The 229,832-nt window shown below is 36.4% G+C and overlaps 5 protein-coding genes and 11 non-coding genes across 22 annotated transcripts; 13 read left to right on the top strand and 3 right to left on the bottom strand.

The window, feature by feature from the left end:
- Positions 1 to 1,486: 1,486 nt before the first annotated feature.
- LOC121425252 (galactosylceramide sulfotransferase-like) lies at positions 1,487 to 6,285 on the bottom strand. Its single transcript, XM_041621275.1, has 3 exons — positions 5,921 to 6,285; positions 3,942 to 4,139; positions 1,487 to 2,467 (listed from the first exon to the last, which is right to left on the bottom strand). The coding sequence occupies exons 1-3, from the start codon at positions 6,175 to 6,177 to the stop codon at positions 1,495 to 1,497; spliced, it is 1,428 nt and encodes a 475-aa protein (XP_041477209.1). The 5' UTR covers positions 6,178 to 6,285; the 3' UTR covers positions 1,487 to 1,494.
- A 6,212-nt stretch (positions 6,286 to 12,497) lies between these two features.
- LOC121425215 (myosin light chain kinase, smooth muscle-like) lies at positions 12,498 to 120,797 on the bottom strand. Of its 6 annotated transcripts, XM_041621226.1 has the most exons (29): positions 120,729 to 120,797; positions 112,702 to 112,905; positions 111,262 to 111,499; positions 110,740 to 110,843; positions 109,583 to 109,735; positions 103,873 to 104,002; positions 79,750 to 80,854; positions 66,245 to 66,275; positions 53,023 to 54,614; positions 43,726 to 44,019; positions 43,203 to 43,284; positions 42,381 to 42,721; positions 41,602 to 42,060; positions 40,947 to 41,246; positions 40,456 to 40,554; positions 39,868 to 40,065; positions 38,970 to 39,321; positions 38,373 to 38,644; positions 29,367 to 29,483; positions 27,572 to 28,252; positions 22,784 to 23,065; positions 22,142 to 22,477; positions 21,520 to 21,610; positions 20,804 to 21,007; positions 20,053 to 20,394; positions 19,325 to 19,477; positions 18,784 to 18,907; positions 17,151 to 17,207; positions 12,498 to 15,623 (listed from the first exon to the last, which is right to left on the bottom strand). In XM_041621226.1, exons 1-29 carry the CDS (start codon positions 120,794 to 120,796, stop codon positions 14,907 to 14,909), a joined length of 9,126 nt encoding a protein of 3,041 aa, XP_041477160.1. In that variant the 5' UTR covers position 120,797; the 3' UTR covers positions 12,498 to 14,906. The 6 variants fall into 6 exon arrangements, with proteins under 6 accessions (XP_041477160.1, XP_041477168.1, XP_041477176.1 ...); XM_041621234.1 differs by lacking the exon at positions 17,151 to 17,207; XM_041621242.1 differs by lacking the exons at positions 103,873 to 104,002; positions 109,583 to 109,735; positions 110,740 to 110,843; ... (1 more) ...; positions 112,702 to 112,905; positions 120,729 to 120,797 and adding an exon at positions 94,067 to 94,126.
- A 33,359-nt stretch (positions 120,798 to 154,156) lies between these two features.
- LOC121406579 lies at positions 154,157 to 163,979 on the bottom strand. Its single transcript, XM_041597590.1, has 9 exons — positions 163,478 to 163,979; positions 162,543 to 162,834; positions 161,970 to 162,113; positions 161,581 to 161,652; positions 159,901 to 160,027; positions 158,577 to 158,710; positions 156,330 to 156,562; positions 155,642 to 155,788; positions 154,157 to 154,678 (listed from the first exon to the last, which is right to left on the bottom strand). The coding sequence occupies exons 1-9, from the start codon at positions 163,670 to 163,672 to the stop codon at positions 154,508 to 154,510; spliced, it is 1,515 nt and encodes a 504-aa protein (XP_041453524.1). The 5' UTR covers positions 163,673 to 163,979; the 3' UTR covers positions 154,157 to 154,507.
- Positions 163,980 to 173,864: 9,885 nt separating this feature from the next.
- Positions 173,865 to 197,422, top strand: LOC121425199 (transmembrane protein 237-like). 2 transcript variants are annotated; one of them, XM_041621214.1, is made up of 17 exons: positions 173,865 to 173,906; positions 179,526 to 179,577; positions 179,742 to 179,789; positions 180,482 to 180,655; positions 182,289 to 182,369; positions 183,100 to 183,207; positions 183,728 to 183,818; positions 184,367 to 184,410; positions 185,083 to 185,211; positions 186,561 to 186,673; positions 187,666 to 187,889; positions 189,142 to 189,218; positions 190,666 to 190,753; positions 192,680 to 192,834; positions 194,097 to 194,179; positions 195,811 to 195,857; positions 196,301 to 197,422. In XM_041621214.1, the coding sequence occupies exons 1-15, from the start codon at positions 173,889 to 173,891 to the stop codon at positions 194,174 to 194,176; spliced, it is 1,482 nt and encodes a 493-aa protein (XP_041477148.1). In that variant the 5' UTR covers positions 173,865 to 173,888; the 3' UTR covers positions 194,177 to 194,179; positions 195,811 to 195,857; positions 196,301 to 197,422. The 2 variants fall into 2 exon arrangements, with proteins under 2 accessions (XP_041477148.1, XP_041477141.1); XM_041621207.1 differs by having other exon boundaries at positions 180,476 to 180,655.
- LOC121406641 lies at positions 181,893 to 181,992 on the top strand. The gene has a single exon (XR_005968838.1). It is a non-coding gene; the product is annotated as a small nucleolar RNA SNORD14 (small nucleolar RNA).
- On the top strand, positions 183,360 to 183,459 carry LOC121406659. The gene has a single exon (XR_005968855.1). It is a non-coding gene; the product is annotated as a small nucleolar RNA SNORD14 (small nucleolar RNA).
- Positions 184,103 to 184,202, top strand: LOC121406638. The gene has a single exon (XR_005968835.1). It is a non-coding gene; the product is annotated as a small nucleolar RNA SNORD14 (small nucleolar RNA).
- On the top strand, positions 184,575 to 184,675 carry LOC121406639. Its single transcript, XR_005968836.1, has one exon. It is a non-coding gene; the product is annotated as a small nucleolar RNA SNORD14 (small nucleolar RNA).
- LOC121406637 lies at positions 186,253 to 186,352 on the top strand. The gene has a single exon (XR_005968834.1). It is a non-coding gene; the product is annotated as a small nucleolar RNA SNORD14 (small nucleolar RNA).
- Positions 186,923 to 187,021, top strand: LOC121406642. The gene has a single exon (XR_005968839.1). It is a non-coding gene; the product is annotated as a small nucleolar RNA SNORD14 (small nucleolar RNA).
- Positions 188,283 to 188,382, top strand: LOC121406658. Its single transcript, XR_005968854.1, has one exon. It is a non-coding gene; the product is annotated as a small nucleolar RNA SNORD14 (small nucleolar RNA).
- LOC121406640 lies at positions 190,410 to 190,509 on the top strand. Its single transcript, XR_005968837.1, has one exon. It is a non-coding gene; the product is annotated as a small nucleolar RNA SNORD14 (small nucleolar RNA).
- LOC121406636 lies at positions 191,150 to 191,249 on the top strand. The gene has a single exon (XR_005968833.1). It is a non-coding gene; the product is annotated as a small nucleolar RNA SNORD14 (small nucleolar RNA).
- Positions 194,253 to 194,352, top strand: LOC121406657. The gene has a single exon (XR_005968853.1). It is a non-coding gene; the product is annotated as a small nucleolar RNA SNORD14 (small nucleolar RNA).
- On the top strand, positions 195,953 to 196,052 carry LOC121406647. The gene has a single exon (XR_005968844.1). It is a non-coding gene; the product is annotated as a small nucleolar RNA SNORD14 (small nucleolar RNA).
- A 4,923-nt stretch (positions 197,423 to 202,345) lies between the features above and the next one.
- LOC121425188 (extracellular serine proteinase-like) lies at positions 202,346 to 229,546 on the top strand. The gene is made up of 12 exons (XM_041621195.1): positions 202,346 to 202,441; positions 203,168 to 203,280; positions 205,982 to 206,098; positions 207,953 to 208,192; positions 209,816 to 209,963; positions 211,915 to 212,111; positions 218,203 to 218,374; positions 219,733 to 219,909; positions 223,558 to 223,742; positions 226,914 to 227,082; positions 227,470 to 227,651; positions 228,482 to 229,546. The coding sequence occupies exons 2-12, from the start codon at positions 203,170 to 203,172 to the stop codon at positions 228,638 to 228,640; spliced, it is 1,857 nt and encodes a 618-aa protein (XP_041477129.1). The 5' UTR covers positions 202,346 to 202,441; positions 203,168 to 203,169; the 3' UTR covers positions 228,641 to 229,546.
- The last annotated feature ends 286 nt before the right edge of the window (positions 229,547 to 229,832 follow it).

Here is a 229,832-nt window from a genome sequence, read left to right as displayed (position 1 = left end):
AGTTCGAATATCGATTCGGCGCCCCTACATGTAGGTCTAACATCAATTTGGCGCCCCTAGTTCGAATACCATTTCGCCCCCCCCCCCGTAGCTCGAGTATCAATTTGGCGCCCCTACGTCGAACATCAATTCGCCCCCCCCCCCCCCCGTTCAAACATCAATTCTGCCCCCAGTTCGAACAGCATTTTGACATTCCTTCGAACATCATTTCAGCGCCCTTTTGGTAATTCGAACATCATTTTCTTTCCTCCTCTTCCTCTTTTTTTTCTTCTCGTCCTTCCCCTCTTCCTCCCCCCTTTTCTTCTCTTCTTTCCCCCTCTCTCTCTTTCTTTTTTCTTCTCTTCTTTCTTCCCTCTTCCTCTTTCTCCTTTTTTCTCCTTTTCCCCTTTTCCTCTATCTTTTCACCCTCTTCCTCTTTTTTTCTCCCCCTCCCCTCCCCTCCCCTCCCTTTTCTTCTCTTCCTTTCCCCTCTTCCTCTTTTTTCTTTCTTTCCCCCCTTCTTTTTTCTTTTTTTCTTCTTTTCTTTCCTCTTTTCTTTTTCTTCTTTTCTTTCCCCTCTCTTTTTTTCTTTCCTCCCTCTTCCTCTCTCTCCTTTTTCTCCTTTTCTTTCCCCTCTTCCTCTTTTTCCCCCTCTCCCCCTCCCTTTTCTTCTCTTCCTTTCCCCTTTTCTTCCCCCTTCTCTCTCTTTTTTCCTCTTCTTTCTTCCCTCTTCCTCTCTTTCCTTTTTCTCATTTTCCTCTCTCTTCCCCCCTCTTCCTCTTTTTTTTCTCTCCCTCCCCTTCCCTTTTTCTTCTCTTCCTTCCCCCTCTTCCTCTTTTTTCTCTTTCTTTCCCCTCTTTTTCTCTTTTTTTCTTTCCCTTCTTCTTTCTTTCCCCTCTCTTTTTTCTTCTCTTCTTTCCTCCCTCTCCCTCCCCCTTTCTTTTCTTCTCTTCCTCCTTTCTTTCCTCTTTTTCCTCTCTCCTTTTCTTCTCTTCCTTTTCTTCTTCTTTCCCTCTTCTTCCCCTCTCTCTTTTTTTTCTCCTTTTCCTTTCCCTCTCTTTTCCTTCTCTTTCTTTCCCCTTTTCCTCACTCTTTCCTTCCCTTCCTTCCCCCTCTTCCCTTTTTCTTCTTTTCTTTCCCCCTTTCCTCTCTCTTTTTTCCCTCTTCTTTTCCCCCTCTCCTCTCTCTCTTTTCCTTTTTTCTTCCCCCCTTTTCCTCTCTTTTTTTCTTCCTTTCTTTCTTTCTTCTTTTTCCCCTCTTCCCCTCTTTTTCTCTTTCTTTCCCTCTCTCTTTTTTTTCAGCCGAAGGGGGGGGGGGGCCAAGGCCCCCTCGGCCCCCCCATGGATCCGCGCCTGGTAACTATATTCTTGCCGACCTGATCGAATATTGGTCAAATTAATGTGGTTACAAGTTGACAAGTTCTGCAATGGAAGCCTAACACAATTGAGGACACAGGTTGGCAGTCTGCAGTAGGGACCATACGAAGTGTAGGCTTATATTTATCATGTTTCCCGCCTATTGTTTGATCTTTCGCGTATTGATGATCGTCTGATTACGCTGTCTTTCAAATACTCTCCTAAATGTCGTTAAAAAGTTATCCGCCATAAATCTACAAAATAGGGTTGCATTCTTCTTTGCCTTTACATTGTATATTTGGTAATTAAAGCCATGTTTCTTGGACTTGCCTTCGGCAGAACATTCTACATTGACATCAATCAACATTTGTCTATAATGATTTAGGTCTTTCTGAAAATCTGGTCCGTAGTCTTCGATCTTCTTCCACAGGGATTTATTGAAGCGCTGATGAAGTAGAGTATCTGCTCTGTTAAAGTTTCGAATTTTTGCACGCGTTTTCTCCGGCAACATTTCTTTTACTGCTCGCTTATTCTGTGAAATGTATAAAATGTCTGTAAATTCCCAACAGAATTCCTTCTTCATGACTAGTAGAGATTCATCGAAGTATTCGTTTACAATGACAACATCCAGCTCGTCAACTAGTCGGTCAATTGTCCGATTGACAAGCTTCTCATCATGAAGCTGCGTTGATTCTAGATCCGTGCTCAAATCGTAGGTCTGATCGTTGTGCGCAAAATGATAAATGACCTTTCCCTTTTTATTTAGCACCTCCAAGTACAATTTGGGCTTTCTAAGGAATTCGTGGATTGCATCAAGTGTAGAATTATTTTCATTAAAAGGTACTTTGTGCGTCTTCGTTATATTGATCATCTGTCCATTAGCATCGGCTAACTGGGATATGGCTTTTCTGAATCCAAATTGATTAAATGCAGACTCCCATTGGTCGGCAGGATCACGCACGCTAGAAACATAGCGCGTATCTTTGGCCATGAATCTGTCGAAGACGTCGCGATAAAATCGCACGTGAATCGCACTTGTTTCGTAGTTCTTGTATCTGGCATAATCTCCTGTCTCAACTCCTAGTGGTGGGAGTAGTTGCTCCAGCATGTTAGCTTTCCGCAAATCCATTGCCCTTGAGATTTTAAACAAAGCAAAGTGATATTAAAGTATTATAAAATGGCATGGGGTTCACAGTAACGAAACATGAAGTTGTCGATATCTGGGTCCGTAACACAAAGGTTAGAGATCATTTTGTGCGCTTGATTTTCACGATCGATCGTACACAGTAGTCAATGGAACCCATGGAATCAATCGTAGAAAAATGTTCGACGATCATTGCTAAGCTTGGTGTTACAGGCCCATGAAGGACAATACTAGGTGAAAATATGGCTAGTTCCAAACACACAAACCAATACCTGGCTGGCAATTATTAATTATGTTTGTATCAAGTCAAAAAATCATGATCTCCAGTTCTTGTCTGCAGTATCCACGATGCAAATACCCCCATGCCGCTCCATCGAGTATTTTCAATTATTGTCATTTTGTTTACATAAAGAAAATTATGTGACTATACTGTAACTATATCAAGAATTGTGTTTAATGAATATAAATAATTTCGATTAACTTAATGTTATGAATAATATAGAGAAGACTAAAACAGGGTCAGTGGGATTTAAACGGAGACACTTACATTCGAGAAAAGGGGGAAACATATCTATAACAGAACACCGAGGAACGACAGTGCGTCTATATGGAAGAGGGGGGGGGGGGGGGTGGCGAATAACCGGAAGAGCATATACGGTATCCCGGCCATCTAATGAAAGCAACCGAATAACCGATAACATATTGCTAACAAGTTGGCAGCTATAGAGGCGGCATTATTCGGAGGGGGATGACCTTCTGCTTGATTGCTCCACTTATTAAAAAGTATGTTATGCCGGGTTTTTTATTACTTGACTGCTAAGAAAGCACGAATGTGGAATTTTAGTAGGAGAAAGAACTTTTAACAAAAGTAGTGAACTGTTTAAACAAAGGAAAGGAGTGTTGAAAATAAATGATTTCATCGTGCATGCTCATTTTTATTGTATATATGTGAGCCAACCCAAATCCTGCACCTTGTCACCTCCATTGGCACATGACATTATTGACATCCCAGTATAGCTTCCAAGGAGCTGCGTTTTGGGATTATTGCGACAAATAACAAACAAATATCGTTTAATCATGTCAAAGGCAAACCTAATTTTTCTTTTTGTGGAAAATGTGACAATTATTTAAACGAAAATCTCCCCTCCCCTAATTCTTAAAATCTTAGATTTTTGTTGTGCCGATCAATATCCCCATTCCGTACCTTTTTTCTTTTTTTAGAGAGAGAAAGATGAACATTTTTTTTGCCTTCCGCCTTTATCATTTTTTTAAATTTTGTTCTTTTCCATCATTAAAAAATCGCAGAGGATAATCACCCTCCCCTTTCCCATGCCATCAATAGCGACAACCAACCATGAATCAAATTTAAACTTTCAATGTAATTTTTGTTTATTGACAATTTTTTTCAATGCCAATCCCTCAGTACAAAACATGTTTAAAACGGAGCTGAGATCAAAACTTACTCGAAGTGTCCATATTTCTGTTTTCCATTGAAGATGAATGACAAATTGTGGAAATAGCCAAATCGGTTGAATAGCGTTTCCAGTGTGGTAGAGCCTGTCTTATGCGTTTTGATATACACGACGTGGGTGTGAGCTTCACAATCCGTACTCGGTTCAGGAATGTCAGGGGTTGATGGGAATGAAGTGGGTTCCAAAAACCTAGATATGGAATTTGGAAATTAAAATTGTATTCATATTGTTTTCATACAGTGTAATCTGATACAAAATAATAATAATAACAATAACAACAACAACAACAACAATGATGATGATAATAATAATAATAATGTTAGATTTATTAAGCGCTTAATAATTGATACTTAATAATTATCTACGCACTTTACAAAAAATGCATGTAAATTAAAATAAACCATCCACAGGAGCTACAACAATAACTAAAGAGCATAAATCATAAAACAGCATACATGATATTATCATGAATTAAAAATGTGGGTCTTTAAAGTGCTCTTAAACTGAGAAAGGGAATATAATGTGGTTGTGTGCTGAAACACCAAGAAACACTTTGGGTATCTCATTTTAGCAATCGATATTTTTGCTTTTATACTTAAAAGTCATGATAATCACTTCACGATCATCTTTATGAAACGGTCCCAATTAAAAGGGCCGTCACATTATTATTACATGTACTACTTCACACACACATTTGAGAAATGAATGCTTACATTTACTGGCCTTTAAGAAATATGTAGATGTTGACAACATGTGCGTCAACAGCATTATTGTATGAGGCCGTACAAGTACTGGTCCATTTCGAGACAGCGTCTTGAGGATGCATTTTTATTCAAGCAGACATTGTGGAGCACTCGAGCATGTTGTATTTTAATAGAAGTTGCGAATGTCGAAAATGGCAAATTTTCACAATTGCATTTCATCACTGTACGTTAAAATTCGAAGATGGATTCGGAGACGTCGTTAATGTTGAATTTCTTTCAAGCGATTCTCCTTCGGGCTACCACCGCGGCCGAACAAAAGAGTTATTTTGGCGGAGATTATATTTTCGTCATCAATTCTTTCTTTGACTCCCGCGTGAAACGTCAGCGGGATGAACCGTACCATAAAGATGCATCGATTGCTTTCTATTTCTAAATCCGGTTTACATTAATCGGTCGTCTAAATCTGAGTTTTTGATCAAATTTGGATTAAATGATTATCCCTATAATGATTCGGTCGCAGAACATTTTTACACTATTTTTGGAACTCTCCGGGAATGCTGACGATATAGCTCATCGAGTTCGTCGGCATAATAACTAAGACCAATAATACGCAAACCGAGGTTTGAAATTTATTTTAGCACAAAATGGACAATGGTTTAAACTTAACCAGAGTTCATAGAGAGTGGATCTCGCAGACCGGACTTTTGTTTGGTCTGCGTCTAAGATAAACAATAAATAACTCATGATATAAACAATATAGTCGTAACACATAATGACGTCCTCATAAAACAGTTCGTGAATGAGATTGATATTTACTGATCAAGTGGGTGCAGTGTATGTGTGCAGGTGCGGGTGCTGTCGCTATTTTTTTTCAATCCCAAACATTTCTGACATGAAGATGCCTCGATTAGGCACAAGGGATGTGAGATCCCACCCACTTGAGCGAGCAGTTTTATATCAAATATTCAAATCACATAAATGTATCCATCATTTGATTATACACATTAAACGGGTGTCCTCAGCTCCTACAAATCTAACAATACGATTAAACGCGTTTATATACATGTCATAGGATTTATATCATACTCGGTGATAAAAATTAACGTACAAAATACCTTGCTAAATTGCATACGTATCTTTCTGGGATTCGAGCCTATGAACCTATTATCAATTGCACACGATACCTTTTTATTAAACATCACAAAAAGGACAAACTCGATGGGAGACTAACGATAGCACAGTGATCATTGCGATGAAGAGTCTTACCTTTTCTGGACAATCGGTTTGGGGGCAATTGGATCCTGGATTATCAGTTCGCGGATCATAGGTTTGTGGTCATCCATCGGTTGCTCAGGTCGGGGATCCGGATTATATCTTCTCGAATATTTATCAAGCGATCTCCGTTCTGTTCGACATTCTAGGACGATGACGGTTACAGACAACGTCACAATGAGGAGGATACCAGCCACGTTTCTCCTTAGCTGCCTCATTACTTCTGTGCTGCTGAACAACGAAAGACCCATTTGGACAGTCGGTAGCTAAACACAAAGTTAGGAAAGAGACATTACCTTTATGGAAAACATGGAAATGTTCCGTGTAGAGGCGACGATAAAGGGGGCGAAGGGGCGACGCGTAGCAACGGTTCTTGCTTTTCCCATAGAAATTAAAATTAGAAAACCCCTCAAAGAAAGGGAAAATGAATGAAGATCATAATTAAACAGAGATTGTTGAGTCGTGGATCGATCATGTCGTATACTAACAAAGATTGTTGCCGTCGTCGTCGTTGTTGTTGTTGTTATTTTGAATAGGCAAACTAGTCAGTTTTGACTATTGTTGCCTTATAAATATGCTTTTCTTTTTTTCCAAAATATGATAATTTCTTTGTTCAAATTATGTCAGTTTGAAAAGTAAAAGAAAGAAAGGAAAGAAAAGTTCCCAGGAAATTGTGCAAGACCACCTCTCCTGCCCTGTATTAGTACGTTATCCTGACAAGCCCGCTCGAGGTGCATTTCGAGGGCGTCTCAGGAGTACAATAAATTGTATTCCCTATGTCTCTCAAACGTAAGCAGGGGGCGCTCTATCCAATACCTCGTAGAACTTGATTTAAATTCCGCAGGTGCAAATTTATGTCAAATCGATCGGAACCATATCAACATTATTATTTTTTTTAAAGCGAAAAACATTTATAGTAGAGTAAATACTGACATTCAAGGGCCATGTGATAAAGTGAAAGTGACAATAAAGGTGCACACATAGATTAATTCGGTGAAAACATCATAAAGAATTACCCCCGAAAAATATGAATAATTATAAACACTTTGCTCAGCAAGGTATTCTGGTCACGAAAGTAATAATTTGCTAAAGTTTAGTTTACTCTTGACTACACCCTGTTAAGATGGTTGCCATCCGGGCAGCCAATTTGAAATCGATGAGTCCTTTTGAAATATCTGATTAGAGCACTTTGTGTCTTAAGTGTGAGATTCTCCACTTTACGTTCCGCATCAGGGATATTGTTAACATTTAATTCAGCAAGTAATAGGGCTCGTTGAATAATAAATTTAGGGCAAACATATAAGAAATGGTATATCGTTTCTCTTTCATTACAAAATTCACACAATCCAGTCGTGTGTCTTCCCTTCTTAAAAAGGAAGTCATTTAAACCCAAACCTCCCAAACGTAATCTGTGGATCATTTTTTCACCTCTTTTATCTGTGCAGAGATAATCAAAGGTAGTTTTTTCAGAAACAGCTTTCTGGTATTTTTTAATTCTGAAGTTGACTTGTCCCATCTCTTCTGCCATTCCTTTCTTGCAAGAACTCTTACAATCTTTTTTGTTTCTTGGATATTCAAACCATTATTAATCTCTATTTCTTGTTTTAGGGCTGCCTTTGCATAGAAGTCAGCCGTTTCGTTTCCACTAACTCCACAGTGGGATGGAATCCACTCTATGCAAATTAATATACCTTTATATTTTAGACAAGTAGCGGTAATTATGATTTCTCTAACGAAATTATCCTCATTGTTTTCCTTCACCGCTTCAATAGCACTCAAAGAATCGGTAAAAATTACCACTTTATTATAAACGTTCAAATTTTCCAACCACTGCAGTGCCAAGACTATGGCGACCAATTCCAATCTATACGATGATGTAAAATTTTGCATTCTTTTACTTTCGATTACCCGCATAGCAGGCACGTAAAAACAAGTCATTATCATAAAAACACGTCATTATCTTTACCGTTTTATAAATGGAAGTCACCTACATGTACTAATGTTGGAACTGTTTCTGACGATTGGACGGACGAGCACGTCGTGGTCTGGTGGTTCCGACCCTCGTCGTGCAAATGGAGGTTTTGAGGGTTCGAATCCCAGCTATGGGATTTTTTCCTTCATGAATGAGAGTCTGGAAGGATCAATTCTTGAAAGTGCTCTGCATTCCTATAAAGGCTAAAATAATAGTAATAATAGTTGCCCCGAGATTGCGCTTTGTACACAGCAAAAACTGTGGTGTTAACCGGTGTACATAGAGGACCACACCAGTTATTTTACACTGGTGTTAAATTGATGGTGTTAGTTTTACACCTATCAGTGTTATTACAACACCTATGGTTGTCACATTTACACTCTTTGGTGTTATGTTCAATCTCTAGGGTGTTATTTTAACACCTCAGGGTGTGGTCCTATATTAACACCTATTGGTGTCAGTTTTAACACCACAGTTTTTACAGTGTAGCCTCCTGAAAAATCGCCATGTAAATCCATATATCATCATCATGATCGTCAGGTTTATCATAAGTTATAAGGTATGTCACATGCTTGAACTCAAATGTATGGAAGAGTCATCTGAATAAAAAAAAGGATAATGCTGCAATTGTAAAAGTTAGCCTTCCTTTAAATCTTGAAGCGTGGCGACCAGGCGCGTCGGAACACTTTTAGCTTTGAGGGGGCAAAGTCTTGAAGGGGCAAAATTATACAATATTATAAATATTGTAAGAATGTTTTCATCCACATTTCTCCAAATTGGCTAATTAAAGCTGATTTTTTTTGCAGTCTTGTGGGGGCCAGCAGTCCTAGCTAGAGGACATAAATAGCACATTGTTTAAGACTGTCACTCTAACAAGTTGTTTTTTGTAACTGCTTAGACGTTTTAAATAACTTGTTTAAACAGTTTAAACAATTGTTTAAAAGTTAAAACCATAGTCTTTAAAGTGACCGGCTTAAACAACATGCTTAAAATTTTAAACAGCCTTTTTACAGCGTAAATTTTTCAATTTTGCACTTATGAAATTGACAAGAAAAGTGCCCTATTGTTTAAGTATCACAAGGGGGCATGAGGGCAAATATAGTTTCCGAATTGTCAATATGAAAACCGCGTTCAATTTTGCCACATTGCTGATAATAACAAGTGATTTTAATGCAAGAACATAATTGTGCATAACTGCCCAAAGGATGAAATAGAATACAACTTTTGGCTCCAAAACACAACCTGGGATCAAGATATCCAAAGTACTACATTTTGACACAAAACCCACAGTATTCTGAAGGGAATACAAGAAATATATGTCAAATGATAAATCTACAGTGTCTGTTTTATAGTCTTACAAAACCTGATGTGGCTGCCTTACAAAACACGAGATGCCCAGTGAAGAGTTTCGGTCGAGTTCGGGGAATAAAAAAAACTCCAAAAGAATTTTATCCCGAACATAAAGATAGATGTGAACTTTCGATAGCGATTTAATTCATTTCGGAAATTGATTTAAAAAAAAAAAAAATCCGATTCTCCCATAGAATAGTACTCCGAGAAAGAGAGAACAAATTAAACGAACATTTAGCATTCCAATTTACAAGCGATATTACGAAAGTAAACGAATACTTAATTGTGATATTATACTATGACTATGTACTGATATACTAGAATGGCGTGCCAAATTACTATTCTAATAACAAGAGAAAAATGTACATAAACTAAATAACATATTATATAAAACGTTTAAAACAAACTAGTATTATAAAGGGAAGCGATATCAATTATATTTCATTTAATTCATTGAAATTTCTTACATGACTATTGTAACAGTTAATTTTGCTGGTTCTATTTAATCTGTACTCTTAAATTTGGCTTTCCATACTTTATTGTTTACACTCAACTTGTTTATTTCCATTCCAACTCATCTCATCCTTCTTTCCATCCTCTCAATCCACATACATTGTCATGATCTCATCTTTCATTCCATCTCCACAATACATCTCACATAGCAACACAGGTTCATTGCATTTCATTCTTTCATTCAGTTTCCCTCAGTCATGCTTCCTGGTTTTCCATTAGCTTTCCACTCCACATGGTCTTATTGTTTAATTTTTATTAGGATTCAGTTTAACTCATGATCACCCTTCTCTATTCTCTGATTGGTTCTTATTTTTAAATAGGGTTAGTTCATTTTATAGTTCATACCATTTTTCTTGTATTTGATTGGTTGATTTTTATGATTATCCAATGTGGGTACATTGGCAGAAGATAAGATTGGAAAGTAAAGTCAGTGCTGATCTGGACTTCATCTTGTTAACTTCTAATTTATTCTTTTTCACCCTATCTTCAGTTTGATAATTTTAGTTTAATTAATTAAAGTAAGGGGAGTTTGAATGTACAGGAGAGCATAGGAGACTGAGTTTGGAAGTGTAGAGATCAGTGAATGCGACCCCTGTGCAAGCGCCCTCAATAGGACAATAAAAAGAAGTCACGAGAGTCATGTCCTTAGTTTCGGTCTGTCATTTTGACCGGGCGTTGTGGCGTGCGCCTGTAATCCAGCTACTTGGAGGTCGGGGTTGGTGGATCGTTTGAGAGCGGGAGTCCTGTATGTCGTCGTTCTATGGCGATCGGGCGTCCGCGCTAAGCTCGGCATCGATATGGTTACTTGGTCGGAGGATCGGGCAACCAGGTTGTTTAAGGAGGGACGTACTGGCCCAGGGCGGAAACGCAGCAGGCAAAAGTCCCCGTGTGGAGCAGTAGTGGGATAGCGCCTGTGAATAGGCGGCGGCTTGCAGCCCGTTCAACACAATGAGACCCAATCCTTTTTTGTCGCCGAGATGATCCTGGTTCGAGTCCAGGTGTCTCAGACTTTATCATTCATTTTTTCATTGATAAATGTATATCAACATTCATTAAAAAAATAATTATGCCATATTTCCACTTAATGCTTCCAAAATGAAAAAGGGCAACTATTTCAGTGTTATGTATTTTACGAGTTTTCTCCTTATAATTGCCTTTTTAAAATCATGAATAACAGGCGTAAATCCGGGGGGGGGGGTGGCCTGTAAAATTATCACACACACTTTTCAAGAAAGAAATCTTTTTTCTAATCATCAAATGACATATTTTTGCATTTTGGAACCAAAAATTTCACGCTCGATCGCTCATGCTTAATAAAAACTGCCTGTAGTGTAGACATGTCTATATAGGCGTATCCCGCCTCAGACTCTCTCTTCATGACCTTTCCTGTAAACAACCATACTTTATGAAAAACTGGCTTTGTATGAATTCATGGTTACAAACGAAGATATTTATAAAATAGAGGATATATGAAAGGAAATTTATATGAAATCCGCTGCATCGCGAGAGTAGTCCAGTTATGAATTTTACGATTCCATTGACTTTTAAATAAGGTTTTATTTTTATCATAAACCAGTTTAAATGTTCTATAATAATATACCCCCTTAAATACTGAACAAAATATATATCAGGGTTTATAATCATCTCTAACTGGGACAGGGAGTATTCATACTTGATTACCCCCCCCCCCATAGAGAAAGAGAGAGGGGGGGGGGGAGGGGAGAGAGGGTTGACGAGATTGGTCCCATGATATTTTTGTAAAAAAGGTTATTGGATTTGAAATCGTCAGAGACAAATGGAACGGATGAGCAACCTTTGGGAAGGGGGGGGGGGAGGGGTGGAGCATTCTCTCCCAACGAATTAATATGAAAATGACTTGATTTAAATCCTAAATTTCCTAATTTTCTCACAATTAAAACTCCGGGAGTAATTAAGGTTCATATCATACCCCATGTGTCAATTTGATGGGCGTTTTATTTCAGAATATCTTGACAATTATTGTTATACTGGACTAAAAATGAAAACGGTTCGCTTGTGAGCGTTTTTAAAAATTGACAGTTTTAAAATTGTAATAATAAATTTAATAATTGTAACACATTATCCTATATGTAATCAAGGTTCACATCATACCCTCTCTGTCAATTTGAAGGGTGATTGATCATTATTGCAGAAAATCAGGAAAATTGCCATTTTGACCCAAAATGACAAGGCATTATAGAACTTTCAAATTTCCTCTTTTTTACGATCAATATAGTGAGGCAAATGTCATTACCTCTCTGGAACGAGAACCCCTTCCCCTTTTTTCAATTTGTCACAGAAGTAAAAAGTGCCAAAACCCTCCCCAAATTATGAAAAAATGGATTAGCGCCAGGCCCATATCTTGAGCAAGCACATCTGGGCACAGTCTTACAAAAAGTTATGATTGATCCAATCAATCGTAACTCTATGGAAATCCATCAGTGTCATATTTTTTCTCTGCTGGAAATGTGCAAAATGTCCTTGGTAAAGAAAGGAGAACCATCCGAACTGTCAAGAAATCAATGAATTTAAGGATATATCTTCATGTCTAGAGAAAATTTGAGCAAACATGCATTTATATGTTGACTTTGATGGTTTCCCATAGTCGATTGATCGGATCAATCGCAAGTCTTTGTTAGATGGGCCCTTGATTGCCAAAATTATCAATCATAAACTCTGCATGCATAAACAACTACAAACGACGATTCCCAGATTTTGTGTTTTACGTGTCTTTAATACATTTCAGAAAAGGATACAAAATCATATTTTCTATAGGATGATGATAACGATTATTCATTATGAATAAAATGACAAAAATATTGTGAATAGCCAAATGTAACAACATGCATAGTATATTTGTATATTACCAATGCCATATAATATAATGGAAGCAATAATATCTTCACAATTTCAACATTACAACATCAAACTTAATTGGTGTATTATCGCTCAATTGCAAATTTCTGCAAATTTATATACAAAATATACAATAATCATCAGGAATACATAAAGCTACACAATCATGTGATCCTTTGGAAGAGCGAAATTGACACTGATATCAATGGTTGCAACTGAATAATGTAAGGTTCGATTGTGTTTAAGTTTAGACTTGATACAATATTTCGCTTCATAATGTCATGGAAACGAAGCAAATGTTATAATTACATCATTATCACAAACGGAAATTCTAATATTATCAAACATCACCTTGAACAAAATGAAGTCTATATTCGTCAAAATGACAATAAACTATATACACACTTACACACACCGTCTTTGTAAATCTGGAATATTTTTTTGTCACAACGGAAGGGTCCTATAATTAAGGAATGAATAATGATTTGGTCATGCCGTTTTAGGAATGGAACGAAAAGAATGCTGAAGTCGACGTGTGAGTCACATTTCATTGTGCTTTAAAAAAGTTCTGAACTGAAATCTAAAAAAAAAAATCTACAAATCATAAATACATATAATAAAATACCATCTTGTGACTGGACATTAAAAACAAACATACAATGATAATAATTATGGCTTGTGATTCTTATATGGATACACGAATTATCATTAAAAATGGATAGGGAGGCTTATTTCATGCTTTCCCTTTTCACAATGAAAAAGTATGTATTTCATAGAGCCCTTTGATCAGGCATTCTCTTATCGATACATTTCAACATTTCGTTCTTAGTACATATCTTTTCTCTCCATATTCCTTTATCACAAGAAAAACATAATGTTTGATCCAAACTCTTTTATTTAGCTAAATGTGGCACCGAACCCGGTCTCATCTAGCGGCAAAATCAGAACTGAAAGGAATATATCAGATTGAATATGACAGTGTTAAAATCTCAAATCGTGACATAAACAAAACTTTGTAGATTGATAAAAAGCCTTTTAGTGTCGGATTAGGCATATTAAGTTAGCGTCATAATCCCGACATAATGCAACCGACAATCCTCCTTGATAAAAATGTAGATTGACAGGGAAGAAAGAGGGGAGGGGGGGGGGGGTGTATAAATACAAGATGAAGAGAAAGGGAAGAAGGGAGGGAAGGGTGGGAAGAAAAAGGGGAAGGAACAGAGGGGGTATTACGTCACTAGGAACGAACATGAATATAAACCGTTCATAAAATATCTTTACAAATATATAAAGCTTTATGTCACTGAAATTTCACTTACATCGATAGATTAGATAAAACATTACGAATCAAAATATCGTTTAATATATGCTATTATTAAAGTCTATATACATGTACTCTACATCATGTTTACGCATATAAAATGCGTTAACATTTCACTTGTGATCTGTACATTATTCTACATAATTATTTTTCTCTTTAAAGATCAAATCCTCCTTACAGTTTGGCAGGTCGGAACGGTGATATCATTTCCTGAATACATTACTATGAATCCATATGGAAAATATATGTATCTACATTATTCAAACTTTATCACTATATTATCAAACCTTTACATCGTTCTCATTCAATGATCTATACTCACCACACTCACAATTCAATTTTCATTTCTTCTGAAAAAAAAACCAATTTAAATTTGAGTGAAATGTTCACATAAGAACTTATTTGTTTCAATTTTATCTTGTTCTTTTTTGCAATGTTTTTTTTAGAATTACCATGATTGTGCAAATCTTGAAAATGATCCTTTTGAATTGTTAAAAAAATACAAATGTATACATAAAAGGTTTACATACGGAGGAAATACAATCTAGGTGTGCAGCAAATATGAAACATATTTCTATGTTGCATTTGTTTTCAATTTTCGGTAATTAAACTATTCATATTTTAAAATAAATCACTGATAAGAAGAAACTTTGAATAAAAACTCTATTTTCACGGTGGTTTCATAATCATTTTAATACAACAAAATCAGGTGGGATCATATATAACCAAGTTAACTCTTTTCCATAAGGTCACTTTGCCAAGACACCGTCTGAAGGCTAAATGGCAGTTTTCTTCAAATTCAAATTTCATAAGTATGTATTTGTAAAAATATCTAAAACCTAACACAATTAACAACAGAGATTATGATCTATACAACGTAAATATCTATCTAATAATCATTTCATGTAAACATGTCAGCATCGCAAGTAATAAATTCCAATAGGAAGTAATTAAAATCCTTCGACAAGTAAGTCTGCAATGCACGATGCCTCGCCTTTAGAATTGGTCGCCTTTATACAATATTCGCCCTCGTCATCTTCTTGGATCCTCCTAATAATAAGGGAGCACATGCCATCATCGTCGTAGTCAAAGATAAATCTCGAGCTCTCCTCAATCTCCTCACCGTCTTGTAACCATTTGATGTCAGGCTCCGGGTCGCCTGCTACCTGGCAATCAAAGCGGGCGCTGTCCCCTTCGAAGACCTCACAGTCCACCATTTCCTTGATAAAATGAGGTGCGCCTGGAATGTTCTGATTTAAATCTTTCTTGCCTGGACCGTCGATGTCATCTTCTACGTCCTCCTCCGATTCATCGTCGCTCTCGTCGTCGCCATTTTGTCGCTCATTCGATTTCACATCATTGTCTGTCATTTTAGAATGATGCTCCTTTTCCTGGACTTTACTAACGACAGCTTCAGCGACCATTTCTTTCGACTCGTCTTTGTGCATTGACCCAGACCGCTTCTCTATCTGGGCATTATTGTTTATCGCTTTGTCCTCATCTTCCGTGATCCTTGATGGCGTTGTCGGTGTCGATGGCGATTTGTCTTTCGATGAGGGTGATGATTGGCTTCGCAGGTTGTTGCTATTCTCACCAGATTTCTTGCTGCTACCGAACAGTGACAAAGATGCCATTCTGCCGATTGCTCGGACTGCGGTCGCGGTTTTCTGAATGTCACAAGAGTAAAAGAACGTAAATCGAAATCATAATTATAGCAGTTATACAGCTATGGGACCTAATATTAGAAGTTTTTATGAAGATTGCACAACAATGCAGAGCAGCTGTTATGTGCTCTGTAATTCAAAGAATGAATTCTGTTCTTTTTTAATTTACCTAACCTAACATAACCCTGAATTGACGAAATGCTTTCTGAGGAAAATGGAATGTAATTTTATTGTAATATTGATTGATTCAAAAGGGGGCCAATAACCTTTATTCAACAATCTCTAACTCATGACAGTGGTTGGAATGTGAAATAAAAGAATGTATATTATTTCCGAGGAGAGTAAATAAATTCATAAGAAAGATATTGAATACAGAGAGATTTAAAGACAATATTTTGATCAATGGAATCGTTTGAACAATAAATCATAATAATGTTTTGAATTTATTCTAATATACTAATTTAGTTACTAGTAACCTTTCTAATATTTATCATGTATTCATCATCTAATTACAATGTATGTATTTAACTAATATTTCATCTAATAACTATAATCACGGGCACGAATATATTTTGTGGCGTTACATGAAAAAGTTTCAAGAAGTTTTCTCTTAACATGGTTAATAGAAAATATAATCAATCATTTCAATTGAGACACGGTTTAATGATGATTTAAAAATGTGTTAAGAAAGGGATGATATTGATATATCGCACAGTTTATAAAAATTGGGAATAAGTTAATATTTCACATCCACTATTGGATCAAAAATCGGAATGTAAGAGTGAATGATAAAACCAACGTTGTTTTTCAATTCAACCCATCCCGAGTTTCATAACTATTCTTGCTTAGAGTATCTAACACTTTGAGTTATTTTCATGAAATTTCGTTTTCTCTTCTATACATATTTAAGGCATTTTTCGTCTAATAAGTATCTGGCTGTGTTTACTCACACACTTCAAACTATTTATGTTCGAAGTATCCACTATTGTTCCTTTATAACAACCCCCGGTTATAACTTAGCTACAACAAACGAAACTGGCGTCCCAATGTTTATTTATTCATATTTAATTTGGAAATACATTTGAAGGAAATATACAATACCAACTAAATTCATGTTAATTCAGATTTGTATAGGTCCCTATAATAGCCGTCAGGTATATACTGCCACAACGAAATAAATGAATAAATAATATACATAAATCATTAACCACGGTGACGTATTCTCGAAATATCTGAAGACTTTCGAGCGGAAACAAATCGTTAACAAAGATTATAGACTGTTAACAACATGAACAAAGTCAGCAGCTGACTCGTTCTCATTGCAAACAACTTTTCTTTCTCGAGATTGAACAGATCAAATATAGGTTTATCTATTTTACTAGCGTTTTCGTTATATAACTTTCTATATAAAAGGTTAGCAGCACAGCACACAAGTATAGTTGGATATTGGTTAGTCTTCACACCAGCCCCGTATATGATTCCAAGTTAATACCACTTCAAACCAATGTTATATTATAAAACCAGACATACTGTTTCGTCAGATGAGTCTTCGTTCGTAGATTCTTGATTAGATTCACTTGAATCAGACTGTTTCAACAATGAACATGGACAAGGAAAGCAAGGTAATAATCATTTCACCAATCACTAGATTTGAAGAAAGATCTACATAAAATGAAAATACGTGTATCTAACTGTCTATTGGCATTGCATGAAAGATTCAGTTTGTGAAAGCATGGAAAAGGGGTTTCTTTTTCATAAATAAAGAAAGCCGATGTGTACAAGAAGGAGATGAAAGTAAATTCTAACAATAAATTCCAACATGCGACCAACCTAATTTTGCATTTTTAGACTTTCAATTTAAATTCATCAATATTTTTTACCCAAAGTGAATCACAAAACCTTGAGACCAGGGTCCCGTCTTACAAAGAATTGCGATTGATCTCATCAACAACTTTGGAAAGTCAGCAACACCAACATTTAAAATAGATGTTTGCTCAGATTTACATATGCCATAAATTCTTACATACACTGTTTATTTTGAATTTCTCTATGCTTCTCTTTGCTAAAAAAGGACACAGTGCAAATTTCTGTAGAAAAAATGTGACATCGATGGATTTCCATACAGTTGAGATCGGATCAATCGTAACTCTTTGTAAGATGGGCCCAAGGGGCCCGTCAATACAAAGGTTAGCAATTGATCGTACGCTTGATTTAAATCGTTAATTCTGCAATGATTGCTAAGGTTTGTGTTACGGGTCCTTTGTCTCATACACAATTGCAATCGATCGCATCAATCTCAAAATTGGAAAACTACTGTCCCGTGAATGATAACAATATGCGTCTCACAACCGGGAGGTCGGGGGTTCAAACCCCGGCCGCGTCAGACCAAAAGATGCTAAAAGATGGGAGTTGCTGCTACCCTGTTTGGCGTTCAACGATTAAAGGGATATAGAGCCTCGTCCATCTGACGCTACACAGCGGCTGCCGGGCCCGCGATCATTTGGGCAAAGCAATTTTTCGGAGTATTTCATTTCATGTCTATTTCGAACAATAAAAATAAAATATCGATTTTATAGTGTAGTAGGTTTCACGGTACACCATGTATCTTTCTTGGATGTCCCACTTTTAAAGATGCTGGCTTTCCACAGATGACATGATTGACTGGTTCAATCGAATTTCTTTGTAAGACTTTCACTTAAAAAAGGTAACATTTAAACAAACATACAACAAAGTAACATTTAAATGATAACGAACAAAGGGCAAATTGACGAAGACTTTGAACAAGAGTAATATAATAGCGATGCATACATAACAAAACAACAAGAACTAAGCGACATTACCGACATAAAAGTAGTAAAAAATGAGTATCCAGTTTGGAACCCCACATATCTACAGACTAGAAGCCACAATAAAGCAAAGCATCTAATTCACAATTATCTACAGGCAGAACTGTCTGAACTTATAACTAATAATGAATATAAGAAGACAAGTATTTGCCCTTTTGTGGTTTTCCATAATTCGAATGTCAAAATTGTGTGAAATAATTATAGTTTAGACCACTACCATAACTTTCGGTTCTAAAGACAAAATCTAAGCGATCTACATGATACCACGTGACCAAATGGGGGGGGGGTGAAATAAATGTACTGTCATTTGTGCTTACCTGCCATCTTCTTCTTGCTACAAAGTTCTTGAGTTTTGTCGTACTAATCTTGTTGCATTTCAGTTCCTTAGAGTCTGTGACAAGCCATTTATGTTGTAAGCACTCGGCTGCCGTCATTCTCTCTCTGTAAGATAACCCAGATATAAAAAAAAATCGTTTATTTTAATCAAAGCAAGTCACAACGTTTACCACACTAGCTTGAATATATTGTGAGCACATGCACTTTCTCTAAAGAAAGATAGGTCATGCCGATCCTCGTTGATTTATTTTTTAAAAGATTCGACCCCGATGACAATTGGGTGCCGAATCGCCCAGATAACAAGAATGAAGTTTGAGCTAGTGGATTTACATAGCCTATATTTGAAACTGAAATGATGACGGGGGCGGGGTTAAAGACGATGACATAATGATGATGACGATGGGAAGGAAGATTACGATGACATAATGATAAGGAGGATGACGATTGAAAATGATGAAAAAGCAGGTCATGATATTCTGGGTGACGACTGAGATGACGATAAATTGCAATGTATTTACTCACTCTTTTCTCTGGATCAGGAGACCTTCAATGAATGTCTTCGCATCTTCTGATATAGTATCAAAAGCTTCATCCTCAAAGTCCCATTCAGCTAGAGTGACGTTATTCAATGTCTCGGCATCGTTATCACCCATAAACGGTGATAATCCACTTAATCTATATATATCAAAGAAATACAAGACATTGATAATAGAAGATAAATATCAAAGAAGGTTCACATTCTATCATTCATTCTATTTCAAAAAATTGCCGATCACGTCACGGACTACATTCATTTACCACCAAAACACAATAAACCCTCAGTGGGCTAATATCTTTCATATACAAATCTTCAATTTATATGTATATTTTTTCGTATTCACTTTGTTTATGGTTAAATAATGATTTCCATTTTCGACGTATATGCGCAACGGTTTCGCTTCCAATACCAAATTATACCAGAGCAGGAAAAAAAAAATAGAACATATATTTTCGAAATGACATCAAGTTTGCTGATAATTATATTCTCATTGATTAAATTATATTTCCTTTTGACGCATTGAGAAAGAAATCGGGATAGAAACTGTCTGACCAGATAATTTCAGAGAGACAAGCTATCTGCATGAATCTAGATCGGATTCTGCCAGAAGATTTTGTTTTTACTAATGTGATCAGTGAAAAAATGCATTCCAAATACAGTTCATAATTTAATCAATAACTTGAATCATAACCTGATGATCTCTGTGACTTACAAGATATAGCAGATGACACCAACGCTCCACATATCGGTAGTGAAACCTATGGCATCATAGTTGATTACTTCCGGGGCTACGAACTCCGGTGTGCCGAACATGACCTTTGTGCTTTGAGCTGGATTGAATTCCCTTGCTAGTCCAAAGTCAATGAGTTTGATACGGCTACCCGTTTTGTCTATGCACAAGATATTTTCTGGTTTGAGGTCTAGATGTAGAATATTTGTGGAGTGCATGTGTTGTACTCCTGCGCATATCTGACGCATGAATTCGATGACGTCACTCTCCGTCAACCCAAAGTCGTCATCAATTACCCTCTCGAAGAGCTCTCCGCCGTTTACACTAAAATATCGAAATTTAGAAAGAAAAAAATAAAAGAAAATAAATCATATAATCCCGGTGGATGTCTCATCATCGCTTAAGGACAGTTCAGTTATGTCTCATATAGTTCTTACATTGCTGTAGATCATAATTAACTTTTTAAAAGTTATGTAACGACAAAAAAGCCCAACCTGTAATTCATGAAAAATACCAATATGTTTTGGAAAAAACAACATTCCCACCATCCAAAAAAGGTGGCCGCCGTGGCATTGAGTGACAGCTGTTAAGAGAGGACTCTTTCATTCATAAATACATCGTGTCTTCGATATATCATGTCTATATGATATGAGTAAATTTTCTTTATACGTATATTGTTTTCAAATTTTAATTTCATTCTTTGATCGTTTTACGAAGAGCTAAAACAACTTACATCTCGAGGACCATAATCATCTGTTTAGGCGACTCGAAAGCATCTAGACATTGCAGGAGTTTAGCATGGTGGAGCTTGTTCATGATCCCAATCTCATTCTTAACCGAGTCTTTGTCAGCGCTCTTGATGGTTTTAATCATCTTGGCTGCGTATGGCTTGCCAGTCACCTTATCGATACATTTATGGACTGTTCCGAAACGCCCTCTGATGGCGAGAAACAGACATTGCAAGAGAGGTTAGTGAAGTAAAGGGTAACATTGGGCAAAGGACAGTTGCTTATTTTTGTTAATAGATTCTCTGCTTCTGATATCAAACATTATATAGTATAGTCAAACTGTTGTTTTCATTTTAGAAAGTGTACAGTACAGTTTAAGCCAGTCATCATTTCTGATAGGATGGAATGAATATGCTTATTGGGTTACCTTAATAACTACAACAACAAAACTCTGATATTCGTCCGATTGGGAAGGGCAGCAAATGACTGGAATTACTGAAGAGAAATATATAAATTACAAATAATCGGCGGCGACTTTCGTAATATTAAGAAGCAGGTCTTTTCATTTACAAAATGGCAACCCACTCAATTCGACAGCTTATAATGGTTTAGGCCTATATAGAAAAAGCAAGAAGGGGTTACTAATAGTCACTTATTATCACCATCGGGTCATTCTCAGAATAGGTATATTCTATGTAAGAGATGAAGTAGTTATACTTACTTTCCGAGGACATCTTTGATCTGGTACTTTTCTGAAAATTCTCTATCCGGTTTGATGGTCACGTGACGGAATTCAATTTCTTCCACATCATCTAAACATAGGTCAAGGGGGAAAATGTATCATTTACTATGTTGTCAAATTATATTCATAGCAATGTTCATCGCAAACAAGGGAATATTTTTAAAGGATATATTCCATCCAAACATACACAGAAAAAATAACAAAAAAATACAACCAACCTCATTATGCAGAATAAATGACCAATATTCACTTTCAAATAGTTGCGTTTGAGCAAACAAATATCAAATCTAGATGCAGAAAATCTACACAGGATCTACTCTCTTCCTATTCTCTTAAATCCCAAAGAATATTATCAAACATAATAGGAACATACGGAGATTCTTTTGCAATTTAAGATTTGAGAAAAATGAAGGAAAAAAATGAAGAGAAAGAAAAATCCCCTCTGTAGATGTCCACGTCTTATTTAGATTTAGTGGACCTAATACCTTATATCACTTAATCATTTTCTTTGAGAACATGGCGCTTGGTCATGGTAAGTAGACATATCAACAATATTGCAAGAAAAAAAAATTGTTTCTTCAAAGAATCCAATCTTTCTTACTTTCTGTTACTGTTGTTCTCATATCCTTCTTCTCCTTCTTTTCAACAACTGTCAGTATACGATCGCTTTCTTGGCCTGGTTTGCTTATTCCATATTCATTCTCCGAGCTCACCCGGAAGAGATACTCAGTTTCCGGTTTGAGGTTGTCGATGGTGTGTGATGTGTTCGATACGACTTCGGCTTTTTGCCAATTGTCGTCATCGACGGTTCGCATTTCAATCACATAGCCAGTAATCCTACTACCACCGTCGTAACTCGACCCCGTCCACGAAAGCGTCAATGACTGTCTGTTTATGTTTGATGCGATGGGCTTGCCGACTGGTGGGTCGGGTTTGTCTGTAAAGTCCAGGAAAAGGAGCATAATTCTAAAATAACAGACAATGATGTGACATCGAAAAATCTTGATCGATATGATAGCACATTGCGTAAAAGGCATATTTCGAAGATTAGTATCTCTCATTCAATTCAATTCAATTTATTGCTTAACCATCGAATACAATGATACAACCCTGACCCTTTTCCAAGATCAAATCGCATATAATTATTTCATCATCCTCTGACTTTCCCTACATATTACACAGCCCCTAAAACATTTTTGAGTGAAATGAAACATGAAACTGTATTTTCATGAAAAAGTCCTACCTAACACACTAACGTAGATGGCAGCGTTATCGGAACCGAGGTCGTTTTCGACCAGCAGATTATAACGACCACCGTCGTCATGCGTCGCCTTCGACACCGTCAACGTCGTACTCGTGTCCGTATCATCAATCCGAACACGATCGTTTTCTTGGACCGTCTTGCGGTTCTTACTCCACATCACAACATCGGGCTCGGGAATGGCTACGAAGTGACAGGTCACGGAAAGGTCACGACCTGCCATGACCTGAAGAGTCTTAGGGGCATCCTTTATACATGCTGGGGCTGAAAGGTAAAGAGAACCGATTAGATAATAATTATTGGATAACGCCCCCATATTATTCTTTTACCCGGCCCCAATGAACAATCATAATATAAGAGACAATGGCAGTGGAGGCACCACTAAACGGGGGGGGGGGGGGGGGCAAAGGAACATTTTTGAAGAGAGCAAAGGCGGACAAAAAATGGGGGAGGGGGCAATTCCCCCCCCCCGGTGCCCTCTATAACACAGCCCTCTCAATAAATAACGTAGATTGTATATGCTCTATGTTTTTTTTTATACCTGCCGAAGTTGTTCTCTTTTTTGTCAGTGTCCAAACCAACTACGACATAAAGCAAACACACGTGAATATAATCGGTCAATATCCAAATGCTGGCTGATGTAAAGTGGTCAGTGTTAACATAGCTAGGTCGGAGCACTTAAAAAGAAAACAACTCGGAGCTAAACATTCGCCTAACTTGCCTCAATCGATTCCCCTTCATAAAAAAGAATATTGCCCAGTAGACTGTTATCTTTGCAAAGAAGCTGTAGCATGGCATTTATCGATCTATTCTAGGGATTGAGATAATGTGATCTATCGAAAAAAATTGTCTTGTTTAACACTAATGACTAAAATGAACATAATTATTGGAATTATGAACAATTGTCAATGAAAAAGGAAAGATAGAGAGGACAGAAAGGGAAACTGAAAGAAAAACAAGATACAGAGAACGAAAAAGCGAAATAGAAAGAGAATAGAGGGGATTATAAAAGAAAATTAAATCTCAATAAATCATAACTTGTAAAAACAACAAACGTGGATAGCATCATATATACAGAACAAACTATTGTATATAGAAGACCGGGTTGTTATGCGATGGTACGCCTATATATTTTAAATCAGTAAGTTTCTGTAGCTGTCTTTCATAAGAAAATCGCCAAAGGAAAACAAGGATCACATTATATTATTTATCCAAATAACAAATGCAATAATTTGGTACAAATAAACACTCATCTGTCCGTATCGATTTTCGACTCATACAACTACGTGATTCAAACTTGATTTGTTACAAATCAATGTCGTGACTCTTCAGTACCTTTAAGGTAAAATAAAAAGACAATAAATCCCTCCACGCGCTGTGTACCAAAGCACTCTAAGAATTGACTAGTGTTTACATGTTTGCATCCACGATTACAACCCGATAATCGACGTTTAGTGTCATCTTCTCAACATAAAAACTCACTATCCCCTAGTAGCACCCGTGCTATCATGAAAGGTTATATAAAACTACAATTTAACAATTAGCACCAATTAAGCATTCATAGGACAAAAAATGTGAATATATGTCAGACATAAACGAAAAAAGAATAAGCAGAACAAAAAAAAAGTTTGTGAATGAGAATTCAAAAGAGGGAGAGAGAAGAAAGGATGGGGGGGTGGAGGATGGTTGATAATAGAATATACGGCACATTAAAAGCAATGTTGGGGGGGGGGGACACTTTGGTATCAACAAAATCCAAAGGTGGACAACATAAGTTTGATTAAAAATTTGGCCAAATGCGCCGCGGTTCGGAAGTGTCGCAAGGAGTTGATGATAGAAGACCCGTTTTCAAAATGATTCCAGAAGTTCCGAAAATAACGCACAAAATAAAGCACAAGGAATAAAAAAAAATCCCCATAGTTCGATTTCATTTAGTCCGCCTAATCTGTCTGTACCCGATGATACCAGACGATTTTTACGGTATCACATTGAATCCTACCCCCTCAGGAGGCAGCTGACGCCACCTAACCCCTATTTCATATTTTGCCAATTTCTAAGAAAATTCGCCATTTTGGAGTCCTATATAGACAAACATGACAAAAGACGTTTCTGCTTTGCAGAAAAGTTTTCTTTCATAGAAAGATTTAATTTAAAATCAAACACGAAAGCAATACAATTTACAGAAAAGTCACTTTTTGTTGTTTTGTAACTCCTGGGAGACGAAAAGGTAGGATATGATTTTCTCTATCAATGAAGCTGATAGAGATTCAATGTGCCAGCACTTCCTTATCATGTAGCAGATAGAGAAAGTACTATTTTTGCATCAAATTGGTTTTAAGACAATGAAAGTGGTTTGCTATTTAGGAGAAACGTCTTTTTGCCTCAATGTGGGCTCCAAATTCGCAGATTTTCTAATAAAAAAAGGTGAAACACAGAAAAGGTGCTGGTAATTTCAGGAGCCCCTGACGGGGGTAGGCTTTGCTGTACCAGCAGTTCTTTATATGTAACTAATGGAGGAAAGACAACTCTTTCGTCTCCATATGGTTTTAAGACAGTGAAAAATGGATTGCTTTTTAGCAGAAATACCCTTTAGCCTCAGTGTGGGCTCCAAATTTGCAGATTTTTCCATGAATTTGCAAAATACGGAAAAGGGGGATGGTGTCTTCGGTTGCTTTTTGGTGTTATTTTATCCCAATATACATTTGGAGGTATTTTCCGAATACCTAAGCAAGTTAAGACATCAATATTGTCATGAAGCATATCAATGTTCTCGTGACGTTAATATATCCTCTTTTGTGTAGAATGCTGATATTTTACAATAATTGTTGATATTAATGACAAAACAGAAAGATATCAATACACGTGCAAATTCTTGCCTAAAAACATGGACATTTTGGCATAAATTCTTATATTTTTCAAAAAAAATATGAACCGGAAAGTCCAGAAAATGATTGCAATCGATTTATACTATGTAAATCGTTGTGAAATGCGTGTTAATATTTTTCCATCGTTTATGCGCAAAAAAATAAGAAAATAATTGATTTTCATGAAAATTCCAAGATGGCCGACAAAAATGGGGTCCTCTTGGCCTTCCGTATAGGATATGACCCGGCAGCAACACATTTTCTTGACCACTGATAATATTCCAACATGTTGGGACCATCAAACCTTATGTACCCGATCAGCTGAATAAACTCCCTGAGCCCCCGAACTATATGGTTGTATATACGATTGAATCTATTGTCGCCGGTGTCACGTCACATCGAGCCACTAATGACTTCAGTAAACTTCTCTAACAACTGACACAGTAACCTTCCATTGTATCAACAAGATGGGCAGGATGGGCTAGACATAACTTTCAACTTTTATACAGGGTTCATTCTAGGTTTTCACAAGAACATTTACTGGATTTGAGAATACCCCTTTTTTTCAAACACATAAATTCGAGGACTGGTAATGTGAAAAAAAACAATCGTATATTATTGAATAGGAATAGATGAAATATGAAATAGCTAAGGGTCAGTCAATGGAAAATATAAAAAAAATGAGCAAATATATTTGAAGAATAGCATCAGCCATATATCCTACTTCACATAATTATACACATTTAGAGTTATACGATCAATGGCGTATTTGAAAACATAAAAAAAATATTACAAACTAGAATAGGTCAGTTCATGGATAGATCAACGGTTTAATAATGATTAAAATGAATCGTCAACAACTGTTTAATTTGAAGAAATAAAAATATATATGTACAAAATAATTCAATTTTTAGTCATGTCTCGTGAATCTTGTGAATCATCAAAGGGGGGGGGGGGTGAAGTATAACAGTATAATGAGATGTACAATGACATTGTGAATGGCAGTAGTACATCTCTTTACGATCAGAACAAGACAGGGTGTGCATATGATAACATCATTGAGTCAATATTGATGCTAAGAGTGGGGGTAATAGGAGGTACACACACTCTCTTCATGTTGGTTGTTCTTATTCATCCACATTGCTATCTGTTCACATTGATCTTAAAAACTGAGCGTTTTCGCGCTGCTATCATACAGATTTTTCATGAATCATGTCTTCTTGTTTCCTTTTTTTACGAAGTAATGGATAGGATGCGATGAATATTAATGATAAAAAAGACGTTCGACAGGCTAACTAATAAAAAGAGGCATTTTCTGTCCGAAAAATATAATGTCAGTAGACTTAAAACAGAGAATAATGGTTCATACGATGATACTCAATAAAATCAAATCGTCACAAAATCCCTCAAAACTTTCATCAAGTTCATGATATTAATCCCCAGCGTTTGACCTTTCAAGGGAAATTTTTGTCCGGCAATTTGATATTTCGATGGTCATAACTATGTATGTGTATTTGCACGAAACAATCAACTTTCCTTTTTTATTATAACTCTGCCTTTGAAATACTGTACATTCTCTCATTTTGATATATCTTTCTAAACTCATATTGGATTAAACGTTAAGAATATGAATCATCAATTATATAAAGTTGAGCTCTCCGCCTCTCGGCCACTTCCATAAACGTCAGTAGGCCTAAGTCAAAAGAAAATGAAGTGCCTAAAGCTAACGTCACTAAGAAAAGGAAGATAAAACTTTCTGAATATCTTGAGAGATTTCCTTAGACAGTCTAGAATTATGGAGTCTAATATTTTATTTTCTCTAAATGTATTTTGTAAACGCTTCCGTCACTTTAGGAAATAAGCAGTACATGAATAGTGATAATAATAAATGATATTACAAACTCACCTTCGACGATTATTTCTGCTCTGCTTTCCTTTGTTCCAGCTGAGTTGACAGCCTTGCATGTGTATTCCCCTGCATCTTCAAGTCCTGCTTCCTTCACAATCAACACTGCCACCTCATCATCAGGAAAATCCAGTTTATATTTCCTACCATCCTTCAGTTCTACCCCGTCTTTGTACCAGTATATTTCCGGTTCAGGTTCTCCGACCACTTTGCATTTGAGCATGGCAGAGCTCTCCTCCAGGACGGCAGTGTCCTTCAACGGCTCCAGGAAGCTAGGTGGATCCATTACAGGAGCGGTGGAGCCTCCTCCGTTCACGATATCAGCAGTGTCAGGGGCGGGATAGTCCGAGGAACTTTCGGTGTTATCAAGCGTGGACACTGAAGCGGATTCCTCGGTGGACACCGACGTTTTGTTGAATGATGATAGAGATATCTCTTGCACTTCAGAGGGGGGTGAGATCATCTCCTTGTTATTGTTTGTGTTCGTGTTGTGTTGTATTGGGGCTGGCGGTGAGGGCGGTGTTCCGTTGACTACCTTGGATAGCCTGACGTTGAAGGTTGACGCTACCTTGTCGTGAGTGCAGTCACTCTCGATAACGCAGCGGGGAGTGTCGTTTGGTCGAGGTAAAGTAATAACTGGTTCCTCTATAGATAATCCCTGCCCGTTCACATTCTCTTCATCTACAAATTACAAGATGACAAACCACCAAAATAAATTTATAAATATATTTGATAAACATGAATATATCTACATTCAATTATTTTCAACGTTAAATATGATTGACGAAACCCCTTTCCTTCACTGCAATTCTTTCCACAGACATCTGCTCCTAGCCTCGTACCATATGCCTACTGTCTTCGATAAATCTGGGGCTGCTCTCCAGGTAAAGACAAAATGATCATCTCCTCATTTATGTTTTCAGAGTTTAATATAAAACTTCTAGGGACATCCTGAGGCACTGGCTGTCAGACACGGTCTATTAATCCTTGTTGATGGTAAACCTCATTAACCCCACGCTAATTCACCCCAGCGTGCCACCTTCTCTACTGTATTACCTAGTCGTTCAAAGGTTATTCGACATCATGACGACATTATTTTAGGTCATCATTTTCACTTTTCAAATTCTCTAGCAGTGTTAGCCTTCCAAAGATTGACGAGAAATAGAATTCTATAATATCGCTACAAATTTATGACAATTTCGAGTGTATACATAAATGACCGTCTTCGCTGTCGAATTCATCATGTTCAACTTGATTACACATGTTATTAAATAATGGTGTAAAGCAGATTTAGAGCAGAATTTAACTTATTTGTCTGAAAAAGATCAAAATGACCAGTTAAAGAGAACTTGTTTGATGACCGTGACTCACATAAAAACATAAAGAAACATGGAAACTATTGAAATTCAGCAAACATTTTGCAACGAAAAAATGACATAGATACATATCAGGCATAGAAATTGTTATTGTCCGTTAACCCTAAAATTGCCGGGGGGGGGGGTTGAATCAAGAACAGTCCTTTCGCATCGGGTTTACACATTATGAATGTATATTCATATAGAGAGAATGACAACAAAAGTGATGACTAATTTATGCAGAAAGGAAATTCATAAATATTAAACAGCGCTCAGGACCTCAACTAAAACTTGATAATTATGTAGAGTAATTGCAGTGCTTATTAAAACAACATTTAATTCGCTCTATGCGCCATATAGACAAGTTAAACATAAAAAAGATTTTTTTTTCAAATCACACATTCAATAATAAAGTACAGATCTATAATAATAAACATTACCTTGGACAGTCAGTTCTGCGGTACAAGATACTGTTCCGACTCCATTGGTTGCAGTACATGTATAATCACCCTCATCCTCAGCGAAAGCTTCGGCTATGAGGAGCGTTGCTACCGCATCTAAACAAAAAAAATAAAAATAGATACAGCTGAGAATCACCTTGTCTAAAATCATCATGATAAAAGAGATCTTAACCGCATTTTATTTCCCCATTGAATAGGTATGATTGCTGTTCCGCACGACTGCCGTAACATAACTGAACAAATACAAAATGACGCTTTCTGAAATTTTAATTCGGGAGTATTAACCTTTAACAAGTAAAAAGAAGTGCCAACAATGAAAAGCATAAATACAATCTCGTATTGAAATATAGATCCATTAACGATTCCAAATGATGTACCAATTTAGTTTACACGAAAAGATACATCTCCAATCTCCCTTGCTGTTAAAATGAAGGTATGAAATTAATGGCTCAGACAGACTTATCCTTTTGCATTCACATACAGAAATAAGATGTCAAGAAGAATTATATCCCTCTCTCTACAAGCCGCCTGGAGAAAGAACTATGGAAATTTAGAATCCCATTAACACAGAAGACTTCACATTGTGCATAGTCTTTTCAAAGGAGTTTTGTCATTTATTTTCTATACACTCGACAGTCGACGCACATACTTTATCATTGTACACATTAATGATAATTGCATAACGATTGTCTTAAAAAGCTAACGCCTGGGAGAAATAGATTTGAATCAAATAGCCTGTGTTTTATGGTATACAATCAGTTAACATAAAAAAATGCGACCTGCAAAATAAGTTTCGATTATCTATTTCATATTGCTAGGTTCAAACCATAATGGATATCTACCTTTCACTATCATTTGATAAATGTCAGTTTCGTTTGAATCCTCTTATTAAAGGGAATCCGTATTAATGGATCATAAGACCTGAAAGCGGGGTAAAAAATTACTTTCATTGTAGCGATTTATAAATAAATCAGGTCACTTCAAATCATGTGGTTGGCAACACAGGAGTTGAACATTGCAGAAATTAACCAATGAAAGTAAAATGTCATGAACATGATAAATGGTGACATGAAAATAAGGAAGTAGAATCACGGGGACACTGCGGAGACACTATTTGCAAACGTAGATTTAAAACATGCATGAATGGTGACATAGTGAAATTTAACTACAAAATCACATGCACATAGTATTGAGATAGAGAATAACTTAAAATCATATCCTATTTGATGATTTGTTTACAGACCGGCAAGTAATGACGCGTAGCCTTGAAGCGCGACTAATCATCCCCTGTGTCTCAGACTAAGCTCTTGGATAGACGTGGTTGCGTCCGGACGTGTTGCGAATTTCGCGCTCGCTCGATATTTTTACTTTATCTTTGGAATTTTGCCTATCTTTGGATTTTTGCCTATAATGGATTTATATTATCTGGAATAGGGACCATTCTAGCTATATTTGCTATACCTCGGACACGAAACTGGTAAGCAAACATTTTGGGCTTTCTTTTACACTCGACTAATACAGCACTTGTTTGATTTTCAAATTTCCCGCCAAATTGGCACATGCCAATAATGGCGGCAAAGTATCCACATCCTCTATTTCGGGGAGAATCTGAATCGGGTACCCCCTACACAGATCCTGAAGGGGAATTTCAAACAGTAGAAACGTCTAGACGAAAGAAAAAACGTAAAACTAGAGAAGGAAGTGTTAGTGTAGAAAACGTATCTATAAGGAGTGGCTCGTCGGGTGAATCTGACAATGAGTTCCAATTCCGCACCCCATCTGCAGAAACAAGAAACCAAAACCTGAAAGTTCTCATTATACCAATAGATCGTGATAAATCATTAAAAAATGTTAGCCTATCAGTTGTCATTAGAGCTATCGAAAATTGCTCAAGCCTTTCTCCCGAATACATAAAGTCTACTAGAAATGGAATTTTCGTGAAATGCCAAAATATCAAACAGTACAGACGAATCCAGGAAATTCAATCTATTGGAAATATCCCAGTAAAAAATAAATAATCGTCCAAACCTGCAAAAGGGAGTAATTTCAGGAGTACCAACCGAAATGACAGACCAGGAAATAATAGCAGAATTAAAAAGTCAAAGAGTTGTAAACGCCAAAAGAATATTGAGAAAAAATCCCAGAAAGCAAGAGGTTGACATGGAAACACAAGGTGGACCTACTACTTCCCCGACACGTAGTGTTATTTTATTCTTTGACACACAGTCTCTCCTAAAGAAATAACAATGTGTTTTCAAAGAATGGAGGTGAGGATGTTTATCCCCCCTGTCAGTAGATGCTTCAACTGCCAAAAATTTGGACATACGGCAAATACATGCCGTGAGAAACAAAGATGTGTAAGATGTGGGGAAGCACATAATTTTGATGACTGTACAAAAAAGAACTAAACAATTGTATCAATTGCGGTGGTCAACATTCGGCGGCGTATAAAGGTTGCGCAAAAGCCAAAATAGCGAATGAAATCCAGAAAATAAAGGTTGTGAACAAAATGTCCTATGCACAGGCAACCAAAGCTTTCTCAGAAATTCAACAAACGGAGGCTCAGATCCCAACAATACCGACTTCGGTGCAATTCAATAAAATCAAAGTAAACAATAACAAACCAATTACTGTCCAGGCACAAATACACAGGAATCCCGATCCCGTTGAACCCAATCACCTTAAGCTACCACAAATACCATCACCCACACATAATCAGATCCCCACACAGTCGTTCTCTAATATTAGGAAGTTCAAGACCCCACGCCCAACACCAAAAGAAGAAAATTTTCTAACAGCAGCTAGCAATGAACAACTTGTTACTTTCTTTGCCAAATTACTCATGAACTTTGCAAAAGACCAATCAGAGGCGGAAATTATCTCTTTTATCAGAACAGCCGCGGAACAATTTCCAGCACAAGCAAGCTAATAAGTGTTATTATACCCGCGCTCGTCATTTTACAATGGAACGCGCAGGGAATGCAAGGGCACGGTGATGAACTTGTTAAATATATACATTGTAAAAGAGATGAAATTATCCATTTAATATGTTTACAAGAAACATGGTATCAAGGTTCTCAATCAATACATATTCCTAATTATACTTGTTTTTCTAAAAGCAGAAATTCCCGAAGAGGAGGGGGATGTGCATTCTATATCCATAACTCATTGGATTACGAATACATATCTCTAAATGTAGATTGCGAAATGCAATCAATTAATATACACATGGGCAAGTCCTTTATTACAATTATTAATTACTATAATCCATGCGAAAAACTAGAAGAAGACGATTTAAATTTACTCATTCAAAATGTCAAGGACACCTCTAAATTATTGATAGTAGGAGATTTTAACTCCCATAACACTCTATGGGGGAGTGAGAAAACTGATAGCAACGGTCATTTAATTGAAAACTTTATTACTCAAAATAACCTCGTCATACTCAATAATGGTTCTGGGACTCGATTAGATCCACATACAGGAAAAATATCTTGCCTTGATTTATCCATCACCTCACCCTCTTTAGCTATTAATTGTGAATGGCAGGTCCTATCTGACAAATGTGGCAGCGACCACTTTCCCGTCAGAATTGATTTGCATCTTAAGAAAGCCCCAACCATGAATGATCCAGATCACTATCCAACCAAAAAGTGGTCTTTTAAACATATGAACTGGTCAAATTTTCGAAAGAAATGCGAGGAACACTTTAAAAACACCTACCCTGATACGAGTGCATTGAACGCTTCAGAAACCTATGACCTTTTCATAAAACTAATCACAAGCGTTCTGGAGGAAACTGCCCCACCTTATAAAAAACACAAACAAAACCCAACTCCCTGGTGGACAAAAGATTGCACCACCAAAATAAGGGAACGAAATAAAGCAAAAAACAAACTGAGGAAAAATCCATCCCAACAAAATTTGGAACACTATAGAAAAAAGAAAGCAGAAGCGCAAAGACTCGTTAGACAAGCAAAACGGCAATATTGGCGGGAACTGTGCTCTAAATTTAACCGGTTTACGCCCCTAACGATGATATGGCGCTCTGTAAAGAGACTAAATGGTTCACAAACTAAACCAACCAATAAAATGCCAGTTCTTCACGCAGACGGTAAGATAATTACCGCAGACGAAGAAAAGGCAAGCGCATTCGCACAAAGTTTCATATCTGCGGGAAAAAACAAACCCCATAACAAAGAAGAAGAGGAGATTAATAAAGAATTTAATGATCTCCCATTTAAGGAAATGGACGGCAAACTTGCCATTAATGAACCTTTTGACATGACAGAACTAAATTATATCCTGAAAACGAAAAAAGAATCAACGCCAGGGGAAGATAACATTGGTTATCAGGTATATAAGAATCTTCCAACGAACGCAAAAGAAGCCATGCTTATGTTAATCAACAAAATATGGGAATCCGGTGAAATTCCACCCTCGTGTAAGCATTCCATAATGATTCCAATTTTGAAACCAAATAAAGACCCCACATTAACAAATTCATACCGCCCCATTTCCTTAACTTCTTGCCTTATGAAAATAATGGAAAGTTTGGTAAAAAAGAGACTCCAGTTTTATTTGGAAAAACATAATATACTATCCCCAATCCAGAATGGATTTAGAAGGGGGCGTTGCACCTTAGATAACATTATACATCTTGAAAATAGCATACAAAAGAATCTGGAAGTCGGTACGAAGACGATAGCTGTATTTGTAGACCTAGAGAAAGCGTTCGATTCATTGTGGACCAAAGGACTTTTAGTCAAATTAGGTAAAATTGGACTGAAAGGCAACATACTTCTCTACATCTATAATCTTCTATCGCGTCGTACTTTCCAGGTCCGAATAGGAAAGCAATTTTCTCCATGTATGGAAATTAATAATGGTCTCCCCCCAAGGGAGTACACTCAGCCCAGAGTTATTCAATATAATGCTACACGACATTCCTATTTCACCTAACGTGTACAATCTGTTATATGCAGATGATTGCGTTATCTGGAGACACGGAAGTGACTTGAAAGAATCTAGCGAATATATTCAAGAATATCTAAATGAATTGAACAATTGGTTTTCATCATGGGGATTGAATATATCTCATGACAAAACTCGTCCAATGCTATTCTCACGTTCAAATAGAGAAGAACATTTCAGGATCACTTTGAATGAATGTATTCTAATTCCACAAAAGGAGCACAGATATTTAGGAGTATTATTTGATAAGAGATTGACATGGAAGCCACATATTGATAGCATTGTTCAGAGATGCAAACAAAAAATAAATGTACTTAAATGCATTGCTTACAGCCCTTTTTGTAACAGCGCTCAGGAAACCCTCCAGGTATATAAAGCCATCATACGGTCACTGATGGATTACGCATGCGAAGCATACAACTCTGCAACAACAAATGTAAAAAATATTTTGAACTCGATCCAATATCAGTCACTGCTAATCTGTGCTGGAGCAAGAAAAGGAACTTCTCTTAGAACATTACAGGTAGAGCTTGGGGAGATGCCTTTAGACATACGTCGGGAAATGCTAAGTGTCAAATTGAAAAAACGTATTGAAAGTATCCCAAACCACCCTTTGATGGAGGACTTGAAAGACTGTTGGCAATTTAATATACAAGTGAATCAAAATACTCGGGAACCCTTTGGTCAAAGAGTGTTAGTATTACCACCGATTTTATCATACAAGATTGAGGACATGTTTATAACAACACCAATTCCAAAGTGGCATTATGAGACCACATCAGTATCAAATGAACTCAGTGACCTTATTTCCAAGGCAGACAACCCCTTGCTCCAAAAACAGAGAAGTATAGAACTTATTAATCAGAAGTGGCCAAACCACCTACAAATATTTACGGATGGCTCCAAGTCTCCAGAGACGGGCAGGGCAGCTGCTGCTTTTTTTATACCACGCTTTAATTATGTAGAGTCCAAAAGACTACACAACAATACATCCTCTTACAGAGCAGAATTAGCTGCCATTATTCTGTCATTATACTGGTTAAACCAAATACAGGTACCGGGATTACTCACAGGAGCGGTTATTTTCTGCGACTCTCTTGGAGCACTAGAAGCTTTGAAAAACAACAATGAAGAACAGTTTATTTATGAGTGTTGATGCTCCAGACACAACTTCATCAAAAAGGAATACATATTTGTTATGAGTGGATACCTGGGCATTGTAATATCACTGGTAATGAAGTGGTTGATAAGGCCGCCAAAGGTGCGTTAATACATCCCACAATTGACATCCATAATAAACTAAATAAAAGAGAATCAAATAGTTTGATCAAATTTTATTACATGCAAAAATGGCAAAATAGATGGGAAGAAACTGTATCCCCCTTAAAAAGAATCCAAAAAAACGTAGCAGGAACTTTTAAATGTTCCTTGAACCACAAGAATAGTGAATCCATTTTGCACTGTCTAAGAATGGATAATATTGGATTAAACCAAAACCTATTTCTTTTCAAAACACACCTAACTGGATTATGCGATTTTTGTGGAGTGCCCGAAACAACAAGACATTTTTTAACTGAATGCGCAAAATATATCATAGAAAGAACAATGCTGTTAGTGGATACAGACTCCCAAGAGGCAGCAGATCTCGAGGGAATCATTATCTTCATCAGAAGCTTCACACCAGAGAGCACTTGTGTCTTTCGTTAGAAGGACACATAGACTCTCTTATTTTTAAGTTCTCTCTGCAAAACATATTATAAGATAAAGCGCCTGTAAATAAATGTATATAATGTGTACATATGTATGTAATATGTTTTATTTTGTTTTGTTATTTTCTTTTCCTCTGTATAAATTTACTTGTATTTGGCTACTGCATTTTGAAGTTCCTCTTGAGTCTATGTAAACGGGTGTCACCCATCTATGAATCGATAGAATATTCCAGATAACATGTTAAACATGTAACATTTAATAATAACACATGACATTAATTGCACCGAGCACAAGCCCAGAATGTCTGCATTAATTAATTGTGTCCTTATATTTGGTTATGGTATACCATACAACATGTATTTTATATTAAACACTTTTATTGTTCTCTTTTCAAACTTCGGAAGGAGAGGTCTGTTGACAGGCATCACACTGTCTTGATTGGGTATTGGGGGGGCCTAGGCAGTGCTTGTTTTTAATAGCAACCACGCGCATGCTGAGAAGCCCGTTCAAATTACTGATCCGGGTTGGCCAGAAAATACTATTCAAACAATCAAGGATTTGTGATGAGCCGCCTTTCACGATCTCATTCAAATTTACTGAAAGCAGCGCTAATCAATTCTGCGTCAAAATTTTATAACCACAAAAACGACAAATTGATATAGGCGTAAATATTCATATCTGAATGACACGCGCCTCAAAACCCAAGCGAACAACAACAACAACAACAGCGATCCAATAAAGACATCGTGTAAGCTTCACACATGGTTACACCCCTCTACCTCCCCGAGGGGGGAGAAATCACACCCCTGCGGGGTTCCCAACCTGCCAGTCCTATATTGTGATATCACACGCCATTTGAATTAATATTCTTCTACATCAGGCTTAGATTAACCTGCCAAAGTACAACTGCAAATCAATCATCATATAAGTTCAATTCGAGTACCGATGGAAGTAGAATCATGTAGAGACCACCTTTGTGAGAATCGGTACAGTTCGGGCTCTCGCTGGAGGAAAATGGCGCCGTGTTAAAAAATAATCTAATTCATTACCAACATTTAAATAATATTATCGGTCACACAGACAGTATGAACTGAAATCTTATCAATATGATAACGAATGTTACTTGAACTAGCCTGAGAAATATCTTATCCTTTAATACTTGTTTTACAAGTTATTTTTGTAGAAAAATTGATACCACTATTCGGAACTTCTATCCTGAAGATTTTGTAGGTTAGAAAGTTTATATCAAATGCTATTGCATTTTATTTGACAATTGGGTCGCAACAGATGGTGTATTGTGGACTAAAATGTTCAAACCATGTAAATTGTTTTACGCCGTGTTTAATCAGTCCAATCGTCATCCCCAACCGTAAATTATATTAATTTTTAGACTCGACACCCATAAACAGTCAACAATCTCATCAATTCGCCCTTAGGTTTGCTATCAAATCATCGACATCTACATCTTTAAACGAACTTAAAAAACATCGATAACGATAAAGCACCTTGGTCTGCCTCAGTAAGAAAGGCAGTGAAAATATTTTTTTCCTATACTCGTCAAGCTCACCTACAATCTCCACTACTAAACTCAAAATAAACTATCGCAATAAACTTTCAGAAAACCTTAAATACCATTATCAAATATCGAGGTCCCTAAACAAAAACTCCGCAATCAACCAATAATCTCAACTTTAAAACGAGGCATATTTAGTAAAATACGTCCATGATTACACGTATGTTCACGTTCACCATCGGAAGCACAATAATAATCAAAGATAAAGTTAAGAGCAGAATTCTGATTTCTTGCACAAAGCTCGGCCTAATTTGGGTTAACGAATCTTCTTTTAAGATAAAATTCATCAAATTTAGCCTACATTGTTCAGGTACAATCATACTGAGAAAAAATAGGTGGTTGATCGTAAAAATTGATCATTTTATGTCTTCTAAATAACAGAGTCACTAACATTTTGACAACAAACCACTACCATGATACGAGGGAAGTTTTTACTTTCCAACAGAATAGTAATATTTTAGCCACTACAAACAGATATTTGTTATCATTTAATATTACCGTACCTCATAACGAGACAAGCTTTTAAAATCATGAAAAGGATTATCCTCAGAACATAAGAGAAAAGTCTCAGAACAAAGTCGATGTTGGTTAAAATATAAATATAACTTGAGTAAAACAAACTTGCATGTAATCCATGTGACAATTTTGATAGGTCTATCTTCGGAACCTACCTTGTGATAAAAATAAATCAGAAAGTGTATTGATGTCACGGAATCATCATGTCTTACCTTTATAGCTCATCTGGAAGTACTTGGATTCTTTGATCTCCTTTTTATTCGCAGTCCAGATGATGGTCGGCTCGGGGATGGCATCGACATGGCATTCGAAAGTCACAGACTCGCCTTCAACGACCTCGATATCTTGTATAGGTTTGATGAAGACGGGACGCTTTCTGGTGTTTACATGGCGTGTCAATACGTGACGGAAATCCACCTGCTCCGCTTCGCTCTTGTCGCTCGACACGTTGTTGGGTGAGTTGGAGATGTTCTGGAGGCGAGGTCTGCATGGTATGGTAGAAAAGGTGAAAAGTCACATACATATAATTCTTAAATAAAATTTCAATTCGATGAAATATACTTTGGGCAAAGGAATGGCAATAACATGAAACTATAACCATATTTGATAGTGTCAAATCAGTCTACACTTCGGTAATCAAAATCACGTATTATGGATGTTGATACAATTTTCGTTTTTTTGCCATGAATGAAACCAGATTTTAAGAGAAAAAAATAAATCGCATTATGATTTTTGAAATATTTGTTAATCCCCAATTATTAAATCGACTCGAATAGTATCAATTTTTGCGTTATTAAAAAAATAGATACCTTGATTTGAGAAGGGACCTGAAATCGGTCTGTTCCTCTTCCAGAGGTTTAACCACCACGTTCACACTGCACTGCTCTCCTCCATACTGATTATGCAAGACGCAAGTATAACTACCCGCATCGGTAGCTAGAACTGTCGGGATATTCAGCGAACGAGTCGTGCCGGAGATACCCGAAGACTCCATCTTAAATCTTCGTCCTGGTTCGATAGATCGGCCATCTTTGATCCAAGTGACAGTTGGAAGAGGTTCGCCGTCGATCTTGCAAGAAAGGGTAACACTGCTTCCTTCGTCGATGTTGATGGAACGGGGCTTTTGAACGAACTTTGGTGGGCAGCCATCGATGTCACTCTCTGTCGAATAAACAGAACATTTGGTAATCTTGATGAAATGTCGCAAGATTTAATTCTTTTTTTTTGCCGAGTAATAAGGAAGAAATATCCCTGACAATAATACAGTATTTTGTTTGATTTTGCCTTCTGATCAGATCATTCTGACGTTTTGCTGTGAAGAGCTGCAAGTTCAGAAGCTTCGTTCGATTCTAGATTCCGTGGGAATGTATATATATTTTGCTGGCCATAAAAAACCTTCTTAATATCCATGACAAAATGAATGTAAAAAAAAAACCAATCCACCTTTTCCCCAGAATAATATTGTTGATTTATTTGCAATCTGGCTTCCTGACCGGTTTTGTGGTTGAGCATGATTTCTGCCAAGTTAAGAAACAATAATTTCATTTATAGATTTCGTCGTGTAGTCTTAATGATATTTTCATGAAGATTAACTAATATTTCATTCTTTAATCATTTGTATTTATTTCACTAGTCTTCAACTATCAGTATAAACTCAAGATGGCGCTCTAAACTCTTAATGTGAAGTACACATAAACGTCAACGTACCTTGAACGAATACCTTGCAAGAGCACTCGGCCGAACCCGCCGAATTAAAGATCTTACAGGTATAGACACCAGCGTCATCTGGATAAACCTCAGCAATGACCAAAGATAACCTATCTCCATCTCGAACAAACTTGAAATCATTATCTTCTTTTATTTGCTCCTTGTTAAAGAACCATTGGACGTCAGGGTCAGGTGAACCTTAATTAGAAATGATATTTCTGAATATTTTAAATTCTGATTACATGTACATTTTAGATAACTGTGTCTGCTCGAACAGAATCAACTCAATCTAATTGAAGAAATTGGATCGAAACACTTCAACTTGTATAGTATTGTTGATCAATATCATATTATACTGACTATAGCAAATGAAGAATTTCAAATGTTATCGTAGCTCTCAAAGAATCCATTGAATCTCACATGTAGAAATAGGATTCAAATTAAATCGTTAACACTGTCAATCAAACGATACTTCACCATCTTTTGAAATACGCTACATTTTATCATTTATTGAAAAACAAATTATCCCGGTTTATTGGAAAAAAAACATGAATGAAAATTAAGTTGTTCAAAAAGGGTAACAATTACCTGCGACTCTGACAGGCAGTGACAGTGGGCTTCCATCAATGGCTTGGATGTCTTTAAGCTTCTGGACGAATTCTGGCATCGTTGATTTGGGGGATGCAGCTAAAGAAGAGAAAGTAAGAAACAGAAATGAAAACTCCAAAAACGACTAGACAATACGACAAATCACGTGCCTTGAAACATAATTATTTTTGTTTATATAATCAAATAAAACGTTGTGATTGCTGTAGCGACGATTGATTAAATGTTAAAATTTATAGATCTACGAATGCAAGATTAAGCAACTTAACATCCAAGACGTTCTAGAAACAAAGACTGATGGCCCCTTCTTAAAAATCTTTGACAAATGCAGGAAATAGGAAAGATTGAACCTTTGCCATCTCCCAGCGAATGCAAACTCAGCATCTGTTGGTCGACTACTTCAGTTCCTTCCTTCCTTTCTTTTTTTTTCTTTTTCTATTGGGGGGGGGGGGGGTGTAATAAATTGAACATACCTTGAACTTTCAGAAAGGCACTGCATGATGTCTCTCCCATATCATTCTTGATCGTACAAGAGTATTCTCCTTCGTCTTCCGGTAAGACCTCCGGTAAGCACAGAGACGCAGTCTCCCCTTGGTGGTGGAGCTCATACACCTCATCGCTACCGACGATCTCCTGGTTGCGATAATACCAGTGAACGCTAGGGGGCGGTATACCTCGAAGCTTGCAGGTGAACTTTGCGGATTCTCCGTCTCTCACGGCAGTACCGCTGATCTTCTCGATGAATTCAGGTATTGTACCCTTTGGGGCAGAACCTAATGTGAATGAATTAATCAAATTGCATTATTGAAAGCATCATTGATTAGATAATATATTTGTAAACCATTCGCTATAAAAAAATGTGTATCATCAGTTCTTATCTTGTAATTTCCATTTTATGTTCTTCATCGTCAGCTGTAATCAAGGATATGAATCATTACAACTTCCTTTATCGGACATGATCAAAAGAGACTGATGGCAACATTGGTCAATAAGTAATCATTTATCTCACAATGAGCTTATTGTAACTACTTGAATATTACAATGTGCCTCATTCTCAAACGTTCTTTTTTATGTCTACATGTTTCCTTTGACGTCTTAATTACGTTTGGGAGTCTATGAAGAACTTACTCTCTACAGTGAGTCTGGCTTCGGCAAGCTTCTGCCCAGCCAGATTGGTTGCAGTGCAGACATACACACCAGAATCCTCAGTGGTCGTATCAAAGATCTCCAGAATGAACTCATCCTTTTCCTCATAGATCTCATACCGCCCCGAATCACTCAGGACAACATTGTTACGACTCCACGTAACTGTGGGCTTGGGATCACCCACCACGCGGCAGTTGAACTTGGCAGAGTTGGGTTCAGTAATTGTCCTCTGGGTTGGTAGGGCCAGGAACTCTGGCGGTATCCTAGACGGTGGCTGAAAGGCTGTAGGATTGGTGGCGATGGGTTCTGGGATGAGTTGTTCTGACTTGAGTGACGGGACGTCTTCTGAAGATGCTGCCTCGTCATGACGGACATCCGAATAAGACAATGAGTTCGTGTAAGGAGCTGGAGGAGGAGGCTGCTCAATAGCCGTTTTTGTCCCTGAAAGAACAAAGTAAAAACGTATCAATCAATTGCATTATTTTTAAGCAACATTAAACAACCAACAAACTTTTTTTTATTTGAATTGCCAGTCCAATGCGAACAAGTTGTTGCAATACCTGTCTCTCGTATACATTATATATTATTGCCATTTACATTCTTGGATATTCTCGAAATATGATATTCATCTATGTCCAAACTTCAATATACTTTCAATGAAAGTAAACATAAACCTATACATAAACATATCTCTAGCTTTAAAATGTAGACGGTATCCACATGATTTGGCAACTGAAACCGAAGAAAGGAAACGTATTTACTGTTGACGGTAAGCTCTGCCCCAGTCGCCGCTTTGCCTGCAGAGTTCTCGGCAGTGACCGTATACAACCCCTCATCCGTTGGCTGAAGATCAAAGATCTCCATGATAAACTCTCTACCCTCATCATAGATCTCAAATCTTCCTTCATCCTCCAGGATTTTCTCATCCTTGGCCCACGTGACTACGGGAAGGGGAAATCCCGAAACTGAGCAGCTGAATCGTGCGGATTTGCCTTGGTCTGCTGTCACCGAGCTGGGTCTGTCCAAGAATTGAGGGGCGGATACTGTTGGCTTAGTTGCAGCGGGTGAGGATACAGCGATGGGTGGCGTCTCGGTCACAGAGCTGCAGAAGAGGAGGATCAAATTTAAATTGTTTATAGGATCAATGAAATATATCGTCTGATGGCAGGCACTGTAACAGTAGTTTGAAATAAAGTCCAAACAACGATTTGAATTTGGAGAATGGTCAATGCAAGAACGTGATCGTTATTTCATGGTGTATTGGCCCTAGTCATTGCACGAATGCAGACAGATCGTAGGATGAACATTACTCTTCTCTCATAAAATGAAATCAAAATAAATCTTGAACGATCGGAATACGGATTCAGTGAAGGGTATCAGAATCCATATTAATTTGGGTACATGGTAAAGGCAGAACATCTTCCTTGAAAACATTTAAAAAACGAACAGGGGGATTCAATCTGCACGAAATCTTCGATTCCATTAAACTACTATTCTCACCGTTACAATGAAGAGTCGGGCAACCAGTAAATACGATTTAGGATATTACAGTTCTTATAATTACTAGTTGTAAAACTACCTACCTTGGTTGTATATCATCCACGTCTATATGAAGAGATCCGTCTATCAAACCGTCTACTTCACTCTTTGACGGAAGGTCGATTTCTGGGAGATTTGAAGAAGAAAATGAATAAAACACATGTTACAAAATAATCATTACGCTCATTTATTATCTTTTAACTACACATCGTGTCATCTAGGGTGTAAGCTTCAAAGCTCCTTAGTGTATGAGTCTGAATGATGTGGAATCGGGGTGCCGTGTAAACATGTCCAATGAAAAATGTTGATTGAATAAAATCTACCCTAACTTTTGAATTAATCGATCGATCGATACTTTAAGAACTCATGAATCAGTTATCATTAATTACACTTTTTTAACGCATTGATTTTATTATTCACAAGGAGGTGCTTTGTATTAGCAAAACTTACTTTAAAGGACTGAATAATGGTTTTCCTTTACATTGGTAGGCCTACCTATAAACTTAAAAGCAAGGTTGGCAAAAATCTTGTTTCCTTGTTGATGACTTCCTACTATTGAAAACTCACCTACAATAAGCTCAGCAGAGCTGGACACCTGACCGTGCTTGTTCTTAGCAATGCAGGTATAGATGGCATCATCATCTTCAGTGACGTCATCAATGATGAGTGCATGGATACCGTTGGCACTCTGGGTAAAGTGCACGCGGTCACTCTCCTGAAGGGCTTTGCCTTCCTTGAGCCAGCTGGTCTCGGGGGCAGGGGCACCGTCCAGCTTGCACTGAAGCCGGCCGTTAGCACCGGCCTCGTGGACCTCGCAGTCGGACAACTTCTGAAGGAAGAAGGGAGGTCTCTTCGGCTTGGCTGTGGAGAGTGGAAGAACGAAAGGGAGAGGCGGAGACAGAAAGGACGAACGGATTTTCGGGAGGAAATGAGAAAGTGAAGAGAAGATTCGAGTTAATTCCAGACGTTTTATCGCATTGAAGGAGGAAACCACATTCATATCAAGTATCAGAAGGAAACAAAATTGAATTTGTCTCATGTTACTCCTTTTTCTTGATCGGGTTGATCGTTTGTATATCATATAAAGGAGGTGCCGTGGCCGATTGGTCTAAGGCGCCTAGCTATACATGGGTTCTATCCCCGGCCGCGGCACCTTTCTACAATGCTCTTTTATCCTATACTTTCAAATAAATGGAAATGTTATATACATTATTGGTAACTAGGTGTGCATTTGTTTCTTTAAAAAAAAATATATATATAAAAGTCATATGTCCATAGAAATATTAGTCATACACGACGTGGTCTGTTTATCCATAGTTTCACAATTATTATTAGCTAAAGCACTCTTTATAAAATATCTGTTAAATATCAAGGGAGCTCTTCTGTACAAAACTTGGCACATTAACGGAAAGTACGGAATGGATTGCATTTTTGCGAACCGAGTAATTATAGAAAATAATTAACATAATTCTCCTTCATTCGCGATGTTTTCTTTCCACGTATTATCATTCTGTCATGGGATATCTGTCCAATCTAATGAGACATGGCTTGACAGTTCAATCAAAGTCATACACCTTCCACCCTTCTCTCACTATTCTTCATTCTCAACTCAAAACATACCAGCTTGTGTGCCGCAATATTCTGATATTACTAGTTCCATCGCATAATGGTGACCTATTTTTTTGGTATATTCATAATATTTTCATGCTCGTGAGAAAAGTGCATTTGCCTTAGTACCCTTTCCGTACGATCAATGCACAGCTCATTGACTTGACATCCATTATGATATAAATACCATACCCCAAGCACAGTAAACCATCAGGTAAAGTTGAAGGATATTTTGTGCTGGAAAGGTATTCCGACTCAGATCTTAATTTCGATGGACTTCTATTCAAATTCATGAGGTTAGGGCTATGATTAACCCAACTGATGGCTATTAAAGGAATAATATATCAGAAAAAGGCACTATAAGCAGGTTAAAAATAAATATGGATTTGGTGTTGTATTTATGAATGTTTGTTCAGCATGCGAGGCTAGTATGTTTGTGACCTACTCGGGATTTCTTTAATAACGTTTCTCATTTTGTTTAATTCATAGACCATCTCCATTACAAAACATTTAATTGTTATCATGCACCATAAATAGCATTAAATTTAATAATTCAATAAGACCTTTTCCGTGATTTTTTTCATTAACATTATTAATTTTCTATAGGAGAATGTTTATCCTTCTTAAGGTTTATCACATGTCGAGTACAATTGAGTTATACGTGACACCGTTAACGACAATAATGGGAGCAACGATGTCGGATTATGTAGCGAATATCATCATTTCATCGACCAGAGCGATGTCTACAACGCTCGTTAACTATTCTTAATGAGATCTCTATGGCTAATAGCGGAATGTTGATGGTACGTCAAGTGTTTTATGACCCTACTAACAATCTCTTGTAGACATTCTTGGTCAACTGACTCATCCACCCGAAACAATACAAAACTGGATGTAATCTCAGAAAGAGGGGGTGTTTTCATGGTTTAACTATTGTCCATTCATCGGTCAGTCTGGGATTTTCCTGTCTGCTTTGAAGACGTGATTTACTAATTATTTGATGAATAAATCACGATGTGGTGTTCTGGTAATGCTGATGTGTAATCGCAGAGTTGTTCTTTCGGGTGCCTTTACAAATATTTTGTGGGGAATCCTGAGAATTATCAGTTTAAAGTGGTCAAAGAAATGAGTCATCCCTTGTGAAATCGATATCCAGCCTCCGTATTACCTCGACAATACAAAAACTCGGAAGTATATAAATGATAAGATGATAATTACGGACAGTGATTACGGATAAAAGAGTGATATTTGTTATCTCTGGCAAAATGGGACGTTGACCATTGTGGGGGTGAAAATGGCGGGAAAACAACCAGACTCGTCACTTACTTTCACTGATTTCTATTTTCGAGGGGCAAAACAAAGACATGATCATTACCAAAGAGTTTCTGATGTTATCCGGGGATGTGATAATCTAGAATCTCGGGCAAGCAAGGTGAGGATGATGGTGTTGGTAACATCAAACAGGAAAACAAAAAGAAACTTTGAAAAGTGACAAAATTAAAGTGATTAAAGAAGTGAACCTCTTGCGTGAGGGTGGGAGATGGGGGGGGGGCAGGGTGGAAATGAGATAACAGGTGAAGAGTTACATTCCGTGACCTTAACACAAGGACTACCCTCAGATCAGATCAAACAAGGATACAAATTTACCCCAATCCATCCTTCAAAATGTTCTATATATTTTATTTGAAAACAGGACTCACTGAAACCTAACACACCCTTTCCAGGACCCTCCCTTGTATATTATAACATGTCTTGTGCAATATCCTAAGGGATAATATCAAAATACATTGACCTTGGAACATGTTGTGCTTTTAAGAAAATATTATTTTGGAAACAAGAGCGTGCTTACATCTTAGAGGTAAAGTTGATTTGAAGGATTAGGCCAGCAGCTGTTCAAAATTTCCGATCATTCATCATCTCCCATTTTGTATTTTCTAATTTTTTCAATATCAAATTGGCATTCAAAGTCAAGTCCCACATTTAATAATTCAAACGCATGAATTATTCAGAAAACCTGGAATCTGACAAAAGTTCCGAAAAAGTTCATCTACTACACCCCTCAAAAACTACATAAAACTACTCTCAAATAAAGATTCAAGTCCTTCACCTTGAAATTATCCCATATGGATATGTCCTTCCTTTGGTATCAGACAAAGATCTCACCATGGAGATGATACCACAATTATTATTCGTTGCATAAGTACAACAGTGTAATGATAGTTTCCAGTTTTGATCTGTCGGGAGGAGAGGAGCTACCCACAAACCACCCGCACCGCATCTTTCCATCCCAAATATTTTCACGCCCTCTCCCTTGAACCTATTCCCTTTGTTGCCAGAAAAAGCATCCAAAATATCCAGTAAGTCGGGTTAAAAGAATCAACAGTTCTCCATTTCTGATGTTATTCCGCGATATTGTATTATTTCAAACATCAAAGAGATCAGAATGTCAGAGGCTGAGCCGAACTACAAACAGCCACAAAATCCTTACTTCTATGCATTACGCACACGGGTCATCTTTCACTAGTTTTTCTTTATTCACACTTTACAGAAATTCACTAAATTACAAAGAAGAGCAAATAAAAGCTCGCAAATCAGAGGTTTACATTTCTCAAAGTGGTGTTTAATCCTCCTCACTGGTGCTTCATTGTGTGAGGGAAAACAAACATGGCGCGGATAAACTAACCCTTTTTTATATCACTGCACAATACATATATAGAAATGACCACTTGGTAATTTTCCGAATATGGATAATACTTGTTTAGAATGACTAAGGATTTGTCAGTTTACCATGGGGTATGAATATATCACACTTTTAACATGTCAAATGACAAGTTAACAGTGACAGAACGTCAAATGGAGACAGCTATCAACAGAGAATAACGTAAGGTTACTTTAGCGGCTGCGGAACATGTTGGGATTGGGGTTGTGGCGAATTCAATGAATTAGTACTTTCGTAACGTACTACAGAAATATCGCATTATGCACACGTATAGTTTGTTACCAGAAATGAGACACGTCAAAAAACAATTTAAGTAACATCCGTCTGAATAAGAACACCCTGTCTCCTCAGTCTCTCATTTTCTAAATGAAAGGCACAATGAACGAACAAAATAGTTCAATAGCTGATCTTGGTAAAGGTTTGGGGCGTGGTGTCATCAATCATGAATAGGTTCCTGACCAAGCAGGTATACGTAGCCCTTGCATTAATCCTATAACAGCCGTCAGGTTCATCTGAGAGGTTCTGGGACCTAATAAAGGCCACTGATCCTTTGATTCTTTTGATTACTGTTGTACTTTATAAGCATTCATACCTTTCAAAACAGATTTGTCACACAAAATAACTACCATGTAGACCTAGGTGCCTGTACTAAATATGTAGAATCTATGACCAATTATTATAAACAAAAGCTCTGAGCTGTTTTACATCTACAACTGCAGCCCTGAATCCATTGATTGAAATAATATTTGAATTGGACTATGTTTGACATAAATCTATCATGACTTGTTCTTGGACGAATTCCAGCATAAAACGTCCTCCTTTTATACGCAAGATAAAAAAGCTAATTGCTGATGAGGAGGCACGGATCCTACTTCCCTGGAGCCAAGTATGATGATGTCTGTTCCATTCACACAGCACCGTCAATAATTCTGATTGTTGGATAGGCATTTTTACCTTGGGTTATGCATTGAATTGGGGTCGGTAGATGTAAACACCGTTCGGAATGTAAGGTCAAAACATTCAAAACGGTGTGAATGGGATAACTACACAAGTGGGAAGGGACAAGAATATTACGCTGGTTTTTCTTTTCAAAGGACCAGCTTCCATTACTCACAAGGGAAAAGTAGATCATTAAATACCAACAAATCCAACACAAAAAGGAATCACCAAACTTCATTACGGGGATGAAAAGATGGAAGCACTACATATTTGCTGGTGTGCAGGGACTGGGATAACATCAAACAAGGGCGGGAACAATATCTGACAATCACGGCATAAATTGGATGAAATCTGTGGATTTTAAAAAAATCACCACACTCGTTGCTTTTAAATACTCTTTGATTCGATGAAAAGACAACACAAACAAACATAGAACCGTAGAATGACAACGAAAAACTACAAAATAAAATTGATAAATGATTTAAGAAAATGTTTAAACCTCAACAAAGGGACCACCAAAACTAAAGTGGTGCCTACATTTTTCAGACAAAATCAGATTACTGCACAATATCTTTCACAAACTTATGTATCGAATGAATTACGTAAATACAATGAACTATAAATCTAAACAGGAACCATGGGCGGAAATCCCAGGGGACAGGGGGGACGTGTCCCCCCTACTCAAAATAGTAGGGGGCACTATATCAAATGTCCCCCCTAATATTTGTGGTCTTTTATGATCAAATATATCATTCAAAATCGAAATAAAACATGTATTTTAGGATGAGATGACCTTAATTTTGGGATGATAACCTCTTTTTTTTTGCTTGTCAAATTTTCCAGCCCCTTGTCCCCCCTACCTTTTGGGAGAGATTTCCGCCCCTGACAGGAACGAAAAAAAAGTTCATCTCAACATCACTGACTATAGTCCTATTAACAGGGAGTCCTAAAGCATTAGGTCTACTGTCATGATTGTCGGTAGCTGTTTTCATTTTTGTACATGCATAATGCACAATGTACGGTACACCCCATCAATGGTATTTCATGTCTTCAAGGAACAGGCATTAAGTTTATATAGTCTATCCGACTGTGTAATCAATTCAATGCTTCTCTGATTCCCTATAAAGGTTCATTAATAATCCATACAATAGTGTTCAGCCTATCTTAATCCATCGTAAAATTGACGGTGTAATTAATGAACGAATAAATCGGATGCCTGCTGAATATTAATAACAAATCTTGCCCCATAAAATGTTAAATACCAACACTGCTCCTTCATAGTTTCAAGGGGAGTCTTTTTTACAAGTATGAATTGTAACATTTCCTGTAATCTGTAAGCTATAGAGACGTAAACTGGTAAAGGGTGTAAAATTGTGACCATAAACGTAACATCACCTTTGATGGCATGAAATAAAAATGGATTACAAAATGCGCCCTACTTTGAACTGGACTATTCTGAGGTTTTTAATTATAAACTAGAACTACAATCGTATGAGAACGATGACCTCGAAATGATGCAAAGAAAAGCTACCAGTGTCTAAATGGACACGAAAACCCTCTTTATTTAGAAGTTTTTTAAATATATTTTTTTTATTTTATTATTTTATTTTTAATTATTTATTCATTTACTTATTTATTTACTTATTTATTTCATTTCATTTCATTGTTTTTGGGGGTGTGGGTAATATTAAGAGACGCCTTCGGCACCCCAAGATGGAAGGGGGGGGGGCGGTCTTTATGTGATACCATTTTCTTTCTCTCTTTCTTTCTCTAATTTTATCGCTGTAATTGTGGCACGTCTTGCTAGCAGACACGGTATTCGTCGTTTAACTCGGATTGTAAGAGGTTAACCCAACATGGCTAGAGTTACATGAAACATTAGAAATCTAATAACATCCGGAGATATATTCTCTCTTCACCCAAGACAGACGTGTGTCCTAAATATCCCAGTGACAGGATAATTGAGGGGAGCATGACATTATCCTCCAGACCTGGAGAACATTCTACTCTAATCATTCCCTAAATAAGTTCCAAATATGTATTGTGAAAATGAGATATTTAACTAGGATTTTTGTTATTTATAAGTGGTCATCAATTCTTTGAAATTTCCTGGTCTGGAGGTTTTCGTCCCTACATGAAATAATATTCACCGAGAAGTTATAATCACCATCATGCACATATAGAGAAATTGGGAGGGGGGATGAGAAGGCATGTATAGAGGCAGAATAACATTTTAAGGGGAAAATAGCTATTGTAAACATAGAAGTTTATCAGATATACCATGGATGTAAAAGAGAGGGGGGGGGGGGGTCTTTGAGGTAGAAGAGTTTCTTTACCTCCATGGATTCACCAAAACGAAATTATCGCTACGAAAGTAACCCAATTATTACTCATCATTCCTGAGAGGCCCTCTTGATATCCCTCGATTTCCAAGATCTCTAAACCACAACAAATCAACCTTAGTACCCTTCAATTTGTACATTGTACATGGGGTTTTCATATAGCAGGAGGTAGCCAGCGATAAAATACACTTGAAAAACTTGTTTCGATTTTTCTAACGAGTTTTTTTTTTCCTTGAACCGGACTGCTTTCTGTTCTTGTGTTTTCTGCTCACTTTGACAGGTAAACCACATATTTTGGTGAAATACCAGACTGGTCTATTATTACCATGTGGTGCTAATGGACACCCGCAGGCATTATGATTTCATTGTGGACGTGATAACTCGTCATTTTGAACAAACTCGACGAAAAAAAGGAAACATATACCCGAGAACACGGCTTGAACCTGAAAGACGTCCAAGTTCATAGGCTTCTTCCAAGGCATGTGGAATTTCCAGAGTCTATAACCTCATATGTCAATGATCAAGTCTTCTGATGATAAAAGTTTATTGCCGTTATTCATAAATAAGAAATATTTATAAATAAAATGGCCACCCATCGCGTGTTACCATTTTTATTAACCAAAAACGTATCAATTCAAATAGTTTTTGGAGTTGGCATGAAACGTTTCAAGATTGTAATATACTACCATTTGCCCAAATGAGTTAAACCCTGAGATTCTGTTGACCTTATTTTCTCTGTTGTGCATCCCTTGACACCTCCCTACCTCTCAGCTGTAAGCCAATTGAAAGCTCCTAAATTGACAAAATAATTTCTCGAAAAAAACCATGAAGATTAAAAATCCATAACTACTTGAAATACGTTACTCACAATGCCACACGCAAGGTCAACGAAGTCGCATATTATTCACTGTTTACGATACTCAATCAAAAAACACCAAAATGATTTATATTCCTCCCCGGCATTCAACCCACTTTCGTTATCAACAAAGACGCTTTCTTATCGAGAAAACTTCAGGGATAAAACGATTCTCTCTTCAGTCTCATTCCTCTCCCTGCACGAGTTTTCCTTAGAAATCGTCTCGGAAATCCTGCTAAATGCCATCCTATGGGAGTCATGAATGATCCGATGATGCTGAAATGGTACAACTTAGAATAATTAATCACTTGATGAAAATATCCAGCACAATTTGTTCATTCACATCGTAACCCCGCCGAACAAAATTAATAACATGAAAACCATGGGGGAAAACCATGATAAAAACACAACCATGAAACGTGTCACAATTCCCCATAGCCTTAATGTAAACATTCCGAAAATTTTATGCTCCATTTGGGAACGAAATTGAGTGTTATAATGAAGTTTCGGTTAATAGAGATGAATTGAGTGAAAACCTCCAATGTTGTCAAAAAGGAAAATGGAACCGACAAGAAAAGTGAATGATCGTCAAGATTGATCCATGGCCAAATAATGTCCATAAAAAAACCCTCGAATATAATTGGATGTAGAAGTTAAAAGTTCCTTCGCATTAACGATCTTTCGTCAATTTGGGAGACCGAATGTTCTCAAAGTATCATTTTAAAGAAAACAGAATCAAGACTATTATTGACCTTTGAAACAGCCTTTGATATTCTATATCAATCATTTGCCGACATAAGGCAGGTGTTCGGTCTATTGTACATGATCAATGAATTATTTCGATACATTACTTCTAAAGACTATTCTCGAGTCATCGGGTAGAGATATAATTTCGACTTGAATATTGAGAGGCGAAAATTTACTATATGACAACGGTGAACTATTATGGAGAGATGTGAGTGCTAAGTTTGACATTTCAGGAGAAGGGAAGATGCGACCACTACGATCAAGATGATAGTTGGTAGTATGACGCTATGGCGAAATTTTGGAGTCAATAATTATCCCAATAATTAATGTATCAAGTAATAATGGGTAAAGCATAAATCACAATTATACTAGGATACGTCGGTGGAGGATGGCATGTACACTCATATATGGATGGGGTGGTAACACATTCCGAAAAAAGGATAATTGAAGTAAAAAGTGTAATTACCGAGTAATACTAACAATAAACAAGACGAATCTTAGGAGTTAAAAGGTGACTTGTCAGTGTTTGGAACTTTGGATAGAATATTTTAAAATCTACATTAAGGTTGATCAAAGTTCTTAATCAATACACTTAGTCATATGCATAATATAAGGAAGGGAGGGGGGGGGGGTAGTAAGGGGCTTTTACTTACCATTGACGACGAGTTCAACAAGGGCTGATGATCGTCCAGCTGAGTTGACTATCCGACAGGTATAAAGTCCAGCATCACGTGTAACCAAATCAAAGATCTCAAGATAACATGTACCCTTCTCCTCGTAGATTTCAACTCGACCTTCATCCGATAGGGGCTTCCCCCTAAATGACCACGTGACCTCCGGTTTTGGTTCGCCTTCTACCATGCACGACAAGGTCGCCGATTCGCCTTCCGACGCTGACAGCTTTTGAGGTTTCTTGATGAATGACGGCGGTTTTTCGACGACGGGCGATCTCATCTCGTACCGTGACGAGATCGACGACGAAGGCGTTGATCGTGACTTCTTCTCGGAGGTCGACGAGGAAGTGGTGGAGCAGATGGAAGACTCAGAGTCTGAATTGATGACAGTTTCGTAACGGGAAACGTATGTTTTTTGATTGGTGGATGATACTGGCGATGATACTGATGAAGTCTTGGTGGGTGATGTAAACGTCGAAACAGGGCGAGCTGGTTCTTGCCGCGTTGCATTCACACTATTCCTGAAGTCGTGTTTATTGTCTGTCGATGAGGATTTCATGACTCCAATCGTTGAATGTCGGGCCGCTGTTGATCTATTAAACGATAACGAAGACGATGACGACGAGGAAGGTGATATGTCTCTATCTTTAGTGTCTATTTTATCTAGATATGAGTGCCTACCTGTTGATTGACGACCCGGTATTGAGCGGGTGAAAGAACCATCTTTATCACCATTTGACTTCGTCTCAAATTTCGATCTTAACGATGATGTCGAGGGTGGTGCTGTAATTGCTGTCCGTGGGACGATTGAGACAGGATCTTTTGTCTTACTTTTGATCGGTGAAGAATTTGTTGTTCCATTGCTAGAGCTACTAAAAAGTGCCTTTTTGGCATCCAAATTTGCATTATACTTAAGATCTTTCCTCGGTAATGTTGATGAAGTTCCTTTCGATGGTGCATCGGTTCCATTTGCCTTGCTTTTCTCAAATTTGGCGGTGAGTGCGCCGATGCTTTGCGTCGACCGAATCATCGTCGCGTAAGTTGCTAGCCGTGGTCGTGAATAAGGTGCGAGGTCGGGTTCGTCCGTTGATGAAGCACTACTCCCCCTCCTACTCGTTGAGGTGCTCCCGATGCTAAAACTACTGCTTCTATCCGCGGATGCGCTTCGAGTGTATCGTTGTAGATATGCCGATATATTTGCAGATTGTCGACGAGGAGCACGGTCGGCTAACGACTGCCTTTCCTCTTTTTTCCTTTCGTATTGTTTGGTAAATGCATCGGCTCTTTCTTTCAATTTATCGACAGCAGATTTGCTTGTCCGTGGTGGAGATACCGTAGAAGAGCGAGTGTCTCGCTGCTGGCGGGGTTCAGCCTCCGTGCGTGACGATCCTCTCCGATCAAGTGAGAGACTGAAGAATGATTGTTTGCTGGCTGTGGGCGCAGAAGACTTGGATGGCGTTGCCAATTTGTCCCCTCTCGGATCCTTATTTTTGCTCGAATTGAACTGCCAGAATTTGCGGCCTGTGCTGTTCTGTCGTGCAGGTGGTGACTCTTTGCTTTCAGACGTTGAACTGTGAAGGTATGAACAGAAACATGGAAAAAAAACTCGTGAGACTTAAACCGCAGAACAAAACAAAGTGTCAGACGTAAACTCACAATTCCTTATCAGTATGAAACACATCGTAATCCCAATCACTTAAAAACAACAAATAACAAAGAAATGAAATTCAGGAAAGAGACAAAAATAAACATGAAAATGTGATAGATAAGGCGTCTGTTGCTTCCACGGAACATGTTTCTAATATTAGATGGTTGGCTTTATCACCCCTCATCATGTTCAATAGCAGTGCTATCCAAAGCCACCTGTTAGAACAGTAACAACTGTCTACAAGTCATGGTCTCCTTCAACCAAACTGTCTTTACTCTCAGCAGTAGGCCTACAGATGAGGCGATTTACAGTAACACACATTATGCAACTAACAAAATTGTATTTGTATAAATTACAAGGTGTTCGCTGGATTGATTTTCACAACCACCTAGGCTTATATTTACAAATCTTTCAGTAGAATAGAGCATTTTACGAATTCAGCAATTGTAAGCATACCTCAGTCCATCATAGACAAGTCATGATAGAGGACCTTGGGTAAACTGCCGATATTCAGTACACCATGTCTCAGCGGTTGTTCCATACAGATATACGTTTAAGTGGACATTGACTAGAGTTGTAAGACATTAATCAGTTTGCAACAAACAAACCTATTTTCACAAGGACATGCGATACCCAAAATAGACTTCTAAACTATGCCATCTTTGAGATGCATGGAAATAACGTTAACAATGCGAACGTTGGTATAAGCAAGGCAGGTAAGAGGGCGTGGTTTGGCTCTCTGATTAATCGTGACAATAAAGCTACACAATACGGGAATACCACGCACTTTCATCAAACATCAACACGGTAATAATCATCAGATGAGTTTAAATTCGATTTGTCTCGTGTCATGCCTATGGAAACTATTGCCTCTCGACAGAAACAAAGTATTGTGTGGGGGAGAGAATATAAGAACAAAAAGTCACAATGAGGGGTACGGAAGGGAAAGAAAGGGGGGTGAGAAAGAGCTCATTGTTCTTTTTCAGGGGTAGGGGTCTACAGAACAGACAATAAGTGTTGCAGGTTTTATCTTTTGCTGCTGCTGTTGTTGTTAGTGCTAAATGTAGACCTAATTTTTCTTCACGTCCTTCTACCCCCTTTTCTTTCCCCTTTTTTTACTTTGTCCTTTCTTTTCAACCCCTTTCCAGTTCCTCCTCTTTACCTTTGCGTATTCAAGTACATTCTGTTTATTTTATATAAGTTAGCTCGATCATGTCTTGTCCAAGGTTAAAGGGAAGGTAAGTGCAATAAAGTAATGGGATGCCACTTGAGATGGGAATATTTTGCTTCATATCGACTCGAATAACTAATTAGTTTATTTTCCATCATTATGACCGAGGGGAGAAATAGAAGTTCTTCATATTGACAGATAACATCAGTCTCGGAGCAATCTATCAATCGGATCATTGGTGTTTGTAAGCTTGCGTTATACATCGGATACACATATCAGTGTCGAGCTGACAGATAGGTAAAACATTGGAGGTCCATGGTAAAACAGGGTCACATCTCAAAACCTCCTGTTCACTTTCGTTCTACTTTGAAAACTAATGACGTCACTCTTGCACCTGGAAAGTAGTAGGTCATGAAAGAATTATTTCAAAATGAAATGCATCTCACTGCTATAAGGTATTTGTCGATGCCCTAACCTCTTTCGTAGGATGTAACAACACGTTTTAGTGTAAAAGTATTAGCCCCCTAAATCTCCATTTCGCCTCTTCTGCTACTATTCGCCTGTCAGTTGTCGACCAACAGGCCGTATTATTTACACCATTGATCTGAGGGGTAATAGGAATCAGAAGAGGGTCATAACAGGGGTACTGGAACCAAGCCCCCGGGGTGTAGGGTGACCTGAGTGAGGTCATAGCTACTAGGGCATGGTCAAAAGTATACTATGACGTTTGTTTGGGTTTTAAGCATGGCTGATATATAACTTGACACTGTGCGAGGATTTTTTAGTGTCCATGCATTTGTTTCACAGAAACATATATTACTATAATTATCAGGAACTACAATGTGAATAAGTTTGAATCTGTCACGAGGGGGTCACACGACCATGTTGGAATCAGTTAATCATTGTGAAAACTAATCATCATGCAGTCTTTAAAGTGTAATAAATAAAATAGTCATAGTTTCGTAGATATACATATGCTGCTATCGATTTTGACATTCAATTGACTTTTACCATTTATTCTTCAACTGATTTTAGCCCCCCCCCCAAAAAAAAAAACTAGACACTGATACACGACGTTCTCTGTTTACAACTTGAAATACGTTTAAATTGAATTAGCGACCGTCTAACACCTTCCGACTAAAATGTTCGATAATATTTCTCTGCTTAGTAGGCGACAGATGATATCGTGAGATGGCAGTGTTTGATAGGTCCTTTATGCTGCAGTCAAACCAACAAAACTGAAGCCCAAACGATCAAACCTATTCACGTTATATCGAATGGCCTATCATCGATAGGTTTGGGTCTGTTCTGGTGATGTGACTAAAGCATTGAAGGACAAGTCCACTCATCATAAAACTTGAGTTGAGTAAAAGAAGAAAAATCCAACAAGCATATCACTGAAAATTTCATCAAAATCGGATGTAAAATAAGAAAGTTATGACATTTTAAAGTTTCGCATAATTTCACAAAACGGTTATATGTACATCATGGTTGGTGTGCAAATGAGGGGACTGATGACGTCATCCACTCACTGTTTCTTTTGTATTTTATTATATGAAATATTCTAATTTCTCCTCATTGTTCTGTGAAACAAAGTCTTATTCCTCCTGAACATGTGGTATTTCAGTCAAGTTGGTCCTTGATGTCAAATCTGTAGGAAATATTGAAATATTGTATAATTCAAACAATAAAAAACAAGAGAAGTATTGAGTGATGGAAATCATCAACTCATGGCACTGACTTGAGCATATAACTGTTTTGTGAAAAATAAGCGAAAATTAAAAATGTCATACATTTCTTATTTTACATCCGATTTTGATGAAAGCTTCAGTGTTAGGCTTGATTGATTTTTCTCTATTTATTCAAATCAACATTTTTCTGGGATGGACTTGACCTTTAAGATGTAGGATATTCAATATTACTAACGTATCATGAAGAAAACTACTAAGGCATAATATTCAATTGTCCCTTTTCCATTGATCTGTAAGTTTTTAACCCGTTATGACAACAAATTATTAAGGAATAAGTCCATAGAGGCTATATATTTTATCGTATGACGTCCGTAACAATGAGTCGCTTTTGAGTCATGTTGGTAGTACGCACCGACAACTGAGGTTCGGGACGAAGAAACATAAAAAACACCCATTCCATATAATAGAATAAACTGTTTGCTTGAGTTTATTACATTTGTAGAATCTGGAACCCCTCCTTCACACTCCTAAACTTTGAATTCAGTATTTCCGCTGTCACTTATCAATGTCATTACAATCATGTGAACAATCACACGGTTTGACATGATAAATGTGAGAGTGACATGTCATGATGCTCTGATAACATATAACATTGCAATGGTTTGAAGCAGACATCGGTCCATTTATACAAACATTCGAAATTGGAGAATGGAATCTTTTGAAAATTACTTTCGGTTCAGATATATCCATCCTGGAATATGAAGGGGTTAAAGATTCTGTAAAGGAAACAGTTTTATTCTTTTATTTGGAATGACCATTTGATGATAATTTGGAAATATTCAAAGGGCTACCAAATGTTTTCTTAATATTCATGAAAAATTTGTTACAAGAGGCCAAGATTGAAATAGAAGCATGGACGTCATCAATGAAGTGCTCTTCACCTCGGAACTCTTCTTCCATCATGTCCATGGGGACCAGGTTAAAATAATATTGTCGGATTTCTTTGTCCTCGAATGCCTTCAAGTCAGGTTAAAAGAAGAGACATTGTAGATATCAGGGATCCCCGTCCCACCTGCGATACCATTACCCTCAAGCTTAAACGGAAAGAGATAAAACATCCCCGTAACCATGACAACGACATCAAGTATAACATCAACCGATATGTAATACGATCCTAAATCACATGAATCGTTTCGAATCGGTACTGGATTGAAATAAACTAGAAGTCTAAAAAAAATCACTTTCGTTGTCGAATGGAATTTCATTTTCTTTATAGCTTCATTCCATCAGCAGGATCCCAAATAAACCTTCTCGCCATGGAACTTTTCTGATGATGGTGTCAAGATAGGTAAATGACTTGTGATAATGGCGCTGAACCGAGGGGGGGGGGGTGCTGGGGTCTCCAGTCCGTCTTTTTTCATTAATCGTGTATGAAAACGTAAAATAGCAATTTCACTGTGTTTATTGCAAGGTCAGCATCCCCCTTTCAAAACTGTTCAAGGCCCCTAGCCTAGAATGAAGTATCACAATATTCTAAGCATCTTTTAAAATTGCAGATAGGCAGGAACAATTGTAAAAACATACAAGATTTTTCCTTATCTTAGAATGATCGTGAACAAGAAACATCTTTAAATGATGAGGACTATTTTTTCTGAATTTCTAAAGCGTGGGTTTATAGGATGGATATGGTAATTACAAAGGAGAAATGTATGAAAGAAAAAGCTCTGAGTTCAACATAAGACATTGCATAAATTGAAGTTTCACAAACTGGCCGCAATGATTTCTAGATCCTGTTGTTAAAAGCTTTGTTTTATTTTTGGACAAAATGATTCACTAATTTCCTATTTTTGCAAATCTTTATGTTTAATGACTTACAAATGTCGGGTGTTTGTCAAATGACGTCACTGTAACAAAGAACTCTAGTTCTTCTTTCCACTTATAATTCAAAACAGTCGTTCTTTCCAATGCGTTACGTAACATCAAACCACTTCAATATCACCCCTTCCCTCTTTGTATTTCTTTATTGAATATAATCCTTGCGACATCAATTCTTTCCTTTCTTATCACTCTGTCAATGTTTTTAATTCTGATTGCCTTTAAAAATGCTGAATATTCTGTAGCATATTCCTCATTTCTAGTTCAAAATCCCATGAACGATGTGTCTCGATAGAATACACAATTTGCACTTTATATCACCGCAACGAATACACGACCCGTACTTTCACCTTTCGTATTGGGGGTATGGTTTATGTATTTGGGATTTTTCAAATTAAAGCTACATCTCATTGACTTGTGTAATGGGTATGGTTTATGGATTTTGGGATTTTTCAAATTAAAGCTACATCTCATTGACTTGTGTAATATATTACTGACACTGCATTCTGAGGTCGATTCATAACACGCATCGATCACATTTGACGTGTAAGTATAGGATGGACAAAAGGAACTTCTTAGAAAACAGACGAACAACGTCATCAAAATGAGAAATACAAGATGTAATGATAATTAGTTTCTATATTCCTTGGATCCTCATGCAACTCGACTGAAAAAAAAAATGTTTAACGATTTCCCAGGATCGAACGAATGGTTTCCGAGTTAATCTACGCCAAACGACATGTACTTAAACGATTTCCTTGAATGAAACCATTGGAACAAGATAGCTTGTGTGAAAACAGAAAAATCAAAGAAACAGATCAACAAAAGTTTGAGAAAAATCAGACAAATAATGAGAAAGTTATAAGCATTTGAATATTGCAATCACTAATGCTATGGAGATAGCAAATTGGCAATGCGTCAAAGATGTGTGATGTCACTTGTGAACAACTCTCCCCATTACTTTAGTATATATTTCACTTAAATAAGCCTCTTTTATCACATCTATCCATAGATCATGTGTTCTTTCTACATGAGGGCATGTAATACATATTTTTTAAGAATACATCATGGATAGAGAGTTTGCATCATCATAAGAAAAAGCAAAAAGAGACATTTTGAGGGTATTTTATAGTCCACCAAAGGGAAAGTTGTTCATCTGTGACATCACACATCCTTGTCGTATTGCCAATGGGCCATGGAGGATCTCCATAGCATTAGTGATTGCAATATTTAAATGCTCATAACTTTCTCATTATTTGTCCGATTTTTCTCACACTTTCTTTCTTCTTATTCTTTGATTTTTCTGTTTCTACACAAGCATATTTGTTCCAAAGGTTTCATTCCTCTTTAAATGATTTCCTTGATTACAAATATATGCAATTAATCAAGGCAAAGCCATATGTAAGTCGCTTCACTAGACTGATGCCTTTACTTCAAGTCTGTTCGTCCCTATCAAAGTTTTATTTCGGATCGTCAAAAAGATATCAAGATACAGTCAAGGTACACTTTCAGAATCATTTTTAACCATCCAAAGGGTTGGTTAAAATATGAACCTATAACTATTGGTTAATTACACAAGTCTTAAATTCATTTTAAATGCATTTTTTATTTAACTAACAGTGAGTAGGTACATGTTTTAAACAGCGTATAGGTTGATTAAATTGATTATGACAGTGTTAATATGCAACAGTTATTCTCAGACAGACAGATTCACGAACACTCCTATATAGTGTGTAACCAACATAAAAACTTATCGCTTTCAATCTGCGACCACCTCTGGTCACACTATCATTCCTCGATTATTCCTTATTATTTATCATTGGGGAAATAAATATTGATTTGACCTGGTCAAACAAATGGAAACCACTGGACATCGTGATCTGGAAGGAAACACTACGCCAAGAAAAATCAAAAGAAGAAGTGAAGCAGAATGGAAGTCAAATGATAATCTGTCAGAAAAGAGTATTAATACCATTCAATAAGGTAGGCTATCTGTTCAAGGTATATATCAGGTATGAACTCGAGGAAGATATTTCATGTTATCAGTCTGAACACGCGTCATCACAGTTTTGGACTCACTGAACCTGCTCAATACCACCTTTAAACATACAAAACAATTAAAACATCTAAATATTTGTTTCAATCATGACTTTAATTGTATTTATCAATTATCATCTGACTTGTAATTTTCAATGACACTTTCTTATTTTCAGGTTTGGCGGCAAATGATTTAAGGTTGATATGGCTTTTTAGTTTGCCATGTTTTTTTTTATTCAATGATAAAAACGTTTCACAACTTGAAAAAAAAAACAGGGAAAAGTTCACAACTTATTACACAAGTTTTGTGTTATTATCCAACGTATATTCTCTTAGTAATTCTGTACGTGCAGAACCGTATATCCAACTTAGATTTGTTTTCTTCATAAAGGATATGGCTAATAACAAAATTTGAACGAAATGGGCGGATACCTTAAACATGATCTTTCAAAATATTATCTTCCTTTACGGTACAGCAAACAACATTATTTAGCATTCGTTCTTAAGAAAACTCAAATACATCCATTACACACAGACAGTATACAATCATGCTGTCTGTGTTATTATTCATTTTTAATGCGGTTATTCCGCTGTCTACTGTCTTGAGATTCTGATGGGTGCAATTAAGTTTGACATGACAGCTCCTGGGAACAACAGACGAATACAAGAACTCGTGTCGTGACGAAAGACGGGGGCTCAGAGGTTCACAGATTCACCCCCTTTTGAATAATAACGAACACCCTGACAAAACGATATCCATTCGAAGGAAACTGAATTTGTGAGTTATAAATTGTATACACATCGTGTTCATAGTACCTGGAAAGATTGTGGTAAACCTGGTCACCATGGTTACAGTTAGTCACAGCAAGACGTATATTCTTTTGTTCGGCTATCGCCTGATACAGCAGATTTGGTCAAAAAGACCCCACTCTCCTATTAATCACCCCGTTGGTGTAGGAAATGATTTGCTACTTCACTGGCCCTATGTTGTGAAGGTGTGTGTGTGAGTGAGAGAGGGGGGGGGGGGGGGGGGGGTGCGGGGGAAATGAGCGAGAGAGGGAGAAGGGGGAGAGGGGGGTGGAAGGGAAGAGGAATTCGGACAATCACTTGCCCCCCCCCCCTCAAAAAAAGGAAAAGAAACAAAAATTGGGAGGCCCGCTCGCCTCCTGGATTCGTGCCTATTGGGAATAGTCGAATAGTAGCACAGATTTATAGTGCTGTCAGTATAGATTTGTGTGGCCTAAAAATGAAGAGTCAAAATTCGTAAATCAAGCAAACGCCAGACGAGTCGATGGCACTCGCCTACCTGTTTAATATCGCACTGTGATTAGAGCATTGTAGCGTGACAACTAGTTGAGTAATAAAAACAACTTTCCGCGCGATGATATGTTTTGGAAATGACAGAATTCATAAATTATGACTCAAACGCCCCTCGATATTAAAACTGACGACGTTCTGACGTTGTGCGGTCTACAATCATGAAGACCAAGAGGTTCTTGTCTTGAACGAGAAGAATATACCCAGGCTTGAATATACCTATTGGGGGTCAAGGACGATGCAAAAATATTGCACGGACTACTTTTGCATGGTAAAAAAATATGATAAAAATTTATTTGATATTTTGTGTATTTCATGTAAACATTAGGGGGAAAATAGTTCTAATTTTGTCAATCGTTACTGATGATTTTGCACAGGTTATTGGGAGGCATCATCAGACATGTCAGCCTATAAATCAAATTATAAAGTCACCTTTATATTATATGAATTTGCATCTAGGGTGCGTGGGGAGAAATGTACAGAATGTTATTTTCAATCGATGCAAAACATTTAAAGTGGCTTCTAAAAAGTACACTGCAGATTACAAATTCAAAACCGATAGAAATACTGAGTTGGAAATAGTTCCGTACTATACATCAGGTCATCAATAAATGTGACGACCTCTGGATTATATTGTTCATCATCAACATTGTACACTGACCGTGTTGATGAATTATTTATTATTTAATTAATAGCTGCTGGATTCTATACTGCTTTTGGTCAAATCCCTCGAAGGGAGTCGAAGCGTCGGTCAAATAATAGTTTACAATGAAGTCTTTATAACTTTTGCTTTTTATTGGTTATCAAGGGCTTATCGTAAAACTTCTAGAGATTCGAAACAAAATAATAGGCCTATACCTTTATCAAATAATAAACATAATATAGGCCCTATAACCTCGATGAAGCCCTACATTTCCAACAACCCTTTCTCAATAACACAACCTTCCAAGCTATGATTGGATTTCTTATTCCATGGACCTACTACAGATCCATGCTTATTCCAATGAGAAACAATAATCTATTTGCATGTTTGGCAGCAAAAGCGCTACCCCTTCTCATAGTTGCGCGAAGCGCTTGTAAAATAAGTGTCTCTGCGGACATGATAGAGCCTGGCTGAAAACGATATCTCTTCTAGGGAATGAATAGAGGATAATAAAGATTTATTGATTGGTATGATAATTGACTTGTAATGATTGTTAAGCATTGACCTTGTCCGTGGTTTGAGGCAGTCTACTGCTTTTCTTTGTTGCCGACAGGTACACTGATGCATGCCCTCACGAATACCGTCCCTAGAAAATCGATATTAAAAGGGAGCCCCAGCAATGCATGATGGAAACTTCGGATAAAAATTACCATATTTCAGTTAAAGGATGTATGAATGATGTTCTACGTATTCCAAATATGAAATATCAGATATTGGCTTAATGGATTTCTCATCTGATACTTCAAAGATAAATCAACCAATGATTTTATGAGTAAAACGTAGAAGTGTGCTTCTTAACCATGTTAATTGAAGTTGAAATTTCTCCTTTTTTATATCAATTTTCCGCAAATGGATGGCACTGTAGATAGGCCTAACTGTTTTTCTGTAATGTTCGGATATTGGACTGATATATTTTGCGCCCCCATTCCCCCCCAAAAAAAAAAAAAATATGACAAGCATTTTACAGAACGAATGAGAGAACAAATGTTCTCAGAACTTAGATTATGGTACTCAGGACTAACTTGTCATCTGCTTCCGGTAGTTATTCATGATGATATTCACCATGCAGTGTTCACCTCTTTCCGGAGGTGATGCAGTTTCTCGTAAAATACGATAAAGATATATTTAAGGACATGGTTTGGTGTCCTAACTGAGTTCTAATGCGACAGAAAGGTTATGGGTTGGGTCAAAGTCAGGATTGAAATCAGAGATTTTATCACTTCAAAAGTAATCGTATACGATAGTAACTGGCTCGTGTAGGTTCGAATGCCTTGAGCTGTTCAGGCAACAGAACACGTTTGGGTCGTTTAACTTGAAAATTATTTATTGTTTATAAAATTAAAGAAAGTGCGCAACCTGGTGATGTTTGAAAAAACTTCGAAGAAAATATAATTGACCGATTCCGAAAGTGAAACTAAATTCATCTTGTGTTGCCATACAAACGTATTTCCAAGTATTTGACCATGGCCATAGGGATCACTTATACCATTTTCTTTGGAAGGGTTACTGCTCAGAATCGTATCCAAACAGAAGATTGTTGTATTTACGTATTTTTCACAATGAAAGATATTTGATTCTAGGAGTTTGGCGCTTTGTTGTCCATGTGGAATATAAGAGTGCTATGATCATGATAATCAAGCATATATTTTCCCCAAAGTATAGTCTGATAGTTTAAACATAGAACTCTATGGTTTAAACTTCAAACTTGAGAAAACCTGTAGTTAAATATTTTTCAGATCGTGTAAGTTCTTCGTATTTATAGGATTTAGGAGCAGATTATTCTGAAGGGATCATAGCCATAATTAAGATTCATCATAATTCATCTCATTTCGTTCGAACAAATGAGCTTGGTTATTACATCCATATCATTATGATTAAAACAATAGAAAATGAACTTGGCAATTAACCCATTTATTGTAAGATTCTTGAACCTCTTTAGGAATATGTTGCTATCACCAGTCACCAACAAAGATGTTGAAGTTTGACCAAATCCAACCGCGAGTCATTGCTCATTAATAGCTTTATCTGACACATGACACACATATTGATATGATTACACATATTTTGAGAATTTCGCAGATTACCTAAATATTTGCACGATGTGTAATAGTGTTAATCCCTAATACCCTCCACATGTATCGTGTTTTTATGTGTATTTGATTATTCAACTCACACTCACCACCGTTTCAAGGGGGTAAGAAATAGAACTAAAAAGGAAATCTTTGATAACGGATTCAGCCTCGAGTTGACGAATCCCCGAATCCATTCATCATTGTCGGCGGCTATGGAGAATAAAGGTGTTTCTCACATTCATGTAGCTATGACTCATTTGTTTGGATGTGTACAAAATCCTAGTCAAATCACCGAATATAAGTATGAGTTGAATGTTAAAAAAAAGTTCAATTATTTTGTTAAAGACTACTATCATCATCATCATCATCAGCAACAATAACTACGGTTGGAAGTAATTTTTGAAACAATTCAATTCCAATAAACACGTGAAATGCATACTATTAGAGAACACGAGTTAAATGAAAACAAAAACGAACTATTTTCATGAGAGAACATTGCACTGGGAAAAATGGAAAGACTATATTTGAATCAACGACCTGCCGATATATCTTTTTTTAAAAGTACGATGTAGCGTTTTCACGGGTTAAATACACGAATGTTTAGTTACAGAGATGTAGGCCTATCTAATCTTATATCAACCAAAGACATCAAAAGAAAAGATGAATAATTAAAAAAAACTAACTTACCTTTTATCTTCGTGGTTATTAGACACTGGATCTGTGAAAGATAAAAGGGAATAGAAAGAAAGTCCTGAATATGTAGATTCCCTTTTTGATATATACGTCTACTTCGAGTGAATATATATGCTATAGGTATACTCCTATGTTCTTCTGCATGCGTGCTTTCGACAAAGCGATTGTAAGAAAAGGTGCACATTCAGGAAAACAATTTATGATAATATGAAGTTTGTAGGGTTGTCTCGTTCCAGGCTTTCTTGTAAAATTATCTTAAACATGACAAATCAGAAATACGCATTTGAGTAAGAATTTTGTTTTGTTTCTACATCTAATGAAATTGAGTCTGAACATGAATGATTTTCTTCAAGCGCAATAAATTGACAAAATTAATTTATAGCAAGTTTACCTAAAATATGAAACAAAAATATAAGAAAACTTTGACAAATATTAGATTACGACTTGAAAGGGTTATAGGGTATGGAAAGGAAAGCCCGTTCGCTGCAGGTGGGGGCTTATGAAGTCATTACACAATTATAAACCGAATACCAGGCTTTTTAAAATGTCGACCGTTAATGGGTGATTGAGTACCTCCTAGACGTGAACTACAGGCTCACATGCTCTCGTCACTCACGTTAGAATACACAATAAATCATAATGATATTACCACTTGCGATGTATGTTTGGAAGATCATTCATATCATAAAATGGTGATTAGTTATGATAGCGGGGTGTCGTTGCATCCCCCGTTGCGTTCAAGGTCAGTGCGTGCAATTGACCTTGAGGCTTACGAAAATGTAATAGATATGTTATAGAATATGTATTCATTTGTACAGAATACGGTCAGGGTAAGGGATAGAATAACAATTTATCACACTCCCCCGACAGCTCCAAGAACGTGAGACATAAAAATGCCTCTATAGTGTTTCACTGGCAGGAAACATTGCCATGAGCTTGATGAATGTCATATTTTTTCATCAATTGAAAATTTCAGCAACCATTGTGCACGGAGAGTGATGGAAGCATTGTTTAGAGCATGTCACGGTGGCAGCAAGCATACCCTCAGTGACGTAAAAGAAAAACTCTCCGGAGAGGGAGGGGGCATGGCTCACAAGTAACAATAATTAACAACAGCAAATCAAAGTCACTACCATTATATTAAAAAGAAAGTCACTACCATTATCAGAAACATTTCCCTGTCAAAAATTTTCTGACAAGCAATGACCACAAAAAAAAAATCAAAATTCTGTCAGGGTGCCCCCCCTTCCCCTCCTCGGGTGTGCTTGCAGAGAGCACAGTATCATACATGCATACACTTCTAATCTACTTCCATTTATATTGGGTCCCAAATTCTCTCTCACACTCTGATCACCATGAATATCTATTGTCAGTTTATTACCGTACAATAGATTTCATTGGACTCTGACTGTGAGAAAAGGAGAGTTCATTTGTTCTCGCTCGTATGAGACAAAGCCATAATGAAATATATTTCCCATTATTCAATCAATGACAAAAGTCATGAAGAATGGGGAAACGATAAAGAGAGGTTACGTGGGAAAATATGAAATGAACATTTTCTGGTTGAATGTCTTCATTTACAATTCAGATTTCATTGAGAACTTCAGCAATTCGGTGCGATATTGAAAATACGAATTGAGATTTTTTTTCTGTAGTTTGATAGTACTTCTAAAGGCATATATAGATCTCGATGTGGTCAGCCATTCAAAACGTAAGAAGGATCTGTTACGTGAGCATTTATCTTCTTTCTCCCTGACTATAGTCAACATAGTAAGCCCCAACTCCCCCCCCCCCCGGAAAAAAGATGGAAATCATGAAATAATTTATTCAGGAGACACTGAACAGAGAGGGGCTTTTTTAAGGGGGGGGGGGGTGTGAGTAGTTTTTTTCCCCCGTGGGAATGACTTTGATCTGGGAATCTTCGCATATCCATCGTTTGTCAAATTGTCCTCTTGAATAAATTCCTTTTCATTTCGTATATAGGGCACGCATAGAGATAATTGGACACAAAATACCAATTAATTTTCAATGTTAGCTCGGACCATGAAAGAAAAATTTATTCAAATATCCCGTCAAGATTTGTTGGGTTACAAGCATGCAATTGAAGGAAGTGTAGTATTTTCTTTAGTATGATTGAGGTGAGCATTTACGCTAAATACGACTCACTTTTATTCATCACATCTTGTCTTGGTATTTTTTCATTAAATAGATATAATAAAATGTGCAAGGACTAGATTCAAGAAGAAGCTGCAACTTCAATTCGTTAACAACTTTGTTTAGATGCTCATTCCAAGCTCCTTCCACTTCAATAAAAAAAGAGAAAAAAGAAAATTGGGGTCAAATATGCGATGAGGGTGGGGTATAGGAAAGTATAAATCGTTACCACTTGGCATGAAAATTGAAATTGAAAATGAAAAGTGATTCTATTTAATGATAAACGTACCGTGTTTGCAATTCTACTGACTTTATAGCAAACATATTCCGTTTTCCAGACAAACACGAAATCCCGAAGGAATCAAACGTCTGGCCCCAGCGTCTATCCCTTTACAGGGATGTAATGAAATGGAATGTACAGCTTCGAATTCTCAGATTAAAGGCATGGAAAATATATTGTTCTTCATTATTACAAATCAAGGGGATAAATAAATATATCCAAGACGAAGATTCTTTATGAAAATTTGAATTGTTCATTTCTAGGTTATTTATCTCACTCTTTCGGTTATGTATATACCTGTATAATGTTTAAAGGCCTCAAGTTCGAACATTTATTTCACAAATATAATTAATACATTTTCATGAAGTTGCATTGCAAGATTAGGCCTATATCCTGAACTTTACATGTATGCCTGAAAACAGGTGTGGTTTTCTCTATTTCTTCTTCTTTTTTTTTTTAAAAAAAGATGGGATTGTTTTTCATTTGATGTCAGTATCCAGACATTTCATAACATATACATTCAATTAGTAATTTTTATCACAATAATCGTCTTGTCATTATGGCAAACTGTTTTATTTCAATCAACAATGAATTCAAACGTTGTACAGCAATAATCTTCATCTTCAGATTTACCAAAGCATAAATGACAACATGAATTTATAAGAATAGGTTGAATGGGGGTAGGCAGAGGCGAGTATCGATGGGTTATGAATGAAGCTGATAAGAAAAACAAAACTGTCGTAGTCTCCTAGATTAACACATAGTGGCAAAAGGAAACGAAACATTTCAGATAAAGCAAGTCTTTGACTTTTTCCTCCTTAGACAAGCTGGGGTCACTAGTAATGAGTCTACAACAAACATTTGGAATGTGTCAATTCCATCGCTAATTAAGCCAGCTGACTGTTAATTAATAAGTCACACGTCAATATTATCTTTTTTTAAAGAAAGAAAAAAAATCAACGTGTGTTTTGTTAACCATGTTAGGTATGATTGCACTATATTATGACGCCAATCTATCCTCTCCCTGACCGTGAGTTTAGATACAAGATAATAATGACGCTTCGGAGTAACATCTCTAGATTTGCGACATAACTTCTGTAATGAATTTATGAAAATATTGAAGGGCGGGGGGGGGGGGAGGGGGAGGCTGGTTCTGCACCATCATATTCATGATACCACGCTTCAAAAGTTGGAAAATAAACTTGGATTTTCATGATGTCATGAAATGTACTCTTTAGTAACTTTGCCATCTAATGGTAAAACTGCCATGGTAACAATACTAATCAGCCAAGCTGATTCAATTATTTCCGGGAAGTTACCATTGGATGACAAAGTTACTATAATAATAACTTTTATCCAATGGGGCCCAGGAGGACAGGCCATAATATTTAATCTGTAAACTACTGAATTATGTGATTCTCATAGGCTTTGTACAGGGATCATCAGGTTCCAGTAAGAGAGTGGTTAATAAAGATTGAAAATCACATCTATAGGGCATGTCTATTCAATATCGATTCATCTCTTGCTATATTTTTAGGTGAATTTGTAATTTCCTTTTTTCCCTTACAGGCCTCAACCTGGACGACTGCAGGCAAGTAAACTTGTGATGGCCAGCATGGCGCCATCTGCCGATCAAAATCAAATATTTTTTTTTAATAAGCTCCCGTTTTGCACTTTTGATGGTTCGTAGATTGTATTCTCTAAAAAATACAATATAACATGAAACAATACAATATGCATTGACTGAAAGAATAATTACAATATTTAAATTAACAACTAACATTTAAGAAAAAAGGAAGAATTTGTAGGGATGACCTGCTTCAGGCTAATTTACAGTCAACCTCCCCCCCCCCCTCTCTGGGATCCCTGTTCTGTTCTCCAAATTATAAGAAGAGATCGAAAAGATGTGTCATCTCGGGGTAAATTGCAGAACATTTCTTTTCTTTAATGAGTTGATTTTTTTGGGGGGGGGGGATTGAAAAAAAAATTATTCACAGTGATCTTCGTCTTCAAATAATTAGGGGCCAAGCATGCACGCCCTTCTTTGAGACTCTGTTCAATTCTCTACCAAGAAGACATCAGTCTGTCAGTCATAAGGCTAATCAGACTTCAGGGTTGAATCTACTTTCCTGAACGACTTCCCATCTAATCCGTATCATACTAATCCCACTGATTAATGCGACCCAATTCCTTCGAACCCCTCCCGTAAAACGTCCTTGTCACTGTGCCTATTCGCGTCACAAGATGGCGCTCAACCACAAAGATGGGCAGACCTCGAAACGGGTGTATCTGAGAAAACGTCGCAGAAAATGTCACCAAATGTACGCAAAATGAATATCGAAAATGATCTGAGAACCAGAATACCAGATTAAATTAAAACTGAAATGTTCTTTGTATAAGGATGAACCTGTAAAATGCATGTTGATGTTTTTATTCCAGGTGGGTGTTTCATAAAGCTGTTCGTAAGATACGAATGACTTTACGCACGACTGGTGATCCTTTCTTGTGCTATCTGATATAAAGCTACCCAAGAACAGGTTCCAGTCGTGTGTAAAGTCGTTCGTAACTTTACGAACAGCTTTATGAAACACCTACCAGGTCACATCGATATCACAGGGGACATTGGCTCTATTCGGTAGCATGGGATGAGTTAATGTGACTTAAGATCTTAACACCACATAACGGATCCATCTTAATTCTGTTAAATAAACAAGATCACTTTACAGGAGCAACAGATAACGGGGGATAAGAGTACAGGTAAAACCACAGAATGACCCATGATACCCTCCATTAAAGGATTGCCCACCAGGTATTGATCATAAAATGGGGGGGGGGAATATTCTTCCACAATTATTATCAGGTTAGCTGGTATTGATTATTGGTTGTGCCCTCAACCCCCCCCCCTTTCTGCCTTATTCTTATCGGGATTATTAGATTGCTATCATTTAAAAAAAAATTATTATTCTGATTATCATCATTATTATTATTACTTTTATTATTGTTATTATTATTATTATCATTATATTATTCTCATCATATTATGATAATTATAGGCATTTTCGAAATGACATCTTTAGTTCTCTTCATATTGGCATTATCCCGGAATTATACACGTAAATTCTATATTTAAACTCAACTGGAGTTAGGGACTTAATTCATCCTAAAGATTCTTAAAGTGAAATCTTTTGAGATCTGAAATACTTCTTTATGATTAAAATAAAATACGGAACTCGATCGATTGGTCCATATTAAATTCGATGTTGAGTTTATTTTATCTATCTCGTATTATATATCCATGTAAGTTAATGTGTTGAATCCAGCACATCAGAGACTTTACAGCCCCCCCCCCCGGGGGGCCGCTTTTCACCAAAATTGCAGCTTATGTAGTAGATCAATGCGACCGGAACGGCATAACGAAAAATATGCGAAGCTTTGGAGCGGATTTCTTTCTTCTTTTTTTTCTCGATAAGAAGAAAATGCTATGCTTTGGAGCGGCTTTCTTTGTTCTTTTTCTCAATATGACAAAAATGCTATGCCTTGGAACGGAAATTTGAGTGTAAAAATGGGGGTCCCCTCCGCGGCACATACCCACTATGCATTATATACTGAGTGGCACCCGCCCCCCCCCCCCTCGAAACTGTTGGCAAAGAACAGTTGAATGGATATACGCGCTCTATTACATGCGTTCATAACCTTATCCTTTGGTCATGGCTAATAAGATTGGTGGGTACAATGGTCCTGCATTCCACTGCAAAGCTCAATTATTGATCTAACGATTTTTTGTTGTTGATCAAAGATACAGAGCTGGAAAGGTTATAAGAGAGAGAGAGAGAGAGGGGGGGGGGTAGTGTGCAACAAGAGAAACGATAACAACAGTAATTACTTACTTCAATACCCACGATTCTCATTATCTCTCTTATGGTATTTTAATGATATCAACAAGTTTATGTTAGCATATACCATTGGAGAAATGTCCCAAGTTTTTTAATACACCACAAAAAGTTGGGCGGTTAAACTACTTTCATGGTTAAACTGTAACAGAATACTGCCTCGCAATGATTAGCAAACTCTGTTCAAATATCTTTAAGCACGAATAGCATTGTAAAGTTTGGAGAAATTTTAATATTTCTTGCCCTTATGTGAAAATTCAAAGAGAATACACATTAAATAAAATGTGCACGTAATGATTGGATTGCATTTGCGACTTTCCAAAAGTGATCTTTTTCAACAAACCGATGATTCAACGCAAAGAACAATTCTATATCCTGATGCAATTCTGTTAACTTCAAAATTAATAGGTCTACTTAAAGGACAAGTCCACCCCCAACAAAAAGTTGATTTGAATAGGAAGAGAAATGTCCAACAAGAAATACACTGACAATTTCATTAAAATCGGATGTAAAATCAGAAAGTTATGACATATTCTGTATTAAAGTTTCCCTTAATTTCACAAGACAGTTATATACAAATTCTGCATGTTCTGTTTCGTATACAATGAGGGGACTGATGACATCACTAAATCACTCACTGATTTGTTTTGCTTTTCATTATGGAAATATTGAATATTTCAATTTTCTCCTTATTGTCATGAGAAACAGTTTTATTCCTCCCTAAACATGTTGAATTACCATTGTTTAACATTTTGTGGTTTAATCAAGAGGGTCCTTATTGTCAAATCAAAACAAAATTAAATAATTCAAACGATAAAAACCAAAAGAAATAGTGAATGAGGGGCATCATTAACTTCTTCATTTGTATATCACTGAGTTGTGCATATAACTGCTTTGTGAAAAATAAGTGATACTTTAAATTGTCATAACATTCTTATTCTACATCCGATTTTGATCAAATTTTCAGCGTTATTCCTGCTTGATTTTTCTCCATTATTCAAATCAAGATTTTTCTGGAGTGGACTCGACCTTTAATAATTTCATGAACTTAACATGCAAGTTAAATTCAATCAAGCCGTCTAAACATGAAACATAGCATCGAAGCTATTCTCCTGGTCAAAATGTTACCAAATTACAAAGCATCTGTTTCTTCTTTTTGAGTCCTCTTCTATTCCGCTTCACATTCCGTCAGTTTCGTGCTGAGATTCGAAACCAAAAACCTTCGTATTGAGAACCGAGCAAAGCAACATAACTTTCAAACAAAATTAACCTCGGCAAGGCGGCTTACTGCATGTGCAATCATTCTGAATATTGCTTCAGGAAAAGAATAATTATTCTTTATAGTAAGAAAAACCTATGTCAGTGTACTCATCCATTATTGTACAAAGCCCAATATCAGGTCCTCATTTATCACACTTTAGATCAAATTCACATTCCATTTATAATATGATTACATACAGGTGTATTGATGATATGAATGAATGGATGTCGCCAGCCTTCGGCCAGACGATATCTCATACCTATTGTGCTGCGCGAAAGCTGGAAATAGAAAGTTACTGCGTTGTCGCGCACCAATTTTACAATTTAAAGGCATTGTTGAAAAAAGGTATCAAACGAAGTAGTCCTTCAGACAACAACTACGATTGTGGATGTGATGTAGGAAATAAGATTAAAATATGACAGATTGCCGTTTTAATGACGATGAAGAATAAAAGTTCCTCTGCTCTTTGAGTTTGAATGCCTAGCAATTGAATCAAACTGAATGGTTTTATAACCCAAAGGGGACGTTTAAAATCACCTTGTAATCTTCATCTAGAGAGATCAGTGTTCAACAATATTTTATTTTAACAAAGATGTATTTTATACCAGTGAATGACTGTAAACGTGTAATAAAGGGATTATGGACCTGATGGGGGTAAAGCCTGTGTTATAAAAACCAAGGACTTATTTCGAATAAGAAGAGATTCGTTTGTCAAATAAAGGGGAAAATGTCTCTGAACTGGACAGAAAAAACACAATTTTCACTTTTTTTGTTCAAAAGTCACTAACAACTCTAATCAGACCCACGTTATTGGAACAATTTTTCAATTATAAAGTAGTAACCAGCAGGCCTGACATGTAATTTTCATGCATATAATATCTAAAATCTGTCATAGCAATAATAAAAAATGTGGCAATTATGACCATTACGTCCAATGTTGTCCAGTATACTGAACTTTTATATTTCACATGATTTATGAAGAAATACTTTTTTATTTCAGTCTTAAATTTTCTAATGGTCACAATTATCAAAAGCTATAACTATTTAAATTATACACATGGGGGCAGTATCTAAATTTGTTGATGACCAAATCCAGTATTGTTCATTCAAACATACAAAACTTACAAAACGAGACCTACTCTCTCATGATATCCTTGAGCGCTTACAAAAGGGATTATAAAAGGGGAATAATAAAAAGTTGTTACACGGGCTGGTGGTATGAACCCTTATAACGGCTCAAATGTTACAATGGGAACCAGTGATAAAATGGGAGCATTTAACTTGTTTACATGGCTAATTAACATCCACATTGTCGTGGAGAGCCCATTTGTTGATTCAAAATAAAGGTCAAACTAATGAGCTAAAATGGCAAAATGTTACTTTTTTATTGATAAAACCTTCCGAGGAACATAACTAATGTAAACAGATAACTACCAACAATGTGAAATGTAGTAAAACGGATTACACCTTGGGATTACGACACCAAACTACTGGAACACGACAGATGATTTAGCACTGTCGCACACCTGATAGGTATAAAGTGATATAACTGTAAACTGACCACGAAAACCATACCGACGAAACACAAAATATATTTGCAAGCAAAGTAGCCAACCTTCAACATTCAACAGCAAACTTCCCCAAAATAAACATTGAACTAGATCTTCTTGAAGGAAGTTGTAAAACTTTAGAATGTATGTGAATTGTGGAATAAGATCACTTTGGTAAAAAAAATCTTTAAAATGCTTCCAGATATTTGTTCTTCTTTATCTATGCTTGCCCAAACGATTAATCACGTTTATTTCGTAGAGTGATCCAAGTAAAACGAAATATAACACTCTGTGACATAATATCTTTTCATGGATGTTTTATACGTCAATCAAAGGAGTTTTTATTTCAGGAATAGGCAATGAGAAAAACAAAATTATGTATCTTTTTTTCAATGGGTACTTCAAAATCAAATAAGAATTTTACAAATGTAAAAGGAGTACAATAATGATAATAACAAACATTAATAAGCAATACCTAATACTGCCTATACTACTAAATCGATATATGAATAGCAGTTTGAACGGCATATACAATAATTACGAACGAAAATCGTAACTAAGTACAACTAAAACGATTAATGAAGGATCATCAAAACGAAAATCATATCAATTACATTAGAGAAAAAAATACTTCTGGAGCATGAAAATAGGCCTGCAATTTACCTCTACACTTTAAAATAATTGAACAATATCAAACAAAGTTTGATAATGGTGAGTCTTTATTGATTTTTCACAACTATAAGACATTAATCGTGGAAGACTCAAGGTCTGTCAAAGCGACGTTGAACGTTATCTAAAATAGTACAGGTCATGTTGACCCAAAGCTTGAAGTTTCTCAACACTACAGCCCCGCCCACTTTGTGAAGAATACTTGGTATCAGAATAGAAGGTCGGCTGTATATAATGTGTTATCAATCGACTGTAACTTAAAACTTAAATGGAAGAAATTAAGTTGATGAAAAATTCATCTGGAAGTTGTGGAACCTCACCATGGTTCCACAGTGTAAACGGGCCCAGGTGATGATATCACGCTAAATAATGGTCACATAAACCTTGTTATTAACCAATCCAATGTACTATCTGTAAATAGAATTCCAGGATCTATTATAAACTTGGAAAATAATAACCTAGATTTGCAAGTAAGTAGCATTCTGCTGCCATAATGCTATGAAGATAATGTAATTTTCAAGGCACGCCCAGTGTTGTCTTGTTTGGTCCTTGTGAGTGGGAAGCTACAATTCACAGAGGAAGACTCACAAAAGTCATAAGATTTTGTCCCAACCCCACCCCCTTGGCTGCGTACTGAGATGGGATGGGTTGAATCATGGGTTGTAATAGGTCCATGGCTGAATCCTGCTACTTTTGTTGAACTGTGGTAAAGGTTGCTGCCAGTAGAAATGGTTTGCACACAGCGTGCAAACCCCACCCCCTTTCATGGGAGGGGGGGGGTACCCTATAAATTAACACATCGGGTTGTGACGGCCACATAATTTCAGCATTATTTCCCAAAGCACTTGGACCTTCAGTCACATCAAGCAGCTATATCTTACATAATCTTGTATGACAAGAACAGAAGTTTCAGCTCGTCATATCATAAAGGCATTGTATTGTATTGATGGAAGGCAATGTGAGTGAGAAAAACACACGCACACACACAACAAAACTTGTAACTGGCAACAGAACTCTGTTTGCAAAATGGCATCTTCTTTCAGAGTAAACAACCCTTTAAATTGAGATGAAAAGATATCAACAATACCTTGTTTCTCTAATTGATTGGACTAACCATTTGTAATGAAGGTTTCTCACTGCGTGAGTGGCCATTTCTTTCATTCCGACCCCCATTGGCAAGGAGGATCCACATTTATCGATCTTATTCAGAATACAGTTTCGGTTCAGCTGACTGATTGCAAGGGTGTTATTAGGTTAGGGGTAGTACATTTTACGGTTGGGAAAGTAGTTTCTTGTTTATCAAAGTTAAACCGCGAGTTCACGATAGAGTGATGAATAGAAATATAAAGATGAGAGGGGGGAGGTTCAGAGGGAGATAGAACGAGTGATGAAGAATGACCTTCATTTACAAGGTCAAGACGCCACTAAAGGTCAAACGCAAGAGTCAAAGGATGCAGTCGGGATGGAATTTACCGAGGCATCACAACCTTGAAAAGGGAAAGTTCCGAAAGAGGGGGATAGCCATGGTTACTCCTCCAGCTTTGAATCAAACTTTATCCTATCTGAATTTGAGCATCTGCGTTGCGCTAATGTACTCAATCGTCTTGGACAAATAAGAATGAAAATTGATGCTGGTAATTCATTGGTTTGGGCACAAGTTAAATTGGAAAGGTTCTAATAATCTAGTGTGCCATCTGGAAGACTATCAGAACCATCTTAGAAGTGAGAGAGGTTTAGTCCTAATGATTGGCCTATTGCAGTACAAGGATTTGATAAACATTTTCCTTTTTTATAAATAATACTTGTTTTTCACGTTTTCGCAGCGAAATGAAGTTTTGCTCATTGTGCCTTTAGTAGTGTATTATAGGCCTACCTGGGAAATGCAGTTCCCTAGCAGTTCATCATCTTTCAAACAGAAAAGAGCAAGAACTCGCGTCATTTTATAAGCATGCCACTGTGAAATATATACCTATTCTTCATCAAATTTAAAAGGCTTGAAATTTAGAGCTCTTGAGGAATGCAGTGAATGGTGGCTCAGCTCTTCATGTGACCATATCATGTATGCATGCTTCAACAATGATCTGAAATCGAATCCAAACATCTTTCAGGAGACCAACATCACCAGTTTCTCATATTGGTGTATACATTACAATCTTTCAGGCTCTGGTAAAGTTGGTATTTCTGGCAAAGAACAATTGGCAAGCTTTGAATGTCATTCAGTCGTCATGTTGGTAGATGGTAGTCGGGTTCAACATCCAATGACGGTGGAGGTCAATGACTTCATTCAAAACTTTATTATACTCGAGAATATAAAAAATATTGCATTCTGGGAGTCTTTCATAAAGCTGTTCGGAAAATTATACTAAGATGACTGGAACGTGACAAGCTAAATGTGTCTAAACAATTTCTTATTGTATTGGGTAGAGAGAAGTATACAGTTTTTCATTACGATCTTATCCAATAAGTCACATTTCAAGGTAAATATTACTTCCCTCAATTTAAACAAACCAATAATTTTGTAATGCAATCTTAATATTATTTTGTATTTGTAACGTAGTCGAAATATTTATAATACAGTCGTAGCCGTAAACAAAAAAAAAACATATATTGTGCTCGCCCTTTTAGCGGTTCATAATAGAATTTATATATTAATTGGTAACTTTGCGAAAATCTATATGAAACATCCCGTGGACTATCGAACATGAGCACCTGAAATAAAAATACTGACAAGGTCTGCTAAGTCCAAATAACATGGGAATTCTTGAGGGCATATCATGAAACTTGTCAGACGTTTTATCCGACATTTACTACAGTATCAGTGCTTATCAGCCAATAAAAATTAAGGAAAGTTGTCAGCATGTGTTGATGAAAAAATCCCTGGATGCATCAGGAAGCCATTCTAAAGCTTCTTGGTTGCATTCATGGTGTATTGTGAATCCGTAGAAAAATAGACTACCAAAAAGACAATATTCAATGACATTCCCAGAGTAGGTCTATAGTATACACTGAGTAGATTCCGATAGTTTTATGCACAGTCCTACCTATGTGATTATGTGTTTGTATGTTTGTTGTCTCATAGAAACATATTTAGGAACGTGTTTAATGCGGCCGATACGGAAGCTTGATCTCTTTAGGACTTGAGGACTTTTCCTCTTCGGTTTTGTCCCAGTTCGCTGATCAAATATTGATAGATCACTTCTCGCGCGCTACACCGCATAAACATCAGGTAGTGTTGCAGTTGTTTACTTTCCTCTCTGAGATGTGGTCAAGACAAGTTCCATGTCTGGTAGTACCCAATAGTAGCAAGCATTGCCTGTCCCCTTCTTTCTATTCCCACCAAGGAGGCATCACTTTATCTGATACATCCTTGGTCTTACAATTCATGCTCCGAGGCCTACGAATCTCTCAACATACACTACACAGGTCATCCCTGTACTTTTAGTTTGAAGTTTGAATTTTCATGTGCATGTATGGATTTCGTGTTGTTATTGATCAAACAATAAAGTGCACATTATATCATTAGGGGGGTTTCATGAAATTTTTCTCAAAAGAAGTGCGTAAAAATTGATCCCTTTTTCTAACAATAATCATAATGTTTAAACCTCCAAAGCATACAAGCTCCATGTTTGGATTGAAATTTCAATTACCACGGGGCTTATCTAAACATCATGACATAATGATAAATTAATACTTACGTTGCTGTACCACTAGTCTGGCGCTACAGCGAGCCTTTCCAGCCGGGCTTCTTGCTTCACACATGTAGGTGCCTTGGTCATCCTTGGTGACATCCTTGACCACCAGAGAATGGATATCCTCACCGCCCTTCATGATCCTGTACCTCTCGTTCTCCTGGACTCTCTTACCGTTCTTATACCAGATGATATCAGGGCTAGGGTTGCCATCCACACAGCATTCGAAGCATGCCACTGATCCTGCGATCACCTCACAGTGTCGGAACTTCTGCCTGAAGACCGGTGCTTGCTGCGGGGGTGACTGTCCACCACCACCACCACCACCACCTGTTTTGTTCTTGGTGGACTTCCTGTCTGGACTATTGGTTCGCACCTCCCACCTTGCAGCCTGATTCTTCACCCCCTTGTTGGGATCGTAGAGGTATCGGTCCATGTTTACTCCGGGATCGCTGGTATCTTCACTCGCATCAGACAACAGGCTGATATCACTCTTATCAGCCGAGGATGATGTCACGGAATTAGTGTCGATCACGGAATTACGCTGCTGACCATCCTTATCAAGGCTTACACTCTGATCACGTGTATTATCATTAACACCGTCGGTTTTAAGACTCAAGTCACCGGGCAGTTCGTCCCTTCCTTCGCTGAATGAATTCTGGGATGATCTCGCGCTGCGCTTTCCTAGAGCGTTCTGATCCAAGGACAGATCAAGACCACTGTCGTTTTCCACGTCCGAGTCTAAAGTAAAGGACAAGGCTCTACCATTCGTTTCAGGTTTCACATAACTATCCCTATTACTCTGTGTATTCACCGGAGTCTCTACTTCAATAGAAGGCACTGTACTGGTATTGGTTGCACTACTTTCCTGATCAATACTTTTATCGATCTCTGCCTTTTCTTTTCTCTTCAATTCGGCGTTAGGGGTACGCTCACTGCCCTGCCCATCCGTAGGCTGCTCCACGGGAGAGCTGATACTGCTACTTGATGGAGGTGGTGATGTTGGGGTCTTCTCGCTTGATGGACTACCGTTCGATTTGCTTGCTCTCCGTTGAGAAACCAAGCGAAGAGCATTCATACGCCCGATGGCGCGAACTGCATTTGCCGTCCTCTGTAAGAAGAAACAAACCGAGAAAAGGAGAAAAATTAAAAACCAATTTTACCAAGCTTACGGGAGTTTAAAACCTTAGAAGGCCATATATCCCACTGCGTAGATACGTGCTGTCGAGTCTGAGCTGAAGTAAATTTATAGAACATAATAATTGCATTCAAATACTATTCAATAGCAGTGAATAGCGGCTGCCTAAGGGGAGTTTGAACAACCGTGTTGAAATGAAAAGGCATCATTCTTGTTTGTTATGTACCATCACAATGGATGAAATACACGACCATAGGTGGGCTCTGACTTGTGTCCTCTGGGGACATGACATCCACACTATTGCTTGTATCAGACTTCTAGCTGTCTAGTGAAACGAGGTGAAAATTGTGATATTTATGTGATTTAGTCGGTCAACATGTCCCCTTTCAGGCAAACAAGTGTTGAACTGGTTACATTGAAAGTTGTTAGTTCAAACCGTGTCGATGATGCCGAAAGTGAAAACTTATACTACACCTTGAATAAAAGTGGCGATACTATCAGTTTCGTTTTAATCTTAAATTGTCACCTTTAAACGACAACGATGACATATTTACATAAGATATTCAAAGTTGATAGAAAAAATAATAGAATTCTGAAACTATACACTTTTTACCCAAGCAGACCTACATGTAGGCATATTTCCAAAAGTGATGCCTGGCAAAATACAGAATATGAGGACTACAATATAGACAAGATATCCTATCATTACATGAGAATTTCTATTTGGTGTTTTACCACCTCCACCGTTTTAAAGCAACACGAATTACAGGGATGTTAGGCAGTTACGCCATGTTTAATTGATTTCGATTATCTGTCCGAATTTGACCAAGAGAAAGAACAATGGTCAAGTGGTTGGAAGAACGGAATGTGTGGTAACTTTCAAGGAGAGGAGTCACGTCCTATGCCAATCACTGCTTCAACACGTTTGAACATGAGGAGGGATAGGGGGGGGGGGGTAGTTGCCCCTATAACAAATTCTAAACTATATGTACCAAAGGAACACCAGATTATTTGATCTAAAATTACTACAAACAGACAAAACGATAGCAAAAAGGATAAGCTCGGCCATTTCGCTCACTCGCTTTACTTTAGGGGGACAGTTTTCTTCCCCATTTTGTGTCTCTGCGTAAAACCAGATATTTTTGGCCGATAATCGACCGATACGAAGAAACAAACAAATAGACGAAGAATTCAATGCGTTCGTATATTTGAATCTTAAGCATAGTTCTCAATCAACATGATCAAAGTAAGTCATAGCTTCGTCACCATTGGTAATTGTAGCGTAAGAACATTGAAGCCGGAGATGTTACACATGAATACAACTGGATTTAAACCAGGAGTGCACTAATGAATGTACACCTTAAAAGACAGAATAGTAACAGTCATGTAAATCGATTTTTTTTCTCCTCTCGTCAATGTTCTCTTCAGAGCACATCACAAATGGAAGACTGTATACCTCGCTTATCAACGAAAAGGGTGCAGTGAGGGAGAAAAAAAAGAACTAATGTACCTTTCAACAATAAAACATCACGCTTTCTAAATCTTTACAATGAATTTTGAAGGTGATGATTTCTCGGAGTGGTTAAACGATTATTTCTTTCCTTTTCCTTTTGTTCTCTATTTGTTTGATATCGAGGTGGCTCTGTTTTTTTTACAATGTGAAAAGATGGAAGGATGATTTACACTTTTTCATGTGACAAAATTAAGGGTGTATGGGATAGGTGTGCGTGGTGAGTGTGGGACAAGCAGTACGTCCATGGTCATGATGGTATATACGCATGGGGATGAACAGGTGGTATGTATGTAGAGAAATTTTCAGGCACTTCAGAGAGGATGAACATTAAATTAGATTACGACTGCTTGTTACGAGATGTGTTTATTCATGTCACAGTTAATTAACATTACATCACCATTGTCATGATTGTCATCAAAGAGATGATCAAACTGCAGTGGGTATGTACACTTGTTAGCGTATCTTGTTTTTCAAAATAAAATCGCTCCTTCATTCGCCCCACACTGTAAAAAACTGCGGTGTTAAAACTGACACCAATTGGTGTTAAAAGAGGACCACACCCTGAGGTGTTAAATTACACCCTAGAGATTAAACATAACACCAAAGAGTGTAAATGTAACAGCAAAAGGTGTTGTAATAGCACCTATAGGTGTAAAACTAACACCATCAATTTAACACCGGTGTAAGATAACTGGTGTGGTCCTCTATGTATACCGGCTAACACCACAGTTTTTGCTGTGCACCACTTTCCTCTTTATGACAACCAAGGGTATTTTTGTTTGTTTTTACTTTTAACTCATTTTCCTTTGTACCATCAATTCATTAAAGTTTGCCATCTAAAAACAGGATCATATTCATTTAGAAACAAAGAAAGTCTATACTATTTTCTTATCACGTTGTTAATGTGAGATTTCCAGTTGAGAATTCAATAGGTTTTAATTTTGATAAGTGGAGTCATACTTCTGATTTATTGTTCAATTTTTTGCGTGTGCGTGTGTATGTGTGTGTGAGAGTGATTTTTTTTTGTTCGAACGAGCATTAAGTCCATCTGCATTTATAACGTTTGGGATCGCCATCGAAAATAGTGACCCGTGGATCGAACCCATATGTTCAAAGCACAGATCTCTGAATCGGTTAAATCGGTTTGTAACTTCACATGAAAGTGAAAAAAAAAGCATGCCACAACTTACATTCGACTTTGCAAATTATTTTGGCTTGGATTTATTTTATTTACCAACCTTGTAATTACTATGATTAGATAGATCAATAGGTCCATGAATAAATCTACAGGTTTTATGATGGCAGGCCACTGGCGTTCAGATGGGGGGGGGGGTTGAAGCCACAGACCCCATACAATAATCACGACCCCCCCACCCAAAAAATGAGGAAAATTGAGAAAAGAACAGGGAAAATGGTGAAATATGTTATCAAAATCTATTACAACATTGTGCTTTCATATAAACCTTTTTTTAAAGAAAATTTTTGTCCCGGAAGCCATGTCTAGCCCCTGATATTTTTGCTCATTATTACGCCACTACTGTAGAGTTTACTTTACTCGATACCTATATTATCTTGTCTTGTACAACCCGTAATAATTAATACTTATAATACCCTCATTTTAATTGACCCCCCCCTTCATCCATTTAGATTGAGTGAATAACATAAACGGGAGGTGGTATTCAAACGTACATCTTTTAATACGAGATAATCTCCTTTTCCCTCAAATAAAGTACCATTCGCACAGAGCCGTTTTTTAATGTAATGGACCATTTTGCTATTTTCACACATAAAAGATCAATCACATTCTATGAAAAATTGAATTTTCCACCCGGGATATTTTCCTATTATTCCCTTAAGCGGTTTAGGGGCTAGGTTGCCGGAACGATTCTTAACTTTCAATAGTTGAGAATGAAAAGGAGACACATTAAGCCACTGGAATATTGTTCAAACACATACAGAGTGAGGTAGTAACGAAAAAGAAATCTTTTATCGTTCCGACAAACCTCTAGGGGATGTGAGATTTGTGGTTTTTATGGATTCACCTTTTCTAAATGAATTAATTGATTCAGTTATTCGTTGATATTGGCTTGTACGATGACGCCTACTTTGAACAAGGTACGATATATTCTAATACTGTGCTTATTCATGGACATTTGTATATACAGAGACGTTGGGAAAAGCCTTCAACAAAATGAAAAAAAATATATCTCCCATTATATTCTACTATATTTACCAGTAAATGAAGTGGTATGATATTCAACGATATAATTTGTGCCCCTTTCAAATCTTGCTATAAAGTTTATTAAAACCATTGCTGCTGTAGAATGCTATTGTTACCCAAAGTTGTGTACAAAAGTCGTGAAAGTAGAGCGACTATAGGAATAGCCATCATTTCGAATTAGATTACATCTTTCGCAGATCACATGAGCAATCACATGACAAATATCACCAAAAATGGCGTGATGGGCGATAGAAGCATTCGAGCAACAACAATTACCTCTCTTATTAAGATCTAATTTTTGTGAAAGCGAATTCAACATGATTTCAAGAAAAATGTTTGTTATTTTCTCTTTTTTTTGGGGGGGGGTGCCCCACAGCCACAAACACAAAGACAAATACAAATATACATCTTGAACCGATACATAAACTTTAAAAAGAACCTCAAAATTTTAAAGGTGACTTCCTTTTACGACCTACGACATGCATTGGTAAGATTCAAAATTATAGGCTCCACTCATCATGCTCATGTTATAAATGGCAATTTCTCCACAAGACTGTCATTTGCTTTTATTCCTGCAGAGTTACTTATTTTACGTATGTTTGACTTTGAAATGAACCACACGCGGCAAAAAGACAGCTCAAGGAATCAACAAAGCAGAAAACTTGGGTAATCCCATCATTCAACGAGTCGGCAAATAGCAAACTTGAATTCTGTCAAAAGCGACTAGGCACGTGAAAAATAAACAGGATTATATTTTACCTGCATTAGTACCAGTTCAACACTCCCCCTTTGGAATGGGAATATAGAGGATTCACTTTCACTCAACAAGGCTTGTTTATTTCTGTCAATCAAAGTTAATCCAACAAAATACAAACTTACAAAGTGCTTTTAGAACCTTGTCCAACTCGAAACGGAGTTCCAAATCAAACATTTTAAGGAAAGGTATTGACTATCTGCTTGCTTTATTTACCGTAACCTCAGGAAATAATTCGACAATACATCACTAACGAACGTTTGGTATCCCTCCATCAAAATGTCAGAGCACTCGAATGTTGAACCGCGTTCAAAAGAAGATCATATACAGAAGAGGACATCCAATGATACTGCTCATTTCATGTTTACTGTGTCTATCGCTTTCCATTAGATATTGAACAAGAGAACTTAATCATAGACGATTTCAATACAAAGAATCAAAAGTACATTCCGTAGGTCATTTTGTTGTATTTACTTTGGGAGGTAAGAGACTCGTATGTCCATCCGGCAAACCTGGAAGTTATGAGCATAAGTTTTGTCCTCCTTAATTCCCAGTGGTTTAGAGGGTGTCAAAGCCTTTTCAGTGACAATATCTATTCAACATATCTTCCGCTTTTCACTAAAATGGTGTCATAAGAACCTGGTTGATGAGTAAACATCTATTCTAATCAACACGTCCGGAATACCCCAAGAATGAATAACATTAATCCAGCCACAATAACATGGATAAAGATACAGAGCTACTACCTACAGTACGTTCAAAAGTTGTAATACCTTGCTCCTTACTTTTACATGATGCGATCCCTTTGTTCATCACTTATACAAACAGCGAGCATCCACAACATCACTTACTGATTGCTTCAAATTATCAAGGTGTACTTCTAACAGCAATAACAGTACATATTCAACAAGTAATAGCCATTAGCACTAAGTACAGTGATGTATATAGTGTAAAGTCCTGGAAAGCATGAAAAAAGTGGTGAGGCAAATTTGTGTCTACAGCCATACTGTCACCCTCCTCCCGCCTCGCACTAAACCTGTTTAGATTCTTGATTGAAAGTGTTGTTAGGGATCTAGCAAATCCTCTGCTGTAAAATAGCTCATTCCCTTTCCCCCAGGGTTTCCTTCTAGACTGTTTGGTAAAAGAACATTACCTTTAAGAACACTTGCAAACAGGTAACGATTGAAGTTTGTTGGGGGGATTTCTCATGCGCCCATCTGGTATCGTTTCTCGAGTGAGGTAGAGCGTACAGTTTTCCCCTCGTTCTCCAGGTCTCATCGGCAAACTTGAGTTCTTTACCGTGACCTTAAAGGTCATTTCATGTCAAAGGTAAGATCTTGAAGAATGACAACTTTAAACATTAGAGTGATGGATGTAATAGCCTTGTAATAAGTCTTTGAAAATGTCCGAAGCATCTGAAAGTAATCAATTCAGTGTTTATGGCTGAGCCTTGTTACAACTCTGTGATTTGTTGAAGAGACATGATAAAAATGAATCTTGTCTTTTTAATGCAATCTGGTATACAAATAAGATGACAATAAATCATTCGTACTCATAAATCCCGAACGAGTTATCTATCGGCTCAAGTTCACCTCTGTCATCTCACAAAAACTTCTTTGTCGTTGGCAGACTGAAGAACTTTCACCTAAACCTGAATGATCTAGAAAGTGGTTCGGGATATTTAGAGAGACATATTGCAGGTCATGACCAGAGGAACTAAACTGAATCTTGATCGTGATAACGAGTCAATCAAAGACACAAGATAGCTGTGTCAAGGGTGTAACCATGTATTTGTCTCCCAACCTGTTAAAGATTGCTTTCCAGGTATCAAGTCCATCCAGACATCTTGGCAGGTCAAGAAAAATTGCATTCATTTACAGTGGTTGTGAGGTGTTGAATTCAAATGCCCACGAGGGAAATAAATAACAAGACTTCTATACTTTTGTCACTCCAGTGAAAATTATCTGCAAGTTGTTACTTAAAATGAAAACTCAGTGGGACCTTTAGTAGAATCCCCAACATTTCAAATAATGTGACGATTTCTCTGTCACAAACACATTGGAAGTGTGTGCACACTGCACAGTGTTCATTATTTATTCCGATTCCTTTTTTATCGATACGGACATAAAACAGCGTTCGGGTTTTTTTAACGAGACATTTTTAATGTTAAGCTATATCTTTAATCTCAGAATGGAATTCAATAAAATAAATAAGTAACTTTCCAGAGCATTTAGAGTGTCATTCCATCACATGCCATGGATATAACATGTGTTGTGTTGTTATGCCAAGTAAATCAAATTCAGCGCTTGGACAGTGTTTAAATTTAAGCATGCGGTCAGCTATTGTCTTCATTACCATAAATCAACAATGCATATCTTCGTGTGCATTTTCCGGATTTAATGGACGCAATGTTTAAGAATTGTCAATAAATTGACAGTAAATTTATGAGTTAAAGATTAATAGTATTAAATAATTAAAATGAAACATATTACATCTACCGCGGAACAAATTTCCACGTCAAAATGATTTTACTTTATGAAGTGATCTTCATAACCAAACGGAACAGACAACGTTGATAGTATACATTTTTTTACGAGAAAGGGGGGGGGATTTTTTAGCAGACAACGTTGATATATAGTATCTATACATGTTCGACAAAATAGAGGGAAGTAATTTTTGATATTCTAATAATAACGAATCGTGGTTGCTGGAAAAGATACATACCTTTTTCATGATGTTTGAAGTGGAAAGAAAGTGTTTTTCAAATTTCCTGCAAATTTGAATGGTCACAGTAATGGTAACTACTTCAATAATAAATCACATCATTTAGTAGCAGACAAATTATTGCTGACTTTTAAAAGAAAGATTACGATAGTCTCATTAACAAGCAAAACATACAATAGAGCCGTCTGGGAGAAGTCTGCGAATTTTCCAAATTGGAACAGGCGATTCCCTTGACCACATTCTAGCGGTAACCAGATTCTCTAACAAGGACTGGTGTTTGTTTGAAGTGATGAATGCATATAATTGGCTTCTAAAATTCGGCATCATCTTCCTAAATAAAAGGTCTAGACATTGGTGAACAATCACAATGCAATTTTGTCCGTCGTAAAACTACTCTGAAGTTGAAAGATTTTCGCCACACACTGTCAAAACAGGATATACGCAACAGTTTCTGCAAAGCGATTTAGCTATCATCCCCATCACTGGCGCCGTGACATTAAACCACGTGACATGCGTATAGCTGTCCAATCCGGATCAAGCCAAGGATTCGGTGGCGGTCACACGGCGCGAATACATTTCATGTGTTAAACTATGTCGCCGCTATGGCAAGCCAAGGCACTTGCTTGTTTGTTGGTGTTTTTTTTCTCTCTCTCTTGTAATCACTCCTGTTTGCACCCAATCGGCTATCAGCCGGATGTAGGGGGTTATGAGGATATTAGCGGCTGGGTTTATATATGTACAACCTCCACGCAGAAACAGTATTTAAGATATCAGAAACTTATAACTCTTAAAATAGACGGGACAGAGGCCTTCGATCAATCTGCTGTCACTTTGTAAGACACTGTTTCCTGTGGTATTGCCAGGCACAGACATAGGATGCTATGACATGTTTTGAACATGTTTAATATGTTAATGACGCGATTCCGCCATAGTCTAAAAACACTTAAACAATTATAATTAATAAGCAAGCCGATTGTCAAGATCTTGTGTTTACCGACAAATATAAATATATTAAATACATTTCGAAGCTCATGCATAAGATTAAAGATAGACATTCCTCCAGTCAAAACCTGTCTTTTCCTATTGGCCTGTTGATTTTTTTAAAGAAAATTCAAGTTGAAAATGACTAACATACACTCCGGCGATGATTAATTTGTTTGCTTCCTAATTTGATTAACTTTAATACATTACTGTGTTGAATGATCCTATGTTTGCTGAAAAAAATATTTTTATATAATATCAAAAGTTCATGACATGATACAGTTTTATAAAGATTGGCTTACATTACAGGCCTATACATGTAGGCCACATCGAAAATTTGGTAGGTAGTATAAATTGCATAATTACAGCCTGTACGTTCATAAGATTTTAGTAATTTTGTGTTTTGAGGGGATGAATAAAAACTGATTATTTTTCTGGTTTTCGTTTTCTTGTATTTTAGCTTTTATTTTATTCATTCACATATTCATTCATGTATGTATTTATTTATTCAATCAAATGATTAACAATTCACTCATTAATATATTGATTTATTTATTCAATCGTTTATTTAATCATTTATTTATCTATTTCAATGTATTGATATATCTATTTATTTACCCCTCTGTTTCTCTACATCAGTTTTTCAACTCAGAGCCTGTTTTGGTTTAAAAACCCTGCATCGATAGCATTCCACCAATTGTTGTTCCATTACGAATAATGGGCTGTTTTCTCATTATCAAATTTATTTTCAAGGATACAATTAAATCCATAAAAACATCTATTACAATTCTCGAGCTTTTTCCAAAGCTATATCCATCAGCAGATTATCCTCCAAACATGACTGGTATCCCACCCCAGCTCAGATCCATGAAGGGGTGAGAAGGGTGACATCGTTGCACCTGTTAGTAGCCAATCATGGATTAGGATGAGGATACCTAAATCCACTCCTGGAAATCATGGAAAATTGAGTTTCCCTCCCATGCTGATCCGATATGATTTAAAGATTTTTCAGAGCTCTAGATCTACTTAGGGTTGGAAACACGCCTTCTCATTTAAAAAAAAATCCCCTTTCCCCTTTCTTTCACGAAAGATAATCGTATCTGCTAATATTATGCATGGGTTCAAACATGTTCGATGAAAATAATTATAATACTAAAAATTATAAAGGAAACGATAATAATGATGATGATGGAGAAAAATAAAATAATATTAAAAAAACTACTACTTCTTCTTCTATTACTACTACTACTACTTCTACTACTACTACTACTGCTGCTGCTGCTGCTGCTGGTGCTAATGCTGCTGCTTTTGCTGCTGCTGCTACTACTAATAAATACTACTTCTATAGTAGTACACTACTACTAATAAATACTAATACTACTACTACTACTACTACTACTACTACTACTACTGCTGCTGCTAATACTACTACTACTGCTGCTAATACTACTGCTGCTGCTGCTTTTGCTGCTTCTATTGTTGCTAATACTACTACTACTACAGCGGCTATTACTTCTACTGCTACTATTAATATATTGCTATCTGCAAAATAGAGGTACCACTGGTAGAGTATTTCTTGATGTAATAAAGAAAATAAATAAATAAATAATAAGCAAATAAATAAATAAATGAATCAATATATGATTAAATAGATAAATAAATTAATCAATTCCTAAATGTGATTTAATATCAAGAATCAATGATAATAAGCAATCAAAAACAAAATAACGCCGCCATAATACTCGATGTTATTTATCGATATACATAAAAATCTATTGCTGCAGAGAATAAGCGATCTCGAGAAGTTCATGTGTTCCTCGCCCATGCCGACTGGAGATTTTTTAAAAGGATGGAAATGATGATAATATTCAAAACGCAAAAAAACACTTAACAACTTAACCACTTATCAGAAAGTTACATATATATGAAAGGCGTACATTTATTAAATGAAAGATAAACAAAACAAAACATAAATATGACCTCAAATGTTTTTAAAGATTACATCTTCGAAATATCGCGGAGATCTTACCTTCATAATTGTGAATTTCTTTTGAACGAGGGATTCTTCCAGAAATTATATTCCTAACAAAACAATCACGGAACGGATCACATTGCTAAATGAGCTTGCCGAATGCCGTTTGTTGTGGAATGGTCTAGATTGTAAACAGCTCTACATGAAGAAAGAAAGTTTACTTCTTCACAAACTATTGTAGAATGCACATGAGGGAGTGTATGACGAGCCAAAGACCGAATATCAAACATCCACGGGATTAGCCATCCCTTGGTAGCGTTGTCTCTGCCCAAGCCGTAAGTATTTTTGTATCAATCGCGTATGTACTTATACAAAATGGTTTTAATTGTGATCGCCATCGAGACAATAAAAATTACGCGAAGAGAGACATGGGATAGTATAAAACAGAAATTTGAAAGTCGACCTGTATTCAAAAAAGTAGCGATATACGTTTATATGCCAGAATAATATATGACTAATGGTAAGCAGGTCGGGTGATTTCCGTAAGCTAGTAGGTCAGAACTACCTGAGGCAAACGAAACGGAATCCATAAATTAGTCCTACTTTTGCTGCATGGGTTGCCCCCACATTATTTTGATCAAGTATCATTGATCGGATTCGATTCAGTCGTGCTATCCCTTACGGTTCAAAATCATAACACATACCGTATGGATTTATTTTACCATGTGAGGCTGAAAGGACTGGGTGGGGGCATTATGACCCCCCCCCCCGACGCTTCGCTCGATATTTCCGAAACGCAAAAAGATAGCGCCGAAAAATGTTATAACTTTTTCTTAAAGTCTCGCACAACTTTTGAGACCAAATTCACGACATTGGGGTATAGCAACGTGACGCCACGTGACTTTTTACGAGACAATGTCCTGCCGAAAATGTCTCATTTTTATACTTTGTGAAAGTCTATGGAGATGAAATTCATAAAATGGTGATTACTCTTCATTCTAATTGGTCTGCTTAATTAATTTAGGGTTTAATTTAGTTCTTAAATGGTCTGTAATAATTTCGATTAAAAGACAATGAAAATCAAAAGATAAAACAAGAAATAAATACATAAGAAATTCTACAAGCAAAGAAATACATAGAAAAAATTGGCTTTCGCAATTGTTCTTTGTGGAAACCTTTAAACTAGGTTACAAAGATGACATCTGGAAAAAAAGGTAGAAAATTTGAAGTGAAATTTGGTGTTAAATTTGCCAATAATGTTTTTCACTAATAAATTTGCATATTCTATTCATAATAAATGAAAAATAATTATTTTCAGAATGTTTTTATTCTGGTTTGTAGTTAATGTCGTTAAGAATGTGCGTGCTAAATTTCGGCGCGATCGCGAGAACGGTGGCCGAGATCAGAAGAAGGCCACCATGCCCCCCCCCCCCCGTCCTCAATACACCTCAAATAGCCCAGTCCCTTTTATGTTTAAGGCTAAATCCACCCGAAATGAACTATTTATTCATTCAACTTGACCTTTAAATGTATATCAAAACTCGAAACCATATTATTTCGTTTCTTCTTAGAGCTGGAACTCTAACAGCCAAACCATTGCACCATGGAACAAAATAACCATGAGGGGATTCCTTGAACCGAGTCTACAGGGGCGCACGATACGCCTCGTTTGTCGCGTTGTCTCCGCCCCTTACCCTCCCCCTTGCTCAACGAGACCATTCAGTCGACAAACTTTGAAAGAAATCGCAAAAATTGGGCGAAATGGAACAGAGGGGGAAAAGAAATGAGAATGGGCCAGGAGGTAGAGAGAGAGGTAACTTTTTATCGCGAATATGCGCAGGATGATCTTGTCCTTTATTCATTTCTATTCTTTAATTCTGTTATTCTTTATAATTGCCAAACTGTACAGTAACCACAGCAATGGGACAGCAAGCATTATTACCTGTTCACGTATGGTTCAAAACATTCCCTAGATTTCTTTCATAGCAAATTCGAAGAAAATCAACAAAGTTGATTGTTAAAAAAGGGGTGAACGAACGCTTTTTTAGATGATCACCATAACAAGTTTCAATAATTATGCAAAGAAGACGTTTTAATTAGTTTGTTGTATTTAACAACGAATTTCTATGTTCTAACAGACTGTACTATGCATTATCCCTAGAAAATAATAATTTTGTCAAATCTAACACATGTATTTAAGCTCAAGATAAAGTTAAGTAACAAATGAGACTAATTGGCAGAGGGGTCAGTGACCACCCGGCATTTGGTTATGAAGACTTACAAATGAATGACTTGAGAGCACGGGTGTACAGACGGTGAGGGTGGGGGGGGGGGGGCTTTGTGTTATGGACCTCCAATGTAACAACCAAAAAAAGATGAATAACGAAAGAAAAGGAAAGGGAAAAGGGTGAAATATTATCATATTTTCTTAATATTATTTCAAATCTATTACAAACATTAGTTTGTTTCATTGAAAATGGCAAAATTTTGGATTGCTCTCTTCGCTCCCTCGCAGCACTTCGTTAATTTTCCCCCACAACACCATACTTGACACCTGTAAAAAAAACTCGCTCATTATGGCAAAGTAAAGTAAAGATATACACTACTTTACTACACGACTACTCATAACATTACAATCACTCGAAAGAAAATCATAATAGCTGGAATTTATATGTCATTGTTTTCATTGAAAGAAAACTTAATTATTTTCTCTCATAATTCCAATACATTATGATTATCAACGAAATATTTCGGCGCATTATCGATCACACACACACAACTCTCCAATAGTACTTTTTACTACATAAATTTCTCTTAAAAGACTCAGTCAATTAAACAGACACTTCAAAATTTTAACTATCCATCAATCTGGGTGATTCAGAGCAAAGTGAATCCCTGTACACCCCTCCCCTCTCTTTATCTCTAAAAACCCCCTCATGCATATACATGTAAAATAACATGTCTTCGATAAAGCACAGTCTGTAACTTGGAGTATGTTGAATGGACAGTAAATTACTTGCCGTTTCCAATTTTAGGTACACCTTTTGACTTCTGAACAACCTCATGAGAAAGTCTTTGCATGGACTGAAGGGTGAAAATTTAAAACGAACGTCATTATTACTGCCCTATTCCCGTCTTATTAAAGTGTTGGCTGAACAATCAACCTACCTTTACAAAACACTTGTTTGTTTTCTTGGTGAATTTTCAAGCAAGACGCCAAGATTCAGCATACCACACCCGTTTATTTGCCATCATTCCGGACACAGAAATGTTTTGTCCATTATGCACAAAAGAAAAAAAAGGTTTTTTTTTCTGAATTACGCACGCCGGGGTGCTTACAAACATTTTCTTCGTTTTATTTTAATCTCTTCCGAAAGAGGACATACCCGTCTCCAATTTAAACATTCTATACAATGAAAGGAAAGAATAGAGGCCATAAGTGGCGCGGAAAAATTCAAGAATGGTTGGCACAAAAAGCTCTTCTATCTTGCAAAGAGGCCAAGGGGTTTCACCAAAGGGATACAAGAAAGATGACACCGAAAATTCGAACCAAGTTTTTTTTTTTGGGGGGGATGGCAATTGAACAAACCTCAACTTTGACATAATTTACGATTTTTTCCGTACCAACGGAAGAATGTAATCCTGGTAATTGTTTGACCAAATCATTTAGAAAATAGATCACAATCAAGAGAAATGTTGTCATGGTGTGTGAATAACATAGTTTTGAATTCGATTCATGGAAGGATATCTTTCATTGTTTCATGAATTGTCATATCTTGAAGGTTCAACGATCAATTATTTTGTTTCATCTAACTCAAAGGCAAGGCTCAGAAATGTCGTTGAAGATCCGGTGGATTATGTTTATTTTCACTTTCTTACTATAAAAGACAATTATTTTTTTCTTTTAGAGGCTAAAAATGAAATAGTAATCTTACTGAATCTGTTAAACTAGATACACTAATACCACGGGATATACTTTATCGTATACAGTGCACTCTTCTTCATTTTGTCGCAATGCTATGCATGTTATTTTTCATAATTCATATGAATTTCAATTTGAATTTCATTCGAATTTCTACCAAATGGGATTTGAAATATATAAGAGTAGGCCTCAATCATGAACAATATAAAATAGTGTCACGCGTAAAATGGGCAAGGATTAATCGGCACGGCCGACTGACTCACGGGAAAATATTAATTCATATTTTGAAAAGTATGCAGTATATAAAACTGATACGATATTAAGGATTTTTAAAACAATCAATTATTCATTGATGTGATTGATGATCATATAATAACTGTTGCACGAAATAGGTGAGGACAAGATTGTTTATTGGCACCCGATGGGGTGTGAAGTTCAGTGTGGTCAGGACCTATGTACATAGAGATTATCGGCACAACGCTTAGCTTTGATGGGATTAGCATGGGTAAAGAGCTCGCCGACATGACTTACAAATGAACCTGACTGATCATGATGATAGAGTGAAAGGGAAGGAAACGGGCAATGGTAGGTCATGGGGGCTGGCTGAATCACGTGTTTCTTGCCCCCACCAAGGGGGCGGCCGGGGGTGGGGGTGGCGTCGACAGTCGACGTATAGGCCTAGATACATGATAGATGCCCCGTATGTTATGGAAATTCGTTTACAACATGCAGACGAATCATTCAAAAGAGAAAATATAAGAAATGTTGATTACAAACAAATACATGGTCTTGGAAATTGTGGGGAAATAAATAGAATGGAAAAGGAAGGGGAACCAGAGATAACGAGCGGCCATGTCGACGTTACGGTAGAAATAGGAGTGTAACATTTTAAGACGATTGTATTGTGAACGGAAAATTTGCGACTGCTTTTAAATCTATTTTTGAATACTTGTATACGACTCTTGAAAATTTACAAACAAAGATGGTGTTTGTTTACGAGTATAGTTAGCTTTTGTACACATTCTTCCAATAGAAACATGAAAGGGTAAGGGAACAAGAGTCGGTTGTCTTCGGAGTTGAACAGTCGTTTGGAATCACAATAGGATCCATTCCATGCATTCGGGAATGGGAATACAATGCAATACAGTTTTAACTGGTGCCTGAGTCTTTTCATCAAATGATCAGTTATTTTTATGTCACACTTATTTTAATTTAAATGGTAAGGGAGGTCATTGACGTAATAACACTGCCCATGGTTATCTACACGAGTGGGTGAAGGATTAGCGACCCCCCACAAAAAATGTCTTTTCTCGCTTGTAATATATATCTTTCTAGCTTTATTTTATCTTTTCAGAGGATTTAGCAATATAAAAATATATTTCTGGTAACAGGATAAATGAAATGAAAATCGATCTTGGAGGTCTAGTAATACACTATGATATATAGTTACTTGGAAAACTTCACGGGAGAGGGGGGCAAAAGACCCCCCTCCACCGTATGCACACCTCTCCTCTCTCTTTTTATTACACTATTCATTTGGCAGGGGCGGCAAACGGTATTCTACTGAATCCACCCCCCCCCCCTCCTTCCGTAGATACGGAAATAATATTAATGGAGTATGGGGGGGGGTTGTCGAAATAGATGTCATGACTTAACTCATCCGAAATTGCACGGAATACAAGACCTAACCAATTGTACCCCTTCGTTTCAGATGTACATGTATAGGTTGTAAATAAAGAAAAATATAAAGCCCCCTTTCTTAAAATGCCCCCATTAGTCTACAAATAACCCGTCGTGTGCGGTCCTACAAAAGAATATTCGACAGCTACTGGCCTCGTGGGATAATGTGCATTGTAATGCACAAAAAGCAACAGTTTAAGATTTCACAATTATTGTGTGGGCGAGTTTACGGGTTCTTTACAAAGTATTATATGCCTATACACATGCATTCGTTTATCTGTTTCACATTGTAATTGTTCTGTTTATGATACAGAATTATAACAAAAATAAAATTTAGAGCAAGACCTTGCAAGCTTCTTTAAATATTTCAAGGTATCTTTTTTATGAAATCGTTTTTCACATGAAAACTTATATTTTTTAAATCACTGTTTCATAAGAGGATGTATTGAATCATAGAATTATGATTTTGTATATATACATTAATTTACTTTCTATAATTCAACCCAGTTTATGCGCTCTTGCCGGTAATTTTATTCAGCCCGTGTCCAGATAGTTAAGAGATCAGGCTGTTCTCTGTTTTCAGTAAAACTCCTATAACGAAATGTCAATGAAGTTACTGAGCAACAGATGAAAATAGCAACACTGGAGAATTTATCGCACATACGCAATATCTTTGAATGATATAGGCCACAAGCTAAACTGTAATGTATTTTCAGCGACATCACACCTGCATGTTAAGATTGGTGTATTTAACCAGATAATTGTTTGACTTGGACGAAATCAAGGCCCCGCCCACCCTAATCAGTTACACCTCTACATAGCAACTAATCGCTAAATCACTTTAAGGAGTTGATGCATACTGCTAATTTTAGTCTGTATAGATAGAAAGAGAGAGAGAGAGAGGAAGAGAGATTGGGGGGGGGGGGGGTCTTAAAACTTGGAGCTCGAAAAGCATGAAAAGTGACAACATTTCGGGGTGCTGGATTTTTCAGCATGTGCTGTGGTTCACACTGACGAGAACCACTAGAAGGTGCTGTTTTTAGCATCCCATTTGCTGAAAATGTGTTTAGCACTCTACACGTGATATAGAGATGAGGGGATGAAGAGAAGGGAAGGGAAGAAGCCCGGGAAGAAGGGAAGGAAAGGGTCGAAGGAGAAAGAGAGTATTGTAAAAAGTACAAGAGAAGAGGCGGGTGCGTGTAATAATTTCAAAAAGATTCGAAACGTTTTTTCGTCTAATCCAGTTACTATAGCAACATGCACTGTAAGCCACCGTAGCCACGGTCACCAAAATAATATGTTTACACTGTAAAAATGTGAAAAAAGAAGTGCTAATTTAGCACTTACAGTGCTTGTAGGCCTATATAGTGACTGCACTTCGGTTGCTGATTTTTCTAGTTTGAATTTGAACCAGAAAATCAGCACTCGTAGTGCAGTCACTATACAAGCACTGTAAGTGCTAAATTAGCAAATTAGCACTTCATTTTTTACAGTGTAAACATATTATTTTGGTGACCGTGGCTTATGCATCTTGATGTAGCGATCCATCATCACGCTGTCAAAATGTTACAAGTTTATTTGTGGAAGAGGACCAAGCCGATATGAAGCAAATGTATTTAAATAATTCAAAACTTTTAATGATCATTTGGATGTTATAGGTATCCATTTAATTTTGATTAAATTTCGTAGCAAATGTCAAGACAAACCAGTGTCGACAACATAGCCTTTTCATAGTTTAGATTTTTAAGTGTAGGTTTGTTTTATTCCTCTTCCCCTCTCGCCTATAATTTTTTCATTGGCACTTTGATAAGATCTAAAATCGTCTATTTCCTATATTGAGGCAGCGAAGGACTTTGTGACGGTATTGGATGTACCGTCGACTAATCCTCCAAGTATATCAATCAGTCTTCATGGGTCGAATGTCAAGAGTTGACCTTACGAGCTTCATTGACCTCTATCTGGTTTTAGGTCACGGTCATTGACCTTCAGTTATCCATCATCCATACTCGACAGACTGGAGGAAGATAGCTAGGTCCCATACGACACCCTCTTATTACCAAACATGTTCATAAAAATTGTAATAATATTTAATACAAAAGCTTAACTTTGAGATAAGCGGTCCATTATGATTAACAACCCTGACAACCATTGGGACCATTTACATCTTGTTTAACACTATCCCCCCTGGTCGTCACATATACACTGTACTGTCAAAAAGGACCAGAAACATTGTACGAGTCAAAGAAAGCATATGGATAATATTCCGAACAATGGGAACGTGACTTATTCCAAAAAAGTGAATCATAAATCACTGATTTTGCTGATAAAATGTCAAGTTTAGATGTTGGCAAAATACATTTCAGAGGCCGCAAACCGGCAATATCGGACGAAACCATCTGTCGACTGTAAATCCAAAAGCAGTACCATTGGACTTGGATATCCACAGCTGCAGAATTATATCAGAAAATATTAAATTAGTTCTGAAATATATTTCTTTGTTTCTGTTTGCAATCTTAATCAATATATACTTGCCGTGTAAGAAATGTTGCACAACATGTGTGTTGGTTGATAATTTTACCATTCGCTAATCCGAAAAGAGAGCATACTAGAATAACCCCTCCAACTCATATTCGAATTTGTAATTTGTGTTTTAACTGTAAAACCCTTGGTATCTTGTGGTTGGGAATTATGTAGAGACATTCAGATTATAACTATGTCAAATGGAAGGATATAAATGGCGTTCATCGTTACTACCTGCATCAAATTTTAAATTTTATTTCCACACAAATCAAGACATTTACAAAATTGTTAAATACTCATATAAAATAATATAGGATAATAATATAGGATATTTATATTGCGCACATTTCCACCTTGTAAGGTGCTCAAGGCGCTCCTATATTACCCGGCTAAGCTAGGCGTTCATAGCGCACACAGCTTCTTAAGGAATTACTTCCTACCGGTACCCATTTACCTCACCTGGGTCGAGTGCAGCACATCGTGGATCAGTTTCTTGCTGAAGGAAATAACGCCATGGCTGGGATTCGAACCCACGACCCTCTGTTTCAAAGTCCGAAGACTAATCAACTGGGCCACAACGCTCCACAACGCTCCAAATAGAAACAAATACAATTTCAAACACTGATTAGAATGAATTATGTGATGTTTTGACTGAAAAACAAGACAAGCATAATATATTGTAAAATTGTGGTGGCATCAAATCATTAACTCCTTTAGCATAATGACCAAGAGAGGGCAGGAGTCGGTGGAATGCATTTAAAACAGAATTACTGTCTTGGTTTCGTTCAATTATATTGGTCTGCATAACACTATTAAAAAGATCACATCAAGTCATCGAGATCTGTCATTTTACTCACAGGTATGGATGAATTTATAGGAAACAGCATATATTTCATGGTGCAATAATATGATTATATTGATGCAAGCGATGACTGTTTTGTATTCTAAAATTGAAATAAAAGTATCTGGTGCACACTTATGGAGGATTATTTGAAGAATTCATATTTAAAAAAAAACTATATGTTTGAGAATTTCCAGCCTCCCCCTCAACTTGCGTGCAGAAAGGCCCATTAGTAATTTCAAATTACTGATACTCCTAAAATGAAAATCTACAATAACAAAAATTACATTTTAAGACCCTAATGGCGAAAAGAAAATATTATGTAACTGTTTCATCATTGCTATTTTAGAACTTCTCTCAATGTTTATTGCTTTGCACAGTCGTAATAAAAGAATTGGTCTTTTTAAACCTCCCTCGAGAAGTGATGAAATTGATGTAGTTGTTATTTCCTTCTGGATATGGAAACAATAACCGGTTGAGACAATTAGAGTAAATGAGGGGCGGTAATTGCGCTAACCATGTTAACAAAAACTTTCACTCAGGTGAAGTGATACATGAATTGACAACCTCGTGAGATCTTAATTTACAAATAGAAAATACCATGGGCTTGGTCTTTTCTTTGAAACACAACAAGTCAAAAGAATTAACATTATTTGCAGTGACTGCAGTGAATATCATTGGATGCTGGATATGGTGGCTCAGTGGTATAGATCACCCGCATCGTGAACGGGAAAACGGGGTTCAAACCCGACCAAGTCATATAAAATACTAATTAGCTAATGTCAAGGTTTTGCATTGCTTTTTACAACATGACTCCTGATGAGCGTTTCGTGAAAGGACTTGTCGGACGTTTTATCCGACAAGTCCTGTTTCATCCGACTGTTACCATAGTAACAGCTATTCTCAGCCAATAAAAATCAAGGGAAAATGTCATATCTGACAACTAGTCGGACGAAAATGCTCATGAAACGCACCCCTGGTATTTAGTCATTGAAGGATATTGCTATCAGAAAACAAAGAAATAATCGATCGCAAAGGTAAACTACAAAATTGCAATTGTTCGATCAATTTTATCTCATGAAAAACAAAAAAATATTGTGTTCCAAATTCGTACGACAGTCAGTCGTGTTGTCCGGTGATTATCACCAAGTCAATTCCCAGTCTCCAGTCTGCACCCCCCCCCCCCATCATCAAAGCTCTGACATGCCATTTGTACTTGACAGTCCTAGAACGTCTCAAGAGGGCGGAGATATGGAAATTTAATTTGATATTTTGTCTGTCTCGTGTTGAGTGCAAGCTGACATTCAGGGTGGAGTATCATTAGGAGCGCTAGGGGAACTGTCATTATCACTCACAACTATGGCTTTGTATCGTGGATTGTGGGTAACAACATCCTTAAACAGTCTCTCAACGGCACAATCAACGTATTGGGGTTGAACCAATCTGTTAAAATATATTTAAAGGAAGATCTTGTGTCCGACGAAATCAAACCTTTGGGCAATAGATCCTCAAATTTAACAAATTTCTGAGAAAAATGCACAAAACACCACATGCACAAATTCCAACACTCAATTTGCCACATCTTTTGTGGCAAGTGCATCCAAATAAAACCTAAAACATGGATGTAAAGTAGCTTTCATTTCTTCTTGCTGTCAAAAACATAAATTCATTTATAGTTTTGTTCGAGGGAAGGCTAACCTGGGAGATTTCCTATTGACATCACAGCATGTGAACAGTCGAATATTTTATTTATGGGACCGGTAGAGGGCGAACATGAGTAAAAACCGAATGGGCACTTGCGGATGTTTTTTTTAAGCAGCTGTCAAATAATGATTGGTACTACCAAAAAAAAAAAATTGTAAAGGGTAGAAGAAAGTCACTTTGATGCCACCAGGGAACTGGGTCATGTAAAAAAAAAAAAATTCATTAATTTTTCGTTAAAGTTATTCTCTGTTCGATATGATTTGCCAACGGCGCAAAAGCAATATTCAAAACATGAGCTAGATTCTCTATAATTTGGAAATTCGAAAATGGAAACCATCGGTAATGGTGAGTCTTTAGTTGTTTTCCTCACAATTCGATTCATCATATTTCAAACAAGCATAAATAAGAAGGGATGATGCGAAGACGATGACAAAGTATATTTCAAGAATAAAAACAGTGCCCCTTTTTCCATACCGCCAGGTTTGTTGCGTAGCATGCCTGCTGTTTCAACCATGTTGCGTGTTACCATGGCCTAGTGGTATCCACTGACCTTGCTAATTGACAGTTGCCAGTCAGGAAGAAAAACAGGGCCAATTAATCAATGGCTCATTAAGAGATCAACGGAGGGAGCTAAATTCATTAGGTCTGTAGGTCACTCAAAATATGACTAGAGGGTCAGGTTTATACAACTTTTGCAACAGAATGAACATGCTTTTTCATTTTTTATCAATTCCATTAACATGATTAAGGTATGGATCGTGAACAAAAAGAGGCGGATAGGGCGGTAATTGTTCTAAACTGAAAATATTTTTTTTTTGCAGGTCATGAATTATTCTTATACTTTTTAAGAAATCGTTCATAAGGACTGATCGAACAAGACTGATTTCCCCTTCCCCCTCCCGCAACCTTTATTTTGTGTAACATGTGTTGTGTCTATGATATCATGCAGAAAATTTGATTATGAAATTATATAATTATAATCTATCATGCTTATACTAAAACAATATATTTATGTATAATTTTTTATACATTTTGATTTAAACAAAATCACGAGTGCTTTTGGTAATTGAGTGCGGGTGGACACAATAAGAAACATATCGTGTGAAATCTAAACATCAATTCCTACTCAATTCAAACATGAATGACTGCACAGAACAGTTCTCCAATACATTATCATGACAGAAAGATATATTAAGAATCAATCAACGTATTGACAATCCTTCACAAATGTTTATAAGCAATCAATTATCTACCACGATCTGTCCCTATCATATTAATGGGGACAAACTGCACCTGTATAGCGGCTAGACAAACTCGGCGTGAGTCATTATTATGCCTGAAATAGAAGTAAAATTGTGTTTGTTCGAACGGTTGTACACGCTATTTATTGAAATAGAATTTCAAATACAATTGGAGAAATAGGCTATTTGAGGCGATTCAATAAAAACCTGACTCTTTCAACAGTAACAAATACCACCTGAAAAGAGGAAACGAGTGAAAAAGTTTAATGCGTTTTTGGTCAAATCATTTTTCAAACGATGAGTAGGTTTGAAATAAAAGTCAGATTCGCAAATATCATAGATGTTTGTTTTTTTCAGTCAGTCGGAATAACAAACAAAACAAGTACGAAAACAACTTTGCTGAATTAACTCGTTTCTTCTTGCGATCCATGTATGTTGGCTAAATAAACAACAATAAAAATAGCGTTTACTTCTACTCTCGCATTACAAGGAGCCATGAAATGATAACTAAGGCAATCATCATTTCTAAAAGAAACTTTAGAATAATATTGGCGATGTTAAGTGTGACAGACATGACAGAGGAGAGTAAGCGTCATGATTTAGCAGTTCTAAATCCTGCCTTTCAATCAGAGGGTCGCAGGTTCGAATCCTAATTTTTTTCCTAATCATGCTGCACTCAACCCAGGGGAATTGAATGGGTAACCGGTGGGACATCATCCTTGAATGCTTTCGCGCCTGTATGACACTCAGTTATGGTCATGGTAATTATAGAATCCCATGTGAATAGGAGTAGGGTAAATGCATAATAGGAGCTAAATGGGCATATCATCATTATTATCATTATGATAAGTAAAGAAAGTGTTATGATGTGTATCATGTCACAAAGTTTCGTCACGAAATGAGATGGATGAGACCTACCTGCCAGCGTCTTCTTGCTAAAAATTTCTTGAGTCTTGCAGTGGATAGTTTGGTCTCGCAGGCTTTGGTCCGTGTACTGATTTCACTTAACCAGGCGTGTCTGAAGCATTCATCAACACTCATACGATCTCTGTAAGAACAAGGAACATATCAAAGAATTTAGCATGATTACTACGTCCCTCGCATAGAGCGTAAATCCGTACGGCTGTTCATCAAACTTCCTTCTACAAGCATTCGTGTGACAGGTAAAGCAAACCAAAACTGAAGCAAACTAATCCAAAGCAAACATAACCAATTCAATAAACATGCAGGGATAAATTATGATACAGAAAGGTATAACAACTTAAAATTCCAACAACCTCTAAAATCTGTCTACAATGGTATAGATACTACATTATGACATTGAGCTTGCACACGGAATGCTGGATGCCGGGTGAGACGACGTCGTGATTTCGACACCACAATAGAAATCCAAACTAGATCGATTTCTGAAACGCATCCAAAGAAATCGATACTAAAGAGACCTTACAACAACAGTTCAACCTTAGATGAAGAACAGCATCTTCAAGTATTCGATGCGGAATCACATTTGAGAAGGAACCAATATGTAGCAAAACGAGAATATACTTCACCCAATGAAGATGCTTGAATACATACATACTCACATACTAGAGCAGGTAGAATATCCCTATTTTGTTCTAAATTCTCCAAGTTTGTATCTTTGAGTGATAATGCGAGAGCTTAGCAAAACAATAATGATAATCCAACGACTCGTCGATGATATCCAAGGCGTGGCAATGTGCTCCCAACAAGGCGATCAAGGAGCTCAAAGACATTCTATCCCAAATACCACATAGAAAGGGATTGGGATCAGGAGGAAGGGGGGTAAATCATGGGGAAAGGTGAGTTTGTGAGGGGGGTCTGGGAATCATAAGGGAGGAGGGATAAGGTCGCGAGGCGGATGAGTCAGACTCAACGTGTCTTCCTGGTGACTCCCTGTTTGCTTCTCCCGTTTCCAAACGCTGCATACACACAAACGAAACCGACCCCAATACGACCTATGGTTAGCCATTCGAAGTAACGTAATAGCTTTGATCGATTAGAAGCTGGGTTTCGATGGTGTGACTGACTCATTACCTTTACCAAAGACTCCTCTAAAACTGTATCGACCAGGCTCTTCAACAGTGCAGAGGGGTGCAGATGTCTGGGTCCCTATTCCCAAACCCTCATCTCAAAACTACTCAAGCTTCATGTATTGGCTCAGACGGTTTGCTTCTGTAATAATTCTTCATCATAATGACTAATCTGTTAAAGTTCGAGTAGACGTCTTAAGAGTAAGTCACTTCTGGATACAGGGGTGATGATGGAGGTATAAGGTTCAGATGGATGGGCATCCTCTTTCACAAATTGATGTCATTAGATTCAGAAAGTTGTTCTCAGATTTTTTTTCTTCAACTCTTCGATCATAATTTTCTGAAATCTGTTTTTTGTAGAAAATTATACTTTTTCACACAAATCATGGAAATGCTTATACTGTTGCATCGTCTTGATGATACAGGCCTGTATAGGGGAAAGATATGTGTAATCTTCAAACGAGTAACCACAACGTAGGGGGTGTGATATCCCAGCTATATTACCAACAAGCGCTTTAAACACAAATATGATTCCCAAATCGAAACCATATTATATGTATGGACACAGAAGTATCGCTCAGTCTTAAATTAATATAGAGTAGTACCTTGACAATACAACAGCAGACAGAGTAATTTCTATTACCTCGATGTAATTGCTATTAAATTTATCGTTATCAAAGCAACAAATCATATTTAATATCATTACTGCAAGAGATTGACATTGAAAAGGAAGCAGAAATAAAATCTCAATCAATACCTTTCTTCCGTCCAGGATCCCCTCTGTATATGGTCGTGTTCTCTATACGCGGAACAAAACAGTTTCGTGTTGAACGTGTCAGAACAAAGTGATCAAGAAGAACACTCCCTTACAAAAATGTTTGATGACTTTCAACATCGGTTAGTTATCATAGGTCAACATTAATAGGTAGATCATTTACAATGTATATTTATTCAATGAAGAGTCATGCACCTGTGTGGATCCCCATTATTGATATTCAATATGAACATTGTACTTTTCGATGAGATTAAACATTTTCTTTGACCCGACATTATAGCATGACACATGGTTATATATCATGTTTGTTTGACTTCATACCAAAAGTATTTTTGGATGGAATTTGCTGTCGTCTGGTTTAATCCAACAATATCCATCTTAATATACGAGGCTGTGTTTGTTCATGAAGTACTCTGCAAAATAATCCCAAATGAACAGTGACGATGTTTGCTTGAAAAATGATATTTCAACAAGTTCAAAGACATGTTAAACATGTGCAAGGAACATATAGTAGAAAAGTTGAGCAAAGAAAAGTGAAGTAAAAAGTAGTGATAAGTGGAGGTGAAAAGGGATGGATAAATAAAGTATCAAAGTGTGCAGTGCTTATCCGTCGATTTGTAAGGCATTCCTATTGACATAATCAGATCAAGAAAGGATTTATATAGCAAACCATATGGAATAGCGTTGGTATGCACAATAATAGCGCAAATAAATTATTAATAAGCTGTGGAAAAAATGGAATATACAACAAAACACCGTTGTCTTAATCAAGTACATTTTAGATCTGACCTCTAGAAAAAAAAAGGAAATGGAGATAATCACTTTAGAATTCTGAATGTTGGATTTTAATCATTACATTACTAGTATTACATTTCCACAGATCGCAACAAGTCAAATTTATAAGGGCAATAACCCCCTCAACCCCCACCCCGCACATAACACACAAGCAGGAAGATGCACAATATAAAGTAGGCACACATCAGTCTTCGTCAAGAGAGGATTTAGGATAATTAGGTGTCATATCTAGTTCGATTTTTGAATCCTCAACACGACATCGCTTACCCCGTGACACCTTTATCCCGGCACCCTATGTTCCTATTTACCTTGAGTTCTCATTACACCTTTTCCTCTCTCATCAGTGATATGATTATCCGTCCTAACTATACCCCCTCCGCCGTCCACTGGAAACCACCTTAAAGTGTTAATTCGATATAAAATTGGAAACACTTTTCCAGCAGACTACAATATCCGCCACCCCCCGGCTTGGCCCTCTTTGTCCCACTTTCCCCGGGTCCTTGCTCATCTATCAAGTGTGTATTCGGAAGAAACTTTCGTAATTTCCTGAAGCTTCCACCAAAAAATATCATCAGATTATTTTTTGGGGTGAGTTTAGTGAACGATAGTATATATGAACAGAGAAAGATATATATTATTTTGTACTCCAACAAATACAAGTTTTATTTCCATACAACGGTTGGGTCATCAAGGTGGTTCGTGTGAATAAAGGAACCTTCTTTGAAATTGGATTTAGATTTAGGCAAGGGGTTTTACTCTAATTCAAGACATACTGTACATGTATATAAAATAGATATCATTACATCAAACGTTACGTTGATAGTGATTTTCGTGATTTTCCAACCCCCAAACACGATTTGCAATATTGAATCTACTCTCTCACTGGAAGAAATTAGGCCACGCGAATTAGAGGAGGAGTTTTCATAGACAAGATGGAAAACAATGATAACAAAACGCCTTTACGACTTGTTTCTCATCAGAGATGAAGAGGAAAACAAATCAAGGGGGAACTTCCTGTGCCCTAGCTGAGAGGCTTGACTCATCACCACATCCCTACAGTAGCATCACCATGGCAACAACGGAATCTTACATCCTTTTTTTCACTTGGACACCTTACAGCAACTACAAACAAATGAATTAAAAATGGTGGATACAATATGACTGCAAGGGGGTTGTCAAGCGCGATCCTTTTTGTTTTGTTCCAAAATCTGAATTATTAAATAACCAACAACATCATCCATTTTTATCATGAATTGATTAAGAATTGAAATCAAATTCAAACACAGATAAACACAGAAGGGGAAAAATAGAAAGAGGAAAGGGGAAAGGGGGGGGTAGAGAGAGGGGGTGAGAGAGGGAAGAGAGAGGGAGAGAGAGACAGATAGGGAGAGAGGAAGAAAGATAGAAGAAATACGGAGAGAGATAGGAATAAATAAACAGAGCAAAAATGAAACAGAGTAATGAAGAGAAAGAGAAAATAGAAAGAAATAAATATAGAGATAGAGGTACATGATGAGAAATAAGAAAATCAAAGAGAAATGTGGAAAAATAAAAATGAATAAAGAGAAAATAGAGAGTGACAAAGTCATAGAAAATGCGGGTGGCAAGAGTAAGAAATGGATTAATAAAAGTTTCCAAAAGTTTAGCTGTCATCATGGGCTATCCCAGGGTCGTCTTAGCATCCCAGTGGAAGGCGAGAAGCTGTCTACATCTAATTGATACCGGTAACATTCTCTCTGTGAGTCAGCTTCCTCTAAAACTCTTTAACCATCTCCAAATGTTATAGACCCTCTCCATTTTCTGCATGTGGGTTAGACCGCAAAATATATTCCATGTGGTCGCTGACAAGAAGGGTATATTTAGCGACTGTCATCATTCTCTAAAGTCGTTCTTTTGATATATTGGGATACTAATAATATCTAACCTACAAAATAATACCCCCTATGCCTAAATAAGAGTGTAAGACAGGAAACCTGGCTTTGAGATGATTACAGGTGGATTTTTCAATAATTAAAAAAAATTAACTTCCATTTTTTCCAACATTTCGGTATCAATAACACCCTGCCTTTTATGATAATAACAATATGTAACATTTACATAGCGCTTAATACAATGTTTCGAAGCGCTTTATAATACTAATACCTGGCTTAAACATGGCTACCTAGATCAAGAGCTCGAGCATTCAAGGATTTTTTTCCTACCGGGTAACCCTTTAATACACCAGGGTGCAGAGTAGCAAATTTAGATAAACTTTTCTCTCTTTCTTCTGTAATTGATATTAATGATAAGAAATATTCGCACACCTTTTCCCCTCCTTCACGATATTTAAGTTGCATCAACTGTCTTATGAAATTTTATTCCACCCCCCCCCCCTCCCCCCAAAAAAAACTGTTTTAAACTTTACGAGATAATATAACGATATATCCTATGTTAAACGATGTTTCTCTTTTTTTTTAATTCCACCTCAGTCTGCTCTACTGGGCTACCTTTTCTGGGTCTTAAGATCAGGGAGTGTTTCACGAAGCATCTTGTCAGTTTACAACTGTTATAAGTCACTGAAATCCTTGTACCCGATTGGCCGATTGCAGATTTGTCATTGGAATAATATCACTAGTAAGATTGACATCCCGGCCGGGAAGACAACAATGCAACGCTACCTAAATGCAGAAAGGGGATCCACACACAAAAAAGGGTTATCCATTGTAACGAATCGCAGATAGGTGGCGCCCTTCTCCTGAGGTGTCTCGGCGATATGAATTATCTCAACAATATTACAATGGCGCGGCTGCTAATCTTGAAAATATATCTTGGCCTAGATTAACCACCTGCCCCTAGAATTTCTCTCAATGTTAACATCGAATTTGAATGCAGCCTCGTTTTCGAACGACAAGAATGATCCAACAGAGCCTGATGCAGTCAAAATAGGGTTGACCTAAAAGAGAAATATAGCATTTAAACCAGATTAGTAGACACAAAAGTATATACAATTAATCTTTGATTTTGTTACCTTTGATCTTTGACCAGTAAGCTGGAGATAAACTCTTTTGCCCCGTTGGAGATGCCATCAAATGCCTCGTCTTCAAAGTCCCACTCGCCCACTGTGACGTTGTTCAGTGTCTCTGTATCCGAGTCTCCAAGGAACGGTGACAGTCCGCTCAGTCTAACAAGGGAAAGGGTTCAAAAAGATTGCATGAGAAATGAGGAAAAGATAGATAGATAAATGGATTTTATTAAAAACATCATTTCTCGCAGTACAAACTGAAATAAACATGAATTACAGATAAAAACAATTACAAGACAATAAACAATATGCAGTATTAACATAGGAATTTAAATTAAAATTAAAGGGTCACTCTCGCAGTGCACTTAATTTCGGCAAGGAGAAATACATATCCAGTGCACTTTGAATACAATCATCCTAAGTGCACCACGAAAATGACCCTGTAAACACTTGACATGAAAAAAAGTTCTTACTTGTAAATTAAACTATAGATTCGATTCATAAAAATTCATGAGTAAAGTTAAAACTATCAAAATTGTACACACAGGAAACCATTAGGACATTACTTTTATTATTAATAAAATACTTTACTATTAAAAAATAGGAAAAATTAGCATTTATATAAAACAGAATATCAAATTATATGGACCCTAATTGCACTTAAAATGAGTAAAACCAGTGAGTAGGCTTATTTACGTGAGATATTGCACGAAGAGAGAGAGAGAAAAAAAGACAGGGTGGGGGAGGGGGAGAGAGAAGCAGTACATGTATATGAAGCCATCAAGCAATGAAAACATCTATGAATAAGTTAAAGTTATATAAGATATAATTACAATAATTAACGCCAATATTTATTTATAAATGCAAAAAGGAATAAAGAGAGAGGGGAGAGGAGGAGAAAGGGGAACATGGTGGAGGGATACGGAAGAGAAGACGTCGAGTGGAGAGAAAAAATTATTAGGTGAAAGAATGAAAATATTGTGAGAATTAATTTTCATCAAAAACTACAAAAGAAGAAAAAGCAATCACTTTGAAAATGCAAAAAATATAAACACACAAACACATTTCATACAAGCAAAACATTGAGACAAATCATGATAATTCTACAAATCAAAGATCATTAAAAACAAATGTTAATTGAGTTCAGTGGTTTATATACTTACAGAACATAACAGATGACCCCAACACTCCACATGTCTGTCAGTGGGGTGATAGCGTCGAAGCTGATTACTTCCGGGGCAACAAACTCCGGCGTTCCACACAAAACCTGTAGATGAGGTAAAACACACATAACACAGTTCCTGGATCTAAACTTCATAAAGTTTTTGGTCTTGCGGGGCCTGCCTCCAGAAATTCGTAACAAAAGTTCAAACTGAATCTCCTGAATACAGTTTATCAACATTTTTTTTTCTTGTTCTCTCTTTCCATCGTTCAATTAAAAAGATCACTTTATCAATCAAATATACATGGATATGGCGGGCGAATTACAACTGTATGTAGTTATCATCATTTGTAAAAAAAAATATATATGTATATATAAACAGACATTCTAAACATACTGTTGATCAAAGTAAACGTGATTTTATTAAGAGTTGAATATTCAGGATTTTTTTATAAGGTGTTGTCTAATTCAACTTGTGTTTTAGTTAAGTTCTTTACGATCTTAATATCGTGATGATAAATACCTTGAGGTCGTTGTTCGGTTCATACTTCCTAGCCAATCCAAAATCGATTATCTTTAGTTGAAAGCCCGTTCGGTTCACACACATGATATTCTCGGGTTTTAGATCAAGATGCATGATGTTATTGTGGTGCATGTGTTGTACGCCTGCGCAGATCTGTCTCATGTAGCTGATGACCTCGCTCTCTGTGAGGTCAAACTTATCGTCCACAATCCTCTCGAATAACTCTCCTCCAGTAATGCTGCTCATTGAATAAAAAAAGAAAGAAATATCATGAAATAGGAACTTGAATAGAAATGATTTCATTTCATGTTTGCTAATGATTATGGACGTCATGTAATCATACACATGAAAAAAATATGTGGTGTTAACTGGTGTACATGGAGGACCGCACCATTTTTTTTACACCGGTGTTAAATTGACAATAACACCTATAGGTGTTATTGCAACACCTTTGCTTGTTAAATTTACACTCTTTGGTGTTATGTTCAATCTCTAGGGAGTAATTTTAACACATCAGGGTGTGGTCCTCTATTAAAAACTGGTTTCAGACTTAACACCACAGATTTACAGAGTACCCAATGTACGTAAAACAGTGTACCTTTCGAGTCGACGGGTGAAGGGGGGGGGGGGGGCTATGATATCTGACACTTGCCCATCAGCTACGAACAGAAATATAACTCAAAACTAGAAAATCAAACAATGCATATTATTTATAATTTCATTCTTTGTGCATCTTTATTAACTGATGTGATAACAATAAAAAAACAACCACAAACAAAGCAAACTATAAAAACAATGGAGAGGATTGTTTTGAGTAGGTTCCCTTGTCCGCAATTCAATTACACGACCAATTGAATACTTTATGGTGTATACTAATTAGTCAGCATTATTTTTAATTCGATTGAGTGATTTCTTGGGTTCAAAGAGGTGGTGACCATTTTACACTTTTTTTATCAATAAGCTAAATGGGTTAGAGTATAGTGCACCAATTTCCCATCTCTGTTCCTTACATTCACATGTCGCCGTAGCTGGCGTGATTCCAGTTGGGTAAAATGCTCGAATCAATCAAAACTAAACGCCGGATAACCTACATTTCTAAAAGTCACACCATTTTTCCCTTTTTGACATATATATGTGTAGATATATATATATAATATATATATATATATATATATATATATATATATATATATATATATATATATATATATATGATATATATAGAGTAATTAATATAAAATATGACTTAACGAGATAGATCCTGTAATTGGTAATCATGAACTTAAAGAAAACTTACGATCGTTTGATTTTCTCTACTTCGATAAGATTATGATCGTGTTCCAATAATGATCAACATGATTGCAAGAGAATCGTATTCAGTTTTTAAAATATTATTTGGATTTATTAACATCATCTGTCAATGGACAAGGATTTTCTCACCATTCAAGAATCATGACAGTTTGTCTGGATGATTGGTAAGCATCGATGAGGGCCATCAGAGAAGGATGTTCGAGTTCGGCCATGAGGTCGATCTCCCGTTGGACGGCCTCTCTGTCTTTCGCCCTGATCGTCTTCACGTACTTGGCCGCCCATGTCTTACCGGTAGACTTCTCCTCACATCGGTAGACGATGCCAAATTTACCCCTTCGAGAAAATGAAAAATGGAAAGGGTTTAGACCGTGAGCACTGGCGTATAGATTGGGGACACGAGGAACTAGCCCCTATAATTTCCACTATTAAGAAAACAAAATAATTAGGAAGAAAATATTGAAAAAAAAGTAAAATAAAAAAAGGGGTGAAATGTGATATTGTTTTCTGATTATCGTTTCGAAACCCGTCAAAAAATATATTTGCATTTTAATAAGGTCAACATTTTCTTTAAAATTTTTACTCAACACGCCACTGACTATACCAACCATGGCTGGCGAGAATTATGGAAGGAGGACATGCCCACCCCCCCCCCTCCGAATTATAATTTTCATTTAACAGCCCATGGTAGAGGGTCGTTTCGCCAACCCCCCCCCCCCCCTTGCCCAGTGGTGATGACAAAATCTCAAGAAATTGCCACACTTTGCAACAATTGCATTGCAATTGATCAGTAAAGTTGGTCCTTATTGCTAACTCTGTAAAAATAGAATATTGTATAATTCAAACAATAAAAAAAACAAAAGAAATAGTGATTGAGGGACATCATCGATTCTCTCATTTGCGTGTTACGAAATTGTGCATATAACTATTTTGTGAAAAATAAGCAAAACTTTAAAATGTCATTGAATCAATTGATTCAAATCATTTTTTTCTGAGGTGGACTTGACCTTTAATCACACGTCAATTTATCTTTTATTCCCTTTTATCAGGATATTAATTATATTAAAGCTTCAAATCTGCCTGAAAAATAATATAGATATACCAGCTTGCTTAGATCCAAAGACATCCCTCTCCCGGGAGGATGTTAAGTCGATAGTATCCCTGTCTGAGGTAATATTTTTTCGTTGCGAACATGGAAGCATAGTAGCTTGTCATTTCACAGTCAGATAGTAATTAATCAACACTGTCTGGCAACCATGATGAAGAATAGAGGGAACTTCTATCAGGCAGCAACTCTCAAAAGTAGACCATAAATTGAAGGAAAGAAAATAGCGATTGGCACATAGTACATGTACTAGCTGTGATTTATTTCTCATCATGTGCGCAATCTTCGTATGTTTACGTCACGTGCAGACGTTATACATGTATGTGGTTTCAGAATAGGTCAGGTGGTATTTAAAGGCCCCCTACCATCCTCTTCCCCCCCCCGGGTTCTCCCTCCTATCCCACCCCCTCCCCTCATACACACATACACCTGCATATATTTTACTTTTGATACATTTATCAATAAAAAGTAGTAAGTTGTAATCACGATATATATATTGGCCATTCTTCACCTTTTCAAGAACATCTTCACATAAAACTTGGCATATCGGTCCCAAGATATATGATCTATGTTTGAATATAATATTTCAAAAAGTTAGAAACCATTCACATGGAATAAAATCAACTGGGAATGACACGTACTCGCCCCCTCCCCCCCCCCCCTTGGCGCATCTATGCATTTTTTTTTTCATTTCATTTTTGTTTTTAGGGGAAGTTCACCCTGAAAAAAGTTTGTTGTAGAAATAGCATAAAGAATAATACAAACATATTGGTGAAGGTTGAGGAAAATCCGTTAAAGATTAAGAAAGTTATTAATTATGATTTTAAGTTTTGGATTTGTGACGTCACGGCGAGCAGGTGCCCAATAAGTTATGTAATATAAAATGAATGAATTTCATTTTGTAATTGTTCTTGATGACTTATATTTGTTTTCTTTTCATGTTCGGGTGTGATATGATTTGTCTATTAATATACAAAAGGTACAGTAAAAAAAAATCATTTCATTGATATGTTTTTACCATTCGCTGTGTCGGAATGCTGCTCGCAATAAGACGTCACAAATCAAATAATTATAGTAATGAAATTCTAATAACTTTTTAACTCTTTGGTGGATTTTTATAAACCTTCGGCAATATTTTTAATAATTTGTTTTGCTATTTCTAAAACAAAAACACTTTTTATCAGAGTGAACTTCCCCTTTAATTGTATATTACAACCGGAGAAAGCATTGAACATGTTGAAGTACCGCCACCTCTTCCATGCCAACTGCGTCATTATTGTGTATGGGAGCGAAGTGATCGAAGCGATCGATCTCCAGGAAATTGTGGTATTTTGAACCAGCATTTTTTTTCTTTACGTCATTCTGTTGTATCTTCATTTCACTCCTGTTGGTAGAACTATCAGTCATCATATTCAGTTTATCTTCGTCATTTTCAACACAAATCCAACTGCTACAGGTCTGATGGAGAGAGTCATCCCTATAAACTATCATTATTTTGTTGCTTGTTTTTATAGTCTCCCTCTATTGATAAATCACTGTCAACCCTTCTATAGGGAATGTAATCACAACAATTATTGTATAATTCTCACCCCGCTTTCCCTTCCAATAAACATGCTATGGATACACGTCAAGATAATTACTTTTTAACGAGAATGTAGTCGTTGTTTAGGTTCTACATGAAAACGTTTGGGGCCGGTGACGAGTATATTTCAACTAGAGTCGTTAGCATTGTCTGTACAGATAGTGTCTTCGGGTTCGAGGGAAGCAATCAGAGTTACAACTTGACGTTCATAGTGTAACAAGTGTCTTTCCTTACCGTCTCCAAGCGATTTCTCAGCCCCCACCCTCGACGTCTTTCCTGACTCTTTTATATGTGTAACTTTTAATCTACAACTAACACATCAACACAGCAAAAACTGTGGTGTTAACCGGTGTTCATAGAGGACTACACCAGTTATTTTACACCGGTGTTAAATTGGGGGTGTTAGTTTTACACCTATAGGTGTTATTACAACACATATGGTTATTACATTTACACTTTTTGCTGTTATGTTCAATCTCTAGGGTGTTATTTTAACACCTCTGGGTGTGGTCCTCTATTAACACCAATTGGTGTCAGTTTTTACAGTGAATGACGCCATGATGGTCCCTTTGATGATCGCTCCTAGTGGAATCATCGGATGATTGTGTATCACAGTATCACAAGATTTGCAATTCCAGTCTAATCTTCAATGTTGATACCATGCTCCCCAGCAACCTCACCCCCCCCCCCGCAGCATCCCACCCCCAAAGCTTCTCCGATGACGGTCATCATGGTCATGACGGTACAGGGTGCCATGGGGGCAATAGCCTCCTTACTTTTAAAAGTATGGTGTTGCTATACCGTTCATTATCCGTCAAGGTCAAGTCTACCTCAGAAAAATGTTGATTTGAATCAATAGAGAAACATCAGACAAGCACAATGCTGAAAATCTCATCAAAATCGGATGTAAAATAAGAAACTTATGGCATTTCAAAGTCGCTTATTTTTAACAAAAACATTATTTTTTCAGAAGACCATTATGGTATCAGAAAAAAGTAAGGATGTTGAAAATAACAAACTATGTACAAACGTAATAAGGGCATGTGGTATCATAATAAGGAAATTATACCAAAAAGTTTAGGGGAAATCACTAAACCCTCTTAAACATGCCAAATGATGTAATATTGTGAGACAAGGAAGGATTGGTGAACCACAAACGTATACAAACAAGAGAAACAAGAGGGACAAATAGGATAAATTGTGTGAAATGGCAAAGAATTTGACACCCCCCCAAAAAAAAAAAATTCTCAATTAGATTATTTGAGTAGCCTATACACTTCCAAGGAATGTACAGACTTCTTTTGCAGGGAGAGCTGTAATCAAACAAATCCACAAATCAAATCGCAATGTGAAATACAAACCAATCAATAGCGTTTATTTTGTTCAACTTGCGTTTGAACACCCTCCCCCAAGCCCCAGTTCATACGAACTCGGAAATGTATATATAAGCTGTAGAAACAGTTTGGAGTACTTTCACAGTTTCACAACTTAATGAAGTAATTTCACTTCATCATCACGCAATCATAGATCGGAAATTGGATTTGAAATAGTCTTTTATTATTATTCATAGAGTGTGGATCATTACAATCAAATATAAATTCAGGTGCTCTTATCTTTCCTTCGCATGTACAGATAAATCCTATTTTCAAAGCACTGCGACTTATGACGGCCATAACCGGGGGGGGGGGTGGTTCAAGGAATAAAAACAATTGTGTTGCTATGGCAGTACATAACATAATTACATTTTTAGGCATACCTGAAAGAAAACAAAAAAGCGCCCAAACAAATTGGTATAGACCCATTTGAAAATACAATAATTCAATTTTCTGGTTGAAAATATGTTTTAAACACTGTTAAAGAAAGGAAAAAGGGTCGCTGCGTTCTCATACATAACCTTAATTCATTCATTAAAATATATACAATCTTTCTTTTTTAAGATCCGAGAAGAAACAAAAATCGTTTCACTAGGAGTAGTTGAAACCATAGAAGTATCGTCAGGTCATTGCACCATTTTCTATACGTAAGTAAATAACTGGGGGGGGGGTATGCAAAGAGATCATTTGAAGCCAAATAAACGTGGAAAAGGATTTGATTCACACATTTTGGTTTTCCTATGCAGTATTCCGGGAGGTAGGTTTACGACATAAAAGCCATGCACATAAAGTCAGTACTTGGTTAACACTTCGTTTTCTATAATCACCATTATTATCATTTGACGATTTCCTTTATCACATTTTCCCCAATACCATTTTCATAAGTCTGCACGATTTAAAGATTCGATTATTCTTCCTAAAAATGAGAGGGATCTTATAAAAGATGATCAGAGGCCTCATGGGACAGACAATGAATTCATTTGGGTATATTTTCGTTTCTTACTTTCATAAATTTTGAATATTGTTTTAGTTTCATTCATAATCATGACAATACAGGGATATGATTTTTGCAAAGTCATGAAAATTATTCTTAATACTTATTCAGAAATTCAGCCTATATAAGTTCCAATGCTGTAGGAGAAATAACTGATCAATGTGGCGAATTTTTATATTAAGATTTGCTGCACCTATTTGCGACCGAGAGGCAATGAATAAATACACAATTATTGTTTTGATGATCTATAACATTGTGGTATCTTATTGAAACTTACAAGGTTGTGGATATATTCCACTTTTATGATCGCTTATTTTTTCGGATGGGGTGGGGGTGGGGGCATGAGAATCCAGAAAGGAAAAGAACAGTCTCTCAACGTCGCATTGGCAATGGATTGCTAATGCATTTTCAGCACCTTATAATACGAACTACAATACATAATAAGGATGGGATTTGCTACAAAACTGTTTTTATCCAATATTTAAAGATGGATGTGTGTTTAGCGCTGACAGCCAGGAGCAGATTTATTCACGTGCAGCTCGCCCAACGATCAGTACTGGTTTCTCATTTATGGTAGCAAATTTGCATTTTAGATAGCTGAGAACTAATACGGGCTCCAGCTTAGTTAAGTGACAATAATTGTTCGCACAAAAAACCCCAAAACAACCTAAGATTACTTTCTCGATTCTCTATAGGAGAGTGGAAGTGAATCGATTACCCTTTCCCTTTCATCAAATTTTACGACCTTATTTTTAGCCTAATTGGAAAATCGCCATCTTATATAACTATATGCTACGATGATTAATACATCTTCAAAAATACCCAAGGTAGCTTTGCACATAAATACACAATGTGGATACATATGGTTAGATTGATATGTTTGGGCAGTCAATCCATCCAGAGGCCTCCCACACATTATACGGAATGCCGTCAATCAGTAATAATTGGTGATCATTAAAAGTGGGTAAAGTGATTATCATCTACTCCAATATAGCTGTAATATTCAAATACAATTGCAACAGTTTTAAAAGGTGAAATCATCAATATGTAGCAATTAATTGGTGGCAGCATTTAACTCTTAGGGGTATTTTCCCATTACCCCTACGGCACCATGTCAGACCTCAAACACCCTTCCATTCACCATAGACCTTCTCGTAATTGACATATTGGAGATCGATATATTCTTTAATGCCAATCTTAAAAAGAGATATTCCTAAGAGACGGGATTAAACCAGTCTTACAATGGAGAATGGTACTAATGAATGCAGGGTTGGACAACTTTTGTTGGAGTCGAAGTGGTCCGAGCGAAAACACACGCGTGATCAAGTGGAACTATATGATAATCCTTACTTATCTTATCAAGGGAACTGGGAGGGAATGACAGTGAAACCACTTTATGAAAGGAGTCATCATTCGAAATCGTGAAATTAAAAACATCGTTTGGGTTTGGGGGCGTTCATTCAGCATAAATAATATTGACGCCATCTACGTTAACATTTCGTTTGGTGATATGATTTTGTTCATGAAAACGTTAATTTTACCAGAGGACCCTACAAGTTGGGCACCGAGGAACACCCGTCCACGTTGAATTAAAGCATCATCGAGACAACCAGGCTAGATAACCCATCATAATAATTGCATTGAACAATACTTAAGAAGGCCTATATGGTTAATTCAGGATTTTTTTTAACGATATTGAATGCAATTAGTGTTTATATACAGCTCACAGAGTACAACATACTACCAATTCAATGTTCCATTACGTTATTTAGGTATATGAAACCAGAAATAAGTTTGATAATTTAATGTAAGCGAAGAACATTGCAAATGATTTATAAACGTGGCGCAATTAGTTAAATATGAAAGCAATACATAACATGAATATGAATCATGTGTAAAGTAATTCAAGATGGTGGCAATTCACTAAAAACAATTAATCAACATACATTTATATATCGTTATTTGTAACTTTAACATTGAATTTGACTTTTATTGACTTAACCGTATCACGGTTAGGTTCAATTCTAACGTTTCGGAAAACGCTTTCAGCCATTCAAAGGAAATTGATTTCCTAACACTGTATATTATTTGGCATATTATCTCAAATGATACGTGCGGTTTGTGATTGGGAAAAGAGAGCTATGAAATTGAAGGGGTGAAATAATAACAACAACTATTAATAACATAGGGAGTATAAAACAACATTGTTTAGTTGCTTGCGTGATCAAATAGCATCGTGAACAATCAATGTCACTTCGAAAATTGGCTCAAATTTCGTACACATAATTGTCCGAGAAAGTCTTTTGTGCCATCGGGACATTAAATCAATGCGAAATTGCTACCCTTAACCGATCTATTGTAATGTGTTTTTTGTGCATTGTGCAGGTTGAATGGATGAATAGAAGCATATTATCTGAGTGACTATAGATCACTCTTGGGAGACACGAAGCAGATTTATCTTGCCGGGGGGGGGGGTAGAAACAGGGACATAGATTAGATATATGGTAAGTGACCCAAAAGAAAATGATCACAGTATAGTAGGTGATAATAATTGTGAGATTGCGGTTGTTCTTTCACACAAAATCCAAACGGTTCTAGTCCCATGTCAGTGCGATCGTAAAATGGTATGCATTAATTTAAATTAGCCGCTCGCGATCTATGTGAATAAAGCAGGCAATAGGAGGAAAACTATAAAAGTTATTTTAAAAAACAAAAACAAATCTCTTGATATTATTACCGCAAGGGACCATTGGGAAGTGATTCGTTCAAACGCAAGTCCCAAATATAAACGCACGTTTCTGATAGGTTTGATTGCAAATCGTTTTGCAACAAGGGCGGCTGGTGTTACTGCAGTGCAATGTAATATATAATTCATGGAAAGAGCACGGATGATTGAGAAGGGAGTGTGAAAGTGGATAGAGTAAAGAAAGGGGGCAAGAGAATGAGAGAGAGAGAGAGAGGGGGGGGGGGGGTAAAGTTGAAAAGTGAGGGGAAAGCCAGAAAGACAGAGGACCATTGGGACAGACGTTATAAGAGAAGAGAGGAAGCAAAGTAATGAATAATTTAGACGATAAGAGTGCCAAAGATTGATAAAGGTGTACTTACTTGCCAAGTTCTTCCTTGACTATGTAGTTATCTTCTGCTTTCTCATTCTTCTTCACTTCAAAGGACATCCCTGTTACAAAATAAGAAACAAAACGATTATATGTATATAATACACAAAAGATCAAGTTGACAATATTGTTACAATAAGCGACAACCGAATCGCAGTGTATTTCATTTAAATGGTGTATAATGGTGCTACAATCAGGATATTTTCAATCAGGATAAAATAGAAATCTTTTCAAAATTTACAGTAATAAATTTGCAGTAAGATTGTAACTGAAATAATAGTTCCAAGGTCCAATCAATCGTATGAGAGGTGAATGCGAGGGACCGGAGCGGACAATAGTATACACGTCTCCCTTCCACTTCGTTCGATTCCATACGCACTGGTGTACGAATGAGATGGGAGCTCATCAGAACTGCGTTCTCCCTCCCTCAACCCCGAATCCCACCCCCACAATATTACATCGTGAAGAAAGTAAATGATTTTAAACAATATCTTTGAATATACATTATCTATATACAAGAGCTATTACATAATTTATAATTTATCACTGAATTAGATTTTCCCGCAAAAAAAATCAGAAAAGTGGCCAGTGCCCCACAGCTTACCCCCCCCCCGCCTCAAATTTCATGAGTCATTACATCACTGTCCATCTGATTATTGGCAGTATACCTCATTGATATAACCAATTATAATTATTGTCTGCACCAGGCGCGGATCCAGTGGAGGGAGTGGGGGTGCTCCCCATATCTTTTTTTTAGGCTTGTCAGTCATTAAGAAATATGTACTCGAAAATGACGCCCGTAATTAATACTATTCTTTTTGCTTGTCAATTTTTGGAAAGTGACCCAATCCCCAATTCTGGCCCATCCTGGATCCACATTTTAGTCTTAGCCCTCTAAAAAGTGTCATAAAATACCAAATAATAGGGAACCGAATATCAGAGTATATACATTAAACTGAAAGAATACTATGTGGAGAGTTATGTATTGTATTGGTTCGGTGGCGACACCAAATATATCGAACAATCGATAGAATGAAAGAAGTGTACTCAAGTGTCTCTCTAAATAGTTCTTTTCTCAACTCGTCAACGGAAAGTATGTAAAGAAGAACTGGAACCTTTATTCTTAAGTAACACATGTCATTGAGAATGCTGTCTCTTATATTTGCTATAGACTCCATGGGTACCTTCAACACATCCTCTGCATTTTTGTCTGTTTATTGACACACGGATATACCACTCGACGTGAAATTATATACACTTCATCCCTCAAAAATATATTTTTGAAATGCCCCCCCTGTAGGACTGTACATTGTTGAAAATAATGATCAACAATAGAAAAACAACTCAACAAAATTAATTCACGTCAAGTTAAGATAACTATGAAGTTAAAGTTGAAATGCACCAGCTCATTAATTCGTCTTTTAAAATGTTTTTTTTTTCTTTATAATAATGACAGAACCCTGAAGAAGACCAGCTTTTAATGATTGCATCTTGCATATGTATATTATGTATCTTGCCATTTGTATCTCGTAACATATTCTTGTATTTTTACTTTTTATTTGTTCTTTTTTCTGTATCTCATAATGTCCTGTTGCTATATTTTTCATATATTGTATGTTTTTTTATGCTGACCTGGCCACCCTGTTTAAATCGAGAATATATAAAAAATATTTAGAAATAGAAATATCAAAAAAGAAAACAAATCAAATGATTTCATTTGGGGAGAGTTTTCTCATTACAAAATCCAATTACATTGGCAATATTGGCACAGGTGAAAGTCTGCACCTTGGGTATGCAAAATAATGTTGGATCATCAGAGTACGGCCCGGTCACAATATAGGGAAGGGGAGGTGGGGATGGGGGGCAAGGGAGCATATCTCCCATATCTCCTGAAATTAAAAACCCCGCTTGCTTTATAGCATTCTATTAAATTCATGTCAAAATCAAAACAATTTAAACAAACAAAAAAGTCTTGCAACTAGCTCGATCGCTTCGGTTTCTGCGCAGTCTCTTGAGTATTTCTTCCTGGGGAAAACAGTCCTAAAGCTGAATTCAAGATCTGAATCAGTTTCAGACAATTTTAGTGGTTCCACTATGCATTTCGTATTCCCTACATGCACAAGATCAACATTTTTTAACCGATTTGGGGTGGTTTCCTTAACAACTTATTCCAATGAAAGATCACAATCCACGAGATATCATGTTTATCAAAAACACAACTGAACAATAATTCTCGGCTTAGTTGTAAAACTTTCAACATTGACATTGACTTAAGGTCTACTTATCAACATGATCAATGTGGATAACCCTTGACATCGTCAATGTAATGTGCCAAAAAATACTTCCTTATGATCATAACGATTGTCATAATATAAACATACAAGATTCAAGTGAAAATAAACATATTTCGGTCTTAGTATCTATATCCCTTCCAGATAAGGAAACATGTGGACTATGTAACGGCCCTGAGTCCGAAATCTATTATTAGATATTATATTTGATATTGAATGAAACTAATGATGAAATAGAATCTTATCCCAACACAACAAGATGAATTCTGAGCGCTGTGAGAAAATATTCCTTGTCTGTAATCCCAATACTTCTCTTGAGTTTGTCAAACCATCAAAGCAAAGTAAGTTAACCCTAGCGACACCAGTGAAACCGACCCTACAAACCGATCAAATCTATAACGTTATTTCCTATGGCATACCATCGTTTCGTTTGGAGTCGGTTTCGTCGGTGTTTATGTAACATTCCATTGCGTCTCAAATATATATGACAATTTTCAGGGACATATCCGTAAAGAACATTTTCTGGAAGCCCTGCATATTATCAATATGATTTCGATATTATTACTGATTTTTCTCCATTTTCACATTTTTTACAAGAAGCAGGGGGATTCTCTAGTAGACCGTCATTTTGGGCGGAACCTTTGATGATTGTATGAGTTGTTTTCTACAAATATTATAACAGCGTGGAATCAGCAAATATTTTCAGGATTGCACCCTTTTGTCAATTTGAATTAAAAAAATAAGATAAATGATGTGTGCTTGCATTTTTAGTTATTTTCTATCTATTGTACAAAGAAATGACAATAAAAGACCAAACGTAAAATATGTAAGGAGCGCATGCATTCAAAGTTGAAATCAATTATATTATATGACCCGAATGGGTGAATACACTACTATTGCAAGTCATGTTTCACATCACATTCTGTTCAAAATTGATGACCAGGTGCGAAACGGGATCACCCTATGGTAATACAAGAGGGCTAATTGGGTGGAGAAGGCTAAACTCTGCTTAGACCTTGCATATCTAGACGAAAGAAATTGAAGTGAGGAATAAGAAACGTATGGCTATTCCAAAAATTAGATCATTGGGACTATGTAAATGTTAAATTGGCAACTTAATGAGAAGTACGTGAAAAATGGCAAGGACATCTCTAAAAATTGTCATGCTGTTGATTATTTCTCCTCGGCATCCATTCCTTCGGGACGGCATTCAAAATATAACACGGACACCGGATAGCAAAATGCGATTGTCTTTATATCAGTGGTATTTGGTGATTATTTGTTCCCTGCTTGATCAAAAAGCATGAATACATGCATAGCATGCAAGGAAGCAACCAAGAAACTGAAGGCTCAAGGTTCTCTAATGGTTATGACTCTGACCATAAATGCAATTCCAAAGGACATCTTTTTCAGCTCACCACTTGGGAATGCAACCTGGGTCGCCGCGGAATCCGAAACCCACTCCTATACCAGGGGCGGATCCAGCCTTCGCCAATAGGGGGGGCCGGAAATTTTTTCAGCCATATTTCTCCCGATCGGCCGCTCGAATATGATTTTTGCCGGGATTTTTTGTTTCTTTGAAGGGGTAGTCCTAATGGTCACTTTTTAGCTTTATTCTTATGAAACATAAATGTATAATACCATAACCCTTATTTATATAATGCGAGCGCGAAGCGCGAGCTAAATTTTTTGGAAATCTTATGCACTTTTTCCTAAAATTTTGAACATTCTGGGAAATGTTTGTCTTCCTGAAAAAAAAGATGTGTATGCAAATTAATAATTACTACGAACGTAAAGAGTGAGCAGAAATGCCGTGATGGAAAAGGTCATGTTAAATACCTGCTTGCAATTAGCCATGAAGACGTTACACATTTTTAAAAATCAAATAATGCGAGCGCGAAGCGCGAGCCGAATTTTTTGACATTTTTACCTAAGGAATGGAAATTCTTAGCACGTTTTGTTTAACAGAATAGGTATATAATTAAACATGCGAGCACAAAGCGTGAGCAAAAAATTTCGAGATTTAGACCTACTGAATAAGACACTCTATTCAATTAGTTTTGTAAATCATGAAAAGGATGAGTAAATGGGGATCTTCCTTACATTAATAATGCGAGCGCAGAGCGCGAGCAGAAAATTTTTGTATACGTTTTGAACTGCTCGAAATTGTACCTGTTATGGACTGCTTGCATTTAGCCATAAAGACGTTACATATTTCAACATTCAAATATTGCGAGTGCGAAGCGCGAGCTTAAAAAATTTTGACCTTTTTTACCTGAATAATGGAAATGCTAAGCACTTTTTGTAATATTGGAAGGACTCTAAGTATATAAACTAAACTTTATTGATGCAAGCTCGAAGCGCGAGGGGAAAAAATTCTGGACACTCTATTCATGTTTTGTAAATCATGAAAAGGATAAGTTATTTATCCGCGAGCAGACACTTTTTGATATTGTGATCTGAAACTGGATAATGATTTAAATAGAGAACAATCTGCGAATCTGAATTAACGTGTGTTTTAGATTTTGACCTGGAATTTTGGTATTCTAAGTAATATACCTTTCTTATCATGAAAATCAATAAAGCGAGCGCAAAGCGCGAGCTAAAAACATATGATATTCCGATCTCTAACAAAGGGTCAATTTAAGCTCTGTATTGCAAACACTTTGTGGGGAAAATTGTGAATCGTGATGGATGACAGTTAAAAAAGAGCTGATGTATTTTATTATTATTACTTTGAGTTTTAACATAGGACGGGGACATTCTATAAGGGCATTATGTCATCATAAGAAAATGATGACATCTTCCTATTTCTCTTCCTTAGCATGAGAGCTCGAAAAGTCTGTTAATATTATGGCCTGAAAACTGGATATTTAAAGCTCTTTTGAAATTATGCATAAAATGCATGATATCTATCAATGCAAGCGGGAATCGCGAGCCGAAATTTTTGATAAACTGTCATCAAAGTAGTTTGATTTAGAACTAATATTGGGATATACATAACTCACTAATCAAAATGCTAGCGTGAAGCGCTAGCTGATACGTTTTGACAATCTGACCTGAATAGGGAACTTTTTGAGAATTTTTATGGAATACATGAAAATAATAGGTACCTGACAAATCAAATTTTGCGAGCGCGCAGCGCAAGCAGAAAATTATAATATTCAGACCATAACACAGACATTTTGACAGAGCACTTTTTTAAAATCAATTTGTAAATCAAACAAAATAATAAAGTTCAATTTCCCAGCTGAAATATGTTTTTTATATTGACTTCAAAGTTTGATATTTCAAGCTCCATAATTGAGCAAGATATGCAAATCCCCTAAAAGACTATAAGAGCGCGAAAAATTTTATATCCTAACAAATAGATTTTTCAAATAATTATTTTCAAAGTCTTCCCCTCATGTTATTTTATTCAATCATGTTCCTCCTCTTATGTTTGCCTTTCTTCTTTTCTTCTCTCTTTTCCCTTCCTTTTCCTTTTTTCCTTTCTTTTTCCCTTTTTTCTTTTTTTTTGCTCCGCCAATAGGGGGGCCCGGGCCCTCGGGCCCCCCCCCCCCCTGGATCCGCCTATGCTATACCGACCGAGCTATCAGAGATATATCATTCTGATTTCTGATAAAGGTTTTGAAAAGTTTGAAGTGAGATGATTGTAAAAATGTCCATGCAATAAAATTGTCAATACAAGAGTAAAATTCTGATGGAGAACACCCCCCCCCCTCTCATACCCGCACACACATTCAAGCACTCATTGGTGATGTGTGGACGACGGGATACTGTTTCAGATCCCGTAAACTGAAATAACGGTTCATCGCTTCTTATTGGCTACAAGTTCACGTTCCCGTCGCCGGAGTCAAAAGGAGAGATTTGCCTCTGCCTCGAATGAATCGAAGGGGTCACCACCCAAACCACCATCAGCATCGTCATGGACAGCTCTAGAAAGGAAGGGGGCTGCTCCTATGAACTTTTCAAGTGATGAAAAAAGTATAATAGGGGCAAAGGAGGGAGGGGTATGAAAAACAGGAGGAAATATTATGGACATGACGGAGGATGGCGGCCCTGATTGATGGTATAACTTCACAAAATACATATTTCTTTTATTTCAAGTAAATTACCTCATGTGATAGTGTCCTCTATCAAATTATTAGGACACTAGCCCATACTGCAGAATGTTCCTAATTTATCAGTCAATAGTAAAAACTATTTCTCGATTTTCAAAAGAATTGTAATATCTAGAAGAAAATGCTTATTCTTTACTATTTTATTTTTTATTTTGTTTTGTTTCTTATTTATTTATTATTTATTTATTCATTTTTTTTTGGGGGGGTCTTTTAAAATAAAACATCTCGCAGATAGATGTGTTCATACTCACACATGATATTTAAAAAATGCCATCCAAGAAGTGACAGGTGTGAACTCGTCCCCATTATACGGTATGTTAATGGTGCATTATTGTAAACAGTGGAGGTGATTAGCTGGTATACCTTACTGACCCGATCCAATTGATCATCTGTCTTCATCAAATGACCCAGAAAGATATAACGAGTGCAGCAAGTTCAAAATGGTCTCCATGCTTTGTATTTACCATGGAATACAAAATGACAAAGCCCACGTGTTTATGGTACAAAAGGGTCATTTTGTTGAATATTATAGCCAGGAGGGAGATCTTATGTTCAGGAAAGGGATGTGATGAGGGGGGGGGGGGGCAGGAGATAAATTAATGAAATAGAATAAAGCAGATAATTGGAGAAAGATAGGCATAAAAAGAGTTAAGGATTGCACACAACTTAGAGAGAAAGAAAGAGATGGGAAGGAGGGGGCAGAGGAGTGAGAAATGAGAAAAAAAAGTGAGCGGGGAGGTGGGGATAAAGAGAGAGAGAAAGGAGGGGGGGGGGGTAGAAGGAGAAATATGAAGAGAGATATATACTTTGCTTCATCAATGATGATATTCATTCAGGGTGAAATTACAAGAAATATAAATAATTAATGTGCCATATCACTTCTTTACGGTCATATTTTATGGGAGATGTCGCTCAGAAACAGATGTATCAGTAGAAAGGGCATAGCTCATCCAAGCAATTTATCTCTTTCTTGATTTATGTTGTCTAATGTAGATCAACTCCCAAAAGAGAGACTAAGGTAAACTACCCATGTATCTAATACCTTGGTCACATTTGGTCTACGGCGGCCGTACGGCGAGTCGAAAACAGCCGTTTTAACCTTTTGGTACCAACTACATACAGGTGTTTTGAATTAAAATTAATATAACGGCTGTTTTCGACTAGCTGTACGGCCGCCGTAGATCAAATGTGACCAATGTAACATCGAACGTTATTATAAACCTCTAACCTCAAAGAATTCTTTCAAATATCCTCATGAATCCAGCCGAAATGAACTATTAAAAAAAGAAGAGACGTTTAAAATACACACATTGTTTTCATTAAAGTAAATCGCTATGGCCAAGCAAACTTTGATTTAAAAAAATCAGGTTTAGTTCAAATCCCGAATTATTTCACAACTTTAAGATGTACGATTTTAAAAGGGTTTTTTCCCATGAACACTAAAACAAAAATCTGCCATCAACATGTTTTGTCACAAAGGTGGGAAAATGCTCCCGTCAAAATAAACCTTCTTTTTGTGAATAATGATCAATCAAGATATATTTGGCAATTAAGCTAATGATGCAATCAATACGCAATTTACCGGTTGGAATATCTTTTTGGACATAGCGCTAGGGCATTCATCGATTTTAATTTACAATACCTTAATTTAACACTTCACTGCCCTTCCCCGTTTTTTTTTACTCCAGATCCACATAACAACACAATATATATTTTTTTTTATTGCTTTCAGTTTCTTCCTCGTTGTTGTTATTAATGTTGTTGCGGTGGTGGTGGTGGCAGTGGTGTTGATGGTTGCAGTCGCTGTAATGATTCTGTCTTGGATTTTTCGGAATTGAATTCCCTTTTCCAAAAATATAAGCATACAACCATTACGTTACTGGTTCTAACAAGTACCTTATAACATCAGAGAAAAAAAGGAGGAGGGGGAGGGGAATGGGAGGGGATCCAAACGATGTCTTTTCTTATAATATCATAAAGTGTAAATTCAAACTCATGCTTCGCGCGAAAGAGAATTATTGAACTTTCCCGGTGTTACTCGTATCATTATTTTCTTTATACAGGGACTTTGTTGACGCAGATATTTCTCCTTAGCTGTCATAGCAAGTATAAAGTTTCAGGTATAAACTGGAGTTTGGCAAGTGCTTCAACTCGTCCTTCTCTTTTAATAAATTGATATAAATTAACTTCAATGTGTCCATACTTTATTGGGAGCAGGTGAATTTCCATTCTCTTTATCACTTTGATAATGACAAGGTTTACATTCAATCCGTTGTCTTTCTCTTATATTATGAAACGTCAAAGCTTATACGTTTTGCACGGGAGGACTAATAACTTTCACTCCCTTCACGCTGGTTCCTTGATCACAAAGTCAGCCGAATTTAATTCAATGAAGACACGACAAAGCTTTCGCGCTTCGCGCAGGAGACCCCCCAGCCCCCCACTCACTACAATGTACATCTACCGCTTACCAGTCGATTCGCGTACGCAATAGCAGCCACCCCCCAAAAAAAAATGCACATGAGTGGATATGTTGCATGCACCATTATCTTTTTTTTTATAGAAAGGGATTATGAGCTGGGGCGTTCACAGCAAAAACTGTGGTGTTTACCGGGGTACATAGAGGACCACACCATGTATTTTACACCGGTGTTAAATTGGTGGTGTTAGTTTTACCCCTATAAGTGTTATTACAACCCTATGGTTGTTACATTTACACTCTTTGGTGTTATGTTCAATCTATAGGGTGATATTTTAACCCCTCAGGGTGTGGTCCTCTATTAACACCAATTGGTGTCAGTTTTAACACGACAGTCTTTACAGTGTTGTTGAAGATTGGAGAGAAGTTTGAATTTGCCAAGTATCGGTACACCCAAGACAGTATGTACCCCCTCTCTTCCTGTCTACACCCTTTGAATCATATTTACTCTTATTTGTCACGGTCTTTTGTCTTTGTCCATTTTCTTCGTGTAAAAAATATATATATATCGTATTCTCTTTACACGTTTTTGTCATGTACATTTTCTCCCTTCTTTATTCCCGAAATCCTTTGAATATTATTCTTATTCCAAATCCCTTTTTTAAAACGTCTGTTTTACTGCTTACTTGTATGTCATATATGAACATGAATAGCATTTTCATGCAGATATTCTAAAATACACCAATCACGGTGAACCAGTTTCAATTCCCACACATTCTTATTCTGGTGAGCATGGAGAGATGACCTTCAATATTAATTCAAGTATTCACAAAGTCAGCTTTGATTACGGAATGACGTCATGAATATCTAATCAAGTCACACGCTGTGAATACATTATTATGTGCATGCGAATAATGATAAATAGAAGCAACATTGTATACTCGAATACGGATTCTTGATTTGTACGCCATGCATGCTGCTCTCTCTCAGAATGTCTCGCATTTTTAAGGTCTATTAATTTTGAACGTCAGAAGCCTGGTGTTTAAAGTGTGACGATAAATATTGATAAACGTACCTGAACCAACAAACCAAGTGTTTCTGCTATTTTTCGCACATCGAAGCAAATGAAAATGTAACAATGTTATACTTTGACGTTGCACACGCTTCTCTGGCCACATTGTATCGATTTGAACAAACATTTAAGAAGGCAGATCGAATCTTAGACAGGAAGATGTTTTCTGAGAGCAAGAGACCGTGAAATCAAGGAAAACTATACAGAACAAGGCTGAAAAATAATGGCGTGTTTAGTAAACCGGCATCATGACACTCGAATTAATAACGTGCAAATAAAGACCGCATTTTGATTCATGGTTTAACTAAACAACTTTCATTTTAGATTGGAAAATAACTTATCACCCAATATAAGAGAACTATCTCCAAAATTGTTGCAAATAATGAGTCTTGCCTCGCAAGCAGAGCGAGTCTATAGGCGAAGCTTTTCCGGCGGCGTCAACATTTGAAATCTTAACCTAAGTTTTTTTTTAAATTTTGAACAAAATTAGACTCACCTACATAATAGATTGTAGCACTATTATCGAATTAACATATAAATGTGATTTCACAATATTATTTGGAAGAAATGTACATGACGAGAAATGACAGGAAAGCACCACTTTACTACCAATGTTTACAAGAAATTTAGTACATATAAAGAGATATTAAAGAACATGGCTCGATCACCACATGATTCAAAGTTCTGGGAGCCCGTTTCATATAAAGAGTTGCAACTGTTAACTCCCATGGTAACCTTGATTTCATTGGATGCTGAGCTATGTTGCCACATTAGTTGCCATAATGGCAAAGTTACAACAGTTGTAACTCATTATGAAATTGGGCCCCTGGTCTTGGCCTTGATGTTGTATTCCCGAATTGGTAGTAAGATACCTGAAGTGAACATTCAAGGTAAAAAAAGGTAATATGGTGCAAAAAGTCACGATCGCACCAGTCTGACCTCAAAGATATGACTCCTTTGAGAAATACCTAATCGCTAACGTCAGTTATTCAATTGTAAATCATGATTTAACCATATTAAGTATTTTATTGTACAATAATGCATTAAACATGTTGACCAGGGTTATTCCCGATCAAGTGTTGAAAACGTAAGTCGATTTTTAATTCCAATCAAATAATTTCAATCGTTATATTTGTGTGGATAAAAGACTATAATGTCCACAGAAACAGGTATACATTTATCATTATTATCAATGATTATCAACAAATTGATTAGTTATAAACTGTTAAAAAGACCTGATTTTATAGAAAAAAGAAGATTTTGCAGAAGGCAATAACAAAATCATTCTGTTAATTAATAAAACAGTAATTAATTTCTGCAATTTAACAGAACAAGTCTGTTTAAAAAAGGGACAATGGTGTTTTCTTCAAGGAAATTAGTAAGGTTCCATACACCAAATAGCCTAACAATTTCCTGTAAGATTACGCAATCTGGGAAGATTACAGATGTTCTCGAGACTCGCTGCAGGAACTTTCTTTTATTTAAGGATAAATTTTCTAATTTTCTAACAGTGTACGTTTTGACTTGAATTAATTCTAATAAATGGAGGACAGTGTAATTTACATATTTACATGAGTAATAATCTACTTACTCGATACGATACTAATCAATTCCAAAATGGCGATGAATGACTTTGATAATCATGACAATGCAACTTTCAATAATGTCGAGATTTTATGTTTGCATGAACACAGAAGAGACTGATGGTTTTAAAAGAAACCAAATTCGTGTGATTACAGCTCTTCAACATGTCCAACCAGAATGACTCGATGTCATTTCAACAATAGGAGGGGGAAAGGATATCGAAAAAAAAGTTTGGGAAGATCCTTGTTATGAGATTAGTATCGAGTACCTATATAGACACTTGTTAGGATTCGGTCTATTATTGCATTGGAGAGGATTTCATGATAAGTGATCATGGTGATAAAAAAAAATACATTAAGGAGCTTTTATGATGAGATGGCCCTTTCATAGCTCCACGGTCCTGCATCGTCCCATGAACCGTAACTACTCTTGGTCCATGATGATCTTCCTGACGATGTATCTTATTGGGTTTCTATATCAGGAGGATAATACTATTTGTAATTTTAAGTGTCTTCTGGAGCATGATAAGCGCTGGCTTTTGGTCGGTTTGTCCATGGAAACCTCGGGAACGTTAACAATGGGTGATGGTCGAAGCGGGGCGGGGGGGGGGGGGGGTGTTTTATCCCCATCATTGTTTTTAACAGCAGCATATTCGAGAGGCCCCCATCCCCACCCTCCCCGCGGGGAAAAACCTCAGGAAATCAACGTGTACGGCATCCATGGAAAAACATCTTCACTTTAGTATGTAGCCCATACGTCCTGCTTCCTAAATAAACCTCAATCATGATCTCATCGGAAGAGATGAACACTTGTAACGATGTCATTAGAATGGAGATCAATAAGAACCCCTCCCCTTCTTATTCATTCGACATTTTGCAAGTCATTAATCAATAACAGGTGGATTATATATCACTCTATATAGGGTTTTTTCACACCAAGTGAATGAGATGACACGGAGGAAAGTCATAACACTATTGTCGTGTACCTTTAAAGGCGGGTGTCAACTTTGTGCGAAAGTCTTAGTATGGTATATACTTGAAAATGGTTAAGAATAAAATGAGTTGTAATTTAGAAAGGAATGGTCCCAAACTTTCAAAGCAAACAGCAAACAGTTAAAATAAAAATATGTAAACTAATTCATCCTAGCCTATTTACACGTGAATAAATCAACAATCACGCCCTATCAGTCATAATCAGTTATCATCTTGGAGTTGATATATACATACACACATGAATATAATAAAAGTAGCATGCGAAAACACGTGAATACATTTTTATACCTTTTTATAATTAACCGAAAGTTATCATGAAGAAACTGAAACCCGATTGATGTTTCATTGTCATATATAAATAATCATTAAAAATATGCGACTCTACGTGAGAATAATAATCTATAAAAAAATTAAAGTTACCTTATTTTGCATTTTCCCCCAAGGTAAGATCCTTTGTAGGTCGCAGCTGGTCAATTACTACACCGTGTTACGGGTCATTACCCATTTCAACATGCCATTATCCTGTACGATAACATTTAGTTTTGCTCGAGGCGTAAAGCGTATGACTTATTATGCTGTATCTCAGTCACATTTGCTCTACGGCGGCCGTACGGCGAGTCGAAAACAGCCGTTTTGTTCATTTTTATTCAAACCACCTATTATATAGCAGGTACAAGAATTTAAAAAAGGCTGTCGCCGTTCTAAAGTAGCATAATAGTTATCATAGTGGCAGCAGTATAGGTAATAACAATAATACATAATAACAACATATATTTCAATTTACCCAGTTTTTCAGTATTGAAAAAAGAAGTGGGCGCTAGGCGCTCAAGCACTCGAGGAATTTTTACCTAACCCATTCACCTCACCTGGGTTGATTGCAACACAATTGGTAAATTTCTTGCTGAAGGAAAACACGCCGTGGCTATAATTGGAATCGAACCAATGCCCCTCTGATTGAAAGACGAGAGTCGTAACCACTCGACCACGACGCACACAGTAGTAGTAGTAGTAGTAGTAGAAGTAGTAGTACACTGTTAGAAAAATTATAATTAAAAAAACGAAAATTCCTGCAGCAGAGTCTCGAGAACACCTGTAATATTACTGCACTTTGTAATCTTTTTAATACATGCATTTGTGAAAAATTACAATAAAAAAATTGTATTTAGTGTATGCAACCTTAGAAATCTATTGTAATAAGACAGTTTTCCCTTTTTTAACAGACCTGTTTTGTAAAATTGTAGAAAAAATGTAGAAAATCTTTCCTGTTATAACAATTTACAGAATGATTTTTAAAATTTTTTCTGTAAAATCTGTTGTTTTTTTCTGTAGAATCTTTTGTTTTTCTAGCACTGTAGTAGAATTAGTAGTAATAGTAGTAGTAGTATGAGTAGTAGTAGTAGTAGAAAACCTAAGAAAAAATAACACTTCCTCTTCAGAATGAATGATTCGTTGAGGGATACTACGTCAGAACCTCTAATCCCTATGTCTAAAGATTGTGTTCAGCACTGTACACAATAATCCCCATTCAATACATTTTTTGTCAAAGGATATTGCGCATGAACATTCCTGAAGATTATTAGCTATAATAATATCATAATTGAAAGCGCCTATCCAAATGATGAAAGACACCCGGTGGCAGTGGCGTATAGATGGGGGTGTTTGGAGCGCTTGACCACCCCTCAAGAAAAAAAAAATCATGACCAAGGAGGGGGGGGGGGGAGAAAGAGAAAGGGAGGGAAAAATATATTTCTTTCATAATATTATGTCAAAATCTATCACAAATTTTGAAATTTCTACTAAAAATCTCGAAATTTTGCTAGCATCTTTTGACTTGATTTTTGCTCAATGCGCCATATCCAGCCCCCCCCCCCCTCAAAGGCAGGAGCAGTAACAGAAGAGCAAAAGCAAATGCAGAAAACAAAGCAGAATCGGATTCAGAGGCAGAACCAGAAGCAACGGCAGAAGTAGTAGAAGAAGCAGGAAGCAGGAGAAGCAAAAGCAGGAGCAAAAGCAACAGCACCAAGGAGATTGCAAGCAGAAGCAGAATAAGAAGTAGGAGCAAAAGCAGAATGAGAGAAGCAAAAGCACAAACGAAAACAGAGGCATATAAGCAAAATGCCTAAGTAGTGGGAGTAGGAGAAGGAGTAGTAGTATTAGTAGTAGGTAGTAGTAGTAGTAGCAGTAGTAGTAGTAGTAATAGTAATAGTAGTAGTAGTAGCAGCAGCAGCAGCAGCAGCAGTAGCAACAGCAGCAGTAGCAGCAATATACTACTTATGAAATATTTATAATCTTAATAATAGTATTCATGATAATGAAACTTATTATTACATAACCATAATTCCATAAATAAAACATTAAAATATACGTCATCTATATCCTTCACAATCCTACACAGACTTTCCGAGACCCTTGTTTCGTGCTTAAAGGACAAGTCCACTCCAACAAAAACTTGATTTGAATAAAAAGAGAAATAATCAGCAAGCATAACACTGAAAATTTCATTAAAATCGGATGTAAAATAAGAAAGTTATGACATTTTAAAGTTTCGCTTCATTTCACAAAAACAGTTATATGAACGAACCAGCTACATCCAAATGAGAGAGTCGATGATGTCATTCACTCACTATTTCTTTTGTTTTTTATTGTTTGAAATATGAAATATTTTGATTTTCTCGTCATTGTCATGTGAAATGAAGTTTCATTCCTCCCTGAACACGTGGAATTCCATTATTTTAACATTTTGTGCTTCAGGTAAAGCGGTCCTGATCGTCGAATTCGTAAAAATTGAAATATTGTATAATTCAAACAATACAAAACAAAAGAAATAAAGAGTGAGTGACATCATCAACTTTCTCATTTGGATGTAACTGGCTCGTTCATATAACTATTTTGTTAAATATAAGCGAAACTTTGAAATGTCATAACTTTCTTATTTTACACCCGATTTTGATGAAATCTTCAGCATTGTGCTTGTCTGATTTTTCTCTATTGATTCAAATCAACATTTTTCTGAGGTGGACTTGACCTTTAAATACAGACAAGCAGAACTGATCATGTAACAGTTTGGACAGTATATTTAACTCGTTATGTTACCCAAACCTCTTTAGATTGGCATGTTTTCTATTAATATCGGACCAACGGTGTCTTGGCTTAGCTCAGGGCAATGGTCTCCCGCCAGTAAGGAGTTCAATGGTAGTTCTCTCATAGGGACCATGGATTCAACTTACTTGCACTCTTCACCTCATCCATTCCTCATCCCGTCCATCTCCTCTGGGTAATAATAATGGCTATATCCAGAAATGTTTATGCTTCGAATAAGAGGAATCATATCCAATACTATACTTAAATATACTTGAGTGATCATAATATTTGGTAATATGAACATTAACACGATAAATGCAATCAGAAAGAGAGAGAGAAAGAAAAAAACGCATTCCGATACGCAGAGCTTCTTTTCCAAATTACGAAGATAGATTATTGTTCCAAGAATAAAAAAATAATTTTTCCAAAAACATGTCAAATTTCATAAGTGTTTACAGTTATCTAAATACTATTTTTCCCAAAGAGGTGTAACTAGACGCGTTTGATGATTTTGGTGAATAATTCCAAGTAATTTTAAGTTTTTGAAAGAAAATCTGTTTTAAAACAAAAACAAGCTACAGTGACAATTAATTACATGATACAAAGCGTGCGAATAACTTTTCGGTCTCTTGAGAAAATAGCTTTGCAAAGAATGGATGAATCAAAAGATTTGGAAGAAAGTGAAAACATCTTGGACACAACCATTGATTAGGGTTTACATGAAAGGGGCTATATTTTCAAACATTTTGGAACCAGAAGGGCAACGTGCAATCATGCACCTTAATATGACTGCCCCAAGAGCAATTACCCCCACCCCCTGGATAAAAATACAAAAAGCCACAAAATGTAGACCCAACAGCGCAAAGTATTACCCGTCAAGAATATACCTCCCATCTAAAATGCCCTCAACTAATTGATTTATGTCTTTGACTATAAACATCACTTCATAAAATGTGTCAGCACTGTGGAAGTCACGAAAAAAGCAAGAAAAAAAAAACAATGTGAGCACCTTCGTAAAACCTGAAGTTAGCGATCTCCATGGTTACGCAATATTCCCTGCATTCCACCATGTCCAGAAAATTTATTTTTTTGTGTTTTCTAAGGGGTGATTATTGTAAACATTTTCCAGTAAACAAACATGTGAGGAACAGAGAAAGAATGTCTTCTCGTTTCATGATGAACGAGACTGGGAACGATCATATACTGCAGTGAAAAGCAGAAAAGTTCAAATGCATTACTGCCCTTAACCAGTGCTAATTAGAAAATGGTAGCCCGGAAAATCGGTGAAAATGCAAAAAGGTGGTGAGATAAGTGGGTTAAGTGCCTCACATGTTATCCCAAATGAATGGTGTAAATAACATGGAAAAGTCTGGAGACTGGAGTAGATAATACTAAGATCCCTTCGCATGCATGTAAATACTTAACGGATGAAAAAATACAGAAAGAAAGTGGAAGAGATTTAGAAAAAAAAGAAAGGGAGGGAGGGAGGGAAATGAGGAAAAAAAGAATAAAAAAGAAAGAAAGAAAGAATAAGAAAGAAAGAAAAAAAAGGAAGAAAGAAAGTCAGAAAATATAAAGAATAAAGGGACCAAAAGTGAGCATGTATGTACTAACGAAAAATATATATCATATATTAGCTTCTTTGTGATATATATTTTTTAAGAATATTTTAGGATGGATAAACTAATCATTCTTACATCATATAATATTTTAATTCTAAAAACGAAGCGATATAATTCAAAGTATTCACCATTTTATTTCACATCCTTCTAATGTTACATTATTTATCTAATTTTATTATTCTAATTCATTTATTTATTCATTTATGTACGTGCCTAGCTGTTTATTCATTTATTATTTTCATTTAATTATTCTTTATTTATCTATTCTCTACATTTATATATATTTTCTTTCTTTATTTCATTTTATTTTCTTATTTTATTTTCATTTTATTTCATTGCTATTTTTCTTCTTTTTTTTTGGGGGGGGGCTCATCTTAAAGTCAAATAGTACTACTGCACATGATATAGAGGTTCAGAAGCAAACAGTTAACGTTCCAGATGAGTAGGTAAGGGGGGGGGGGGGTACAGTCCAAACACAAAATCGCAACTACCAACTCACAACCCTCCTCACTAATGCACCCTTGCAAATTCATTACTTCTCACACCTTTTTTTCTAAAGAAGGTCATGTCTTAAGCTCCAAGGTGCTCGAAAAATCTCTAAAGTTACTACCGTTTATAGATTGATGGATTCCTTTCGAATCCATTTAAGTGTAATAATCATCTCTTCTTGATTTATAGGTAGATCATAATCGAATCCAGGCACGTGAATTTGCAATCGAGCAGATCATTGTCCGATCATATACCGAGATTAAATAACTTTCGATTAAGGAATGAGAGTTTGAGAGAGGGTGTTCATTTGTATATATATGTATATATTTAGCATGTAAAGGAAATGCCCATCCTATTACCTGTTAATTTAATTAGCGGACTGTCCTGGTAATTTCAAAACCTAATCTCCAGAGAAACTTGCTCAGCTAGCTCCGACATGCAATTGAGGGAAAGCTATTTATATGTGGCCTGATGTATACGAAGGAAATCTACATCAGTACAGTCATTATTACCAGGTGATTTATTTAATCATGTTAATTGAACTGAAAATGTGTAAGAGATCGCTACAATAAACCTTCTTATCTATTCTACTTCATCAATTGAAAGTTAGTGATCTTGTGATCTTTGACTCTTGGCAATATTCCCTACGTTTAGAACATGCTTTAAATGATGCAAAAAAAAACCGATTTCGCTTTTTCCGGGACACCCATTATAATAAAAATGATTGTAAAGTGGTCATAAAAACCCTGTCTCAGATTCACGAGCCATAATCATGATTAAAACCTCACAGATATGAGATTATCCGATCTGTGTTTTCACCTGTACAAATGTTCGTGTCGGACATGTCGGAAGATGGAAAGCAATTTAGAATGACCATGCTTGTAAAAACAAGAGTTGGATTAAACCATGGGAGTCCCTGGACAAACCAATGGAGATGTGAGTCCTCTTTAGCTCATTTCCCATTTTTCATTTCTTGAGCTGAGCGAGGTGTTTTGTCGATAACATGATGATGATGATGTTACTCTGCCTGGTCATGCTGGTCGACAACATGAAGCTGAGTGGTGAGAAGAATATCATCTTTCATCCAGGTATCTCCCGAGGTCTAACACCACTTCACCCTCTCCATCACACCTCTTCTCGAAGATCAACAATCAACGTGTAAAGGGGAAGGGAGGGGGGGGGGGTCGAATATAGGCCTACAGGCAGGGGGCTGCCCTGCTTATCTATGCACATGCACATTACGGGGGGTGCAGTTTTCCGCTCCTCTCTATGAGTTGTAAGAGGAACGACACCCTTGCAACTGAAACTGGGATATCACCATTTGTCCATCACTAGACTTGAGTTCGAACCCAGGATGATACCAAAGCACCACATAGACAATCAATAACGGTCCCATCTTTGTTGTGAAGACCAGTCTCCTGACCTACCCAGTATATTCGAACGGACTACATGTATAAACCCCCAACGACAGAGGGACTAATCAGGGAATACCATCGTGGTAATTCAGATGGGAGTGCTTTGTCACTCGATTAAGAGTGAAAGTGCATTCACTCGTACGATCGAGTGGTTGATTCACTCCCTGACATAGCTACACAGCTAAAATAGATTTCAGATGCCAACAATGACAGGTGTATGTAAAAGTATATTCAAGGATGGGACGGTCGTGTTAACCTCTTCTATGATAGATTTCGACATTTAAATAGGATAATGAAGATTCATGAGATATTTTCAAGGAAAGGGTTGTACGGACATTCCCTTAAAAGCCAGTGGGATTTACAAAACTGTTATAGTTCATAGGCCTATACTGCAACTTTTATAAATGATTTTCACATGAAAATTAGCACTTGCACAGTTAGGAGGTAATTTCTTGTGAAACCTCATCTTCTTCACGATTTCCTGGGGAAACTAACATCAGTAAACAACAAAAAACCAATCGGTTTATCTAGTAATTTGAATTAAGAATAAACTGGCCTATATGACTAGGTAGTGATTGGCTAAAAAGTTGAGGCCACGTGATCGGCGATTGTTACACTATCGATGTGAATCGGGTAATGACGATACATAGGCCTATCTATCGATACGAAATAATGTTATTCATTCCTTGACTGGACTATACCCCCACCTCCACCCCCTGGCCTCATTCTAACTACCTACCCTTTAAATCTCGCAGCACCAACTTACACCACTGGGAGGAGTCACCACCAGAGCACATGTGAACACAAAATGTTAATGACATAATCACATTAACCTGGAGTTTAGCTCCCATGACGAGGGGGTATCAACCGACTAGGATCCCGTGACGAGGACATCGATGTATGCTTGTCATATCCAATGGGTGAACCTGTCACAAGGAGATGTACCTATATACAAAACATCCACACACTCCACCTTCTCTCCCTCCGACATACCTACCAAATCAAGCCACCCTTTTTATACCAAAAATATGGTGAAAAACGAGTGTCAGATAAATATGTCATTATACATTTTTCATGTTTACTGAGAAAAGTATCAAAATCACTTTTGATGCGTGTTTGTGAAATAAAAAGTTTGTGGGGGAAAAATGCTTGTGAGGAAGGGGACGAGGTCAACTTTAGAGTTCTCTCTCCTTAAACAGACTGACTATTGACGCAACTCAGCTTGGCATAATTGCAAAAAAAAAAATAATTTTCATACATGATAAGACATCAACTATAAATTTATTAGACTCATTGTTTGTCCTTTTGGGGACAAACTTATTCATTGTGAACATTTTGTTTTCATTCCTTTGATTCAATTTCAACTTCTTTTGTACATTGACTTTCCCAGTGACCATCGTAAATCGCTTTCTAATGAAAAAAATTAAAAATAAACACAACAAAATCTTTTTGTCAAGCCAATCACAGCAACTCATGGTATTGTAGAATATTTTCTCTAAATGAAAACCTGTTTAAACTTGGGGGGAAATGAAATGTAAATCCCTACTTCGAGCTTTCGCTAACCAGTTGAACATCATTTACTAAAGCCATGAAATTTGGATAGTGCTTTAACAAGTTTAAGTAAAACTTATCTCAATTCGTCTGATCATGGACCTAGTACATGTAGGTCCATGGTCTGATGAGACATGATTCTGTTATTACATATTCTGCACGAATGAATGATGTTCTACTCTTCTTTGATGATTAAAGATATCAAATTCGAACACCGAACAGAAATATACCACATCCATGTGAAATTTTAGTTCACTTCCTCGTCCTCATGACCCTTGTTACACAAGACTTAGCTTGGGAAGACTCTCTGGGAAGTTGTTGAGACGACCAAGCTGGGTTTGAATAAAAATGGTGCTATTATTATATAGCAGAAAACTCTTAATGATTAATACCCTTTTTATTTGGGCGGCAATTACTTCAAAATTCACAACAGTTTGTTCGTCTCTTCGTTTATAACAAAGGTCTTTTGTCACAGAAGAAAATGGAAAACTGCTGGCGTGAGGCGTCTGAGAGGAGGAAAGCTTATCCGTCTGTATCTCTTCACATGATCTGATTATAACTCGTTTCTGTTAGTGTGAATAAAGGATCGTAAATAAAGGCTATTCAAGTAATTTTGAATCACAGAAAACCCGTGACAAAACAAATGTGTGTGAGCTATACGGTGACGTCAAAACATTCCGTTAACAATTGCCACATTTACAATTAATCTTAGCATTCTTGTTGAAAGTGAATCAGAGTTGTTAAGAGAAGTCGTCATTATCACCATCTCCACGTGGACACTTCACACAACTATTGGGTTTGTCTTATCTAAAAGAACATCGAATCTAATTTTGAAAATTTTAGTTAATCTTGTTTCAACTTTTTACAATTTGTTGCATAGAGACGGTTTATTCACGGTTACACAACCCCTTCGTGTGTACATGTACCACGCAATTAAGTTAAATCTTCACATTTCTTGATATGGATATGTGGACCATTCAAAGATTGTGGCGATCACTTCATGTTCTCATCTAAATTGATCACTATCGCAGTATACAACACTGATTGAACATGTAGAGCTAGTCCAACCAAAGGTCCAATATTTCTTTATATCAAATATTACGTAACGTAAGAACAGGTATATCCTGTACGTCAAATAGGGTAGCATCGGGAACCCTTAGTTAAAGGTCAAGTCCACCTCAGAAAAATGTTGATTTTGAATCAATAGAGAAAAATCAGACAAGCATAATACTGAACATTTCATCAAAATCGGATGTAAAATAAGAAAGTTACGACATTTCAAAGTTTCGTTTATTTTTAACAAAATAGTTATATGAACGAGCTAGTTACATCCAAATGAGAGAGTCGATGATGTCACTCACTCACTATTTCCTTTGTTTTTCATTGTTTGAATTATAAAATATTTCAATATTTACAAATTTGAAGATGAGGACCTCCTTGCCGGAAGCACAAAATGTTAAAATAATGGAATTCCACGTGTTAAGGGAGGAATGAAACTTCATTTCACATGACAATGACGAGAAAATAAAAACATTTCATATTTCATATAATAAAATACAAAAGAAATAGTGAGTGAGTGATGTCTTCAGTTCCTCATTTGCATACCGACCGAGATGTGCGTATATACTGTTTTGTGAAATGAAGCGAAACTTTAAAATGCCATAACTTTATTATTTTACATCCGATTTTGATGAAATTTTCAGTGTTATGCTTGTTGATTTTTTCTCTTTTTATTCAAATCAAGTTTTGTTGGGGTGGACTTGTCCTTTAAAGGGTGGTGGCGCAAACTCCTGTTGCCCAGCAAAAGTGGGTTTGTGGCGCCTATATACTAAACCCCAACTAATTACTGCACACTTTTACATTGATCATCCGAATATTCTCACTCTACAACCCTTCCGTTCGAGTCAGACCTAACTGACGCAGACAAAACCAACAAAGGGAACAATGGGCAGGAGTAAATAAAAACTTATTACGAATGACCAATGTCCCGACAAACATGACCAATGTTTCGTTTGGTTCATCGTGTCTGTTTGCGATAGGAGGTGCATGTGTCTTGGTAAACCACAAAGTCTATGTTAAGAACGTTGTGAACTGGTGTTTGAAGTTCATATCCTATCCTATTTTTATATTTCCTGTATTGTTATTTACTTGGACAGAAGTGTCAACCGTACGCAATAAATCATCGATTTATCTACAGATTACAGGGGCATCGATACTCTTGAGCACCTCATAGGTGTGGCATTGAGAATGAAGGTTTTGGCCTTAGAATGCAGCTTCAGAGAGTCCATTCAAGTACCTTTTGTCATTTCTTTTGTGTAGACGAAGAATAATACCTCAAAGCCTCTATGCGTCACCTTCACAATGGAGTACAAATACAAGACCATTGTTGATTGGTATTCGATTCCCATTTTGGTAAAATGGCAACCGGTTCCGTTAAATCATGAATAAGGAAATTAGTTTGGGGCCTCCGATTACTGAGGCAGGGTATTTTCTTCCCCGATTTCTTACTCCCAAATCAAATGACAAGGTGCATGCGCTTTTTAAGCACAAGAAATGTAATTATTAGGGTTTTTTTCAATGAATTAAATAAGTTTAGTGATAGCTACCTTCAACTCATGGTTTATTACACAGACATTCCTGAGTCAGATTTTTATTTCCAACAATGGAAACATCTCCGCTCAACCCTAAAGCTGCCCCATCTCAATCTCCACAAACATGAATGGTGGACTATCTTAGCTGGTTATTGAAAAGGTTTATATTCCCATATTCGTAAGTGATAACTAATTATAACATCCGCCACTTCATAAAAACCTGAGATAAAGCTTGGTATGAGTATTTTTTGTTCAAAGAGTTTAGTCAACATTGTTCATTGGACATTATTCATAATTAACAACAGTTCCCACAAGTTCTGCAGGGTCAGGACCCTTGTAGAACAAAATGTAGTTCAATTTTCACACCAATACGATACTTGAGGATGAAGCTAAATTGGAATGATGCAGCTGCATGTAAAGCAGCACTAACATGATCATCAAGCTCTATATAGATTTTGGATACCATGTAAATATTCAAACATTTTATCACAGAGGAGCACACATGGTAATATCAATATTACCAAGAAGTATTAAGAAATTCATATTTATTCAGATTTGATTTTTCTAAAGTTCTTTATCCGGAGGTGTGTTAATATTTTGTTGATATTGACATTGCTGGAATGCCATCGTTTCAACAAAAAGATGGGCAAAGTCCTGTAACACGGGTATGAAATAAAGGTCAGTCTCCAACAATCGTATAGCTTTACTTTGACAAATCTTGGAGGTCTATCCATTGATCTATTGTCAGATATATCAATGGTCTATCATTGCTCTTCGAAATGACATCCTTTGAAATCGAATTTGAAGGCGTACCAGTCCTTACTTGAAGTTACGAAAGAAACTCTATTCATACCTCTAGATTTATTTTTAAGTATGTCGGTCAGTGTTGTTGTTGTTGCCCTTGCTTATCATGTATATTCATTGGTGAGTGGTGACCTAAACTGATTTTCGCTGAGCAGGAAGAATAGTTCGTGATTTTTAATCTCCCTTGTGGTAGGTGTTCCTATTGAACTTCAATATTCTTTACGCTTTATAACAAAAGAGGTTTAATCCGACCATAGGAAAGTTATCTAAAGACATCGAGGACTAAACACAAACCATGGAGGACTCACTTTCTCCTTGTGTGTACTTCAGATATACAAATGGACTCTAGACTCGGGTAAAAATGACTCAGCTGGCTTCACATGGCATGGGCGAAGAAAAAATCAAGTTTATGTTTTGCATTTTTACTTGAATGAATAAATATTTCCTACATATACGAAGCTGTAAATCTGGTCAGGTAGAGTGTATCGCAAACCCTTTAGTACCAAGGAAAAATCTCTGAATTTGCAAGGCTCTAAAACGGGACTTGCGAGACTTGTCATATGGACCACTCGTTCAATTACTGTTTCAGCCAGGTTCTTTGCTGCAGACTACCGGCCGAGTATATGATATTTAGATTGATATAAACGTAGATCAATACATTTAGACAAAACATCTCTTTGGTCGCATATGTCAAGACACATGTTTCATTCTGTAATATCTTGTCTTTCGATGATTAATCAAAGATCCCATATCCGTGTCAAAAGCAAGAAGAATGTATAGTTTTCACTTAAAAATAATATCGTAGGACAGCTACCTCGCTGTGCGTATCATTTACATTATTGCTTGAATTGGAAAAAAAAACAGGCTTAACCATTGCAGCCACTTTGGTTTACCTAGCTACAAACCCCTGAGACATAAATTTGGTAATGTTCCATGTTTAGGTCCATGGTTTGACTTAAAATAACTTTTATTTGTCATTCAAGTGTCTTATGCTACATGTCCTAGGGGGATTTAGGTATGCCATCTCTCCTGTCGAATACGACCAATCCATGTTGCCACTGTCATCACTATCGTATAGATTCGGGCTTGGGGCACTTGCCCCCCCCCCAAGAAAAAAAAAAAATAATAAATGAATAAAAAAAACGAATAATAAAAGAAATGATTAATAATAATGATAATAACAATAATAATGATTACAAAAAAATGATAATAACAACAATAATGATAATTAAATGATAATAATAATGAAAATGATAATAATACGAAAATACGAATATCAATCTCTATCATAAATTTTCGTTTAATAAGGTATTTCAAAACGAAATATTGCCCCCTTCGCCATGTTTTTTTTTTTTTTGGGGGGGGGGTGCTCAAAATACCTCTGTCTATCAAATCTCTATGTTATGATTTAATGTTATGATGATATGATTAAGTCGTCTCTGCATCTAGGGACTGCAATTTGGATCCGGGATATGGACATGTAACATAAACCTGAAGTATATTTCTATGATAAAAAATGAAAACAAACACCTCCTCCTACAAGTATTAACGGGAAAATGCAATTCAAACGCGATTTGCTGGGTACCAATTTATCATAGTATCAAAGTCAGACATAATGCATAGGCCTATATCTTCTGTTAATGTTTGCATTGAATATGTTCATTCATCATGGCCATAGTCCATTGGCATTGACTGAAGTGGAAAGATGGCCTTGTATGGACGGTCATCAAAGTGATCTACATTCCAGAATTTATCCATCGATAGATTTTTTTTATGTTACTATGGTTTGAAACGAATATGCCATATCCCGTTAAACCTTGGGCCTCGTGGTTCTCATTGTTTGATTTTTATTTTTTTGTTAATAAATTTACTAATTATATTCTATCAGTCTCTACCATTGTACCACTTGTAGGTTACCGGCCTATATTTGTAATGTCTTTACTACAATGCTCTTGTTTATTAGGCCATTTTAGCAATCATTTCGCCGACGCTTTCTATAACACAGATATTCTTTTATCAAAAGCCCTTTAGAACAAAGCAGCTTTTCTCAAAAATCTCCGAATAAATACAGCAGTGTTGTCCGACAAATCTTAAGACGATGTGCTGGCACGGTCCGCCAACATTCGACAATGCCGTCTAATCTGTCCATTGTTCTTTGACGGGCATTTTAAATAGATTCTGAACGTTGCAGAAAGCGACTGCGAAGTTGATGCTACACTGTAAAAACTGTGGTGTTAAAATTGACACCAACTGGTGTTAATAGCGGACCACACCCGGAGGTTTTAAATAACACCCTAGAGATTGAACATAACACCAGAGTGTAAATGTAACAACCATAGGTGTTGTAATAACACCTATAGGTGTAAAACTAATATCACCAATTTAACACCGGTGTAAAATAACTGGTGTGGTCCTCTATGTACACCGGTTAACACCACAGTTTTTGCTGTGTAAAACTATTGCCTCGAACGTGTTTGGCTTGGGTAAAGCAAGTATTATAGATAACCAGGATAAACACTAAAAGAAGCCCCCCAAAATACAGTCAAAATAATTTTATTCCACTATCAACTTTTGCATAACTCTTGTGTCTTATAGAAGGTGAACTATTGACTCATTATACACATTTTAATAGTCGGACGTACATCCGGTTCAGCGGCTATTATCACAATATAAATTATTTTCACTGTCAACATATTTCCTGTCTGTACCCTAGTAAACACACCATCAATTAAATACAGTTTTATTGAACACCAGGTAAAAATTTGCATTTTCAAAGGCAATCTAACTACACGTTTGTGATATCATCGCATACCTTTCATCCTAATCTTTATACACTGCAAAAGCGACGGTGTTAATTTAACACAGTCTGGTGTCCACATCGGAGAGGTGTTGAAACATCGGTTTGGCGTAAGGCTATACCAATTTGGCTTTCAAGCAAAGAAGCAACACCGATTAGTTTAAAAGGTTAAACCCATAAACCAATATCGGTTTAATTCTTATCCGGGGTTGTTTCAATACTTCTCTGGTGTTGCTGACGGTTACTCGTCTATCAAACCGTTTCATTATGCACTCTGGACAAGAGGTGAATGAAGCAAGTTACATGTAGATGAGCAAACAAAATTGATTTAATTCTACCGATGGGCTCCTCCAAAATCTGACGTAAAATAAATAAAAAGTATGATGTGATCTATTCAGACGCGAGTTCTGAAGTGTAAGTCCAATTCTGAGCTTTGCTACCTTGTCACTCTATTTGATTGTGACCTATAATGACATGGTTGAAGTGATTACACAAACAATAATTCGCTTCTCACGAGATTATCATTGAAAGAAAAAAATTAATAGGTAGATATCAGCTCACGAGAAGCAATTCAGTATTACACACCTAATTCATGATGATATCCATCAGAGGTATGGGGAGGAGGAAGGGGGGGGGGTGTCGATTGTAAAGAAAAACCAAATGAATTTGTTTCGGGTATGATATATTTATGTGCTTTAGTCCGTTTAACGGTTTATTAAATATTTTTTTTGTGAAAAGGAGGGAGAAAACTTGAGTCTATTTCGTTATTCAAATGTGGTTGAAGGTGACATATGAAGGAAATTTAAGACCGTCAGACCGAGAGTGGGCTCAAGAAATTATGGAACGCCGCTATAAGCGTGATAAGTGGATTTAGTTTGCACCAGGGGGATACAATATTCAATTAGATTTTGCACTTCCAAAATACGGGAGGAGTGATATTGAAAAAAATATAATATTTCTGATATTAATCAATTTATTCCTACTGCTGCTGTTGCTGAAACTGTCATTCCTCCTCCTCCTCCTACTACTATTACTACTACTACTACTACTACTACTACTACTACTACTACTACTACTACTACTACTACTACTACTACTACTACTACTACTACTACTATTACTTCTTCTTCTATAATAACATCTTATGTTATGCAGGGCCCGCTGGTAGAGCAGTTTCCTAACTGAAGTGGCTACCCTGGGTAAATAAAACGTTATTATTATTATTATTACTTCTACTACTACTGCTACTACTACTACTACTGCTACTACTACTGCTGCTGCTGCTGCTGCTGCTACTACTACTCCTACTACTGCTACTACTCCTACACCTACTACTGCTATACTACTACTACTTCTATACTGCTGCTGCTACTACTACTACTACTACTACTACCACCACCACCACTACTACTACTACTACTACTACTACTACTACTACTGCTGCTGCTGCTACTACTACTCCTACTCCTACTACTACTACTATACTACTACTACTACTAGGCATTCTACTACTTCTACTACTACTACTACTACTACTACTACTACTACTACTGCTACTACTGGAATGTCTCGGATAAACTCGGCAAAGACAATATAAACCTCAGAATATTCTCGTTCAATATATTATTTAATTAATTTTGGCCTTCTGAGGCAATATTTATCAGGTGGTATTTGAGATGAGGCTTGAAGGGGGAATTCTGTTTATAAATAGTACATCAAACATGTAGAGATGTCAAGCAGTGCGACAGAGCGTGGTTGATGCTGATGAATCGACAACGAGCGAGAGATCGATGGGGATCTCCCCTGACTGGGGTATAGATAAACATGCATTCGCAGGTAACCCAGTCCCAGTTAAAGGGGAATCCAACCTTGGCCATAAAATGTTATGTTGGGAAGGAGAAAAAAAAATTAAACAGAATGGTGAAAGTTAGAAATAAATCAGACAAGCAATGAGAAAGTTATGGCTGCTTTAAAATTGAGATCACTAATACTATGTAGATTTCAAATTGGCAACTGTGTAAGTAATTTATGACAAGGGGCAAGGACAACTTTCCCATAGGCCATGTACTTTATTATCAGGGATTTGTGGTTTTCTCCTAAGTACCCATTCCCCTGGGGCAGTAATCTTAATATAATCCAGGTAGTATATTGTAGTATGTCCTCATGAAAGAAAAATATTATTTGAAATAAAACTTTTGGGAAAAATGACATTTTAGCCATAATATGTATTGGAGTACATGGAAGAGTAGTCCTTGCCTTACATCACTATGACATCCCATATGCGGCCAATTTGAAGTCTCCATGGGTATAGTGATTACCAATATTTACAACTTTTAAAAATTCATAACTTTCTTGTTGTTTGTCCAATATTGTTCAAACTTTCACCTATCAGCTTGTCTGATTTTTCTTTTCCTTATAAAAACAAGATTTTATTTGGGTTGGATTCCCCTTTAACAAATAATCTGCGTCCATCGCCCATGCTTGATATAAATGTTATAATAGATAGGTCTAAATGTTTTGACACTGTAGAAAGGTTACTGCATGCTAAATTGTAACATGGCTATTATCCGTTTCCAGAGTTTGATGAAACTCCGCATGGTTTATCATGGTGTGTGTGTGTGGGGGGGTGAGGGTTGTGTGTTGGCAGGGACGGATCCAGCTTTCGCCAATAGGAGGCCGAAAAATATTTTCATCAACATTTTCTCGATTGGCCGCTATAGCTATAATCTTTTTTTTTTTTTTGGGGGGGGGAGGGGTCAGGGGATAGCTAAATTCTTTGTTAATTTATGTCCTTAGAACTGAAGATTCTGAGCATTTTTATAATCATGAACAGAGATAAGTATCCAACTAAACAATGCGAGCGCGAAGCGCGAGCAGAAATTTTATTATAGTAACGTGAAAAGGGATTCAATTAGGACTGTGTTTAATGATTAATGAAGAGGATACAAGTATCACCAATTAAATAACGAGAGTGCCAAGAGCGAGCTCAAAAACTTTGATATTCCGACCTGAAAACTAGACAGTCTAAGCGCATTTTTATTTAAATAAAGAACAAGTTGTGTGTCTCAAACAATTAAATGCGAGCGCGAAGCACGAGCTTAATTTTTTGATATACTGACATAATAAAGGAGCATTTTGACAAATTTTGGAAAGAATTTCCAAAGAGGATAGATATCTCACAAATCTATCAATGCGAGCGCGACGCGCGAGCTGAAAATTTTGATATAACAATTTGTGTAGTCTAAAAAAATAATGAAAGCTTGATGTGCGAGCTAAAATATTGTGTGCAAATTGATTTCAGAACTGGATAATATGAAGCGTCATTTAATCCTCTTGAATTGGATTCATTACACAGGCAATGCAAGCGCGAAGCGAGAGCGAAAATTTTTATATAAAGTCTATTAATTCTTCCCCTCACCTTTTCCTTGTTTCCTTTCGGGGTCGGGCCGGCCGTTACGAGGCTGTAAATTACACATCATTGGTATTATACCTCTTTCTTACTTTTCTTTTTGTTTTTTGTAGTTACTATCAAGTGAAAGAGTACACTTTTTCTGCAGGTTGTCAAAAAAATAGGGGGGGGGGGGGGTCGGGGCCGGCTCGGCCCCCTCTTGGATCCGCGCCTGGTTGGGTGTACCTGCCCCATTCCTCTTAAAATATATAATAACGATTCGTGGCAATCAATTTTCAACATCTTACTGGGGGGGGGGTAAATGTCAAATTATTGTAGGCCTAAACGCAATAAAACAAAGTTAAACGGCTTCATAGCAAATCATCGGCAGATGATAAATACAACCATCATGACCATTTGGTTATAAGTACAGGTGACGTATTTGCTGGAAGCAATTAGAATAATTTCCTGACCAGGGGCCCGTAACACAAAGCTTAGCAATGATCGTAGAACATTTTTCTACGATTGATTCCATTGACTACAATGTACAATCAATCGTGAAAATCAAGCGTACGATTGATCGCTAACCTTTGTGTAACGGGATCCAGGTAGGCATGCAGGGCCTTGTTCCATAACGTAAGTTAAAATCTCTGATTAATTCATTTCGCAATGTTGTGTAACAGGATAAAATTATGTTAGGCCACATCGTGAGTGACATATGTAGGGAGGAACCTCGGGAAATTAATATCATTGTTAGATTCACACCAGAGTCAACAGAGTCAATAGGCTAAAGTCTTGATCGACTTTTGAACGGTCTGAATAGAAGCGGGATGGGCAAACCGCCCTTCAGAATCATTTACTGACCAAAACGTTGTGGCGCCACTGATCAACTTGCCCTATATGAGTGCTTGATGGTTTGGACATTTATCGCTTCCTTTTTTTTCTATGTTTTTTTTTACTAATGACCACATTAAAATCAGTAAAGTAAATCGTCCTGTTCGAGTGATTTAAAGATTTGTTTACCGATGCACAAATAAGACAAACTTTTAGGGGCATAACATTGCGCATGGGGCGACATTTAAACAAAATGAATATAATGATTTACCAACGAGGGGAAAAAAAAGCGAAAATACTTTTTCAGAATAAAATCTTATTTTGAGACTGAGATTTTGCCTTAAGGATCTGAATGTGCAGCCTATTAATGCCTTGTGTACTGAAGGCCCTATGAAACAGCAAGTTTTGGATGTGCTAGTCTTTGTTTGAAGACTTACTTGTTGATCAAAGTTTCAATCAGGGTCTGTGCATGCAGACTACGATCTATACGCTAGTGGATGGAGCTCCAGTACATGTAAACAAACATTGATAAAGTTAGTCTTAGTCTGGGTAAAATGAATGTGAATCCTGTCAAATTTGCAGATTTAAAGATTTATAATAGCAGCCTTTCATTATACAGACAGTAACATTCCTCACACAGCAGGTATACAAGGTTAATTCTACAGGTAGATCTTTTCACTGAAGAAGATTTAATTAAAAAAAAACGTATGTAGCTCAACATTGATAACTTGGTCAGTTGGTACAAACCTGGCCTGTACCTCTTTAATCCGATTTATGTGGGGTAAAAGCCAGAAAGCGTCAAAGAAGTAGACTTGTCGAAGCACTGGCGGCTGCTTCCCGAGCGAAGCGAAGGCTCGCTGCTCGCCAGGCCTAATTCGCTATATTAGCTATCACTCGCTTCGCAAGCAGCCACCAGGGCCTCGACAAAAGGCTCCAAAGAAGTAGGCCTACATGTGCGAGCTTCTTAAGGGAAAGAGGTAGACTAGCAAGAATAAAAAAAAATGTCTCGTAAAATACTGGCAACGTTAAATCATGGAGCTCTATGGTTAGATCATGGAGATGTAACGTGCTCAAATAACTCTCTCCCACTCCCAGTTTCGATGGCAAGTATAGAAAGAGAGAGAGAATGTAATTGTGTATAGGGAGGGGGGGGGGGTATAGGGATTCGAGTCCAGGGGAGCGTATTATCAACATTTTCGTCCGACAAGTTGTCAGGTCTGACAACTTTCCTTGATTATGTTTGGCTGAGAGGCATTGCCACCTTAGTGACTGTCGGACAAACAGTACTACTTGTCGGATAAAAAGTCTGACAAGTCCTTTCAATTTCATGAAACGCTCCCCAGGGCTCGAAGATAAATTGAAGACCAAAACTACATGGATCAAGAACGCATGCATATTCCCCACTTTCAGAGACTCAACTTGATAACTTTACTCACCCCGTTGTCTCCCAGTCATGACTGCTGCAGAGTCCTCAGGTGTCCCCTCTAAAAAACTCTACCAACTCAATCAGACTTTTATAGTCGTAGCACCATCAACAGCAGCAGATGATATCACAGATACCATATCTCGATAAGAGTTTGCTCCCTTTTTTTTATATTATTATAATCTTTCTTTATCTGCTCTGCAAACTATCTCCTGTTTCCATTAAGATCTTTTATTTATAGCCCGTCTTGGTGTGTACAGTAATCCAAGGTAAAATCCATTATCTGATACACGTGTGAAGACAGACCGCCCCTTCCGAACACAGCTGTGTACTATGCACCCATTCATGAGAGAAGTGCCATCGAGTACGAGAAGTCCCACTTCTTAGTTTGGCATTCTTTCACAATTGAGTGGTTCCACTGATCTGTATACTACAGATTACTATACTGTACTGAGTGGATCAAAGGGATGGTCAATAGAAAATTGGAAGCTAATTCTGTAGAGGGCGCTGTTCAAGTAACTGATTTTTGGAAAGCTGACTATTATCATGCCAATGCCTTTTATTCCGTTCGGGATTCACGTCTGATATTCTAAAAAAAATTTAAATGGTTTTTCGCCTAAAACAGGGAGTTGGAAGTAGAAAATTTGCCAGGGGAAGACGGTTTGTGTTTCATTTTTTAAAACAAAGTTTGCCGATCTCGATCCGTGGTAAAGTGTAGCAACTGATGATAAGTTTATACTTTTGTACCTAATTTCGTAAACAAATTGTGGCCTACAAAACAATTCCTGCATCGAAATTACGAAAAGACGAGAAGTGATCGTCTATTCAAAGATTTTCCGTATACTTTCTACTGTATATTGATGGTTAGATTAAGCAGTAATACATTGGGAGTATCCAGACAAAGCCAAAAAAAAAAAAAAAACGAAACGAAACAAACGAAATAACTCTCGCAACTTGATTCGGTATGTTTATTGTCTTTCATCAGTCGCCTCGATCTAAATTCAGATTGAAAACGTATATCAATCAGTGAATAAGGAAACATCCTTATCAAAATAGATGCATTAACATAGAGAGATAACTAAGTAGAGCATGACACATCAGTATGGTTAACCTGCTTTAAATCTGCACCTATTGCGGTTCATTTCCATTGTACTATGATAATTCAAAACTCTGTCACCTCCGTGACTTCAATTTAATTTTCGCTCATTTCCCTTTGCTGTTATGCAATTATTCCTTCTATCAATTAGGCCATTGCATGTATAAATCCTAATAGATGTACTAATACAATTTTGGTTTAAACAGCTACGAGTTTGCCTATGTCACTGTAGGCGTGAAACACTCGTTTGAAATTAATTAATTGAGTCTCATTCATTTTATCACATCTGAGAGACTTCCAATAAAGGTTGTTGGCGCGTCGTCTGCTGATGGCCAGATCGTGATCGTATTCTTTGGTTGCTGCTTGGATCTAGAAGCAAGGAGAGAAATGGAATGTGTTCATATTCATCTATATTGTATTCATGTTGAAACCAACATCAAACAAAATGTTTCGTTAAGTGCGACCTGCTGACAAGGAACTTATATCCACAATTCTACAGCCCCCCCCCCCCTGAAGAATTGAAAATCCTTACCATGCATGTTTACAAGAATTTAATGAATTTTAAACACCCTCTGATGAGTCTGTTTTCTTTATTTTGTCCTAGTTTGGACAATTTAATTGTTAGGATTTCTATGTTGATGATGATGACAATTAAGTGCGATAGGTGTCCATAATTCTACACCCGCCCGAAGAATTACAATCTTAAAACCTTTTGACAGGTCCGATTTCTTTATTATTTGCCAATTTGGACAATAATAGTATTATTTCACCATCACCATCATCATCATCATCATCATCATCATCACCACTACCACCACCACCATCATCATCATCATCATCATCACCACCACCACCATGATGATGATGATGATGATGATGATGATGATGATGATGATGATGATGATGATCATCATCATGATCATCATGATCATCATCATCTTCATCATCTTCATCATCATCATCACACCACCACCACCGCCGCCACCCTCGTCATCATCCACTATACCACCTCCACCACCACCACTACTATACGATCCATATCCCACCAGCATCATCCTCGTCAGCCATGTCAGCAGCAGCAGCACCACCATCACCATCCTCATCATTGCAACTGTGCCTGGAGATTTATACATAACGGCTCGACCCGCTAAGAAAACTTATATTCGGACCCCCTCAATACCCATGCTTTCGTTATACGATTTTTTTGGATGTTTTACTAAATTGTGCTATTTTATTATGGACAACAATACCATAGGATTTTTTTTTGTTATATGCTTATTTTTACATGAAAATTGCCCCCAAATCTGGAAGTAGAATCTTTTATTTTCATACCTTTTGCCTTATACCTGAAAGATCATCCATGGTCTGAATGATCTTCATCTTGGGAAGACGATCAGCAATCCTCTTCACATTGGGCTGGATCCAGCCTAGACGAGGAACCCATTCCCTCCTCTTCTTCTTTGTATCCTGTCCAACAACCTGTAAATGATCGTGATGATGTTATGGGAGCGGTGATGTGAGATGACGGACGTGACAGGGACGAGTCGGGGGAGAGAACTGACAGGATATAAGACTCTTGTTTGGATGGAGAAACAAAGTTGGATCAAGATTAAAATTTTCACAAAATTCAAGTTCAAAGAGAACTTAATTACATTCAGTTTTTTTCTAGATGAAATAAGCATACATTTTCTTCCATTTGACATCCATTGTTTATAAATTGGTTCAGAAAAGGAAGAAAATTGCATGAAATGGGTGCGCCATTGTCATGATTGTCAATTGTCAATTAAGAATATCACAATCTGTAAGTTTCGATGAAGTGTATAGTACTATTCGCTACTTTTACACTTTTTTTTAAATATCTGAGGAAGGGGTCCACAAAAAAAAATCCGGGGGGAACTTGCCCTTCACCCCCACAACTGCCACCCTTTCAGATAAACCTGCTCTACAAACATGGCATAGATCAAGGGGGGCACTAAAAAAAAAAATCTTAAAACTCTTCTTTTCAAATTATTCTTCTTACTTGACTAACAAGTTCCTCCTCTTTTTTGTTCTCCTCCACCTTGGTTGTGTTGTCGTCTTCCGACTTAAAGTGGACCCGAATTCGAATCTTTCCAGTGAGTCGAGGACGTTCATCAGGGACATCCACTGTTTCGTCCTTTATACGTTTCTTTTTCTTCTTCTTCTTCCTCACGTTTGGCTGTGGAGCGAGCATGATTCTGAGAGGTTCTGCGTAAGGGGACTTATAGTCGTACCCTGGATGATTCAACATCGTAGAAAGGGGTAAAAAGATTAATTTCATAGGGGGTATAGATAATAGTGATTACTCATAGTAATACTTAAAATATTAATATCGTTTATTAGAAAAAAATATGCAATGCCTTTTTGTATCTTCCAGCTTTGTTGACATTAATAAAAAGCAGTAACTTTCATTTGTGTTCATTTTTCTTAAGTTGATGGTTAAACTTTAATTTAATTTGAAACCGAAGTTAACCAAATAAATTCAGGACCTTTCCAAATATTTGTGCCCATCTCATCAGACGAACTGTTATCTTTACTATTGAAAATATACTAGATTATAAACAAAACCCGGTAGATTTATTTTGTATTCTACTCAAATAATCACATTTTCCCAAGAATATCGTCACTTTCCCCCGATATTAAAGTATCTATTTCTTATCTATCAATCTGAGTTGATTATATAGCATCAATTTTCTAGATAATGCAAAACCTGTGAATTTAAACTAGACCTTCGATGTACAAAGAGGAATCTCAAATACACCAATATTATAGGTTTATGGTGTCATTGCCTTCAACACCCCCTAAAAGTCAATGAAGGGGTGTTAAAGCTTCAACAACGGCAGTTTACATTATAAAACGTCCTGATATTTTTCACAATATAGTGCGCAATATGAATATTACATACGCGGTGATGAAGTGTTCAGCATCGATTTTTAAAAAGGGAAAGCGTCGACTCTGAATGAAAAGTTAAGTCTGTTATAGTCATGGATGAATAAAACAGCCGCATAGTATTTTTTTTCAAGTGTATTGATATATAGCAGGGGCGGATCCAGCTTTCGCCAATAGGGAGGGGGGCGAAAAATATTTTCATCTAAATTTTTCTCGATTAGCCGCTATAATCTGATTTTTTTTGTTGGTTTTCCAGGGGGTAGGCCTATAAAAAGACTAAAGTTTTAAGTATATGTTAGTTATTGTTATAAGCAAGATAAGGTATCTCATGTGGTCTTAATATATAATGCGAGCGCGAAGCGCGAGCTAAAATTCTTTGATATTTTGTGTCCTTAGAGCTGAAGATTCTGAGCAGTTTTTATGATCATAAACAAACATAAATATCCAAGTAAACAATGCAAGCGCGAAGAGTGAGCCGAAATTTTATTATAGTAACGTGAAAAGGGACTCATTAGGACTGTTTTAGTGATTAATGAAGAGGATACAAGTATTACCAATTAAATAATGAGTGCGAGCTCAAAATTTTTGATATTCCGACCTGAAAACTGGACAGTCTAAGCGCGTTTTTATTTAAATAAAGAACAATTAAGCTGTGTGTCTCAAACAATTAAATGGGAGCGCGAAGTACGAGCTTATTTTTTTGATATACTGACATGATAAACAGAAAAAGGAGCATTTTGACAATTTTTTGAAAGAATTTCCAAAGAGGATAGGTATCTCACAAATCAAACATTGCGAGCACGCAGCGCGAGCCTGAAAATTTTGATATTACAATTTGTGTAAATCAAACAAAATAATAAAAGCTTGATGTGCGAGTTTAAACATTGTGAGCAAATTGATATAAGAACTGGATATATTAGGGTCATTTAACCCTCTTGAATGGGATTCATTACACAGGCAATGCGAGCGCGAAGCGCGAGCAAATTTTTTTTATATAAAGTCTATTTTCCGATTCTTCCCCTCACCCTTTTCTTGTTTCCTTTCAGGATCGGGCCGGCCGTTACGAGGCTGCATGTAAATTACACATCATGGTTATAATACCTCTTTCTTACTTTTCTTTCTGTTTTTCGTAGTTTCTATCAAGTTAAAGAGTACACTTTTTCTGCAGGTTGTCAAAAAATAGGGGGCTCGGCCCCCTCCTGGATCCGCGCCTGTATAGTGGCGGAACCACTCCAGTCGGCAGAAACGATTGTTAGGAATAGGCCCTCAAAGTTCTTAATGCAGTTGATGTTTTTTTTTAAATAATGATCCTATCTTTTATCATGACGATGGGAAAACAAAATTAAACAGTGGCACTTGCCTTCATTGCTAGCTTGCAGGCGATCAAGATGTTGGGCTAGTTGTTTTTCAGTCAGGCCAATGAGTCTTGCTCCCGCGGCATAATGCATGACAACATGAGGGGCTTGGGCACGTTTGTATTTGGTATTGAAGTATCTGATAAAAAAAAGAGGGAAACAAAACTTCTAAGTAGACTTGTAAACCATTAAACAGGTTAGAGGAGAATGAAACCTTTGGAATAAGATAGCTTGTGTGAAAACAGAAAAATCAAAGATAAATCAAAGAAACAGATCAAAGGAAAGTTTGAGAAAAATCAGACAGATAATGAGTAAGTTATGAGCATTTGAATATTGCGATCACTACTGCTATGGAGATCCTCATGTTGGCAATGCGACAAAGATGTGTGATATCACTTGTGAACTCCCCATTACTTTTTATATAGTGTACATGTATATCACTTCAACTTCCTCTTACCACATCTATCAGTAGATCATGTGTTCTTTCTATATAGGAGGGCATGTAATACAGATACTTCAAGAATACACCATGGATAAAGAGTTTGTATCACCATAAGAAAAATCAAAAAGAGAAACTTTGGGGGTATTTTATAGTCCATCAAAGGGAAAGTTGTTCACATTTGCTATCACACAATCCTTGTCGCGTTGCCAATTGGAGGATCTCCATAGCATTAGTGATTGCAATATTCAAATGCTCATAACTTTCTCATTATTTGTCCGATTTTTCTCAAAATTTCTTTGTTCTTATTCATTGATTTTTCTCTTTCGACACAAGCCTATTTGTTCCAAAGGTTTTATTCTCCTTTAATTTCTTTAACTGTTGTTGGTCTTTCACATTAACATTGTTGTTATTATTGTTGTTGTTGTCAAGATGTGGATAATGAGGGGATCCGCCTCGACAGCTGTGGTGCTCAAAATGTTAGTAAACCCCATCAGAAAATGAACATACTTGAATTTTTCAAGTTCTTTCATGTTTTAAATATAATTGTGAAGTCAGGTGATAACATATTACATTCAACAATAACGTTTGTTTTCTGGACTCGCCGAACGTAGTTTTGGTGTCTACATTAAACACTCAGCATGAACTTAAGGAATGCATTTTGAGTTGGGGTTCACTAACTTTTCAGCACAATTTTATATTCTAGCCTTTGCTGATATCCTATTCACCATGTTCACTTGCACATTGCGTGATCCCCCCCCCCTTTCGGCATTGTTTTCTTGTGTATCGATTGGAGTGTTTGAATACATGTTCGATATTCTCCTTTTTTTGTGAATGTGAAAAAGAAAATGCATTTTACATTTGAATTACAAGGCGTGTAGTGTTTATACCTTTCGAGTACATCCATTTGTTTGAGAGCGGAGGTCTTCATGAACTTGGTAAGGGCGTCAAATAAAACAGTCTCGCGACCCCCTACTACGTCATCTTCCCCAAGAGCGTGCTCGTCATGGCTATCCGCTGGAGAAAGATACAAAATTCGTCAGATTAAAAAAAAACGTATATACATTTGAAGATATTGAATCTAGTGACGGATCCAGGGGGTGGGGGGCAGAAGAGACTGTTATCATGGTTATGACATGTATGAGATTTTTCTCATGAAAGGCATAATCATTCTAAATTCATTTATAGATTTTTCGTTTGTTTTTTTTAATAATGGAATTAGTGCACTTTATGTGACTCGTCAATATCCTGGATTACACCCTTTCTGTGATTTACTTAGTATACGATAAACCATGGCATTGGTACACAATAACCAGTAAAACAATTCACTTAAATAGACCGATATTTTTTGAAAACATTACAGCATGAATATAAGTAATTCGGAAATTGCATCAGTTTGTGCGAACACTATCCGAGTGAAATTTCTTCATAATGTATTATGACTTGATTCCTGTCAATTTTAATTTGATAACGCAACATTGTTTTGAAAATTGACTAAGAAATCAAATAGACTTGACCTTCAACTGACACTATTTTGAATCAAATTTGACTGAGATAGAATTATGAGAAATTGTGATTCTTTTACTAAAGCTGAAATCAAAGACAAAGGGGTTTTTAAAGATCAAGTCCACCTCATAAAATGTTGATTTAAATCAAAAGAGAAAAAATCAGACAAGCATAGTGCTGAAAATTTCATCAAAATCGGATGTAAAATAAGAAAGTTATGACATTTTAAAGTTTCGCTTATTTTTCACAAAATAGTTATATGCACATTTAGTCACATGCAAATGAGAGAATCGATGACGTCACTCACTCACTATTTCTTCTGTTTTTTTTATTGCTTGAATTATACAATATTTCAATTTTTACAGATTCAACAATAAGAACCAGTTCGACTGAACCATATAATGTTAAACAATGGTAATTCCACATGTTCAATGAGAAATAAAACTTTGTTTCACAGGACAATGAGAAAAATATAATATTTCATATTTCTTACAATAAAATACAAAAGATAAAGTTAGTGAGTGATGTCATCAGTTCCCTCATTTGCATACCGACCGGGATGTGCATATAACTTTTATTTGATATTAAGCAAAACTTTAAATTGTCATAGCTTTCTTATTTTACATCCGATTTTGATGAAATTTTCAGTTTATGCTCGTTGGATTTTTCTCTTTTTATTCTCAGCCTTCGCACTTTTTTCCCCACTACCCTGTTGATCAGAAGTTCCCCCTCCCATCTTTTGTGCTCTCCCTCGTAGAAGCAAGAATAAAATTGGCCTCTACTTCTTTTGAGCGATGAATTTTTCCTGTGAAAATTTCGCGGCAACTATATGACAGTAAGAACGCAATTTCGGGCTAACAGTGCGAGCAATTTGAGCAATGAATTATTCCTGTCAAAAATTTCGCGGCAACTATATGACAGTAAGAACTCAATTTTCGGGCTAACTTTGCGAAACCAAATCGATCAACTTTCTTTGCCACCCTCCCCCATGTCCCCGTTTTTAAAATCCTGGGTCTATCATAATACACAATGCTATCACTGTGTTATTATTTCGTTATACTTACCAAAAGTTTCAAGGAATTTTTCAGTATTTGTCATCAGCGTCAGAAACTCTTCAAAGTCAATTTCCCCACTTCCTGCAAATAAACAATCAATATAATTGATAAGCATTACTTGGCAATTAACCTTGATTATTGACTAAAACTATTCGTTTTAGATGGTAATTTGTTACCAGCTCACAAGCCTAATATTGTAATTTTGTGTTTTTATTTCAAGCATAATTAAATGAATGTTTATCGCGACAATTATCTTCATTTTTCATTATGTTCATGTTTTTGCAAAAAGATAAATAAATAGATAAATGCAATTGGCTTGGCTAGAAATATTTACAGAATGGCATAGGTCTTTATTGTCTGTCACTGACGTTCTTTCAAATAAATATAATAAATCTTACCGTCTTTGTCGATCTCTTCCAGAACATCTCGGATATCTTGTGCGGGTAGATGGATGTCCACAGAGCTCAAAGCTAGCTGAAGCTCATCTGCATCAATGGTTCCTCCACCATTGCTGTCGAAGAGATCGAACACCTCTTGGAAAGCTGAAGAAAAAAAATTAATCAAATCCCATCAAGACGATTGTTAAAAATTATCATTGGTTAATTTTCACTAAAATCCTCCAAACGTGGTTGAGAACAACAAATCTATTTCAATCTAACAATACACATTTAAACAGGACCTAATCTAATGAAATATAATCCCATCTAATTCAATCCAATTATAATATTCTCAACAGACACAGCAGCCCAATTACCATCCCCTCCTGGCTGTAACGATTTTATAGCTGAAATTTAATAGCTATATTTTATGAAAGAATAAATCCATAAGAACGACAGAGTTTTTATTTTATTATTGCACATTTTTAAAGACTCGAATGTGAGAATGTCATTCCAAAATTATTACATTATCGAAGATTTGCCCCGGAGATTTGCCAAATCTCTTTGAAGACATACACCCTTTTCAAACAATACCTTCAACCTGCTCTTTGGTGAGTGCAGGTTCGGGTTCAGCTGATTTCTTCTTGCGTCGCTGATGAGGAGAGTATGACATGTCATCCATTCGACTACCGCGCCGGTTATGTGCACCATCTCCAGGGTGGCTGCTCCCTCGCCTGCCGTAGGGTGGACCCTTTCCGTAGTCAACTGTACTCTGGCGTCGACCTCCCGAGCCAGTCTCCGGTAGCACGCTACCTCTTCGGAAGTACCCATCGCCCATGGTGCTGCCTCGCCTTCCACCAGTTGCTACGCTTCCACGACGACTTTGCTGAGGGAAAAAATTATTAAGATATAAATCTATTTTCCTATTAATTTATGATATCTATCTGGCAAAGATCCAGGATTGACCAGTGAGGCGGGGGAAGGGGGGGGGGGGGCAGGCCCGTCACATTTTCTTCATTTTTAGACAATAATGATAATAAAAAAAACATCACTATGCAACAATGGCCTCCTCTTGACGCCAGGGTCAGGGAAAGAGCTCCCCTCCAAAATTCGAAGGCCTATTATACACTTGTATTATCTTTAAAAAAAGCCCTTGGACGGGGGGCATCTGGATCACCCTCTGTCCCCAGATCAGCCTCTGTCTCCAGATAGTATATTATGTAATACTCTTAGGGAATTAAAACATAATTTTATAATAAAAGGAAAAACCCATCTATTATTCATTCATCTATTTATTATTCTATCATCATCATCATCATCATCATCATCATCATCATCATCATTATCATCATCATCATCATTCTCCTCTTCTTCTTCTTATACCTTTTCTTCTCCACCATCACATTGCCACCAATATTCATTATGAGAAGCTGTAGTAGGCCAAAAGTAATATTAACAGGGTAATATCTGGTGGTGGGTGGCTTAAAAAAAATGGACACCATGAATTTATTTTTGTTCAGTTTACATACCCCACTTGACGGTATGGTACTCTTGCTTCGTCTTTCCTGATCTTCAGATTTAGTTCGAAATCTATCGGAGCTACTCGCTTTTGGTATAGCCCCAATACTCTCCCTACTGTTCTTGGTACTGTAATTGTTATTCTTCAACGACTCCATGTCACTGCGGTGGAGATATATTGCCCCTCTTCTACTTACATCCGACATGATTTTTTTTTTAATTAACCTAATTATGAACCAAACAAATGTTTACAAAAAATTGGTCTGCTGATACTGAATAGTGCTTTATTGTTATTTCCAGAAAGGTGAAACCAGCCGGACATTTTAGTTGCTCGTCATTTTACCTCAAGTCGACTTTTCTGTACGCTGTTTACGTACCGATGTGGATTTGTTTATGTCTGACGTCACCGTGGGAAAGTTTACTCGAGTCGAGACATCCCGCGTGACCCGACCTATATTACGATTTGGTGATGTCATAATGGATAAACTAAAGGAATCAACCATCCGCGCAAATTTGGTCACATGCGCGCTCATAAAACTCCCATCACGTGTTAGACAAAATGTGACCCGCCCTCTATACAGGCCCCGCCCATAGAGTTACATACGTACTAATTATATAACTCTATGGCCCCGCCCTTTTCAGTGATATTACATGTGTATTTGCACGAGACATGACAACTGCAATGCGCATGAACAGTCGCATTGGATGTGTGGGCCTAAAATAAAACAAAGTATAACAATTTTTAGTTTCGCTTTTTTTCTTCTTCACAAAACAGTAGCTAACAGTATTGGTCAATGAATACGATCGTGTTGGGATCTTGGGATCTTGTATGCTATGAGAATAAAAGAATCGATCATTTTGGGGGGTTGCGTTTATATATGTTCAAATTTTACAGATTTGATGATAAAAAAAACCCTACTCCGACTTATGGCAGTAAACTAAACAAGGCGGCCTTGAGTATTAAGGGGAATCCAGCCTTGGCCATAGAATGTTGTGTTGGGAAGGAGAAAAATGAATTAAACAGAGTGGTGAAAGTTTGAAAGAAATCGGACAAGCAATAAGAAAGTTATAGCTGCTTTAAAATTGAGATCACTAATACCATGTAGATTTCAAATTGGCAACTGGGTAAGTAAATTATGACAAGGGGCAAGGACAACTTTCCCATAGGCCATGTACTTTATTATCAGGGATTTGTGGTTTTCTCATAAGTACTCATTCCCCTGGGGCAGTGATCTAAATATAACCCAGGTAGTATATTGTTTAATGTCCTCATGAAAGAAAGATATAATTTGAAATAAAACTTTTTGGAAAAATGACATTTTAGCCATAATATGTATTGGAGTAAATGGAAGTGTAGTCCTTGCCTTACATCACTATGACATCACATAAGCAGCCAATTTGAAGTCTTCATGGGTATAGTGATTACCAATATTTACAACTTTAAAAAATTCATAACTTTCTTGTTATTTGTCCAATGTTGTTCAAACTTTCACCTATCAACTTGTATGATTTTTCTTTTTATTATAAAAACAAGGTTTAATTTGGGTTGGATTCCCTTTTAAATTAAACCGTGATATACATTTTAGATGGATAATGTAAATATTCTTTTTCAGGTATTCATGCAAATACAAATAATACTAATAAAAATAAAATGAAAATAAATATAGTGAATGTGTGACGAAAGGCTGTGCATTCCCACTTGCATACTGCCATTGATGTGCATTTCACTCTGTTTTCAGCTAATCAGCGAAAACCATGCTGTAACTTTTAATTTTACATAAAATTTCATTTTGTTTGCATTATTTTTATTTTTCCCTATTCATTCATTTTTATTGACATTGTTTTATTTCTACAAATGTTGTGCAGAGCAACTGAAATTAGATATCTAGGTGAGAGTGAGACTCCCATCGGTGAATTATATAATATTAGGGTCAAAATTAGTGAGATTAAAAGAAATCCATGAAAAACTTTAGTAAGAAGGGACCAAAATGAGTGAGTCACTACGGTATGAATTAGAGTTTGAAGCCCTGTGATTTAGTATCATTTATATAGTTTAGTTTAGTTTACTCCAACGATGTTTAGTATCCCTAAATTAGACCTCAAAATAGCCAATCTGGAATAAAATTATTGGAAATGGTTTTTCAACTGATTTGAGTAGGTATGGGTGTCAACATTTACCAAAAAAAAGTTAGGAGGAATACGGGTTGGGGAAAGTGGTTTTTTTCAAGGTCAAAGGTCAATGACCTTTTTATATATACCGTATAATGATATCTATGAGATGGAAAGGCGCAGGTTGGTGATAATGGTGTCAAAATGCACAAATTTGTACCATAATATCAAATAAAATAAAATTAAGTACCTAGCATGCATATTCACCGATGAAATTCAAGGTCAAAGCCTTTCAAAGGTCAATGAACTTTTCTTACATCATATACCATACTGTATAATGGTATCTCTGAGATGATAAGGTACAGGCTAGTGAGCATGGTGTCAAAATGTACAGATTCTTACAAGAAGGTAAAATAGAATGAATGTGAGTACCTAGAATGGACATTCACCAATAAAATTCAAGGTCAAAGCTTTCAAAAGGTCAATGACCTTTTTACATTATATATATCATACTGTATAATGGTATCTCTGAGATGAAAAGGCACAGCTTGGTGATCATGGTGTCAAAATGCACAGATTCTGATCAGAAGATCAAATAAAATAAAATTAAGGACATAGAATGCATATTCACCCATAAAATTTAAGGCCAAAGGTCAATGACCTTTTATGCATTATATACCATATTATATACTGGTATCTCGAAGATAAAACGGTGCAGGTTGGTGTTCTTGGTGTCAGAATACACAGATTCTTACAGGAAGATCAAATGAAATGAAATTAAGTATCGACAATGCACATTCACCCTTAAAATTCAAAGACAAAGGTCAATGTCCTTTTTGACATTAGATAATAATAATGGTATCTCTGAGATAAAACACCGCAGGTTAGTGATCTTGGTGCCAAAATGCAAAGATTTGTACAAGACTGAATCTTCTGAAAATGGGTAGGATAGGTCTAACTCTCTTGTCACAGCTAGCATCATCTGAGAGCATTTCCAAACAGCAGAGGGATGATGATGAAGTGAAGGCCATCATTAGAGCTGCATGTATATCAACTTCAACAAAGATGAATTCCTGTATTATTATTAATATACCTCTCATTGCGAGCTGCCAGAATCTCTTGAGATGCTAATGTTGCAGGACAAAACTTCATATCTGCTCTCTGCCGTACGTCACCCATGATGCTATTTCTACTAGGTGTCAGTTTGTACAAGGATCATTATTTGGTCCAGAATAACTGAGTGTTATCATGCACAAATTAGGCATATGATATGATAATGAAATTCAAAAGGAGATAATAGCTTAAAAGTACACATCCATTGACCTAACAAAACTCCTACAGCACCACGTCCAGTTCTTGAGAATCAAGCTATGCAACATATCAGCAATAATATATACCCTGGTCTGATATCCCTTGACAGAACGTTATTAGGCTTTCATTGAATGGGCCAGATCAAAGTCCTGAAAATGTCAGAAGGTTTTCAAAAGTTTAATTACTCTTTGCTGAAGTTGAGACACTTAACTTCATTTACTATGACAAAAGCTGCAGCTCTAATGATTGCCTTATTTTAATTCTTCATCATTGCCCCTGGCTATATGAAAATGTTCTTAGATGATGCATGCCATTAGGGTTAGGCCTATCCTTTCCATTTACAGATTAAGTTATAGTTTATAGTATTGATTGTAGCAATTGAGGTTAGTGACCTATTGCTACAGAAAAATTAGTACCTTGATTTAGATTTATAAAATGCATATGTAAATGTTGCTACTTTAGACAACTTCACCATTTTAGATTATATCATACATGATTTTTTTTTACACTTTTGGCAATGCATTACTACAATATATATTAAAAAGTGCTATTTGATATCGATTTCACCTCGAACTTGTATTTTGACGTCATCATTGGTCAAGGAATTAACTATTAAATTTGTGTTCATTTTCCATGCAGGTCAGTCTTTTTACCATCAGAATCACTATATACAATGAAGTTATCAAATTATTGACCTATTTACTTAAATTCCCTGACGTTATTGATATAGTTGATTGACTTCTAACCTTAAATATATTTTCCATGGCCATTATTTATCCTTATTTCAGAGTGAAATATTATTATTAAACATCCAAGTTTTCATTACAAATAGGTATCTTTCTTTCCACAATTCACAAAATGTGAATATAATATTTATGAATTACTATCTTTTTTTTGGGGGGGGATCATGCATGGATGTATGAATATTTATTAACCCGTTCGCGACGGCATAGTAGAATAGGTTCTAACACCCCAAACGAGATTAATCAGCCGGCCATGTCAAGTTCGAACAGCTCCATTGTTCCGTGCGTGCGAGCTGGATCGTTGATTACAAAAGCGTGTGTGCGATCCACGATGAGTGAATTGATCGATCGATAGTTTTCGCGCATGCGTAGTTCATTTCCTGTTTTGGCTGCACGGAGTTCAGAGCTCACCTGTCGCTCCAGTGCTATAATTATGTCCGTACAGAGTGACTTCTTTGAGAATGTATTGTTGGTGATGTGGGTTTTGAAGTTCTTCTTGGACTTCTTCTTTTTCGATATTACTATTATCATAATATTCTCATAATGTTACTATTATCATAATATTCTCATAATGTTACTATTATCATAATATTCTCCCTTCCTTTCTTCTTCCTTTTCTTCTTTTTCGATCTTCTTATTATTATCAAAATTATTCTCATTTCTTTTCTTCTCATATTCTTCTTTTTCGATATTCTTCTTATCTTATCATCCTCATTTCCTTTCTTCTTTTGTTCGATCTCTGTCTCATCTTTTTGTTCTTATACTTCCTATTTATAGACCCCCCCCCTTCTCCCTTGATATAGTCTTGCTTTGTTTCCTCTTGCAAATGAAATCCTCCTTGTTTTTTTCTTCCTTTTTTATAATGCTCCCTTTTCATTTTCTCCTTCTTCTTCTTCACTGATAATTGTGTAATCCTACACCTCCTCCATCTCCTAAGTTTTCTCTTTCTATTTCCCTTCTGTTTATTCTTGTTATGAATTTGCTTGTGCTTCTTTTTTTCGCCTTTTTTCTTCGTCGTCTTATCTTCTCTTTATACCTATTCTCATTCTTTTACTCCCGTCGTCCTATTTTGCTTAATTTTGTTCTCTCTGTTTTTCTCTTCATGCAAAATGAAAAAAATGAAGAATATGATATTTCCTTTTAAAAGTATGCCCCCCAAAACATGAATCTTCAAATATCGTTATATGCATACAAGTAATAATTTCTGAACAAGAAATCATAATCTTCTCGATTATAGGTGGTATACGACAATTATTATGAAGATTATTTATCATTTATCATCCAATTACTTAAGTTAGCCCACCCCATCCCCCATGATCACCATTATCTTCTCCCTTCATCTTTTTTTCTGTTTCGTCTGCTTTTTTATTTTATCTTTTTCTTTGTCTTATATCATTATTATATTCATAATCTTAACCATTGTTGTTATTATTATCAATATTATTATTTTTATTATCCGATTGTTATATTTTCTTTTATTATTTGTTATTATCATTGTTAGTGTTGATAGTAATGTTTATAATTGTTATCATTGATATTATGTAAACATTTGAATATTTTACATATAAAGAATAAAAAAAATAGTTTAATTCGATTGAAAAATATTATTGTTATTGTCATGAATGCCATCCATCTAATCCCCTTACCTCTAGTCAACCTCTACTTGTATTCTCTCTCTCCTCTATTTTCCCTTTACTTTTTTCCCTTCTATTCAATCAGTAGCTTACGCAGGGGGGGGAGAGGGTTCAATTTCATACGAGGCGCTTTTAATCGAAAAAAAATGTACTACAACACTGCGCAGACAAGTGGGTTATGCTCTCTCTCTCTTCTTCATCTCCCGTTCCGTGCCCCCCGGCCCTCTCTCTATTTTTTCCCTTCTGAGTATATTCTCGTCATCACAGAAATATGTCCAAACCCGGCCCTCCAAGCCCAACCCATACTAAAAAATAGAACCTACATTAGGATAGGTGCCCGGCATATTTGGCCCATAATCAATTTCAAATGATTTCTAGATTTTATACGTCGTCGAGAAATGTTCAACAAAAACCTCCAAATTATTTCCTTAATTCAAAATCCAACGGAGACGTTGCCATGTATTTGTGTAAAAAAATGAATATTATGTATCAAATGATTCTAGTAATTAAAATTGTATTAAAAACAAGACATATTCTGCCTTTCTTTCATTATCCAAGAATATACAATAAGTCCCTGCAAACCGTTTTATTTATTGTGAACTTACTCAATTCTCAGTTTATTTCACTAGTTTAGAACGTGTGTGGTTATTTTCTTGACATTTATGTGCAAAGGATTTAATGATCAACAAATGATTAGTAATTCATGGAAAATGCAAGAAAAATAACTTAATTATATGTTGGACAATTTAAAATGGAAAAAATGAGTGTGACCAGAAAGACATTTTCGGTTTTGCTGGTAATCTAGTTGTCAGAGATCGGCGGTGAACCAAGGAATTCTTGGTGGAGGGGACTATAAATGCGCTACTTTTTCTTTACTTTTTTTCTGACAAGCAAAGGGGGGGGGAGAAATAGAGGTCAGCAATGAAATCGCAACCCAAGTTACACCATTACTATATTTTATACCCTTTTTTTTATTCTAGTGCATATAAATTATATTCCATCATTTAACCCCCCCCCCCCATTTGTTTCGCCACACTCACTGTCAAATTTTCGGACAATATATGATTTGATTAACATTTTAGGAACTTTCCGTTCGGAAATTATTATTTCCTGCGTTCAGTTTGTTTTAATATCCAATTTCGTCAAGATGAAAAAGGACTCTGAAAATAATAACCTGCATTGCCAAAGTATAATTCTAAAATGTCGTAAGTGTATATAATTTCTCACCCGGTACATTCACCTTTACAGAATTTCGATGTATTAAAATAATTATTATGTTTTATTTCTCCACTTCCTTTTTCCTTGTAGCCAACAATCCATAAGAGCTGCGATGAAAATACAAATATAACGAGTTAATTAGAGAACTGTAAGACGAAGAGCGTGCTTCAAAAGAGATACATAGAAAGGCCATTCTCGCCTGCCTAAATATCATATTCCAGCTCATATTAAGTGATATATATTATCTCTAATTAATTAATTAATTGTCTTTATTAATCAATTCATGTACTGATTGCTTTTTCTCATATTTATCTTTATCAAAGTTGAACGTCTGTTATATTCTATGGAGAACGGCCAAAATGAAACAAATAACTGAATGGACGTATATGGAATCACAATATGCTTTATGCCGTTTTTCTCGCACCCTTCTAACAAGCAATTAAAAAAAATTAAACGAGCCGCATGATGATAATGATTAATAATTCATATAATATCCACTAAACATTGTGATCAAGGCGCTCTACTTATTCATTACCCGGCTTACATCATTTTTTCCGTGAAAAGCATTATAGGCCTGTTTGCAGACATAAACATAAATATTTTATTTTAATATATTCTGCTTTTCATTCCCTCTATCTTCTCGAATAATATATCCATGGAATGCATATTTACTCCATGCTCTGGATTCCTATCGCATCACATTTTTTTTATATGCAGGTCAAACCAAACCACGATAACATACTCAATCAGAATAAAATCAATTGGGGAAACCTTAGATTTTTTTTCGAAAATTCATATGAGATTACTGATATGGATAAAACATGCTTCATATACTTTGTACATCGTAAATAACACATATTAGTCTTCATTAGCATGATTATGCCTATGTCACGGCGTTTATCACTCTTTGGTGTTAAACCAAACTGACAAAGTGTGAATTCATCCGTACATCCTTCCCTTTCAAGTCACTCTTTTACATTGTTAGTAAGCGGCAACTTTATTGACCTTCGCTGGATGCCCTTTTGTGATTTTGAAAGGAAAGGGGGCCATGCCTCCATCAATTACCACATCCGTATCGTTAGAACAAAATAGAGTGTACGTACGATCCGAGGTATTCTCAATAGCCAGCTGTATACACTTTTTGTTTAGGATTATAGAAATCGATATCAACTTAAAGTCGTGTACTCTCTTCTAGTTTGATCTAGCTTGATCAGTTCATGAAGTTGAATATTATGACAGCCATTTTCAAGAGGCAAAATAATGCACCTAAATGAAAGAAGAAAACAAAAATCGATGTGTTATAAACTGAAACCATGATTTTTCTTCTTCCTATATTTTATCAACGGCGCCATTTTTTAAAAAAGAAGTGCACACCTAGTTAGCAGTAATGCATATAGCATTTTCATTTATTTGAAAGCAGGATAAAAGAGCATTGTAGATTAAATGCCTTGCTCACGGGCATAGGTGCCGCGGCCGGGATCGAACCCCGGACTTTTTGAAACCTCACAAGCAATCTTATAAAGTATCGATCGTTTTCAATCTATCGTTGATCATATCAGCGCACGCACGCAGCTCTGCGTGCGTTTTGGGTTGCATTTCGCTGCTCCCATTGTTTTCCCTCACTTTTATTGATTACGGTATATACGTGGTTCTGCGAAACTGAAAATCGTTGAAATCAAGCTTCCATCGCGGCAATGCCCACTGTACGCCAATATTGGACTCTCTTCGAAGCATAACTCGTTTTATAATGCTTTATAAACTATAGAAACAAAAGGTAAAAACGTATGACTTTCTGGAATGTGTAGTTTAATTAATGGACATTGTAATTATAACACAGAAAAGGCAGAAACATAGTATGAAATTGTATTTTTAAAGCCTGCAAATGGATGCGAGTAATAGCCTTTGGGGAACCGACTATATACGGCTCCCGTACATGAATAAGTTTTAGGGAACCGTATATATCCGGCTCCCGTTGGCAACGGGTTAACTTTTGACCTTTGACTCTGGATATCAAAGGTGAAGGTTAATTCTTTATGATTATTTTGTGCCTTTCATCTTCTTGCAAAAACTGCTTTTTGACACCAAATCACCAACCTGCGACTTTTCATCTCAGAGATACCATTATACCGTATATAATGTAAAAAGGTCATTGACCTTTGCAAGGCTTTGACCTTGAATCTCATTGGTAAATGAGCATTGTAGGTACCTTATTTGATTTTATTTGATCTTCTTGTAAGAATCTGTGAATTTTTGACACCAAGATCACCAACTTGCGCCTTTTCATCTCAGAGATACCATTGTACCGTATATGGTATATAATGTAAAAGGGTCATTGACCTTTGAAAGGCTTTGGGCTTGAATTTCATTGGTGAATAAGCATTGTGGGTACTTGATTTGATTTTATTTGATCTTCTTGTAAGAATCTGCGCATTTTGACACCAAGATCACCAACCCGTGCCTTTTCATCTAAGATATACCATTTTACCGTATATGGTATACATTTTTAAAAAGGTCGATGACCTTTGAAAGGCTTTGACCTTGAATGTTTTTGGTTAATGTGCATTCTGGGGACTTAATTTTATTTTATTTGATCTTCCTGTAAGAACCTCTGGATTTTGACACCAAGATCACCAACCTGTGCCTTTTCATCTCAGAGATACAACTATACCGTATATGGTATATAGTGTAAAAAAGGTCATTGACCTTTGAAAGGCTTTGACCTTGAATTTAATCGGTGAATGAGCATTGTAGGTACTTAATTTGATTTTATTTGATCTTCTTGTAAGAATCTGTGCATTTTGACACCATGATCACCAACTTGTAGTATTTTATCTGGGAGATACCATGATACAGTATATTTAAAAAGGTCATTGACCTTTGACCTTGAAAAAAAGCACTTTCCCCAGCCCGTATTCTTCCTAACTTTTTTTTGGTAAATGTTGACACCCATACCTACTCAAATCAGTCAAAAAACCATTTCCAATAATTTTATTCCAGATGGTTACTAATTATGGGTTACTAGTTGTAGGACGAAGCCTGTTCATCGATCAAAGTAGAAATGTCTATTGTTGCTCTCCTTCAGACAAAATTAGATGCGCTACTTATGTTGGCATGGAGGGGTGGCAGGGGTATCGTAGACAGTGAAAAATCCATAAATGGAAAAATCCCATGGAAGCACACAAGATTTGAATGTTATTGTGTATGAAATGATTAGTTGGGGTATATTGTGTTGGAAGTTAAATTGAAATTGAAACTGAATTTGAGTAATAGATATATCATATTCGTAGTTAGTCTGAGTAAAAAAAACTAACAATAGTGATAATGATAAAAATATTCCGCGCTCTCGATATCTCGGGATCGTGTCGTCCATAAAAGCTAGAGGGCAGCAGACAAAAATTCCTTTCGAAATGGCTGCCGCTGTCTTGGTAAGTTTCCAATAAAAATGCTTGTATCGAAAATTACTAAATAACTTAGCCAGAATTTGACAAATAACTAGTTCGGTATACTTTCAGCTGTAAGCGGGTGAAGATTTATTTGCATTTGGTGTTATATTTGTAGATGAACGGGCTTCTACAACTTGAGTGACTATGTGCAGTGTGACGGTTGAATTGACGGTTCGTTTGAGTGGGGCACCGCTAGTGGAGCGGGTCGGGAGTGGATGGCGCGACCGGGCCGCTGTGGAGACGGCTACTCCGGCTAACTCCAGTGACAGTCCACGTTCCGCGACTCCAGCTCCGCTCCGAGACCACGATCGGCATTGACCACGTGGTTCATTGATCATATGTACAGTGCAACCGTTACCTGCCACCTTGTCTCATTTTCCTTTTGATACATTATTTGGAGTAAGTTAGATCTAGGCCCTACCACCTACATGATGTATTGACCTACACCTAGGCCTAATGTAAATGCCTTTTTTTGTTTAGACTGCCTTGGCTTGCCTTTAATGCCTGTCGCATTTCACATAAGTTGGGTATGCAATATCTGGCAGTGTATACAGCCACACGCGTGTGTCTTTACCATCCAGCCACACGCGTGTGGTTATATCCAGAACACCTATCTGTGGATACCGCCACACGCCGCCAGTAATAACAGTAAAACACGTATGTAGGTCTGACCGTCTATATCACGATCAAAATAACCTCATTTCTTCATTAAATTCTTACATTCTAAACCCCTTTGATATCCTTAGATCGTTTCAATTTCATTCTCACCGTCTTCTCTCCTTTTCTTGTCTTGTTACAAACGGTCGTCTGTTTAACAGCAAATTCTCTTTTTCTACTTGTGTCGATTCTGGCTTCCTTCGCGGTGGCAGACCCATACAGCGTTAGCGCAGCGCAGTAGTAGACATACACAGTTTGGGTTTACGTTTAAGCATGCACGAATCCCGAGTTTCGTACGTGCGCACATAGCCTAGAGTCAGTAGAGAATCGACACAAGTAGAAAAAGTGTGGAAATTTGCTATTTAACAGGCGGCCTTTTGTAACAAGACAAGAAAAGCAAGGAAAGAAGACGGTGAGAATGAAATTGAAACGATTTAAAGAAATCAGAGTGGTTTAGAATGTAAGAATTTAATGAAGAAATGAGGTTATTTTGATCGTGATATAGACGGTCAGACCTACATACGCGTTTTACTGTTATTACTGGCGGCGTGTGGCGGTATCCACAGATAGGTGTTCTGGATATAACCACACGCGTGTGGCTGGATGGTAAAGACACACGCGTGTCTGCCAAACTGAAAAAGGGTGGTGTATGAACAATTTTCCACATGGTGCCATGGATAAATTGTTGCTACATCACAGTATCTTGACCAAATTTATTGAGTAATATCTCATTTTGAAGCTAGAACTATAGGCTAAATATATTACTATGAATTAAATCAATACAATATCAGGAACAAAAACTATAGCACATTAAGTTTGAAGTAACAGCATGAACAGGGATGGCGGAGCCGGTGGATGTGGTAAATGATAAAATATTAATTAAACCTAATTAACAACTTACTATAATATGTAATATGACTGTTATCCTCATATTTCTGGACGTTTTAAAGCAGGGAACAACTAAATGTCATAAAAATTTGACAATTTTGAAAATATGCAGCAATGGAATACATGTGTATGTCAGCTCTGATCTGCAACCTAGACCCTAGTGAATTAGTAAACCGGAGAGATTTGGTTAATTATCTAATTTGTAATCTTAATTTTTAGTACAAATGTTGTGTATCATTGCAACAAACATTTCTACCCATGATATTGTCATTTTGCCAAGCATATAAATACAGTGACAGGTATTTTGGGGGCAAAAATGTGAAATTAAATACTGTTAATTAATTAGTATAATTAATATGCATACAATAATAGATAATTATTTGATTTTTGGTACAGATTTAATTATTGATGTTTAAAGATTATAACTGCAAAATGTTAGGGTGATCCAACGTTGCATTAACTTTTGACACAATTTTATGTGCAGCAGGTCCAATTTGAGAAAAGCACATTTCAAAATTCACATTTACATTGACGTCTATGTAATAATTAGCTGTTAATTAGTCATTTTAAGGAAAAATAAAGGTGTTCGAGACTTAAAACTTTTTCATTATTTAGAGAATGGTAATAGCTATAACATATAGAAAAATAAAATTTTTGACCATTTTTACCCTGTTCGCGAAATTGGACCACCTTATGATATGCGACCTGCCTGGAATTTGAGGATCTAGGCCTAGTGTAGTGTAGTAACCTTCTGCCTGCCTATAGGGTATAGATATGGAGACGAGGGTTTATCTTGATCAGTCCTTCTTGGCCTTGGGATCTGCGTCTGGCAAGTATATCCTCGAAGTATCATGGTTCATTTATTTCTTCTTTCACAACATTTGTACATAACATAAGTTAACAACATCATACAAAATACTTTTTACATCTTAAGTACTTTGATTGTCACACACACTTAAAATCTACAAAGATCATATTAAAAAGAAAAAGTATATATATACATGTACAAGTATGTCATGAAAGAGGGGGAGACCTTCAAGAAGATGAGCTTGTCAAAGCAAGGTCCCCCAAAAGAGAATACATGGCATGAAATTTTAACTAGATTAAAAGAGATTAGAGGTAAAATTTACCCAGAAAAAAACATAACAAAACTGCATAAAATCATGTGAGGGTGAGGGAGTATTTACAAAGGAGATTTTAATATCTACAAAGGAAAAAAGGTAAACAGGGGGATGAAGGATGTAGAGGGAGAGAAAAGTGGACACACAAAAAAACAAAGGAACAAGAAAAGTGATAGGCTTAGAAAAGGTCCCTTGCCTAGTTCCTGGTATAGGGGTCAGGAAGATTGAAAGAAAAGGGAAAACAAACATACATGTAGTCACAAGAGGAAAGTTGGTTAAATGAATATTGAAGGGCCAGCATGGAAAAAGAGGGGATTGACAAATGAGCTATGAAAATAGTAATAAAACTTAAACAGGTCATATGACATTGTATTTACATTAAATATGATCTATACCGTGCATGACGAAGCTGCTGATGATGACTGATCTGTGGGCGATGGCTACCACTAGATGTCCATTGACTCGACATGTACTCTCACAAGACAGACTGTATTCTGAAACTGACTGACTGGAAACTAACTTGGAAAACTAACTGGAAAACTCTGAATCCAAATTTATGGATTGTTTTCAAAACTTGTATTGATGAAGTTCAGAGCTACCAAGTCTCACGCATAATGCGTGAGACTCAAGCATTTTGGACTCTTGTTCATCCCCTCAAATCTCTGTCTCACGCAACTATCACAGCTTATCCCCATATACATTGTACACAATGTCTGTGATCTCACTCAGATTCACAGAAAATCTCACGCATAGCTGGTTTTTGTCTCACCTGCGAAGCAAAGTGAGACTATAGGCGCCGCTTTTCCGACGGCGGCGGCAGCGGCGGCGTCAACATCAAATCTTAACCTGAGGTTAAGTTTTTGAAATGACGTCATAACTTAGAAAGTATATGGACCTAGTTAATAAAACTTGGCCATAAGGTTAATCAAGTATTACTGAACATCCTATTAGAGTTTCATGTCACATGACCAAGGTCAAAGGTCATTTAGGGTCAATGAATTTAGACCATGTTGGAGGATTCAACATCGAAATCTTAACCTGAGGTTAAGTTTTTGAAATGTCATCATAACTTAGAAAATATATGGACCTAGTTCATGAAACTTGGACATAAGGTTAATCAAGTATCACTGAACATCCTGCGTGAGTTTCACGTCACATGACCAAGGTCAAAGGTCATTTAGGGTCAATGAACTTTGGCCGAATTGGGGATATCTGTTGAATTCCCATCATAACTTTGAAAGTTTATGGATCTGATTCATGAAACTTAGACATAATAGTAATCAAGCATCACTGAAAATTTTGTGCAAGTTTCAGGTCTCATGATTCAGGTCAAAGGTCATTTAGGGTCAATGAACTTTGGCCGAATCGGGGGTATCTGTTGAATTACCATCATAACTTTGAAAGTTTATTGGTCTAGTTCGTTAAACTTGGACATTGGAGTAATCAAGTATCACTGAACATCCTGTGCGCGTTTCAGGTCACATGACCAAGGTCAAAGGTCAATGAACTTTGGCCGAATTGGGTGTATCTGTTGAATTACCATCATAACTTTGAAAGTTTATGGATCTGATTCATGAAACTTGTACATAAGAGTAATCAAGTATCACTGAACATCCTGTTCGAGTTTCAGGTCACATGATCAAGGTCAAAGGTCATTTAGGGTCAATGAACTTTGGCCGAATCGGGAAATCTGTTGAATTACCATCATAACTTTGAAAGTTTATTGGTCTAGTTCGTTAAACTTGGACATTAGAGTAATCAAGTATCACTGAACATCCTGTGCGCATTTCAGGTCACATGACCAAGGTCAAAGGTCAATGAACTTTGGCCGAATTGGGTGTATCTGTTGAATAACCATCATATCTCTGTAAGTTTATTGGTCTAGTTCATAAAAAGTGGACATAAGAGTAACCATGTATCACTGAACATCTTGTGCGAGTTAGAGTAGTTTTCAAAGTCAGCACTGCTGCTATATTGAACTGCGTGATGCAGGTGAGACGGCCAGAGGCATTCCACTTGTTTAACTTGGCATCTCTGGAAGTTTCTATGTCCACACATTAGACCTGCGCAGGGAGCCGCCCTGTGCATACTGAAATCATAGATATAGTAGGCTTGTATGATGGAGTGCATGGATTTTCTCTGATGCGTAGCGTGATGTTTTCACACGAAACATGTACGCACTGTATATGTCATTTACGTGTGTGCGCGCATCCGTGCAGCATACAGCTAAGCGAGGTACAATTTTTCGGCACATAAACTTGATCTATTTTGCTACTTTTTCAGAAGTGGTATGGATTTCTTTAATTTTTAAGTAATTCTTATTGTGTTTTAGGACTTGAAGATTATTTTATGTGTTTTTTAATGACAAATTAAGAGCTTTCTAAATTTTGTTGTCATACATGTACCTAAATAAACCTATGTTTTGGTGTAACTTCTAGCCAGTATAAATAAAGAGCATGCGCTGAGCCTGAAAATTTTCTTGAACCAAGGAAGTGAGAGGTTTCCTGCTTGAACTTAAGTCTATGATCCACTCCAAAATATGGCTGGCACAAAATGTATTTTAGAAATTGTGTTTTCACCATGTGATTAGGGCAGAGTCAAAACATTTAAACGCTGTTCAAACTATTTTAAAAGTATAAACTTACATGTACCTATTTTGACAACCTTTTCAACAGAGAAGTAAACAAAAAATACCCCCCCCTCCCTGTTTCCATAGTCCCTGAAGGCCAAGTAAAAAAGAATAACTTTCTTGTAAAAATACATCTTTTACAGAAATGTTTGACTTGAGGAAACTTTGTTTATTTTTGTTTTTTTTCCCGCAAATAAAGAATAATCAGTCTTTCTTGATTACCACCGTCCTCCCCCATTGTTAGGTACATGTAGCTTCTGTGTGATTTTATGTTGTGTTCTGAATATATATCATTTTCATGTTTAGGATACTCCAACAAAACGAAGGAGCCTGCCACCATTGAATACAAGCGAAGCAGGTGGGTGACTTTTCTTATTTAAAGAAAATTAATGTTTGGGCAGTATAAAAACCAAATAGTTACCAGAAAATGTATATAAAAACGAATTGGAATAAAACTATTTTTTCTTATAGACTTTAATTATCAAAGTTTGATCATTCAGTTCTGTCTTTCTTTTCCAACAGAAACAGCATCACCTAAGAAGACTAAAAAGAAAAAGAAAAATGGAGAAGGTGAGTGGAATTATATTTTTTTTTATAAAAGGTGGTCTAAATTGTACTTTCAAAACTCTGAAGTCGGTGACAAGTGGTAGCTAAGTCTAAAGAATAATGGCTTTATAACATCAAAATGAATAGTTTTGATTTTTGCTGCTATGACATTTTCTCTACTATAAATTTTGCATATTAATCGATTAACCCAACGTAAAACCCTAACCCCCTAAAGGCTTGGTCCATTGACCGACGGACACAAAGCGTATTCATAATGGATACAGCGGACAGGCAAAATTTGGGGGTGGCTCCATATGTTTTCATCCACTCCAGACAATGGACAAAATGGGTGAACAATGAAATCACAGTGGATGGATTATCAATGGATATAAAGCATATGAAACACGTATGCAAAGAGTACACAACGGATACATAACGTTTCCAAAGGGATGGCAAGGTTCTTTTCCGTTTTACATCCTCTCTGCATCTGTAAGTGCAGTGGGACCAAGACTTAACCAAATATCTTTGACAAAATAAAGGTTGGAGCAACCGTCGCAGGAGCAAATTTCGTGCCTGCTTTTTGCAGTGTAGAGTGTTATATGTTGTTAGAATCAGGAATGAAAATTATTTTGCTGTCAATAATACTCCTGCCATATTATTCACCCAAAGAGATGAACATATTCAAGAACATTACCACTTCTTATCTGTAGGAGTAGATGCTAGTGACTCCCAGCTTTCCAATGTGAGTAAGCTGAGAGGTACTGTGTCAGAGAGCACAGAGGTCAGAGGTCATACTACAACAGCCAGTACTGAAGACATAGCAAATGTAGGGAATGGAAGCAAGAGGAAGAAAAAGAAGCGCAAACCACCGGATGCACCAGATGGCAATGGTAAAGTGCAATGTGTTTCCATATCATTGGTTAATAGTAATATTGTAACCCGCAAGTGAAAACCCGAACCGTAACATCCCGTATAATCCAATAATTTGCAAGCAGGACCCCCTGACCCATCGGTTTTTAACCCGCAAGTCAATTTATCTTTGAAAAATGAAAAATATAATTTCTGCAATCCCTACACTATACAGGCTCAAATCAAGAAAATATATGCCAACTACTAACCTAGCCTAGAGTGAATTGACTTACAATTTGCAAATTCGCCTTTTATTCCAGAGAGAAAATGTTTTTTTGGTGACTTTGTACCACGAAATGGGTACGCTCTGATCTCAAAATTGAAAGCATTACGCAATTAACTCCTCGGATCGGAGCCGCAGCTCAGCGTGCGCTAGCTAGCCCAGGCTGCCCAGCAAAGATCGGCAATGTTGTTTTTCAGTCCATGTCGGTCAACACAGCGACTCACAACAATCATAATTACAATATTCAATTCTATGGGACCTCGTCTGTAAAGTAATCAAAATTGAAATAAATACCTAGATAATGTTACAGTCAATTTTTTCTTGTATATCTCAATATTATTTCCTTCTGTTTTTGTATTTCTTCCAATTCTTTGTAAACTAATGCAAACGTGCACGAGGGCGGTACGCGACGGCCATTGACTGCGCTGCACTGGCGCGCCTTTGAAAGAGCAACTTGATGTATTATGTCGAACTGTCTCAGTCCTGTTCATTGTTCACAAGACAAAAATACGCCGGCATATTTTTAAAGGAAATATCTGTGTCTCTAAAAGAATCCGCCACGTAAGAAGCACATGATCCTAACTCAATTTTCATTGTTAATGTTTTTATTATGCATCGTTACTTCTCCCTTTTTTCGTATGACGGTCTGCGGGTTTGAGAATGAACTCGGCCCGCAACCCGCCATTGGGGGCATACCGGCAGGTTAACCCGTACCGCAACTGGAGCGGGTTACAACATTAGTTAATAGGGACTTTGTTGAAATCCCAAGAGGCTTTATTGAGAATAAGAGAAGAGAGTGTAGGCCTTCTAAAACCTGTTTAGTCAAATAAAATAAGAGTGACTTGAGTCCGGGACTTAAGCAACTAAAATTTGTTGGATTATCTTAATTTTGTTTATTTGTAAAATTTTTTCTTTGATATGTTACACAACAAATCAAAAAGATGGGTTATTGATCTGTGATCTGCTCAGGCAGTATTGCGGGTTTGGGGAAAAGTTGGCTATGATGAATTTTATTCCAATCATTCGCAGTTTCCACCATAAGGACTTCTCAGTCTTAATGATGGCTTGAATGTCCTTCCTTGGATGTCTGAGCTGACTTCAATCAATATAGGGCTTTTTGTAGAAGCTTAATACATATAAATTGGTTTGAGGGCTGCTTAATTTTTAAAAACTTATTTTACTGTTTAGGGTGTACTGTGTCATGAAGCATTTTTTTTTGTTGGTGAAATAACTTTGTTTGCTACTGAAATCTTTACATCTGATTTGCATTTAAATGATGATTAGTTGCTTGATGAATGGCTTCCATGTTGGTTGGATGTTTTTATTTCTAACATTTGAACTATCATTGAACCCAATTTTTTTCTCAAATCTTTTTTTGTTTGTTTCTGCAGCTGAAGAAGGTGATATATCGGGCCAAGCTCCAGCAATTGAGAACCTGAAAGCTTCCCCAGGTGCTGCTAGGAGGAAAAGAGGTAGGGGTCATTCCATGTCAAATCATCAAAGAATCTGCCGTCATGTTTTAAATCAAAACCAGTTCTCTATGTGGTATACTTTTAGAGATATGGCCATTTGAATTCACAAAGTCGCGCTAATTAGTCCAAAGTTTGTTAACCTGCATCTCACTAATTCAGGGGCTGTTAGCAAAAATATATGAGTTTTAGCAATTTTTCAGGAGTCCCAATTGGTTCCCAAAGTTTTACAAAAATCTTAGAGATGACGGCAGATTCTTTGATGATTTGACATGGAATGACCCATAGGGGTCATGGCATGTATACACATTTTTTTTCTGGAATTGATGAAATTAGCATTGTTATGCAGCAATTTATGAAAATTTGTATTTTATCTCTTTTGTACACCAAGTATCATTAAAAACCTCAAGTTATTTTTTTAGCCGAGTTGTGACTACAAAAAGGAGTGTTGACTCATTGTTTGATTACATAGCAAGCGATGGGTCAGGATTACAAATTTCATTCAGGATGGTGGGAGGAGTTGAATTGAAGCACTACAGTTTGTATTCACGTAGCTTGCAGGTAATTCTTGGGCCTCGTGCCATTGTATGTCTAAGATTTATTAGGGAGTAGATAAAACCCACTCTTTGGCATGCTTTTATCCTTACCCAGGAAAAGAAATGTGATATAAAAATTATTTTGACATGTCATATTTCATTAATGCATTTGTTTCCTTTTTTATTATGTTTGTTAGAAGGTAGAAAATCCCACATCCCTCGATCGGTGAGTGATGAAATAGCAACAGAATCCAACGGCAATGCAAAACAGAAAGCAAAGAGGCCAAGATCAAAGTTTATACCAGGTAACCAAATTATTCAATGCTTGTGCATCACTCATTGATTAAAAATCTTCAAGACGTACGAAAGTTCTATTCTTTGTGAACATTTGCTATTGCAGAGTTGCCAATCGTAATTTTTTTTCCCCTCGCAATTGTCCAAATCAAATCATTTTTGTCAGCTATGATGAATTTTATTCCAATCATTCGCAGTTTCCACCATAAGGACTTCTCAGTCTTAATGATGGCTTGAATGTCCTTCCTTGGATGTCTGAGCTGACAACAGTTTCAAAACCTGTGTAGAGTTTATTTTTTAAGTCAATAATTACATTTCTTAATCAGAAAAGTGCAATGAATGTTACATAAATGTTCAGTGATTGATTAATTGTTTAAGTCATGCTTTTATTTTTGATCATGCACTGATTTGTGCCCCATTTGGTGTTATGTATGCCCCACAAGTTCCATACAAACAATATTTATAGTTGCAAAAGACAAGTTACATGAAGACCAAGATTATCAGAGAATTTCATGTATTTCATTATTTTAGATGACAGTGCTGATGGTGAAGAAGAGAGCGCCAAGACACCTCAGAACCGACCTCCAACAGGCAAAGCTAAAACCAAGAAGAAGAAAGCCAAGTTAGTTTCTTAATCAAAATGAAATGATTTGAGGTTTACAAGAAATATGCATTTATTGGAGGTTCAATATGTACTTTTATCTTGTAGCTGGAAAATGATTAATATTTCAAAGGGATATTGATAACTTTTTTATGAAATAAAAAAATGAATTAATTACCTAAGATGTATCATAAATAGGGACTTTATGTTTGAGGATGGGGAAATTCCTGAAAGCACATATCAATAAGAAAAATGATACATTGCTAGGATTCCTTTCTGTTAAAAATGCTAGTTGGTCTGATCTTCAGCAATGATGAATTTTATTCCAATCATTCGCAGTTTCCACCATAAGGACTTCTCAGTCTTAATGATGGTTTGAATGTCCTTCCTTGGATGTCTGAGCTGACCATAGATATAGACCATTTTTACAAAGGAGTTAAATGATTATTGAACAAGATTAATTTCCATGGTACATTGATCTTGCATTCACTTTCATTCATCAAGATATTTGTAAAATAGTCATTATTGTCCATTTTTATTTTCTCCTTGTTTTCTATCAATTCTGACAGACCGCTTACATCTGGTGATGAGAACTATCATGCTGATGGTGAAGGTGTGTATGATATGATTTATTGCATCACATAAATCAATTCATATTTTTGTTAGTATTGCTAACATCTGCTTTCGACATGTAACATATAATAGCTATTCGTGTGTGAATTACATCATATTAATGAATGTACAGGATGCATTTAGTCTCGTATACAGGATAGGTGTCAGCTATGATGAATTTTATTCCAATCATTCGCAGTTTCCACCATAAGGACTAACTCGGTCTTAATGATGGCTTGAATGTCCTTCCTTGGATGTCTGAGCTGACCTTTGACACATTTGGGAGAGGATGTAGACAATTATACAATTCATGAGTTAGCATTATGAAATAATTATATAGCTTAGGATGACATTGTGAGCATTGAGACATTATTTCATGAGTTAGCATTATAGAAATAATTATATAGCTTAGAAACATGCATGGCCCAACATTGAACCATTGTTTGCAGGTATCAGTTTTAATGTTAGTAAAATGAAAATGAAATCCAGCTTGACCCATGACCCCTATGGTTGGGGTATTTCACAAACAGGCAGTTTGTTATTCTTTTCACTTGATATTGTATTATTGAATTAATGTTTTCTAGATTCAGAATACCAGCATTTTGGTTTTGATAGATAAACTGACTGTTCTTAATCATGTATCTTAATTTTTTTTTTCCCTTTCTGTTGTCAGACTTATTATTTTCAGCTGATGATGTAGTAACTGGAGAGGTTCAAGTAGAGACAGCCCGTCAACCACCAGCCTCTCAAGTCGCTGTGCTTCCAAGTCAACCAGTCAATAAACTCTTCATGGAAAGGAAAGGTTTGTTCAGCTTCAAACAGCCTATAACCATGCATCCCACTTATAATGTAGACCTGTTTCCCATACAGCTGTCCCATGACAAAAGGAAGCAACTCTGAAGGTCACATAGCCTATAATTTCTGAAATATAGGCCTGTATTCTGAAGACAGGTTTAACTCTGACCATGGTTGAACCCTGTAATAAAATTATGGGAAGCCAGAAATTCAAAAATATTGTTGGCATTATATGTTTCTTATACTTACTGTTCTCTTTCCTGGTTTATTAATGGTGAAGGCAACTACATGTACATGTATGCTATTTACCCTCCGTAGACAGTTGAGAATAATTTGAGAGTAAAATGGGCTAATAAATTGAATCTCTACTGTTTTAGATTTATGTCACAGTTGGCTATCCTTAGTTAAACCACTACTTTAGACCAGAGTTTAAATTAAACCTGACTGCAGAATGCGGCCATAGACACTTCAATAGAAGGTAACTCCATATATTTACTCGTATAATAATGACACATTTTCTTTTACTGAGAGACATGTTCCACAGTGTTTCCTTGTTTTGTTACACAAAATTGGTCACTACTTTAAGCCCTTGACTTCAGGAATGGTGGAATACAATAATATGATTTAAAAGTTGGTTGCTCTGATGAACAAGATGTGTTTGATACATGTGCCAAGTCTGTTGGCATTCTAATAATCCTGTGATTTACCAGAGCTGTAATCTAACTTTTGTCCCCATTGCACAATACCTCATGTCATTACACAGAATGTTTGTATAGATTTGTCTCTAACTATACTTTGCACACTCTTTACTGAATGGAATTATTCCGTATGTATGACTGGGCATTGTATCTTTAGACAATGGGCTATAGGATCATCCAATTTCATAAGCAATATATGTATATATTGCTTATCTCTTAGAAAATCTCTTTTAAAAAATAATCGCCGACTACCAATTATCATCCAGCAAATTTTTGAGATGCCTAGGCACATTTTGCCCCATATCATATGTCTTTGGTTTTATTCTATTTCTGGTATTTTAAATTCATGTCAGCAATGATGAATTTTATTCCAATCATTCGCAGTTTCCACCATAAGGACTTCTTGGTCTTAATGATGGCTTGAATGTCCTTCCTTGGATGTCTGAGCTGACTGTATGGTCTCATATATGTGATAGCATGTAGTGAGGCTATTGAATGAATGGATAGACAGTCCACTGTATTATTAAGCCTGGAATATGATACAGATGAAAGAAAAAAGTAAATATAGAGAAGTTAACACTAGTGTGATATTTTGTACTATTTTCTATTTAGTTAATTGTAGCATGTTATAATGAATTTATGCATTTTATTATTTAAGGTGGTTTTGCAAGTGAAGACAAGAAGCGTTTGATCAAAAGGAGAGATCGGGAGAGAAGATTGCAGCAAGAGGCTCCGGAAGAAATCAAATTCACTACAACTCAGTGTGCACTGGTGAGATTCTTGTGGTTGGAAAATAAAGAATAGTGTAAAATGGTCTTTCATTTAGAAAGATGACCAACTTATCAGCGCATGGGTTCAAGATGCTTACCAATAGATTTTTTAGGGTCATTTCAGAGACCCGTATCTGTATATTATTCCCGTCTATGAAATCAGTCATATTCATGCAATTGATAGAGTTTGTGTTCTGTATCATGAATGGATGGATGGTTAGGGTTGAACCTGAACATGGACATGTGAGATGAGAATGATGAATTTTATTCCATTCATTCGCAGTTTCCACCATAAGGACTTCTCAGTCTTAATGATGGCTTGAATGTCCTTCCTTGGATGTCTGAGCTCATATTCACTTACAAAGCTTTGAAATAAGCATTAAGTTAAAGGATAGGCTTTTCTGAATGATCTATGGTACAGTATGTGGTCACAATATGTAACTATTTTCAAGCAGAATGTATTGACAAAATACCAAAGGGGTTTATAGAAATTTAAAGTTATCAGATGAAATTCTTAAGTATTAGTGTAGATGATCTAGGAATGTTTTCATAGTGGAAAAATTGAAAAAACGTAGATTTGTGGTGTCACCTCTACCGTAGTCCTGGGTCATATTTCATAAATGCATAATTTCTATAACAATTTTTTACGATCAGCCAATCAAATTGAATGATTTTAGTAGCTTTAAAATGTTATTGCATGTCTGTAATGGAAACAATTTTTATAAAACAGGTCTCTGAAAAGGACTGCTGGTAATCTTTCTTGATTGATTGTCAGTCATCTCTGAAAAGAATTGTTTTATCAATTTTTCAACAGGTTTGTCATCTGGTTGTCAACAAGATTTTGTTTTTTACGGAGCTATCAATCAAGAAAGAAAGATAATGAACATTCATTTTCGGAACTACTACTTGGTGTTAACACCGTAAACCTATACCGATAAGACATTCATTTGTTGCTGATTTGTCTGTTATTAATTTTCTTTTTTTCCTTTGCAGTCTACCCATCGTAAGTTCCTCACCTTCACACTCCTATGCCACGGTGTATTAGCTGGGTATTCATTGTGGCAGTGCGTAGTGGTTTTCGTATTAGCTTCAGAATTACAAGGTTCTGGGAAGGATGGTCAGACTCAGTTCTTGGAACAGTACAGCAGATTAGCTCAACCCGCTTCCTCAGTTTACTACTTCTTGCTTGCCCTCTGTACGGTGTCTGTCTTTGATAGGTGAGACAAAGGTTACATTTTGTTTACAACGTAGTCCATTTTAGGGATACGTTGCAAAACACATGTTTGTAATCGGATGTAAATTTCTATCATGATTATTTGTTTAGATGGAAAGATCCTTAGATTGATTGTCATAAAATTGTACAAATTATCAATGATTGAAAATTGACAAGTGTACATATTAAAACAGAATAATGATAACTACTATTGTTTTATGAAAAATAGTTGTTTGTAATTTATATAAACATGAATGTCTACATTAATCGGTTGTTTTTCTAAACAATCAAATCAACATTACTTTTAAAGATGTGATAAGTGTAAATTCACATTTGCTTTACAGGACACCTTACCCATGTACGTGTTACTCTGTTACCATTATTGGAGTCCATCTGTCAGCTATGATGAATTTTATTCCAATCATTCGCAGTTTCCACCATAAGGACTTCTCAGTCTTAATGATGGCTTGAATGTCCTTCCTTGGATGTCTGAGCTGACTGTTACATATGCAACATTTTTCTGAATTCACAGAGATAAAACCTTGTAATACTAAAAGGAAAAAAAACTACCAATGTGAAAGCAATGTCTTTCAACAATCAGAGGGGCATGGTTTGGCATCGTAGCCATTATTCTTATTCCTTTCCAGGGGCCGCAGAACGGTTTTCAATAGGGGGGGGGGGGCTGACCATGCAAAAAATCACAATTGTATGGTCATTGTTACATTTTGTACATGGTTTTGGAAAAGAGTGGGGGCTGAAGCTCCCCCCCCCCCCCCCCCCCCCCCGGCTTCCTCGGCCTCTGTGTTCAGCAAGAAATGTACTCATTGTGGTGAATTTGACCCTGAAAAGGTAAAAAAAAAATGAAAAGGTGCTCATGATTCATTCCTTGAATAATCTGTAGTCGGAGCTGCCAAGTAGTACTGATTTTCAGTATTTAGTACTGAAAAGTGGGAAAAATACTGATAGTTTCATGTAAAATACTGATTTCTAAAGTTTCAGCTTTATGGTATTTTTTGAAAATACTGATTCCTCACAAAAATACTGATTTTCAACTTTAAAAATACTGAAATGTTCTTTTTCAGGTTGGCAACTCTGTCAGTAGTGCACATAAAGACAGTTGGAGCTAAAAACCTGGAAATTATTATGATTACTTTCTGCTTTGAAGTACAATATTTTGACTGCCAACTGTATTATTGTCAATATCTTTCCACTTTTGTCGCATCTTTGGTGATCTTTGAAATGATTTATTTTCGTAGATTTGATATAGCAAGACCAGACAGACAGTTTTTTAGAGGTCTCCTCACATTCCAGTCTGGAGCCATTTCTATCCTAGGTAAGTATTAAAAATCTTGAATTTTTTTCTACCAAAGTAAATGACGTCATCTTGCTGTTCTTTTAGAGTTAACAAGCACATGGAAAATAGTGAAATTTTCTCTATTTTTTGACAAATTGAATAATTTCATATATTTTATTGCAAAAATTGTCTCGTGTATTGAATTATGAAGAACTGCATCTTCTTGCTTTAGCTGATGCAATGTATAATGGCTGAGAAATCCGCTTGACTAGACACATTACTGTCAGCTAGATATCCATGTAACTCCCCAAGTATTAAGCTCTTTTGGGAATATTTCCTGAAAAAAAAAAGTGATATCACCGAATACTGCTTTTAGTTACTGCAAATCCTTGCATATGGTTGTCTGAGAGCAACTTAGTCAGTGAAAATCACATGCAAAAGTTTTCATGGAATGCCCTCTCTTAAACCATTTTGTAGAACAATGAAATGCTAAGAGCATACCTCTTTTAACATGATGTTTAATGGTTATGTGAACCCTAAATAGACTGGACTTTTTCGACGCCTGAGAAGACGGGGGGGGGGGGGTTATTCAGCCCCCCTTATGATCTTGGCTGTCGATCGCGTGATCACGACGAAAACTGGCATGCGCATTACCCATGGCATTATCTTCAAAACTATACTTCAAATTCTGTGAAAAATCTCATTGCTCATTAATTATGCTAATTTATCCGTAAAATCATAAGTTTGTTCTAATTGATGAAATAATGCCCCTAAAATGCTAATTTGTGTTTCGCATACTCTAGATAGGCATCTGATAAAATTTATTTTTCAAAAATAAAGAAAAAACGTGTTCTATTGTTTTCTAAATTTCTTATGTATTTGTTTTTTCAATGGAAATTGTCGGGTACTTTATTTTTACCATAAGCAAGATAAAATTAATTAAAAGGAAAAATAATAAAATTCACAGTTTTTGAGTAATTTTGGGTCTGCATGCACTTACAAAATGCTGCGTAATTTCGGAACCGCGTACCCGGGGGTCACAATTTTGGTCTCAAAAGTTGCGCGAGACTTGAAAGTAAAATGTCAGCGAGCAATGTGGTAAAAAAATTTGAGCGGCATATTTATCGCGAAAAATGTCTTCATAGGGTTAAAATGTTTTTCATCTACCAGGTACACTGTATTTGATTGTATTGCCTGATGTATTGTTTTGCACATAATATCACAAGGAATGAGCCATGATGAATTTTATTCCATTCATTCGCAGTTTCCACCATAAGGACTTCTCAGTCTTAATGATGGTTTGAATGTCCTTCCTTGGATGTCTGAGCTCATGTTGTGTGTATATTAAAACAAATTTCCTATTCCAAATGATACAATCCGAAATGATTAACTCAATGTTGAGTTAATTATTCGCATTGATTATGTGTAGATATCACCAAGTTACAGTATGAAATGGGTGAACAAATCTCATCACTTTCTTTCACAGTTTATTTAATTTCGTTGATATTCTCAACAAGCATAGCTGCAATAGATGACAGGATAAGCCTATTTTTGAAGTCTGATCCTCCATATTGGTAAGTTATTCCCCGAAACATACTTCCCAAGAAGTGGAATAAATTTGCCAATTCTCTCTCTGAATTGTTTTAGTTATTTTTCATGCACTAGAGTTACAGTTGCGCTCAAAAGTTTGTGAACCCCACCACAAAATGCACTTTTTCATGCTGAGTGTTGAATGTAGATAACAACACTACAATGTTTGGCGAGCTCAGAGAAACAAACTTTATTGTAGGTAATATTTTATTACCTGACTTCACAATGAAATATTCAAAACATGGTAGAACTTGAACACTTTAAATATGTTTGTTTGTCTGATAGGGTTCACGAACTTTTGAGCACCACTGTATATGGTTTTATTGTGTATTCTGATTAAAGCGATTAAAGAAAAACAATGGAAGCTCTTTTTTGTACTTGGGCAATGATGAATTTTATTCCAATCATTCGCAGTTTCCACCATAAGGACTTCTCAGTCTTAATGATGGCTTGAATGTCCTTCCTTGGATGTCTGAGCCCAAATTAATATGATATAAATAATTTTTTTATACGGCAAGATATTAATACACTTTGCTGGTAGCAATCTGTGCAACAATTCCCTGTTACTCTAATGGACAAAATGTCCTAATTTGTTTCATTGTGGCTGTGTTTGTTCGCTAGCACCAAACTTAATTGCTTCTTGCAATAGCTTGGACATAACTCAAGCATGGATGTTATTAGACTCTCTAATTAACATGTGTGCACAGGCCATTCAGTAAATAATTGTAACAAGATTTTAGATATGTTGGAATTTACCTCAGAATTTATACTCAGATACAATATCCATTTCATTTTAGGAATGGTAATCATCCTAAATGTATCAAAAATAATGTCCAAATACTTCTTGTAGCAAATGAGACATTGCTCAGTGATTAATAAAATAGGCCCAGGTGGCATAATGATAATAATATTAGATGCTTATAATATTCAAGAGAATATCTATGCGCTTTACATAAAAGCAATTTATATTCTAAGAATAAAAAAGAACAAATACCAGATGAAATAATAACAAACTAACATTGTAACATACCTTTCCCAAACAAAATAATCTTACATGAGAACAAATGTGTTTTTAATGATTTGAGAAAGGTGGAAGTACAAATGATTGCCCTCAGATGATTAGGCAATTTATTCCACAGTTCAGGTGCTGCAGACTAAAAGGCACGATCATCAAACGAACATGTTTTAGATGTTGGTACAGATAATAAATTCTGGCTAGAAGAGCAGAGATTTCTTTGCGGGACATTTTCAGTAATCAGATCAGACAGATATAATGGGGACTTACTAACTAATGTTTTATGACATATTGCTAGAATCTTAAAAACAATTCTCTTCTTTCCACGCAACCAATGCTAGTGCGACAACAAGGGCGTTACAAGATTTTTACCTTTAGCACGCATGATAAGTCTGGCTGCGCTGTTATGCACTATTTGCAGTTTTCTTACATCTTTTTCAGGCAGGCCATATAAAAGTGATTTATGACTCAATCTGCAATGTGTTCATTGAGAAGAATTGCGAAAATTTAGAATTACTTGTGTGAAAAGACCACTGAAAAGTTGATTCACGCTTTTCAATGGTTTGCCTACTACTATTACATGTTGTCAAGAGACGTGTCATTTTCCCTGCAATTGTAATGCACATACCCATGTCTATTATTTTTTGGTTTTCTGCCTAGATTTCATTTATTTGAAAATGACTGAAAATCAGAACCTATAGGATATTGATCTAGGATGATGGGTAACAATTGCACAACAATTGATATAAAAAATATTCTCCTGAACTTGTTGCCTGTTACGATAATTACTTGAAAATAGCTGCAACTACATTTTCTAGAATAGTAGCGTAATTCCTGTTTGTTTTTATTTGGTGGATATGTAAAGACATTCATTTTCATTTTCTTTGTGTTTTAGTGAACCTAATTGCCCAGAGGATGGTAGTCTTTGGGATGATGATGAAGCTACCTCGAGACTGAACATCTGGCGTATTATCAACCTGATAAGGGCTATTGGTGCCATCTTAGGTTGGACTATCATAGCTATTACACCAACAACAGATTATACTTCAGGTATGCTTTAGATTGGCTATTGGGCATCTGAAGTACCCTCCAGAAAAAAAAAATATAATTATAATAATGAAAATAACAACCATGATGATGAAAACTGAATTATTGAAAAATTTATATATATATTATAGCCGAACTGACTTTCTTTCCTGACGAGTTGGTTCGTTTCGGCTGCAATATACAACTAGTTGGTGTAAAGTCTGTCTTTTCACTTCTGACTCTTTGCTCCTCAGTAAGTTAGATTATATCTCATGGATTTCAACATCTCCGTCATTCCATACCTCCACTATCTCAGTCATTCCAGTATTCAGTATCTCCGTAATTTCAGTATTTTGGTATCAGTAATTTCACTGCTTTCAGTATCCTCACTCATCTCAGTATTTTCAGTATCTTGGTAAATTCAGTATTTTCTGTATCTCAGTAAAGTCAGTATTCTCACTCCTTCTAGTTAGTACTTCCTACACTTTCATACTTCTGCTTTTCCAACCATGCATTCTTGTAGCTCCGTACAAGGAAATATTATGACTAGTAGGAAAGCAAATCATTAACTTCTTATACCTTAACTGAAGAAATCATGCCCATCTTTTCGCAGCCGGTTCCATTAAAAATTGGACAGAGTTTCGTGCAGAAACCTCTTACTGCCAAGCATGTTGCATGGCTCATAATTCAGCATGGAGCATGCTTATCCTAAACTGTTCTGGAGGCCGCTTGTCAGGCCGTAAACTTAGAGCCTATTTTAAAAATTAGTTAAAGTTATAAAATAATTCTTTTCAGAGACGATGATGGTTAATGACACTTTGTATCATACCCAAACAGCTAATTATAATTAGATATACATTTTTAACACAATCATTCAGTTGCAAACATTGTTATTTCTCAGCAAATTGTGGTTAATAACATTTAAAAGGAAATTCCTACGTAATCGATTACTGAATTTTGCTATGCAACTTTATACATGGATTAAAAATTATTCTAGCTCTTCACCGTTGATAGAGATCGAATAAATTGACAGAGATGAATTATTGAATAAATGAATGTATAAATGAACAGATAGATAAAAGCTTTTACATGATTTGATAAATATGTCAACGAAAACCTGAATTATAAAATGATTCATAAAGATGAAATACAAGATGTGAAGTATTAGATTGATGAAAGAATTAATGACAAAGTCTGTATTCTTGTCTTAGACAAACAAGAGGAAATGTGAGTAGCCGTGTGCTGAATATGAAGAGGTATACATAATTAATTTTATCTACCCCCAGATCATTTACACGATGCAGATGTACCTTTATGGGAAGAACAACAAGATACAGAACTAGGGAATGTGACATCACAAGCATGACAGGTAAACCCTCTTTTAGTGGCCTTTTAAAAATACACCTAGAATGAATTATATGTTAACGATGTGGGTATTTTGTCAGCAATGATGAATTTTATTCCAATCATTCGCAGTTTCCACCATAAGGACTTCTCAGTCTTAATGATGGCTTGAATGTCCTTCCTTGGATGTCTGAGCTGACATATTGATAAAGGCAACCTATCAACAGTCTGACCCTTGTCTTTTTGCCACAATAGGTCTTTCATAGCTCCTTCTTACATTATTATTATTATTATTGTTTGTTTGGCTTCACCTGTGCCTGGGAGACTAAAAGCTAACAGAATCACCCGTGTGTCTCTTATCCCAAGAGAACTGATTGGGGGAGTGCAGTTGGACCACTACACAGCGGTTTCCTCCCTACTCTTATACGAATAGTGCAGTGGGTTCTTAACGTGCAAAGGTGGTTACTCTCCTCTACAAGGGGCCTCAATTAAACATCCTATCTGAGGGACAGATTACATCCCATTGTTGTTTTTTAACCAGTTCTTTTTTTCATTATGAAAAGACACATTTAGGATGCCTGCATGAAAAACATGATCCTGGTATGTTTTTTAAAGGTGCCTTAGGGTTTGTCAATCTTCTGGAGACATGAAAAGACAGGCTCCTCATTTGTGCTGAAAAATGGGCATTATACACTTTAAGTAGACCAAACTGGTCTCAAGTTGTATTGTTTAAGTTACAGCTCATGGCATTGTAATGTTTTATATTAATGTCATTCATGAATCACATTACACAATGTTGCTTGGTTTGCACTAAATTGGAACAAGTATCCCACATGCACCTCTGCAATAGGCTTTAGTCAAACCAGGAGGTCAACCTATACCAGCCCAACGAGGGCGGTCACTGATGCAAATTTGTCAGGACTGTTGTGCTGCTAAAATAAAGAAATGATTATTACAAAATTCAGTGTCACCAAAGACTGAATTATCATCCAAGTTATTTCCTTATCTACATGTATATCAATATATGAAATTTTTCACATAAAATTATTTCTAAACCCTAAAACGTCTAAAACGTCACAATCGGTTGCGTGTGCAAAGCCATATTGTATCGTTTGGCGACCAATGAACATACAGGACTTGAATTTCCAGTGTAAATGTGACCAAATATACAGAGCAAAGTGGCTGCGCGCACACCAGGTTACACACCATGGGGTGTTTCACAAAGATTTAAATATGACTTAGGTCGCACTTAAATGTCGACGCTTACATGATATGCAACGCGCAATCTTATTGATCAATACGCAGTAGTGCGCGTCCTCTTGGCATGATCTGACCAATGCTGTCATGCCTTTTATACTACGCGCAACTAGACATTTAAGTGCGACTCAAAGACATACTTAAATCTTTGTGAAACACCCCCCCGGAATACTTTTCAGGTCTATAAATTTAAGCAAGAAAATTAAATTAAGAAATCCTGCTTTGTACCATTTTTTTTGGAACTGCTTGGTTGATCACAGCTTGGAAATTATAATATGTGAAAATTTAATATATAGATAGATGAAGATAATCCATGTTTTTCATTATTATATCTCCAACTATGGACCCTTTTTTTTCTTCATTAATTGTAAATTCATCTTCTCTTCTGTTTACATGTAGGCATATTTATGGCAGTTTAGATCCTTGAAAGATGCATATAAATGAAGGTGAGATCATAATTTCTTAAATCTTCTATTACAAACTTTTGTCACGTTATAATGATACAATGTATATCACTTTTCTTTACAAACGAGATCTCTTTTGGCTATGATGAATTTTATTCCAGTCATTCGCAGTTTCCACCATAAGGACTTCTCAGTCTTAATGATGGCTTGAATGTCCTTCCTTGGATGTCTGAGCCAACAGAGCAACAGATTTGTTTCCATCCATGTGTGAAGGAGTTTTTTGATTTTGTTGTTGCTGTTGCAATAATGTTGCAAGAAATGTATGCATCGCTTTAATTAATTGATTATCAATATCTTGTTAATGCGAGGGGTTAATATGTTTTTGTACTAAGGTTAACCTGGTTCCTGTAGAAAATGTGTCAACTTGGTCAATTGCGTGGAAATACTCACTCTTCTCTTCAAATTTATTTTGATTAATTTTTCAGGTCAATGAGCATTTCTTTGAATACCTAGATGTTTTGCTTCTTGCGTTCCAGGGCAGGTTCTCTTCCTATATATTGGATTTCATTGTTAGCGTGCCTATTGGCTATCAATACTGTGTGTATTAAACAGGGTTTGAAAACATTACTAATCTTCTAAAACCGGACACTTGTACACTAGGCCTGGGAGTAAACATCAATTGATCGAATGGCTTGCCGTCGATCGCTAATCGAATAGCAAAATTTGCACTGCTCGAATGTTCGGCAGATCCTGATTATGATGTTGGGATAACTCGAATACCCAAATAATAGTAACAAAATGACAAGATAACAATGATGACAAAGGTTTTTTAATACTTGATACAGGTTTAAAAATGATGTTACTGAGGTAATTTGTCAAAAATGAACAATAATTGTATCACATTCACAGTTAAACATGACCTGAAAGAGCTCCGAAAATGGTAATCCCACCCGGCCTTGCCCTCGATGCACAATATAAGTCATCGTCTGCGTGCTCAAAACAGAAAATAAACACACAATTACATGTAGTTCACTTGAGCTGATTGGACCTTCGATAGCCAATGAAACTTTTTGGGAAACAAAGAAGATTATGAATCTGACCCCTCCCCATTTGTGTGTGTGTGAGGGAGAGAGAGAAAGATAGGGGTGGGAGCCGGAGAAGTCCTATGTTTCAAAACAATGCAACCTTTTTTATACCCCCCTCACAAAACAACATCCCAACACGCACCCGCCACCATCACTGTACTTTCTCGACTAGTCTAAAAAAATAGACCCAGTTCTACATGAAGGTTCAAATGATAAAAATTTGTAATTTTGAAAGGTATTTCAAATGAAAAATATTTTGCAAAATGTTTTTTGAAATTCATGTGTAGCATTGTGGGCAGTGCCACAAGTGGGGGTGGGGACATGGTGTGGGCAAGGAATGAAATTTTTCAAGAAGTGAAATGCGTGCCTAAATGCACCACCTGCTGTCAGTCTCAAAGAACACTTCATGAATGAGTTGTTTACTAAGACGTCTTGGGACTTTGCTGATCTGGGCTGATTCATTCATATGCAGGGGTGGGGCACTTGGAGGGATGCATGCATAATACCAGGGTACCAGCATTGATTTAGGAAAGATTTTCATTGGAACAATAAACTGCAAGATTTAATCTCATTCATGTATTTTCTTTTGATATAAAAATTATGGAGAAGGGGAAAAAGGGCCTACTTTCATTTATGATAAAGATGTGACTTTGATGGAGATTTCTTCATCGGGAGGTCACCATAAAATGACTTGAAAGACGTGATTCCGGACGAACAATCAAACCATTCAATTATTTTTTTCAGGATATAATTGAATTGTAAAAATGACATTCGTCCCAGGTCTAGCCTATTGTACACAATGATCATTTAAAGCATTGGCCATTAGAGTATGAAATATACTTGGCAATTTTATGTACAGTAGGATCGTAGTATTCCATGTGATCAATCAATTTTGAGTTCAAATCTAAGCCATGTTTTTTTTTTCTTCTTATACTGCGAAAAGAAGAAAATCGCAGTATAAAAAGAAAAAATGCTGACAAGTGTTCGGTTTCATTAGATGTGGTTATATAATCTTAATCAGGAGATATCTCAGGAGTATATATGTGTATATCGACTTCGCCTTTTCTTCCCATTGGCTATTGTATCCAATCATTCAATGTCCTTGGCCATTAGTGTGTCAGTTCAGATACAAATTTGTGTATGTTATTCTTATTATTACCTGTTAACATATGGTACTTTCTTCAAAAATAAAATTCAGCGCAAATCCAGTTCTTTATTTCCCCCTGTTCCTGAGATATCTTGTTTTCAGTACTAATTGAGAAGTAAGGTTTTTCTGATGTCTCCCAGAAAGAAATAGCCTTCTTATTTATTATATTTTATAAGTGCTTTGGGAAAAATTGAATACTTAAATTTGAATATTTCGAAATTTGTATACATTGATTAATTTTTCTATGAGAGGCAAATGCTTTCTCAAATGTTAAACCTTCCACAGTACTTTTGTTTCTGTATTCAGAGCTTATTCAAATCACCTTGTTACAATTCAATTCTCTGATCTCCCAACGTTTTGTGCTAATACTGCCGTCCTTAAAAACAATGAGTTATTGAATTGAATTTGAATTTGAGATGATGCACACAAAACAGTTTACAGTTGCAGTATCCTGTTACTGTCATTTGTTTGCTTACCTCACAATTATTGTAGAATTTTTATTAATTATCCTACTTTCCATGCATATCTTTTATAGCATCATATTTTACATATACCATATAATATATTGAACCTTATGATAATAATAATGATATGTCCATTTATATAGCGCAGTTACTATGTGCATATACTCAACTGCGCTTTGATACTTGGTATCATATTATTACCCCGGCTGTAGCTGAGCCGCCATATTAATAGGCGCTAAAGCGTTCAAGGAAAAATCCTACCGGGTACCCATTCACCTCACCTGGGTCGAGTGCAGCACAATGTGGATAAATTTCTTATACTTAATAACCTTATACTTAATAAGTTATGAAGTGCTCCACAGCTGTGAGGCTAACACTAAAAGAGGACTTGACTGCACGATTCGAATCATAAGACCCATACATATTTTTACCTTATTTGGTTGCACTCTGATACAAGTTCTATGTACTCTGATATAATTAACATTTATTAAGCCTTTTAACAGGCTTTAACAGTAACTGATCCAATTAATTTGTTGAAGTACATACATTTTATTATTAGAAGTTCTGTACATAGTGTCAATTATTTATCTGAAATATCATGTATATATCTTATTTATATTAAATGACAATTGATTTATTTCAAGTTTGTATTATGAATGATTTTATAAAAATGTTCATGTGCTATGTATTTAATTTCTTTAATTGTGTATTTTGTTATGATGAATTCATTGGTTTGGTCTGCGTGCTGGGTTCGAAAATTGAGATTTTGGTATGAGGACCAACAGTTTGGTAGAGACCTGTCTTTGAACATTAAGTTTTAACCACAATTTTTGGGGCAACCACAAAAATTCCTTCTTTGAATATGATTTTCCCGTACAGAATATTATTTGTTTTCCAGATAAAGAAAGAAAGAAGGTTATAGTTCCTTTACATACAAGGTATTTATAGTGAGAGGGAGAGAGAAAGAGGGAGGAAGGAAGGAAGGAAAAGAGGAAGGAAGGGAGGAAAGAAAGAGGGGGGGAGACAAGATATAGAGATTGAGAATGGGAAGATTCAGAATTATGGAGGGAGAGAGGGAGGATGTCAGAATATATTAAGTAGAGAAGAGGGAGGATTTAAAGAAAGGGAAATAAAGAGGATGGAAATGGGGAAAACTGGACCTCCTGTTTATGAATAGAGATACTCGGAATTTCCTGCTTCATAAGAGATACAGATCTGGAATTGGTCAAGCTATGGTTCAAACCATACCAAAATTCTCAGTCGATGTAAAATAAGTGCATCGTGTAAGATGGTTTAAATGCCCATACTTGGCACAGACATAGTTTCCTATATTAAGTCCAACTTGGATTGGTACAAATTAGCCATTTTTATTTTATTTACCTGTAAGATATTCAGCCAATGCATCTTTATATGAAAAGGTCATTCCTCTCTCTGTCGACATCATAATGGCCCTCCTCTCAGATTTTGCACAATCATGCAGTCATTGTTTGAAATGAAAGCATGTGTTAAATTTCTCATGATTTCAAAGATTGTTCAACAATCTCCATTCCGGTCATTGAAAAGATAAGGTGATAAACGATGGCCTACATTCTCTCAAATGGTCAGAGTTATATGACAAACCGATTTGGACCTTCGGTTTTCGCATAGGGCACAATGCAGAATCTGGAGTATTGAGACTAGATTCACTCTTACTGTAGCTGAAATAGAGAGTTTGGAATTAAAGTCTTCACCCTAGATATCATATCATTTGTTAAAGTGTCAAAGTTTAGTTTTGCAGATTGTTTGGCATCTGTATGGTAGAGTGACGTTGTCGTTAGCCCTTGCTTGCCATTATGTAAATGAAGAACAGTCATTCGATCCTATACCAAGCTGGGTCCTACAGGTATTTTACATTACTGAGAGAAAGGGAAAAAAAATCACAAATATTAAGATATAGTACCAATTACAAGCTATCTTATAAAATCACTTATAGTTCATGGTGCTTTGTTCATCGGTAACAACTTGAAAGTGGAAGTTCGCTTTTTATTTATCACTTTATTTTTCTGTTACCATAGTTCTAATATTTTTTAATAGAATAGTGGTAATTAAGTTCACTAAGAAAGGATGGTCGAAATGACCAATCTGTCGGACCGATATCAACCATGGCCCCGTTGGATAAAAGTTACTATTATGGAAACTTTGGTTTACACTTATCACCAACCAATCAAAATTAAGGATTCCAGACAAGTTGCCATTGGATGGCAAAGTTACCATAATGGCAACTTTCATGCAACAAGGCCCTGATTTCTGGAAGACTCTAACCAATAAAATTTTGTTGATTTCAACCTTTTTTGTCAGTTGTTCACGTATCCACCAGCTTAATTGTCATTTTTTATAATTTTTTTTTTTTAGAGTGTAGCAGCATCTTTTCAACCAAAATAAATATGAATTTCATGTACATGGCACAAGTGAACGGCCCCCAAAATCCTCAATTATCAGCAGCAAAAACAGAAACAACAATTATAAGGCCCTTTCACATATGCCTTGTATGCTTTATGTTACATTGGAATAAAACTATTTAAAAAATACATATATCTCTTAATTCAATGCCCCAAGGACTACAAATGCTCATGAGGATAATAATCATTTGTTAATTGTCTACTTCAAACTTTCTCTTCATAATGAACTTTCAAGTTTTATTTATGTCAGCTCATCAAACACACAAAACTTTAAAATAATCATCTTCAGAACAAATTTTTTACACTTTAGAAGACCATAAGCCTAATATTTCATACTAGAAATATAGTTGTATAGGGAAAATGTTGATTTGCCTTATTTCTTTTTTTTTTTTTTTACTTTGGGGTACTTTTCATCACCCCCTTCCTCTCCCACCTGTGCCAGTACTTGTATCAATTTTTTTTTTTGCAATGACTTGGCCACCCCATTTATCATACAAAATAAGAGGTATAATTATTTGTATTACATATTCAAGTTTGTTTAAAATCAATACATGTGTCACTATTCTCATAATTATGGAGATAGTCTTAGAGCATAATGGCGGTCATAGAAATGATTGCTATAGCCACAGGCCAATTTTCGTGTACAATTAAGATTAGTTATCATTTCTTATCTCGGTTGCTAATTTTGATAATTACAAGAATGCAAACCTCTACAGATTAATTTTCCCAACGTCCTTTTTTGTTTTCATTTAGAAATATTTCATTTTGTGCTGGTAAATTACTTTATTGTAGCAATGAGAGTGATAATTACATCAGGGCCTGCACTTGCATACATGTACATGTATGAGCACGGCCTGTTTCGCAGAATAAGTGAAATTTTTAATAGAACAATTGTAAGAAATCAGATAATTTAGCGTAAAAAGAGACAGAAGAAGAAGCAGAAGTAGAAGAAAAAGAAGGAGGGGAAGAGGTAGAAGGAGGAGGATAAAATGAAATACAACACATTGTGTAATTAATAAGCACATTACATTTGTGTTCATCTGTTTATTAATTTTTTTTGGGGCCGGGGGAAATACTAAGTTATCTATTCTAAAATTCATTGTCAATGACTGCTTAAAACTGAATTACAATTATAAGTTCAGTTCAACAATTTTCGCAATTTATGTGAACAATCTCATTTACTGAAAACTATTTACAAAAAAAACCCAGCTTCATCTTAAGGAGTATACTATAAATTTCTTTATTATTTATGTCATCTACGAACAGCTCATTTCCATTCCTTAATGGGCCAAATTAGTATTCTTATCTAACTATTGAACTTGACACAACACTGATTGCCACTTGTTAATTATGAGAACAAGACACCTGTATGGGATATACACATCTATTAATACGTCTGCTGGAGCCACAACTTCACAGTTTCTCCGGTTTCTTTTCTCAAGAAGTCAGCACTGAACTCTTTCTACAAACGATATCTCATCTCTACTAACCAGTAAGTTGTATATTTTTTTTTCTTCAAAGAATGGATAATTGATATTTCAGTCTGTGAATGCACCATCGTACTCTGTCTCTGTGGGCAAATGAAAACTTCATACTCAATATTTTCATTAAATTTCACCCAATATACAATGCATCTGCATGCAAGATATCCTTCAGCTTTAATTGTGAAAAAAAAAGTTTTTGTGATCACCTCGACCGCTTAGATCGTTTGCTCGTATGATTATGTTCTTGATTATCTCGGTTTTCTGCTCCCCAAGTAAAGACTTCCTGCATAAGGATTGAATTGTGACTTTCATTTTCTTGTCTACATTTCTATAGCAGATAATTCAATCGAAGTTCAATATGTAAACAGTGAGTTATCCATTAGTGCCGAGTAATTATGTTGATGTTTTGCATGGAGGATTTACAATGATTTAGGTAATAAAAATTAAATATGAAAAAATTAAAGATGGGTAAGTAATTCATCAGCTTCTGTCAATATAGATAAGAGTTATTGGAGTTGATATCAGCCCAAGGCTGGAGGATTTTTCAAACTGTTAAAATACTTATGTATTTCGTTTTCATTTCCATTTTTAAAAAACCGACCCTTCAGTTATTATGTCTATGCATGGTAAAATTTCAAGTGATTTTCACACCTTGTGATGAAGTAAGGCATATCAGGGATGCTCCATCAGGTTTGTCAATTATTTCATACTGACAATTTTTTGTTTTCTGATAGAGATGAAAGTTGTACTAGTCGTTCTTCTAGCGACCATCGTAGCTTCACAGGAGATTGCCCCTCTGCTAACAGTTGATGAACCCATCCCAGGGAAGTATATCGTCAAACTCAAGGTAAGAATCAAAGGGAAACTCTTGTGAGAAAAGCTCACCAAATCACTAAGAATTTTTTTTAATGCTCTATAAACGTGACTTTTATACTACATTTACAAAAATTCCCCAACATGCACATCAACTTTTAATTGCTGGCCAAAAATCCATTGTTTATACGAGTGAGCGCGGCGAGGGATTAAAATGATATAATGGTTGTGTCGTTACCAAAACACATATATGATAAGCATAAAGATGTCTAAAACAAACACATGCCATCATTTTTTATTAATATTTCTGAGAAATATGACATTTATCATCGCAATACCTTTAAAAGTATGTTTTTGTTGCTCTTGTTTAATTTTTATGCATTAGACTTTAAATCGAAGGGAATGCTCGCAACACATTTGTGCTTGAATTTCATTGAGAGTTGTATCAGAACCTTTCCTTAACGTTTGATGCCTTGCACAGTTGTACGTAGCGATTGATGGGATTTTTTAAAGCATTTTTTTTTTATTAAAAATAAACTTATTCAGGATAAAAACCTGTATCAGCACAATGGCTGTTTCACGTCATGGTACTGAGGGACAATATATATAAATATATATATAAATTCAATATTTCATGACGATTAATATATTATAGTAGCAACAATGCGAATGTAAGATACCAACAAAAATGTAGCAATTGAAGAGTGCGACAAAAAAAGGTTCAATCAAGATAAATATAGCAGGGGGGTTTTGAAGTACAAACAAACGTTTGAATGTCTGAGAAATAGAAACAGAGTATATGAGAAATAGGAATGATGGAGGATTGAATAATAGTCGACTCCAGGGATGGAGCGAAAATAGAGGGGATGGGAGTCAGAAAGAAATGAAACAATCAAAATAATGAGAAAAGGAATATTTAGAAGCTAGGAGAACATTAAACTAAACTCAAAACTTTTCAGATTGTAACTAACTTAGAAATATTAACCTAAGGTAAACATAACTATTTTAAGTCATCGACTAACTTTGACTTAAAATTCCAGTGGAATAGTGATGCATCCAAGGTGGATAACTTTCTCTTCTCTCTTAGAGTGGTATTTGACTTTTTTAAGTTTGCTCTTATCGTTTAATGGATATTTATGCCACATAAACTTTCATAACTGAAAGAATGACTGATCGTTTTCTTGTAACTTTCTTTTACTGACATTGCTATTGTTTAGTGCATGTAACCAGCCATGCACTGACTGATCCATTTCTTGCAATTTTCTTTTAGTTGACATTGCTATTGTTCAAAGCATTTAACCACCCATGCCTGACTGTTCACATGAAAATGTCATGTCATACTGGAAGAGGAATATTGTCTGGTCATGTTGACATACAATAATTTGCCTTTAATCAAATATCCACATATGGAGTATTTTAACTTTTAAAGTGTCCAAGAACTTTTTTTGCCGAGTGTATATACGTACGTAATGTGAAAGAAATGAATGAATAGAACAATGGTAGGCGTGGCTTAAATAAACGATCCCCAGTGCCACCTGCCCTTATGGAAAAATTGGTGATGCCAAAAAAATGTCTCTGGCGACCATATTCTAGGCATTCTCAAAATATTACCTTTATCATGAAAGTTAATAATGCGATCGTGAAGCGCGAGCTGAATAAAAGATATACTGGTCTTAAGAAGGGTCAATTTATGCACTATTTCAAGCACTGTGTATGAAAATTGTGATATAGATCGTAGTGAATAAATGGTGCGTGCGCGATCTGATGTATTTTGAGCTAGGACCGGGATATTTTAAAGATATAATGCCATCATATGAAAATTATAACTATCTTCCTATTCTTCTTTCTAAGCTTGTTGATATTCCGATCTGAAAAAGGGACAATTTGATTATTAGGAATTTATGGATATGTTATCTAATTTATTTATCTAATAAGCCTGATGATAGCGCAAAATTTGTTGTGATTAAGGTTTTAAAACTTGACACTTTTGTAATTATGAATAGGATGCATATATAGTTTTAACAATTGATGCGAGCGCAAATCTCGAGCTGAAATTTTTGATCAACTGTTATGAAAAGTTTGGGTTTAAGTAGTTTATTAGAATTAATATAGAGGTATATATAACTGACGTGGATCCGCCTATTTGCCATTTTCTTGTTTATTCACTAAAAGAAAAGAATGCCTATATGATGAGATTTCTGCGTAAGTGTAGGGCCTACCTTTGCAAAAGTTGCAATGATAGATGGAATCAATCCCCACGCGGAGCGTGCAGAGAAATCATAATTTTGTACTGTATTGTAGATGTAAAAACTAAATTTTATATTGTATTTGGGTAATTTGCTGATTTATGTGAAGCATCACAATTTTATTTTATTTTTGCTTTTACTGAGGGGGGGGGGGCAGAAACGATATGCTTGCCACCCCAATTCATTGGTTTCATGTTCGGGTGATCACCCCCCCGGATCAACGCCTCTGGTTATGACGTCATTCCGACTAGATGCTTGATTCGTTTTTATTCTAACAAGGATGGTAGCATATATGTATTTATACGATTAATTAGACCTTTCCACGGTAATAATAATATTATTCCGAAATCGAGTCGCAGACTAGTCGTAGGTTTGTTTTCTAAAATCTCCCTCTCTCATGAAAATATCAAGGCAAAGAGACGTAGAATGAACTTAGATCTTATTGAAACATTTTCCTGTATATAACGATACAACATTTTGCTCTTACAGGAAGGACGGAAGATTGATGATGTCGTCATAAATCTAGCTGGTGGCAAGGTAACCCGCAAGTTCAGCAAAGTGTTCAGTGGATTCGCCGCCGACCTCAGCGATGAATTGGTTGAAGGGGTAAGTATGCCTTAGGATTAAAATTAGGTACTAGGGAGTGTTCATATTATCGGAAGGAGGCTTTTTATGAAACAATAATGCGCCAGCGATCGTCATTCTCATGACTTGGTTATATCCATAGAGCAACCATCTCGTCTTGTTCCAGGCCTAGATGGGCGCTATTATAATTTTTGAATAATGTAACTGACAATTCAAAGTGGACATAATGTTTGCTCATTGTGCAGAAGACCATGGATTGACTGACACTTGCTGATCGCTACCTTCTATATACAGGGTTCCCACGGTCAAGGAAACTCCTGGAAAAATTTGTTGTCCTGGAAAGTCAGGGAAAAGTCAGGGACTTTGGAAAATTTGTGAAAGGTCATGGAAAAGTCATGGAATTGCATTTACCTCATGGCTATGGCAGCTTTCCGTTTGTTATGTCTCTCGCAGTTCTCTCATACTTAATTATCATACTCTGCTATTATAATTGGTGTTCATAATTTCCATTTTTCACAGTTTTGTGACATCCCAAATTCTACAAACCTAGAAACTAGTAGAAACAAAGTAGAACAATAAACTGTGTCTGTGGGTACATGCATGGACTTTGTCATATAGAACAGTGTTACGTACATTATGTACATTCCACTTCATTTTGCATTTTTGGCTTTTGCTATCAGAAAAGTGTTGGTAACATGCAGTTGCAAATAGCATCATTTAGGTTCCTGGTTGTACTGTTTTGTAGTAGACTGTAATAACCCCAATCCTGACCTTCACTGTAATTTCCACTTTCACTATAATTGCAGTGTTATTTAGATGCCAGTACTACTGCTAAATGATTTGTTCCTTGGGGTACTTAGTGTTAGGGCTAGCAAGGTTGAAATAACATTTAATAAAAAAGGGTTTTTATGAATACATGTAAAACACAGCCACAATCCACATTCCTCACTAAAAATACTCATGGCCATGAATAAATTGATTGCTCCTGACATTAAATTCGGACAACCAGACTACAGAAAATTTCATCTTATTTGCAATGATATAAGATGTCAATCAGTCAATGTATTTTTAATATGTCACATTTTGTAACCAGTTTTGCGTTCTTAGTTGTTCTTAGAGAATTTAAATTTCAAGTTTTGTACAATTTTACTCAACATTCATGGCAATCAGTTGACATATCAAGTCACAACTGATCAAGCACTACCAGCATGGCTATCAGAACACAATACATTCAAACGGTTCTGAATCTCTAATTTAGCATCAAATAATGTGTCCTCTCTGGAAAAGTTACTTGAAAATGAAGTTTAATGAAATACCAAAATAGGCATCAAATGTCCAATTTTCAAGATATCCTCATTATTTTTGGAGCATATAGAGAAATACACTTGTTAATTTAGCTGGTGTCCTCAAGTTGTATCACAAATGGCCTCATTTTTTGTAAGGTAGAGTGAAATGCATTGTTTATAGCATTATTTTGAAAGCCTATTCTACATGTTAAAAAAACTTGTTTTAATTATTGGGAATAGTGTTCTAAATATATTGCTCCATGCCTTCATGACAGTACTAAAATGTCTGTAGATAGATAACAAGATATGAACACCACCATCACTGGCGGATCCAGGCTCAACTAAAATTTGTAATGTAAAAATGCTGTTAAAACAGACATGTGCCCCGCCCCTTATGAAAGTGAAGACCTTTTTTTTTGCTTGTCAAATTTTTTCGTGGACGAAATACCCTTATTTTTTGGACAAAACCCTTTTTTTCTTTTCAAATTTTTCTTCGGGAAAATGTGCCTCCCATTTAAAAAAATCCTGGATCCGCCCCTGACCGCCGTTATAAAATGTTCAATATAGTCTCCTTATTGTTCATCACTAGCTCCGTAAATCTGATGCTGTTGAGTTCATCGAACAGGACGGTGTGGTTCGGGCTAGCGCAGTAGCATCATGGGGTCTCGATCGCATTGACCAGCTCGCTCTCCCACTTGATGACATCTACCAGTCCGACTTTGGTGACGGCAGTGGGGTAGATGTCTACGTCCTCGATACAGGAATCAACTTAAATCACGTAGACTGGCAGGGTCGATCTTCATATGGAATAGATACAGTCAGCGGTGATGTGAGTCCGGACTCTATAATAATCTGATACATTATTGGCCACCCGGCGTCCCCTATCCCCTTTCTGGTAAATTTATCTGTAGGCCTCTTGAATACGTGTGCCCATTTTCTTTTATAATTTTTTTAATGGGAAAGGGTTTATTTTAGGGATCACTTCTGGAAAAAACCTTGGAAATCCATGAAACTGGAGATGTCTTGAGTGTTTTCCCAGGAATATCTGCGCCGACAATTTGAGATTGAGGAAAGAATTTTGCTAGCTTCCTTACCAAATAGGCCTAAATTATAACTCAAATTAGTATCAATAAACATTCATTTTATATCAAGGAAAACAGTAATATTAATCTATGAAACACTACAGATTCCTGTGATATTTCATTGAATTTTGGTCACGACATTGCAATAAATATTTGTGAGTAGGCCTACACTGTATATAGGCCTACATGTTTTATGTATTATAATTTGATTGTTGTGTTGTAGTGTGTGGATCATGTGATCAGAATATTGCACTGTTATTAAAGCAAACACATGCCTTTCAAAGTTTTACTAGAGATTCTGAATGGAAAATGGGGAAATCATAAATAATATCTCAACATAAAAAAGTTGTATTCAATATGTTCTAGACAGTTAATATATGTTGTTTGTGTCTGTATATATACACACATACATACATACATACACACACACCCATCCATACATGTATATATATGCATTGCTTGTTAAACTGTGTGGTAGTGTGACCTTAATTCGCGCGTTACCTAATTTTTGCGCATGGTCGAATATCTCAATATTTATTTAATATCTTGAAAAACTGATATAACAGGAAGAGCGACTTCAAATTAACTCAGAATGATAATTTTCTTGAAGGTAAGGTCTCTGTTTGTGAAAATATTGGCAAAACATCAGCAAATTTTGTTTCATTTTGCGTCCACTCCGAGAAAATCCGATCTTCCCGACAAGCATCAAGAAATACCAGTTTGCAAGCAGAGGTCTCCAAATAAATCAGTAAAATGTGGTACCAACCAAATTTATGGCATTTAAACCTCCATCTGATATAATTATCTTATCTTTGTCTGCTTGATTTCTTTTCTAAATCCTTGCAAAACGATCGTGCGCAAATTAAGGTCACACTTTTTTATGACACTTTTTCAGCCGAAAGGGCACTAGTCGATCGCCATGGAATTTTGAGATCGCGATACCGGCAAAACCCTTGACCTACTTTATAATTCTGTCAAGCGAATTTGACTTTAGGATCTTGCCTTCTGTTTGGTATTAATGGTTTTGATTAATTTTGTGTGAGCTGTGAGAAATTTTTGATTGAAAATCAACTTGATGAAAATTTTGAAAATGTGCACAAATTATGGTCACCCCATCATATATACAGTGCTCACCTTTTTATATTCGATATTTGTTATGGTACGTGACACCCCCCCTTTCTCTGTCTCTCTCTCTCTTGTCCCCTCTTTTTCTCTTTATCTGGCACATCATGTTGAGTGTGTATCAGGGCCCAAACCATAGCAGAGGATATTGTTTTGCTTTTTTTTTTTACTTATTTCTTGTTAGATTACCCTTTGAAATGTCTTGATTAAATCATGATATTACTCTCTTCTATCATTTATCGTCTTAGTTTGACTCTGAGGATTGCGATGGTCACGGATCTCACTGCGCAGGCACAATCGGAGGAACTCAGTATGGTGTCGCCAAAGCAGCACATCTTATTGGAGTTCGTGTTCTTGATTGCACAGGAAGTGGATCTTACGCTGGGATAATTGAAGGTATTCATTTAACTAATAATTATTCAGAAAAACAAAGAGATAAAAAAGTGTAGGGTGGCTACTGGAGTTAGAGTTAGGGTTCACTACACAGGTGTTAACTATATAAATTACACAGAGATGTTTCTCTATTCAAGGCTAGGGTCCAACTTCCCGAGAGCACATGGCCCACTTTATTTCTGCTGCCTTTCCAAAACTATAGTCCTCCAATTCACATAAACATCAACCAATCAAAAGGTAGTGTGTCTCTGGGTGGACACACTCTATCTATAATACATGAAACATAGGATAGATCAAATAACCAATCAGGAAGTAATGCATGCAACATAAAAGAAATCAATAGCCAATCAGCAAGAGGTGTGTATGGTGTATCAATGTGTGTGTAACCGAACATACAAAGAATCAATGAACTGAAGCACGTAATCCAGGTTAACTCCATGTCTGGCTAAACAAAGAAGTGATATTTATAAACACTGAGCAGATTAAATTGCATCTAACATTCCAACTTGTTTATAGAAAGTTCTCTGACCTATAGTATACTGAAATGAATCTAACCTGTACATAAAGTTCTCTGATCTATGGAAATAAGGCTCTACAAAAGTAACAATTAACAGTTGATTAAATCATTGATCCCACCTTAGGCTATAGTGAGACTATAGGCGCCGCTTCACCGACAGCGGTGGTGGTGGCGGTGGCGACAGCAGTGGCATTGATATGTCATCATAACGTAGAAAGTGTATGGACTGAGTTCATTAAACTTAATTGGCAATGAGGGTAATGGAGTGTCACTAGTCATCTTGTATAAGTTTCAGCCATAGAGATATTAGGTCAATGAACTTTGACCATGTTTTGGGGTATCGACATTGAAATCTTAAACAAGGATAACTTTTTTTAAAGTCATCTAACTTTGAAAAGTTATGGATCTAGTTCATGAAACCTGGACATATAAAGGGCAATCGGTATCACTGACCATTTCATGTGAACAAGGAAAGGGTCATTTAGGGTCAATGAATAGGAATTCTCCTTAATACATTCAAAACTATCGGTCAAATATTGTGGTGTCATGTCATGAAATGCCTTACTAGACTAATTGCGGATGATGTATGGTACGTTGAGAGACCAAGGAATTCTAATTGAGAATTTCATGCACTTTATTGTTAGTCATGTGAGAATATAGATTTATCTTCAATATTATTTGTCCAGGTTTTTGAGAATCTGATTGAAAACTGGACATTCTAAGCACTTTTTGTCAGCACTAACAATATGCATATATATAAATCAGCTCATGCTCCGTGCTCTAAAACTGTGCTCTTCATATAATGTATATTTAGATCTAAAACAGCGGGTTGAATTTTATGGCGCTTTAGAGCTAAAAACCGGGACATTCTAATTACTGTCGGTACATGAAGCAGTTGGAACACCCCTGGGTGAACCGACAGTTAATTCTAATCACCAGATCACTGTCGTTACATGAAGCAGATGGAACATTCCCGCACGACCCGACAGTTTATCATTTTTCCGACAGGTCATAACGTTAGTCCAACAGCCCCTGCGCTTGTATAACAGACAATAATCTTTTTCCCAAATGGACATTCATCTCAAAATCCGCATCTCTATTTGCACCGATACATCCACAGGTTTACCTCAAAACCTTGCCTACGTACCACATCCCCTTTCTTTTTCCCTCCTACCCCCTTTTTTTTTGCTTTGCCCCTTGTCTTTTTGTGTTCTTCTGTTTCCTTCTTATTTTGCCTTTCATCTTTTCCACTTCCTCCTTTTTCCCCTCTTTCCCCCTTTTCTTCTCCCCCCCCCCCGACGACCATGCAGATTTATGGACGCTATCCAGAGTAGGGGGGGGGGGTTGTTGCACCCCACCTCCCACCCCCTTTAGCGACGGCCCTGATGTTTACTAAATTGTTTTATTTATCCCCAAAATTTTGTCTTTATTGCATAGGTTGTGAATGGGTAATAAGCGATAAACAGAGTAAGCAGAGTGAGAATGTTGTGGCTTCAATGTCATTAGGGGGTGGTGGTAATGCATTACTTGATGCCGCCATCGAGCAAATGGTTGATGCTGGTATCACGGTGGTTGTGGCAGCGGGTAACAGTGACAGGGATGCCTGCTCATATTCCCCAGCTCGAGCTGAACCGGTGAGTATAATGATTTTAATTAGATTATTTTATGCCCTGATTAGCTTTTATCTTTCACATTTGCAGCATGGCTAATTTCATTGCTATATTTTTCATGTTGATTTTTTGTATCAGAAAGTAGTAAAAAAAAATCATGTTCAAGGGCGTAGACTGGGGATGTATGCGCTGGGTGCACCTTCCTGCTGGGATAGAGGAGTTCCGACACTTGCAAGCAAAATGAAAGTTGTATCCCTCTTTCTGCTTTCAAGATGATTTTCCAAACTTTAGTTTCACCACTTTTTTTTGGACACCCCTGACCGTTGATTCTTTTCTGACACCCCATTTTTTCATTCACTTTTTGACATGTACCATTTTCATTCGGTGATCGGGTTAAAAAATGAATATTCATTACTGCCTATTGTTTATATAGTTAGTTATTGAGTTATTGAGGAGAGTTATGTTCAAATTCCATTCTATGATTGGCGTTTATGCCATGGAATGTTCATTTGATATCTAAAGCTTCTTTGTTGGTGGCGGTCTGTCGTTGCGTGAAAAAAAATCCGATAAATTTCTTTGAAAAGATAATATTTACAATTTTTAGTGGAAGATTTCTATAAAAAAAAAGAGCAATATTTGTGATCTCTGGTGTGTTATTTGAGGGACACAACATTTGCTCTGGCGAAAATTGCTTCAGGCTTTGTTTCGTCAAAGATATCGGGTTAGGGTTGCAATAGCGTTTTATGTTAGGCTTAGAGTTAGGTTTAGGATATGGTATAGTGTTAAATCCAGGGTTGATATTGGACATTTCATTACTGTGTGGAATTTGCAGCGAAGCAATTGTCGTCAAGAAAATGTCATAGAAAATTATTTTGATTCAGGGCAGTGGCTTTCAAATAGGGGTATAGTGGACCCCACCTCCCCCTCTCAACAATAACAAAAATCAAGACCCCCAAAAAAGAAAAAAGGTTATGTATGACATTATTTTTTATCAATTGATTAAAATCAATTGAACTGATTTTGTTTACGATCAGTAAATTGTCAGCGAAGACTTTCATTGAAAAAAAACTCAAACAAAGAAAAGAAAAATAAATTTTAATAAATGTGAACGTGCGTACTAAGGTATAGTTTGGGGAATTGAATTTATAGTTCGTAGTTTATGCCATGGGCAACCATCCCAATTTCCATCGTAATAGGACGGTCAACTGCCGAGATCCATCAATCACCCGTCTTTTAGACATAAATTTTTAAAGATTGTGAAAACTCGTTAACAATAACACTATCCCCATGTCGACTTCAAATTGGCCGCATATAGGGATGTGAGGCAACGGTTTCTCTTCTACTCCAATTCATAAAATGGCTAAAATATAATTTCAAATGACATTTTTCTTTCATGAGGACCTAAAACGATATACTACCTGGGTTATATTCATATTACTGCCCCAAAACTTGCAAAATGCTGATAACTAAGTACATGACCTATGGGAATATTGTCCTTGCATTTGTCATAATGTACTTAACTCAGTCGCCAATTAGAAATCCATATAGTCTTAGGAATCTCAATTTCAAAGCAGCCATAACCTCTGTATTGCTTGTCCTATTTCTTTCAAACTTTCACCATTCTGTTTTATTTATTTTCTCCTTTCCAACACAACATTTTATGACCAAGGCTTGATTCCCCTATGAGTATATTATCTCTGTACCGTATTCTTTGCTTTCTTCTAATGTATTTTGTATTCTTCTAATATGTTTTGTATGGTTCATATGGATCTGCTTCATGAATTATTAGGCAAAAATAAAGTTTTTGTTGGCGTTGTTGATACTGGGGTTGAATGATCTTAGAGCTTCCTAGCCTAGCGGTATACAGAAGATAGGTTTACCGATTAGCACCGATCTTAATTTTAACACAAGGGGAACATTTCATCATCCAAAAAGGTGTCAGGGGCCCATTTCATAAAACTTGTTATAATATATTTGCATTAACACTAGATATAGCCACTGAAATCCATCAATTTGATTGGCTGATAGTAAACTTGTGATAGGAATGGTGCATTTGTTATTATAACAAGTCTTTATGAAACGGAACCCCAATCTGACAACTTTTCTCAATTTTGATTATAAAGCTAAGAAGCAGTGTTACTATGTAAACAAACTTTGTCTGACAGAACCTCCACCAATTCCTTTCATGAAACGTCGTTCCCAGGAGAATGTTTCATGAAATGACTTGTTGGACGTTTTATGCGACAAAATTTTTTTTACGGACAGCTACCATACTAACATTGCTTCTCAGCCAATCAAAATCAAGGAAAGTTGTCAGTTCTGACAAGTAGCCAGACACAAAATTTTGATTAAACGCTCCCCTGTATAGGGATCTTGCCTGGGCTTTGGAAAGGGTTCTTAAATTGGGATCTGATGTGAAAAGTGTGAGGGGGTGGGGGCTGACCAGCAAACAAAAATCAGGTTGTCATCTGAATGTTTTTGGACTGGTTTTTTCTGAGAAAGTTGGGTTTGAAGATTCCTCCCAACCTTTCTTGGCCCAATCTTAGTCGTTTCAGTGTGGTAGTTGGTCTTACTCATCACCGCACCGTTACTTGAAATAATCACGGCTAAACACCACCAGTTCAAACTCTGAACTTGAAATCCCCCTGTGCTAGTATCGTTTGTGAGACATGTTAGATTTTAGTCTTTCAATTGCTTACAATAAAAATTGCTCTCATCATAGCACCAATCATTATTCCTTGGTTTGTAAATTGTCCTATCTAAATATAAAGAGTTTGGTTGCAAATGGGGTTTGGTCCACTTTGGACCATTTCAAGAAAATTGTGTTTTTTATTCTCACTTATTGCAATATTCTTATGAGAAACTAAATTGTCATGATGTACTACCCTATCATGCCAACATAAAATTGGGTATAAAAGAAATCCACCTGTCTTCAATGTATTTCTATATATTTAATAAAAATCATCTTTGTGGACCTAACCCCCTTTTGCAATTAAGCAAAATGAAATGAATCCATTCTCTTTTGAAATAAAAAAGTGATTTTTCTTTACCACTTTTATTCAAGTTTTAATGTAAATTTTAAATTGTGTTTGGTATCATCAGAGCTACTAAAAATCTATAGGTTTTGAGACAGAAAACAATAAAATACATAAAAAATGGACCTAACCCCTTTTGACAAATGAGCTCTTTGGAAGAGTTTGGTTGCAAAAGGGTTAGGTCCACTCCAAGAAAATCTTTCTTTTTTTATTCTCCCATATTGCAATATACTTATGCGAAACAAAATTATCATGATACCCTACCTCTATCTGTCGTCATATTTTAAAAATATTCTTTTCCCAATAATTCTTTGTGGACCTCACCCCTTTTGCAACAAAACTAAAATGGACCTAACCCCTTTTTTAAAAAAGGGATTTTTCTTTGCCATCTTTGCTCACTTTTTAATGGGAATTTCAGGGGCCGATCCAGCCTTTGCCAATTGGGGGGGGCCTGGAATTTTTTCAGCCATATTTTCCCCGATCGGCAGATCAAAGATAATTTTTTGTTTGTTTCTTTGAAGGGGTATCCTTATTTTATTTTTGAAATTGTATGTATTTTTTCCTAAAATTTGAACATTTCGAAAAAAAAGATGTGCCTGCAATAATTACGAACGCGAAGCGCGAGCAGAAATTTTTGATACACGTTTTGAATTGATCAGAAAGGTAGGCCTACCTGTTAAAGACTGCTTGCAGTTAGCCATGAAGACGTTACATATTTCAACAATCCAAAAATGCGAGCGCAAAGCACGAGCGGAAAAATTCGAGATTTAGACCTAGAAGGGGATACTCTATTCATGTTTTGTAAATCATGAAAGGGGGATCTTCCTACATTAAAATTCGAGCACAAAGGGCGAGCAGAAAATATTTGATTTGACCTGAAACTGGATAAGTGAATGAACATGCGCGAGCGTGTTTCAGATTAGACCCAGAATCTAGGCATTCTAAATACATCTTTTATCATGAAAATAAAAGCGAGCGCAAAGCACGAGCTTGATATATTTGGGATTCTGATCGGAAAAAGGGGGTCAATTTCAGCTTTATATTTCAAACACTTTGTAGAAAATTGTAAGGTGGATATAAATTGCACTTGATAAAGAGCTGATATTTTTCATTATTACTTTGAGTTTGAGACAGATGACCATGACATCCTTAGGACATGTTATCATAAATTTATGAATATGGTGACTATATATCTTCCTATTCATCTTGCTAAGCGCAAGATTAAACGAAAGGGACAATTTAATCATTCAATTGATATCTTATTTATTAATGCATAATGAGGGCACAGAATCCAATGATATTATGGCCTGAACACTGTACGTTTCAAGCACTTCTTTATTATGAATAGGATGCATCAGTAATCAGTTGATATATTTTTAACTATTAATGTGAGCGCAAATCGCGAGCCGAAATTTTTGATAAACTGTCATAAAAAGGGGATTTTAAGTAGTTTGTTATATAACCCGCCAATCAAAATGCAAGCATGGCAGCGCTAGCTGATACGTTTTAACAATCAGACCTGAAAAATTATATTTTGAAAACTTTGTGGAATACATGAAAATAATAGGTACATGTACCTGATAAATAAATATTCGCGAGGGCCCAGCGCGAGCGGAAAATGTTAATATTCAGACCATAAAACTGACATTTTTACAGAGCACTTTTTAGAAATTAATTTGTAAATCACACAAATTAATGAAAGTTCGATTTCCGAGGAGAAATATGTTTTGTATGCATATTTCCAAACTTGATATTTAAGCTCCAAGATATGTGAAACACTTAACAGGCTATGCGAGCGGGAAGAGCGAGCGAATATTTTATATAGTGACATGAAATATTTTTTTCTAAGTCTTCCTCTCATCTTATTTTATTCACTCGTCTTCCTCCTCTTTTTCATTTCTTTTCCTTTTTTTCTCTCTTTGCCTTTATCCTCTTTTTTTGCTCTGCCAATAGGGGGGGGGGGGGAGGAGGGCTGGGCCCCTCGGGCCCCCACCTGGATCCGCCTATGAATTTCAACTTTTCTTTGGTATCATCTTATAGAGCTAGTATTAAAATCTATACATTGAGACAAAAAAAATCTAATCTGATGAAAAAATGGACATAACCCCTTTTGCAACTGAGCTCCTTGTATCATAGTAAGGCCTTCTATTCCCATGATTATCAGTTTCATTTGCCTATATAGGACTTGAAAAATGCATGTTATGTCCGATGGTTTTTTTTCACGAGCATTACATTAATCAAAATCCTATGGGAGTTATTTATTCCAATGTGCGCATAATGTATGTTTTGGTCATTTTCCTTTTATCATAGCATTTAAATCAAATAGATACAAATACACGCACGACCCAAAAAACATGTAAAAGGATTTCTTTTTCAAGATAGCTCATGTTTCATACGTAACGTAATGCGGGTGTCCAAAACACTAAAATACTGAAAAAAGGGTATCTATTTCGCTAGGAAAGCTATGTGTTTCGGTCAAATTTGTGAGGGTAAAAAGATTCAAAAGTAATGAATGTACTTTTTGCCCCAAAAGTCAACACTATACGTGCTTAGAGTCCAAGGTGTGGGAGGTGGGGCAATACTAAACCCAATGATGTAGGTAAAGGTAAAACCGACTTCCGTGACATAAAACAATTAAAATACTTGTTTAGGGGTTCATTTCAGGAAATACTTGCCAAGGGTATTGTTTTCTTTCCAATACTCGTTAAGGGGTGCATTTTCAGAATATGGAAAGTACTCATTCAGGGTGCTTTTTGAGACCCCATGGTCGCGCATGGTATCCACTCGTCAATGGAAGTGCCCCCCCCCCCCCGATACAAGTGAAATAATACCAACGTGTGCACATGGATATAAAACATCAACCAATGCAATGAATCTATATGATCCTACTGGATCTGTCAAAATTCTCATGATTTTGGTTTGATCATTTCGTTGGTCCAATATAAACATTAATTTTTTTTTTGCAAATTACATATTAGATCATAAGTTTTCTCTATGATGTTTGGAGGGATGCTGAGGTATGATTGGTATACTGTTGGTAAGCGCTTTCGTCATTTTTCATACTGATTTCCCCATCTTAGGCAATCACAGTCGGAGCTACAGATATCAATGACGTTAGAGCTTCCTTCTCTAACTTTGGCTACTGTCTTGATATTTTTGCACCTGGTGTGGCTATAACGTCAGCATGGTATGGTGAACCTGATGCCAGTAATACCATCAGTGGTACCTCCATGGCTTGCCCTCATGTAGCAGGTATGTTCCCTATAAATGTTAATATTTTTTTAGTGAATTACTATCATGTTAAAAAGATGAGTGTCGCAAACGTTTTCCGTGGTGTCTATTTAACCAGGATGTGGTTGTCGTACCCTATCGAATGACTGGCTCACTTGTAGCAGGTTATGCTCCATTCTTTCTCCAGTGATACATCTTTTACGTTGTCCGATAATATCCCAATTGTCCATAATTTGGCCTCATTTACAATGATTCTAGCACCTGAAAGGATTGTCGGGTACAAATATTTAGTTAACAACTTTCTCGACTGAGTCCCAGGCCACTTTGAGGAACCCTTACAGACGATCTGCAGATGTTCCTTGGAAACTAATAGTTTCCACCTTTGGCTCAGATAGCATGCCAAAGGTAAATCATTTCCTTCCGTAATCATGTGAACTTGTGCTTGCACTAGTGGACATCCACTCTAAATAGACTGGGCTATTTTGGCCCTACAAAGACTGCGGGGAGGGGCTGATTCAGCCCCCCCCCTCCCCATGATCTCGGCCGTTGATTGTGTGGTTGCGACGAAAATTGGCAAGCACGTTTCCCATGGCATATTGTACAAAATTGAGATCAAATTCAGCGAAAAATCTCATTGCTATTAATCATTCTAATCTATGTGTAAAATCAAAAGGTTGCTCTAATTAACAAAATAATGCCCCCAAATGCTTTTTTTGGGGGTTAACAAACTATTTATAGGAATCTGATTAAATGTACTGTACAAAATTCCAACATCACATTTATATTCTTATGTATTTTATTGTTTTATCAATTTCTTGTGAATTTATTAATTCTGAAAAAACTTTTTATCAATGAATATTGTCGGGGACTTTATTTTCTCCATGAACATGATGAAATTAATTAATTTTAATCAGTGAAAGGAAAAATAATGATACATTTATGAATATTGGCTACGAACACTATTTGCATTGGATTTGTACAGGATTTCACTTTTTTGAGCAATTATGGGTCTGCATGCACTTCCAAATGGTTGCGTAATTTCAGAACCGCGTACCTGGGGTCAAATTTTTGCGAGACTAGAAAAGTACAAATTCAGTGAGCTACGCGGTTGACAAAATGAATCATATATAAGCGACGTGCCTCTTTGGCTGGTCAGACAGAATAAAGTCACTGACTGCAACACTATATACTAGGCTCTGTACTGTATTCCTGTACATTTCAGAACATTACAATTTGCGCAGCTGATTTATCGCGAAAAATGTCAAGGGGGGGGGCTGATCTCATTTTTTAAATGATGCTAGTTACACAAAATATAAACAAACAAACAAGAGTCAATTACATGTACTAATATTCACCTATATTATTTATTTACCATAAAGGTGCTGCAGCAACAGTACTCGGTGCTCAACCAGGTCTCCTACCCGTTGAAGTGAAAGAAGTGCTTCAACTCAAAGCTATACCTGATATAGTGTCAGATCCAGAAGTGGGATCTCCAAATCTTCTCCTTTATGTAGGGGAAGGATCGGGTGGAGGATTCATTCCCACCCCACCTCCAGGTAACTCTTTATACGATTTGGAATCCCAGTATTCCTCCTCTAATTGGTAACAGTCATATAATAGAGTTAACTATTATAGTTGAACAAATATTTCGGTTGCAAATTTTTGTTTTGAAATGAGTTTTTACTATTTCCGTCAAGTCCCCTATTTGAATACTGTAATGATTACTTTCAATTGACTACTAGTTATCATTCAAGACCAGAATAACCTGTTGTACTGGAAATCAAATATTTGTTGTTGTTGTTGTTGTTTTTGTCTCTTCATTTTTTGTCTTGCCTGAATAGCAGAGCGAGACTTTAGTTTTTCCGACGGCAGCGTCGTCAACATTTAAATCTTAACCAAGGTTAAGTTTTTGAAATGTCATCATAACTTAGAAAGGATTTAGACCAAGTTCCTGTAACTTGGACATAAGAGTAGCAATGTATCCCTTCATGGGAACATGGCCAAGATCAAAGGTCATTTAAAGGTCAATGAACTCTGGCCACATTAAGAGTATATGTTGAATTGGCACATGAAACATTGGCATAAAGGTAATCAAGTCTGAATGATTGTTTTGCACATGTATTATGTCAAATGATGACGGTCAAAGGTCATTTTGGGTGAATGGACTTAATATTTTATTATCATATTAGTGTTTTCTTTTGTGAATAATTTTTCATAAGCTTTTTTTCAAAGGTAGCACTGCTGCTATATCGAATTGTGTAATGCAAGCGCGACTGCCAGAGGCATTCCACTTGTTTCTAATATACTCCGCAATTAATTTCTAGGATCTAGGATAAAGAGCTGGATGTGTCTACTTCATAAGTTTTGCTATTCTTATTGCCAAATCAAGTCCCATAGGGTTCCAAACTGGTTTTTTTTTTAAGGAGCCATCTTAAAATTTACTTGGAAAAAAAAAATTCCTTTATGTTTTTACCTGGACAATCTGAGAAAGAGTTTTCAAAAAATTCCTTTATGTTTTTACCTGGACAATCTGAGAAAGAGTTTTCAAAATGAAATTCTTCGTAAGAATTGTCGTGCTTTTGGTCAAGAAGTTCCCTATGCATCTGTTTATGTCTGTTCTATTGCGAATGGCACAAATAAATGCATATTTGAACATTGGTATTAATTAGTAATATGGTTTGACTTTTTCCTGACCTGAACCACCTTTCTTCTTTATTGTCACATAGTACTAAAATTTTTACCCCCATGCCTGGCTTAGCAGACTTGCCTTGTGATTCTCTGTGATGGCATATTTTTTAATGCTGTAAATTGAATTATAATATACCTTTAATTGAGCAGGATTTTCTCTTTTTAGAAAGGGGCTCGCGTGCCTCTGGGCAGCAGTATTGGATTTTACTTTTGCTAGCCCTGACCCATGGAAAACTATTTTTACCCTCCTGTTAAATTGTTATTTAAAGGACAAGTCCACCCCAACAAATCAACATTTTTCTGAGGTGGACTTAACTTTTAAGTTACTATATTATTGAAGTAATTTTAGCTTGTTATTTCCATTTTTGTCTCACTTGCGAAGCAAAGTGAGACTATAGGCGCCGCTTTTCCGACGGCGACGGCGGCGGCGGCGTCAACATCAAATCTTAACCTGAGGTTAAGTTTTTGAAATGACGTCATAACTTAGAAAGTATATGGACCTAGTTAATAAAACTTGGCCATAAGGTTAATCAAGTATTACTGAACATCCTATTAGAGTTTGATGTCACATGACCAAGGTCAAAGGTCATTTAGGGTCAATGAACTTAGACCATGTTGGAGGATTCAACATCGAAATCTTAACCTGAGGTTAAGTTTCTGAAATGTCATCATAACTTAGAAAATATATGGACCTAGTTCATGAAACTTGGACATAAGGTAATCAAGTATCACTGAACATCCTGCATGAGTTTCACATCACATGACCAAGGTCAAAGGTCATTTAGGGTCAATGAACTTTGGCCGAATTGGGGATATCTGTTGAATTCCCATCATAACTTTGAAAGTTTATGGATCTGATTCATGAAACTTAGACATAATAGTAATCAAGCATCACTGAAAATTTTGTGCAAGTTTCAGGTCTCATAATTAAGGTCAAAGGTCATTTAGGGTCAATGAACTTTGGCCGAATCGGGGTATCTGTTGAATTACCATCATAACTTTGAAAGTTTATTGGTCTAGTTCATTAAACTTGGACATTAGAGTAATCAAGTATCACTGAACATCCTGTTTGAGTTTCAGGTCACATGACCAAGGTCAAAGGTCAATGAACTTTGGCCGAATTGGGTGTATCTGTTGAATTACCATCATAACTTTGAAAGTTTATGGATCTGATTCATGAAACTTGTACATAAGAGTAATCAAGTATCACTGAACATCCTGTTCGAGTTTCAGGTCACATGATCAAGATCAAAGGTCATGTAAGGTCAATGAACTTTGGCCATGTTGGGTTTTTTTGTTGAATAACCATCATATCTCTGTAAGTTTATTGGTCTAGTTCATAAAAAGTGGACATAAGAGTAACCATGTATCACTGAACATCTTGTGCGAGTTAGAGTAGTATTCAAAGTCAGCACTGCTGCTATATTGAACCGCGTGATACAGGTGAGACGGCCAGAGGCATTCCACTTGTTTTGATTTGTGTGGGTTTTTTTATATCGGAATCTTAAACTTGTGAGATGGTTGCAGGCAACGTACGGCTGGTCTTAGTCTTAATCAAGCAATGGTGGCCAATTAATGCACATGTTGGTAGTGCTACACTTGATTGTTAAGAATGTTCACATGAAAGTGCACATAATACAATTAAATCGTCATGATGGTCAAAAGAATATATTGTTCTCAATGTTGGACCCTTCTTCCTGCACCTGCTAGGGTAGAAAAAAAATAGGACGGCAGTGTGGCCCAAGTAGAGACATTAATACACAGAAGGTAAAATGATTAAACATATACATCTTACATACATGTAGCAGATAACTTAGGCTTTCATTGAGGTGATTTCATGTCCGGTGTTGGCCTTGGTGTTGGGTGTTGAAATTTGGATTGTGTCCCCTAGCTCCAAAACTTATTCAGAGTTTGTCAAACTGATCCAGATCACATTATTGACATGACAACAAATAGTGAGTGACTTTTCGGGCCCCTTCTTCATTTTATGTTTGGTATTATAATCGTGTAAAAATTGACCTATTACCAACATCAAAAGGTCAACACTGAATTGAAATCACACAGTTTGTTTGATCATGAAATAACATGTCTTCAAGGGAATTGTCTTTCTCCATGCTCGCTATATATTACATGCTCATAGGCCTACACGTTGATTCATAATAAACTGGGTTACAGATGCAAGATGATTTTAGAAAGTAAGAACATTCAGCAATTCACATTTGGTATTTTTTTATGATGAGAACATATAAATTTTACCACAAGAACGAGGACATAGGTAATACTTACACTCCGTCAGTTAGTTTGATAATATACTGGCAGGGATATAAAGGTGATGTTACAGCAATTAGCATTATTATTATGACACTTCGGATGGTTGTTTGTACATTGCGAAACTTAGGTCCTATAACTGAGTCTACTATTTTCAGATTACCCAGGTATCAAATTATTATTATGACCTTCTTTCCATTCATTTTAACATCCCATTATCGCAATCATGTTTTTGAATTTCCAAACAGAATGCATCACGAATTTCACCTCTCCTACTGGAATCATTACGAGTCCAAATTATCCGGGTTCATACCCCAACAGTGAGAAATGTTCATACCTTATAATGGCCGCTAATGAGGAGGAAATCATCAACCTGTCATTCACTGAATTCTCTTTGGAATTCCACTCTACTTGCTTCTATGATTCACTCACGGTAATAATATATTGATATCAGGAGCCACCAGACACACCAAACACATTTTATTTACCTATTTATTTATTTATTTCATTTACTAATTTTCTATTTATTTATTATTATCATTAATACTATTTTTTGGGGGGGACATCTTGAAGGTTCACAGTTTTGTGAGAGTGTGAGATCCTCGGCAATGAACCTCAGTCCTGGGAAGCGAGGATGCTGGGGTGCTGCGTGTATTATTCACTGTAGGCATCAACCCCCCCCCATTAAGCTTCACTTAATTTCACAAAAGAGTGGTATGACAACTCAGTGGCGTGCAATAGAGACGGTCAATGATGTCCCTCACTCTCTTTTTCTTTTGTTTTCTGTTGTTTGAATTATACAATATTTCATTTTTTACAGATTTGACTATACATGTAAGAACCAACTTCACTGAACCATATGGTATTAAACAATGCTAATACCACATGTTCATGGAGGAATTTATCATTGTTTCACTGGACAATGAGGAGAAAATCAAACTATTTCATATTTCATAAAATAAAATACAAAATAAATAGTGGTGGATGACGTCATCAGTCTCGTCATTTGCATACCAACCAGGATGGGCATTTAACTGTTTTGTGAAATTAATTTAAGTTTTAAAATGTCATAAATTTCTTATTTTACATCCGACTTTGATGAAATTTTCCCACCAATAAACTGAATTAGCACCTAAGTTAAGTCAAGTCAAGTTTATGTCATCTAGTACCCCTTTTCCATGCTATATTTTACTTTATGCTTTAGATTACAATATTTATTTGTAAAGGTAAAGTATTTCATATACATGGTCTAGATCAGGGATTCTCAAATGGTGGCGCGTGTGCCACTTGTTACAAGTGGCGCACGCGCCACCATTTGAGAACACAAGTTGTGGCGCACCGAGCCTTGCGGAGTGGCGCTTGGGAGCCGGTATAAAAAAATAAGGAAAAATATGGAAAAATTTGGGAAAAATAATGTATCTATTAGTAACCTGGAAATAAAGATTTGGTCATCATTTTAACCCTAAAAAGACTGGGGGGGGGCTGATTCAGCCCCCCCCTCGACATTTTTCACGATAAATCCGCTGCGCAAAATTTTTTGACCGCGTCGCTCGCTGACTTTTTACTTTCAAGTCTCGCGCAACTTTTGAGACCAAAATTGTGACCCCCGGGTATGCGGTTCCAAAATTACGCAACATTTCGTAAGTGCATGCAGACCCAAAATTACTCAAAAACGTGAATTTGTGTACAAATCCAATGCAAATAGTGTTCTTAGCCAAAATTCATAAATGTTTCATTATTTTTCCTTTTACTGCTTAAAATCAATTAATTTTATCTTGTTTATGGTCAAAATAAAGTCCCCGACAATTTCCATTGAAAAAACAATAAAAAACAAAAAGTCGAAAAACAAAGAAATACATAAGAAATTTAGAAAACAATAGAATACATAAGAAAATAAATTTGATTTTGAAATTTTTTTAAAATCAATTTGATCAGATGCCTATCTAGAGTATGTGAAACAAAAATTAGCATTTCAGGGCATTATTTTATTAATTAGAGCAAACTTATGATTTTACGCATAAATTAGCATAATTAATGAGACATGAAATTTTTTGCCGAATTTGATGTTATAGTTTTGTAGATAATGCCATGGGTAATGCGTGTGCCAATTTTCGTCGCGATCGCGCGATCAACGGCCGAGATCATAAGGGGGGGCTGAATCAGCCCCCCAGTCTATTTAGGGTTAATACAAAGAGAAAACAAAAATTCTTTACTTGACACTTAATTGCTAATTGATTTCCTCAAATATTGTCCAATTTAGCACTCGATAACCCCTATTATGGAGGATCGATGGTGTTCTTTTTATTTATTCTATGCTATACAAAGTTTTTGTGCCACACAAGTGATTTGAAAACCCTGTTTGTAGGATTTCTATTTCAACAGCAAGAAATTTTGCATTTCCAGAGTACTACATTTGATTAAGAGTTAAACATCAAATAATATGATATTCGAAGAACATCCTGATCATGATTATGAATTTTGGAAATAACAAGCAGAAATTTTGCTTCCGGAGCCGATTAAAATCCGAAGTTGTAACCGTGAAATACATGTGTGCTCAGATGCATTGCCTGCTGTGATTGCCTGCATGCACTCTTGCTTAGCACGAACTGAATGAATGACACTACATGTGAGACGGAGGGGGGGGGTAGTTTGGGGGGTTAGTGCAGTGCAACGCCTAATTCTCAGCCCTTGAAAAATCGGGGAACCTAACTTCAGCCACTGGCGTAAAGATGGGGTTGGGATTGAGAGCCCCCAAGTGTTTTACGGCCAAGAAAAAAAAGAGAAAAGGAAAGGGAAAGACTGGAATATTGTACAATTTCTTAATATTATGTCAAAATATAGATTTTTGTATTGAAAAGTTCAATATTTTTGCTTCAGCTGCCATATCTAGCACCCTCATTTTTTTTTACTCATTACGCCACTTGCAGAATGGTCTGAACAAGTGGTATAATTGGTTTGTTATGGAAAAAGTCACTGGTCAATTTTCTTTTAATATTGATATTGTGTAGTTTGTTGGCATTTGTATTTCTTCTGTTGATATTAAAATCCCTCTGGGCAATTTAAAAGGCCTCATATTCCAAAACTTCTGGGGGCTCTGCCCCCTCGACCCCACCATGGGCCTCTGGACCCCCTCTACTGATACATTGCTGGTTTGCGTAATGGATAGTGGAGCATTACAGATTCTTAACAAGAAATGTGACGCTTCAAAAAAAGTAATTGAGAATGGCTGGTACAGATTTTCTTGCCATTGTACCTTATTCCGTTGTATTTTGCTAATTTATCTATTCAGTATTTCTTTTTATTTTGCATAGTCATGACAATGATTTTTAAATCAATGTCGATGTCTTGTTCATATTGCAATTCTTGCATGATTGTAAATTAGTGAAACATATTAATTTACATGAAAACAAAAAATGGATATACCAAATGACTGTACTCAAAACGGATGTGATTATTTCGAATGGGCAGTTGTTCCAAAGAATTTTTAAACCTACCATTATCTTAAGAACAAAAATCAATCTCATATTATTTTAATAACAATAAAAAATATTGACTCTTCGACATCATATCTAAATGAGGTTCAAATGTTTTGTTGCTATTGCAGGTATATGATGGAAACAGCCCGAGCGATGTTGTGCTTGATAAACTGTGTGGCAGCACCGTTCCTGGTGATTTGACAAGCACTGGTCCGAACATGTTACTGGTTTTTGAAAGCGATTCCAGCGTTAGAGGTGGAGGCTTCTCTGCAGAGTACAACATTCTACAGATGGGAGGTACGTGAGCAGAAATGAAGATCGTATGATATGGCTGTATGTACTGTAAATATATACATGATCTCCCAGAACCTGGATTTAAAGATTACTATTGCATATCTTGTACATGTACATCAATCATGCTCAGTGTTTTATTTTCTGACTGTTGTCATGATTGTAGATAAATGGATAAATTGAGCTTATTGACATTTGATCTATTGTGATGAAGAGTCATACTCAAACAGATCAATGCAGCCCGGCCCTGGTGAGGGTAGAAACGGGAATATCCCATGTTGTATCAATTTATATCTTGTGATTCTTTTTCATATATTGTGGCTGTGGGACATGATTTGAACCAAATCAATTCATCAGTTTTTCTATCAATTTTCTCTTTCCGACATACCCCAGGTTGTGGTGATATTATCAGCTCTCCCGTAGCTCTATTGACGTCACCCAACTACCCTGATAATTATGGAAACCACGCTGATTGTTCTTTCACCATTCACGCCCCTGTTGGTCAGACTATCACTCTATCTTTCGACGACATCGATATAGAAGAACATGTTTCATGCAGTTCAGATGCAGTAGAGGTATTCTATATTGTTGCATTTGTTATAGCTATCTATTTGGTACTCTGTCCCACCATGGTCTTGGCAAAGCCTCGTAGATAGTTTCAATGAATTGAATTAAATCATTATTTAATAATCAAAGCCAACCTTGTCAAAAAAGAAGTTTCTTTAGAATACAAATCCAAGGTCATGGCCAAACCATTATTACCCCCCCCAAAAAAAAACAAAAAAACACAGGGATATTGCTATTGCTATTCCTTGTTTATTGTCTATGGTTGAGGTACCTGTATATGCATGTATGTTATGATCAGATACAGACCTTTCAAGACATGAGGTTTTCTTGCCAAATTTAGATGCCATCCGCCGTTTGGGGGTATCTTTTCTTCAACCAACTGTTACCCACTCATGCGTAAAAGTACGTATCTATGTCTTTATGAGCTTTACCAAAATAACAAAAACACCAACACATATTAAGTGTTCCAATAATATGTCATTTTCTTAACGTTATAATGAAACTGATGATTGTCAGAGTTGTTTTCTTTTTCTGCATCCTTTTTACATTAGAAAGATTCACATTCACCCATCCACCACACATTTCCAGTGCCCCCATTCCAGTCTTGCGATATTTTAGATTGTATCTGTCTCACAATTTGTGCTCATGGTAATACTCTTTCATTTGATCTAGTATGAATTCAAACTTTGAAAATGATAAAGCGTTAGATTTGCTGAGACCTTGCAATACTGTCTTGAAACATAGAGACAGCAATTACTTTGACTATTCATGTGGTGATGAAGTGATGTACGTATTTACTGAAGTATTCTCTAATCCATCTATGACGTCATTCCAACAGGTTCATGATGGTGATATGCATGGCCCGTACCTTGAAAAGGTGTGTGGAAACACAATCCCTTCACCAATTACTTCCACCAAAAACTCCATGTATGTGAGGTTTATCAGTGACGAGTCGGTGAATAGACGAGGATTCAAGGCAATCACCAAAATGGAATAATGGCAAAGACGCCCCCGACTGGCTCTTATAATAACATCGTATAATAACGATTATTAAACTTGTTCTGGAACGTATCATTAATTTAATTTGAATCTTACAAAAAGAAATCTCAGTGATATACATCCATCTGTTATTGTATGTTTGCAATTGAAACTTAGAAAATAGAGAGGCATGATCGTTGAGATTAGTCACAGTAAATCATAGGCCTTTAGATAGAGTGTATTCATAGTTAATGAACATTGATAATTGGTGTGTCAGTTCTACTCTGGAAACAATGCTTCATCAATGGTAGTTAAAATCTAAAGAGCATTAAGTCAAATGTTAACGTAAATAAAACAGAAGCTGCACATGGAAGATTGGAGCAATAACTCTGAAATATCACAGTGAACTTATCAAATTCTTGAAAATTTGAATTTATAACTTCAAAGGGTGGTTAATTTGACATGCCAGTAGATGTATTAGAGATTTCATTGCATCATGGGCCTTTGCATCCAAGAATGCTTTAAAAGTCTCATCGCAGTATGACAGTTTGCTTGCCAGTCGTTTTATTACGAGTATGTATGACGTTGACATATTGAAGCGCAGTTAACCATTAAATTACTCCCTTGGCGATATATTGATTGCATTGTTTTTTCAATGCTATTGTGAATAATACCTTAATAGCTTGTATTTCAATTAATTTATTGTTAATGCATGATATATCAAATTGAATATAAAATAAATGTATCATTAGATGATAGTACTCCTGGATTTGTGTTGTGAAATCAATAGCATATATTTTATGGTATACAATTACATGGATCTCGGGCACAATAATATATCTTTTGTCTGTATGTGTCGTAAATGAATAGTTTTCTTCAGTTTCTTGTCTCATCTGAGAATTTCAAATTTGAATAAAAATTAAGACGCATTAAAAATGAGTGAACACCTTGTATTATTTTGTTATCAAGGTATTGTTAACTCTGAAATCATGTTGATTTGAACAGATATATTAGACTAAGAAAACAAAATAAGAAGGAAAACATTAAATATATGAAGAAAACAATTTATAAAGCTTATCATTTGTTAGACTAAGAAAACAAAATAAGAAGGAAAACATTAGATATATGATGAAATATGATAATATAGCCTTGGAGATATTACAATGCTTTAAAAAAAAAGAACACAAGAAAATAGTGAATTAGAATGAAAC

This window comes from Lytechinus variegatus, chromosome 1 (genome assembly GCF_018143015.1).
Source record: "Lytechinus variegatus isolate NC3 chromosome 1, Lvar_3.0, whole genome shotgun sequence".
Taxonomy (NCBI): domain Eukaryota; kingdom Metazoa; phylum Echinodermata; class Echinoidea; order Temnopleuroida; family Toxopneustidae; genus Lytechinus; species Lytechinus variegatus.
Note: the sequence above shows the minus strand (reverse complement) of the source record. Positions and strands in the feature narration are given on the sequence as shown.

Excerpts from the sequence above, each read along its gene's own strand:
- LOC121425188 (XM_041621195.1), top strand. The coding sequence starts at position 203,170 with ATGAAAGTTGTACTAGTCGTTCTTCTAGCGACCATCGTAGCTTCACAG. Across the intron at positions 206,099-207,952 it reads GCGATGAATTGGTTGAAGGG|CTCCGTAAATCTGATGCTGT; the intron begins GTAAGTATGCCT and ends GTTCATCACTAG. Across the intron at positions 219,910-223,557 it reads CATTCCCACCCCACCTCCAG|AATGCATCACGAATTTCACC; the intron begins GTAACTCTTTAT and ends ATTTCCAAACAG.
- LOC121425199 (XM_041621207.1), top strand. Across the intron at positions 180,656-182,288 it reads GGATGCACCAGATGGCAATG|CTGAAGAAGGTGATATATCG; the intron begins GTAAAGTGCAAT and ends TTGTTTCTGCAG. Across the intron at positions 192,835-194,096 it reads AACAACAGATTATACTTCAG|ATCATTTACACGATGCAGAT; the intron begins GTATGCTTTAGA and ends ATCTACCCCCAG.
- LOC121425252 (XM_041621275.1), bottom strand. The coding sequence starts at position 6,177 with ATGGGTCTTTCGTTGTTCAGCAGCACAGAAGTAATGAGGCAGCTAAGG. Across the intron at positions 4,140-5,920 it reads AAACCGATTGTCCAGAAAAG|GTTTTTGGAACCCACTTCAT; the intron begins GTAAGACTCTTC and ends TTCCATATCTAG. Across the intron at positions 2,468-3,941 it reads CAGAAATATGGACACTTCGA|GGCAATGGATTTGCGGAAAG; the intron begins GTAAGTTTTGAT and ends TAAAATCTCAAG.
- LOC121425215 (XM_041621226.1), bottom strand. The coding sequence starts at position 120,796 with ATGTCCTTTGAAGTGAAGAAGAATGAGAAAGCAGAAGATAACTACATA. Across the intron at positions 109,736-110,739 it reads GGGGTCATCTGTTATGTTCT|ACTGAGCGGACTGTCACCGT; the intron begins GTAAGTATATAA and ends TTCCCTTGTTAG. Across the intron at positions 18,908-19,324 it reads CTCCTGATCCAGAGAAAAGA|AGAGAGAATGACGGCAGCCG; the intron begins GTGAGTAAATAC and ends GTTATCTTACAG.
- LOC121406579 (XM_041597590.1), bottom strand. The coding sequence starts at position 163,672 with ATGTCGGATGTAAGTAGAAGAGGGGCAATATATCTCCACCGCAGTGAC. Across the intron at positions 158,711-159,900 it reads CAAATGGATGTACTCGAAAG|ATACTTCAATACCAAATACA; the intron begins GTATAAACACTA and ends TTTTTTTATCAG. Across the intron at positions 154,679-155,641 it reads TTTCAGGTATAAGGCAAAAG|ATCCAAGCAGCAACCAAAGA; the intron begins GTATGAAAATAA and ends CCTTGCTTCTAG.